This window comes from Thermobia domestica, chromosome 2, assembly GCF_964235325.1.
Source record: "Thermobia domestica chromosome 2, izTheDome1.hap1.1, whole genome shotgun sequence".
Taxonomy (NCBI): Eukaryota; Metazoa; Arthropoda; class Insecta; order Zygentoma; family Lepismatidae; genus Thermobia; species Thermobia domestica.
The window spans coordinates 75,023,960-75,312,317 of NC_137455.1; the positions used below are offsets into that span (position 1 = coordinate 75,023,960).

Sequence of the window (288,358 nt, forward strand, 5' to 3'; positions counted from 1 at the left end):
TATATTTGGTTAGGTTGTGTTAGGTCTAAGTACTTGCATCTTCCATTTCTCCTGTAAATTTTGTATGTTTTGCCTACTTCTGGACCCTTTTGCGAAACATTTACCTAAGTGAGTGCTATTTTCCACTACCGGTGTATTTCTGCACAGCTTACAGAAGCTGTAATTTATGTTTACAAGTGGAGCGCTACTACCACGATACCATAACAAGTGCTATCCAAACTCGAATCATTGCCAAAACCCACTCGTTTTCACTACCTTCGTTGACGCGGCTGCTTCCTTAGGCCGCAACCCCTGGCAGGACTCTCGGGCTCCCGCTTAGCCCTGCACGGACTCGATTAGATAGCATTCGTGCTTTCCAGAGACTACCTAGCTCAACTTGGTTTGCGTTTTTTGCACTATAGTTTTTATACTATACATCCGGACCCCGTATTTGTACGCAAATCGTAAAATGATTGTAGTTTATCAACAATTGCTTTTGATGGCCCCCTTGAATTTTATCTATGCTATGTGAGATATTTTCATGTCGGTCAACGCAAATACGGGGACAGTGACAAATTTTAATTTTTCGACAGTTATTTCGAGTGGTACACCTAAAGTAAACCTACACGATCAGAAGATACCTTATCAGTTGTGTTTTCATTTGTTTTGTTTTCACTTTCTCTCACTTGATGTCGCTTAAAGCGAAATCTTACGAATTTTCTTTCCGAAATAAGGCGTGCTCTAAACAAGTGAAATCTCATAAAATCGTTCAGAACACAGGAAATGGCATGCGATCTGATGCCATACACGTTGAGATTTTGACTCTAGGACAAATCGTATAGATTTCCTAGGATCTATCCTATAGTGCAGGCCTATAGTATAGTCCTATATATCAGGCCTTACTAGCTTAACTGCTCGCACTGTAGTTCGTCTACTTAAAATGTAACCAATATATTTATTTAGTATATTCAGGGTTACATTTTAGTTCACAGTTCGAATAAATATAATCTATTCTACTACCTTTTTCTCAAATTCCCTTGAACACACCATCTTGATATTACCTTTTTATTATAACACGTAATAAATTAAACATTTACACCTTTTAAATAACATACATGTTGATTCTACAAGATGGATCTCCTGTTATATATTATGTTTCTCGTTTCTATGACGACCAATAACACATATCGTCAGATTACCATGTTAACAAAATATCAATAATAATATCAGAAAATAATAATTTTTACTTCTTTTTATATTTTCTTCTTCTTCTGACTAGCTTGTGCATATTTCAATATGCCCGTAAATACAAGAAATGATATTTAAGATTACATGTAAAATACATAATATCGTTATATAATTCTAACTAGCTTGTGCATATTTCAATAGCACATGTTGCCCGTAAATACAAGAAATGATGTTTAAGATTACATGTAAAATACACAATATCGTTATATACTTAGACCTCTTTATCACAATCTTCCTTTCATTCGACTAGCCCACACGCCATCGAGATTTTATCATAGACCCTACGTTTCCTCCATCCGCTCTGTACACATTTCGAATGCTTCCAGAGTTTTCTTTTTAACCAGGAGCGTCATTTCAGATTTTGCTTGGGGGGGGGGGGGCAAAACCCCTCGATATAAGTAAAATTTCGCGTTTTTTACTCATTTACTACTACTCTATTGATAAAATCTATATAAATCTCAAACTCAGGGGGGGGGGGCAAATGCCCCTCCCTGCCCCCTCTAAATGACGCCCCTGTTTTTAACCACTCTCATAATGCCTAATGTTAACTTTTAAAGAGTACAGTGATTTGGATTTCACCTTAAACTGCAGACCCACGTATCATATAACGTCAGAACTGAAGAGAAACGGTAAAATTCGTCAAACAAATCAACAACTTCACGTGTAACGTTTAGTTCTTTTTAAAATTGTTTGCCTACATAGAAAAGTACCAGTGCCGGATCCAGGATTTTCTGAAGGGGGTGCACCAAATAACAGCCAGTACATTTGAATTGAATTTGAGTTTTTTTTTTTTTTATTGGACTCAATATATGGTGTGGTATTGTCCATAATAAACTGATATTTCCATACATGCTACCTCGAAGACTAAAGGGACCGCAGTTTTTGACCATCCTGCAGGACATTGCCCAAATTACTTGAAAAATGTTCCCCTAGCGATTCATCACAACATGAGGTACATGCATGATGGGCCACCACTTCAGTGTGAATGTCCGCCGGTGATTGAACAACAACTTCCCAAGACGCTTGATCAACCAACGATCCAGTGCATTGAACTGTCCGGTCTCTGGACTTGAATCCACTGGATTTTTATCTGTGGGGATAACTTAAAAATGCAGTGCATGGTACTCCTGTCAACGATGTCAACGACTTGAAACAATGTATGAATAACACCTGTTCAACTGTTCGCCATGACCCAGGTATCTTTGAACAAGTTCACCAATCCATGATCCAGCGTTGCATTACATGCATTGCTGTCCATTGCAGGGACTTTGAACATCTGTTGTGATGTGCCCAACGAATTTATGTTTGTGTCTCTCTGCACGTCGATATTTACCATTTTGAAATTACTTTTTTCCACACGTTCAGTTCTCGCTAACGCTGCCAATATGCCCAATATGCTATATGTTCATAGAACCTTTTTAGCTTATCTCAGTGTCAGAAATCACCTCCCGACGTTTGTTACATTAATTAAGTTACACCTACCAGCTTAACATGCGCTGTCTACACTACGCGTCATTCTTATTTGATCATGAATCCTTTTCCCATTTCCTCACTACATCCATACATGTCCCTTGACAGACACGAGTAAAGAACGGAAGGAAATAAAGAGAGTAAATTGCTATAGACAAACACATAAACGCTGCATTTTAAGAAACAGATGTGTGCGTCGGGGTAAGTTTGTGGCAAACTTGGAAAAGTGATAGATGATACCAAATGGATTTTTAAGTCGTTATCTGAGTACGCTTCTTATGACTCTACAGGCCTTTGAAGTTGCCAACATACAATAGGTTTTGCCATTCAGATTAAAGAAAAACGCCTACAATGCCCTTCAACCCGTTATACATTGCTGTTTTCCTGGTTGCCTAATACAAGAATATCAACCATAGCAGTAATGATAACCTTAAGGGCTCAAAACGGCCCCTAAAAGGTTGAATAGATAAATAACACTTTTTTGTTTAAAAAAATAACAATGAGAACTGGCAACTGTGCAAAAAAATTGGAGTTGACTAGTGAAAACGGAAGTTTCTAGAGCTTGTGGTTTCCAAGATTTCATTGCGGAAAGAAACTGGTCTCAAAAATACTATAAACGTAGCATTTTACTAGATAGCTTGCATTCAAGTTGTTCAAAATTATAAACTTAATTGAAATGTATTTTTTACCGCTTTTCAAGATTAGACAAGATTTTGTCAGTACCCACAACATTTTGAAGTTCAAACTTATACTTCAATAAAACCAGTTTTAAAAAAGGAAATTATAGTTTTTTACTTTTAGGAGCAACGATTTCTTGGATATATTCTGTTTCTGTTCACACTGTTACTTTCATTTCGTAATTCTTTGAACATCCTTGGGTATAAAGAGTAGTTCTTAAAAGAAGACGAAGGAGGAATCTTTAAGAAAATTGGAAAGGGATAAATTATAAGGGAGGAACTGACAAAAATCAAATAACATAAATAGGGGAAAATAATTATGTGCTAGGAAGAAGAGGCGGTGAAAAATTCATTAGCGTAAGAGAAAAAGAGAATTGATTTTTTCCATCTCTCTCTAACATCTAAAAAAAATAATAATAAAAAAAAAAAACAATTTCAATTTCAATTTATTAAAGACTGAGTTAAGACTTGTGCCTTATCTTCCACTTGACTTAATACAAAGTTACATCATTGACAATAAAAACAAAGTTCGATATATAGGAAGGAAAGGGTGCACCGTGACTCAGTGGTAGAGCGCTATACCTCTGGTGCATGGGATCCCTGGTTCGACCCTCGGCCAAGTAAGTTTGTGGTGGACATATCGTGTCCGTGGGGTTTCTCTTGGTACTCCCGTTTCCTCCTACTTTCTCATTCCACGAATTTATTCATTTGCCTAAAACATGTATCTCCCTTAGCCTAACAGCCATAATCTTTGGACGTTAAACTATAAGATTGAATTTCATTTTTATAGAAAGGAAAATGTTTAAATGAATAAAAGTTTAGAAGTTGCTTGACTTTTTACACAAACTTAGTTTTCATTAAACATACTTAAACACGCATCAAGCGCCTTCTTGAACTGTAATAATTGCTAGGATAGAAATGTAGAGGGAACAATTCCTTACAATTGCATAAATTTATTCGGATTTTCCTGAAATATGTACATGTTACGTATATGAGATTATGGTAATAATTTAGGCCTAGGTATCTTGACCGAAACAATATTGTGTGTAGATATATTCTGCTTCAATTATCGAGGAGAGGGAAAATGACCACCCTTAGTTGTCATCCTTCCTTTTGGCAGTTATGAGAGCAACACTTCTAAGTAAGTGTTAGAGAATAATGTTATTGAATGTCGAATACAAGTAAGTTCCTTATACAGAGTGTAACAAAAAGGTACGTCAAAATTTCAGGGGTGGATTCCTTATGGGTAGACAAGCAAAAAATTTCATATGACTACATGTCGGGAAATGTATTGTTACAGAGCTACGACCATTGAACCGCCTGACGGTGTGAAATAGTCACATTCTGGTCGCTCCTTAATGTAACTCCATTTAAGCCTCAATACCTCAGCTCCTAATTATGCTAGGAAGATAATTTTGGTAGCAGTGTGTTCCTAAAGGATGAAGCTTTCCACCGATTTGTATTTTATGAGTGTACCCCCAAGAAAAAAGGAATGTCATCCACAAAATCCTGATGCAAAAAACAAAAACACACGCAATTTCCCTCTCCTGTCCACCGTGGTATCCCTCATATACATAAAATACATATCGACGGAAAGCGTCGTACTTCAGGAATACATAGATACCAAAATTATGTTTTTATCTTAATTAGGGGCTGAGTTGTTGAGGTTTGAATTGAGTCACATTAAGGAGCGTCCAGAATATGACTACATTTTACGCCATTAGGCGGCTCAATGGCCGTAACTCTGTAAAGATGCATTTCCCCACATATGCTCATATGAACTATTTTACTTGTCTACCCATAAGGTATCCGCCCCTGAAATTTTGCCGTACCTTTTTGTTACACCCTGTATATGGTCAGAAATACAAACACGTCAAACCCAAGTTTCAATATTGCTCTTCATTTCATATGTTCATGAAGTACAAACCCAAGTTTTGTATGTTCATTCATGAAGCATCTCATACTGTATTACAATGATGGAACTTCTTCGTGACCCATGACCTAGAAGACTTGGAGGTAGTCAGACCAGTTCGGTAGCCAGCCCAAACATGTTGGGGGGGGGGGGTCGGTAGAAGTAGGGGGCAGATCTAACCATATTATATTTCATCACCTGTTATAGTTCATTTGCGAGCTTTTCGTGAAAATTTTAGAGGGACAGGAAAATTTTAGGGTCCCCTAGACCCCCCGTAGATACGGGCCTGAGTCAGACCCATGTCCCGCCAGATGCAGTGAGCCAGTATGACCCGGACAGACAAATAACCTGAAGTGACCCCATTTGACCTGGAGAGACGAAACGTGATGAATATGTATGACCCTGTTAATGTACTAATTGTAACAAACATGATGCAATTCTTTCTGTCTCTATCTTCTCACTAAATCTATAATTTTGTTTCGTCTGTGTGCGTCAAAATATTGCACTACAAATTTACTGCAAAGTCTATCAGAGTATAAGCGCGTCAAAATCACAGAAAAGTTACATGTTTTTCTTACGAAGAATAGTCAAAGCTGAATCAAGCGAACAGTATTGTCTGAAAGCAGAGTTGTACACAAGACGAAACAGATTTTTTTTTTTTTTTGACGAAATGCACTGCAAAAAATAAATCAGTGTTTCAATATGCTTTCGATATTTTACTATGGAAAAGCCCATACTGACGCCCAGGAATGTTTTGCTGTGCATTTCGAAGAACTGGAATGGCATCGCAACTGTTGTAGCGCAGTAGAACGATAGATTCGTACCTCTACTGCGAGAATAAGCGCGAGTGCACTTGGCAATTCAAAAGAAACGGCCGGAACTACTCAAAAGAAAGGTTGTCTTATACCACACTGTCAACGCCAGACCATAAACATCTTTAACGACCGTCAGAGATTGAGAGAACTTCGCTACGGATATTTTATGCATCCATCGTATAGCCCGGATATGGCACAGTCAGACTTATAATTGGTTTAGGTCTCTAAAGAATTTCCTGAATAGTGCTAAGTAAGAATGAAGAAACGTCTGGTAGATATAATTAGTAATGGTCTGGTGAAATTGGTAATGGTCTATAACAGCGATTCTCAAACTTGTCAAGCGAATTCACTTTTATTAGTCAAAATGTTCTATGAACTTCGAAAGCAAATTTATAATCTTTTCTTCTTTATGACGAATACATCTAAGCTGCACTAGTGTCCCGGAGTATACATATATTTTGAAGCAGTGTTAATTAAAATTTCCTTAATTAAGGAGTTTATTTAGAAAAACTGTATCCGTGTGTCTGTCCGGCAGACATAAAATCTCAATTGTTGTGATTTTTAAGTTTAGCGTTCCTTTAAGCGACGACGCTATATGAAACGTGGACCTACAGTTTACAGTGGAATCTGAAGCACATAGCGGCGGGCCTACGCTAACTTCTTAGCCATGCGAGAGCTCACACAAAATTTCAAAAAATTAGTTTGATGGATCACCATCAATTTTGAATACGATAAAGGGGGTCAAAGGTTAAGCATCGGATTCACTGAAGAATCCACCCAGCAGAAACGGAGTGGGTCAAGATTTGTGAATGAGTCAGTGGGTCCTGGGTAACAGGACGTGACCAACTGCGACCCACCACTCACCGTGACCCTCTGATCCAGTAACCACCATGATCCACTCTGACCTACCGACCCACTAACCCACTCTGCTTAGTGCATTGTAGACAGAATCTTCTAAAGGTTGATGAATTTGTCTGTTTTACTTTCAAGACCTCCATTTTTCTTGCTTTTTCATTTGTTTCTATTTACTTTCCTGAAATATGTTGAAAAAGAACTACAGGAACTTTCAGATATTGATATTTGTAATGTTAAAAATAGCAATAGCACTTACTGCTTGCTTTGGAGATGCAGCCTGTGCGTTTTTGGAGGAGCTGACTACTGGAAAAATATTTTTTGAACAGCCTCTAATGTATGAATTATTGTATTAAAAAATTAATTTAACTATGTGTGCATAACCATCACGCCAAATGTCAATGCGAAATGAAATAACTTTGGTGTATAGTTAGGCCCCAATCCCAACTGGGATGTTGTCGTATCGCTTTCATTATAATACATAACCAAGGGGGAGTGGGGGTCCGACTTTTCTTTTTTTCTTTTTTCCTTTTTCTTTTTTTTAGAAAAATTGAGTACCTCAAGAGCAGGTCGCTGTGAGTGATGGGTCGTGGGTCAGAGTAGGTCGCGGTAGTTTGTGAGTCCAGTGGGTCGTGGGTCATGTTGGATGGTGGGTCAATGGATCATGGGTCAAGTTTTCATTGACTTACGCCATCTCTGCCACCCAGTTATTAACTATCACAAATAGGTTCCCCATAATCTCGATGGGAGTAATTATGAATAGTATCCTTGCATGGTAGATTACCCGCGCTGATTTTGAGATTAACGGGTTAGTATAATCTTCAGAATGCAAAATTCTAATCTGTCCTTATAATACAACCCTGGAATGAAACTATATGACTTTCTACTCGATAAATCTAATTACCTCAATATTTTCTATTTTCAAAAATCCATTCACCTTACTGACTTTTTCAGTGGTGAATGGAGGGTGAGGGGAAATGCAGAAATTCGAAATTCAGTGTTCATGTGGTGTATACTGTGATAAACGAACTTCTTCATGTGGTATAAATTGTAACTTTGCTACTAGTTTCAAATAAATATTAATAGAACAGAAAATATGTTAGTTTTTTAAACATAATATAAGTTTATCAAGAATATTTTATAACTAGCAGAATGCCCGTTCTACGCGCGGGAAGAATACGTTCCATTTTGAACACAAAGGGCACGAAAACTGTCACCAATCAACTTAGACACTCCGAAAATTATGAGTTCGACACTAATATCGGTCATTTTCAATTTTTTTTATATGCCACTATCCCCCCTTAAGAGTACTAATGCAGGTTGAATTTGGATTTAAAGGACATCGGAAGTGTCACTGTTCATCTCAGCGATCCCGAAGATATGGATTCGACACTAATATCGGTCATTTTCGATCATAGCTTCCCTCTCCCTCCCCTAAGTTTCACCCTCAAAATGAATGATAAAAAACATCTCAGGCCCGAAAATCATCTATGTTGAATCGGTCGGGTGGTTCAATATACCTATATATATATATGTATACAGTGGCGTATTTAGGGGGGTGGCTTAAGCCTCCCCGAAATCTTACTTAGTATAGTAAAGTAAATGAAATATCTTGCAGAATTTTCTCATTTCCAGGCAAAGCCCCCCCCCCCCCGAAAGTTAGCAAAGCCCTTCCCGAAACAAAATCGTAAATACGCCACTGTATATATATATATATATATATATATATGATACTGGAATTTATACAATCTAAACCTGTTAGGGATTCTCAACTATTATGTGCGATACGCAATTCACCTGTATTTTATTTTTCTGGTTGAATTTGGCTTAAAAGTACTGCAAGGACAGATTTCCAGAATGGCTTGTGGTCCACGGACAACAGTTTGAGAGATGTCTTAAAACCGTGCACGTGTTTTCTGACAATTTTCTTTTCCACACTGATAATCATTGATCATCTGACTTTTCTATCCTTTAACATCAAAGTGGTCTTCAGAGAGAAAGGAGAAAAGTCTTGTGGAAAGTGTCTCGTAGTGTATGTGTGCGTGCGTACGATGTGATCTTTCCGTCGTTACTATGACAACTGACTGCAGCGCTGCGTTGCGACGAAGTAGTCGGTGTGAAAGCCGGAAGCTCTATGACTCTGCGCGCGGGAACTCACATTCGTATCAATGCTACTACAGAATCCGTCGGCGCGAGAAAGGCGTGCGAGAGAGAGAGAAAGTGAGGGAGGGTAATAGTGGGGTTGTGTAGCGAGAGAAAATGAGAGGCGGAGCTTCTAAGAACCTCAGTCCAATCAGAAAAGAGAATTCGCAATAATCGTTGAAGTCGGTGAACCAATCAGAAACACAGAGGCAAGATTCGAGAGAGTCAAGTTGTCGCTACATTGACTGGTTCTAATGTTCGCGTACAGCAAAAGATTCAAGATTGTTGTGTAACACCCCCCTCCTCTCTCCAACCTTTTCCCCGTGCTGTTGTATTTCGTCTCCCTCCCGCTCAACTCTAAGCTTTTACCTTGGTAAACATGCCTCAGATACAATTGTCACATATAAATATATATACGTATGTTCATGTGTAAATGTGAGTGAGTAAGAGCGAGAGAGGGGAAACTTTGTATGGCTTAGATGATAAGTAGCAAAGAAATCACACAAAGTCAAGTTCATATCGCGTGAGTGAGTATACGTGATATCTTCGGGGGAATCTTACAACCCGACGGGCGAATCGGCTTGATAAGAGGGCAGGCAAACCAGAGAAGACTTGGGAATAGCAGATTATTAACAGCTTTTTTTTTTCTAGTGAGTGAGTGAGTCGTCATTCTTTTGTTTTTTACACCTCCCGCCGTCCCTGCTCGCTTGCGCTCTTTCAAGCTCCCCCCCCCAAAAAAAAAAATACTCCCCGCTCCGCGCTCTTGAAGAGTGTTCCTTTAGTATTATTTCGTACCGGCACATCATTCCTTGGTCTCCGCGAAACTCCGCGTCATTCACTGTCGTGTAATCTGTGACGTAAGCGGGACACAAGAAACACGGAAAGAGAAAGAGAGAGAGATATCGAAAGAAAGAAAGAAAGAAAAAAATATGTTAACATTGTGAAGAAGCATCAGTCACAGCTAGTGTGTATGTGTATGTGTTTGTTACGTGACTTGTAAAAGCAACACAGAAGGAACCGGGGTAAGGAAGGTCGAAATTTCTTCTGAAGATTGAGGCGACATGAGCCTTGTCGCCGTTAACAGTGGGTGGATACCATGAGGCAGGCACACAGCTTGGACGAGAATGGATTTGAGTGTTGTCACTGCTTACAATTTCTCAGAAAGCGAGATTATTATAACAAGGACGAACTTTGCAGTGAACAGATCTGAAAAATTTTATATCCGACTAACACTCGTGACTTCTTGGTGCTTTTCGCGTCATCTCAAAGAATAGTTTGAAATTGGTGATTTGGAACAGATTATTCATAAAAATAAAAGTTTATTAACATAGCCAAGGGAAAGAAAGTCATATTTAATGATAATATAAGAGACATCGTTAATTGTTGTGGACAAACTTCCGATATTGCAAATGACATCTCGAAACATTTTACCCCAATGTAACCTAAGATGTGTTCTAAAATTACGGTGATATTACAGTAATTAGTGTTTTTAATTTTGTTCAAACAAAGACAATATCTCAATGTTGGTGAGTGTAAATTGTGAAAACCGTGACGAACTGGTAATGATGGAACCTTCCAAGTTCTCGAACCACCAATCCCCGTTAGACTTCACAATTAAGTCACGCGTTGTGACCACGTCGTCAGAACCTCATTCTCATCATCAACAGGACAATGGTTCATCACCCGCGTCTCCTCCCAATCTGAGCATTTTGAAGATGCTAAAAGACCAGCAGCAGCAGCACCAAGACGAGGCCGTCACTTCTTCGGCTGGAGGAGGGGCATCCAGTGTGGTCAATAGTTTGTCCACCAGTGCGTTTCGTGTGGTCACTCCCAAAGGAAAATTTGAGGGTAAGTTTTATTTAAATTTTATGTGAAAAAGTTTCGGTGCCATGTTACTTTATAATGTACTAATATAGTGTATCTGTCTAAAATGACACGAAATATGTATTTTTTAAAAAGCAATATAATGTTATCGCCTCGACATCAACAGAACTTTTCTTATTATTACGTTTTGTTTTCATTATTATATTTTAGTTCACAATATTTACAAGAACCGTTTGACCTAATCTCCAGGAAAACTATAAGTCTTTTAAGCAAACAAGGACAAACTAAATGTTAAAATAAATAAATAAATAAAATAGCTTAATCACCTTGTTAGTAAATAAACAATATAATTTTGAACCATATTTTGAAGTACTTAGTATAACATATTTAATACTAAAAGTAGTTAGAAAATCACTTCGAATTATACTGTATTTTTAGAATTTGACAAGCATTCGTAACCAATAATGTTTTGATAAAATTATGCTAATGCTCTAGCTGGAATTCTAGTTTATATGCTTGACATTTTAAAGTAGTTATAGTATATATATAATGGAAAACAATTATCTACTTAGCAGTGTTGTCTTTGTAGAATAAAATTATTCTATAAATTGAGATATATTATTTTTATAAATTTTATAGACTTGAGCAGCATCTAAATTGTTATCTAGAATACTTCGGATAATTTCAAACTTTTCCTCGTACTATGTACCAGTCTTCCAAATCAATAAAAGGATAATTTCTGTTGGATGCATAAATTCCTTCACTTAACAGCGAAATAGAATTGGTTAACCACGTTTAATACAATTATAATGAAAAATATTTTTTTTAAATAATAACTCATATTGTCCTTATATAGCTTATTGTATTAGATGTACAATGTTATCATTGGCGAGCACGTACCTTGAAAACAATTTGTAAAAGATGTTTTCTTTTTTTAACAATTCTAGAAGTCTATAATTAAAATTATAATGCTTCCTTTTTCTTAAAAAATAAAAAAAGATTTTTTCCAATTTATGAAATCGTTAATTACTATGAACTGTTTGATATTAATTCTTGTAATACTAGGCTCTGAATTCCAAATTTTTAAAATCAATTGCAAGGCTCAATGATGCTGAGTTTTCTGCTTCACTCCCCTAATTTTTACTAATAATAATACAATATAACTAAATTTAATTAAAATTACTGTTTTGGTTTTCTGTGTCAGCTATAATTTAACCATACTAAACAGAAAAAATAAAATTTTCCATTTTTATAAGAATATAGAGAACGCGTGGGCAATTATTCTCCCGATAAATAGACTGATTTTTTTAATTATAAAAAGAACGCACAGTAATATCTCTCATCTATTCATTACAAGAATGTAGAGACTTCCTGTGCTGAGTATATATTACGTGGAGAGAATTGCAACTGAAATACAAATGGGCAAATTTTTAATATGAAATTTATATTTTTCTTATTCATGTTATAATTCCTTAGAAACCACTATTGAAGATATATCGCCACCAGGACCGGATCCAGGATTTTCTGAGGGGGGATGGTGCACCAATAACTATCAGTACATTTGAATCAAATTTAATTTTTTAAAAATGCCTTTAGACATCTGTGATGTGTATGAGGAACTGACAAACTATTGTGTTTAACAAAAGCGCTTTTTTTAAGCCCGAAACGAAAACATGACATGAAATTTTAGGAAAGTATTGCTATTTCCACTGCCAGTTTCTCACTTTAGATAGTGTATATTCAGAATGGAGGCGGAGTGCACGTGCTCCAGTGCATCCCCCCTAAATCCGGCCCTGATCGCTACTATGTGTGTAAAATATTTTTCAGGCTTCCTCCTTAATTAAGAGTTTCCTTTGTCTTCTCCAGCCTACCCAGAGGATAAATTCATTAATTTTTATTAACGTAATCTTTTGCACATGCATTATTTAGTTTACAAAATAATATATAGTTAAAACTGCAGCTGTTGTATCATTCATTCATTTCTTACTTCGCGTTTTCTCATATTGTCTCTTCGCTGACATAGGACACTACTTTCTATTATGTTAGCTACTCAAAAAATATTTTTAGAAAAACACTATTTATGTAATAATGAAGTGGTAATGGGTCCTTAATACTTCAAATGAGACCTTTCGTTTATTAATGACCACTCAAGACAGAGGAGTAATACAGTGGAAAGTAATAAGAATTTTCTCGCCACAGGATTTTTTTAAAAAACAATTTGGCTCTAATTTGAATACAAGTTTGGGTAACTTAAGAATTAATTTTTTTCTAGTGTCAAGAAAACTTTTTTTAAATTGGTTCAATTAAAATCAAACAGTATAGAAAAATATTTTTTTTTTTGCTTTTTACTATACAATCTAACACAAACTAACATTGTGTGTGTATGAAACGTTTAGAAAGGATTTCAGAAACGAATTTAGATGCTATTAGAGGTTCTAGGAATCTATCTATACATAATGCTAAAATACAAGATCACATCAAAATTTGAGTTTCATAAAGGGTTAGAAGTAGTCTAGTGCGTAATATTGACTACTTTATACTTACTATTTACAAACATTAATGCAGTCAAATAATACCGAAGTAAACTTTCAGAAACACTTGAACTTTCTCGTTTGTATTATTAAATTTTGAAATACGAACTTAATTATGAGAATTGAATACCAAATTGAATTACTAGATTTGTTTTGAAGTTCAAATTTCATTTTACCTTCTATGTTTCAATTACTTTAAAAATTGTGACAAAATTGTAGAGTAGTACTTTGTAGTACCTTTGTATATAGACTCCAATAACTTTCTTGCATTAATTCATTGTTTGTTTCATGGTTGAATTATTGTCAGTGTAAAATGTAGAATAGTTTCACAATTGTATCTGGAACTACAGAATATTAGCTTCTTTAAAAAAGAAACAAGTAGTTGTATCTATATCTCCCTTCTGTATTTTGTATTATTTTGTTAATATTTTAAAATCGTGTTCGTGGATTTTCTCGGAGTACTTCCGTTTCCTTCCACATTTTTATTCTACCTATTATTCCATCATCATGCATTTGCCTTAATCATTTGTCTCCTTTAGTCTAAAGGGCATTATCGTGGGACGTTAAACTAAAAGATTTCATTTCATTAAAAAAAATAATTTTATAGAGTAGAATTCTTAGACATTAATTATATTTTTCTATGTTAGATTTACTCTACAATTGTACTGATTACTGTAAAGGTATCCCAATTACCAGTATACATAAGTTTGTTTCTCATATATGTATCTAACGATTTATTTTTCTTTTGTATTTTATGAGTGTTAGAAAGCTTTGCTGTAAAATTTAGTAACTTTCTCTTACAGTATTCTTTTTTCCTTTTTTAGTACTTAAAACGCGCCTGCTGCATATGTAACAACCGCATATATTTAATCTCTTTCTTTGTATTGTTTTCCAAGTGTTATTTTATATAACGAAATACTTTGGATAGATTAATAATTACCTGTACCGTGGGCAGAAAGTGCTCATACATGTGCACTATACTTAATAGAATGTTAATTTAATAATAACAAAAGAAGAATGTTTTTAAGATATGTAAAGTTATTATTATGGGATAGTTGTTGCTATGTAAATGTTTATGGATACCTAGTCAGCAAGTTTGTGTGCTTGACAGTTTGAAGGAAAATATATTATAAAGTATATCAGCTAATAAACCATTTTAGCAACGTTCATCGACGTTATCATTCTAATAGAAAAGGTGAGAATAATGGTATATAATTATTAAAGATAATTTTTACATGTAAACAAATACTACCACTCAATATTTGTATATCTTACTTAGACGAACCAGGTTGACGACTACCCTTGGTGAGTCGTTATAAAAATTTTGGTTTACCTCACCCGGGACTTTTCATAAATTCTTACCCCGAAGTAAAGTAAGGGTGAATTTACTTTTACAATTAAGTTAATGAATACAAATTTGACCATACTGAGAAGTGGTAGAATAATTGTAAGGAAAATGGACACTGAAATAATGGAGAATGAATCCACTAATAGTGACAACGGTGAACCTAGTGTAACATCAGGATTGACATCGGAAGACCGAATCTTGCTAGTCTTACAGCGGCAATTGATGCAGATGTCTACCGAGTTAAAGCAGACGATGAAGCATCACTCTGAAGAATCCAACAAGCAATATGAAGAATTGAAGCAGACGTCTACCGAGTTAAAGCAGACGATAGCACAGAGCTCCGAAAAATCCAACAAGCAATACGAAGAATTAAGTAGACGAATAGAACAGAAGTCTGATGAATCTAACAAGCAATACGAAGAATTGAAGCAGACGATAGAACAGAAGATGGAACAGAAGTCGGATGAAACGAAACAATTAATTATCCAGACGATGAGCGATATCACCTTGCAGTTCGAGGAAAAGTTAAAAGGAATATCGGAGGAATGCCAGGATAATCACAACCACCTGAGCCAAGAAATCAGCGATATAAAAAAGGATTTAGAAGTAACCGAATCTTCTGTTCAACAACAAAAGATCCAGGTCATCAATAATTCTAACAATATACGTGCAAATACGCAATTGATAGCTACGTTACAGGAAGAAATTAGAATGCTACAGGTTAAGGACAACACATACCGTAATAACATGTGTAGTGATCGCATGGAGTTTCCCCACTCACCAGAGATGAACTCGCCTTCGCCGGTGTCTGATGAAGATATTATACTGGAAGAAATACATCCGAAGAGTACAGATGGGCGAAACATAGATGGTGTAATGACACATCACGTCATGAATAGGAACTGTCACCCAATGGGTACATGGAATGATAAAAGGAAGGTAAAATTAAGTGTTAAGATGAGTGAAATACGAGCTATGAGCAAATTCAGTGGTAAGTGTAACGAGAATGCTACTTCTTTCTTAGAAAAATTCCAGGACGAGTGCAATATTATGTGTATAGATAGATCACAATATATGAAATTAATCCCTCATGTACTACTCCCACCTTGTTCATTATGGTTTAAAGCAGTACGTGATCACATCAGTACATATGAGGAATTCAAAGCGGCACTAATCGCCAATTATGAAAATGACTTTTTGCTTGCGAATAGAGATGCCACCATTAGAAATCAACACTTCAATCCTCGATTGCATAAATCTGTTGTAGAGTTTGTTGTAAATACATACAACGAATTAAAGGTCGTTAATCCATTGCAATCGGAATCGAGAATAATAGCATCGATTCGAAATTTGCTTCCATTTAAATTACAACAGATCTTATTTTCCACACAGTGTATGAGTTTCAACCATTTATTAATGCTTGTCCAATGCTATGAAACTCAATACCATGCCATGAATCAACAAGCAGGAACGGGTAAAAATAAGAATAATTCAGATCATTTTGTGCCTGTTCGGAATTTGAATATCCGAAGTGTGAACAATACGGAACATAACCTAAGCCGAGTAAATTCTAGCAGTCAAAACGAGCAAAATAGACAAAGTTATGTAGGGAATCCGCCTAACCTAATTAATCGTAGCAATTCATATGTTAGACCATATAATCAAAATAGGTTTAAAAATAGACCGAATGTATGGCGAAATTCTAGGAATACAGCAAACTACGCGGATAGACATAATTGGAGATCAAGAGATGGCACTTCACATCCGGATCCAGGTATTGAAGTAATTCCTGTACTGAACAATAATACGGGACATAATAATGATTGTGCAGTACAATGTACTTTATTAAATTCATATGCAAGTATGAATGTAACCTGATTACCGTTAATGAAATTAAGTTAAACTCATATCAGTTATGGATTTTCATGAACATTTATTTTATTTTTATTCAATTTAATTCTCTTTAATTCTCATTAATCAATGATAATTCTCAAATGTTTTTAATATATGTAAGAATTATAATTCGATTCATAAATGATTAAAAGCAAAGGTTATTTATATTAGATTGATTTGTGTAAAAAAAACTTAACTGTCAAAGATTATGTTAAGAAGAAGATCTATTCTATAAAACTAAATATTCGACAACTATCTTGAATGAGATTCTTCTATGTTGTGATGCCTTATTAATCTAATGTTTATTTTAAAATATCACCTAAAATGATTATCATATAATGCGCCCTGACTATTTGTAACTCATGTTTGTCCCTTACGATTTTTGAATTCGCACCCTTCAACGATTAAATAAATGAGCGACGATATTTTTAATAAGAAAATATAATAATAATATAATGAATGTAATTAAAAATAAGTATTGATGAAGTGTAATATTTGTTATAAATATATATATATATATGAAATGTAATGAAGATATATATATGAGGTGCGATCAAAATGTGATGGACATATGCAATGTAAGAACAGTATTGTAAACGGACCAGTGGTTCTTGAACATAAAAGCCAAGCTCACTCATGACTTTTATATTCAGTCCATTTGTCGGGCGACATTTTTATATAACGAAATACTTTGGATAGATTAATAATTACCTGTACCGTGGGCAGAAAGTGCTCATACATGTGCACTATACTTAATAGAATGTTAATTTAATAATAACAAAAGAAGAATGTTTTTAAGATATGCAAAGTTATTATTATGGGATAGTTGTTGCTATGTAAATGTTTATGGATACCTAGTCAGCAAGTTTGTGTGCTTGACAGTTTGAAGGAAAATATATTATAAAGTATATCAGCTAATAAACCATTTTAGCAACGTTCATCGACGTTATCATTCTAATAGAAAAGGTGAGAATAATGGTATATAATTATTAAAGATAATTTTTACATGCAAACAAATACTACCACTCAATATTTGTATATCTTACTTAGACGAACCAGGTTGACGACTACCCTTGGTGAGTCGATAGTTAAAAAGGCAGCAAAACAAGATGTAATAAAAATCTTCTTTTCCTGTACCTTTAAAAAGTAAAATTTCATAAGAAATTTCCAGACATTTAAGCGCTAAAAGTTACCACCAATATTAAAAAAAAGAGAGATATTTCCATTGTTACACATTTTTAAATACTAAAAAAGTTACGTAGCAAAATTAAAAATCAAGATATTTCCTTATAGTGTTTTTAAGTGCTCACACGTTACATTACAGAAATTAACTTTTTTTTGTAGCATTTTGTAAATGAAAGGTTGAGCTGAAACATTTAATATAAAATTCTCTTTACAGTATTTAGTAAGTGCTAAAAAATTACGCTGTAAAATATCATCATTTCGTTTTTTCTTAATTTTGAAACTCATAAACAAATAAAAAATTCACTGAAATCTTCAATGCTGTGTTCCCCAAAAGCTCTCCATTGACTTTTGTCTTTAGCCAACAATCTGCACCTTCTATTTTGTATTCCTATTTCTGCTAGATCCATCTTAATATTGTCCTCCCATCTTCGCCTAGGTCTTCCTAATGGTCATTTCCCGATTAATCTTCCAGTTAACACTTTGAAAGCGTTTCTACTTTCTTCCATCCTAGCTAAATAACCTGTTCACATAAGCCTCCTAGACTTGATGATTCTAACAATGTTTCGTAAACCGTATAAATTATGTATTCCTCTTTATGAAATTTCCGCCATTCTCCATTCCCGTTCCTCTTGGGTCCGAATATTTGTCTCAGGATCTTGTTTCCAAATAATATCAGTCTACGTTCATCCTACGACCGTGTTTCACAATCATACAGCAGAACAGAAATGATTATCGTTTTACATATATTTTAGGCTTGAAATTACCTCATTATACTACACTCTAAGGTTTTATTTTGCCCAATTACAATGTAAATATACTGAGATGCCATCGTCATTAAATGACAATGTGGAATACTTATTATATTTAAATAAGTAATGATTTATTATTTTATTATTGTTATTTATCAATATATTAAATATCAATCATTATATTGTAGTAAGCTTTTCATGATGGGAATAAATAGCCTTAGAACTGACGTTTCCATCAAACATATCAATCAATCAATCAATGTTATTAGGTTATATTGCAAATTAACATTGATATCCTGACAGCACATTTGACAGTAATTCTTCACAACTTTTTAATAAATCTTTACAGGAGTACAAGGAGAAAAATATTCATTATTTTTGGCTTTCACGAAATGTGTCCACATTTTCTGAGATCTTACACTTGATTTAAAGATCACTCGCAATTCACGTTCCCTCTTCTTATTGTTATTTATTTATTTTATTTTATTTTTTCTCTGTATAACAACTAGAAATAGGGCTAATTAGAGATTTGTGTCATAACAAATTTAGACTCGCTTATGGGTATGAGATTAGCATATGCACCTTCGCTGGAGGAGACTGAAAAAAAAAAGAGTGCTAACCATTTCCCATCAAGGATGCTCTATTATTATTATTATTATTATTATTATTATTATTATTATTATTATTATTATTATTATTATTATTATTATTATTATTATTAGAGATACGGTGGTTCAATAATATAGAATGCACATATTTGATGCAAAGGATACCTGGTACGATCACAGGCCACGAGAGTTTGTGGTGGACAACACCGTGTCGGTGAGTTGTCGAATTTGTCTCGTTTCGTCTCATAACCTCATTCCCGCATTTCTGTTATAATTAATTATTCACTTCCGTTATTCACCCATCTCCATTAGTCTAAAAAGCGTAACCGTGGGGGTGTTAAATTACAATTTTCATTTCACTTCATTATTAATGTACACAAAAGTATTCTAGCATTGTGATTGACAGTTTTGGAGTTCTGTGATGGTCGGTGAGTTGTCGAATTTGTCTCGTTTCGTCTCATAACCTCATTCCCGCATTTCTGTTATAATTAATTATTCACTTCCGTTATTCACCCATCTCCATTAGTCTAAAAAGCGTAACCGTGGGGGTGTTAAATTACAATTTTCATTTCACTTCATTATTAATGTACACAAAAGTATTCTAGCATTGTGATTGACACTTGTGGAGTTCTGTGATGATGAGTTCTGTGATGATGGGGTACTAACTGTCTCTAAAACAATACTGTAAAATAGATTAAAATTAAACTTCTGGAAATGTGTTCAATTGTGATTAATCTTAATTCTTTTTTTTTTTTTAATTTTTGCACAAAATTTTAAAGTTACATTTAATGTAAGAAATTGTATAAAATAAATATGTAGAATTGGACACAATAAGTTTCGTTGGAACATTAGTATTAACATATCGTAGCAGCTGTGAAACTATGAAGAAAATAGAATTGACACACGTTCTTCGAAACTAAATGTGTTACACAATTTTGCTTCAAAATATATAATTTTTAATCGTGAATCCTAATTTCATAATTGAGAAAAATATGTACGAAATAGTGATAATTATATCAATTTATGTCAATTTTTAAATGATATGCGTTATCAGATTAGAAATTACAATACAATAAATGTTTCAAAATGTAATAAACTATTAATAGTGTGATACTTTCAAGTAATAATCAATTAATACAGTAATATTATTAGCTTTTAACGAAAAAAAAACAATGTCCAAGGATGAGATAAGTACCAATCGATAGAACTTATTATACTCAGTGACGTAACTGAGGGGAGGAAAACGGGGCTTGTGCCCCGGGTGCCGAATTAGGGGCGCAAAACTGGGCAAATATTTATTTTTGCTTTAAAGCAACGAAAGGAGTTTTGTTTCTACAACTTAACAGGACATCAGCGACTTACCAACCTTAGGATCATATTAGTAGAACATAAATTAGCTTCATAACTATCTTTTGAAGACATTGTAAAAACCTTTGCAGCCAAAAGAGCCTGCAAAGTTAAATTTTAGTTCCAGATTTTTGTGTTTTCATTTAACTTAGCTACATCGATTTAAGAAATTTGCAAAGTGTCCGAGTATAATATTCGAGACAAAATCTTGACTGTTGTGTCATAATTAAATATTCTATTCTAAAGCAACAGACTGTTAATTCATTCTACAAATATGCACGTCCCGATAAAATTCCAAAAACATTGGAATTTGCAGTTATTATGATAAGACTATAAGAATATGTGAAGCATGCTACTCTCAGATTATTTGGCAATCAAATACTAATTAGTTTAGTATTTTATCTTGTACTAAAAATTAAATTATGTACTGCCATTTTGAAATCAAGATTTACCACTTAAAGAAAAATTGGAATAGGAGAATTGCTGTGTGATACCAAAATCAGGTGTAGTCGAGGAGCGTTTTGGTTTGGTTGGTCATGGGGTGGGGGGCGCTAAGGCGAGTTCTTCACCCGGGCGACAACTAGCCTAGTTGCGTCACTGATTACACTGAACAAAATGATATACATGAATGTTAAAACTCATGCGTAGTTTTCAAGAAAATTTAGACAAACGAATTTGTTTTGTAAACCTAAAAATTAGTGTTATACGAGAACCATGGCACTTACTGAAGTAAAACTATACTAATACTGAAATGTACCCTCATTAAGACATTAGCACGAGGACAATAATGAGGACAAAACGGTTAATAAGATACACCCTAAAAAGTGTCAATTAACTCAACAGTGTTTTACAGATATATATATTATCTTTGTATGTACAGTATATTTTTATTTGAAATTATGTAATCAGTTCATTTGCTACACTGTAAAATTCCCCATAAATTTTTCATAAGTGTAACATTCTGTAATGTTGTTTTTTCATAAAAAGGGAAAAGTAATCGCGTGAAGAAATCGTCTTTTGCATAGTGTGATTGTGGAAGCGATATTACCGGTGTCTCTATCATAAGACGTTTAATATTTAGTGCGTGTTTTAGCTAGTGTTGTATCAAAAAGAAATTTCTTCGGTGTATCCTACGGATCCATTTAATTCTGCAGACACAGCTAAGTCATTGCTTTGTATTATTTTGTATTTTATGTTTGTGTTTTCCCTTGATGATACTGGACGTTATAACCTTGTGTTGTTTATGTAGCCGGAACGTTAAAATAATAAATACTTTATACGCAATACTCTTCTTCATACATTCAATCATTAAAGACTAACACTCATAAGTATTAACTTCTGTTTAACGAAAGTATTATCAGAAGTTAGGACATAGAATATATCAGAGAATAGATTACATCCACCTATACAAAATGACATGCTTACACGCATAGGCGCCCGCAGGAAGAGACAAAGGGGCGATTTTCGAAAGAAGTTCGGTTTTTCTAAATGATATGTCCAAATATATTATACGAGATTTGCTAACAGAAACACTACAGTATTTAATATATTTAATGTACTTAATGAAGTTATGCACCGTGGTCAGTAATAATTGTTCTACGTGAAGAATTGTATGCGTCAAGATGCGTTATTGCGAGTTTGCTTGTGTGTCGGTGTCCCCACCTCCACATGGAAAAATTTTCGAGGGCCTTTCTGCTTGTGAGTAAATTCATATGCAGAATTTAAAAAAAACAAACTCGAAAACAGCAAAATTTTTGTTGTCCTAAAATGTATGTCGTTCGTTGACTGAAGGAGCGCACCGACAAGGGCGAGTCCACCAGTTCCATACCCCCGCCAAAAAAGCTCCCTAACTCAACATACATTTGTACAGTTTCTCAGTAAAACTATACTAGTCTAACAGAGAAATGAATTTGTAGCATGAAAACTTGATCTTAATATTTCATCTGTACTCTTTCTTTTCTTATAAAAATAACTGTAGTTCTAACATTTTTTTTTCGGAAAACATAGGTGGAAGTATTTTACAATTGCTTATTGTCTTTTCGATTGCAGAATAATATTCGTTCAATACTATATCCTGACCAGGATAGCAGTGCGGTTTTGGAAGGATGGCGCTGCTGTTGTGTTTACATCAGTTTCTGGACAAGCGCGGTGGGACAGGGGAGCGGAGAGTTTCATTGTGCAGTGTATCCAACGGTTTTTAAAAGTTGCAGTTTGGATGTTATGCATAGCCTAATCTCTTTTCGCTTAATAAAGAACGTCGTAAGTTATGTGGTTGTAGTGAACAATTCCTGCAGTAATGCAGATGTATTATGGATAGTGATATATGATTAGGAATTACCGATTTAAAAACAACATAGCACAATTGACAATTCAGTGAGCTTCTACCGTGTATTAAGCAGATTGCAAAAAAATGATTACGTTTTATTCGATGTCATTATAAAACAAGGAGCAGCCTGTAAAACGCTGCTAGCTAGTTTGTTCGCAAGTTAATATGGAGGGTGTATTTTTGTTGTAGTTGTTTTTTTATTATTTATTTATTTATTTATTTTTGCTTGTTATTTAAGATGTTCTGCAAATAACTTTTGAAACTGTTTGTCTTAACTTGAGCTAGGGGCGGATCCAGGCTGAATGATTGGGGGGCGGTCGTTCGAAGTCAGATCAAGGTAAGAGTGTATTGCAAAAATAAATAAATAAATAAATAAATAAATAAAACAACTTTAGAAAAGGAGAAGTAGCTATTGTCTGCAATTTCTAGAACAGAAATGGCCACCTGCGATTTCGAAGGTGGACATTTTTTTGAGCAAGAACGCCAATGTAAGTAATTTCTTGCAATTACAAAAAGTAAAAAAAAAAAAAAAGTAAAAAGTAAAACAAAAGGTTAAGGCCTACCTATTTTAGGTTTTATTTTACATTTATAATACAACGGTGAAAATTCTCAGATTTTATTTTTAAAATAAAAAATAACCTATTCTGGGGGGGGGGGGCAATCGCCCCGCTCCCTGGATCTGCCCCTGACTTGAGCATATGCGTGAAGTGATTTATTACGAACAGGACAAAAAGAACTGTGATAGATTGATTACAAGTAATCCGGTTAGAAACACTGCTGCTTGCATTTTAGTTCCTAAACCGGCCGCCCGCACTCGTTGGCTGGTCAGGTAATACATAGATGTAATAGCTTAATGTATTGGATCCCTCCCACCAAAAATTTCTGGGTGTGCGCCTGGATGGCAATAATAACTGACAATTTTTATTTTGCTGACAGTTTTTTTCATATACTTTGTGTGTGGCAAGTTAGACTGTTTAATATAACATATTGTATTTAATGTTTTTGTCTTTTCCTAAGGTGGCGTATATATACACATTATTTTATGTACACACTACTTACAAAACTCTCTTCCACAAATGTAAGCTGATATTATGAAATGTATTAGTTGCTACCATTTTCCACAATCCAATACGATTAAAATGCATCATCTAAAGTCGAACAGTCGTAAAGTCTATGATATTGAGGCAATAGTTTAGGATATATAACACAATATGACCATACAATTGGGCTCTTCACAGGGAATGCGCTTTTTTTTTTTTTTTTTTTTTTTTTTTTTTTTGCATGCGTGTCGAATTTGCACCAAAATGAAAATGTGGTGGGCATGGATATAGGGCCTTCTCGCAATGACTGATTCGTTTGTTTTGTACTCTTTCTGTTCTTTTTTACATCCTTTTTCAATTCACATAATAGTCTATTTAATAAAAAATTGAAAGAGCGAGAAAGTATGAGTTGAGCTGGTACTAAATAATAGAGTAAATACGTAAAAAATTAAATGACTTGAATTGTTTGTTTAGGGATGGGCACGAGTCGAGCTAAAACATGTAAAACATATAAAACAAGAATTATTTACACACATTGCATAAGTTTATCAACAACAGTAAATATACTTTGGCAGTATGGTATTTAGTACTGCACAGCACAGACCTACAAACCATTTGAAATATTGAAATTGAAAAGCCGTTATTGAAATAAAATTGTAAAATGTAGCGAAGTTTTGCATAAAATTCCTTCATTTTCACGGCACAACACTTTACTTCTGATTATGAGAATTCCAACAAGTTTTTGCACATCTACCAGCAAGGGCGCCGATCCTGGGGGGCCAGGTCCCCCAAACGCTCATATGGGTCACCTTATTGTATTTATTGAATATACAATATTTGGCGTAATTTGAATGCAATTTGTCTTAAAATCCTCATATATATGCCTTCTGCATCTGAATGCCCCCCCCCCCCAAATTTACAGAGAAATCGATGCCCTTGTCTACCAGTTTCTATTGTTAGTTGTCAAATGACATTTGGCCTGACTGCTGTAACTTATATAGAATAATACTTGGGACACTAACATCATCTCATACCCAAAAGGCTCAATATTTTTAAATTTACTTGGTAATTTTGTTTCGTACATTCTACCCAGCTCTCCACGGGATCATTTGTTAAAAGTTTATCAAAACGAATTATCCAGTAGAAAATGGAACTCTCTTTATTGGAGCCATAAACATGCCTAAAATAACTGTTAAAGACTGCAACTTAACTAATTCTTCCGAAAAGTGCAAGAACCTGAGTAAATTCGTTTCCTATTTTGGCATTCAATTGATGAATGATGTGCAGAATAAAAATGGCAGAACACTAGACCTCGTCGAACTAAATTTAAAAATATAGTAGTCAATAAAGAGCTTTTTTCCTTAGCCATGAAAGACCAATGCTATTCGTTATTAATATACTGTATATTGTAACGATCTCATTCTTCTGTAAAAATAGTGCCAATAAAATCTAATTCCTCCCTGATTACAGTTTTCGTAGAGGGCAATTTTGAAAAACCCCGAAGTTAACTTGGGATGCTCGTAAGCATTCACTAATCTTAACGACGCTACTGACTAATATAATCGAAATACTTATGAAGTACTAAATAGATGTAGAAGAAACATTTCCAAATCCGAACCTAAAAAAAGAAGAAAAAAAAGAACCATGACCTCCAGACAGGTAGAATACATAATGATAATTATAATAATAATAGTTATACGGAGAGGTATACCTTACGAAATAAAACTTAGTACAAATTATGTAGAACAATTGAAGTATTATTAGAAAATCAAGGACAAATGTATCGCTTCAATGTAAGTGGCCTAACACCATAATTGAAATTTTGCAAAAGTGAAAATTGAAATTCAATATCTTATGAATGATTTATATTTCTGTTATATTTTGGCAACCGAAATATTACTATGGAGATTTTATAATTTCCCGTGTACAAAAACCTATTTAAAATGGCATACATCTACTGTAATATGCAAAAGTTTGATCGTAGAAGTGGTGTGGAGAACATGTGAAATCCAACGTCACGTACATACATTACCAAATAATTAAAACAATAGTCTTTGGACTTTCATACGTAACTTACCTCGAAGAAACAGAAATTTTGTAGACGATATTCTAATTTATTTTATATTAATTAAATACAATCAGTACACACCTCACGATGAACTACCGTCTTCTTTCAAACCGCCTTTTCCTCTACTGTACTAACTACGTCTGCGCGGGCCTAGAAAAATGAGTGTCGTAATGCTAAGCAACGTATGCACGACCGGGCCGCGGGACATGAGGTATGTGCTATTCACGTTCCTTACATTCCATAAAGTATGTAAAATACCTCTTATGTGTCAGAAATTCCTCGAAGAGTATTTACCTAGAAATATAATCTGGGAACATGAAATGTATATGCATTCCTCAAATACCAGGTACTTGAATGATTGGTACGGAAGTTAAATGGTACGTGCCTACCACGTACCTGATTGGGTGGGAGGCCGTTCCTCACCATATTATGTCGCCTCAAAGAAAGACGGGTCACAGGACCACGTCACTGGCTGCGGGAACTAGAAGAATGAGAAGATTGGAAGTAAATTATGAATAATTCATAATGGAACAATGAAATTGCTTTGCGAAAGATCTGTTAGCCGTATGTTTCTGCAAACCAGAGACACATATATCGTTAACAGTATACTATCAGGTGTAATATACAGTTAGACTGACTTGGTTTTAGTACAGAGATTATTGTTATGTCGTGTAAACAGAAAGTTTTAGAACATGCTGAATAAACACTATAAATTACTCAAAAGTTGAAAAGAAAAGGATTGTAATTAGACGTGAGATCATACATTGCTATGGTTGACTGATCGCGAATCTGTTGTTGGAAGATAAGCAAGTCGTGCATTGAGACATACGCATAACCTATATACAAGAGTCTACGGCATATCACAGTTGTAGACGACAATTATTCATATTTTCAATGAATATTCTACTGTATGATTATTTATTTTTCCATTACTTTTTCTCCTTCTTGCAAAGTGTTTGCTAATACAACATGATAAAATTTTGCTATTACAATGCAACTCATAAATTTATCTCACTAAAACATATGATACTCTTAGTTTACATATGGTCTTACAGTAATACAAAATAGACAGAAACATATGTACAAATACACATTCATTTACACATGTACCTTTTTCCGCCATCCTTCCTTCTGTTAATCAGAAACAAGTTTTCTGGAACTTGATAGAATTTAAATTTGTCTATTCAGTGCCGAAACGTGGATCCATAGCAGCGTTTCCCAACCGGTGTGCCGCGGCACACTGGTGTGCCGTGAATGGGCTGCTGGTGTGCCGCGAGGAAATCGAAACAAATTATTAATTCTATAGCAATCAAATTGCAAGACAAAGGAAAAATGTATATTTGTATTTCACATTATTATGAACCTCTACTATGAATCTACAATTTTAAGTTTCATACCGTGTTACTCTGGTGGACAATTTTAATGTTGAAAACAGTATTTGTTATCATTGTTATAACCATTGTTGCTCCTTTATTGTTGCAGACTATTTCGTAACCTGAAAGTTTAAAATATCATTCAATACTTTCGACAAAGCAAACATGCATACAAATTACCTACATTTGTGTTTTAAAAGTAAAAGAGATTTTTTTGTCCGTTCGTTATTTAGTGATCTTTCTTCTTAGTGAAAGGTTGGATACAGTTTACGAAAAAGAAAGCTTAGTTTTAAAAACCTGAGTCCAATATTTCATTGCAATTATTTTCTATTTTTAAATTAGAATTAAAAATAAGCATAATGATTTACCACGGGGAAGAACCAGTGATTGAGCTTTCTTTTCTGTGAGAAGGAGATCAGTAATCACAGAAAAAGAAATACCACGGTATTATATATATTTACAAATAATAATAACTATGAGTGTGCCGCGAGAATTCAAGTTACACCCATAGTGTGCCGCAAGTTGAAAAAGGTTGGGAAACGCTGATCTATAGGTTAGTGTAAGATACGAAGTATATGAGCTTCTACGTCGCATTAGAACCAGGGTAGAATGATAAACACTTTCTGTTGGTCGGATTGAAGTTGGTAGGCAGTGATGCCAACCTGAAACATTATAAAATCCCACCTCGACAGACAGAAATTTCCATTTTACTCTCGAATTTCCCACGTTATTCTAATTACAAAATTAAGAAATAACAAAATTGAAAAATGAAACTGTTGTCTGTTTTCTTCAATATATAAGTACTCTACCCGTAAATTTCGATTTTCTACGTTTATTCAGTAGTTGATCAATAACTTTTTTTTTTTAATTCAAGGAAACAGTTGAAAATGTTGGCAAAAACAAGTATATTTTATCGTCAGATTTAATATTTACGTTATTACTATGTGTCATCATATTATAATGAACGTAAGAACACTAGAAGAACTTTATTCTCCACTCGTTTCGTGTAAAACATTTTCGAAGTTGGTTATTTCTCATTGTACATTTTTTATTTTTTTCTGTTAATTATATTCTTTGTATTTCTTAAACAAACATACCAGAGCACAATTTACATTTGTTGGAGCCTGTATTTAGAGAATCAAGAGTTATTTGTGCACTAGCATGAATTTGACAAAATTTGACAATTAACACTGATTTCAAGATAATTGAGGAGTTATTGACCTACTTTCCACCCATAGAGAATTTTATTCTAGTCAATGAAAAATCCCATGTTTGATGGTAATTGAGATGAAATTTCCTGTTACCCTTTTCGAGAAACTAATGTCAAAAATATCCCACAAAATGGGATTTTCCCAATGAATTGGCATCACTGTTGGTAGGTGCTTCTAAAGAAAGAAAAAAAGTATCTGATCACTCGATCACCCAGTCTAAATATGTGTGATTATTGTATAACTAACTAACTAACTAACTAACTCTATGGCCTATGGAACACGGAGGTTCAGTGCCGCGTTCACAAAAGCTCTCCACTGACTTCTATCCTTAGCTAATTGCATCCAGTTTCTGTGATTATTGTATACTATAATCAAATTTTAGGTTAAAAAAATACTATGATTTTCTCGGAAACTACACATCAGTACCGTCATTTCAGATTTCGCCAGGGAGGCCAAGTCAGTGCTATTCAACCGGGAATTTGAGAAGATGTTTCTGGGGGAAATTTATTAATGATCAGTGCTATTTCCAATGTTTATTAAATGATCAGTACTATTTCACAACTTCTTCCATTTGCATCAACATATTTGTGTGAACAGGGTTTCTCTGAATTAACATCAATAAAAACGAAGCACAGAAATTGAATCCAGAATCAGCTCTGATTCTCGCACTCTTGAAGATTAGACCAAGAATCGAGGAGTTGGCGTCCCGGGAACAAGCTCAGTCATCTCATTAACAGGTTAGGTTTAAAGTTACTTTTAGTTTTTGAATTTTTAACATTGTCCTCAGTGTGCCAATTATCAGGGAGGATGAGGGGGAAATCCTCCTCAGTAGAACTGAATGTCTCCCATACGTTTTGAAATTTTCCGTGTTAATTTTTTCGGATGTGCGCTTTATCCCCCTGTAAATAGTCTTTTGATTGGCACACTGATTGTCCTTTTGTTGAGTCTCTATTTGCTCCCTTTTTAATCAACAGAACATGTGTATTAAGTTTAATTAGTTCATTTCGATGTAATACTTTTAAACAGCTTTAGGGGTACACAATTGGATGACGTCTAGGGGCACGCGAGAGAAAAAAAAAAGGTTGAATAGCACTGGCCAAGATTTTCCACCAATATAATAGTTTTACTTTTTCATTTGTATAGTACTATACATTTTTTTAAAGCACGTGTTTCTCAAACTCAGAGGAGTAATTGCCCCCCGCTTTCCCCAAATGACGCCTCTGCTACATATGAGGTTATACGGTCACTTATATAATTTAGTTTAGTTCATTGAGATATATCATTTGGTGTCTCGTGTGTGTCTTACTTTTTGAACATTTTTTTTTATTTTTAGACGCTAATAATATATGTAGTGTAGAATTTCAGTAGACGAATTTTTAAAAAAAAAGAAAAAAAAAAAAGCTTCCTTGTTGAGAAATTCTATGAAGTTAATCCTATAAGATAGGTGTTTTCATAAGACGCTATTAAGCAAGATCTCTGCACGATGTTCCTGTTACTTCCCCTTGTCACCTAAATGTACGTTAATAAAGCTACTTTCAATTAACAGATTAAGGAGCTCAGTGAGGGATGAAGGAAAGGGTTAACGGGATTGAGATCAAGTTTAATTTGTCTGTCAAATTAACACGCTACGCTTACTTACAGATCGAATTTATTAAAGTTTCACTGAAGATTTCACCAACTTTCTTTCTGAAACCATGCTTGTTAATTGTTTAAAACTAAAAATTCTATAAACATGTGTTTTTAGTTATGCCAGTGATAAGGTGTTGGTGACAAGACCGTAAAAATAATTTGCGATCATTATTCTAAAAAAATTTAAGGAATTTTAGGCACTAACTTCAAAGAAAGTGACAAACTCTATGTTACTAGTAAATTCGGAAGATTCTTCTTTGTTATGAACATTTCTTTAGGTCATCGAAGCAAATTTATGAAATTCTACATCTTTCACGGACTTATACAGAGCTCAATTCCCGGTAGGAGAGCATGAGAAACAGTGTAATTGTCTAGATTCCATTTTACACCGTACCTTTTGTCATATATATAGTCTCATTGTTGACATAGGACACAAGTGTAAATCAATCAATCAATCATCAAGCAAAAATATATATAGGGTGTCCCAGGAGGAAGGGTAGGTATTTTGGGAAATGGTAGTGTGAGTGATTCTAAGCAAAAAAAGTTCATATGAACATAGGTCCTAATTTTAACGGTTTGAGAGCTACAGGTTATAAACCATTTTTGACTTTGTTGCGTATTGTTCACCCTGTAACTATTACAGAGGTAAGACATAGCGGCTATGAAAGGCGATGGAATGACCTTTCCAACGGTATGTAGCATGTAGCAGTGTTGTCTTCGGAAGGGAAGCTATTGAGGGAAATTTGAGAAAGTTAAGGTTATTTAAAGAAATTGGATGGCAACACTCATTCCAAAATATCCCTCAATAACTTCTCTTCTAAAGATCCATTGCCACATATTGCATATCATTGGAAACGTCATTTCATCACCTTTCAAATCCGCTATGTACCATCTCTGTAGAATAACTACAGGGTGAGCAATAATCAATATAAATAAAAAAATGGTTCACAACTTGTAGCTTTATTAGGACCTATGTTCATTTGAACTATTTTGCTTACAATCACCCATACTACAATTTTCCAAAATATTGTCCCTTCCTCCTGGGACACCCTGTATATATAGAAAAGCGTATTGGGGATAAGGGAGACAGTGATGATGAACTGGATGATAATGGTGAAATGACGAAGTAGGAGGAAACGGGAGAACCCATAAAAATACATGCACACGGTGTTTGTCTATTACTAAGCCTAGTTGAAGAGAGCTAGGATCGAACCAGGAACCCCATGCGCAAAAGGTAAGCGCTCTACTATTCAGCCATCGTGGCCCCTCTGAAAACAAAGGGAAGAAAATAATGAAGACAGTATATCTACCAAACTCATTCTGATTTGATCAAACTTGTCCTGTAAGTACGAGTAGACCCTGAGTAGACTTCTTACCAGAAGCAGTAATGGGGATGGCTCGAGAGGAATCTCCCCTCCCTGGAGGTAAAATATTCCTTCCAGGATCCATTTTTCCGATTATCTTTAATGTTAATTACCAGTACTTTTCGCACCCTGTACATTGAAATTCCTGCCGCTCCTTCTCCACTGACGAATCTTCTAAAATAATTACTAACTGTGGTTGTGAAATATTTTTCCCGTGAATACTTTCGAGCAGCAGGACTTAAAATTGACAAACAGTGGAGCAAGTGAATGGAAGACTTAATTTTGTAGTTTAGTTTTCTACCGGACCAGAAAGGGAAGGAATTTATGGGTTTGTTTCACTTTTGTTAACTTTTGTTATGATTGACTAAGCCCGTTCTGACCAGCCAATCAGCGTTCAGAACCATTTTCCGGTATCTTGTTATGTTTAGATGTAACTTTCCCTTGTTTATACACTGTCTGATGAAGCCAATATAGTTAGTTGGGGAATTTATTATTATTATTATTATTATTATTATTATTATTATTATTATTATTATTATTATTATTATTATTATTATTATTATTTTAAAATAAACGTGTCTTTGTTCAGTGATTTGTGTTTCTAGTTTAAGTTGTTTAGGATAGCGAAGCTAATATGAACCAGTTAGTTATTGGTTACCGAGTTATGGGTCATCAAAATTAGAATCTAAACTTAAGTATTTTAAAGAAAAAAAACATTACAAAATGACAAATTGTTATTTAGAACTTAATTAGGAGAAAATAGGTGTTAAATGTTAATTTCAAATAAAAAAAAAACATTAATTTGTTGAATTAGATGCATATGTAACTTATAATAAAGATTTTCAAAACCAATGAGAGACTATTTTTTTAACCTGTAATTGTGAAACGTTTTGCTAGTTAAAAATACAGATTTAATACGTAAATTCTTGCATTCAGAGCCTGACTTACTAAAAATAATACAAAATTTACCATTTTTCTTTTGCTTGTTTTTCATAAGTGAAAGGAGATAATGAAATGCAACTTACCGCAATCATAGATAATGTTATTCTACAACAGAAAATATGAACCTCAAGAATTTTCAGTGTTTCCAGAATAACAACTCCCCCATAATCTAAGTTACGGCAGCGACTAGAGGAACGAACTCAACTGCATTTGATTACGTATCATGTTGTTTTGGTATTCTGTGAACTACTTTATAAATAACTTCATTATTTAATTTTAATAAGTGTATGTTAAAACTATATTGTTTATTACAAACTAAATGCAACTGTTACTTAAAAAGTAGTTCACAGGATACCAAGACAATATGATACGTAGTCAAATGCAGTTGAATTCGTTCCTCTTGACCCTGCCTTAACTTAGATTTTGAGAGAGTTGTTATTCTGGCAACACTGTAATTTCTATGGATAACAATACTGAAAATTCTTAAGGTTCATATTTTCTGTTGTAGAATAACGTTATCTATGATTGTGGTAAGTTGCATTTCATTATATCCTTTCACTTACGAAAAACAAGCAAAAGAAAAATGGTAAATTTTGTATTATTTTTTAGTAAGTTAGGCTCTTCAGCTACAAGTTTACTAGAAAAAAAGACCATGTAAGAGTGAAATACATTACACTTTTGCTGGTAACTGTACAGAAACGATCGATATCATAATTTGAACCCAAAATCTCCTACGGTACAAAAGCAAATAAACATCATGAATAAAAAAAAAAAATTGAAAGAGAAGGAGAGAAAGAAAGAAAACAAGAAAACCACCTTCATATTTACTTAAGTGACTGATAAGTGTTATAGAACAAACGATTACCCAGAATTCCTTGTTGCTGTTTCTTTCTTTTCATCATCATTTTTCCATAAGCACCATATAATGGTTAAACCTTCCAAGATTGACCTTAAAGGTCTAAGGTAAACACCTAGAAAAACCTATAATAAGATAATAAATAATTCACCTACAGATTATTCAGGGCAGGAAACACACAAACCAAATCTTGTCATGAATCAAATATGTTGTCTCAGATATTATTTCTTCTTCTTTTTCTAATACTTCTTCTTCCTCCTCTTCTTTCACACATGACAAATCACGTTTGTTCAGAATTCTGATAACTGATACGTAGTACATTAAAAAAAACAACAGAGAGAACAGAAATCTTAGACAGACTTATTTCTCTTATTTTCTTTTTGATCATACATACACACACACACACACACACACACAGAAAGAGAAAGAGAGAGAGAGAAGTATGTAATCAATAAAAGTTGGTTTTGAACGAAGGCCGGGAGTCCGCTCTCCTCATTAGTCATTATTTGAAGGCGCATAACTAATCTCTATAATGACATGTACTGCTGAAACTGATTAACTATATAACAATCGAATTTTCTCTGATTAATTACTTTTGATTGTATGTTTAAGGACAAATCAATTTCAATTAGAAATGTATTTTGTTCTTCGGTTTTTATCTGAGACTATTATTAGTAATATAATTAGTAATTATATTTTAAAAGTAACATTTTCCTGGTTCTTCTTCTTTCTTTCTTTTTCATCAGTATTACGTATAAATCAAGAATAATCATTCAATAACCAGTCAGTTTCTTTAGAGCATAACAAAAGTTAATTACCAAATATATAGACATACTATTATTATTATACATTCTTGTAGCTGAAATGCATATTCTTAACGAAGTAACATAAAAGATTAATTCCTAGTACTTATTTGACAGAGTTATCTGGCAACTAACTGAAGGTATCTCTTAATGAAATCGAAGGTTCACTGCTAAAGAAACAAAATAAAACTCCAACAACACCTGTCCAAAACTATGTGATTAAAATATATAGAAAAAAGCATATAAACACATAGCAGTTCCAATACATTAACTATGTCTTCGTCATACATACATATATACAGAGTATTTCAAAACAACACCGACAACGTTTGAAAGGTGATTCCTGACATCAAGAAAGACAAAAAGTATAGATCAACATGTGTGTACAAATGCTTCCTTTCGGAGTTATAGGCTGCCGAAAACACGAAAAAAAAAAGTTTAAAGGTCCAAAGCTCCAAAACTATAGGATCTACGGTAGGATCAATACTTAACTTAGGAACTAATATGTGCCCTGTCCAAAAATCTAGGTTTCAGAATCCTAAGGTACTCACGCAACATTTTTTCTAGATGAAGTTTGGCTACAGGCATATAATTTGAAGCACTCACTAACTACCTCTATAAAAATTTTGAGGAACTACTACAGGATTCTGAAACATGGATATTTGGATAGAACACATACTAGTTCCCTTTTGACCCGACTACGGTAGACCACATAGTTTTGGAACTATAGACATATAAAGTTCATTTTTTCATATTTTTGGCAGCCTATAATCCCGAAAGGAAGCATTTGTGCACCCAGGTTCGTCTATACTTTTTGTCTTATCTTGGTGTCAGGAATCACCTCCCAAACATTGTCGGTGTTGTTTTAAAACACCCTGTATACACACACATACACACACACACACACACACACACACATATATATATATATATATATATATATATATATATATATATATATATATATAGGGTGACTGGTAATTCGATCTATTCCTTGCAAGGGGATATTCTACAAGTATTTTAGAACATTTTTACCTATATGAACCGGGGGTCGCAAATAAACAATTTCTGAGTAATTTATTCATGTTTCATTTCTTTTAAATTTGCCGACTAACGAGAGGTGCGCGAGAAAGTTGTACCGCGCCCCAGTTCCACATATTGTAGAGCGACGAAATTTTATATTTGTAATCAAGCATATAACTCTACACCGTTGCTGTGTTATGTACTACTGAGATGTTGCTACGCTGCCTTCTGAGTTGCAGTAATGGATTTTACTTCATGTTCGGACCTATAATACAGGCATACCTTTAATTTGCTTATCAGGAGAATTCCAATATATTCAGCATAAAACCTATAATTCCATCATCAAACGCTAACCTACAGAACATTAGCGAGTCCCGTTGCTGTCCTTGAATTTTATTTTGTAGCATCTCTTTAACTAGAAAACAAATAGAAATTTGTTTTCTGATTAAAATAGAACACTATTTTTAACACAACCACCCAAAGGGATGTCAGAGGTCTCGCGAAAAAAATCATATATAAAGCTTCCTTCATTGAAATGTGATTGAAATTCATTCATTCATTCATTCATTGTTTCAAATTTAAAATTACCACCGAATTTGTCTGGTGGCCAATGAAGTCTACGATTGGTTTCACTGCAATATCAGCGCGCGCGGTAGTGCACGCTGCCACGTTTCGGCTGCGTTGCAAGCTAGCTTTACAAGAACGAATGGATAGGCCGAAATGATCAAATTACAGACAGTTACTAGCAGGTCTGTAGTAAGGGTAGAGAGATCGCTCCAGGACCCTACAACTAAGAGAGGAATGAAGATGTTTGAAAACTGCAGGAAACATATTTTCAAACCCCAAGAAAACCAACCCACACGGTGTTTGTCCTCCACAAAGCCCACATAGTAAAGGATGAGCTAGAATTCAATAAAGGACCCCACGCACGAAAGGTGAGCACTCTATCAGTGAGCATCCATGGCCCTCTTCAAGGGCGCCGATCCTGGTGGTCAGGGCCCCATGTATTTTTATGAATATGTTTTTATTGATATATGTATTGTTCTTTGTATTTTTATGCATATACAGTATATGGCATAATTTGAATTCAATTTGTCTTAAAATTCTCATATATGCCTTCTTAGACCTTTGTCTGTAACCAAACACACATCTGAATGGGCTCCCCCAAACTTAGGGAGAAATCGACGCCCTTGACCCTCTCCTTGCTAATAATGAAACGTTCTACAAAACTACTAAACCTTAAATGCGGTGTTCGTGGAGTTAGATATGAACTCATCGAAACTGCAGCATTTTCCCTACAAACTGTGGATGAGATCGAAGTGGTCATTTTCAAGACGTTACTACTGATAGAAAGTTGAACAGCTGTTGAGCAATTTTACGTTACTTTTTCTCAGATTCTTAACTGAAAAGAATTATGTTCCAATATTTCGGGTACCACTATTAGGAGGGGAAAAAGCGTCAATAATTTCCCCGAGTTCCCCTTTAGTAGAGTCGGAAAAAAGGTGGAATTAATTCCCACAAGAATTATTTCTGCCTTAAAGTGAAGCCAATACTCTTTCAACTAACATATGTTAAATATAGATAAATATAGTAATGGGAAATATATTTTCTGGTATCATCTTGAAGAAATGGCACCAAAATTTAAAAAATGCTTGAGATATCAAATTACGGGGAATTTAATGTTGAATGCAAATGCGGTATCTTTTCTGAAATCTTAGCTTTCCTTAAACTATTCATTCAAACTAATCTGAAGTGCAGTAACCAGTCATATCTACAGAAATTCTGATATCTCAATCCAAAATACGCCTTGTCAAAAGGAAACCGAGTTGCGAACGAGTACAAGAAAGCAAAGTTTTCAATGTAAGCAAGTTCTTCACGAAGGATAAGTTATGATGTTAATTAAGCCAAGTTCTTGAAATAAATTTCTTCATTCTGAAAGTATTTGAAGAACTTGTCCAATTGGTCACGTTATCAATACACCCAAATTCTTCAGCCACGGTAAGCTGTAATCTGCTGTAACCAGTTTGCCAAGTTCTTCAAATACCTTTAGAATGATTAAATTTATTCCAAGAACGTGGCGGAATCGATATCATAACTTATCTTGGCTGAATAATTTAGCTATATTGATAACTTTGGTTTTTGGTGCTCGTTAGGAACTTGGGTACTTTTTTACACGGAGTGTTTTGGGTTGGAATAATTACTTGTTTTCAGCTTCCAACCCAATATGTCGGTCTATATTTTCTTGTTGATATTTCTACCAGGATATTGTGTCGTCGACGCTTTTATGTTTGATATTATGCCATGCATCTGGCAAAGACCTCTGCAGTGTCTGTTGCCCTAGGCCCCACAAACGCTAAGGTCGCTTCAGAGGAGAATTAAAGCAAGTAAAAAAGAAAGAAAAAAACACGAAAATATGAAGAGGTTATTTCAGGGTTGTGGTCTGTAGAAGTACCTCAGTAACTTGAGTAAGTAATAAAGAAACAGTTCTTATATCGCACAAAATCCCGGATGAAGAAACGAGGAAAATATGAAAGAGACAAGTCATTAGAACAAGTTCCCATTAGTTCACAAGACATATGAATTTGTGAGAGAGAGTTCACTCCACACTTGATGCATATTAAAACACTTAACGCACATTATTTCCTTTTTAAAAAGAAATCAGAAAAAAAGGTTCATTAAGATTTGACGTCACACTATATTTTTCATTGCTACTGTTACCATACAGTTGACGATTTTATGTCCTTCTGTGTTGACGTCAATATATTATTTTTTTTATTCTGAATAAAATCAGTGTCTAGAATGCATCTGAGCAGTTGTTCTATGCCATACACATGTATCATGTAATGATACGTGGTTGTGAACTCGAGGTGGTGTGAGATATGAGGAAGGGGGGAAAGCATACGCATAAATAAAAAAAAACATAAGACACGCATCCAACTACACGTGTCTTTGCATGTCAAGATTGCGGATATCCGACTGCTCCCAATTTATTACATCACAGTGCACACAAACACACACACACACACTAAAATGTAACAACATGCACATACGACATCAAATCTGTTTCATGACTTTTAATTATTACTTAAGAAAATTACTTACAAGCTTTTATTACTTTAATTTTGCTAATAACTAAAAATGAGATTTTATTATTTCCAGATAGTCATGTTAGTAAAAACAACTTAACTATCTTTAAAAATTCTCAAAGCTTACTTATTTTACAAATACTTGTCCGGAAAACTCGGGTTCGATGCTCAGACAGAGTACATAATATAACTCAGATCTTAAGTTAAAATGTAGGTCTGTGTCTACTGTAGTTTCGGTGGTGAAAGGAAAGGGAACCTATCAATAAATAAAGCTTCACAGAATGAATATAGTAAATAGAGAAGACATATCCAAGCTGATTATAAGTACCAATAATTCATTTCTAATGGCCATTATGTTCACTTTAAGTTTGAACTGGAAGAAAGGCACTAGAAGAGAACCTTGTGGTACACCATATGCATTCACCAACAGATGTTGTCAGCCAAAGGAGTGACCCATCTTCCTTGATAATCTTTTCCGCTTGTGCTTCATGTTAAGTAGACTCTCTCTGTGGGGAAGGATGCCGCCGTCCATTAAGGACCTGACCTAACAGTTAGCGCAGCCACGTGTTGAGGTCGGCAGTTCATGAACAGTGTCAAACGAGCTGTCAGATCATAGAGGCTCGTGTTAGAAGGTCGAAGCTCAAATCTCCATTCATAATGTTTATCTGCATTTTTTTATCCTTTCTACATGTAGCTGTGCTATACGATGTATATCAAAGTTAATTTTTAGTTACATGGAAAAATGTGCTATAAATGTAATTTATTGTGAAGTAAAAAGATTTCTTTTCTTTTCTTTTTTTCTTAAGAAAAAGTACAATGTAATCAATGACTTTAGTGACATGCTAACAGAATAGGAAACTATTCTTGAATAACTGCAAATCGACGTCACCAGGGTTAATTGAAAGGTCGCAGTGTAACATCGTAGAAAGTTTAGTTCTCCATTCAAGTGATTGTCCACGCTCAATGAATGACGTCACATCACAGGATGCATCCTATAGAAAGTGTTTTTCTTTCTTTCTTTTGTTTTATTTGTTATTGACTGACTCAGTTGAGGACTTCATCATTCATTCATTCATTCATCAATGAAGCCCTTCATTCATTGATTTCTTTTTCGTATTCGATATTAATAAATATTTTATTGATTTTAACTGTAAAAAAATTGAAACAATGTCACTTTCAGAAATTGTAGGGGTGATACCATCAAGTAGATTTATTGAAAGTATCTGAATAAGTATCTGCTGTCAAGGCTTTTTCTAACCTACTTTTAACCTACTTCAAAGTAAAAACATATCTTAGAATTATTATCTCTGTGAATTATGTTGAGAGCATGTCTGGAAATTATACCCTGTAGAAAATCCTCTGCACATCCATTGCACATTGATTGAGTATACTATATGAGTTCCTTTACGCTGATATGGATCAGTACTTTACAGTATTTCGAATTCGAAATAGCGTGCGTTGAAATATAACTTTTCCATAATTTTGGACAGCCCTAGCTCTGAAACTATGCACTTTTACCTACCGGTCCATATGAACTTTTTATCTTACTTTGATATGAGGAATCACATCTTACAGTTTGTCGCTATAGTTCCTTAACACCCTGTATGTATCTCTGTAATCGTCCTGGGATGACCTTATATAATTTTCATCAAATTTAGCATAGTTGTAGACCTTGAACTCCTTAATGTGGATGTGAAATTTCTTAAGGCACACTTTTGGTTGTCGCGTTATGGGCCATCGAGTTAGGATTCGGACTAAATAAAATTTTCGAAAAGTGCTGTTGAAAACAATAATACAGAGAACAAACTTATAGATGTTCTTTTGAGTGATAAGTGAATGAATGAGATGGTTGAATAGCTATGTTTTATACGCACTGTATACTTGTTATCATCGGTTCGAATCTCTCTTCAACATTGGGGGTGACGGGTAAGATCTTAGTAATATATATATATATATAAGCGGTATTCAAAATATTTATAAAGTTGGAAAACAATGTTGTGAAGGATCAGGAGAGCAGAGTTGTCTTGAACATTAGGAGGTGGGCAGATTAGAGGCTTATTCTGGGGGAGGGGGAGATGAGGCTCATATATAAATCTGATTTCTGAGGTGAATCTGTTGTATATTATATATATATCAGGCGATGTAGATGAAGTAGTGGTACATATGCCATGAATACTTCTGAAATCTGAATACACGCATATTTATAATTGGTATGTTTCTACTTAGGTATCCACAATGATCCACACTAAAATTTTAGGGCACTTGTTTTATAATAATATAAACAATGATTTCCCCAAAACTATGAAAAAAAATCAATTATATATGACGCAATAAGCCAAGGAACTTCAATTTCATCTTACTTTCCTTTGTGGCAGTCGTACTCAAATTATCATATTTCTCACCAAAAAACACATTTCAAATACGATTATTGGAGGGTTGGTCCCACCAGTTCCAGGATTGGGGGGACATGTCCCCTCATCCTCCTGACTTGCGCCAGTGCTTGTAAAGATTTGCTAAAATTAATGAAAGATTTTTTCTTCTCTAAAAAGAAAACATACTACGTAGTTACAGATCCCATATTTCTAAACCGCAATATCGGGACACATTATGAACATTTACAGTGTGTTCATACTTATGCTTTTACTTCTGGCCCAAATACCAGAATTAATTATTAGATTTACAGTCACCCAAAGTGAAAAAAAGAAGAGAGTAGACTATCCCTATCAGTTGAGCATCAATGACTAACAAAAGAGTAGATTATTTCCATTAGTTGCGTATCAACAATTAATAAGAGAGAAGATTTTTCCTATCAATTGAGTATCAATGATTAACAAAAGAAATGAAATGAAATCTTTGAGTTTTACGTCCCACGTATATGCCGGTTCGGCTAAAGGAGACGGTGATTATGACATATGAATGAAATGGTGGAATGAAGAAAGTAGGAGGAAACGGGAGAACCCCGAGGAAACCCACGATCACGGTGTTTGTCCAACACGAAGTCCACATGGCGCGAGCTGGGATCGATCCAGGGACCCCAAGCACCGGAGGTGAACGCTCTACCGCTTCAATGCTACGTTCACAAATACTATCTATTGACTTCTATCCTTGATCAATTGAACCCAGTTTCTACAGGGTGTCCAACGTACAATGCAACCCGGAGTTTGGGATAGAAGAATTTTTGAACCTGAAGCGACATACAAATGATGGTTATACCAAAATGAAGCTCTGTTTATGCATATATTTTTAAACTAGGAAGCAACGATTGAAGTATACTAGGAACCACACAGTGTTGCCAACTGAAGGTGTAAATCTTTTTCTTTTCTTTTTTCTTTTTTCTTTTGCAAAATATGTAAATTGACTCATAAATCATACGTATGGATGTTCTGTCGTTAATTTTCAGTTTCTTTAGTTGGATTAGCTTGGAAACTATGGAGCAGAAAAAAGAATTTTTCATTTCCACCCATAACTAATCGGATGAGGCCTCTGCGAGCGGTAACTAGAGAAATCGTAGTTTTCATAAATTAACACTCTGAATTGGCAACATTGCTGATGTTTCAGTGCATCAAAAGGTGTGTTAAGAGTCTGTCAACATTATGCAATTCCTGAAAACAATGAAAAACAAACTTTGAAATTATCATGATAAAACTTTTACTTACAAGCACCCGGCAACACTGCTACTTTCACGAATCGAGTTATCAGCTCTAAAGCGATGCTGGGAGTGCCCTCTGTTTTGATTCGGACACTGGTTCACACGTTTCACTATGTTGGCAACAACTTTACGAAGAGTAGAAATGTTAATGTTCTCAATGGCACTGCGAATGTTCGTTTGCAAGTCTTGTATAGTTCCGGAATTGTTCTTGTATACCTCTTGCTTTAAGTAGTCCCATAAAAATGAATAGCAGTGTTGCCGGGTGCATGTAAGTAAAAGTTTTATCATGATAATTTCAATGTTTCTTTTTCGTTGTTTTCAGGAATTGCATAATGTAGACGGATCCTTAACACACCTTTTGATGCACTGAAATATCAGCAATGTTGTCAATTCAGAGTGTTAATTTATGAAAACTATGATTTTCCTAGTTCCCCCTTACAGAGGCCTCATCCTATTAGTTATGGGAGGAAATGAAAAATTATTTTTTCTCTCCATAGTTTCCAAGCTAATCCAACTAAAGAAACTGACAATTAACGACAGAACATCCATACGTATGAGTTATGAGTCAATCGATATGTATGAGTTTTGAAAAAAAAAAAGATTTACACTTTCAGTTACATCTGGCAACACTGTGTGGTTTCCTAGTGTATTTCAATCGTTGCCTCCTAGTTTAAAAATATATCCATGAGCAAAGCTTCACTTTGGTATAACCATTATTTATATGTCGCTTCAGGTTCAAAAGTTCTACTATCTCAAACTCCGGGTTGCATTGTATATTGGACACCCTGTACTTTGTATTCCTATTTCTGCAAGATCCATCTGAATATTGTTCTCCCATATGCGCCTAGGTCATCCTAATGGTGGTTTTCCAATTGGACTTTCTTCTTATTTCCTACTTTCTTCCATTCTGGCTGCATGACCTGCCCACCTGAGTGTAAACTTGATGATCCTAACAATGGTAAATGCAAAGTATACACTTCCTCGTTATAAAGTTTACCCCATTCCCCTTGGGTCCGAATATTCGTCTCAGGATCTTGTTTCTTAAGTTTATGTTCTTTCCTCACAGTAAGCAATCACGTTTCGCAACCATACAGTGGAAATAGAGTAGTTTCTACATGTATTTGCTCAAATGAAGACTATATATCCTATCTTTCTCAATGTTTCTTCGGCTGTTTGTAATTTGGTATTCATACATTTCCTTCTTGTTACTCAAATAAAGAAAAATAAATGAAGTTCTATGTGTATTTCTTTTTCTTTTTGTTTCATATAAACAATGCAAGTCTCTTGATCTTAATCATCATTTTAATGTTCAATACTAGAAATATTAAACACTGGTACCATCTTTGTGCTTTTAATACATTTATTTATACGGGAGCTACATTTTTTTTGAACTCAACTGTTATTCTAATGATCTGATTTTACTGTTTTCTTCTACAGTAGAAGCCTACTTAAATATCCCTGACTTTTTCAAAATGAATTTGCATTATATATAAATTTAATAGATGTTGCTAAAAGTAAATTTGATTCTTGAATATTAAAGCAAGTACCAGTGTCAAACTGTACACCACGTCAAGGAGTTTGGTTTGCTTTTTGGTAAACCGAACTCTTTAACAAGCTAACTTTTAGCAAACCTAGGCTTAAATATAGCATTTTTATTTTAAATTAAATGAAGTATGTTTTCAAATGAATGAATATTCCAAAATAAATATTTAAGTCTTTAGATTTGTCAAATCGTTTTGTTTCATTTTTAGCGTTGATTCCACGGATTGATTAGTATTTTGCATTCTGAACATTATATTAATCCACTAATCTCAATAGTACTGCAGGTAGTCTATAAAGCGACGGAGGGCCTTTAGTGCTCTCAAACGGGTCGGGTCGGGTCAGTCGGGTTGTCGGGTCGGGTCAATCAGGTCAGCTTGGGTCGGGTTATCGGGTTGGGTCAGTCGGGTCAGCTCACTTTGGTAAACTGAATTTAGGTTGAGCTTAAACTCGGCTGGAGTCGAAAGCTGCTGTTTTTCATTAGGTGCCTAATTAAAAATAGAAATTTTCAATTGATTTTATAGAAGCCATAAATCTATTTTGAACACTTGCAGCTAGTGTTTTTATAGTAAATGCTTATTTTTGTACTTGTGTGTACTTTAATTTGTAAATGTGGAAGATTGATTTTACCAATCGACTGTAATATTAATATCTACGCCAATATGGAGTCTGGATTTAGAACAAAACTAGAAATTGTTTAAGCAAGATTAAAAGAAAGATTGGATATGGACGACCAAGCTCAAGCAGGGCTGCGGTGACTCAGTGGTAGAGAATTCATCTCTGGTGCATGGTGTCCATGGTTCGATCCCAGCTTGTGCTAAGTAGGCTTTGTGGTGGAGAAACGCCATGTAGTGGGTTTTCGGGGTTCTGTTTTCTCCCACTTTCTTCATTCCACCATTTCATTCTTTTCTCATGGCCACCGTATCCCTTAGCCTCGGTGCAGAATCGAAAAACCTTAAACTGAATATTTCATTTTATTTCACCAAGCCCAAGGACATCGATACAAGAACAAGATAAAGATTGGATATGCAAGACGAATTGCATAGTAATCTTGCTCTTGGCCTTGTTTTGGTGATCACCATGTAGCGATGAGCATATTTTCTTGCTTTCCGTATAGTATGAAATACCATAATCAAAATCACACTTGGTCTTCATTTGTACCGATGAGGCGAGCATTCTTGGCTCTTGTATAGCATGAAAGACCACCAAAACTACGAAATGCAGGACCAAGACTTGACTGCAAGACAAAGAATAAGACACAGTATTGATGACCAAGACCCAGGGAGCGAATTGTTTGAATTTCATTTGTTGGGCTGAAAGTGATGAAATAAAATTAGTACTTTATAATTAATTGACACACTGTATTTTAAAATTTTAAATTACAAAATTCATATTATGTATCTTCTTACGTGCAACTATATATACTGTAAAATATGTTTTAATTACTAAGAAAGAAAAATCAAAGTGGCACGGGTCCAGGAATAATAAGAACCTATTTTGGAATGAAAGTTGAAGGCTTGGAAAAAATCACAGGTGTTCTCCGGTTTCCTCAACCCTTATCATTGTAGTTAAACGATTTCCTTTTGTCTCCGCCAAGAGACTCTTGCTATTGCCTTCCAAGAAGACCCCCTGCCGTCCAAGCAGGTGAGAACACTGACCTTGAATAAAAATTTCGTCACATGGAACTATAGCAAGAAAAAAATAATAAACTTCTCCCACGTCGGACATTGGTATCAGTTATAAAAAGAAATAACCAAACCTCAAAAGTACCAAATATTCATTAAGATGCATATACAAATCCCCCGCTTGATCTAGCTAGTGGTTAACGTGTAAGACTTTGGTACACGTGGTCCGGGTTTAATTCCCAATGGGAGTGCATTTTGGCGTTCACCCAGTGCCGTGACCATAGTGCTCTCAAACCGATCGGGTTGACCTGACCCGACCCGACCCGACTCGGATCGGGTCAGCTCGGGTCGGGTTACGGGTCGAGTCGGGTCGAGTCAGTCGGGTCAATCGGGTCAGCTCGGGTCGGGTTGTCGGGTCGGGTTATTCGGGTCGGGTCAATCGGGTCAGCTCGGGTTTGGTTGTCGGGTCAGGTCAATGAGGTCGGATCACGGTTCGGGTCAGTCGTGTCGGGTCGGGTCAGTCAATTCGGGTCACGGGTCGGGTCGGGTCGGTCTTCAACCGACCCGACCCGTTGAGAGCACTAAGTATGATCTTAATAACTGAAGGTAACAAAAGTAAAAAGATAAACATGACTCTGTGCCCAGAGCCTACGAAAGAACTAAGCCGATCAGCTGTCGATTCAAGTTGTGCAATGTACGTTCAGTACATCACGAACCCAATTGCCGTTTTATCTGGCTTTCTTGATCGGAGTACGCTACTTACTTCAATCAATTAACTCCTCAATTGCTCTCACGACGCTGGGTGAAATACTCCACTGCCAATAACACCTGGTTTTCCTCAGTATTATTAGTGAAGATATGAAATATAAACGGGAAATAAAGCAAAGAATGGGAACAGATTAAATATCTTTTAGGAAAAAATAGAATCGTATGTTGTAGATCATTAAACGGAAAGTTACAGAAAACAAAAACAGCAAATATTTCGTATGGAGCATTATATTATACAGAGCAATAACGAAGAAGTGACCAAATCCGATGAAAAGTTTTCGAAATGTGAATGTGAAGAACAACGGTGCAAATTAGCTGGGTCGAACGAAAAGTCAATGAAAACATTACTTTGGATATAACAATTTAAAATGTCTGACGTCTGTTGATGAGCGAATTGTAGAGTAAAAAAAAAAAAAAAAAAAATAAAATAAAATAAAAAAAAAAATAAAATCGAACAAGTGTTGCGTTGTCATTGGCCTTCAGTAAAATGTTTCATCAGCCAAAAAGTCCAGGAGATATTGATAATAATTGTTAAACATGGTATTAATAAAGTGCCCCTGAATTCTGAAGATGTTTTAACTGGGTGATGCTGAGTATACTACAGACTAAAATCTTCCAATTTTCTCTTGGTTGAAGGTGAAATGTTGATGTAAGATATGGAAAGGAAATCAAACTCTTGCAGAAAGGAAGGCGAATGAAGTTAGTTCACCGGAGACTAGGTGGTGGGTGGCAAGAGGTCTTCCCAGAGAGGAGAAAATTGAGGGAAAGAAGCGAAAGAGACTTGGAAGTTGAATTGCCGCCTCCAGCACTGATTGAAAGTCAAACAAGGCTGGAAGCGAGCCACGGGGAAAAGAACTTTTCCTTTCTTCCTTCCCGTGATTCCTTTCTCTATTCTTACCCCGTTTCGACTGATTTACACAAGAAGTTCTTCTCAGTCTCCATGTTTCTTTTACTGATTTCTTGGCGTCACCGATTCTTCAGTGAAATCGGAACTCTAGCAGTATTATCTCACACAAGAATGAATACAGTCAATGTAAGTGTCAATTAATATAATATATTAGAAAGATGATGTTTAGCTTGGAACTAGTTATCCTAGTGAACTGATTAATTTCAATCGAACGCCTGATTTCTAATAAATATGAAAACTGAAGGTAGGACGTACGAGCGACTGCACAAACTTTCTCACTCCAATTTCTTAAACTAAACCTTGTCAAGTTGCATTTATAACAGACATTTATTTATGTAACATGAAAAAAAAAAAACTATAATACGAAGACCACTCAGATAGTTTGCTAAGTGCTGTCGATACTGTTGAACAACGAGTTTGGAATTAACACAGCCGGATTCAGTGAACTGTGACCTATAGAAACTTCTATCAACACAAGTTGGAACCTCAACAGATTGAGTGAGGAAAGCTTATGAGTTCAATCTAGTTATAGTGTGTTCATTCAATAGGAGTGCAGTTCGGCAAATTTCTTTCAAGTTTCCATGCTGACTTTTACAACAGCATTCCAAATACTGTCCCTTCCTTCTTTTGAACCCATTTGCGGGGTTGCAATGTCTTAATGCCCACTATGTCTGTTCTTTCTTCCCAATACTATGGACAACATGAGATAGGTGTCAGGCAATGTAAGAACAAGGAAATCAGGGAATGTACGAACAGTGAATCGAGCACAATTTAAAGGACAGCATTTGGAATTGCAGCAGCTAAGACTCCACGTGGAGTTCTGCAAGCTACTGTCAATTGTTTGAGAAGAGGGCTCTGGTTAGCCATTTAGTTATCGGGGGTGTTTTCTGCAAGATATTTCCCACGATGACTTATTTATGGCAAGAGCCACCACACGTAGAAGGTTGCATTCTTTATATGCAAACTGTACTTTGGTTGAAGAGAGGAACTATACCTGTACAGTAACTGGTCGTTGAACATCATTCTCTTTAAGGAGAATGTTCGATCTATACCGTTACAAGCTAGGCAAAAAAAGTTAAGAAAATCTGCAGACTTGAAAGAGCTCAAGTGTATTAGTTTGACACAATTGTCAGATGAATTCGATCATTTGAGATGGGGGGGGGAGACGAACTGTAAAGGAGAGACTAATTCAGAAGGTGAGCCAGCAAGTGGAAGAAAATTGCCTCATTTCTCTGGGGGATGTTAAGTATGAAAATTAATATTAGTATTGGTAGTACTGATATGGTACTCCAGTACTCCAGCACCACTTGAATATTAATGTCAAGGAAACTATTGTTTCCGTTTTCAATTCATTTTTGAGCATTTATATTGATTTCGGCCCTCGATTCTAACTGATTTCAGCTAAAAATTTAACCGTCCATCTAACTAGGCTATCAGTTACATTCTTTCAAATTTTGATCGAAATCGATTAAGTCTTTTGGAGAAATATGCGTAATTGTTCAAGAAGAAAAGCACGGACGAAGTCTTTTGGAGAAATATATATGCGTAATTGTTCAAGAAGAAAAGCACGGATGAAGTCTTTTGGAGAAATATATATGCGTGATTGTTCAAGAAGAAAAGCACGGACGAAGTCTTTTGGAGAAATATGCATAATTGTTCAAGAAGAAAAGCACAGACGAAGTCTTTTGGAGAAATATGCGTAATTGTTCAAGAAGAAAAGCATGGACGTAAGGTTTTGGCTTCACAACTTGACCGATCTAAACCAAATTTGACGAGTCATCGGCTAATACAAGCTCGATTTCAAGTGGGGATACTTGGCTCAGTGTAGTGTAGTCGTTTTGATTTCCCTTTAAACAGTAAGGTTCGTCTCATAATAGTCTCGGTGCTGTAAAGAAATATTAAAATTCAATTGGATGTTGCTCATAACAAATGTGGCCTCACTTAAAGACGGCTGTAAAAATTTGCGGCTAAGCATTCTTACATTGCAAGAAGCCAATGCACAGCTCTTTGACACACTTTTGACTTCATATTTAGGAACAATCTACGGGAATATAAGTACCATCTATTAGTTGAAGGAGGATAATATTATATTTTTAACATAGTTGGTAATTAATCGGTCTCAATGTTCGTGTTTCTTACACTAACAGAGACAATCTTTACTTTTTGATTTCTTCTCGCACAATTGCAAAATTTGAAAATCACAACTCCATCATCAAAATCACTGGAACCTCTCTATGTTGTTACTCGGTACCACTTCAATCTCTTCTGTTTTAACTTCAACGATGGGACTCGACTGAAAGAGAGAGAAACTGAGGGCTTTCTCCTGATTTACACAAGAAACACTGAACTGCAGAGAAAGGAAGAGGCTGAGTGAGTGGGTTGCTGCCGGAATTTTCGCCTTTTCCTCTTCTGCTCGAAAGGACTTCCGGTAGTAGTGGTGATGATGGTTGGGTGCTTGTGAAATCTCGGAATTAAGTGGCTGCCGAAAAAGAGGGCGGAGCGTTTTCTCAAGTGAAGAAGCTTTCAGTAGAGAGAAGTGTAACGTTGTTGGGACAACAATGTGGTGTATAAACAGGCTTCCTCTGCCAAAGAGACAGAGAGTGAGAGACTAAGAATCCAGCCTAGAATTTCATGAACCAACAAGGACCATGAATAGCATTCGGAGAGCCGTCCTTGGTTTAGGTCTACCAAAGACACACAACCAAAAGAGGAAACGAGGTAGGCAAAGAATGTGTGTGTGTGAGAGAGAGAGAAAGAAAGAGAAAGAAAGGCAGAGAAAGAGAGAAATGGATTTGTTAGCTTTCCAGACTTGAGGAACAGACAAAATGCCTTGAAGTTCAAAGAGCAAATCGAGGTAAGCAAATCTGTGTTGCAAAATTTTGGCACTGAACAAAAAATACAAAATGAAACACGAATCTGAGAAAACAGACAGTGTGTGTATTTGTGTGTGTGTGTGTGTGTGCTTCCTCGCGCTCGCGTTTGCGCGCATATATATGTATGTGTGTTTGTGTGTAAGAGAGAAAATATTTACCATTGCAAATTGTGATTCTGCAAAGAGAAACTGAGATATTTTACAGACTGTCATGATTTTTTTAATGATTAAAAAGAAACAAAACAAAAAGAATCATTTGCTTTGTGTTAAATTCTAAATGAATGAATCATTTCGACTGTTCGAAGAATAAAATAAACAAATAAAAAAAAGGAAATTGTTAAACTTGAATCAGAAATGTTAAATCTTGTCTCTCATGAATAAAAAATGAATCAAATCTTTTGTGAGGTTGAAATTCAAAATACACACACATAATGTATTCATTCGCATAAAAATCTACTACAACATCTGCTCTATGTAAATACAGCATTATCAAGGACTGAAATTCTGATTTTGGGAAAAAGAAAAAAAATCTTAAATGTGGTGTTCGACTGCGATTTTTTGTGATGTAATATGGTTGTTTTCTGAAGACGTAAGGACGTATTAGAGACGACCGGGTTGTCAACTCTGAAAATAGATTTAGTTATGTGAACCTAACTTTTCTTTCACTCAGTATTTGAACAAATTAATACTTCGATTGCTAATGCCGAAGTTGTATTGTTCAATCCTCTTTCAAAATGAGGGAGTCTTCTCTAAAAAAAGACAGCCTTCTCTAAAAAAAACAAACAAAAAATATATATAGAGCCTTCTCTAAAAAAACAAAAAATATATATACAGCCTTCTCTAAAAAACAAAAAAAAAGGCCTCCCACCTCTCCCAACAACGATAAAGATTTCAACGGGTCATTAAGATTCAAATTTGATTTATTTAAGTCCATTTATAAATAAGAATACAGATAAATGGATGGCGCAGTATATATGTTATCCATTCAATCACTGAAACATATTGATTGCTGGCGCTACCCATTTTTTTTTTTACACTGGATTTACTCTCATTTTGCTTTATTCGCCAATCAAACAGTACCGGTAAGTGCTTCAGAGCAATATCATTTTATCAATGTGCTGCATATACACACGACTCAAAAAAGCAAATTCTTAACACTTCTAATCAGAGTATATACACTTATTTTTTTAAAACTGAAATACAGTGTAACGGTTACAACAACTTAACATTACCGTCATCAGACACTAACTGGTGCCTAACACTAACTGTATCAGGAGTTAGTGTCTGATGAAAATAACGTTAAGTTGTGAAAACCGTATAATTTTTACAATATTAGTTGGGTGCGAATAAAATGTCCACTTTAACGTTTGGTAAAACACTCACGTCATCAACACAACACACGATTAACTAAGGTGACGCTCTAATGTCACAAACTCAGTGGGTCTTATACAGAGTCGGTCTGACGCGTGATTGGTGCCATACTAAAGAGTTCGACTAACATATGTTTCCTACAGTAGTCAGGCCTTTAGTATGTCGCTAATCATACGTCAAAATGACTCCGCATAAGGCGGAGTACGTCTAACAAACAGGCTGGGGTACGAAGATGAGTGCAGAAGTTGTGTGTTGTAGAGCAGTGTCGTTTGAAAGTACACTGCAAATAACCCACAATTGTGAGTGATTTATCTTTACAAACTCAAATTGAGACATTATGTACAGCAAGCTGCAAAAAATATTAACGATGGATTTGGTCCAGGAATGGCGAATGGAAGTACCATTCGCCGTTTCTTTGTCAAATTTCGTACCAGTGACACAAAATTGCAAAACGAGCTCCGTTGGTACCGACCATCATGTTCAGATGGGCTTTTCACTAACACCGTATAAGCGGAGCCTCGGAAAAGTCCATTTAATTCAGATGAGTTAGACTTACACCATTACTGCTGTTTTCACCGTCGCATGTGAGAGTGCACGTAGCTATGGTAACACATGTGGCGCAAGGTGTCAGCAAAGTGGTTTCAAAAGGAAAGAAAAAGCAAAAGTATTAATTTGTAACATATATTAAAATTGATTAGTTACAAAGGATGACCTTTTATAAACTGTACAGATAGATATAATTAGAATGATATGATTATTCTTCTGTTACCTATCTTAGTCTTTCAGCCACACAGATTTAACCTACAATAATCCACTACCCTCTTCAGCCACAACAATATTGTATAATCCACAATGTCCATAATTGATCACATCACTCAATAATTCGATAGCACACTATTTCATGTTACACTCAATTAATTTCATCCACTGGAAAAGTAGTGTGCTTCCATGGAAAGACTTCTTTCTCCTTTTTGGATCTTCTGTATGATGACTAAGAGAGAGAGAGAGACCACACCTTGTTCCTTGCTTAAGAGTCTTCATTCCGGCGAAATTAAAATATCGTAATTTTACAGTAATTATGGGATATCTTCAAATAGATAAAAGATAATCGAAATGTGGGACAAGAGCGCTCTAGACAATATTATTTTACATGAGAAACCGTTATCACGACTCACTTATCTGCTTTCGATTTCGAGCCATTTTGAAAATCGTCATTTATTTTCGCGTTCCTAAACAGCTGAAAACGGAAAGCCACTAGGTGACTTGTGATAACGGTACCTCACGCAAAATAATATTGTCTAGAACGCTCTTGTTCCATATCTCAATTATCTTTTATCTATTTGAAGATATCACATAATTACTGTAAAATTAGCGGTATTTTAATTTCGCCAGGATGAAGACTCCGTTATATTTCTTTGCTGACATCTGCCAGAATGCTTCATAGGAACTTCCAAACATATAGCAGGGGAGGTAGTTGATGTGATGGCGCTGCCTACCATACTGTCATTCGGTGGCTTTGTGCAATTGGTAGGGTGTAAGAATTGGACTTACAGATGCCGCATAATTTGCACGCACGAACAAGAATCACCACCAGAAAGTGTGCAGTTCTCTGCATAGAATAACCTGGAACATTTTCTGTGTATTATTGTCACCTTTGATGAAAATTGGATCTTCTACAACAATCGTAAACGGCTAGGACAAGGTTGTTGATCAATGTTCCGAACGATTTCCTAAATCACCTCTCCACTTTGAGAAGATTTTGTTGCTGGTATGATAGTCTATGCTGAGATTGATCCAACGTGTCTTTCTCAAGCATAGTGAAACCATCAACACAGATCGCTACAATGCTCACAAGTTCATTGTCAGCTTCATGAAATGATTCACAAACTTATTCGGAGGCGTGTCCTCAGGGAGCTCGAAAATGCTGTTGCGCAAAGGAAGACGCAGGCTCTTTATAAAAAGTTGAAGTATGAAAAACTATCTCACCCACCATATTTCCCCGATATCTGTACCACTACTTCGGGCGTTTTGATCATTTATTGAGAGAGAAGACCTTTCCTAATGATTGGACAGTGCAATGCGAGGTTGAGGACTTCTCATCGCAGAATCCAGACATCTTTTGCGGAGAAATTGAATTGTTAGCTGAACAATCGGAAAACTGTGCAGGCGATATCTACTTGAATTTACTAAGTACTGTAGTTTTTTTGTTTGTTTTAGCATTTGAAAATGACGCACTTAGGGCGGATATTTACTCATTAACTTAAAATATGGATAAAGCTTTTTTCTTTTAATTAACGAACATTTTATGTGTTTTAGAGTTGTTTGGCACGCATTGTTAATTAGGCTTGTGGGTACAGCGTTTTATTGTACTGCTGTATATAAAAATGAAACTGGCTATGTTTGTGACTTCATAATTCTTGAACCACCCGACCGATCTCCATCAAATTTTCAACATAGATGAGGTTCGGGCTTGGAATGGTTTTTATTATTTCACTTTGATGGTGCAACTTGAGGATATGGGGAGGAAGATATATAAAAATGGTCGAATATGACCGATATTAGTGTCGAATCCATAGTTTTCGGGATCGCTGAAATGAACAGTGACACTTCCGATGCTGTTTAAATACAAATTCAGCCTCCATCAGTACTCCTAAAAGGGGATGGAGACATGTAAAAATAATTGAAAATGACCGATATTGGTGTCGATTTTTTGGGGTCCCTAAGTTGATTTATGACAGTTTGGTACTCTTTATGTCCAACATAAAACGTATTCTCCCGTGCAAAAAACGGGTTTTCAAATAATTAAGGCTACAATACAGTACAAAAGTTTTATTTTAACAACTAACAGTAATTAAAACCATTAGTCACAATTTGAAATTGAAGAGCTTAGCAAATTAGGATAGCCTCTAAAGAAATATGATTTTACGATAGGTTCACCGTCTCAAGAATAGGTTCCACTTCCGATCTTGGTTTTCTGCTAAAACCGGAAGTCATAGATGTACAACTTCCGGTTTTAATATTGAGTCCCTAAAGTTTGGAAGTTTACTGTAGTTTACAATACGAAACGCAACGCACTTCTTCTTTTATTTATATTTGTAGGGTCTACCAGACAATAGTTCTGCACTATTAAAAATTGAGTACGCAAAATGTAACTTTAAAAACAATGGTAGCGAAACACCGTTCCTTCATTTCGATCGCTTTGGCCGTGAAAGTATCAACTAACATGTGTAACGTATTTGAAATGAAATATTTCAGTTTAACGTCCCACGATTATACTCCTTTAGGTTAAGGGAGACCATGATTAGGGCAAATGAATGGTGATGGAGGAATTTGTGACATGAGAAAGTGGGAGGAAGCGGAAGTACCTCAAGAAAACCCACGGACACGATATTGTCCGCTACAAGCTTACTTGGCCAGGGATCGAACCGTAATAGAGTTATATATTATTTTAAAGCCTGGCAACAACGTAGTAGCATCATTTTAGACTTTAAAAGGGAAAGAGGGCAAATGTACACCGATATAAGAGTTTCGCGTTATTTATTAGTATTATAAGTAGTATGCAATTTATTTTTTTTTAAAAAAGCACATGTTTTTCAAACTCAATGGGGGATATTGTCCCCTGACCTCCGAAATAACGCCCCTGCAACAACATCAACATCCGAACCATCTGCAGTACCCCTTTTATGCTAGTATTATTTGGTAGCGGAAGGAGACATGGCTCTATGTATCGCAAAACCAACTGAGCTAAGAGGAAACAAGGTGACCTTGGGGTGGGGTTGTCCCTTCCGCTCCCCGCAGAAGTACGTCACAAGTGAGAACATTTAATGATATAATAAAACATAACAATAATGTTTATTGAATGTGTACATAGCGTGGGAAAGGTAGTTGACCGAGAGACCTTCAACGTATCAAGAAGTTCAGTTTGATTTTTACGTACAGCTCATACAATTCAGTGTGGATGAATTCAACACCAGTAAACTACGTATGGATAATGTAAGTAACCAAGTGAAAGTAAACAAGGTATCTGTGTATATTTGTCGGTGCTTTATATTTAGTCTACAAAGCTACCGGTAACTGATAGAGGAGTCAATCCATCATTCGGCTGTCAAATCTCACCACTCCTTTCTTCTTAGAACAGTTTCTTCTGATAATATATTTTTTTATCACAATTTATCAGTTTTTATATAATATACTAACGTGAAAATAGCTCTTGTTAAGAGGAAATCAGAATTCAATTAGATTACAGTAATTTATAACAAAACTTTTGATAAAATTAGAGAAATTTAGTTGTTACCTCAAGCCTTCGGCTTGTCTACATATTGTCTGTATTCTAGAGAGGTCCCTTGACACTAGATAGAAGCGCAGCTAGCGCCATCTATTAGCCTCACTGTGAACTATTGGGAATTAGCGTGACTTGCTTTTATAATAAGAACTAATCTGCTACCACATAGACTTGACATCTAGTCTTCCGTTCCAGGCGCTGCTATCGGCTGAAGGAATTCCACTTTCTTTCTCTCGCTTAGCAACAGCTGAACCCTTATTGGCTTAGCGCGTGGGTGTGTCGAGGGTGTGAGCTTTAGTTCGCATTTTTGCCAAGGATCAAGACATTTTGGCAGCACTTTAGCATCAATTATCCTCTTCGCTGGGTTAAATTAAGAAAAAATAGAATATATTTCGTTAGTCAGTCACTTTTTACTATTACTAAAGTGCTCCTTGATATTGGTCATTTTTGATGATTTTTTATATATCCTCTCTCCTCCACGTGTTGCGGACCACGGCATCGGAAGTGTCATTGTTCATCTCAGCGACCCCGGAAAGTATGAATTCGCCACTGATATTGGTAATATATATCCCCCCACAATTTTTGCGGGGCTCAATTTGATCTAAATGGCATCAGAAGTGTTACTATTAATTTCAGCGACCTCAAAAATTATAGATTCGACACTAATATAGATCATTTTCGATCATTTGTTAATATCTTTCCCATCTTTTAAGTTACATCGTCAGTGATATGACAAAAAATCATCTCATGTTCGAACTTAATCTAGGTTGAAAATTTGATCGAGATCGGTCCGGTGGTTCAACATCTATTAAGTTTAATTATTTTTATATATATCTCCCTCCTAAGTTCTATCGTCAAAGTGAATAGATAAAAACCACCCCAGGTCCGAACTTCATCCATATTGAAAATTTGATTAAGATCGATCTTGTGGTTAAAGCGTGTTGAAGTCACAAAGACGGTGACTTTTATTTTTATTATTTTTACATATATATCTCCACCCTCCCCCTCTCCTAGGTTCCACCGTAAAAGTGAAATAATGAAAACATCCCAGGCCCGAACCTTATCTATGTTGAAAGTTTGATCAAGATAGGCCTGATAGCTAAGGAGTTATTAAGTTTCATTTATTTTTATAGATTTCTCCCCTCCCCCTCCCCTCTTCTAAGTTCTACCGTTAAAGTGATAGCCTATGATAAAAACCACCTCATATCTGAACCTCATCTATGTTGAAATTTTTTGTAAGATCGGTCTTGTGGTTTAAGCGTGATGAAGTTACAAGGACAGTCACTTTTATTTTTACTTTTTTTTTTTACATATATAACTCCCCCTCCCCTCCCCTCCCCTCCTCTTCGTTGCATTGTAAAAGTGAAATGAAGAAAACATCCCAGGTCCGAACCTTATCTATGTTGCAAGTTTGATCGAGATCGGTCGGGTGGTTCAAGAGTTATTATGTTTTACTTATTTTTATAGATTTTTCCCCTCCCCTCCCCCTCTCCTAAGTTCTACAGTTAAAGTGATATGATAAAAACCACCTCATATCTGAACCTCATCTATATTGAAAATTTGGTTAAGATCGGTAGTTGGGTTTAAACGTGATTAAGTCACAAAGACAGTCACTTTTATTTTACTTCTTTGACTTATATCTCCCCCTCCCCTTCGTTTCATTGTAAAAGTGGAATGAAGAAAACATCCCAGGCCCGAACCTTATCTATGTTGAAAGTTTGATCGAGATCGGTCGGGTGGTTCAAGAGTTATTAAGTTTTATTTATATTCATATATTTCCCCTCCTCCCCTCCTCTAAGATTTGCTGGCAAAATGAAATGATAAAAAACTTCTAAGGTTTGAACTTCATGTATGTTGAAAATTTAATTGAGATCGATCGGGTGGTTCAAAAGTAATTAATTCACGAACATAGTCACTTTTATTTTTATATTTATTGATTTTTGTATATCTCCCCCTCCATCCCCTTCCCTACGTTGCATCGTCAAAGTGAACTGATAAAAATCATTCCAGTCCCGAACTTCATCTACATTGAAAATTTGAGCAAAATCGGTCAGGTGGTTCAAGAGTTATTAAGTTTTATTTATTTTTCTATGTCCCCCCTCCCCCTCCCCTAAGTGTACTGTCAAAGTAAATAGCTAAAAGCACTCCCAGGCCAGAACCGAATTAGGTTGAAAATTTGATCGAGATCGGTCGGGCGGTTCAAAAGATTAAGAGTCACAAACATAGTCACTTTCAATTTTATAATATAGATTACGAGAGCAGGAAGAGTGTGGCCAGTTCCTTTACCCCTACGATTCAATAACAGGTACGTACATCGAGAACTAGAAATTGGACTGCTGAAGTAAATAAATAGCTTAAGAATTAGGATTAAGGATAATACATATATTTCCCAAGCTCAATCAAACTTTCACTGTATAATTATTACGCTCAATAGAATTTGTGCTGTAAACTTACCAAACTCGATAGAAGCCGCTCTGTATACTTACCAAGCTCAATAGAGCTCTCGCTGTGTACTTACCAAACTCAATGGAAGTCGCCCTGTATGCTTACCGAGTTCATTGGAACTCGCGCTGTATACTTAGCAAGCTCAATAGAACTTGTGCTAAAAACTTACCATGCTCAATAGAAGTAGCGCTGCATACTTACCAAGCTCAGTGAAACTTGCACTGTAAACTTACCAAGCTCAATAAAGCTCTCGCTATATACTTATCAAAGTCAATGAAACTCGCACTGACTCGAACGATTGAAGTTAATTCGGCTAAGTATGAATTCTGAACTCACGAGTTGGAACATTTCTGGTTAAAACACATCTAGTATTAATAATAATAAACAAAAAACTTGAAAACTAGAATAAAAATTCTTACTTAAGACATTTCCGCTAGGGAGTTTGGCTACTGGCATATAATATGAAGTACTCACTTACTACCTCTATAAAATTTTTTACGGAAGTACCGCAGGATTGTGAACCTTGGATATTTGGATAGGGCACATACTAGTTCCTAAGTGAAGTCTTGAACCGACTACGGAAGGTCCCATTGTTTTGGAGCTGTGGATCTTTGAAGTACATTTTTTCAGGTTTTCAGCAGCTCCAAGGAACTCCGAAAGGAAGCATTTGTGCACCCAAGTTGGTCTATACTTTTTGTCTTATCTTGATGTCAGGAATCACCTCTTAAACGTTGTTGGTGTTGTTTCGAAACACCCTATATATAACATGTAATAATTATAATGTAATATTGTAATGTAATAACATGTTAACGTCCTATAAAATCCTCTCAAACATTCTATTAGCAAGATTGATCCCATACGCAGATGAAATTATTGGAGATTATCAATGCGGATTTAGACGAAATCGATCAACTATCCACCAAATATTTCTATTCGACAAATACTCGAAAAGGAGTGAAATACAATAGCCCGGTACATCAACTATTTATTGATTTTAAAAAGGCTTACGACTCGGTTAGGAGAGAAGCATTGTTCAACATTCTTACAGAATTTGGAATACCGAAAATGATAGATAGATATAGATAGACGTAGACAGATTGTGTCTGATGAAGCCAAAGTGGATAGTTGATGAAACTGTTACACGCTAATATCTTATACAATAAATGTATTGTCTTGCTCAGTGAGTAGTTCAAATCAAATTTAAGACTTGTAAATGTGTAAATGGTAATGCGTAAAGTATCCTAACTCTGTTTAAACATCTTTGCTGTGCCCATGTGTGTACTGATTGAACACATCACACGTTTAGGTATAGTGGGAGATCCGAGTTGGATTCCCGGCGGGAGCTCATGTGGTTCAGATTCCACGTTAATTAGTAGGTCTCGTCTCATATAGCCTCGCTGCTGAAAGGGAGTTAAAATCAACTGAACTCAACTCAAGTTTACGAATATTATGAACACTCTTCGAGCAGTTCCTATTAACCTTTGTTAGGAGGCATTTTAGACATTTTTGTTCACTGATACAACACTATAGAACATTTGTGGACATTTTTAAAAAATGACAAAAAGTCGCTTCTTAAAAAAATGTTCAAACACTTTTTTTTGCAGTATATGCCGTGTAACCCTGTTGACAGCTGGAAATATTGTTCTAAATAAGATATATGATCAAATTGTTTTGATCCTTGCTATTCATATTTATTTATTTATTTATTTCATAAGGACAACACAACAGGCTTAATGCCCAGTTATAGTGTCGTATACAGAATTATTTAACATACACTATTATACATACACAAATATACGTTATCTAATTATACATAAGTTATTGCATAATAATTCTTTTGAACTTGTTCTCTGGCATACTAAACACATCTATTACATGAAATCTAATCATTTCATTATATGAAGCACACATTCTCCACAGAGGAGACTTATGTAATATTTTTGTTCTTGCTTTTCTACAGTAGAATGTCCCAGCGTTTGCTGTTCTAGTCTTACCTGTTGGGACACGTAATAATACTTCTGAAACTAATTCTGGACAATCAATTTTACCATTTAATAATTTATGTAAGAACAACAAATCAAAAACACATCTCCTTTTTTCTAATGTTTGAAAATTAAAATTCCTTACCAGGTCTTCATAGGAGACATACTTTGGATAGAAACCGGTTTTCTTGTATGCAAGCATTTTTAGGAATTTAAATTGTATATTTTCTATTGCATCAGTGTATTTAGTGACATTTGGTGTCCAAACAGTAGAATAGTATTCTAATTTTGACCTCACATATGAAAAATATAACCTCTATGACACTAGCTACAAACAGCAGCGATATATTTAATTATACGGAAGAATCTTACACCGTGTTATGCAAAAATGAGCTAAGCGCCAAACTTTGAAAATCCACGTAAATGCGACGATTGGTTCCTGATAAGCATTAGAACGTTTTGCACAATCGAAAAGAGAGGAAAACCAACACCTTTCCAAAAAAAAAAAAAAAAAAAAAAAGAAAAAAAGAAAGAAAGAAACATAATTTCACTTTTGATTACGGCTACATTAATGCTGGACATCAACCTTTATACGTAATTTTCTTAAAAGTATGAAAGTGGCGCTTAGTTCGTTTTCGCAGGACACGGTACTATATGATCAACTTGAGGACAAAGTTATAATAGAAAATAATCACCGTCATCGTTGAGTACAGTGACACACGCGAGACAAAGCAATTGGAATGGAATCTTCTACTTCTTAAACCAGGAAGAGTTGGTATTTAATAAATTATAACTAAGAACGTTTCCCATGTTGAGAAAGCAAGGTAGAATCCGCTTTCGATTTATTAATTCGATTACATCTCGGACGGATTTTCGAGTGATTTCTCTTTCTCTCTGCGAACAAACAAATAGTAAATCCACATCAATCTTATATAGAATATATATCATATGTGACATTTCAAGAAGCGACATGGAACTAAAACCTCTTTCCTATATATATATATATATATATATATATAGAGAGAGAGAGAGAGAGAGAGAGAGATGTTACTAAACCTAAATGTGTCTCGGTTCGTTCCCTAATCGGATTGAATGATCAGAACCTATCAAGGTTGGATCAGTTCGTTCAGCCCCATTTCTTCTCTCGACGACCCTTTCCCGCAGTGGGAATAGACTTAGGAACAATATTTCTCTCAAGATGTAAGACACAAAGTAGGTTGCATAAAGTCCTTTTGGAGCTTAGGAGAAGATTGAGCTCACATAGACCAAAGTGTTTTACATTGAAAATTTATGTGTGTGTGTGTGTCTGTTGGGCAAATATCTAAGGCTTCACCATTTTCAGGGACTGATTCTGGATTTTGAGCATTTCCAATTGGAAACGTTTAGAAGGATAATGGAAGTACAATGGTGTAAAGTTATATTTTATTTCCTGACTAAAACTGCTTTTCTGATAAACTATTTCGAATTCCAGAAACTGTGGATGGTGGTCCTTATCAACGTAAAGGAAGTCATGCACACACAATCCAAAAATACATATTACATCAATTTTCAATGGGTGTACATGGTACCCTGTATAGGGTATAATTCTCATATTTGCTCTCAATAGAGTTTTCTGATATACTCTGATTTCAAGGTGGGTCCAAAATAAGTAGGAGGTAATCCTTGACAACAATCGACATCCAGTGCTTTGGAAGGAAATCGGAAGTGTTAGGAACCTGCAGCTCATGTTTATTTGTGTTCGGAATAACGTGTGATGCGATGTATTTCGTCATGGTATATTTCACGTTTTTTTCACTTATAAGCGTGAAAGAAAACATGGAAGCATATTTTTCCCCGAGTAGAGAGCCCGTGCTGATGACGATCCTTGACACTTTCAAACATCGCGCCAAAGGATTCCGTGTTCACTGCTGTCAAAGTTGATCGTTTGTCTACTTTGGACAAATCATAAAGTCAGAACATACCTCAAAATTCGGTTGATGGCATGTCTGGGAATTTCACCCTGCCAGGAATACTTTGCACACCCATTGAACATTAATGAAATATGCATTTATGGATTGTGTATGAGTGACTTCCTTTACACTGATAAGGGCCACCATTCCACGATTTCTCGAATTCGAAGTAGGGCCCCTTGAAATGTGGCTTTTTCGCGATTTTGGACAGCCATAGCTCTGAAACTGTGCAATTTTCCCCACAGGTCCACATCAACTTTTTCACTTACTTTGATGTGAGGAGTCACCTTTTACAGTTTGTCGGTATAGTTCATTAACGCCCTGTATATATATATATATATATATATATATATATATATATATATATATATATATATATATATATACGTGTGTGTGTGTGTGTGTGTGTGTGTGTGTGTAGCTAGATATGTTCGAACATAACTTTGGACCGCTCAGAACAATTTCAACCAATACACAGACTTATAATGGGACTATGACTTATAGAAAAAATACTGTGGTGTAATACATGACTAGTATCCTCTAAAAGGATGGAAAGGGTTGAAAGTTGAAAATGATCGAAAACAACCAACCTATATTATTGTCTAATATGTAGTTTTCATGGTCGCTAAGATGATTTATGATAGTTCCGATGCCATATAAGTCCAAGTTTAGTCTCCATCGTCATTAACGGTGAGGGTGAGATGGGCTGAAAAATAAAATATCCAAAATGAATAAGGTCTGTGTCAAATCTATAGTTTTCGGGATCACTATACTGATTGATGATAGTGCCGAAGACATTTAAGCTCAAGTTTAGTCGAATAGAATGATAAGCGGACAGGTGTTCTGTGGTTTTTGGAAAATTTTTCTTTTAAGGGGAAAAGGAGGAAATTTCTGTAATTACTTTCCCCACATTGAAATTGAAGTCGTGTATAGTTTGTGATCACATCACAGGACAATGACTGAACCGTTTGAATCGAATTTTGGTACAAAATTAGTATCTGCCTGAAGTTGGGTTTTATTGTGCCACTTTGATTGTGGGACGAATCCTAAGGGAATAGATGGGTACAAACTTTATCCACAAAGTACAGTATCTTATGAAGGTTTTATTATTACAACTTCATTGAAATGTATATCGAAAGGGAGAGGGCGTAGGAATCAAGTATTATCCAGAACCTATTTTCTCTCGTCTGAAAAACGTTATGACAACATCATGTTCATGAGTTTTCTCTAAGAGTTTTCTACCTTCCATCTTCCCTTCTTATTTTTTTCTTCTCTCATCATAATTCTCTTGTATTTATAATCCATCTCTTTCTTTTATTTCAATTTGTTAATTTAAACTTTGAATTGCGTGTGGATAATGGACAGATGGCATATGAAATGGAACTTACTAGGGTTGCCTATATGAGACAGAGCTCTTCCAACAAAAACAGATACATTTTTGAGACGAGACACCACTTTCACAACACTTTTTAGAGATGATACGTCCTCAACTCTTCTCTTGTAGGCAACCTTAGGGTCTACTGTAAAGAGTCTGAATCAGTACTGGACAATGAGCCTATTTTGGACTCACTCTGTATGCTATCTTCTTTATTTAACATTCATTCTGTATTTGTTTTATTGAAATAAATATACAAGAGACTTCCTATTTTTCTGTTTGCTCAATTGCTAAGTTCCTGAACACACTTCATAAGTAAACGTCACGTTTAGGTGAATCGAGTTGTTGTCCGAGACATGTGTAATAGAGTAGTACTAAGTGTGCTTAATATGTCAGGGAAGTTTTAGGGGCAAGGCTCAAAAGGTTTAGGAGATAAAGCCACTAGAACCTCACATGGAGGTACAATTTATAGTCTAAATACATAGTCCAAAACATAAGAGAGATGTTTTATACCTATTATTTTCTCTAAACAAGACCATGTTTGTGTTTCCAGCATGTTTAAATGATGAAACACAAGAGAAAGTTGTTTGTTTTGCAAATCCGAAGTCGTTATTGTATAGAAAAGTTACCAATTACTACAATCAATATGCAGCTTAGAAAAGAGTGCATGCCTCGCACAAATACTCTGCTCATAGTGAGCACACTAGACAAAACGCAATCTAGCCGCACTAGAAACATTTGTAGTACACAATTACGTCCAAGCAGTAATCGTAAGGAACAATCCAACTTTCAGGCTCCTCATTCAAGTATCCAACCGTATGGAAAGCGAATCGAAACACGATGCGAAAACGAGGAGCACTGAACTGGTAAATTATGAACGACTGAAGTTTTATGAACCTGTCACGATGCCAAATATTCACTTTACTTCCTGCTATTGCTGTATCAGTGATAAAATGAACAAAGGTTTTGTATGGGCGGAAGAAGTGAACATGCAGAGCTGAATCATGCCACTATATCCACCAGCAATTTGATCAATGCAAAGCCTTCTGGAACACGCTCTGTGACGAAAGACTGTCGTTTTTGTTTGCAGATCATGAATCGAGTAACAGGAGGACTTTCTTCCTATCACTTCGAATGTTTTTCCACATGACGTCCGACTAGAAAGTCTTAAGATCTTGCTTGTTCATGTACGCTGTTTTACCAGCAAATGAGTTTAAAATTATATTAGCCGGATCAGCTGCCTTTACTACAGGAAACTACCGTTTGGTTCAACCACTAGAACATATATGGGAAGCAGAATTTCTCCTTCCATGGATACAACCATCAATATTATGTAGAAATGAGATGTTGCATTCACATATCCCACTCTTGTTCTAATCTTCACTGACCCTTTCTACCTCAACGTCCAGTACAATTGCTATTTCTTCTCTAAGCAACTTTGAACCGCATTGAAGACATTGGTAGCTAGAATGTCATCAGTGATCATAAGATCACGTACTGAAATAGACTATAATATACACCTCCACGTGACGTTCCAGTGGCTGTATCTCCTAAACTCTTTGAGCTTTGTAACTAAAACTTCTCTGACATATCGAGCACACTTAGTCACATATATCGAGTACTCTGTCACATATATCTCGGGCAACAACTCGATTCATCCAAACGTGACGTTTACTCGTCAGCCATAACTCTCTCAACATAATTCTTCATTTCGAATTTTCGACTGTTACAACTTTCTGTTGAGGTTACCAGCACGTGTGGCCAACACAGAAGAATCAGCAAAGAAACGTCAAACGAAACCCTTGGACAGGGGCCACTCTACACATTAACACAACAGAGGATCAAGAGTACAACACGAATTTGATTGAGAAGAAGCCTCTTTACCAAACACATGAGGCCAGCCACAGCCTTAACATCAACTGTATGACAGAAATATCATACTGCCAAGGAACCATCAACATCTTTTATCTTAAAAGAGCCTAATTTATTGGTTCCAGTGAAGAAAAGAAAAGTTATGGCGTCTATACTAGAGACCCTGGTTCAAGACCCTATGAGACTAATCACCGATCGACACGTCGTCGTCTTTGGCAAAAAATTGTAGGAGTATTTTACGACTTGACAGCTTATTAGGGAAGTCTATATTCACATCATGGCTGAGGTACAGTAGAATCTTTCCTTTACTCAGTTATTGCGTCTCTTGGATTTTCCTATTAATGATTTGATGATTTCCAAATACCTCGTCGCGTGAGAACCAGAGGAACGTAACTCCAAAGGTGCGGTTTTTGTCTTCTTCATGTTTGGACATAACTTTGAAAGCACCACTTGATGTAAATGGAACGTAGAACCATCTGTTCTCCTTGTCGATTATCTGTTGTAATGTAGCTCAATTACCATCTTATTAAAAACACATTTTTCTAAGAAAATAATATTTTTGTTCTCTCGCCTGTAAACCTACGAAAATGGAGTTACGTTCCTCTGGTTCTGATGCGACGATGTGTCTCCTTATTTTGTCATCCGCAACCTTGTTTATTTGGTTGCTGCACTGATCTGCTCCCAGATTGAACTCTCTTGTAATGCTGAGCGTCATCTTCTTATTCTCTCAGCTTAACAGCCTTGTGTAGAAACTAATTTTACAGGGTTCCCCCTCCCAGTTTTAGATTAACAAGACTACTGCTTAAAGTGAAGTGGGGCTCGAATCACTATCACAACTTTTATCATCCAAGTCTCAAAGTGGGATATAAATTCTGAAACGTGCAACGGTATTATTTATTATACATTTATTTTTTTATCTAAAAATATTTTAAGGAAATTATCATTTGATGCTCATAATCCAGAATTAAGTTATATCTTGATTTGGTGATGTTTGTATTAGAGAATTTAGCATACTTATAATATGAGCATTAAAATGTTTCCTTTATCAGGATGTGATTGCAATTGTTCTGACTTTTTTACTTCTTGGAAAAACAGGCCGACATACCAATATTTGTGTATTATATATATATATATATATATATATATATATATATATATATATATATATATATATATATATATATATATATATATATATCATTGTTTTACATTTAGTTTCAGGAAACACGTGCAAATACCTCAGCCGCAAATATAGATTAAAATTTCCTATTTAAGCTATTTTATATTTAAAAAAAATGGTCGAATGTCTGCAATTGAAGTACACTGCTTTAATACTCATATATGCTCTAAAAAGTAAATATAAACATTTAACATTCAACACCTAAACTGAGAGTATCATTCTAAAAAGAAATGCATTCTGATTTCTTATAATATATCTGATTTCACTGACATTTTGATTTGAAGGGCCAGGGGGAAGAACGCTTTCAGTCCAAAAAAAAAAAAAAAATCGATATCTCCAACACCAATTTTCTAATTTGCTGTAAAAATAAGTTTTTCTTTACATATATACAATATTTACCATGATATAAACTTAAAACTATTTTTCTAACAATGTAATTGCAATGGTTATTTAATGAATAACTTGTTTTTTTCCTCTCCTGAAAAATTTCATTAAATGGACTGAAAGCGTTCTTCCCCCTGACCCTTCATTTATGTTCAGTCCTATTTTTTTAAAAGAAGTTTAGTTTACCAAATATTCCTTCATACATGTATTCTGTCTGTCCGTGTGTCCGTCCTGGGGACACAAAATCTCAAGAAAACTACTTGGCGAAGGTAATCCATGCAGATGATCCCAAGATGTAGACAATCAAAAATTGATTCCCCGTTGTAATCCTATATGGAATATAATGGATATAATACTCGATTTCCCGCAGTGTCATAGAGCTTAGCGGGTTAGTATAACGTTCAGGAGACAAACTATTAATCTGTTCGCAGAGTACAATGCTAAAATGAAACCAAATGACTTTTTTATTAGAGAAATCTAAAGACTTAGATATTTACTATTTTCAGATAAGGACTACTACATTTAATTTGTGGTAAAATGCTATATTTAATTCTAGGCTTGGTAAAATTCAGTTTGTTAATTGATTTGTTTTACTAGAAACCAAATTAAACTATTTCAAGCGATGTAGAAGTGATAATACTACTTATTATTATTACCACTTAATTTTCGTAATTACATTATGCCATTTGGAAATTGCCATGATCCCATCTTCTCTAGAAATCAGAAGTGCAACCACATATTCTGAATTGTATAATAATCAGATAAATGTATATTAAATTTTGCCCGTGTGTAATGAAATGTATCAATTTGGAACAGAGAATATTAATCTATACTAAAATTAATCCATTTACTATAATTCAACACATTAGTACTATCCCACCAAAGAAACAGAGGCTTTGATATAATTTTCGAAATCAGGGTAATTAAGTAAATATTAAGTTACAGATATTGACGTAATGTTAAACTCAATAAGAAAGTCTGTAATACATAAATTAAATATTTAGGAAATCCAATTCCACTCAATACACCCAGACATACATACATACACACACACACACATATATATATATATATATATATATATATATATATATATATATATATATATATATATATATATAGGCCCTATATATATGTGTGTGTGTGTGTGTGTGTCTGGGTTAAAATTTGATCATAGTGGGAAAAGGTGACAACAAAAAGTTTTAAAAAATAATGAAAAACTTAATAAAAATGTTTTTTTCAATTTTTATTAGATTAATTGTGTATTGAATGTCCACTTTGTCATCTCTTATCTTAATTTGAATTTAGTTTAGCTTCTCTGTCAGCAGCGAGGCTACATAAGACGTGAACCTACAGCTTAACGATAGATTCGAACCACATGTACTTCGTGAATGTGATATTGAACTTCCGAGTTCCATAGGTCATAGAGTTAGTTAGGAACGACACACTTTTTTAGCCCCCAAAAGTTCGTTTTTGTTGATTTTCTCGGAAATTACGCATCAAAATTAACCTCTAAGCATGTCATTTTGTTAATCTACGTGTGATAGATCGACTGATCTATGTCTTATCTTTGGACAGTATTTCAGTGAAATAGGAATTACAGTTTAAAAGTCAATCTTAATTTTTGGACTATATTTCATTAACCATACTACATTAAGACATCCTAGTGTCATAATGAAACGCTTCCAAACGCTTATATACTATAGTCTCGCCTTAAAAGGTGAGGTAGTGTTTGATCAGCATCAATTTTTAGGTTTATGTAATATTTGTCTTTTCTCATTTTTTTCCCCGAAAACTATTCCCTCACAGATGCCTTTGGGCATCTCCCCTCCCAGTAAACACTAATAACATTATAGACATTAATTATACATTACCTAATATATTTTGCTTTAGTAAACCGGCTCAGTTTTCCCAGTTATAAAGAACATGCTCTTTTGAGCAATGAGGCTTCGAAAAAAAAAGTTCCAGGTGGGGGAAACTACTTGTGATTCTTATTGAGATTTTTTTTTGTTATGGGATATTTCCTCAGTCACATTTGTAAATACTGTAATTGTGCCTTTAATATGTGTATAGTACCTGTTCGATTCCTGTTCTCAGTTAAAAAATGGCAACTTTTATCCAAAATAACAATAACAAATAAATACTATATTAAGACATAATTTGTTTATTTTATTCTAGGTACAAGTTTACCAGGTGGCACCCAACAAGGCCAGCCGTCTCTGACGCCACTGTTTTCGTCGCTGCCAACCGCGCCGCCCAATGGAATGGGGGGACTTTCGTACTGCAGTCGCCTGTGGAGTTCTCCGTTCTTCAAGAGCGACTCGGCGTTGCCAGGAGTCGCGGTGAAAGGCGATTCACCGCCCGCGCTCCCATTCCTTCCCATCATGCCTCGCTATCCGCCTTTATTGACTGTCCCCGAAGGCTCCACTACCAAAGACAAAGGCAAGCGAACTTCCTTATTTTTTTTTTTATCTCATTCTCTATTGCTTTCTTTTCATTCTTCTCTATTTTCTTATTTTTAGTGTAAATAGCAATTTTTTCAAAGAAATATGAATTTGATACACATAACGGCATATTTAAGGGGAAGGCGGTGATGACAATTATGGCTCCCCAATCCTTGGTATTTCTCTTAAATATGAATTATAATTATACTAAACATACTAACATACTAAAAAATATACTAAATAAATTTTGAAATTACACTTTATGTAAAATAATTTTCTATACTCAATAAAGAGAACGATTACAAAATTAAAACGTCAACAAAAATACATTGGAATCAATCTAAAACTCAATTTATATTATAAAATTAAATGTGACTATGTTTGTCACTCTTAATCTCTTGAACGGCCCGACCGACTCCCATGAAATTTTTGACGTAGAAGCCGTTCTGGCCTGGGAGTGTTTTTAGGTATTCGTTTTAACGGTTGAACTTAGCGGAGGGGGAGGAGGGAAATTATAAAAAAATAAGTAAATAAAACTTAATAGCTCTTGAACCAAACTACTAATCTTCATCAAATTTTTAGGATAAATGAGGATCGTGCCTGAGATGTTTCTTATCTTTTCACTTTGACGGAGCAACATAGGGAAGGGGGAGGAGAGGGATATATACTAATATCAATATATATAAAAATAAAAGTAACTATGTTTGTAATAACTCTTGAGCCACCTAATCGATTTCAATCAATCAAACTTTCAACATATATGAGGTTAGAACCTGGGAAATTTTCTATCATTTCACTTTGACGGTAGATCTTACGGGAGAAGGGGAAATATATGAAAATGAATAAAACTTCATAACTCTTGAAGCACCCGACCGATCTCGATTAAACTTTCAACATTGCAACGTAGAGGAGGAGGATATATATTAAACCTGAGATGTTGTTTGTCATATCACTTTGACGTTGTAACTTAAAGGTAGGGAGGGGAGATACATTTAAAAATGATCAGATATTACCGATATTAGTGTCAAATCCATAGTTTTTGGGGTCGCTGAGATGAACAATGATACTTCTGATGCCGTTTAAATCTAAATTCAACAACGCAAGTTGGGGAAGGGGAGGGAGTTATATATATATATATATATATATATATATATATATATATATATATATATATATATATATAATGATCGAAATGACCAATATCAGTGTCGAATTCATAGTTTTCGGTGTCGCTGAGATGAACAATGATACTTGCGATGCGTGCCACGCAACATGGGGAGGGTAGAGAGAAATATAATATCACCGAAAATTACGAATATCAAAGAGTGCTTTAGTAATAGTAAAAAGTAAGTGACTTACTAACGGAACATATTACTATTTTTCTTAATTTTACTTATATATATATATATATATATATATATATATATATATATATATAAGTAAATGAAGTTTTCAATGTTTACTTCTTTGTAAAAAAAATATATATATTTTATTTTGCATTGCATTTTGAAATTTTCTTTATTAAATAATAGCATCAATTACCCGCTTCGCTGGGTTAAATTAAGAAAAAACAGTAATATGTTTCGTTAGTCAGTCACTTTTTACTATTACTAAAGCGCTCTTTGATATCGGTCATTTTCGATTTTTATATATCCCCCTCCCCTTCCACAATTTGCGGGGCTGAATTTGTATTTGGAAGTGTCACTGTTCATCTCAGCGACCTGAAAAACTATAGATTAGACATTATGATAACATCAGTCATTTTCGATCATTTGCAAATGTCTTTCCCCTCCTTTAAGTTACATCGTCAAAGTGATATGACAAAATTCATCTCATGTTCAAACTTCATCTAGGTTGAAAATTAGATCGCGATCGGTCCTGTGGTTCAAGAGTTAAGTTTTATTTATTTTTATATATCTCCCCCTCCTTCCCCTCCCATAAGTTTTACGGTCAAAGTGAAATAATAGAAAACATCTCAGGCTCGAACCTCATCTACGTTAAAAATTTGATCGAGATCGGTCGGGCGGTTCAAGAGATTAACAGTCATAAACATAGTCACTTTCAATTTTACAATATAGATAAGTCCTCGTCTTCTCATATAATAATAATAATAATAATAATAATAATAATAATAATAATAATAATAATAATAATAATAATAATAATAATAATAATAATAATAATAATAATAATATATTTTTATTATTATTTTATATTTATCAATTGGCAATGATTAGGCTAATGCTGTTGACGTGTTTCCTGATTTAGTTAAGAAGCAGTTTTATCTACACCTTGTAGCAAGTCGAGGACCTTTTTTCCTTTAATATGATTTGCATGTCTAATTTATATTTTATATTCTTTGGTTTGGTTAATACCTAGGTATATTTTATTGTATATGTGGTATGTTTGTTTATAGCTTGATTCAACTTTGTGAACTAGAAATTGTAATGAGATATATTCTGTTTTCTTCATTGTAATAAAAATATTAATGTACATGCAGTACTAAGCACAACTCAACTCAATTTATTTTTATTGTTTTTAAATTCACACTGATTAAAAAGCAGTTGAGATACAGTTAATTCCTAGTTAAATGATTTCTATAGACGAAAATACAAGTACGATGAAAAAATATGGTTAAAATTGTGAAGATTGGATATTGTCAAAGTTAAGATAAGATAAATTTGATCTCGACTCCTGTGTACGAGCATGGGTTAATTAGCATAATAACATGTATTACGCTCAGGTTTACTAAATCTGAATAAATTAATATATACATTTCGCTTGCCTATCAAGGCTGTGCTTTGGTCAAATTATGAATTGTTCCAGAGCGTGATACCTGTGCGATAGAGCGATAGAGCTGGAAAGCCACGGAACTCGAATTTCAGGTCTCCAAGTCTAAAATTTAATAGTGGTTTCCAAGGTCGAAAAATACTTTAAAATGATATTAGTAACAATATGATTTTGGTGAAACCGAAAGTTTATTTCAAAGAATATCCACATGCTGCAAGTCTGAAAGAGATATACCCTACTAGATTAGAACTTATGGAATCGGCTGTGCTGACTATTTGGCAAGTGAATTTATATACATAATTGACTGAATTGTATTTCAATTTTAAAAATGATGAATAAGTAAATTAGATTATTTAAACCTAAAACGGTCAACTCAGCTGTCTCTTTATGTGCTGATGATAATGTGTAGGAAAAAATCTATCGAAATTTGCAAAAGGTAGCAACCAAATTACAACAATTTTACCTTAATTTCGGTAACAGTGATAAAATTTATTTTTAATGATTTTAAAAGGATTAAATATTCATAAATTATTTAACGAAATAACAATCACATAGATATGTCTTAATTTAAAAAAAAATCAAAAATGCAAGTAAATTTAGGATTTAACAAAGCCCTTCTAATAGGTAACATATCCGTAACCTCATTCTGCAATACTAATTACAATTTGATTACAATATTAAATTAGATTTTTCTCACGAGATCTGAAGGATTTCAACTTCAAGTTTTTATTATCATTGTTATTTATTTTTAAAACGTATTTCAAAATCAAAACATTTCCAGTAAAAGAGCATTTTAACAGTTTTAGATTGTAACAGATGGGAAATCTAGAATTCATGTAAAACATACAAGAAAATTAATTTTCTGCTTAGATGATTACTTATATAACCAAACATGCGCAATAGCGAACAAGTATCGTTTGAGCAAACATAAAAAAAAATTATTAAGAAACAATGTTATCAATGAAAAAAATCTTTAAAGAAAGTGACTAAAATAGAAGATGGGTAAGTTATCGAGAGATGATTTCGTAATTTTGAGTTGATTTAAAAGTCATGACTTGCTAGCAAAATGAGAATTAAAAATATAGAAAAGGATATATGACAGATATGCACTTGTAAACCTTAATATTCACATATTTATCAATATGGTAATTATGAGTGTAAATATAATTATACATATTCAACACTGAAAATATTCTTCAATCATATCAAAAAATACTCAATAATATCAATATCTACAATGACCATATACGGATAGTTTATACATATTAATTATTATTATTATTAAGTATTCTGCCTTTCGGCAGGTCCTGGGACTATTGAGGATTTTTTTTTTCAATTTTTAGATTTGGGCCTGGAAATTTTTCTTACACTTTTCTCGATCTTCTCGACGTTATAATGATAATGGTAAAAATAGAGAAGTAATTTTGTAGTTTTATTATACATATAAAGAACAACAGAAAGTAGCACGGCGATTATTGTTCCGACGTGACGACAAACAGAGTCGATAAATAAGCGGATGGGATTGGCCAAAATACTCCGGCTTTAGGTTGTAATGGGCAAGAAAAACTTCTTCTATCTTACCTCCCTCTTGACTGAATTCATAGCACTACACTACACTAGGTATAGTTCATGTAGGTATAATTTATTAAACTGTTGGTCGTGGAAGTTCTTCCTTCGTATTCGGACGCCTGCATCTCAGGTAGACGAATCTTCTTTGGTTGTCAAATTACCTCCTCACGAGATTTCGCTTCCGAGTTAAGTCTTGGACCTCAATACTTGGATTTTCTGGTCATCTGTCTGTGATAGAACAAAAATTGTTGTGTCCTGCTTCCATCACATATCTTCACTGAATTTGAGTTCTCAACAAATACTAATGTAATTATATTTATCTCATCTATTTATGGTTGGAGATATGGATAGAAGTTTGCCACTACAGCACACTATTCGTTCTTTCGTTTTTGAAAACTTGAAAACGAATCTCCAAATGAGCATTAAAGAAGTTTGGGAATGAAGTATGAAATACAATTTTAAGAAATATATATCATAATGATTTCTAATATTGTGTGTATGAGCAATGTTTTTACCCGGGGACAACTTCGCAAAGCGCCACTTTTCGGTTGTTCTAGTATGTTGGCAGTTTGCACTTCAACACAGAAAAAGAAATCAGTCACAAAAATGTATAGTACAATTGTGTATGTGGTGTGGTAGTCGAGAAATCTACGTTTGAGTTGACTGGACTTCAGTATGTTGATTTGTCAAGCTAGGTACAAAACATACGAGATATGCAACCCGTTCATAAGGTAAACGTTGCGGGTTGTATACACGTGTTTAAGAAATTCTCGGGCTTTTTCTAACCATCTTTAAACTAAACTTCTTTGGAAACTTATTTTAAAGAAAAATATGCTACAATTCGCTGTGGCTAATTATAGACGGTTTTACGTGGATTATTCCCGTTCCTTTCCAGAACCAAGGTTCTGCTTAATGGACTTAGAATGCTTAATATGGAAGCCACAACACATGAGCTACACCAGGAATCGAACCTGGGTTTCTAGCACCAAAACCAAGGACAACGTGAGAAAGCTCTTTTAGTTGGTAATGTGTAGTTATTATACTGACTTCGACCATCAATTATTCTGGTTTTCTAGATCGGAGTTCATTACCTCTTAATTAATTTAATCCCTCAATTGTTCTGCGATGATGGAACAAAATATCTACGCCTTCACTGAGATCCAGACACACTCAAAACATTGCCAATGTCACTTGTTACCTTGTGCTAGTATAATATTTACTTTAAAAATAGTAAATAGTATAGAAATTAAAACTGTAAGTTTTATTTATGTATATGTAATCGCCTCCCATCTCTACTCGTGTGGAAAGCATCGTATACTGTCAATTCGTCAGTCTTTATCGATGTCCAACAGTGACCTCCATACGGCACGTATGCTGGCTTCTCTTGTTTCGTAGTGCTTCCCGTGAAGTGGTTCCTTCATTTTGTCGAACGGTTGTCACGAAAGGTTGTCGAAAGGTTGTCTGAAAACCTTTTTCTGAACTGCGCCTATGTACCGTTTCAATCTTGAAACCACGGTCGTTATTCGTCTTTCCGAAACATCTTATGGCGCTTCTCTTTCCTCCTCTATTTTAAAGCACTCAATGACACACAGTCTTTATCAATCGCTACATTTCATCATTTCATCATCTCATATTCCCTTATCAGCTACGGAATTCTTTGTTGTGCTGAGACATAGCCCTCTGACGTGAGAACAATGTTGCCACTATTTTTATCCAACCTCTTTCACTCTCCCCCTCTCTCTCTCTCTCTCGAGTGTTCTAAAAATGGCGCCCACGGTATCTCAGAGCACTATTCTACAGGAAAACATAAGGTGAAAATGTTATATGATGTATGTTCTCCGGGGCTTCATGGTATGTTCTCCGGAGCTTCCTTCAGTCGCTATGGGAAATCAAATTTTCACAATGTGTCAACGTCCCAGATTAACTTGGAATCATTAGCATTACTCTACGAATACCTCAAACAGTTACATCGATTGCTACACTAATAAGGGATGATAGTATCAATCTAAATCGACTTTAGTTGCCATCTGGCAAGAATCGATGCAACTATTTGATAGATTATTAGATCTACTCTATGGTTCTTTATTTGCGACGTTGCCACATAATGCAATTTCTTTCTCCAGACGAGGACAAGAAAGGTATGTATATATATATATAACATTTTACTACACAAAATCATAGAAACGCCATAGAAACGAAACATTGGGTTGCAAAATCTGATGTATTTATGATCACTGGCCATCTTTCACGATGAAGAGTTCTCTTTTGATCGCACATATAGTTATGATAAATCTTCCGTCTAAAACCCGATGTTTCCCTTTAGGTACTTCTTAAATACACCATATAACTGGTGATTGACAGATGAATTGACGTCAAAGAGATCATATGCACTTCGTTCTTTTAAAAAGCATGTGGAAATAAATAACCTCATTTAACTATAATATAAGCTAGATTTAACATCTGTGTCAAATTGCCTTATTATGTTTTTGGTATAAAATAAAGATACATTTCGTGGGCTGTGCCTTCTTTCATTACACACTTAACAGTTACATATAAAATTTTAAGTGAAATTCTCCATATGAACACATTCAGAATCAGCTACCATTGTAGGTAATTCATAGAATGATAAAGTTAGTGGTTTATAAATATAAGTTATGATTTTCATTAGTTTTCATTTTTGCTGCCCACTAAAATATAGTACGGTATTTCGCATATATTACGCTGTTCTTAAATTAGATCTATTCACAAGAAAGTAAAGAAAGGTCAATTTGTGTTGATTGTGTTTACGTGTCCCAGAGACTTATATCTAGACTGACACATACATAACCAGTTGGTATATATAATACATATACGAACAAGAGGAAAAAATCTATACGTAAATAAACAAAAGATGGTTTCATAAATAATGCACACGATCATTAGTCACTGTTGATTAGTTTCGTGTGATGAAAGCTGTACGTGAACACAGCCGAAGAGAAGTGGAGGGGGAAGGAGGGGAGACGGAACTGTAGTACACAAACAAACACAACCCAAAGGCTGGAAAGAAAGGTCTAAAGTTCATTCAGCAGGGTGAGTTTACATACAAAAATAGTTTATTTCTGTATTATTATTACTATTGCACTTTGTTTTCCTTCCTATCCATCAAGCAAATATCATTCATGCTGTGGCTGAAACTAACAGAGGAAGAAAGTGAAAGAGAGACAGCATACAAGTGTCACTTTGTTATTCAGAATACAGTCATAGTCAATAAAGAGAAGAGGGTCATATTTGCACGTACGAAAAAGGTTAAATGCATAATTACATCAAATATTGTATTATTAAGTTTTGCGTGATGAATAGATTGCTGCAAATGTAATTAGCTATTCAAATATCACAACGTAACATATCAAGATATTTTTGTAACTAACTAATAGTTCTTAGAAACTTGACGGCCAATATTTTTCATTCTTTTGTAGCCATGCTTGTTTGATTGAATGTTGAAATGTGATTTTTTTCTGATAATGCGTAGTATAGAATACGTACCGTAAATGGCAATAAGCATGTGTGTGTGTTTAATGTATGCGGTCTCTAAATCGATTCCAGGTAGTACTCCAATTTACATTCACGTATGTAGTACATAATAATGCAATAAGAGGGCGAAATGTACGAGGAAGGATCAAAAATTAAGGGCGATATTTCTGGAGTGTCGTCTGTTCTAGAGGAATGAGGGTGCGCGGTAATTTTAATACATGGAGTTGGCAACTGTGCAGAGTTTCAGTCACCCGGCACCTACAGCGCCAATTGTATGTAAACACAAATGGCAACTCGTATGGAAAACTGGTCTCGCGAAGATGTCCGCTCAGTTATTCGATTTCTGTAGGCGAAACATGTAACCACGGCTGACATTTACCGGCAGTTGGTAGAGGTTTACGGAGAGACTGTAATGTCTCGTCAGTATGTCACAGAATGATGTCAAAAAGTTTGCGGTTGGTAAGAGAAAACATTATCGACGAGGAGCGCAGTTGCCAACCCAGCATGGCATTAACAGATTTGAACACAGCTCGCTTGGAGAACCTCACTCAGGACAACACGAGGATCACATTCACCTGTTCGCACACTTGAAGGAGCATCTAGAGGGCTGCCGCTTCGCTTCAGACAAGCAAGTAAAACACGTCGTAAGAACATGCCTGAACACGCAAGTCAGAAGGGAATCTTCAAACTTATCCCACGATGTGAGAAGCGCCTCAGTTGATATGGAAACTATGTCAATAAATAACCTAATGTATGTACTATCTGTTGGCTGTATTAGTTGTATGAAATAGTATATACACGTTTCACTGCAGGATTTGTAACCTTACTTTCTGATCACTTCTAGTAGAATTGTCTCTGATGGTTTGGAATGTTACGAAAGTCATACTGAAAGACGATTTTAAGTACATTCTGAAATAGGTCATCTACAGTACTGCCGATTTCTATATAACTTTAGTGAGGTCCATTCAAGTTTGTGGGATGTCACATAACAAGGCATCATGAAGATTTTAATACAAATACGTACTTCAGGGGGCGGTCACTCCCGCAGCACCAATAATCGTCTGTATGAATTCTGTCCCCCTCCAGAGGTCTGAGTACTGATATGATGTAATATAACTGTGAAATGTAAAATAAGAAAATAAACAGAACATGATATCTAAGAGGAACATCTTGCCCGTGTACGAAATATATATATATCATACTTTGTATCTGAAACAAATAATGTGAAAAATTTAATAATTTGCTGGAGAAAGAAATTTTAGATAGTGTTTAAAATACGTTTTCCTTTTTTTTCTTCAGAAAAATCAGATCTGAATGTTATTTCTCTAATGATAATAGCAAAAAATATGTTCAGGAGGAGATAAAGTAACTCAATTCAGTGGACCCATATACAAATAATTCCTATAAGTTCGTTAGCATTGGTACTAGTATTGGTTTTAAAAAAACATTTTGGACCTTGTTTTGGACATTGAATTAATTAATGCATCGAGAAGAAACAAAACAATAATTCTGATTTTAAAATGTTTTATGCATTAAATATTACTTTAAGTAAGCATTAAAAATAATCATTATCATTATATATACCTACAAGTACGGTATTTTTTTTTAAATACAAAAGGAACAGAAACTTCAACACCCACCATGCTTTCTCTCCCTCTTCTTCTTGATAGTGTTTTTTTTTAATATTCTGTAAGTTTGTAAGAAGTTTTACATAAACTAAGAATTTGTGTCTTCATCAACTCCAGCCTTAGCTATGATCTATTACAGACAGCCTCTGACATTGAGATGCGGAAGTTCAGTTTCTTTTGTACATAACTGTATACATAACATCTCATCTAGTAATATAGCTTCAAAATTTGGACACTTCACAAATTTATCTTAAAATGTTTATATTTAGGCATTTTCTTGGTGAGTTTGATGGATTTGTACAGTATACTGTACATCGAACTTTCGTATGCTTTAGGGATACATATTGATTTATTTGAGATAAAAAAATTATAATTATTCGTTTTAACATTTATTTGGATCCTTAATGTACTTTATAATGAAACTTTTTAAAATATATACATCTACATATACTTTTCAAAATGTACACTATAATGTACATTTCCCTTCAATGAGTGTAAAAAGAAAACGTAAATTTGTTACAGAGGAGGTTAATAAATTATGCACTAACAAAAAAAAAAAAAAAAAAAGGAACTATTATGTCGGTGGACAATCTTGCCACTCGGTGCATAATCTTGCCCTTTAGCAAAATCTGAAATGATGCTACTCATTTAAGTTATTTGTGCATCCATACGTAAATATTTGTATTTATCATTCAGGTGGTGAAAACACAACTTGATTGGCAGGCGATTATAGGGAAGTCCGAGAAATGTAACGTAGGAATAAATATGTTGTGGTAACTAACAATAGATTGGTAGCAGTGTCAGTGAAATATATTTTCTTTGGACTACATAATTTTGTCAGTCAAAAAGTTAGTTCAATTGCTTTAGGAAATAAAATAGAATAAAGATTTTACAATAACTTTATTTGAATCGTAAAGTTCCATTGACAATCTACTTCTCAACGTAATTACCTCCGTTATTTAAGCATTTGTCGAGGTGTGGTACAAGTTTTTCTATATCTTCTGCAAAGAAATCCCGTCCAATGCCCGATAACCATTCTTGGGCTGCAGCTTTCACTTCGTTATCCGAATGGTATCGTTGCTTTGAAAGTTCGTCTTTCATTGAACCAAACACACGGAAGTCACACGGAAGAATGCATTCATTCACGAGTAGTGATTTCCGGAGTTGTTACAGTTGATGGTCTTCCTTCGTACTCAGCATCGCCAATATCTGTACGTCCATTCTCAAACATGTTGCACCATTTCGCGATAGCATGACGTGACATTGCATTTTCAACGTACACTTCATGCAACTGTCGATAAATTTTAGCTCACAAAAAACGAATCACTGCACGCATTTCCAATTTGGACACCACTTGCAGCTGTCGAGACATATTTACGACTGATTAAGAACACCTCCACTTTCCTCGCGAAAGCTGCCACGTCACACGATACAGCTATATGTCTGCAGTGTTGTCACAGAGCTTCATCAAAATAGTCGACCGAAAATATTTACGAAGGACTGACTTTCTGACTGACCCACGTAGTTATTTATTTTGCTACATTGAAGCAATTTGTAAGGAGTTCGAGTTACCAACCAAAACTCGTTTCGCAACCTTTATCATGCCTTTCCGCGTGTCTGCCCGTCCGAAGGACAAAATGAAATTCAGGAACTACTTGATGGATCATCATCTTTTACTTATTTATTTTCCAGGCCAGCATAGACAGTGAAAAATCGTTTCTCCATCTCTCATATATCTAAATGGTTCCTTTGTAATATGCAACCAACTGTACATATACGTCACATTGGTTCAGCTACCATTCAAACCAAACTCCTTCACGTGGTGTACATGTTACACTACTACTTGTTGAAACGCATACTGTTCCAACTCTTGCTAACAAATATTGCTATACGACTAAAATTCTCGTGAACAGAATTTGCAACTTGTACTATGTCCTCAATTTGTCTCTAAAGCAAGGAACGAAGTGTTTGTTGCTCCTTTCTAATTATAATTCCTATTTTTCTTCTTTCTTGTTCTCAAGTATATTTACTTTACCTTTTCCTCTTCTCGCTTTCTCATTTTAATCTTCCTGGCGCATCCGCCTTCATTTGTCACCGAAGCTAATCTGGACAAACAATCTGTTTTGCACTACGGAAAAGAAGCGAATCGTAATTATGCTTGTCAGACAATTGGTGGACCTAACAAATCCCAAGATGGATTTAATCTCATGTCGACAATTAAACTAAGCCGTTCAAGTTGATTGCTCTTACTGTCGTGAATTGAATTTTCCACCAACATGCGCAAGGTTGCCAGCAGTACTTCGAATTATCGGTGAGACTCGGAAGTGAATGAAAAATTGAGGAATGTTTTCCTAAATGTAGAAGATGCAATTCTTTTAATAACAATAAGATATTTTCTTTCTTGTTGTAATTGTATTCTGCAGAATTAATGGATGACATGTCTAGAGATTAGCGAAATTTATATCAATTTCCAAAAATGGAAAGGAGTAATTACCAACAGAAGACCCGATAGATACTGATACATAAACTGAAATTAAAAAAACAAAAACAAAAAACATAAAGTATGATTTAACCTTGTTTTTGAAACTTTTTGTTCTCTTCTGACTTCACTGTTTGTTAGAAGAGTTTCTTCAATGTTTTGCAGGCATTTTCCTGTGCCATACTTACAGTCTGCTAGTACCAATTATACCGACCAGGTATGCCCTAGTTGGAACATGGAGTGGTCCAATCACGGGACCCACACTGGCGTTGAGGGGCGTATAAGACAATGAATAACATTTTCATAACAATCAAATGGCCATATTAAATAAAGAAACTAGTTCATTCTGCCATAACATCACAGGAACACAGTAGAGACCTGCACGGGCCGACTCTATTATTTCTTTGGGCCAGGCCGGGCTTGGGCGGGCCGACACTGATTTCTCTTCAGGTCGGGCTGGGCTGGGGCCGATTAATTGCAATTCTTTAATAATTATTGACATTCGTTAAACGATAATTAGAATAAAGGCAAACGTTGAAGAAGTGTGCCCGTGAAAAATGTTGTAAAATGAAACTTCGAAAATTTATCGGGCCCGGGCCGGGTTTGTTCCAAGAATTTTAAAAAGCTTATCGGGCCGGGCCGGGCTCGGGACGAAAATCTCCAAAACTTTTCGGGCCCGGGCTGGGCCGGGTCTACGAACATTCGGGCTGGATTGGGCTCGGGCCTAAAAATTCGGCCATATTAAATAAAGAAACTAGTTCATTATGTCATAACATCACAGGAACACAGTAGAGACCTGCACGGGCCGACTCTATTATTTCTTTGGGCCCGACCCAATTACTAATAAAAATTCCCTATTACTAATAAAAATTCGGCCCGTGCAGGTCTCTAGAACACAGTAACTGTTATAACGGTAACCAAAATGTTTATTTACTGAAGAAAGATAAGATTTATTTATTACTTTAGTGAAAAATTTGATTCTTCATGTTCTGGACTAGTCTTCATGTTCCGTGGTATACTGGATGTTTCAACGTGGATGATATTTTCCAAGGTGGACATCAGTTATCCAGGAAATATTTTCAATTCAGTTTAAGATTATGTAAGAAGTATATTTTCAATTAGGGACCAGGCGGGCCGACAAAAGGGTTCACTAGGCTGGGACTGGCCTGGGTGCAGGCTGTTGCACATGACTGATATACACCTTCAGCATAGGTCATGAATGGAGACAATAGGAGAAAGTATGGTAAACGTGGAAAATTTGAGATTCAACAGACGTGGATTTCAACGGATTTGAACGTCTCTTCGTCTGTTTGGTTCATTCGCCTTCCACATAAGGTCGTACTATTCAATGCATTAATACCAAATTTTAAATTTATTTTTATGAGCTTTTTTATGAGATTTTCTTCCTTTCTCTTTCTCTCTATTTGTTGTTTTCTATTTTCTTCGTAGCTTTGAGTGCACTTCATTGAAGTAAACGAAATTGCAAACGTCTCTATACCGATTTTGTTTACTGCACATTTCATAAATCAATGGGTCGAATGAACAAAAATAAGTAAATGCATTTTTTTTTTAGATTGTTCAAGTAAATGCTTCAAAGTGTGTGAGTAATAATTGGAGGAAATGCTTTTGTTAAACTAGAAGTTGCTTTTTGTTTCCAAACATCTTCTCCGACCGTGATATAAATAAAGCAAAGCAAATGCTTAAACAATTTTAAAATTCGATATGAATAGCATCACACAGGGGAACGAAGAAACAAGTAGTGAATTTACGCCACAAAAGACGTTTGATCGGTGGCTATGAAAGATTTCATGGATACTGATAGATGTGTGATGTCTCCTTGTACCAAGTCGTACAACATCCTCTCCCAAGATCACTATTTTATTACTCTAGTTTGTATTCTATTTCTGCAGATATTCTCTTTTAGTCTGCTTTTTTTGCATATTAACTTTCTTCACCACTTGTCGGGTTGTAATTACATTCCCAAATGCATCTGTCACTTCCCTGTTAAACAAATACAATTTTATTCAGAAATTTTATTCAAATGTATGTTGAGGTAGGAAGTTTTTTTGGGGAGGGTCGGAACCCGGTGGATCCCTCCTTCTCCAGGGATGCGCCACAAGGCAGAAGCATGTAAAAATATCAATAGATCTAGCTCTACCGACAAGAAATAAAAGGTTAAAGAAACAATGTTCAATTTGTACTTTGTAGGTAAAGTTTTAAAATATCTAATTCCTGAGAGACGAAATGAGATTAAAGGCAAATTATTTTCATTGTTTATGTGCCAGGTAGATTGGTCAGAAGTTGCAGTCTGCTGTAAATAACGATGCAGAAAAGGACCTAACTTAAATAATGTTATTACAGTAAATTCTCAGTTATCCGAGGACGGAGTTTTTAAACGTGCCATGTTTTTTTTTTTTTCATGGGAATACGGGACATCTTCGATGTCCCCCCACCCTCTACTAAACTTTCCATCCTCTGGTGTGGAGTCCTTGATTCCCAGCTCGCGCCAAGTGAACTTTGTGGTGTACAAACACCGTGTGTCGTGGGTTCCCTCGGGGTTGTCACGTTTCCTCCTGCTTTTTTCATTCCTCCATTTTCATTATTTCTCATTATCATCGTCTCCTTTAACCTAGTTGGCATAACCGTGGGACGTAAAACTGAAAAATTTCATTTTTATTTTTCATTTTTAAATTTTCCAATGCAATACACAATACTAATTTTATCCGCCATGAAAGGGCTGTTAAGTCAACTTTGAGTTTCTCGTACAATACCTGATTTTTTTTAACATTCATAAAATTATAAAGTTCAGGTCTTCGTTTGCTGCAGAAGATCAGATTCAGCTTGACATTACTGAATCATTGTCAACATTTTCACCTTCAGTAATTTAACCACGTATATTCTGATACCAGTACAGTTACGAAAGAAAGTATTCTTCAGTTGACAAAATTTCTTTACCTAATAACTCAACAAATAATAACCTATTAGAGTATCGATTTTGGCAAGTTATCAAGTTATAACTATTCTAAGGATAGCAATAAAAAAAATTCAAAATTAATTCATTTGTTCCCGAGTTATTATCAAAAGAAAATTTGACAATTGTCAAATACTTTCTTTCTCGTGTGTACCAACACACCAAATTTCTAAAATAATTATCCCTCAAGTCCGAAAGGAGGTATTGAAAATAACCTTCCGTGAGAAGAAGTATAGGTAATTTGTAAATTTTGCACACCCCAAAATTTTCAATACTCCCATCCCTCTCGGTTACAAAATTCTGGATAAACTATTGTCCTCTTTTTATATGCATATACTAATTTATTTCCTGCCTGTACGGATTTGTACATTAGCTGTACGAACATTTATTTCTTCTTCCGTTGTCCAATTCACTTTGCGATCTTTTCAGCTTTTTTTCTTTTGTTTGGTTACATTTTATGGCTTTTTATTTATAGAGTAACCCTCGTACGATAATAATGGGGGCTATCTACTGGTTATAGCAGTGTTTAGTAAAGAAAGTTACATATAACAGTTTGCTTATGTTTCATGCGTTGTATAACAGAACAAGGTCAATAAAGGCCCCCCCCTCTCTCTCTCAATGTGAGTTTTCCCCCCCTAATTTTTCTCCTTTCTCAATGTTCATGAATTATTCAGAGAACGGAGAGAGTGACATCTGCTGTGTCTTTGGGGAATTACTACGACTGCGTGTCGATGATTATGTGCAAACCTTAGAAGACTCAACAGAGGCCAACGGGAGAAAATGGAGGGAGGAAGCAGTAGGACAGATAAAAAGGAGGGGAAGGCAAGACAGACAAGAATGGGAAGAGAGGAACAAAGAAAGAAACAGAGATTAGATAAAAAAACAATAACAACTAAAATGAAGCCGGTAGAATATGAAAATATACAAAAATAACAAGACAGAATTGTTTATAATATTATACGAACATTTTTAATTAAAAAAAAAGATAGGAAATGAAATCAGAAGCAGGAAGATTTGTATTACTCTACCCCACTCCAGTGACTCATGAAAAATTACTAGCTGTCAATAGCTTCCCTTATTGAAAGAGACAGTGCAGTTGTCTAACCAGTTAATAGCCCTCTCCCTACAAGAAAATAGTGTTCTTCGCCATGTTATGTGCATCAAAGCATCATGTATAGTTGTCAGCGAAACGGTAATTATTTACTCACGATAGAAAAATATCTTCTATCAGTCAGTAATTTAAGAACAAATTAGTCTTGTTTCACCTTGTGAAATTACAGTAGACTTCCAAATTATGTTGATTCAATATTAAAACCGGAAGTAAAAGATATATCATTTCCGCTTGCAATATATTGAAGCTGAACGTTAAAAATATATCATTTCCGGTTATAAAAGATTGAAACCGAAAGTTAAAGATACATCATTTCCGGTTGTAATAGATTGAAACCGGAAGTTAAAAGATATATTATTTCCGATTGTAATAGATTGAAACCGGAAGTTAAAATATATCATTTTCAGTTGTAATAGATTAGAACCGGAAGTTACAGATATATCATTTCCGGTTGTAATACAGGGATGAGGTGGAGAATGAAACTTGTTCTTGGGACGTTGAGTTCATATCAAAAACAGTTTCTCGCTATCTCTCAGTTTTTGTTCTGTATGAACCAATATTTGAATTGGAATTTATGCTAGTTTTAACTGCTTCCGGTTTCAATCTATTACAACCGCAATTGAGCTTAAATATATTCTTGCGATTCTCTAAATTCACATATATATTCTCTAAATTCTAGCTGGGGACTTCCCTTCGAGACCGCTACATTTACTCGGTCTACGTACTGACACTTCTCCCTAATATATCTCTAATCTTAAGGGATTTCGATATATGGCTATCTTATTATAATTTTAACCCTGGCCCTTCTTCTTTTCTTCTAACGGAAACATTAAAAAATGCTGAACCACCGTAAAACGGGGCTACTTTGACATTTAGGGTTACTTTGACATAGAGTGGGGCTACTTTGACAGATGAGCAATTCGTGCTTCCTGTGAGAATTGTTGCACATACTTTCATAGATAAAGGCTGATATGGTGTCCACGTTGCGAATTGCCGGAGGGGATGAGGGATTTCTCCCATTGTATTTCTACTCCCTCTCAATATCCTTCCTGTCCCCCAATATATAATATAAGGACTTCTAGATCCGCCACTGTTTATTCCCCCAAAAAATGAATAATCTAATTCTCACTCTGACGATATAGAGAGTGGATTCAATGTGTCCTGTGCAAAAAATGGGTGTATGGGTTTTGTAATGGTGGATCAAAAAATTCTCAACATGCTTGTTACGACTGTGATGTTGACGACTAAGGTTTTTCTTTCCATTGTTACATGTAAAGATAACATACCGATACATATGTAATTATGTTAAAAGTGAAGTAAAGTAAAAAAAAAAAATAAAGTAGTGTAAAAAATAAAGTAACAATGTAAGGTAAAGCACCGTGTATGTTCAAAGTAAAAGATGTTAAAAGTAAAGCTTTGGAAAAATTTGTATAGTGGTGTATAATGATGTACCACAAGAAAATAAAGATTTCGTGCTTATCAAGTATACAGCATACCGTACTTTATACATGACCAAAACAGTGTTTTATACACTTTACATAAATTCTAGGTCAAAATAACTCCATACTTTGAGTAACTTTGACTTTATGTAGCAAATACATAAAATGTCAAAGTAGCCGCACCCCCGGGGCTACTTTGACCGGTATTTCCTAATTTCTTCCCCCCAAAGCTTACTTGTAGAAACTTAGGTTTAGTAGTGGATGTGATAGCCTAGATACCTATTGTTATGATGAGAATAGTATCATTCATTGGTTGCAGAAAGTGTCCCGTGTACACATCTAAACTAGTCCAAAACCTGTCAAAGTAGCCCCGTTTTACGGCATATCATATTTCTACTCTTAAGGGATTTCAAGTGTGACTATCTTACCATAACAATTACAACCCTTACAATTTTTCTTCTCTTCTAACGGAAACATCGAAAAATATTGGAAAACATAAGATCTCTACTCTTAAGGGATTTCGAGATATGGCATCTTATTTTAAGAATTACAGTCCAATCCTTTTTTCTTCCCTTCTAAGGGAAACATCTAAAAACACTGAAACACGCCTTTAATTATGTATTTTTAATTAAAAGCCTTAAATATCAACTTTCATGATTATAACTTTTCGAGATGTGATGAGGGATTTCGAGATATGATTGTGTTATTTTAACAATTGCAACATTTGTTCTTTTATTTTTTCTACTTGCCTTTTTATTCCCTTCTAGGGGAAATATCTTTTTAAAATGCTGAAACGTGTCTTGGATTATTTTACTTAAATACCAAATTTCATGTCTCTAACTGTAACAAATTTCTACATATGGCCATCCAACAATTGTAACCCCACCTTTTCTTCTTCCAGCCTTTTTTCATTCCCTTCTACGACAAATATCAAAACACGGTGAAATATCGGTCTATTTATTTTAAATGAAAAGTCCATTTACCACATTTCATGTCTCTAACCTTCAGAGATTCCGAGATATGGCCATCTTAAAACAACGATTACGACCCCTCTTTCCCGCCTACCCTGTCGAAATTCCAAAAATCCTTTCGTAGTGAAACCTTACATTACAAATCCTATACCCTGTCCAAATTTCAAGTTTCTAGCTTAAGCGGTTTAGCCTGGAGATTGATATCTCTCTTTACTCTCTCTCTCTCTCTCTCTCTCTCTCTATATATATATATATATATATATATATATATATATATATATGGTTGCGTGAGTTTTGCTCGAAATTATTTTCTATTCGTGGTTATTCCCCGAAAGTCAGGAGCCCGAGTCTGAAATTGAACTCCGTAGATGATTCAAAAAATAAGTGACTGAAATTAGTGAATTTTATCAAATCGCTCCGCTGTCAAGTTGCTTTTTGATTATTTCCACAATCCTTATTTACAAATATCTCAATGTGTTACTAACAAAGAAAAAGGATATTATATTTTAAGTCTACGTAACCATTGGCAATTAATTATTGGAAATTTGTTTTTTTTTTAAAAGAAAATATCCCATACAAGGGAACAGGATATTGAAGTTCCTTTTAAATTCCATAAACAGGCGTTCGACCAATCAGAGATGAGAATTTGTTTTCATTTTCCAGTTTTGGCGAATTAAAACAAGAATTTGTTTACATCTCTCTGATGTGACTACCATATATCCTAGTAACTTTGAGATGACTTATAAAAGTATTTTCATTCCTAAAAACCATCTCCCCAGCATGGAATCCAAAGTTCTTCCAGATCGAATTTGAGAAGGCAGTTATAAATACGTTAAGGGTAGTATTTTCTGAGTCGCGGTCGTCCGGTTGTAACTTTCATTTCTGCCAGCACTTATGGTGGAAGATCCAAGAAATTGGTTTAAGCAAAGATTATAAACAATCTGCAACTACCATGCAGGATGTATTCAAGCTTATTCCTCTTGCCGCTAGAAAAGGATGGCTGGTTGGAATTCTATTTATATCTCCTACATGTGAAAAATTATCTGAATTTTTTGACTATTTTGTAAAACAGTGGTTAGAAAACCCCAACATGCCAGTCGACTTGTAGAACGTTCTTGACTTACGACACGGAACCAATAATGTTATGGAGGGTTGGAACCGAAAATTAAAAGCTCCAGTTAGGTGTAAGACTCCAATGTCTTCCTCTGAACTTAGTGAATAGTCAGATTCATGTTCTATGTGAGCTGTGTGTATGTGAGAGGGATTGTGTAGTCGGAGAATATTCCAATTATACTTATTTCAGGTCTTTTATTGCTGAAAAATTCAATTTTAGTTCTAAAACATTATATTTTGATAATGTATCCGCATCGAAACCACGCGTCAGCAACTGTGCCTTTTCCTTTCTGTTTTTTTTTTTTTTAAAGAAAATCTCTACTTCCTTATGCTTTAAAATAGGAATAAAGTTCACATCTTTTTTTTTTCTAAAAAGTGAGCAGGGAAGTTTACGAATACTATTTTTCTTCTGCACTTTAAAAGAAATTAACATAGTTTAACATTTGCATGCAGAACCATCTTACAGAAATTGGATTTTTGTACGAGTGTGTGATTTCTGTTAATGTACTGCACATTTCGTACCATGTACAGTAGGTCTAAAACCAAGAAACCAAGTTTTTTATCAAGACCTTGAGGAAACATCTTAAAAACTATATAAAATGATAGAAATGGTTCCAAAAGGCAAAAGAAGGCGTGTTTAAGTGAAACTACCCATTAAACCGTCTGTTGTTACTCTCTCATTTCCTCATTCTCACTTTGCTGTATGCGAAAGTGTGGTTGCTATATTTAATTGCTCCTCGGGAAACTTCTTCCCCAAAATTTCTCCTTTTCATTGCAAAATTACTCTCGCCTTGGGAAAGCTAAACACAGAAAACAACAGTCTTAGTTGCTGAGATTTTCTCTCTTCTGCTAACAACTTACTGTTTTTTTTAAAAGACTTTCTCTTCTTATTTTTCTTGTATAATTTCGTGTCCTCCTGTAATTTGTTTCCTTTGACATAACTTAAGACAAGGTAAACCATAAAAGTAGTGTAATTCTTGTATATATTTACAGAACACATATTTGTGCATAAAGCACATTTCTTTAGATGTACTGACAAAAGTAATACAATCAACTGTCCATGTGAAACAAATAACATTGTTGTGTATATATACAGACACTGGATATTAACACATTTTCATAAAATCTTATACTAGATTGTAAAATATACTACTTCGTAATTCCTATATTATGTGCCTACTGCTGTGGGCGTATATTAATCCTCGTTTCTGCTTACACAACACATATTCCATATTAAATGATATTTCTCTAGATGAGCCGATGAGCATAATGCAGTCAAGTGTCCTTATCAAACAAGTGTCCTTAGCATACTTCGAGATGGAAATATTATATTCCTGCTGCTAATAGCCTATAATAACCCCGTATCTACTTGCAAAACATAAATTTCACATTTCTATAAATGGGTTGACAAAAATAATGTCATTGCAGGACAAATACAGTTGTTGAATAGCTATATAGACCTACTCTACATAGATAATAATACATTTTTGTAGGGATTTTTATACAATTGTAAAACATACTTCGAAATGTCTATACCATAGGCCTGATGCTGATAACTTATATAAACATTACTTGATAAAGAATTTTTTTGCACCTTGTAAAGCATTCTTCTTATATTTTACTGTATCTCGTACAGTTTTCATTATGATTGTAAATTATGTTTCTAAATAAGTTCATTCACACACTTCGCACAGAACGTGCACATGATTCTAAAGTATACTTAGAAACATACAACATGTTATTAACACTGCTTTGTTCAGAATTTATACATGATTGTAAAGTATACTTTGAAACATATAATCTATATCAACACCACTTCGAATTAAAGTATACACGATTGTAAAATATGCTTTGAATATGTATTAATTTAACTCCCTACAGATTTATGTATGATTGTAAAACATACGCACGTACTTGGAAATGAATATATTAACACTTCCTTGTTCAGAATTTGTGCACATCTGTAAAATAAAGAGCCTATGTTTCCTGTCCATTATATCTGCACAATAATTCTAATAGTCTGTTTCAAAATTACATGTTCTTTTATGTCCTATTGCCTCATTGCACCACAGTTAAGGTTACCTCTTCTAATGGATTTTTCTATTCATTATTTCTCATGGATTAGGATCTTTTTCAATCTGTTTCACTAACAGACTCCGAAATTGCATTAGTTGCAATAGGATTCTTATTCCAACTTACATGTTGCTAAAGTGATGGTTCTAGAAGCGGAATTGTCGATAGAGTCTTCATTCTTGATATTCAAGGTTACAAGATTGATTAGGTATAGTCTTTATGTAAAATCTTCGTATCAAGCTTGTACGAGTAATACAGCGGTTGTGAATTTCTCTTCTACTTTCTAATGTCTTTTGTGCTAGGTATAAAATCTACAAATACTGCTTTCTTATAGACTTCTATCCGTAGTGTACGATGTGTGACGTAGAAGCGTACTTTTACATTCTGAGGAAGTCAAAGAGGAACGGAATGAGGAGACTAGGAGGGATGACGTAGAATAAGTGTCATCAGTGGATACACGGGTAGTTATGGCTGAGATATTATCGATTACGCTATCGATGTCCTTGTTTGCCTCTTATCACAATATTTTGTCAACGTCACGTTACCTGTCTCTTCCTTCCCCTTCTCATGTGGTTTGTTGAGAAGGGGAGCAACAAACTGTGACGTCAAAGAGTATTGCTTGTAAATGACTGTTGTAGATTTGGGACTTAAAACAAAAGTTAGATATGCCTTGATTATATGATTTTTTCTTGTATCTATTTATATTTTTCTCTTTTTATTTACAGATATCAAATTCGGGATTAGCCGCCTGGTGAATAAAAGTGACGATTGTTACAAATCCTCCTCCAGCGTGAATAAAACTAATGGACACGATGTTACAACAATGACATCACCTTCTGAAACAAGAAGCAGTAGTAGCAATGGTGCATTCTCCCCTCCGTGCACAACGTGGCCTTGTGGAGACGTCGGGTCAAAGGACAGGCTCTCTTCGAATGAGATTCGGCATCAGGAAACCCAAGCTGAAGTCCGGAGTTCAACGCCAGAGCCTGTCTCAACTCCTCCAAGAAGCGTCGCTGCTTCACCACCATCATCAACGGTAAGAATAAGTGGAGTAACGACAACTACTTCGTCATCTTCGTCGACGTCGTCTTCAGCACCAAAGTTGTCTAAATCCGAAACGTTTAGTGTTAGCGCGCTGTTGAAACCATCTGAACCAAGTTCAAGTCGCCGATCGCCACCGGAACATAATAGGTTATCAGGAGTTATTCCCGATACCCCGCCGTCGTTACCCGAAGCCTTCCCCGTTGCACGGTCGTTCTTATATCCGACACTACCTTTCGATTTCATCTCAGGTGCTCGAGACAAAGCCAGCGACTTCAGGGACTATGTGAGCCTTCTACCTAGGCACTTTCCAACATTAGGCTTTGGTTTGTACCCGCCACCGGGAGCAATTCCAGGACTCAGCAGCAAAGACGCAGCAGATCTAAGCAGTGCGGTAACTTTGGACGGAAATCGTAATCTCTTATCTCCGGGATCGTTATACTTCAGCCTTGGTCCAGCAGCTGCCGCAGCTGCAGCGGCCAGTGGTTCATTTCCTCAAGACGACTTACTTCGATTAAGACATTTTCATGCGACGACAAGTGCGAATCATCACGGACTTTCTCATCACGGTGACCATAACGGATTGTTGAGGCCAGTTCCCTTAGGTGATGTGTATTCCTGTATAAAATGTGAAAAAATGTTTTCTACGCCACACGGGTTGGAAGTGCATGCGCGAAGATCTCACAATGGGAAACGACCTTTTGCCTGTGAGTTATGCAACAAGACTTTTGGACATGAAATCAGCCTTAGTCAACACAGGTAAGTCTACAGCCTATATTTTTAATTCTTTTAAATAGGTGAGAAAAGTACAAAGTTATTGGTAGTTGCTAAAATGACTAAGTCAATAAAGAAATAATCCAGGGTTGGTAATGATAACTGGACCGAATAACTTAATGTTAGGCAATTACTCAAGAGAACCACCTATAGTGATGTTGTACAAAACTTACCTTTTTTGTTTTCTCTGTAACTTCGCTTTCACTTCAATACTGGTTTCGCATCCAGAATTAGAACCGATTTTCTCATAAAAATCAATTTCTGTTCTGGCCTAAAACCCGATTTCCTGGAGAAATTGGTATCGGTACCATGTCGTAAATCGTTTTTATCAGAAAATCTAATTCGATTCCACACCTAGAATAGTTTTTTTTTTTTCTAGGAAGAAGAGCGAAACCCAATAGAAAATACTTACGTCTATCAGCTCGGTTACCGTTAACAGTCCTGTATTTTACAAAGCGAAGGAATGAATGTCAGGAAAAATCATTTAACATCCTAGAAATCAATGCCGACATTAACTAAGGTAACTAAGGTAACATCCGATACTATCTAAATCTTCTCTCCGCAGCTAGATATTAATAAATTTATCTAAAGTTCCTAATATCTACAGCGTGGTCCGGAAATGGGCGTACCCCTAAACTATTAAACTGTTAGAACTTGGCGCAGAATTCAGCTGTATTACGACATGAATGGTGATCATACCCGACGTTTATGACTGTTAAGACTCTTAAGACTTCAATGTAACTGTGTACAGACAAGGGGGGGTACACCTACTTCCGGACCACCCTGTAGGGCCACTAAGCTATTACAGTTAAAGTATGGTAACCAGTTGTTTTCCGTGTGATTCAGAAGGGTAAGTTTGGAAATAATGGAACTTAATTTTAGAAGTAGAGTGAATATTAAGATTAGGGATACGCCACAGGTACAAGAAGCGAATATTTAGAATTAATTACATAGATATTAAGCTTAGACATAACAATTCATATTCTTTCAATGTTACACTAGTTTCTTAAAGTGTCAAAAGACCAAGTCTTTGACGGAGGTCAAGGTATGAACCTATATATATATATAAGAATGTTGTATACGAAAGGAAGTTTTAGCCCATTTATTCGAGATCACTTCTTCAATAGAGGTAAAGTAAGGGGTCTAGTACCTTTCTTTTGTGGTTTGAGTATACGATAAACTGGAAATTACTGATAAGGAACTGAGTTGAATTACAGATTCAGAATTAGGATTAGGGGTTGCCCAACCACGTGAAAGCACATGAACTGAGTAATGATGACTTTAGGCATATTATTCAAATATTCACTTCCAAATGACAATTAATATTTATCCGACATAAACCTTCCTAATCTTTTTATTTTATAAAACTAAATGTATTAATATATTTGTATATTTGCTAAGATTTATAGGTTTGTATATGTTTGTATATCTAACATTAATATGTTTGTATATTTATAAAAAAGAAAAAATCACCGTTGGCTTGCCATACTTTAAAACCATTTCTGCATGATTTTTTTTTCTGTTAGCGAAAAAATAAATAATCAGTATTGGAAATCCTCATATGGGAACTTGAAAATTGAGTTAAAACTTGAATTTTTAGATTTTTCACTTAATTCCGACGAGAAATAAGTAAGTGTCATTTATGATACACTTACAACTCACAAAGAGCATGCCAGATGACATCAAAATATCTTATTCATACACGTCAATATCTCAGCCAGCAGACAAAACAGTCATTGCGTTTGATAAATCACAAAAAAGCTAAAGTGAAAAAAGGGTATGTGCCATATATGGCACGGCATGCGGTAAGTGGTTAAATAATTGTGGGGTAAAATCTGTAGGCTATTTATAAATATTGTGCGCTCTCAGACTCTTCAGTAGCCTACCTTAAAAACTATAATAAATACAGTTTTTTCCTTATTTAACTAATTGGCTAGGGTTCCGGGTAATTACGAATGCTTTAGTTAGTCTCTTAAACGGAACGTTATGTTATCTGCTTGTACAGGAAAATTATGATAAAAAATGAGATAATGAGATTCCAAAGTTATAGCGAGTTTTGTAACTATCAAAATCACACATACATCACCGAAAGACAAATTACTGGTAATCTATAATGTCAATAAAGATTTTTTTTTTAAATGTTTGCGGAGATTCAGATGGAGTAGTTTTTACCAGCTTCCCTGTCCTCAATTACCCTTGTCAAAGTCCCTTGTAAGATGATTCTTTCTTGTTTATTCTTTGTTAAATATAAGAAATCGAAAGCTAGTCACAAGTATAACAAAAAATTAATATAATGAGCTAATTATTATGTTCTCATGGAGTATCACATGACAGCTTATATCATGTGTTAACTATATATAAATTAAGTAAAATTTGCTGTATCATGGCTAAATGGTTAGTTTTTGAACCTTTGCGTGGAAAATCTGGGTTCAATTCCCGGTTGGAGACCATGTGGCTCGCACTCCATGTTAAGCTGTAGATTCACATCTCACTTAGACACAGTGCTGAAAAGGAACATTAAACACAAATCAAACAATAAATTTTAATGAAAATAGACCTACTTTTTTGTTTAACTTTTTTGAGTGCCTAACAGTGTTTATAAATAAAAGTTTTAGTACGTTGTGTGAACAAATATTAACTATTTTTTTTTCATTTAACTCGTTTGATTGGTTAATTATTTTGTGAATAAGAGTTGTTTTAAGTTGTATGAAAATACAAGAATTTTAGGAATCATTCGAAAAAGTGGATCAAAAGATTGCGATCTTGACCGAGAATTTTAGGAATAATCCAAAAAATGCATCAAAAGATTGCGATCGTGGCTAGTAATTAGTTTTGGGATCAAAGGCCATAAAATTTTTGAACGGCTCCTAAATCGAGTTTTCGCATTTCCTACGGAATAAGCACATCATACTGAGTTAAGTGATAGCTTGGGTTTGGCTACACTATATGCAGTTTTCCAAATATAAGGTGTAGATGAAAATTTTTGATTGAAATATATTGGATTTTGGATCCAATAATAATTAATTTATTTTCGTTTAACTCTTTTGATTGTCTAACAATTTCTTTTGAATGGAAGGTATAGCAAGTTGTATGAAAAATTAATAACCAATTTCTTTTTGTTTAACTCCTTCGCTTCTGTAAAACTTCTTGTGACCAAAAATTTTAAAGTTTTATAAAAATTTAATAAATAATTCCATTTTGATTAACCCTTTTGGTTATTTAACACATTTCCTGAGTAAAGTCTTAAAGTTGTGTCAAAAAATTAATAACTAATTTCTTTTCATTAACCCTCTTAGTTGCCAATAATTTCCGTTCGTTTGACCTAATACTTCTCCTAAATAAAAGTTTTGAAGTTGTATGAAAAAATCAATAAGTAATTTGTTTTGTTAACTATTTTGGTTACCTAACAATTCTTGTGACTGAAAGCGTTCAAGTTGTATCAAAAATTTTACACTGAAAGTATGAAAGTGTTAAAGTTGATTATCTTCTTGTGACTGAAAGTGTGAAAGTGTGAAACTGTTAAAGTTGATTATCTTCTTGTGACTGAAAGTGTTAAAGTTGTGTAAAAAATTAATAGCTTATTTCTTTTAGAAGATTTTAGGAATGATCAAAACAGAGATCAAGAGATTGAGATCTTGGCCAAGAATTCTAGGAATGATCAAAATATACATCAAAAGATTGCGATCTTGGCCAATAATTAATTTTAGGATTAGGAACCACAAAATTTTTGAACGGCCCCTAAATCGAGTTTTCGTATTTTCTACAAAATAAGCACATCGTACTGAGTTAAGTGATAGTTTGGGTTTCGCTACACTATATGTAGTTCTCCAGATACAAGGCGTAGAAGTTAACTTTTGATTGAAATATATTGCATCTTGGATCAGTGACTATAAACTTTTTGAAAGCCCCTAAGTCGAGTTTTCGCATTTTCTACGAAATAAGCACATCATACTCTGTTAAGTTATAGTTTGAATTTGGCTACACTATATGTAGTCCTTCAGATATAAGACCTACAAGAAAATTTTTGGTTCAAATATATTGGATCTTCTGATCCAAAACAGTTTGTTTGATTGCCTAACAATTATCTTAACTACAAGTTTTGAAGTTGTGTGAAAAATAATAACTAAGTTCGTTTAATTCGTTTGATTGTGTAAGAAGTTTAGTGATTTTGCAGTTTTCGGAAGATAAAACGCAACTTAATTTTTACTATTAAAGTGGAAGAAATCCATTTCAGATTGACTTTTCGGAGAGACTTCGGATTCGAACATCCATGAAGGAGTTTCATGAACTAGGAGTTTTTATCAATTTTAAATCCTTGTGCTTGATTTTATGTCTTATGGGACAAAGAGTGGGGCTGCAGCTAGTTTGATGTGAATATTATATATACGTTTGACGTATCCTATTTTTGCATACAAAGTTGAATAGTAATATTATATCCTACTCAATTTGTGGGACTGGGAATAACATCGGCAATGGGATAAAAGAATCCACTTTGCTAGCAAAGAGAGTTGTGTATAAGGCATCATTTTTACGAAACTACCCTTGCGTTTGAATGTTGGTTTCTACGTTAGGCACGCTTTGAATGTCCATGTCTTTCACCGAGAACAACCAGGGTTGCAAGGGTGTTGGAGAATGTTCCTGTCTGACAGAGTGAAAGAAGAGGGTTTATTTTCGTATTTCCGATTTTTGGCATGTAAGCACTGTGTTAGTATTGAATGAAAATGTATTTTCAAAATTATATTCTTCAACACGAGACCATTTTTTTAAATGAAGGTTCTTATAATAATATTTATATACGTAACAATGGGAGAAATGAGTACAGGGCAGCGAACTGGCTAAAAGAAACGGAAAATCTCTAACAGATATGGTTATTCAAATAATACATTATAATATACGTGTTTTATGTAATTATAAAGTAAATATTTTACAAATTCTTATAGTTTATAGAGATGCATTATTATAAAATAGTTTTGATAACCTCCAATAATTTTTAAGACTAATATATATTTTCTACTATTAATACAAAATCAAGGGAATTCTAATTCATGGTATTTCCAAAATATAAGTTTATTGATATACGTTTAAAATTTTTGATAATTATTGTAGATTAGCTTTTGAAGCTGATTTATATCGCTTCAAATAATGATCAAGACATGACCAAATAATAAGCAATATTCAATGGTATTACACGTAAGACATGACCAAATAATAATTAATATTGAATGTTATTACAGGTGAGACCTGACTAATTAATAAGCAACACTAAATGGTATTACAAGTAAGACATGATCAAATAATAAGCAACATTAAAGTACTGCAAGTAATAAGTGCATAAAGGGGTACGTATCTGTGTGACCATTGGGAAAAGATGGACATCAATAGAAACAGTCTGCTGGTTTACACTGTATTTTGCTATGTATTATACATTACATAAATTCGATTTTCTCGAAACTATGCATCAGAATTTGCCCTTAGACATGTTATTTTATTCAGCTGAATGGGATCTACTGACTGACATGTGTATTTTCTTTGGACAATATTTTAGTTAAACAGAAATTAAAATTTAAGATCTAATCATAATTTTAAGTTACATATCTCATTAACCATCTTATGTACTAGTGTCATGATAAAGAGATTAATTAGAGTATGTTGCAATATAAGATTGATTCCAAAATAAGTGGTGGTTTTCACACAGCATAACTTTTTAGGTTTACATAGGGAATTCATTTTTCTCAATTACAGAGCGAAGTAGCTCAAAGGTAGAGTGTTGGTTCGCATTCGGGAGGTTGCGGGTTCGATTCCCGCTGCCGACTATCCTGACTAAGGTTTTCCAAGGTTTTCCTCAGCCCTACAAGGCAAATATCGGGATGATACCTACTAAACAGGCCCTGGCCAATACTTTCCCAAATCCTTTCCATTGTTACTGCTGTTGTTAGATATCCAGTATAAAATGGCCTCTGAAGTGTATGTAGTGATAGTTAAATAAATAAATAAATAATCTCGAGAAATATGCATGTATATTATTTTGTTCTATTTACTAAGATCTCTTGATGGATGTATCTCATCTTTGAATAATTCTCCCGCCCTCCGTTAAATACTAATAATATTGTCGAATTAGAAAACACTTTCCGATATTACCAAGAAAGTCAATATTCTACCTAAGTACTACTCGTGTTCCTTCTTCACCGCGTGTCTTAAAACTTACTTATATTCAACTTGTGCAAGTGAATAATGTATACGTATTTTTTTTCTTTTTCCATAATGGCCAAACGCACCAAATTTCGTGTCTTTACATCCACTGTTTAAAAGCAACATTCTCTGTAAAGATCATATGGATTTCAAAGTTAGAGAATTAAGTTAGCAAAATATTATAAAAGATTATACTCTCAACTGTAATACCTTTGTGAGTAAGTTATACAGCAAAGAAGTGGAAATAGACCTCTATCATGGTAATTACTATACTGGACTTTACCCAGTTGAAAACTGGTTGTCGTGATTTGAATAGAATCCGCTAACTGATTGACAGTACAAATGAGTGTCAGTATGAATGTATATATGACTGAACAATCATGAATGCTTTCGTTCTTACTTTTTTGAGAAGGACAGAAAGCCGACAAGGGCATAAGAGAATCCATTTCTATACGGTGAAGAGACTTAGAAAAGTGGGCAATTCAATATTTCCCCAGATTGTAAAATTATTTAAGGTGAGGAAGGTTTGTTTGTGTAATCTCTTACTCAGCTAGAATATCTTCTCCATAAGGATGAAAGAACGTAGGACTATGATGTAATCAGTGCTGACAAAGCTTACACACACGTATTGTTTATTTTAAAGTTATTTAAGCAGTACTGTCGTTGATTTTAGGGACTACTCCACTATAGTACTAGAATTATAGATTTTTATTGCATGTACTAACATGATATTTTTTACATAAAATATTTACTATATAAAATATAAAATAAACCAGATTGCAACAGACTTTTTTCAAGCTGTCAAATAAACGCATCGAATAGAAAAATATGCATAGAAAGCCAATTTCTTTTGTTGCTCAAAAACAGAGACAAATATGCTAAGTAAGACACCAACATTGAGGACTGGAGCAAACTAGATTAGGCGCAAAGTGGGAATAGTAACATAGTTATTTATGCTCTTACAAGGTTTAAAACTAATATTGCTAATATGTACTAAAAGACAAGCACTGTAATTAAGTGTAACACCTGTTGTGTTCTGTTTCAATGAATAAATAAACAAATAAATAAGGATAGATTGCATGTTTCATTATAAATGTCTATCTCATTACTTATCAACAACATTTCTTTTATATATATATATATATATATATATATATATATATATATATATATCTTACAAGCTTACCAAATAGGGAAATTCAAGATTTTTAATAGGTAATCTGAAACTAGAAGTTGTATAGAACCATTAATATTAAAGTAGCTAGTGAGATTATTTTTGTCAACTACGCCTGGCAACCTTGAAATGAAGTACTGAAATAGAGAGGTACATTGCTGGAGATGATGATTTTCAACTTGTGTTGTGAGTGTGCACAGTTTGAAATGTGTGTGAATATATATATATGCGTGTGTGTATGTTTGTCTGTGTGGAATGGATGAAGGGGAGCAGAGAATTTTTGCCTCTTGACCGACCGGTGAGTTTGTAGAGCGAGCATCGGGGATCGAGCCTTTGGGAGCTGTTCCCCGGGCAGCCAGCTCTGACAAGAGCTCCTCGAGGACCCACAGACAAACAAAATACAACCTCTGCTGACCACAACAGCCGCCTCGTCCACTTCCCAGTATCACTCACACATATATATATATATACACACATACTCATCTCCCTGAGCAGTATTCTCTTCCTCTTCTCTCTTTTTTTTTAACCATCTCTTTTTCCTAAATAATAAACAAGTCAGCCAGCACAACAAGCAGCTTCTGACAGCATCAGAAACGGTGGTCATTTGTCCGTCTTTCTGTCCGTTGTTTGTTGGCAGAGAGATGGTGTTCACACAAGAATAAGAACACTACCCTCTTTCTTTCGCGTTCGTATAGCGTGGCAAGTACTTTCATGATATCTCACTCTCTTCAAAACAGTAAGAAAAAACAAATTTTTATAATACACTTTCCATAATGCTCATGACTTGTTGGAAAAGATTTTAGAAGTACATTAATTTCTCAGTAATTATATAGCTCCCGATGTAAGCAAACTGGAACTTACTCCAGTTTTACTCCAGAGGTGTATATAGATAGGTAGATGCGTGTGTTAATGTTTGTAGTACTTCATTTCTCGATAGCTACTGGCTTGATCAAAACCAAATTTGATAGGCAAGTAGTCCTTGGTCTAAGAAATAAAGATCACTGTTTTTGGTGAGCAAGTAGCCCGTTATCTAAGGAATAAAGATCGCTATATTTGGTGGACAAGTAGCCCATTATCTAAGGAATAAAGATGGGTATATTTGATGAGCAAGTAGCCTATTATCTAAGGAATAAAGATGGGTATATTTGATGGGCAAGTAGCCCATTATCTAAGAAATAAAAAATGTCAATCTAAATAGTACAATTTATAGGTTTTAATGGATTTTTTTAATATACTTTCTTACCCTGAGAGGCTGTTGTTGTCTTAAAATGATCCGTGTTAACGGTTTGGTAATTACTTGATTTGTGTTTACATCCTTTATCAGCAGGAAGGCTGTATAGGACGAGACCTGTAATTTAAATTAAGACCTGAACCTCTTTAATGTTAGAACTCTTGCACCAAATCACCATAAACATGTGCGTTTTTTTTTTTTTTTTTTTGCTTGTACGTACGGGTAACCTGTAATATTCACGATACGATTCATGGTTAAGATATACGATATTCTTCTGACAAAAGAAATGATAGAGAATTTCCAATCTAAACTAGTTTATTGTTGGAAACATCGTGTAAAGCCTTATCAGCATTTTCCTTTTCCCCGAACAATATTATTCCACCAGTTACTTAAGTTTCATTCACTCCAGAGTATAAATGTTGTGTACGTTAAGCTAATTTAAATTTATTTAATTTTCATATAAATAAAAATACAAAATGGATAGGTGAGTAATGGCAATTCTTTTTCTCTTTTTTGATATTGACTTTACAGGGCTGTACATAACGTGGAGAAAGTGTTCGAATGCAAGCAGTGTGGCAAATCCTTCAAGCGTTCCTCCACTTTATCAACGCACCTCCTCATTCATTCGGATACTCGGCCCTACCCTTGTCAGTACTGTGGGAAGAGGTTCCACCAGAAGTCTGACATGAAAAAACACACCTACATCCATACAGGTAAGAACTTCGCTTTAGTTTTCCATTTGGTGTAGTGTACGATGATGAATGAAATTAAATTCGTAAGCTTGTCAATGTGTAATTTCTATAGTTTAACCCTTTAATGCCCAGTAGGGATGCGCACGAGACGAGTCGAGACAGAATTTTCCTGACAAAGTTCGAGTCGAGACACGGCTCTTCCAATAGAGAAGAATACATTTTTCGAGTCGAGATATCACTTTTACAGCTCATTTTCGAGACGAGACAGCCTCAAATCTTGTCTCGTGCGCATCCCTAATGCCCGAATGATATAACAAACTACAATAAGTATGTGATCACGTGTTCATGCGGAAACTTACCGTAAAGGTAAATAAATTATGAAAATCAAGTTAAATACATCAAGAGAAAATAATTTGAACTATAACTACTGTTATATGAGTAAAACAAATAATATATCTTTAATATTATTTTTTCACTTCAATAGTAATGTGGGATTAATTTGGAATTAAACGGCATCGGAAGTGTCATCGTTTGTCTCAGTGACCCCGAAAACTGTGGTTTCGACACTAATATCGATGATTTTCAAATATTTCTAAACGGCCATTGCTAAGATGTTGCTCTTACATTGCTTTTAATATATAGTACTTACTGTAGTTCTCTATCGTAACCCTATATCGTTGATTTAAAAAAAAATAAATATCAACAATGAGGCAAGAAGATAATTCTTCTGGGTATACATACGTTGGTGCTGGTCTGCAGAAATGGCAATTTCGAAAAAAAAAAAAAAAAAAAAGAAATCCACTTTCTCTGCACCATTTAACTTTTCTAAGCCTTAGTTATTGCATACCAACAGTTTTGCTCGAAGGTAAATTTCCCTATTCCTTACCCTTCGTTTGGACTCGAGTCTTGAAATAATTTAAATATGATTTTAAGCTTCCATTGTATCACCACTTTTTTTTAAATTGAAAATTTGAATTTGAGTTTGAATTTTGGAAAACACCATACCGGTAGGTCCCAAAATCGAATCTTCATTGTCTTCTGGTCACTTCTTGGTTTTTGAATTTAATTGTATGTGAACTCACGTTGGGAGCAATTACATTATTAAATGTATCCTCGCCGGGACATATTGCGGAAAATTTGCGAGGAAAATGTATTCAAGAAATTTCTGATTTGTTAGTGTTGTCTATTCGAATGAAGATTTTATAGATAAAAACGTCAGAGTTGCCAACATCATAGAACAAAATTGTCGATTTTCGTCTTTTAAATTATCGTATATTACAAAAAAAATTATCGTATTTTAATTATGCACGTGATAATTGTAGAAACAAGTATAATACAACTAATAATAACAATAATAAACCACCCGGCGAAATTAAAATACCACTAATTTTACAGTAATTATGTGATATCTTCAAATAGATAAAAGAAAATCGAAATGTCGAACAAGAGCGCCCTAGACAAATATTTTACATGAGATACCGTTATCACGACTCACTTATCTGCTTTCGATTTCGAGCCATTTTGAAAATCGGCATTTATTTTCGCGTTTCTAAACAGCTGAAAACGGAAAGCCACTAGGTGACTTGTGATAACGGTACCTCACGCAAAATAATATTGTCTAGGGCGCTCTTGTTCCATATTTCAGTTATCTTTTATCTATTTGAAGATATCACATAATTACTGTAAAATTAGCGGTATTTTAATTTCGCCGGGATGAAGACTCTTAAGTTATTATTAACACTACTCTGAACAACAAGAATATTTAAACCCCTTCGTAAACATAAATGAACTAACAGAATGGATGCAGGGTTGACATTTACCGATTCTCAAATCGTTATTGATTTATTTTAGCAGGAGTGACTATTAAAACCTCAATATGTGTGTTTGATGGTTATTTAATGCACATTTACAATTTATTTGCACATTCAAAACTTCAGCAAAGTGTGCGCTGTAAAATTATCATATATTCACCTATTATTGCGATGTTAATATCGTATTTACAGTACCATTAAGGCTTAAGTTATCGTATATCACGGTAAATTATCGTATAGTTGGCAAGCCTGCTAAAACTACCAACGGTCTCGATATCTTATAAATTTAAAATATATGAAATTCCTGTAATATTTCCTTTTTTATCACATAAAATTTCGCTTAATGAAATTAAAATTCTATCTTTTTTCTGCAAAATTTCACTTCGTAAAATAAAATTTCTCCTGTTTTTTCTTGTAGAATTTATTTTCATAAAACGGATTTTCCTTTAATTTCAGTTGATGAAGTAAAACTTTTTTTTTCTCTCTTAAAAACAATCATTTCAAGAAGTAAATGTTATGCCTTTTCCTATAAATGAAATGCACATTTTATGAAGTACGTAAAATGTCTCTATTTCGAAGTAAACAAATTTCACTGCTTGAATTATATGTTATAAACATTTATTTTTACTTAAACAAGAATCTGAGGAAATAAAATCTTATTTTCCGTTTCGTAGAAATGAAATCACATATTATAATTTAGTTGTTCAAGCAAACCGAGACTGAGAGATAACCATAATGTATAAGTACCGAGTGAAAACAATGATAAAAGATCAATAACCCACGTCAGCAGTTTGACAAAGATCATTAAAATTGTCATATTGATAGCGAGTACAGTGGAATTTTTGAGCCAATAAACAGATTTGCCGCAATCATTTTGCAATTAATTTTATAGCTGTGCGATAAGACAACTTTGATTGTAAAAAACAAACAAAGGAAGAAGAAGAAAGTAATAAAATATTATTTGTCATATAAGAAAAAAATTCACTTCTACTATGTAGTATGACAGCATCAAAAATCGGCAGCTTTTGACAGTTTTAATTTAAATCATCCTCATATATCTTTTCTTATCTAAATCTCAAGGGCTTAAAGTCGTAAAGATTTCAATTTATCCTTATTTTATATTCTTATTTTTAACACATATCTCCGAAGATAAAAAATGTATATATACTGTATGTATATAATGGTATTTCACGACCGAAAGATTTGCACAAAGATTCTTTGAATTACGATAAGACAAGAAAAGTATCCTACATGCTTCTGAAGTATTCTTATGTTTAAGTTTTACGTACCACGATTATGCCGGTTTGGCTAAAGAGACGGTGATGATAAGAAATGAATGAAATGGTGGAACGAAGAAAGTGGGAGAAAATGGGAGAACCCCGAGAAAACCAACGCACACGGTGTTGTCTGCCATAAAGTTTACTTAGCGCGAGTTGGGATCCAACCAAGGACCCAATGCACTAGAGGTGAACGCTCTATCACTGAGCCACCGCGGCCCCTTGAAGTACGCTTAGTTGCAAATTTAAAAAAGAATAAATGTTAAATTGTATCCGCCACAAGACTAATAGAGTATTTAAGCTAGTGGTGAGTAATGATCATCTTGCAAATTGATTAGCCACTATCAATGATAATCGTCATAATTACTATCGTAAGTAATATGTCATTATTATACCAGTAATACTGAAAGAATGAACCAGTAGGATGTTCTACTTGTAATGTGCCATTACAGTCTAATGAAATTATGTTTTTAATAGGAGGGTGCCCGAAATTTTTTGCACCGACTGTACTTGACGTTTAACAAAAAATTTCTGGCTGTTCATATAATTCGTAATTTTATTTGTTATTCTATTTCAAATTAACATGGAAAAACTGTAAAAAATTCATTGGGAATGATAGTTTTGGGAATCAATATCTTTATTTATATTTTAAATTAGTTATAAGTCTTGCATATGTATATGTAAATGGATTATTACAATTCTTACGGTGTCAGTGCTATCCGAAAATATAGATCCACTATTAGACGAAACTTTCCAGATCAAATAACCAATTTAAAATTCGACAGAATTTTCAGGACCACCCTTCACCTCTCTTTTAGATACCTAGGTCCTTCTAAAATCTAGTTTAATCCAGATTTTACCAAATTTTATTCGTTTCAAAGCCCCACCGCCAAAATGCTTAGTTTTGATTGGCTGATAAACCCACGCTATGATATTAGCGCGCAATTATTCCATTCCAAGCCGGAAAATCTTGTTGACAACAGCCAGATTTCGATCGTCGAGCTTAAAAGGTCGCAACGGAGTGAGAAAAACTGCAAACAAGGTAATATTTGGGAGTTTTTTTTAACCTAAAATCGTTGGAAGTCTCTAGGAGCCAAAAAACTATTAAATTTCATACTAAAACTGAACTGAAATAGGAAGTGCAACATTGCAACGCCATGTTGTGCAGATATTGTTAGTTATGGACAGGCTTTGTAAAGTGCATCAGTTTGCGAGTTTTCTTAGGAATCTATAAACAGTTTCGGAGGAGTGGTGTTTTCTCCCTTAAAATATTCTTATCCTTAAAATTATTCCTTTTCTAGTTACGTAAGGCCTGCCTCACTACCGTTTGTGTTTATGTAGTTAGTGAGTGATTTTTTTTTTAATTACATACATGGCGGTATTTAATTTTGTGGTAGTCAGTCCAGTAATCACAATGCACGTGTAAATTTCAGTAAGGGCTCCTATCTGACTCCCAAATTGGGAGTACGGCTTCCAGCGAGATGAGTTGAACATGTAGTTTGTTCCGGGTTCCTGCTCCTTCAGGGCAGGGGTCCTATTGCTAGCTAATACTCCGATATGTCCCCTCAGGGCATCGATTAAACAGGTTGATTTCAAGAATGTGATTTAGTAAATAAAGAGCCAGTTGGCCCTGTTCATTTCTTTCCTTTCGTTACCTTTCATAGAGCCGATTTAACATGGTAAAATCTGAATGATTTCTGTGTATATTTATTAGTATAACATGTATTAATGTAGTGTGTAGTATGAATGTGGCATGATGTGTCTTGTAGTTCGAGTAGTATGTGTATATTTGTAATGTAGTATCAGTGATAGTGATAATTAAGTGATGAAAGAGTGTGTTGGACAGTGTAGTATTTACTATGCGATAAATTTTTATTACTCCGTCATTAAGTGAACGTAATATAGTATAATAATTCCGTGTACAAGGTCACATTCAGTTGTTCAAGGGTTCATTATATCGTCGCTAGCCCTAGTGTCAGAAGTCAGTACTAACCGCCATTCTTCCGTCGAGGTGCTTAGTGATTTAGTTTTCATGAAATTGACCTTTCTTTCCGAAATAAAACCTAGAAGGTATAATTCACAGCCCATATGAATGTACAGTTAGGTCAAGTGACCTAAAATTAATATATTCTGAAAGTTTCAACATTCTGCATAGTCTAGAAATCTAAATATTTAAATAAATAAACAATACGTAAATTTTTAACAGAAGTCGGGCGATATGATGCTAGTTCTTCGCTTTGAAAATATATTAAATGTCCATTTTTCTTCGTGGCTGTAGAATTTCATTGTTGATGCAGAATTTTATAAACATTAGACATTATCGCAGATAATTCTATTTTCAGTGAACATACATAGGATTTTTTTTTCTTTCGTTCTTAATAAAGCTACCAAGTATTACATAGTATTGTGTGTGTGGTAAAAGAGTCTTGGGTTCGAGTGAGGTTGTCGTGCGGTGATCGGAATGGGAAAATGTCTGTAGTGATTATAGATTTTAAAGTATTATGATGAAATGTGTAAATAGGCTGGGCGTAGATAGAGGAAACAGGGTGTTTGTAGAATATAGCGTCGTGGCAAATGAATATTAATGTGAATATGAATATTAATAAGTATATGAATATTGTAGTAAATGAATATAGAATATAGGACACCCATATAGTTAAATATATAGTAGCCCAGTGAATACTTCGCCGCGTGTTGATATATAGATATTGAATAGATACGTGTAACTACAAACATCTCAGGTTCTGACCCCTGCACCATAATATCACGCGGACCGGAGGGCGATATATAGTCGGACTACGGTAATACTTTGTAGTTTATGTGTCATAATAGTAATCAACCATAGTAATACCATCTGATAGAATGGGTAGCATCATATAATCGCTGACTAGACATATTGAATAATAAATTATGAAAAGACAGTAGCAGTTAGACAACAGGGCTGTAGTGAATCATATCTTCTGGTCGGTTTTAAAAATAGAATGTACCACTCCGTGAGATTTTTTTTCTTCAAGTTACCTACTCGAGCTAGCTTACAATGTTCATGGAGGCGACAGCTCTGACTGGGTACAGAATCAAAACAATTAGTTATTGAAATTTATTTTCGCGTACCCGGATGTCGACCCCTAGTCCCTTTAAGTATTTTCATTTCTTTTCTTAGTTTAATTAGACGAGGGAAATTAACGACATCCCAGACTGTGGCGTGTCTGCGCAGGGTAGCTATCGGTGAGGTTTGGCATAGAAATCACCGATCCAAAATTCAGTTTATTTAATTTTTTTTTTTATTTCGGCAAATCATTAGTTAGGGATATCTTAGATAATACTTCTATTCTAGTTTCATTACTGTCCTCGAACCTTCTTAGTTTTTCTAAGGGGTCGAATATTTTTTTTTACTTAGAGATTTCAAAATTGGGGACGCAGTTACCTGGTCCCTTTCCCCCTCTCCTTTTATCCTGCTGGTCTGGGCCGGATACGGGGATCGGATTTCAATCTTACAAGCAAACTCTTGTGGGATTGGGATCTGATGGACACAGAACTTGCATCCTTGGCAGCAGGACGCCCCTTGAGTCTACGTATTTGAGTAGACCACCCTTTCTGGCATGTTAAGAATATTTTGGCTATGGATTTTGTTGAGAGCGAAATTCGACTTCTAACTTTGTAGCGTTAGTTATTTCTCACTTAAGTCTTTGGCGCCCCTATTCTTCGTCTTTCTTCTTCTCTATCTCTCTCTCTGTCTTCATTTCTTCAAGTTTTTTTAATTTTTTCAACCTTCCCCCCCCCCCAAGAGTTTGAACTTGTTGCTTACGATTTATTTAACGTACAACTCTGATCTGAAATTACCAGCTGAGACGTTGCAAGACACGATTCATAGATAAAGTAGATAATAATTGGGTCCTCCGTCACATTTTGACCTATCGCTGAAATGAACAAAGACTTAGTATTTGACGACACTTCGATTACGTTCTTTCACCGTCGTTCCTCTTAAGTTTTTTTTTTAATCCGTTGGTCACTTTCCTTTCTGTTTTGGTTTTCGATTACTTTGTAGTTAATCTGGGCCCAGAAATTGTATTTTGATTTACCTAGTTATATCTAGAAATGCTCTGTGTTACGTGCCTGCCTCACAAAGTTTTTTTTCCCTTCATGATTTAAACACGAATTGATTATATAAAAGTTACAAATTTATAGACGCGCGGTATCAGATAAAATTTAATTTGTTTCCAAATGTAATGTTGGAAGTCATTTGTTTTCTTGGACAATGTTGCAACCTTGTAAAATTTTATTGTTGGGGATGATTAATTTAAATGTGTGCGCATTTATTATAAATATATATATATATAGAGAGAGAAATAAATACTTCGAAATATATGTGTAATTAGTATGTGAATATGATGTTAAAGTAAAAGTATGATATTAAATGTATTATGAATATATGTAAGAGCGCTCGTGTCTGTCCCCCTAGACGTGTATTGGTTGCTATAGTTTACCAGAAGTCTTCCGACGAATTTAAGAATGTAGATTTTGTTAAGAATACCGCCGTGCACTTAAGTAATTTTCCTTTTCTTCTGAATCAATGTAAGTGATAACCTCTGTAATTATATAATGGCATGCATTGGAAAAATATCGGCAGGTCTAAACGTAACCCCCATCATAACAAATATTATCCCTGAACAATTAACCTAAAACCATTGTGGAAAGTGCACCTTGAATCCTTCTCACCTACATGTGTATCCTGTGACTTGACCAGTTTTTTTTTATCCTCAATTTGAACCATCATACTCCGTACACCTGTGGAAGATCATTTTTTTTAAAATCCGAACCATGTATAAACATATACGAAAGTGATCCTAATGAAAGGTCTCGTGAAGTGTCCCAGTGTTGGATAAATAACTTGAAATTATTCGATTAATAAGTTGGGAAATAGACCGTCTAAGAGGAGAAACTTCCTCTAGTGAAAGTGATTTTCTCGAAATCCCTAGATGGATATAAACGTAGCAGTGTGCGATTGCAGATACAATCTGTTAAGAGTCATAAACCAAATATAGTCGATGAATGTTTTTTTTTTTCGTAAACCACTAGATATATATATAAAGATATATATATATGTATAAACACAAATTAAGTTAAATGGAGCGAAACGTTTTGGACACTACGACTAGTGCGTGAGTTGTGATTTGGACGCTCAAAATTATTAATATTTTAATATCTCGACGTGAGGTAGAGACTCATATAAGTTCTAATACACCAAAAAGTTTTTTTCTTTCCTCTTTGTCCAATTTTTTTAAGTGAAATAAGTTTTTTCTTTTGCGTATGTCGCAAATCATCATTTTGCTTTAGCATGCCTAAGATATGATACGTGTAATTATTTTTTTTGTTTTCCTTTCTTTTTCGTTTGTCAATATGATTGAATATATAAAAAATTACTAAAATATAACACTATGTACTCTATTAATATATAACCAAGAACTTGTGCTTTTAATATTTTCTTCATAATTATTTGTTTTGTCCTTTTTTTTCACTATGAATGTAATAAACTATTTATACCTTTGTAGTTAGTTGGTTTCCTTTAAACATATATACACTGTCCTGAGTGAGTGAGCGTGTGAATGCATGATAGATTTAATATAAGTAATTTTAGTGATATCATTTGTCATATTAACATCTGTAATATATGTGTCATGTTTTAATATATGTGTTAAGGTAAATAACCTAGGTCATGAAGGACCGTCACTAATGGTTTAAATCGGCTCGAGGAGTGAAGCAAAAATAGCAAGAATAAGCCTAAATACGACATCTTTCTTCCAGGAAGTTGAAATTCTTATTGATACGATACATAAATTTATATTGAGTTTATAAGTTTGATTTTTTTTTTCCTTGGCTAATTCATATGTGTGGTCGATCCTAGAGGACAGAGTTCAGATGCTGGATAGTTATCAATCACCGGTCGGAATAACTTTACAAAGAATTAAATTTCACTTTTCTCATTTCCAGGTCTAGGTCTGGGCAACCCCATGATCGTGGTGCCTGGAGCTAGGTCTGGGTGGTATGAGGGAACATGTGTCTATTCCGAAGCATTCCAAAATTGATTAGTTGTTAATAACATTTAGAATGATTCATCTTTCAACGACTTTCCCGACCTTTTACTATATTTCCGGAATTATCCAGTAATCTGTTTCTCATTAAAATACCCTATTTCTTTTCTTTCTTCTTTACCTACCTCCTTCTTTTACCCTTCTACTTTCTTCCCTTTCTTTCCTATTTCTAAATGAAAGAAAACGGAGTCATGATTGAGAGTAGTCGCTATTGGCACGGTCAATAAGTTGTTTCGATGAGTTTTCTTCGGGAGTCCGATATGGAATAATTAACAATAACAAAAGGTTTATTGGAAGTTACTCTATTGGAAAATAATCTGGATTTCAATCAGTAAGTGATCTTTCGTAATCGTCCTCGTTAAAGAGAATTAATTTTAGCGACTCCTCTCCAACTATTACATTAGCTTTTTTATCTTCGTTAAATTTTTACGTCTTCTTTCAATTTTGGCTAACCGTGACAGGATCTGTTGCCCTAGAAACGACGGTTTCTATGGCAACGGACAGAAGTTTTCTTTCAATATTGGCGACCGTTGACATAGGACAGTTACCATGGAAACAATTGTTTTCCCTGGTAACGGATCTGAAATTATTTATTAAACACTGTTTAGGATCGAGCACATATTGACTTGGCCACAAAAGGTGCATAATTAAAAGTTACAGTGAGATTAAATAATTATAGTCATTGGCTGTTCTGCTATCTTTGTCTCTCTCTGTAGAAAGGGGGAAATGAAGGAATTTGTCAAAGTAAATTCTAAAAATTGAAAATGCTGGAATTTGACCCAAGGAGGGAATTAGATAGGAGTCCCTTAATTTATGAATAGTACCTGATTAATAAGTCTTGTTAGTTGATAAGTATATAATTGCATGTGTTTATATTGTGTCTTTTTGGGTGTAAGCTATGGCAACCAATAGAGAAGTCGTATCACACGAGAACGCGGAAGTCTCATGTACACAATGTACATTAGAAAGTAGTGAGAAAAGAGCTCGCGTCTCTCGTAGGCTAGTGAGGTGTCACGAATGTGGGCTGAAATGGATTCATTTCAGTTGTATTAATTTAGAGGATACTGCTGAAAATGCAGAAAAGGTCCGGGCTGGTGAGATAGTTAAATACTGCAAAGAATGTGAGGGGAAGCTCCACCAGTCGCGTGAACCCATGAGTTTATCCTCTGAAAAAGAAAATGAGCATCCCGATTCGGACGGTGAACGAGGGTATAGTACCCCGAAGAACCGAGGCCAAATATCTCCAGTGGAGATATCTGACCTCGATGATGATGAAAGAGATGGGGATCCAGTTGGTGATAAACCCAAAGAAAAGAAAAGGAAGACTGTGTCATCTAATAATGACGCTCTCCTCCTTTCATTGCAACAAATACTACAGGAGATGAGACGCGAAATAAATGAAAATAGCCTGGAAATGAGACGCGAAATGAATAAGAATAGCCGGGAAATGAATGAAAAAATAGATGCCTCGAACCGAGAAACCGAATCTCGATTCGAAGTATTAACTCACAAAATAGACAACATATGCTTGGACTTTGCTTCCTCAATAAACAAATTGAGAGAGCAAACGTCTACTGACATCGATTTGGTCAGATGCGAGGCTCAACAGTCCATAAAGCAACTTCAGCAGGAGACTGAAAGTAAATTAGATCATGTAAATTCTGAAATTGAAGAAATGGATACAAAATTACATAAAATCGACAATAAACTGGAAACACAGCAGGCCGAAATTGATAGTTTAAAGTCAACCTTGTCAGACTTATCATTGAAAACCGAACTGGAAGTAACTGACCAGAAAGTTTTGAAAATTCAAAATGACATAGTAAATATTCGAAAAGAAATGACAAAATCTAGTCGCGAAAAATCAGAGGTAACCTATCCTTTCCCCGGTAGCGATTCCTCAGGAATATTACCCGCTACAACTACCCGTGGCGCAGGAAAAGAAAATTTAATGTCGGTTGATGCACGGGATATTGCGACGCAGTACCCCATGCATCGGTCAGAACCCAAGTCGTGGTTCAATTCTAATAGTGTGCCGAATCAGTCGAGTGTTGTGACGACTACGGTCACTAGCGTGAGTGCTCCCTCCTTACATGGAGGTATACAATCACATAGCGTGTTGCCGGGAAAAGGAGATGGGTGCCATTCTGAGTCGTTGTTCATGGGTGCGATTGGTCCGGTGATGGAGCCCAACATGTTCAATACGACCAACAAAATCCCTTTCCCTTACATGGGTAGTTATAACACCGCTACTACGTCGTCGGTGGTAAATCCGGTGACGACTCCGATTGTGCAGGATAATATGTTAATTCCCAGTAACTATTCCCCTGCTTATGTTAGTATGGGTTCCAAGGTTTCGCTGAGGGACATCGAACGTTTTCCCACTTTTGACGGGAATATTACCAATGGACAGCCTCGTGTTTTTCTGCGTAGATTGCAGCAGTGTTTAGAAATGTATCGGCTGACCGATAGAGAACGTTTACAAATAGTCGAAAAACTTTTAATTGCAGCATCAGGCGCGTGGTTTGCTTCTATTAAATATAGAATTCATACGTTTGATGATTTTCTGATCCTTTTTAAGGAAGAATACTGCAACGAACATATAGAGAGGCTTCAGAAACGCAACCTCCAATCTTTAAGATATGATCGAGCCAAGTATGGGTCCCTTCTGGACTATGCTTGGAAGATCATCGAACTGTACTACCAGATCGCAGAAAATCCATCGCAAGCCGATCTAGTAGACATCATAGTGAACGCTCTTCCACCAGATGAGTCGCGGGCTATTGCTTCCCACTTGTGCCAAACGGTGCGAGAAGTTACGTCACGCCTAGCTGCCCTGTGTGGGAAAGAAACTGGAGGCCCACCAAAGAGGTATTTCGCCCGACAAGCCAAAGTTGTGAAACCCGTGAAAAGCAAGGCAACGGCTAGTTGCCAAACGGACTTTCTGAGTTACACCCAAGCTGGATCTCGCTATCCGAGTGGGAGTGGCTCAGAAAGCAATCAATATAATGGTCGACGTCTGTTTCGTAACCGAAAGATGTTTAACAATCGCCGGGGTTATCGCCCCTATGACCGCACAATGGGGGAATCGAACCCGAATAGGGACGATAATAGGAGGAACTTTAACGGGGCGTACCGGAGAAGAGAAAACGGTACTGGTCAAAACGGCAATATTAACAATAACTGTGCAAGTAGATCTCAGAATTCTGCCCCTTCGCAAATACCAACTAATGGCGGAAATGGAATTCTAGCCACTCGAGGGATTGATAGTCGCGAGACCGCTGTCAAATCGACAAACTAATTCCGCAACTACCTGGTGAAATGAGGAAGGATAGTTATATGAGTTGTCTCTTTCAATATCTCAGCTGGAACTCCTGTCAGTTCTGTTCCTTTGTGAACATTTTAGCAGTTAAATTATTGAAAAATTGCGCTGTATTACACAATCTAAAAGGTGAAAGTATCGGAACTCACAATTTCCAAAATCTTAAACTTTTCAACTGTACCGAGGACAAAAAACGTGAACTTCTATCTCAATACTCAAAGTGAATGTTACACTGTCTCATTTGAGTGTATGAGTGTATGAGTGTATGAGTGAGTAGTTAGTTTATTAGTATTAATACATGTTAATTCTATTCAACAAAATTTTGTTATTCAAACAAAATTTTTTTTAACGACGCCGGGGAACTGTAATGTGCCATTACAGTCTAATGAAATTATGTTTTTAATAGGAGGGTGCCCGAAATTTTTTGCACCGACTGTACTTGACGTTTAACAAAAAATTTCTGGCTGTTCATATAATTCGTAATTTTATTTGTTATTCTATTTCAAATTAACATGGAAAAACTGTAAAAAATTCATTGGGAATGATAGTTTTGGGAATCAATATCTTTATTTATATTTTAAATTAGTTATAAGTCTTGCATATGTATATGTAAATGGATTATTACAATTCTTACGGTGTCAGTGCTATCCGAAAATATAGATCCACTATTGGACGAAACTTTCCAGATCAAATAACCAATTTAAAATTCGACAGAATTTTCAGGACCACCCTTCACCTCTCTTTTAGATACCTAGGTCCTTCTAAAATCTAGTTTAATCCAGATTTTACCAAATTTTATTCGTTTCAAAGCCCCACCGCCAAAATGCTTAGTTTTGATTGGCTGATAAACCCACGCTATGATATTAGCGCGCAATTATTCCATTCCAAGCCGGAAAATCTTGTTGACAACAGCCAGATTTCGATCGTCGAGCTTAAAAGGTCGCAACGGAGTGAGAAAAACTGCAAACAAGGTAATATTTGGGAGTTTTTTTAACCTAAAATCGTTGGAAGTCTCTAGGAGCCAAAAAACTATTAAATTTCATACTAAAACTGAACTGAAATAGGAAGTGCAACATTGCAACGCCATGTTGTGCAGATATTGTTAGTTATGGACAGGCTTTGTAAAGTGCATCAGTTTGCGAGTTTTCTTAGGAATCTATAAACAGTTTCGGAGGAGTGGTGTTTTCTCCCTTAAAATATTCTTATCCTTAAAATTATTCCTTTTCTAGTTACGTAAGGCCTGCCTCACTACCGTTTGTGTTTATGTAGTTAGTGAGTGATTTTTTTTTTAATTACATACATGGCGGTATTTAATTTTGTGGTAGTCAGTCCAGTAATCACAATGCACGTGTAAATTTCAGTAAGGGCTCCTATCTGACTCCCAAATTGGAAGTACGGCTTCCAGCGGGATGAGTTGAACATGTAGTTTGTTCCGGGTTCCTGCCCCTTCAGGGCAGGGGTCCTATTGCTAGCTAATACTCCGATATGTCCCCTCAGGGCATCGATTAAACAGGTTGATTTCAAGAATGTGATTTAGTAAATAAAGAGCCAGTTGGCCCTGTTCATTTCTTTCCTTTCGTTACCTTTCATAGAGCCGATTTAACATGGTAAAATCTGAATGATTTCTGTGTATATTTATTAGTATAACATGTATTAATGTAGTGTGTAGTATGAATGTGGCATGATGTGTCTTGTAGTTCGAGTAGTATGTGTATATTTGTAATGTAGTATCAGTGATAGTGATAATTAAGTGATGAAAGAGTGTGTTGGACAGTGTAGTATTTACTATGCGATAAATTTTTATTACTCCGTCATTAAGTGAACGTAATATAGTATAATAATTCCGTGTACAAGGTCACATTCAGTTGTTCAAGGGTTCATTATATCGTCGCTAGCCCTAGTGTCAGAAGTCAGTACCAACCGCCATTCTTCCGTCGAGGTGCTTAGTGATTTAGTTTTCATGAAATTGACCTTTCTTTCCGAAATAAAACCTAGAAGGTATAATTCACAGCCCATATGAATGTACAGTTAGGTCAAGTGACCTAAAATTAATATATTCTGAAAGTTTCAACATTCTGCATAGTCTAGAAATCTAAATATTTAAATAAATAAACAATACGTAAATTTTTAACAGAAGTCGGGCGATATGATGCTAGTTCTTCGCTTTGAAAATATATTAAATGTCCATTTTTCTTCGTGGCTGTAGAATTTCATTGTTGATGCAGAATTTTATAAACATTAGACATTATCGCAGATAATTCTATTTTCAGTGAACATACATAGGATTTTTTTTTCTTTCGTTCTTAATAAAGCTACCAAGTATTACATAGTATTGTGTGTGTGGTAAAAGAGTCTTGGGTTCGAGTGAGGTTGTCGTGCGGTGATCGGAATGGGAAAATGTCTGTAGTGATTATAGATTTTAAAGTATTATGATGAAATGTGTAAATAGGCTGGGCGTAGATAGAGGAAACAGGGTGTTTGTAGAATATAGCGTCGTGGCAAATGAATATTAATGTGAATATGAATATTAATAAGTATATGAATATTGTAGTAAATGAATATAGAATATAGGACACCCATATAGTTAAATATATAGTAGCCCAGTGAATACTTCGCCGCGTGTTGATATATAGATATTGAATAGATACGTGTAACTACAAACATCTCAGGTTCTGACCCCTGCACCATAATATCACGCGGACCGGAGGGCGATATATAGTCGGACTACGGTAATACTTTGTAGTTTATGTGTCATAATAGTAATCAACCATAGTAATACCATCTGATAGAATGGGTAGCATCATATAATCGCTGACTAGACATATTGAATAATAAATTATGAAAAGACAGTAGCAGTTAGACAACAGGGCTGTAGTGAATCATATCTTCTGGTCGGTTTTAAAAATAGAATGTACCACTCCGTGAGATTTTTTTTCTTCACGTTACCTACTCGAGCTAGCTTACAATGTTCATGGAGGCGACAGCTCTGACTGGGTACAGAATCAAAACAATTAGTTATTGAAATTTATTTTCGCGTACCCGGATGTCGACCCCTAGTCCCTTTAAGTATTTTCATTTCTTTTCTTAGTTTAATTAGACGAGGGAAATTAACGACATCCCAGACTGTGGCGTGTCTGCGCAGGGTAGCTATCGGTGAGGTTTGGCATAGAAATCACCGATCCAAAATTCAGTTTATTTAATTTTTTTTTTATTTCGGCAAATCATTAGTTAGGGATATCTTAGATAATACTTCTATTCTAGTTTCATTACTGTCCTCGAACCTTCTTAGTTTTTCTAAGGGGTCGAATATTTTTTTTTACTTAGAGATTTCAAAATTGGGGACGCAGTTACCTGGTCCCTTTCCCCCTCTCCTTTTATCCTGCTGGTCTGGGCCGGATACGGGGATCGGATTTCAATCTTACAAGCAAACTCTTGTGGGATTGGGATCTGATGGACACAGAACTTGCATCCTTGGCAGCAGGACGCCCCTTGAGTCTACGTATTTGAGTAGACCACCCTTTCTGGCATGTTAAGAATATTTTGGCTATGGATTTTGTTGAGAGCGAAATTCGACTTCTAACTTTGTAGCGTTAGTTATTTCTCACTTAAGTCTTTGGCGCCCCTATTCTTCGTCTTCCTTCTTCTCTATCTCTCTCTCTGTCTTCATTTCTTCAAGTTTTTTTAATTTTTTCAACCTTCCCCCCCCCAAGAGTTTGAACTTGTTGCTTACGATTTATTTAACGTACAACTCTGATCTGAAATTACCAGCTGAGACGTTGCAAGACACGATTCATAGATAAAGTAGATAATAATTGGGTCCTCCGTCACATTTTGACCTATCGCTGAAATGAACAAAGACTTAGTATTTGACGACACTTCGATTACGTTCTTTCACCGTCGTTCCTCTTAAGTTTTTTTTTTAATCCGTTGGTCACTTTCCTTTCTGTTTTGGTTTTCGATTACTTTGTAGTTAATCTGGGCCCAGAAATTGTATTTTGATTTACCTAGTTATATCTAGAAATGCTCTGTGTTACGTGCCTGCCTCACAAAGTTTTTTTTTCCCTTCATGATTTAAACACGAATTGATTATATAAAAGTTACAAATTTATAGACGCGCGGTATCAGATAAAATTTAATTTGTTTCCAAATGTAATGTTGGAAGTCATTTGTTTTCTTGGACAATGTTGCAACCTTGTAAAATTTTATTGTTGGGGATGATTAATTTAAATGTGTGCGCATTTATTATAAATATATATATATATAGAGAGAAATAAATACTTCGAAATATATGTGTAATTAGTATGTGAATATGATGTTAAAGTAAAAGTATGATATTAAATGTATTATGAATATATGTAAGAGCGCTCGTGTCTGTCCCCCTAGACGTGTATTGGTTGCTATAGTTTACCAGAAGTCTTCCGACGAATTCAAGAATGTAGATTTTGTTAAGAATACCGCCGTGCACTTAAGTAATTTTCCTTTTCTTCTGAATCAATGTAAGTGATAACCTCTGTAATTATATAATGGCATGCATTGGAAAAATATCGGCAGGTCTAAACGTAACCCCCATCATAACAAATATTATCCCTGAACAATTAACCTAAAACCATTGTGGAAAGTGCACCTTGAATCCTTCTCACCTACATGTGTATCCTGTGACTTGACCAGTTTTTTTTTATCCTCAATTTGAACCATCATACTCCGTACACCTGTGGAAGATCATTTTTTTTTAAATCCGAACCATGTATAAACATATACGAAAGTGATCCTAATGAAAGGTCTCGTGAAGTGTCCCAGTGTTGGATAAATAACTTGAAATTATTCGATTAATAAGTTGGGAAATAGACCGTCTAAGAGGAGAAACTTCCTCTAGTGAAAGTGATTTTCTCGAAATCCCTAGATGGATATAAACGTAGCAGTGTGCGATTGCAGATACAATCTGTTAAGAGTCATAAACCAAATATAGTCGATGAATGTTTTTTTTTTTTCGTAAACCACTAGATATATATATAAAGATATATATATATGTATAAACACAAATTAAGTTAAATGGAGCGAAACGTTTTGGACACTACGACTAGTGCGTGAGTTGTGATTTGGACGCTCAAAATTATTAATATTTTAATATCTCGACGTGAGGTAGAGACTCATATAAGTTCTAATACACCAAAAAGTTTTTTTCTTTCCTCTTTGTCCAATTTTTTTTAAGTGAAATAAGTTTTTTCTTTTGCGTATGTCGCAAATCATCATTTTGCTTTAGCATGCCTAAGATATGATACGTGTAATTATTTTTTTTGTTTTCCTTTCTTTTTCGTTTGTCAATATGATTGAATATATAAAAAATTACTAAAATATAACACTATGTACTCTATTAATATATAACCAAGAACTTGTGCTTTTAATATTTTCTTCATAATTATTTGTTTTGTCCTTTTTTTTCACTATGAATGTAATAAACTATTTATACCTTTGTAGTTAGTTGGTTTCCTTTAAACATATATACACTGTCCTGAGTGAGTGAGCGTGTGAATGCATGATAGATTTAATATAAGTAATTTTAGTGATATCATTTGTCATATTAACATCTGTAATATATGTGTCATGTTTTAATATATGTGTTAAGGTAAATAACCTAGGTCATGAAGGACCGTCACTAATGGTTTAAATCGGCTCGAGGAGTGAAGCAAAAATAGCAAGAATAAGCCTAAATACGACATCTTTCTTCCAGGAAGTTGAAATTCTTATTGATACGATACATAAATTTATATTGAGTTTATAAGTTTGATTTTTTTTTTCCTTGGCTAATTCATATGTGTGGTCGATCCTAGAGGACAGAGTTCAGATGCTGGATAGTTATCAATCACCGGTCGGAATAACTTTACAAAGAATTAAATTTCACTTTTCTCATTTCCAGGTCTAGGTCTGGGCAACCCCATGATCGTGGTGCCTGGAGCTAGGTCTGGGTGGTATGAGGGAACATGTGTCTATTCCGAAGCATTCCAAAATTGATTAGTTGTTAATAACATTTAGAATGATTCATCTTTCAACGACTTTCCCGACCTTTTACTATATTTCCGGAATTATCCAGTAATCTGTTTCTCATTAAAATACCCTATTTCTTTTCTTTCTTCTTTACCTACCTCCTTCTTTTACCCTTCTACTTTCTTCCCTTTCTTTCCTATTTCTAAATGAAAGAAAACGGAGTCATGATTGAGAGTAGTCGCTATTGGCACGGTCAATAAGTTGTTTCGATGAGTTTTCTTCGGGAGTCCGATATGGAATAATTAACAATAACAAAAGGTTTATTGGAAGTTACTCTATTGGAAAATAATCTGGATTTCAATCAGTAAGTGATCTTTCGTAATCGTCCTCGTTAAAGAGAATTAATTTTAGCGACTCCTCTCCAACTATTACATTAGCTTTTTTATCTTCGTTAAATTTTTACGTCTTCTTTCAATTTTGGCTAACCGTGACAGGATCTGTTGCCCTAGAAACGACGGTTTCTATGGCAACGGACAGAAGTTTTCTTTCATACTAAGAGTACACGACATTGATTATTTTCAATAAAAGGATAGTAAACATGAAAAATGCTGATATTTTAAATACAAAGTTCATGTGCTGCAGTTAAATTTGGAGTACAGTATCTGACAGTGTTCTCATGACTTTAATAATACATTCTTTGTCTTGTGATGAAATTTTGTAGCTGACGTCGAGACCTGAAGACGCAAAACTTCACGAAGTCCGAGGGGAAAAGAACTCGCACAGTACCTGATCACACGATCACAACGGCCAGTTACCACACAACTCATAGAATTGCTTTCGCAAGACATTCCCCTTATACATAATATGCTTTTATAATCAATCTATGACTACTATAAGAATTATATTTTCTCATGATAATTGACTTGCTTTCTAATCTTTGGAGACCAAAAGCATTTTAGAGAGAAAAATTTCGGAAGGTTCGCATTATTGTATATTTATGTTATCTCTGCAATTATGTATTTACTGAATAAGATTTTTTCCTTAGTCTCTGTGTGTGAAGCATGATAATCGTATATATTTATCTCATATGTGTGTTACATACGTACGTAGGTTAGCAGCGTAGGTAGAAGAACACAATTGGATCTGGGTGTGCGACATGAATATTTGAAATATCGGGGTTTCTCCGGAACATAACTAAAAAGCGGACAACACCAACATAGAACGTTTTCACTATTGTATTTGGCTTCTTTCAAAGTACAATGAGAAAACGAGAATCTTACAGGGTAGCTTGAATAAAGAACTCCTTACATGATTAAGTAAAGAATTGAGAAAGAGACTCATAAGATGCTTAATGTGGAGTATCGTACTGTACGGGTCAAAAACATGGACATTAGGCAAAACTGATGAAAATCGATTGTAAACTTTTGAAATACGAGTGTAGAGAAGAATGGAGAGAATTATCTGGGTCCAGCGGAAATCTAATGAGAAGGTCTTAGAAATGGTGGTTGAGAAAAGAACAATTTTAGATAATATTAAGAAGAGGAAGAGAAACTGGTTGGGACATTGGCTAAGAAGGAACTACGTATATCATGGGGGACGTACTAGAGGGTATGGTAGCAGTAAAGAGAGGAAGAGGGCGAAGGAGACTGACTACAAATAATGGACGATATCAAAACAGAAAAATATACGAAGACGAAAGGGTTAGCGGAAAACTGTGGAGCATGGAAGCTTCTCAGTTGCAGCGAGTGACCTGTCAATAACGGCAGAATACCTACGATGATGATGATGATGATGACATGGTAGCTGCACAGTTAAAAAGAAGAAAAATGGTACGACATTTAAATCTAAGACTCCTATTGGGCGTCTTATCAGTAATATTCTTCTTTTGATCAGCAGTAACGAAATGTAGCTAGAAGTATGATTCTGACACATTGCAACCGTATTTTTCTTTTTGTTTTTGGTGATTGCAACAGATTCGTTATCTTTCGAGTATGGCTAATAGCTTTATTTTGCTTTTACTTTGCTCTTTTTGATGCGTTCTTTCTTTTGAAATTAGTACTCATAGGAAATCATAGATTGCAAATTTAAAAAGTTGTATGTAATGCTATTCTGTTCGAACCTCTTCGATTTATCCTAGAACTTATTCTGTTTAATATTGTAACTGAAGGATTGGATTTGAGTTTAGCGTCTCTTGCATCATCGAGAGTATGTAACACATGGATCTACAATTTAACTTGGAATCCAAATCACACGAGCTTCTGCTGGGAATCGTGTTACTTAAAGAATTGTAGCTTCCCCTCCCTTTTCACTCTTCCACAGTTTCCTTCATGACATTCAAATTACAATTTTTCCACAAAACAATGGTGCACGCAAGCGGAATTTCGGGATTTTTAACCTGACTTTGAGCAGTTCATTCTAAGAGGAAATCCGATTGTTTGAACTCCCCTTGACGAAATTCTTCGTACATCACTGCTCAAAAATGTTTTTAAATCAGTTTGCCTTCATTTTCCATACAGAAAATATGAATTCGATTTTTTATGACAATATCTGATTGGAATGGAATGGAATCCTTAAGTTTGACGTCCCATGATTATGCTCCGAGACTAAGGGAGACGGTGATGAATGAAAATAATGGATTGTAATGATACGAACGGTAGAATAAAGAAAATAGGAAAATACCAAGAAAACTACGGACACGATGTTCGTCTGTCACAAAGCTTGTTTGACACGAACTGGGCTCGAACCAGGTACCACATTCGTTGGAGGTGAGTTCTCTATCAATTGACTCACATCGTCCAGCTGTCCATGGTACATGTGATTTAAATCAGTTCATGTCTCATTTAGCTTTGACTAACAGAATACCCGTTCTTCATACGATAAGAATTCGTTTAATTTTGGACATAAAGGGCACCGAAACTGTCAAAAATCAACTTAGGGACTCAGCGACCCCGAAAACTATAAATTTGACACTAATATCGATCATTTTCAATCGTTTTTATATATATCCCTTCTTCCCATCCCTTAAGTTGCACCGTCAAAATGAAATAATAAAAGCCATCCCTGGTTCGAACTTCATCTGTGTTGAAAACTTGATCGAGATCGATCAGGTGGTTCTACAGTTATTAAGTCATAAAGATAGTGCCTTGCATTTATATATAGATTAAGAAAAGTAATAAAGTATCAACCAATCCAATCTTGAGATACCGTGCTTTGATGATACTACAAAAAAAAAAAAAAAAATTATTAGGTCTATCTTAAGATTCTAATGTCTTTAAGAAGGATAGTGCAAACCTAGAAAGCTTAATAGTTCTTATTACTAACCTATCCTAGTCACTACTTGATTTCTTACCCTATGATTAAGGTTATCTATAGTCTAGGTATCTCACTCTCTCTCTTTTTAAATATGAGATTTATAACAAATCCGTCTACAAGAAGATCTCGCATTACGTTACTAAAAGAACCAGCTCACTTGTTACACTATTCGATAATGACATATGTGTAACTATAAATGTGGATATTCGAATTTGTATCGAGTCAAAAGTTTCCATTCAGAGCATGTGAGACATCAAGGGTAGACATGGAGAGGGTAGGGATAAAGATACAGATCATTATTACGTTACCATCGGTACCAGCAGGAAAAGAGGTTAAACGTTTTCCGTCTCATGAATTTTAATGGCCCTCCCCCTTTCCCGCCCCCTCTTCTATACACACACATACGAACCGCTCTTTCAAAGCTGCCTTTTGCTTACCCTCCGCTTCGTATAGATATATCTAAATACTTCACAAAATGGCTAACCAAATCATTTCAAATTTCCCCTTTCACTCCCCTAGCTCATGTCCGCCTAATCACCGTAACATATAGGCAAAAATCTAATTGGATCCAATGTATGAAAGATCAGGCAGGGGTTTAGACAAAGAGGGGGAGATCTTGATAGAGGAGGTGGGAATTGTTTGGGGGTATCTAGCAGTTGAACTGTTATTACAAGGGCAGCTCAATAATGGATCGACGTTTGATAAATGATGCGTAATTTAGTGACAACTACAATATATCTATAGGATTCACTTAACTCTATTAATCAAGCTTTGCAGGATTTATTAATATTTTCTACTCAATATTGTTTCAGTACATACATCTATTTGAAGAGTAGGATATATATGGAGTGAAGCAGATTATCACATGGACTCTCAATAGTTATCTTGGCATTTCTATATCCAGTCAATGGTGGTGTTATTAATTTTTCTTTCCAAAGCTGTGTCAAGACCCTTCATATAGACTTGAAGCTTCCCATTATCAACAACAACAACAAAAAAGAAAAAACGAAAAAGAAAAAGAAAAAGTGCAAAACGTGAGTGATTACACTAAACAATAGTTACCCCTGCTACACTTAAAGTATATACACGCAAATGTTCCAGTATGATGCATCCAGACCTGTAAAGTTATATGGGCACTGGTAATAAACAAGCAAATACATCTGCATTGTACGGGACTATTACAAATAATCTCTCTGATTTCGTTCCCGTCTTGTGCTATAAGTACAACGCTTAGTGTACTTATACAGCATCGGAAGAAAAACTCACCATGTTTTCTTTGATATATCGTGAGACGCCTTAGTGTACTAGTTTGACTACGGGCGTCGTTAGCGGGGGATCGGGGACGGGTCCCCCCAGATTTTAGTCAAATATATTTAATGAAACTATACTACTTTGTATATATAGCTTTTGTTGGAAAGGATTTTGATTTTGATTCATCCTACCCCCCCCCCCACCCTAGATTTAAAAAGTTAACGACGTCAATGGTTTGACTGCTAGGCGCGCGTAAGCATTGAGTAACCATTGAGCGCGTAAAAAAGCCCCAGAAAATCAACTGTAAAGGCAGGCAGGGTGCTTGATACTCAATATTGGACATGTGTGAAAAATGCTTTAAAAACCACCCATGCCAACTAATCTTGATGATCTGAAGAATCGGATCAGATCGAGTGTCAGTAGAATTTGCTCTGACGTGTGTGGATGAAGTTGGGACTACTGAGTGTACGTGTGCCATATGACTAAAGGAGAGCAAATTAACAGTTGGGAGCACTTGTAACAGTTGTGGCTAAAACTTAGTGAGTTTTTCTTTTCATATTATATGTTTCAATGCTATATGCCTTACGCATTTAACACAAGATGTGAACAAAATCAGGGAAGATCATTTGTAGTAGCCCTGTATTTGTAGCATGCAGAGAAATGTAAGAATTTAGAGGCGCATCAGAACACCTAAGACATAAAGTGGTTCTGATAGTGCTAATATCTATCTGAAACTCTTCAAATTTCTGACCATCTCAAAGAAAAATAACAGAATTCCCCTCCCCCAATATCATAGTTAATATTGTTAAGTAAAACTTGAGAAATACAGGTCCATTCTTCTTAGAGGACATTTTGCAGTTAAAAAATGGTTCTTGGTGGAAGGTTATATTGATCAATTCGTTAATCAAGATAACCTCAAACATTTCGAGGTCTGGGGATCTTACATTTTACTCAATTGGGTAATATCGTTTATTTTTTAAAAAATCAGACATTATACAGGATTTCCAGACCACATACTTCGCGAAAATTACGGACATATTTATGCAGGAAATCGTCCAGATAAAGTGTGGGTTTATAGTGCTTCGCCTCGTCCAAATAGCGTTGTGTGGGTTTAAAGTCCTCCACCAAAATTCCTTTTTCCGTTCAAAATAATTTCAGCTGAAACTTTGATCGTTTTACCTATACTCCAACATCCTCTCTGTCTCTGGATAAAAGGATAAGGTCCAGAATTTGATGCTAGACTGTTCAAGATTTGTCAGAAAATGTTCCTCGATGACAGTCATTCTAAGCCCAGTACACTGATACTACATGAAGAGCATAGGTTTGTATTGCATTATCAATTTCATAAACACTACGGTTTGAACAGTTATGCTTTGTTCATCCATCTGCAAACGGTTTCACGGTTCATACGCGTTTCTGTGGCGAAAGATCGTTAGCCAGCTGAAGACACCGAACTTTATCAGTTATTTCGTGTAGTCAGGGGCTGATAACGGTTTTCTGCTTCAGTAGCCTTCTTTGTTATCTACTAATAGAAGAGTTATATTTCTAGCACTATCGTACCTACACATTACGCTTGCGCCCACATCAAACTCATAGTCCACTTCGTCATCGTTCAACCCATCTTCCAAACGATTGACCTCGGTATATGTCACTGATGTCAGAATATTAAACTGGCTACCGCTTAGACTAACAACGCTGTACTTGATAGAGTTGTGATCACACTACATAATGCAACATTACAGAGTGCTGGAAACCAACAGCCTGGATATTGTACGATGACACACTTCAACAGTGGAACTTGTGTCTTTGAATCTTCTGTGGTCACTATTGATCGATAAATGTGCGATACATCAGTATACTAAATTGTTAAATAATTTTTGTGTTGTAGTTAATATGTCGAGTACATGAAAACTAGGACATTTGTTAATGGTTTCTGGGCAAATACAATCTATTGTTTTGCGTAGTTCCTTCGCGTTTAGGAAGTCATGGGTTTGCATAACGGAGTATAGCTATCTTAACTAAAGTTTTTCCAGGTATTCTTCTCAGCTTCAGTAGGCGATTCCCGGTATCGTATCGTTAACATACAGGTTTTGCATGGGTTCCTCCTGTACTTATACTTTTGCAGATGTAATCTAAAATTTGCTTCCTAAAGGATACATAAAGTTTTACAGATGAGTGAGTGCGATCGATTTACCTAGAAGATACATACTATTTTTCAGATGTACACAGTTTTTTTCCTTTGGATAATTCATATAGTTTTACTTAAGTTTCTTTCCTAAAGGAAACACATTAGTTTTACATATGTGAACGCAATTTTCTTCCTAGACGATACACGTCTGTGGTCTTAGGGAGAAGGGGAACAAGTCAGAAACCTCAATTTCGAGGTACGGATTTCTTAAAGATTTCTTACCAGTTTTGTTAGTGAATTATGTCGACAATATAATTTTTTTTTCTTAATATAATATTGACAAACAGCATACTATTATCAGCACAAGCCACTAACAAAACGAGTAAAGATGTTTAGACATCTTCATCTGAGAATTGACTTTTTGGGACTTTTCTACCAAAAACTAACGAGATAGTTTAGCAAATGTAGTGAAATTTTTCTTCCTGAGGATAAATATTGTTTCACAAATGTAAAAGTAATATATCTTTCTAGAGGATACATATAGTTTTTAGATACCGGTGTATTCACAATCTTTCTTCCTGGGAAACATGTACATTGTTTAATACAAAACATGGTCACCTCTGTCTCTTTGTCTTCAAAGTGTTCAAAACAATTTATTTTCTCGAAATGAATAACTATTGTTGAGTCATACAATGAATAACCATAGAAAAACGACAGCAAGGCGATTCAATTTTATACCGAGATTTTCAAAATCCAATACTACTAATGAAAAATCACTGTAACAAATTACGATCAATACTATTCTGCCATGAATACCTTTTCTCTCTCCTCGCAGTCTTTCTGAAATCTTCCAGAAAGGGAATGGGCGTCAGAAACAAGTGAGAAAAGAAAGAGAGAGAAGATGAACCAAATATGAGAGAAAGTGGGAAAGATTGAGAAAGCAATAGATATATATATAAAGCGAGAGAGAGAGAGAGAGAGAGAGAGCCGTGCGTTCGTGTTTTAATATCGGGGAAGTTCCAAACTAGAAATTAATTCCAGCGAATTACGGAAGAACGAACGGAGGTTGCGTTGAACTGGTTGTGGAATGAGAGAAAGGTCGAATGAAATCCTATGAGCAATGCGAAGAATTCATTGCGCTGCAAATTCCATTGTAATGAAGGGGGAAGCTTTTTCCTCTTGGATTTTGTTTTTGAGTTATTCGTTTTTTATCGGTCATTGAATCGTGACCTCTGAATGCTCTCTATCTTTCCATGCGATGCGAAGCGTATTGGGAGGGAAGCGGGTGTTGTATTCCGCAGTCACGGGCATATTTAGAACTTCATAAAAGCTCAGGATTAAAATTTTGCAATTCAATAATAAAAGGACATTGGAGCAATATGAACTATAATATACGTATATATAGATTAACATCAATAGGAGAAAATTTCTCTTGATGTTTCGTGTTTTCAAAGAATAATTCTGGTTCAACGTTTTTACTACTTCTTATATTTATTTCTGCTAAAAGAAATCACATATAGATTTCATAATCTTCGTTGAAAGTCTCTCTCTCTCTCTCTCTCTCTCTCTCTCTCTCTATATATATATATATATATATATATATATATATATATATATATATATATATATATATATATATATATATATATATATATATAGATATAGATATAGATATAGATATAGATATAGATATATAGATATAGAGATAGATAGATAGATATAGATATAGATAGATAGATAGATATGTATGTACGTATAAAAATGAAAGTCACTAGGTTTGTGTCTTAATAACTCTTCAACCACGAGAACGATCGTGATCAAATTTTCAACATAGATGAGGTTTAAACCTGGGATGATTCTTATCATTTCACTTTGACAGTGCAACTTAGGGGAGGCTGAGGGGGAATGTATAAAAATGATCGAAAATGATCGATATTAGTGTCGAATCAACAGTTTTCGGGGTCGCTGAGACGAAAGTGACGCTTTCGATGCCGTTTAAATCCAAATTCAGCCACCATTATTACTTTATGTCCAAAATGAAACGTATTCTTCCCGTGCGAAGAACGGGTATTCTGCTAGTAAACTATAAGAATTATTACATTTGGGCTTCTTTAAAATTATGTGCACTGAAAACAATAACTTTATTGTAATAGGAGAAGGAATACTGTTTTTTTGTCTGTTTCTACCAGTCTAATGGATCTAATGTATGAAATACGATAACAATATCATATTCAAAGTGTTTCCCAGACACTTAAAATAAACTAATTTAGATTTATTTTTAAAGAAACTAGCTAGAGTTGTGAATACTATATTACTAGCGAGAAAGATATACTACAGCTATATGCAAAATTGCTTTCCTCGTGATACAATTGAAATACTATGGGTTTAAAATTTATTATACTAATACGCAATATTCGAAAAATTTTCTTTCGACCTGTTGGCCAGTTTAGAAAACCAGCCTTCACAATAATACTTTGTACAAGTACAATTTAATAGATAAATCTACGAGGGTGGTTCAATAATTATTGTCCCTGATCTATAAGCAGTATTATTTTTCCAAAAAGTCTCATTTCATAGTAATGCACTTCTTCCACCTACGCTGTAAAGCCACTATGCCAGCTTCAAAGAAAGTCTCTGGCTGAGTCGCGAGCCATTCCTTCACAAGTTCAATAACAGCTGCATTTGAGTGAAACTTCTTCCCCTTGAGGCGCTCCTTCAACTTTGGGAACAAACGAAAGTCACTAGGGGCGAGGTCGGGTGAGTAGGGAGGATGTTCCAACACATCAAAACCAGCAGTATGAATTGCGTCACCAGTAAGACGGCTTTTATGGGCGGAAGCATTATTTTGGTGGAACAGTACTGTTCGCCGCAACATCTCGCGCCGTTTTTCCTTGATTGCTTCGCGTAACTTAGGGATTAGGGCTGCATAATAGGCCCCCGTTATAGTGTGTCCAACCTCCAGTAGTCAATAAGGAGCACACCCTTCGCATCCCAAAAAATTGTGGCCATAACCTTGCGTGCTGATGCTTGCACCTTGAACTTGCGTGGGAGAGGCGAACTGCTGTGCCGCCACTCCATGCTCTGTCGTTTGGACTCGGGATCATAGTGGTGGAGCCACGTCTCATCCACTGTCACAAATCTATCACAGAACTGTTTCAGGTCTGCCTCCATAACCTCCAAACCAGCCCTTGAACATCGAACTCTGTCTTTCTGATGTTCACAAGATAACATTTTGGGTACCCATCGCGCTGACACCTTTCTGAATCCCAAGCGTTCATGCACAATGGTTTCCATTAAGCCTACACAGATGTGCATAATGTCTGCTAACTGTTGCACCGTGACTCGTTTGTCTGCTATAATCGTATCATGCACAGCATCAATGTTTTCTGGGGTGCATGCTGTTGTTGGTTACCAGCACCAGCCTGTTGACAGCTTTTCCTGCCGCAACGGAAGTCGCGGCACCAGTTCTTTACCACCTAGTAGGAAGGAGCCCCATCACCCAACACACTGATCATATCCTCATGAATCTCCTTTGGGTTTAACTCCCTTTTCTGGAGATACTTGATGACAGCTTGTTCTTTTGTTTTCTCCGTTTTTCAAGCTAGGTGCCACCTCTCACACCTGAAACGACAAAAAAGAATATTAATATAGCAGCTATGGTTCTGAAATTTAGCATCTAAGACATTAGGCATTTGAGACATTAGGCTACAATATCCCTCATCATCTATTCCAGCTCAAGTACTTTGAATATGCAGGGGACAATAATTATTGAACCTTTCTCGTATATGCTTTGGTGATACAGGTAAATTATAGTTGCTGGTATGACTGGATTAAGGATGATACATTACTGGAATTAAATGTATTTGAAGTTCAAGGGAAACTGGAAACTTTCAGCTTTATAACGAAGTTTTTTTATAATTTGTTTTTAATCAATTCAAACATAAATATCAGCGCTGCAGGCCGGAACAAATTACAAACACTAATATCAAGAAACAAGGTATTAAGCCCATTTATCTAGTTGCATAGTGATCTTACGCCCTAGAACTACAAAGGAATAGGACGAATAGAATTTCACGTACCTCTTATTTAGTGCAGTACACTCATTATTAGTAGATTACCAGTTAATTTTATTTCATTATAGAACTGTTGGTATTTTCATCATAATTGTCTGAATCTATTTTTAAACTTACCTGTATTATTATTATCTTGGAAATTTAAGTAGTGTTTGTTTTAATTTATAATTGTTCCAGATAATATTCCGTGACAGGTATATTCGATTACAATCTAAAGGAAATCTCGCAGATGTTTCCATTATCCTTAAAATTTCTAATATGAACCTAATGTCCTGAAACAGATATATGATTTGTAAGACGTTCAAAAGATGTAATATAGAGATATACTGTTTCTTGGCACATTAAATTCTCAGTTATATATAGAGCTTTTTAAAAAACAATTTCATATCTTTACAGCAATAGATACATTTTTTTTTGTAAAAATCATGAAACTAACGATTATATTTCATTTTTCCAATCTCCACTATTTTCGTCTTTTTTATTTTCTAGTTGGTTTTTCCTTAAAAAATAACAAGTTATTAGTTTTTTAATTGTAATTTAAATATATATTAGATCGAATCATCTTTAAAGCAAATATACCTAACTAAGCAAGAACAATTTACAAACTTCAGTAAAAGTGTTTGAATGTTAGGTAATGAGTTAGCAGACAAGATCATTTTCGCCTGTTAAGTATGCTTTACAGTAGTACAAGAAAGTAATTTTGGTTGCATACATTACGGATAATGTTCACATTCAATTGGATCCCATTACCCGTAAATAATGACGATCTTTGGAATTCTATTCTTGAATATGGTCATAGTAATTGCGACTTTCTTTTTGTTATTCTCAAATTTTCCATAATACCAAACTTTGAATGTAAGGGTTATATTTTCTGAAAGTAGATGTGTTAATATAGGATATGTGTAAAGTTACTGTGCGATATGAATGTATATTTCTATGTATGTAATGTATGACCTGTAAACCAAATTGCATCTTCATACATATATCCAAAGAAGTTTTTACTACATTAATCTGCAGAAGTGTAAGTAGACATGTTTGTACGTGCGAAGAGGTCCGATTTTAACATATTTCAAAATGGTGTTACTTTGAGTGCACAGAAATTTTTCGGACATCTTCAATATCCCTTTGAAAGTCAGTAAACTTATTTTTGTATAGGTTACCCAGCTTCTATTGGTACTAGTGGTGGATAACAAAGAAAATAGATCTATATAATTATTGTTATCAAAACAAATGCTCTAAATAGGAATTTCTGCAATAATATTTCAAAATATTTCCAACAAAATAAGGATCCAAATTAGTTCTTAATAGAAACAGTTTCTATATTTAAATGTAAATAAATGCCACACTTAACTTTCTCTCTATTTTCTCACTTTCTTTTTAATTTTGCAAGGCAGCACTTGTCTTTGATTTTAGCCTGTTTGTAGTTTAGTGTGTTGCGAGCAATTACCCAAAGAGTACCTCCACTTATATACGTGCAAAGCTGTTGCCGAGTCTCTCCATTAATAATTCACAAAGCCAGGTCACGAATTCATTAGCTAAACCATTGGTTTGCTACACGTATGCAAATAATGGGGAGATGAGAGTTACGTAGTTTGCAAATCTAGGCGAACAACACATGCTACTAGTATCTTTTTCTTTCTTTGCCTAAATTCTATCTACATATATTTTACTGTTATCGATATATAAGAAATACTTTGTAATTAAAGATCTAGTTTACCAAAGCTCCTTTTTATATATTTACCCTGTCTGTTCATCCGTCCGGGAAACAAAATATCTCAAAAGCTACGTGAGATACCTTTACCAAATTTTGACAGAATGCAGAAGCTGAAAAGTTACGAAATAAGATCGTTTCTGGAGCCGATATGGAAACCGGAAGTGGTATAAATTAACTATTTTTAGTTTCAACGTAATAGGTAGCGAGAAGCGGTTTTCTGTAATCAATTAAGCGTCCCAAAATATACTTCAGCTCCATTCTAATCTCTCAAGTGAAACCAGGGGGCACGGTGGTTCAGTCGCAGAGCGCTTACCTCTGGTGAGTGGGCCCCCTGGATCTATCCCTGGCCAAGTAAGTTTGTGGTGGACAACATTGTGTTCCTGGTTTTCCTCCCTTTTCCTCCCATATTTTCATTCCACCAATTCTTCCATCATCATTCACTTGCCTTAATCTCCGTCTCCATTAGCGTAAAGAACATAATCGTGGGACGTTAAACTGAAAGATTTTTCTCTAGTGAAACCGGAAGTGGCAGAAATTAATTATTTCCGGTTTTAACGTTGATTGTTATTGAGTGGAAACGATAGCATATAGCCCAAAGTATTTTTTTTTTTTTGCAATCAATTAAGCATCCTAAGAGTATATTCCATATCCACACTCTAACTTTCTACTAAAACCGGAAATGGCATAAATCTGCTACCACTTTTGATTTCAATTGCAATTGAAAAATATTATACCATACAAACCAAACTTCTTCACGTATTGTACACGTGACTCTGTTGGTTGTTTTTATAAGAGGACACAGTTTGCTCAGTGGTAAAGCGCCTACCTCTGGTGTAAGGGATCTCTGTTTCGATCCCTGGCCAAGTAAGTTTGTGATGGACAATATCATCTCCATAGGTTTTCTCGGGATACTCAAGTTTCCTCCATCATTTCCATTCTACCAATTATTCCAACATTATTCATTTGCTTTAATCATCGTTTCCGTTAACCAAACGGGCATACCCGTATAAAGTTAAACTGAAAGATTATATTTTTTTTGTTTTTGTAAGCCTCATCTATCTACTACAAATAAAAAAAAATATTCTTCTATATTAAACAAACAAAAAAGGTTCCCGGTTGTAAAGTTCTTTATCAGAAGAATTTGAATCAATTCTTTTGTTACTATAGGTAATTTAAAAAATGAAACAAAATCTTTAATTTAACGTCTTATGGTTGCCTCGTTCTAATCTTTGGGGGTAAGAAAAGAATAATTAAAGTATATAATAATGGAAGTATTAGTGGAATACGAATGTGGGAGGAAGTAGGAGAAACTCGAGAAAGTCCATGCACAAGATAGTCTGAGCCACCACTAACATGGCGGCTGGTATCAAACCGGGGACTACTCACATTAGAAATAAGCGTTCCAACACAGAACTACCGTGCTCTTCACTAGAAATTTAATTTGGTGTTAGAAATGAATTATTCGGTTTTATTAATGGCTTAGCAGTCTTTCTACTGTATTTTTTGACTCATCAGACTGATATTACTCCTTCTTCACTCTCTTCATAATCTGTTAATTGTTGCTTCTTGATGTTAAGGACTCAAATGCTATGGCCGGCCAGATGGACTTTAAGTAGTCGCTATCTTTTAAGTCATCTTAGCTTCTTATCTTCTCAATTTTCTCATAATACCGAGTCAATATTAAGGAAAAAGTGAGTGTCCTCACAAGGATATAAAACCTGGTGCCATGTAAGTTAACTGTCCAGCAGATGTAGAGTTTAACTTTCAGATAGTAGGTTTAAATACGTCAAATGGTATTATGGAAAATTCATATATCATATATACTATGCATTGTTGAAGTTTAATTCCTCAATTCTGTTCCTACTATGTTAAATGACTTGCGTATGTATCTGGCAAAGAAATAGTAAGCTTTAACATACAACTCATCTGAAGGTTTTCTAATTATTATGATTTGTTGTAGTTATTAGGTCTAAGATGTATGCATTTCCTGTTATCTGTTGCGCTGTGAGTTATTATTACTTTCCTCGAAATTTAAAATTCCGATCTCTCTTGCAAAGATGAACCATTTCATTGCTCCTTCACACAGAACTTGTCTCCAGGGGTGCAGGGTGGCTCAGTGGTAGAGTGGTCATCTCTGGTGCAACAAGTTCCTGATTCGATCCCCGGTTATGAGTTTCTGGTGGACAACATTGTTCCGCTGGTTGTATCGAGGTTCTCTCATTTCATCCCGCATTATCATTCCAAAAATTCTTATCCAATCATCCACTTTCATTAATCATTCGTTTTCTATAGTGTAACCAGCATAAGCTTGAAACTGTCCATATTTCCTAAATATTAATTACCTTTGTAAGAGCATCATCATTATTAGTATTTTGAAGTGATTAGCAAGTTCTATTGCTGGTAATTGAGAAACTTTTTGGACTAATTAGCTTTAATACCGTATCTCATTTTTAGCATTTTCACAGTTCCTTCTTTTTCTTTTTCTTCCATTTTACGTTCCCTAAAATGCAATTTGTTCTTAACTTAAGAGTCGTTTTCTCTTTTAAGAAGTAGCAGTGCCACGTGTATACCACGTCAACGAGTTTGGTTGGTATGGTGGGATATGTTCTCAATATTTGAACCGGAAGTGGTAGTGGATTTCTACAACTTCCGGTTCTAGTGGAAAGATTAGAGTGGGAATGGAATACATTATTAAGATGCTTAACTGATTGCTGAAAACAGTTTCCCGCTATCTATTACCGTTTTTATTTTATAGCGATGAACCTTTAAACCAAAAGTGGTTGATTTGTCACTTCCGGTTACGAGAAAAGATAGTACCCATTCTTAGAGCGCTAAATCAATACCTAAAATTCCTCTTTTTCGTTATCTCTGATCGTCTTTGCTCTATGTAAATCATTATTGAAACTGGAAGTTTAGTGGATTTCTATAACTTCCAATTTTAAGAAAGAGTTAAAGAAGGAAATGAAATATTCTGTTGAGACTTTTATTTAATTACAGGCAATCACTTTCCGCTTTCTATTACCGTTCTTGCTCTATAGTGATCCACTACTATAGTTGACTTCTACAACTTCTGATGAATAGATCACCTCTACCAAAGAACTAGATCGCTAACTTTTGGCAATCTACATTCAAAATTCATTGTGATCCATCAAGTAGTTGTTGCGATTTTTTTTTGTTTCCCAGACGGGTGAACGGATCACTGGTGCAAGAAGTACCACGTTTGATCTCAAGAGATCATGTCTTGTAGCTAATCTTTGGTTTTTCGTATCCTTGCAAAGTCTCTTTTAACCTTATCTTTCATAATAATTAACTTGTATTTATGTCTCGTCTCCTTTGTAGTCTAAAGTCTTATCATGATATGATAAACTAAATAATTTCATTTAATTTTCTCCAATGATCAGTGATTTCGTCTGTTAGATATTTATTAGGATGACGTAGTGAGTATTATCAAGTTATACTATTAGTACGTCCGTCCAATCGAGAACCCTTGATTTTTGAATTCTGATTTTTGCTAGAGCGATTTCCTTGTCCGAGTTCGTCAATGGGATCAATCCGTGGACATCTTCAAGGAAAATGATTACACTAACAGCGATTATTCATATTCCACTTAATATTTATCACATTCCCTAGCTTCTACGCAAGCTGAACAAGAGCAAAGACATGTTGGTTGCCTATATGAAATGGATATGAAATCACGTATCCTCTTTACTGTCTTTATAGCAGATATTATTTTGATCCCATATTCTTCATTGAATTTCCGTCGTTCATTCAAATTGCTGTTTCAAGTTTCGTAGTAAGAATCATGTATCATTTTCAAACATAATCAGAAGGATGCACAAAATTTTAGTAAGAAATGTTTCACATTATTACAACGGACAATAAAAAACAGCTTTTGGTCCGAAAAACAAACAACAAAATGATATATGCAATAGATTAATGGTACAGAAACCAGATATCTTACTTTACTTTTCAACACATTTTCAAGTATAGCGTGAGCTGATATATAAGATTTTCTATACCATCCTTGTATTCTGTTGTTGCCTATGTACAACAGTGGGAAAATGCTTTCTAGAAAGGATGACTATCCGACTGTACTACGCAGCACACACTCCAGCTACAGCCCTTTAGTTTGAGCTTTCCAACTTTCACTTTAGTACAGACATATACATGAACGTTATTGACATTTAATTCCTGAGTAATTGCTAGAAAACTTAGAATCCTGCCAATTGTAAGGTGCCGAATATGCTGGGGCTTTTAATTTCCACTCGATCCGGAAGTTCATACCTTTCCTGTCCGAAAAGTACTTACCCGCTGTTGATAAACTCAAAGACGATTTGAATATACATTGGTGTTAGTGTTCCCCATGAGAGAGGGGAAAAAATATCGTCTCGTCTCGAAAACGAAACGAGAAGTGCACTTTCAATTTCTAGACGAGAATCATTACGATTCTTGTTCCGTTTACAAGATGAAACGATAAATTGCATGATTCCCGTGGATAACATTTGTTCACTTTACCCAAGTTTTAGATCTCAAACATTCTTTTACTGTGGTGTGATTCATAGCGTATAAACTATAAATGGATAAAGTGATTTATGAACATCATGAAGAAAATTTATCAACGTCTAAATATACGTAAATAATTACACAATATACTCTAATAATAAGTATGGTTCAAATGTTCTTATAATACACCCTTCCTAGGTCTCTTGTGACGCGGAAGGATTCTGATAAGTTCTAGATGAAATGAAGAAAAATTATTGCATAAATTTTGTACATAAATGTGGAAAACGAGGCGAGAAAAGGTTTTTCAGAATCAAGACAAGACGAAACGAGAAATTACATCTCGTGGGCAACATTAACTGACAGCAATAGAGAACAATGCTGGATTTAAAGAATGATAAACACACTATGGTAAATGCTTAATGGCGAATATATATGGAAACTACAATAATCTTTTAGCAGAAAAGATTTATAACTTGATTTCAAACCAAAATAACTTATTTCTGTTTTTCTGAGTGGTCGTTGTATTTGTGAATATAATTTCACCTGTTGTATATATTTCACAACAATGCATGAATGCAATTTGGGTTGCATACGTATACGAGTAAATCTACAATCACTTTACTACTGACATGAGATATAGCATCGATATTAACCTCTATATCTTCCTATGGTCATGACAATCACACGTCTACTTTCTGACTTTCACAGTAGTGAAGCAACATGTAACGCTGTGCTACATATGCAGCCAGCCGCAGATAAGATGCTGGGTGTCTTGACAAACTGTTATGTTGAGATCTTCAGTAATACCAGACGCTGATAGACTTACTCTCCTTGTGATACAATGCAAGAACTATACTGAATTCTTGGGGAGAATTCGTGACGTATGCAGGTTCGTCATTGGTAATAGCTGGCACAAGCATCATGACGTATACACATACGTCACTGGTGCCAAAGGTATTAAATGTAGTTATAACAAAGATAAGTATCACTACTCTCTTTTCTGCTGCACCACAGTAATGTTTCGGGTTCTAGTAGACCCCGTCTCGAGTAATCTCGGTGTTGGAAAGAGATAATATACAACAACAAATAAATCAGCCAGTGAAAATTAATTTTGGTTTGCGACTGCGCATCTTCGCTCGCCATGTTACATGTTGGGAGTTAGCTTCTTAGAAGTTTACCTTAATCTGATAGACCGAGTTGAGAGTGACCGCTCTTGCCATGTTACGTATAGATAATAAGTTGATCTTAACCCGATAATTAATCAAAATTCAGAGTGATAGTGGCAGACCCCTAGCAATATAAGCTTATACAGTAAAAGGATTTTTTTTAAAAAAAAGAAATGTTACATGAATAACCTAATATTCTTTGAAACTATATTTTTTATAGTGTGTTTTTGTATGATGAATATTTTTTTTCGTGGTTGGGCGGGTAAATAGAGCACAGTGAACGACGAATCGCTTGTTTTCTTTCTTAAGCTTTGTTATCACCATTTTCAACTCTGTTCATTTCTCACTTTCTCAGGGCTCCTCCCATTCACTTATGCGTTCTATTCAACATGGAGGCATTCCTTTCTCAAGGGAGATTGGAGAAAAGAAGAAGCACAAAAGAGAGAATTTCTGCTTTCCTAAATAACAAAAAAAAAAAAAAAGTATTTGTATGTGTTTGCATATGGCAAACGCAGTATCTTTTCTTTTTTCTTTTCCTATCTACTTTGTATATATATGTCCCCACGAGAAAAATAATTCATAAAATCCTGTGGATTTTATCAAATATTCATTGGACAGAGTTTGAATGTCGCCTCGGTTTTCTGTGCGGTGGCGAGAAAAATCTGTTTGTCGCCTATTTTGTTTCCAAGCTTCTCTCTTTCTCTATTTTTCTTGTTTTATCTATCTTGAATGCTCATCCTCGGTAAGAGGTCGCCCTCTGTTACGAGTACGGATTTTTTTCTTTTCTACCGCTTTTACATTTGTTTATCCCCACTCTAGGCGTCCAGGAGTCCTGTGCTCACAAACCTTTTGCCATATACAACACTTTTTTTTCTATCCCTTCCTCCTTTCCCAGTGCTCTTACACATTAACAATTTACATTCGCCGCACTCTCTGTTGCTCCCAGTGAATTTTGTGTGTGTGTGCATGTGTTCGTGCTAAAAGTTGGCCTCGAGGAAAACAACGGGGTAAATAGAAAGAAAAATCTCATTTTACATTCTAAACTCATTTTTTCCTCTTATTTTTGTTTCTTTTTTTAACAAAAATTTTATTTACTCTGTGAATGGTTTGCTTTGTTCTTCAAATGTTATTTATTTATTTTCTAGTTCATGATTTTGTTTACATTATTATCCTTATTTCTTGGTTAAAACTTACTGAAATTCTTATGGATAAGCCGTATAATCAGTGCTTTAATTGTGTATTTTCAGAAAGGATGTGGAACTTGTGCAAATGCTCAAAGACAGAGATGCATATCTATTGTACGACTGTTATTTATTATTAACATGTAAAAGTGCAACCAAATTTTATTATCTAACGTAATGTCCTATATACAAGGTGTTTCCAAACAACACCGACATTTGGAAAGTGATACCTGGCACTAAAATAAGACAAAAGGTGTAGACTAACTAATAGCTAGACAAATCTAGGAATAGAAATGCTTATTTTCGAAGCTATGATAGGTAAAAGTTGTCGGAAAATATAAAGGTATTTATTTCTAAATTCGAGAACGAAATGTCAAATCAAAATCGGCTTAAAAGGGAACATACATTATTTTTAACCGTATATTCCCTTAACACACATCTGGATTTTCCCCTAGTTTAACGTTTCACGATTACGCGCTGGGATTAAGGGAGACTGTGATGATGAAAGTGAAAATGAACGAAGTGAAGAAAGTGGGAAGAATTGCAAAAATCCCTAGAAAATTAATGCCCATTATGTTTGTTTATCTCAAATCCCACTTAACACTAGCTAGAATCGAACCAAAGGTGCGTGCTCTACAACTGAACCATCGCGGCTTCTCATAATTGAATAAACTACAAGAATAGTATAAGGATAACTTCACAATATTTAGTAAATTACTGTAGTATTCTATGAAAAGTGCGATGAATTAAAATAAACAGTACTCAGACAATGTTAATAAGTATTTTTTTTAAAAAAAGTAGAGTAAGGAATAATTGAACTATCAGTTTTAAGAAGGGAATTAAAGATCAAAATGGCCAAATGACTTTCTTTACTTTATATTATATCCTACATTATTTCCAAGTTTTACTCTAGACGTCAATGGTATTGTGTAAAGTTCTCAAGTTCTAATACGAATTTGGTAGTTATAGAATGAGAACTCTTAACACTCATACAGATTTTTCTTCGATTTCCCAACATTTTGGTTATTGGACTTATTCTTTTAAATCTAACGATTGAATTAGATTTGTATGAACGTGAAAATGACAATTTGCTGCCTGACAATATTATAACTTGTGTATCACCTTAACTTATATAATAACTCCACAGCAATGACAGTTCCACAGAGAGGGCTGTGGGCGTCCCTCCTAACTAGTAATTATCAGGGGCGCCATTTGAATATTGCAAGGGAGCAATTGCTCCCGCCCTTGAGTTGGTACTTTTTAATATAATTACCTGCAATTAGTACTGCGATAGTTTTTATATGACTTTAAACTGGCTAATATTGCATTATTTATTTACGTTTTGATGTGAAATTCCATATTCCAGCGTACATTCATTTACTAGGAGATGATCCACCCCATTCAAACAATCCTGGGTTCGCTAGTGCTGCAGACTTGAAACGAAAAAAAGAATAGATAGCACTCCGGAAGACCTTTTGAGCTGCATCTTCCACGTATAACGTTACGATAACGGTGTCATGAGACAACAGCATTGTGTTGCCATTTGTATTGGTGTGTGCATCTATTGAAAATGGACGACCGTAAATACTACACGCTTCTTTGTGATAACATTCAGAAGAATATTCACGAGAAACCCAAAACTCTGTTATTGACCAATGGGAGTGAAAGATATTGTTTCAGATCTTATGTCACGCTGAAAGAGTTTCAGCTTTTTAGATTCTGATGAAGTCTCTTGTACAACAAATGACTACAAGTGAATCAGGCAGTCCTCTAAAGATTGAGAGACAGGTAAATCGAATTGTACCAAGGGACGCTGCAGGTCATTGATAGAGCGCTTGGATCTGGCAACCGGAGACTCTGGTTCTATCTTAACTCCCACCAAGTGAGTTTTCGATGGACAAACCGTGTACATGGGTTTTCTTGAGGTTCTCCTGTTTCCTCCCACTTTCGTCATTCCACCATATTCCACCATATTTCATCGCCGTCTCCTTTAGCCTTTGTTCATAATCAAGGAATTTTAAACTGAAAAAATATACGAATAAAAATTTCGTGGCTAGATTGAAAAATGTGTTGCAGTAGGACCTAGTAGCGGACTGCGTCGAAAACTAGTGCTAAAACTTAAATTCATATTTAATAAGAGAATAGACAGTCAGAATATTGAGTGGACGCCCTCCTATTCTCGTGCTTCACATGAAATCTATTATTTAGCAGACGTTGCAAGGTAAATTCTTCAAGACCTATGTAGTCAAAAGAATTCAACCAAGATTCTTGTTTCTCGGCCTCGGTGCTGAAAAAGAATCAACCAAAAGTTATTATGCATACTATTATATGTATTGTCGCCTTGCTTGTGTCATACACCAATATCTATCATTTCACGATAATTGATGTATCATTCTCGTACACCAATTTTTAGGTTTACAAAAATATATTTTTTCCTCGAATTACGCATGAGGATTTACACTTATGTATATCATTTGGTTAAGTTCAATGAGGTTTATTGATTGATGTATCTCGTGTTCGGATATTTTTTTCGTTATACACTTATATTACTGTAGATTTTTAAAAAGATTTCCTCCTACCCTCCAGAAGTATCCTGCAAATTGGTACTACCAGATCAAAGAGTCTGTGTAGTGTGTGCGGTCAGTATTTCAGATTGCATTTTAACTTATATAACTGTTATTTCCGGCTTTTATAGAACTGAGTTTGTCATTTTATAATAAAGATGTTTGTTGTACAGTCCGCAGCAAAAGTCCTGCAACATGAGCATGAACGTTTATTGTGAAACTACGTCTAATAGCCCAGGGAATCAATATAACTTCTGAGTGGCACGAAACACGCCAGGAGAAACCTCGGCGTCCTCCCCTGCACACTTATTTTGGAGCAAAACATTTCGTCGTTTCACAATAAACTTACATCCCCATGTTGCAGGTTTTATGCTGTGGACTGTACCAATATTCCTTTATATATTTATCCTCTCTGTCTGTCTATCTGTCCAGGAGACACAAAATCACTAAGATCTTGTTGGTGGGTCATATAACAATTTTCGCCAGAATATAAGTAGGTAGGAGAATAGGGTTCGTTGCCGAAAGATATCTATTCAACGGAAGTGGTAGATTATCAACCATTTTCCCAAGATTTTTACGTTGATCATTATAGGTAAAGCCAAAACGGTAGTAGTTAGCGATAAGCGGTTTTCTGCAATCGGTTAAGCGTCACAAGATTACATTTCATCTCCATCCAAAATTCTCTATTAAAACCGGAAGTGGTAGAAATGCACTACAACTTCAGGTTTTAATATTGATCAATATAAAGCAAAGCGATAAGAGATAGTAAGAAGTTTAATCGATTTAGCGTTTTAAGATAAGAAACAATTGTCTCTCTTAAGCCTCTATCCAAGCCGGAAGTGGCGGAAATCAGCGGTTCCGATTCTAACGTTCATCGCTATAATGTAAGAACTATAATAGATAAGGAGAAGTAACTTTCTGCAATCAATTAAACGTACCAAAAATTCATATTCCACTTTCACTCTAATCTCTCTACTAAAACCGGAAGTAGTAGAGATATACTACTACTTCCTGTTACAATATTACTTGATATAATATGACGTCATACAAACCAAACTTCTTCGCGTGGTGTACACGTGACACTGTTACTTGTTAAATGAACAAGTTCCCAAATGTCTCAAATTGTTGGATCGAAGCCAAAAGCTCAGTGTGTACCCGTAGAATTAAACAGGAGAGACATGTGTCGAAATTTTACATGTATATATGGAAGTACATAATTGCTATTTAAAGATCCTAAGAAAATAGTAAAGCGAACCCTAAAAAAGAGCGAAAAATAGGGGGAAAGGATATATATATCGTGCTACTTTCCGGAAGTTGAAAAAGACATCTTGATTTTGCTTTTGAAATTAAATTCCCAATTATTTTTTTAATCCTCTTTTTCTTTTTCTTTTTTGAGAGAGAAAAGTATAAATAAAGAAAAATCCCTTCCTTTGTTTAATGAAGAATAGAAAGAAAAATCTCCCTTATTATTAACCTATGATAGGATAACAAAGAACACCGCCTAGACAGGACTTACCCTTTTCCACACCAAACAACAGAAAAAAGGAACTTTTTCACAATTTGAATGGGCAGAAGTCTCAACGAATATTTTTCCCATTTTTCTTGCAATTTCGCCACCGACTTCATCATTACTAACTTGCTCTTCTTTCAATGCACTTTATCTTATTTTTTCTTTTTTTTCTTTTTTTACAATTTCTATTTGACACCAAACATCTCCTTTTTTTACACCCTTTGTTGTGTTTTTTCTTACCTCCCTCTTCTCACAAACTCTTAGTCTTTCATTGAGAAATAAGAAAAGAAATGAGACAGCTATTTTTCTTTCTTTTTCCACATATATATACACAGTATCTCTCTTGTTCAACTACTAAGATCTTTCTAACAGTGTTTCCAGCTAGAAATCGGCAAAAGAAAACTATAATGGAAATACGAGGATATGGCTTAAAACTTCATTCCCAGAGTATTTTGATAAAACTTCTAGTTTACGGTTGAACTCTTACATTTAACCAGAGATGTTCATTTTCTATTGGGATTCATTCGTGCTCAAACTCTATCTTTAATGGAACTCGCTTTCTATAATCTCTATGAGATGTGGACTCGCACTCACTAAAGCTCGGGCTCGCCAGTTTGCATTATGTTTTTGTACAAGTTCAATTTCGCACTCAACAATGCCATTGAAGCTCGGGATCGCTTGGAGTGTGTCTCGCTCTTGCTATCATTGTGAGACTTCTAATAGCTCGACTCATTAACCTCATTGCGCTCACGCTCGCGAAGGGTTTTCCATTAACCATATCGGTCCCGGCGTCCCCCACAGGGGACATAAAATTAGACGACATTATTATTTCTTTACAACTTTCAAATCAGACTGGTAACATTCAAACCTGTTTATAAGGAATGATCCATCTATGATTATCCCTGTAAACAGTTTTCAATGTTGCCAGTCTAATTTTAAAGTTGCAAAGAAATAATAATGTCGTCATATTTTATGTCTCCTGTGGGGGACTCTGGGACCGGCATGGTTAATATGGTGTTAAAAAAACTGCAATATAAACTGATATACTAACCGCACATTACTCAATTTAAAAAAAAATATATATATATCCATCCATAGTTGAAGGGTTGCGGTGGCTCAAAGGTAGAAAGTTCAATTTTGGTACCTGGAATTTCTGGTTCAATCCCAGCTCCTATCAAATACGCCTTGTGGTAGAACAAACACCATGTGATTGCGTTTTCTCGTTGTTTTTCCGTTTTACCCTTCTTTCTCCATATCACCATTACCATCCATCTCATCATCGTCTCTCTTAGCCTCGGAGCATCGTCTCTCTTAGCTGTATTTTATGGTAGTGCTAAGGTACTTCAAAAAATTTTACTGCTAAAAATTAACTCTAAATATCATGAGTTGACAACACTGATTTGAACATCTAATTTTTCTCTCTTTTCTCTTTCTGGTCTTTCCTTGTCACCCTCAACCCCTATTACGTTGATTCTACCCTTAAAAAATTATCTTTGCCTTCCCCTTTTTCCTCTCTGGTGCTTCATTCCCCCATAATCCACCACAAAATACGGAACTCATTTTTCCCCCTTTCCCCAGGTTTTTTTTCTTTCTCTTTCCACTTTGTTAATATTAGCTGACATTTGAAAAGAAGAGGACTTTTTTGTCACTTTTTATATTATTGTTACTATTATTGTTCCTGATTTCACATTGAAAGAGCTAACCAAATGATAGGGAGACACTGTGTGATGTAATATATATATGCTTACAACGTATACAACACTATGTCTTTAGTTTCGTATATAAAAAGACAATTTGTTTCCAGTTTAACGCTGAAATGAGTTCACATTATAAAGAACATTTAGTAATGGAATTTCATAATGGCATCCCCCTCTCCCCCTAAAATAAGGCACCGAGACTATTATACAAGACAGTACTTATGTTCAAACTGGAAAATGAAATGAAATCCGTAAGGTTTACATCATACGGTTATGCCGGCTCGGCTAAAGGAGACGGTGATGATGAGAAATGAATGAAATGGCGGAATGAAGAAAGTGGGAGGAAACGGGAGAACCCCGAAAAAACACAAATATGGTGTTTGTGCACCACAAAGCTCACTTGGCGCAAGCTAGGGTCGAACGACGAACCTCATGCACCAGAGGTGAACTCTCTACCACTGAGCCACCCACCCCCTATGCTCAAACTGGGATCCGAACTATTATCAGGAATTTATTCCAGACTAAGCACCCTGCATAGGGAATCAAACTCGATACTATAAACACAAAGCATGCGCTTCAGCCACTTGCCTACAAGTTACCATAGAGTTACGTAGTAAAATACTGATTAATTTATTAATGTGATTTCTTCTTAAAGAAAGAGAGACAGAAAAATATCACACATAGAGTTTTAGTGGTAGCAACAATCTAACAATGCCATTTGAGACTGTGGCTAAAAACCTAAAGAAGAGAAGAGGCCTGAAATGGTTGCAAAAGTCAGCAGAAATCTCGTGACGAAGTGCATTTTCGTTGCTTTCCTAGAATTCTCAGAAGTAGCAATAACAGATACAAAGTACCTTTCGAGGCGAATGTCTTTGTATGCGAGTGAAAAGGACAAGCTTTTTTTTACCCTCCACTATCCGCTTCGTCTGTAGTAGTATTATTATTACTACTAGTAAAGCTGCTTGGGTTAAGTTCATGAGATATTCAGACGCCTTGGGGGATGCACACACGCCTGTAGCTTAGACTGTCCGCCATACAGTTACGTAAATAAGGACAGATTACGGGTGTGCACGCAATGGTGCTTGTTCAAAAGCCGTTTATTTTCAAGAATAGAAAAAAGAAAGGAAGGGAATTTTTCGTCCTGTCTTGTTCCATAGCGACCTCCCTCCGTTTTACACAATCATCAACCAACTTCCAAGCACGGTTACCTTTTTTTCTTCCTTTTATATCACTGCTCATGGTTGCCAGATTAGCATTCAAAAACAATTAATCAGTTTCAATTCGGAGAGTTACAATAAAAAAGATAAGTTGTTATTCTGATTTTAAAAGAAGAGATTAACATTGTTCAATGGAGTATGTATATTTTGTAGTATTAAAATTTGATTAATTGAATAAACTATTTCTGATTTTATATCCCACGGTTATGCTATGTAGACTTAAGAAAGGCGAATGATTAACGAAAGAGAATAATTGTAAAAGATTTGGTTGAATGAGAATGAGAGAAGAAACAGGATATCCAATAAAACATACTGTCACGGTGTTGTCCACCACAAACTCACATATTTGGGATTGAACCAGGAACTTCAGTTCTGACACTAGAGGGGAGCGCTCCACCACTAAGCTTCTATACCGTTATGCTATTTCACCCTCGTGTGGTCTGAACATATCTTGCGTAGTCGTTCACCAGAACGAGGAATCCAATCATAGTTGACATGAACGATAACATACATGAAACGGATGATACACGAAACGGGAATTCAATTATAAATGAATGATAACGTATATGGAACGGATGGCACATAAAACGGGAATTTAATCGTAGAAGAAATGAACGATAACGTACATGGAACGGATGATACACGAAACGGGAATTCAATTATAAATGAATGATAACGTATATGGAACGGATGGTATATGAAACGGGAGTTTAATTATAGATAAAATGAACGGTAAATAAAATGAACGATAACGTACATGGAACGGATGGCACACGAAACGAGAATCCTATCATAGATGAAATGAACGATAACGTACATGGTACGGACGGCACACGGAACGGAAATTCAATCATTGATGAAATAAACGGTAACGTACATGACACGATGGTACACGAAACGGAAATTCAATCATAGATAAAATGAACGATGACATACATGAAACGGATAGCAAATGAAACGGGAAATCATACAATCTCTTTTACACACGCATTCCTACTAAATCCACTGATGTATTTCGCATGAATTTTTGTGGGTTCCCGTTGATGAAACGAGTGTTGAGCCGTCTATATCCACGCACATTTGACGGCCCTTAGAAAGTTTGTTAATTGAAATGGAACTTACTTGACCAAATTATGCTTCAACGCAATCTCCTGTAATGAAAACTGAGATGCAAGGCGATAAGTAACAGAAATCGCTTGCATATCGGGTTCGAGTGGAACCGCTGCTGCCGTCGCGGAATTTTTTAAACTGGTAAAAGTTGCAAATTCGTTACGGTAAACCTGAAACAGCCTTCTGTATATTATTGAAACACGTTAAACTCTACTCATATCCGCTGAGTATGTGCTTCCCCGCAAGGAAATGACGTTGGTTAATTATAACATGTATCTATATTTTATCTAAAACTAACAGCCAGTAATTCTTTCGCGAGAATTGCAGTAGAAATGTGTTTGTTCATTCTTTTTTACGTTGAGGTGGGCACAATGGCTCAGTGGTAGAGCACTACCCTCTGGTGTGTGGTGTCTTTGGTTCGATTCCCAGCCAAGCTTGTTTGTGATGGACAACATCTTGTCTGTGGGTTTTCTCGGAGCACTCCCCTTTCCTTCCACATTCTCATTCCTCCAATCCTTCCATCATCATTCGCTTGCTTTAATCATCATCTCCTTTAGCCTAAAGGGCATAATTGTGGGACGTTAAATTTAATTATTACATTTTATTTCATATTTCACGTTGATACCTGTGTATAACTACTGTGCCAATTGGAGACTTATTTACAAATGAGTGTCCAATTAATCTGTTGACGTACATTATTTTCTATAAATCCAGTAGGAAATTTCCATTATCTGTTACTTAAAAAGATTTTCAAAATTTGAAGTAAATAATGCACAGAGATGGGTTAATCATGTCCTGATCTGCTAAACATGTTAAATATGTAGGCTCCCAATTTAACACTTCTATGAATTAGTATATATCTGATCTTTCGACATGTTTTTAATTATATTCTAATATTATTGTAGAGTTGTCAGATATATGATTAAGTTATTACAACTTACAATCTAATAACTTAATAGAACAGCTAAATAAAATAATATAAGCTTATATAGAGGTTGATTCAGTTATACTCATTCGGGTTCAATGTGCAATTGTACCGCGGATGCGCAACCCACCGCCATAAGATTGCAACAGTATGTTGTTAGTCGCACAAGAAAGCAGTTTAGTCTAACGTTGTCTGATGCCGCCAGAACTGAACAGATTCTAGGAGGGGTTCTTTGTGACCTTTTCTGACAATAAGTTCACGGCATGGCGCATCGTAGAAATGTGTGAAGTGCGCAGTTTTCGTGTAGGTTGTGCCACTGTGAATCGTATTAATACGGAAATATACTGCACAAAGTCCTAGATAACCACACCAACGCGAGCAGCTAGAAATCGACCTCCTGAGAAGAGGATCTCGTCGGTTATTCGAAGTATGACGACCTTCAAAAATCAAAGAATGCAATGGGCAAGAAACGCCGCACATCACAAGTGACAATCAACCGCACCATTCAGATGGTGTTTTACCACTCACGGTCGTTCGCAAGAGCAGTGTGCACGCATCTGAAACTGTATCAAGTGACTGAGCGGAAAATGTACTACAGGAGGTTGTATGAATCATCTCGCGGGTGATGGATGGAAATTTGTTGTTACCCTTGATGATATGTGGATTTACCTCACAGATTGTGGTTAAGTTCGTGCTATTGCATACAGAGAGATTTTCGCAAAAGTTTTCATGATTGTGGTCAGCTTTTCGTAAAGAACCAAACTATGTCTCGAAAGGAGGAGCAAAACGTCAAAATCATCCATCTGCTGTGTACTACCAGACTCATGTCTTGACTGAAATGTACCACCATGAAATTCCGGTGAACCAGTTTGAACTGCACCAAGACAAAGCATCGAACCTCACGGCGAAAACATCGCTGGAATTCTATCACCGTATGGAACAGGAAACTGGAATTTCGGCAATCCTCTTCTCTGAAATCCATGTCAAGAGTCCAGATACCAGCCCAATGCATTATTGCGTTTTCGGACTCCTCAAGCAGTACATGTCCCATCGTGGAGTCCGCACCATCTCCGGTCTCAGGAAAGCCTTAAAGAGGAGCCGGGTGCAATACCCAGCAATGGTCCAGCTTCAACACAGTCTCCAGAAATGGAAACTCCGATGTCGGGCATTAGTCAGTAGACATAGCCTGCAGATCGAACACAATCAGTGGTAGAGACACGGCATTTACTATATATATATATATATATATATATATATATATATATATATACAGTATATCCTACGGAGAAATTTTTATTGAAGGATTGTACGAGTACCATTCTTGAAATTGTTAAAACCTTTCTTGAATAGCTTTGCTTACGAGTGACTTCGTTTTAAAATCCGGCCGCCTGCTTCTGCTCTTAAATCTTCCAAGTTATGTCCACATAAATTCTTCAGCGTTAGCTAGGCTGGCAGCTTTGCAACCCGTGCTCTGTCTTCCAACTCTTGCAATATGGTTTTCTCTTTTCGAATCTCCTAACGCTACGACTGTGAAACAAGATTGCCAGAAGTTGTATTCTTTTGTGGTTAAGTGAGACAAACAATTTTCTTTCTGCAAAGATAAATTAACACTGCAAACTCCTTTAATATGGGCGTAAATAAATTAATTGACAGTGTATGGGAGTATAGTTTAACTATTTTTATGGAGTATTATTTGTGGAATGGTGACATTCATAATGTTATATTCTATATATTGTTTTTCTTATTGTTGGGACAGTTTAATTTCTGAAACTATCCTGAATGTTTTTCAATCCCTGTTTACTGTCCGATTTTTAAGGCTCCTATGCACTTAGTGTATCATATAGTACAATAATAGGGACACTCGTCACTATAAAGTAAGTAGCTGTTTATGCTATGATTGTAGTAACTGTAACCTTATAATAGAGTGTATATGAGTATTATGATTCTTTTTCAAGACCTAGTGCATCAACTCAGTCTTGTGATAATAACCCCCTCTTTACAGAACATGAACTCATCATATGTGGGTAAATACCTTCTGCAGGTGGCGGTCGGTTCTTGTTTGTGTGTAAAATGTGAGCGTATTGTAAATATTTTAAGTGAGAGTTAAGAGTGAAAATATTTTATTTGAGAATATCAGGAATAATATTACAGAAGCAGTAGAGTATAACTATGGCGCATTTTGCTTGCTTTATTGCTTAATTTTGTTTAGCTATACAAATTTGGCTAGATTTTAGAAAAGTTCAACCATTTTTGGCTAGATGGTGTGCACCATTTAGCTATTTTCTAAAGCCAACTGTTGGAAAAACTGCGGATGATCACTAAAGCTGAATGGTTGTAAAATAGTTGGTGGAATGGTAATGTAGAAGGAAAAGGAATATCCTAGATAACCCACGAACCCAATGGGTAATGCACAAGGCATCCATCAGGGGGGGCAAGTTGGGGCTCTCGCCCCCTCTAAAGGAAATTGTACTTTTGCAGATAGAAAACCCAATAGATTTTTTAGAATAGTTACCGCAAAATTTGAGACTACATTTGTAGTGTCGCTTATACTTGCCCCCCCTGGAAATCACAACATGGGTGCCCTTGGTAATGCAAAAAGGATGTTATACTGAAAACAAATCTAACAACAGTTATAATTTGTATATATTTATTCTATTGTAATGTCCTTAATAGATGATTCATGGATGGATGATTCATGAAAATGAGGAAATATTGGTGAAATAAGAATCTGAGAGAAATCCCAGAAAACCCACAAATACTATGATGTTAGTAAGATGGCCACCGTTTTCACGTAAACATTCCTGAAGGTGTCCAAAAACAACGTGCATTGCATGACGTTACATGTGCACAAGGATCTGATTGATTACCTCGATGATTCATGTCTTCAGCTCCTTAACTGATGCAGGTAGATGTTTGTACACTTCTGTCTGTAAATGACCTTACAAAAAGAAATCACATTCTTGGAATCTTGGGGGCCATGGAATGTCCAATCGAGAAATCAATTGTCAAACAATTGTCTCAATGCTGCAATTGACTGGTGAGTTGTGTGCGACGTTGTCCCGTTCTGCTGTATTCGGAATTGACAGCCATTGCTTTCCCAACATCACCGTTAGAAAGATGGTTCTATGATGTAAGAGGATGACACTGCACACAGCCAATTTCTGACTGTGTAATAGCACTTCATGTACTTTTCAGGAACCCAATATCAGAAATTTTACTTATTCACAAAGCTACTGAAAATGTGTCTCCTCTGACATTCACATCTTGTCAATGAATTGTCTGTTACTTTCCAATTTCGTCAAAATTGCTGAACATAAATTTCTGCGTTTCTCGTGGTCATTTGGTTTCAGTTGCTGGACGATCTGAAGTTTATCTGGGTGGAACTTTAGGTCAAATTTCATTATGAGATACACACTTGACCTATGCAGCTGCAGAAATGATACTTGTCGTCGAACAGAGCGCCTTGGACTTCACTAGCGACAGTCTCTATGTTATGTTGTGTTCGAGTACCACAAGGTCGACCTGTATATTACTGTTCAACTTTTTTCTTTGAATTTCTGAATCCAAAATCTCACTGCATGGAACTTGAACATGTCGTGGAAGTTGGTAATGCTGCCGAAATTCGCATGTGCAGCCTTCACATTGTCATTATTCTCATAATACGTTTTCACAGCGAATGCCCGCTGCGCATCATCCCATTGCACCATGGCAACTCAATGGCATGTTACCTAGTTCATGTTTTGCGCATTTCGCGGCACCACATGTACCGCAGTGTTGGAAATTAATAATTTAAAAAAGGACGTTATTTTGAGACAATATTTACATATATCAGTTCTGAAAAGTACACATAAGAATACAATTTGATACACAGGACTACATCATTTGACTTTAAGTCTTATTAACATGAAATGACTTTATGTGAAAAATACAAGCTTACCTCATGTCAGTCCATAGACAATCTCTAAAATATAACAGCAATTGAAGGCAATATAAGTGAAGTTTTAAAAGCATCAGTGTAAATTTTATGGCCATGTACATGTCTTGTACTTTGAGCACTGAAATATTAATTGTCCACTCTTCAGGATGAATCAAAATTCATCCATGTTAAATAAAAAGCTTCGTAACAAATTTATTACAATTTACAGTAGGGCGTCGAAAATCCGAACTTCCGAAAATCCGAAAATGGGACCACGGGTAGTTCGGATTTTTAAATTGTTCGTATTTTCGAAAATGACCAGGAAATTGTCATTTAGGCTCAAATATATTGTACGGTATGCTCTTTTATCGATAGAGTGGTTATACAGTACATACAGTAATTACAATACCGTACGTAAAACTATTTACATTTAATGTTTCTGAAGAACCTGCTCGTATACTAAATTACACTGTTCTTGTAACTCACACTTAAAACTTAACTTTTATAGGCCTAAGGGAAAATAAAAATATGAATGACAAATAATTACATATGAATGAGCTTTTGTAAAAACATTGACTTCACACAAAGAAAACTCAATTAGTGTACTGTCACTAGCTTCTAGGGATCGCGTTCGGATTTTTGACTTTTCGGATTTTTGACGTCGGGATTATCGACGTCCTACTGTATTTCTAATTCATCCAAGCACACAAAAATCAGAACTACTGGCAGGTAAAAAAAAAATGGGAACACTAACGAAAAAAGGAAAAATCCGGACGTCAAAAATCCGAAACGTCAAACATTGGGAACACTAACGAAACGTCAAAAATTGGGAACACTAACGAAACGTCAAAACTTGGGAACAAAAATTGGGAACACTAACGAAACGTGACGTCAAAAATTGGGAACACTAACGAAACGTCAAAAATTAGGAATAAAATCCGAAGCATCAAAAATTGGGAACACTAACGAAACGTCAAAACTTGGGAACAAAAATTGGGAACACTAACGAAACGTGACGTCAAAAATTGGGAACACTAACGAAACGTCAAAAATTAGGAATAAAATCCGAAGCATCAAAAATTGGGAACACTAACGAAAAAATAAAAAAAATAAAGCTTTTTTAAAGTGCAACTTCATTCCTATCCGAAGATGGGAGGGTCGCAGAGAGTTACGCCTCCTCTGGGGCCATGAACATTCATTTATTAGTAATAGCATTCAGAGATGAGTATTAGGACTTATTTAATTATTGATATATTTATCTGGTTAGGCATACAGAAGAAGGTGACCTAGCATGGTATGTAATATCATATATGATGATATGAAGTGCAGGTAACAGAACACAAAGATGTATATGTTAGTTGCGACGATGGTATTAATCCTCTGCTCTGGGGCTACTCAGAGCAGGTTAAGACATTTGGAGCCCTATTAGAAAACAAAGGAAGTTATTCATGAAATTATGTGCAATGGATGAATGAAATAAAGCTAGCGCAGACGCGTAGTTTTAGTCAGCATGGCGACCTGGTGCTCGGAATTTTTTGATACCTGTACTGTATACATTGAGCCCCATAGATATAGATATAGATATAGATATAGATATAGATATAGATATAGATATAGATATAGATATAGATATTCGTAAAAAAATATTGATTAGATTGGGAAAATGTTCTGCCATCTGTTGGTAATTTGCGCTTTTTTTTTACATTCACCTTAATACCTTTCGAATAGTCATTGGATTCGCATTTGGATTCTGGAAGAGGAAAAGAAAGAAAAGAAAAGACACGCACACAATCTTAAATAATTTCATTATATTATCAGAAACACTGCAAAGGAAAAGAGGAAGAAGAAAAGAGCATTGCATTGTAACAACTTTAATCTGTACTCCGGCAGGGAAATCCTATTCCTTTCCTTTTTTTAATTGGACTTCGCTTCTTTGCTGGTCTCTTTAGAATTCATTTTCTTTGCCTCAAAAACTCTTCCGAGTTTCATCTCCTCTCTCTCTCTCTCTTACTCACAAACACATAGCCTTTAACAATACGCCCAGGCAGACGCAGGAGTTCCAAGTCTCGTTAACTTGCCCAATCCCTTTAAATCCAATTATTTCTACCTATTTATTGTTGCCGTGTAGATTTTTTCTAATTACTTTACGCATTCTTTCTCTTTATTCAGCTTTTTCCTCTTGTAATTCTAGTTTTTTTGCAGGAGGCGTGGTTGGGGAGGAGTTTCTTAAGTTGACTCTGCTTTACTTGATCTTTTGCTGCGCCTCCTGCCCTCTAGTGGCAAGATTCGCTAGTACTGACATTGATTAAGCAAATCACGAGACGCGACGGCTTCTAGCACAAAATGAGGATTACGTGTTAGCGTTTTTTTTTTATTTTTATTTTTTTTTTCAAAGCGTTTGCAACGTGCTGCAATTTTTTTTTTCGTCTTATGCCTTGGCAACTAAGTGCTTGCTAGACTTCTTGGAGGAAAATACGATGAAAAAAAGAAGTACTGGATTTTTTTTCCTTAACATCCAATGGGAGTAGGTTTCATTTTAAAAGGTTCACCCTGTTGGAGAAGGGGATGAAATAGGGGAAAACATGGTCTTGCAGCTTAGTGCAGGGGTGGCACTCTAAGAGAAGACTTAAGAAAAGAAAAAAAGAACCAACAAGGTAAGGCATTAGAAAATGCTTTCTGTACAGAATATAAAATACTTGCTTCTACCGTGACTACAATGTCAATGGTCATAAACAAAATCATCAAGATTCCCCTCTCTCCATTTTCCTTATTTTGTTTTTGTCCGTCTCTTCATCTTTTCTCACCCTCTCTCTTTTTTAAGTAGTAGATAGAAGAAATTTAGTATGGTGAAGATCAGCTAGGATTGGCAACTTTATTGAATCTAAAGAGTAATTATCTAGTTAATAAAGAAAGGGATTTAATACTTAAAGTAATTACTAAATAAATTTTCGAGGTTAAAGTCGAGAGGTCCGATCCAGTGGTTGAGTTTCGTACGTCTGGACAACACCTCAAACCGGAGAAGTATCCACGAGGAAGAGGGGGGTCCAGACCCCCTCCTGAAAAGGTCCAAACTCAACATATATATTGGTACACTTTCTCAATATAACTATACGTACTTGTTTAACAGAGAAATGATTGATGTAGCATGATTAGATTTTACTCTTCATCTGTACTTTTTTTCTTAAAAAAAAAAAATCTAATTTTATTTTTTCTGAAAATATAGAGGGTTAAGTATTTTACAATTACTTATCAATAATCATGGAGAGGGGGGTGCATGAGAAATAGACTGCCAAATGACGACTGATATTTTGAGATCATACTATACAAAAAAGTACATGGCACAACACACAATTGTAAATAAATTAAGCATATTTTTATCTGTAATTTATATAAATAAAAATGAAACAGCTAAACATTTGAAATGAATTTTTGAACAAAGTTCTTGAACCGATATTTTGTTCTTGAACCGATATTCTGTTCTTGAAGCGATATTTTGTCTTTTCATTTTGATTAATGTATCCTAAGGGAGAGTAGGAAAGATCAAAATGTTTTCAAAATATGAATATTCCACGAGACCTGAAGTTGCGATGAAACTCGGCATATACAGTAAATATCTTACTTTAAAAAATGAGTGACAATGTCTTAACTGTTTTCAAAAGTTACCCTTCTAAGAGGAGAACAAGGGGCATTTTAAACATTTTAATTTCCGCTAACATATTCATAAAGTATCCAACATGAGAAAACAGCCAGGGGAGTACCCACAGGGGGTCTATTGGGTCCGAACTAGCCAAACTTCCTAACTCAAAATACATTTGTACACTTTCTCATAAAACTATAGGCCTACTTGTTTTACAGGGAAATGATTGACGTAGCATAAAAAATTTGATCTTAACACTTCATCTGTACTCGTTCTCTTTGATATATATATACAATCTGAAAATATAGGTAAAAGTATTTTACAATTACTTATTGTCTTTTTAGGTGCATAATTATACTAGTGGCTTGTAGTGTTGGACCCCCCCTTCTCCTAAGCTTGGATCCTCCCCATAAAAAATTCTGGGTTCGTGCTGAACCGCTGGAAAGAAATTAACCATTTGAAACGCATATTTGAACATGGTTAACACTTGAAATTTCAGTTTGATTGAAATATCTATCCTTACAAAAGAGAAAATGGTGATTCAAATTTATCTTGCATATATTTTCCATAAACCGTCTTCCTCTCGTGCAAAGAACGGACATTCAGCTAATGTTTCAGCCATATCTAATTCGGAGATTTGTACAGTCAGCGACAAAAGTTCATTCCATTTTGCTAAAACATTATTTTGGGAATAACGGTAGTATAACTGGAACATACAACAGTGGTATGGCTAGAACGTACAGATAATTATATTATTTTTTTGAATTTACTGAAAACTGTATCCAAATTGTCCTTCCATTCAGAAAGTTTTTAATTTTTTAAAATTTATTTATTTATTTATTTATTTATTTTACGAAACTAATTTCATCAAACAACTTTTGTTGCTGACTGTTCAACCTTATGACAATTTGTATACATTTACTCTCGTAGCTAGATTTATCGTTTACTGTAATCCTAAAATATCTAAAGACAATACTTCCATAGGTAATTGTTTCCCTAAGTTCTGTGCAATTATAATTAATGGAATGATTCACCTGAGGAAAGAGAAAAATAGAATTCATGCCCCAGGGAAGTAATGAAACCCTAAGCAGCAATTAATAACTTAGAGAGTGACCCCTTCCTCCTCTCCGGAAAACAAACAAAGGAATTTAATAATCTGAGTCAAGTGGGAGTGGCAAAATAGATCTATTCTCCTGACAAAAAAAAAAAGAAAAGATGTCATGTGATTTCATCCGCATGCTGAAAAATAAAAAAGCTAAAGAATTCTATGAATTCATTTTTGTTTCCTCTGCTATGTTGTTGCCCCGCCCTCTATAAAGAACCTGAAATGGTATCATTAAGTTGTTGGAAACAGGTCGACACTTGGATTTAAAACTTAGCTGCATATACAGTATATACTTATCGCATATACTTGTATATATGAAGAATAGCCGACCTTATTCTTCAAACTGGGACGCAATTCTTTAATAACTACTAAAAGCACCAAAACACTAAATTACCATTAATAGTAAAAGCTATTAGTATTATTACTATTACAGTTTTGCTCTTATTTCTTCCCACAAATATTACGTATTTGATTAGAAATATCAGAGCTATTCCTTTTAAACACAACCACTTTAACAACTTCAACTTCAATAGTGAGCCATGTGTTAGTTGACAGTCTCAATAACATTACCAAACTTAAATACTCTATCTACAGCACCAGATAAAGATCCCTGAATAGAAATCCTACTTTCAATAGTGTTCACATAGTAGATAGGGTTTCCTTCCCTGAAGATCCGACTACGAATTGTCAAAAGGGCTATCAGATGCGGCAGCCATTCCTTTAATCTGGGCTTTATAGAAAGAAAAATAAGATTAAGTTTCTGAACAGAAACTTTCGCATTTATTATTATTATTATTATTATTATTATTATTATTATTATTATTATTATTATTATACACTTTTCTTTCCTAATCATATTCGATCAAAATGCACAAATCGAAATACACTGAGAAAAATCTGTTATCCGGACAGCGGTATATTGTAAAAATATCCAGAATCCTTACATTTACTACAGAAATCAGTACGGAGCATACGTTATCCATATGCTACGTACGCACTGGTGTTACATCATGCCGTTGCAGTATGTCTGACATCTAACAGTCTTCCGTATATTACATACGTATATGTGTGTTACATACGTACGTCCATCTGTATGTGAAATCCTGAACACCCATACACAGTTCTTTCGTTCGTACGGAAAGTATGGTGTATTTGGAACGTTTATATGGAAAGAACGTATAAAATATACTTTTTCAGTTATACGATTGCTGCACGTTAAGTCCCAAAACTACAGGATTTACACATGTAACTTACGTTTTTACGTACGCTATACAGTTCTTTTTTCCTCAGTGTAGCAAATAACTCCATATATTATCAACACGTTTAATGCCTCGGTGATTTTTTTCTCCATGGGCAGTATAATAATTTTCTAAATGACTTTTTTTTTTAAACTGCAACATTGCTGGACCGTTAGCACAAAAACTTTTTTGAAAGGGTCACGTTGGTCCCTATTGATGGGGAAGTCTCACCAACATCGAACCAAAGATCTCCTAAGGAATTGATAAAACAGTGTATCTTATAGGACCTTCGCGACCTGTTAAGAACGGTTAAGACGTGTTAAGCAACTATACTCCGTGCTCAATGTGCTTGCACCTGCTATCTCAACACCTAAAAATGTTTCCTTGTTATCTTTAAAATTTCAAAGAGACAGTTTCATTCAGCGATGGAATTTTTAACTCATCAATATTGTATAGTGTACCTAATGCAAGTCCCATCAAAAATGACATGTAAAATAAATTGAATCATTGCTTTATTTTACAATACGAAAAGAACAGATGGATGTAAAAATTTTGGTTTATATCTTACCATTATTGTCTCTCATTTTATTCCTCTTTCCATTCGGAGTTTCATAAAAACAAAACAGAGGTGACGGGAGGAGGGGCAAAATGTGTCACACTGCATTATAAATAGCCCAGTATCTTCTTTGTGTGTTTTTTGGTTTGTTTTGAAAAATTGTCCGTTAATTATGAAAATAAAAAAAAAGAAGGCAAAGGTTGCAAAGAACACAGAAACAAAAAGCGTATTACAGAATACGGGAAAAGAATTGTGTGTGTATGTATATATATATAGTATCTTTCTTACGTATACGTATATAACCACCATGGTGACAAATGATATTCAATCTTTTACTCGGGAAGACTTGTGGAAAATTCTTGACAGACAAATTGGTTGTTGAGAGAAGGAGAATCGTGGATATTGAACAGAAAATAAGAAAATAAAAGACGGTAGCACTGCGTTCTTACAAGTTTGTAAGAAGTCACTCAAATAAAAATGACCAAAATACGTGAGGAATTTTTTTTATTCCTTTCTTTTTTTGAAGGGTGTTAAGACAATTTTTCAAACTTGAGTATATTTGGTTACTAGGGGAAGATTCCCATACTGTATAGTATTGTGTTTGAATTGTCTTTCAAAAAATGTTATTTCGAAGCAATTTTTATTTTCTTTGTTTGTTCTTAGTTAACGTATACATGAAATATAGCCAGTTCAGCTGTGACTGCAATTTTAAAATTTTCAGAAGAAAAAACAATCTTGTGTTTTATTTTTTGAAAACCTTCACATTTACATCCTTTCTCTCTTTTTAAAAAAATCGTTTTACCTTTTCATTTCTTTTCTTTCTTATTTCTTCTTGAATTACGTTTCTCGTTTCAACTATTTCTACTTAACTGTGGATTGTATGAAAAATTGGCTTCTTTCTTGTCAATTTTAGAAAATTTGTTTCCAACTTTTTTTTCTTGTTTTGACCACAACAAACATCATTGAGAAAATCATGTGTAGCATAAATTACTAAAAGCGATACCAGTGGCGTATACTGAGAAGCTAGATCAGGAAATAAGTCCTATATTTTATTCGAGGCATTTGCAGCCCCTTTTGTGAAAAAGTTGGTACAATTCTACCCAATTCAGCATTTAACAAATACTTGTCACATTTTTAAAAGTGTCAGTAAGACTTTTCCTACATCTCACGTTATTCATACTGTCACTGTGTGTTGGACTCTTAAAAAATGCTGTTGAACATTCATTCTGTGACGTTGCACCGCATAACACTACAAATTTTGTGTGGAAAATTCGTAATTTGAACTGTACCGGGAAACAAATGACGCTAGATGGGTGAATAATGCGTTGTGATGTCTTTCAGGGATGGTTCTAGGACCCTGGACCGGTTTTACATATTTTAGAAATGTCAGTTTACTAATCTTATATTCTTCTTACAGTCTATTATCCTCCTTCGGTTGTAAAATAAGCGAGAATAAAGTGCAATAATTTATATTTTAGTATTTTTTTATAACGTACTGTTTACACACGAACTCGGAGATGATTGGTTTGATCCTCGTTTTATATATTTTTTTCATATATATATATGGCTATAATACCGTTTTGGTTTATTGTCACTTTGAAATAGAGGCGCGTTTGGTTTCCTTACAATGCATACTGAAGATGTACTTTGCGACCTCTGTTATACTTCCTACGTACGAGAAAAGTTTCACCTGCTTCTACGATTATTGAGCGTCCTCCAATTTGGATGTTTTAAAAAGTAGTTTCTGAAAAGAGCACTTTGTTGATTTGGACTCTTGAAGTGGGAGGGAGAGTGTTCTAGAACTTTACCTCTTTTAGTTTCGTATTACAGAGCCATGTATTACACTGGTATAAAATAATGAGTCCAGCCCTTTTTGTTTCAATTTGGTACTATTTTTCAGCCCATTCCAGAGCTAGGGGTGTGGCAACACTGCTATGGACTTTCTTTCCTCGTTAAACGCTGATTATACAATAGAAGACAAAGTTCGCACCAAGCGAAAGAGTGAAATATTGAAGTTGATCGGAGTTGTCGAAATCAGCAGAATAGTACAAGTGGTTTCAAAGCCAAATTGCAGACATTTACAAAACGGGCTTACGGCAAGTGAAGAACAGCTAGCAAAAGTGTGTCACTAGGCACGGTTACTACATTGAGAAGGACTAATACCACCATGGTGTCAGAGTTCTCCAGAGTGGATTGTTTCAAATGATTGCACGAACTTTTTGTTACTCCCTCGTAAAACGGTGACATTTTTCAATCGCACCACCCTTTTGGGATCTACACTGGTAAGGTACTCTATGTTAAATAATAAAAAGTACCAATCTCCTTTTGGGTCTTTACCATACCAACAATACATCATTGTTAGGAAACAATTCGGAGATATTCTTAGTTTCTTTGACACAACAATGTGCACGTTGACAATGTCATTTTTGTGTACCTTTACATTCCGTTCGAAGAGCCTGCTCAACTGCAAGAAAATAAATTTTCTTTTTCATTTAACATACCACCTTTACCAGTGTAGAGCCCATACAGTTGATGCGATTGAAAACTACCAACTTCTAACTACTATTCTCCCTTTCGTATCTTTACTAAGTACTAAAGTGGTCTATAGCTCCATACTTTTCATACGCGTCAACGTATTTTTCTTAACGTAACATTTACAGCCCTATTTCCTCAAGTTTGAATTAAGAAGGCACTATTAGCATTATACAATCAAAATTTGTATTACTTAGAAAATGATATAATCAAATATTGTGAATGTTTTCAAAAGATGTATTCCTTTTTCGAAAAATAAAAGGATTACTCTTTTTTTTTTTTTTTTCAAACAAGGTTGTGCTTTTATCATGTTCCATCATTTTGAGAGAAAAGTTAGGAATCAAGTAGAGAGTGCAAGAAGGTTAAAAAAGGAAAGGAGAGAAAGAAGAAGAGACGAAAAGAAACTACTGAGTTCCAGAATTGAATTTCCTCCAGTAGTGTTGGTATCTCTGAAAGCTCTTCTCCATCTCCAGTAGCAGAAGCCGATGATGATGATGGTGGTGTGGTGTGGTGTGGTGTGTGTCTGTGGTGTTACTGACGTTGGAAGATTTCCAGTGTATGTGCATGTGTGTGTGTGTGTGTGAGTATGTGTGTGGAGGGTACAGGAAGAGAAGGGCAAAAGAGAGGCTCACAAAAGTGGGCGATGGGCCAATTGGAAATCTCGTATCCGATTCCAGCAGAGCTGATCTGATTGCATGTGTCGATGAAGGGAAAAAGGCCTGCAGAAGAGGAACCGGAGGAAGATCGGGGAGAGAGAACGGGGAGGGGGTAAAAGTTTTTCCGCAGCTTTTCAAGATCTCCATTTTCTTCACCTCTATGCTTTCGTTTGCTTGTAGGTAGAACAGAATTTGTGTGTGTGTGTGTGTGTGTGAGAGAGAGAGAAGGGGGGCGCTGTGGAAATGAACATCGCAAAAATGAAACCTACCACGGAAATATAAGAACCTCACACAAAATATGTTTATTCCAATGTGGAATACTGCTAACGTAACACAAATGTTTTCAGAAGTTCCTTTGTTGAAAGGATTTTTATTTTGTTACGAATTCGAAACGGCATTCTTAAATTAGAAACTGCATTTACACTTTCAGTCTGTAGCCTGTTTGTATTTACAAAGAATTAATTGAACCTCTCCGCTGGCATAGTGGCTGGCATAGTGGGTGTTGCTTTGGTGCACGTGGAATCGGCTTCGATTCCTGGTGGGAGAACAAAAAATTTGAACACATGAAAAGTTTGAATTGTAGGTTTATATCTCGTATAGCATTGGTTCTTGAAAGGGACATTAAACTGTTCACCAACCAACCAAAATACTAATTGCAGAAGGTAAAAAATAGTATCATTTCAATACTGTTCATTCTTTCAGTGAATTAAAAACAAAATACAGTGAATATTTGTATTTATTTCAAACGGAATCGTATTTGTATTGAATTGCTCCGTCTTTATATTCAAGTTCCAACAGCAACGAATGTAATCGTTTATGCACTGTTGCTAAGTTCTAAAAAGGAGTGTTAAAAGTTTTCATGCCAAATGAGCTTTGTGGTAAACAAACTCCATAAAGTTTTTTGGCGGGAGGTTATTCTCACATTTCTTCCATTTTTGACATTCCACTATTATTCTCTGTCAAATCATCACCGTCCCCTTAGCATCAATGCATAATCGTTGGATGTCAAGCTAAAAAGAAAACTTTCTACATGCATTGTTTATCATTAATTTCTCAATAAATGAATATACCATGGTTGTAGATGGACTGGTGCTGTTCAATCAAGTTAAATTTCAAAGAACAGTAGGTAAAAATGTCTAGTTTCATTATTTATCAAGTTCCTAAGAAACAAATATCATTATCATAGGTATTCTGCCATTATTGGCAGGTCATTTGCCACAACTGAGAAGCTTCCACGCTCCACGGTCTTCCGCTAAGCTCTTCGTCTTCACGTACGATTTTTCTGTTTTGATATCGTTCATCAATTGTAGTCTCATTCGTTTCTTCCTTCTTTCCTGTCGCTATACCCTCTAGCACTTCCCTCATGATACAGTTACTTCTTAATCAAGTTTCTCTTCCTCTTCTTAAAGGTTTCTATTCACTTTTATAAATTAAAGAAGTTCCGAAGAACAATGTAGAAAAAATTCAGATGCATTGTTGTCATACAGTATATAAGATAAGGTTATAGAGGTTTCTTGCTTCCAATTAATCGAGGTCTAAAGAGTAGTATCGTAACTAAACATTTTCAGGTGCATTGTTTATGTTTGCAATATAATATTTACACTGGTACACTGCTATCCATCAAGTTCCAAAGAACAAAATGAAAAGGAAATATTTTAGTTTTACTTCCATACTCATGCCGTGTAGGCTAAAGGAGACGATGAAAGTGGGAGGAAACGGAAGAACCCCGAGAAAACTCATTCACATGGTGTTTATCCACCACAAAGCGCACTTGGCTTGAGCTGGATTCGAACCAGGGCCTCCTCGCACCAGAGATGAACACTCTACCATTGAGCCACCATGACCCTTCTTGGAGATCCTGTTTTCAGAACCGGTTCCGAAACCGTTTCCAGACCTGGGTCCGTAAAGCCGGTTCCAGAACCGTGTCTTGGGAACCGGTTCCAGACCTGGATCCGAAAAACCGGTTCCGGAACCGGATCTTCTAGGGACCGGTTCTGGCCATTCCTATTGTAAACCGAACACTGCTTTTCTTCAGCTATTTCAGTGAAAAACAGGATGAAGTAATCAAAGTAATATTTCTGGGCCAGTGCTATGAAATAACTAGGCAGATGTATTAACAAAGCACTGCTGAAGTCCCATGGTTTTGCATCTAATTTCCGAAAAATACGTTGAGATCTTACATTTCGAAAGCCCAATGATTCGCTTTATTTCCATATCCTATAAATTCTAAATTCTATATTGTCTCTCTGTCGTTAATTCTATGACCAATCTCCAGTAATATAGTTCATAGTGAATTGGTATATATTATTGAGAACCAGAGAGGAATTTTTGTAGCAAAATGGGTTTTCGGGTAATGATTTATCACAATTATATGAGATCAAAAGAGAGCCCTTCTATCATAAAGGAATGCATATTATATATATGTTTTCTTTTAAAAATAGGTCATTTCAGTATGATCATAGATGCATCATATTTTGTGATACGATTTTTATTTGCATCGCAATTATAACATAAATCAGCCAAAACATTATGACCACGTACCTATTATCATTACAAACTCGTTCAGGCAATAGCAGCGTCACCTGACGGGAATGCCTGATAGTCAGACACACGTACGGTGCATGTAGTATCAGTGAGAGTGCTGGCCGTGTGTAGAATGGGGAAAGCGCGCGATCTATCTGTGTTTCACCGAGGGCAGATTGTAATGGCCCAGAGGCTTGGCACAAGCATTTAGGAAACTGCACGACTTGTCGGGTGTTCGAGGAGTGCTGTGGTGGTGTCTTCAACAAGTGGTCAAACCAAGGTGAAACGACGTCCAAACGTCGAGGGATTGAGCGGCCCCCCTCATTACAGATGTCGAACATCGTAGCCTAGGAAGACTGGTAAAACAGGACAGGAGGCGAACTGTGGCGGAACTAACATCTGACTTTAATGCTGGGCAGAGTACAAGTGTGTCTGAACAAAAAGTGTACTGAACACTACTAACGATGTTCCTCTGCAGCCGACGACTCATCCATGTGCCAATATTAACACGACGACATCTGTATCTACTACTGAAATGGGCACATGACTATCACCATTGAACCTTGCTGCAGTGGCAGAGTGTAGCATGGTCTGATGAATCCCGATACGCTCTTCATCATGTCGATGAGAGGGTGAGAATCCGTCGTCTTCTAGGGATAACAAGTGTCTCCTTGACACTTGTACTGCGGGACGGAGACAAGCTGACGGAGACAAGGTGGCTCAATTATGCTCTGGGAACATTCACATGGACATCCATGGATCCAATGGAGCTCCTGCAAGGCACCATGACGGCCGAAGCGTATCGTACACTGGTTGCAGACCACGTACACTTCTTCATGACGACCATGTTTCACAACGACAGTGGCATTTTCCAGCTAAATAATGCGCCATATCACAAGGCCAGGAGTGTGATGGAGTGGTTCGAGAAACACAGTGGCGAGTTCGAATTCATGTGCTGATCCTCCAACTTGCCGGATCTGAACCCAATCAAACACCTCTGGGTTGTGATTGAACGTGACGTCAGAGTGCATCGACCCTTTCCCCGGAATTTACAGGAATTAGGTGACCTGTGCGTACAGATGTGGTGCCAACTACCTCGAGCAACCTACCAAGACCTCATTGCTTCCATGACAACACGCATCGCCTCTGTTATCCATCCCAAAGGTGGACATACCGACTATTAGGTAGGTGGTCATAATGCTCTGGCTGATCAGTGTATAATTTTGTGTAGCAAACTGTGTTGCTGTATAGCTTAAATAAAATGCCCAGGAGTACATACATAGTTATATGTATGTACTTCTTAAATAATATAAAATTAAAAGTATAATATTGTATTTCTAAATTAACTTTCTTTTTTACGTAACACGTTTAACACGTTTCTTTTTTAAACTTAATTATTAGGTTTGAAAAATCCTTGACAATCACTCGAATTATTTATCGCAATTATCACGAATTCGATTATTGTGGTATTTTTTGTGAAACAATAACCGTGATAATCGTGGTATTCCTTATGTGGGCGCCAATCCTGAGAAGACCGAAGAGACCCGAGCCGCCCGTGAAGTTTGCTTGTTTTTGTATTTGTATCAAAATCCTTATTGATGTCTTGTTAGATTATATCTAACAAATCTGAATCTCCCTTGCCCCTCCCCCGAAGTTATACAGAAATCGATGCTATTGCCTGTATACTACGTTTTTTTTTTCCCCTAATGTCTTCTGCCAATCTTCTGCTACTTATATATACATAAAGATCACTTTATCGAATTAGAAAATAATCAATAGAGTTCAGAAGTAGAAAATGAAGGACCAATATGCTAACCAAATCTTTTATATAATAGAAATTGACATAGTGTGTTGTCTTCTCACGACAAAATCATAGAATCGTTTGAATGATTTTCTTAAAAATAACACCACAGTTAGCACTTGGAAATAGATGCGATGTTTTGATTATTTCATTTTGAAACTCAGCTAACCATAAGTTGAGGTAAATTGATCATCAAAGCATCTATTGCATTGCAAAGGAATCAATTTCTCAGTGTTACGTTGGTCAGTGTGTATGTCCATTGACTTTAATCTCCATTGAACAGTGGTTTCCAGCAGCTTTGTTCACCTGGCGCCCTCCTTCACGCCCTCCATCCTATCCTTGCCGCTAGTTGGTTTTATCACTATTGCGATTTCAGATGCAGAATTGAATTCTGAAATCTTCAATAATAATAATAATAATAATAATAATAATAATAATAATAATAATAATAATAATAATAATAATAATAATAATAATAATAATGATAATAATAATAATAATAATAATAATAATAATAATAATAATAATAATAATTTGTATTTATTTCCAGCAAAACTTCTGCATTTCATTATAGTGTAGTATTATTTTTATCAACTTTGTTCTTAATTGGAACTACACTTCTTACTCAATAGTTATTTTCTTGATTAATTTAGAAATTTCTCAGTTTTACGTCCTACGGTTAGACTAGAGGAGACAGTGATAATGATAAATAAATATAATGGTGGAATGATAAAGTGGGAGGGAACGGGAGAACCCTGAGAAAACTCAACATCTTGGTGTTTGTCCACCAGAATGCTCATTTTGCGCGAGCTGGGATCGAACCAGGTACTCCATGCACGAGAAGTGAACGCTTTACCACTGAGCCACCGTGCCCCCTATTGATTAATTTAGAGTTTTAAGCTCTGTTCAGCACTGAGGCCATATGAGACATGAGCCTACAGCTTATCGTGGAATGTAAACCATACGAGCTAGTACTGGAAATCGAACCGGAGTCTCCCCTAAATATTTGTAATTACGAACCTAATTTATTTCCATCCGTAATCTGAGCCCCTCCTTGCATACCAACATGTAAGAGACAACCATTAGGCCACCAATCTACTCAATTTTTGAATTTTTAATTATTGTGTTCTATTATTTACAACTCTATTTATATGGGGGCGCGGTGGCTCAGTGGTAGAGCGTTCACCTCCGCTGCTTGGGGTCTCTGGTTCGATCCCAGCTCGCGCCGTGTAGACTTTGTGGTGGACAAACACCGTGCTCGTGAGTTTTTCGGGGGGTCCTCCCGTTTCCTCCCACTTTCTTCATTCCACCATTTCTCTCATAATCACCGTCTCCTTTAGCCTAACCGGCATAACCATGGGACGTAAAAATTAAAGATTTCATTTCATTTTCATCTCTATTTATTTCACCTTATTACACAATTTCCTTCATTTTAAAGCTTGTTCATCAATTTTCTTTCAGATTTTTTTTTCAAATCTCCATTTACCCATAAAATTTTATATCTTTTAACTAATCTCAGTGCAGACTTACTTTTCTGTGACTGCAACGCCAGAGAACTTAGTCATTTTGAAAAGAACAGCTATGAGATGGTAACACTACATTTCTAGTTATATCTTCCTCCCGCTGTTTCTCTTTGCCTCTTTTCCAAACCCCTGTTTCCGAGTCCTTCACTTGAAGTATTGAACCTCCTCATTCTACTATACTTCACAGACTTGTATGTGTATACACATACTCTTCTATTGCTTTTCCCTAAATCTCCCGTCACATATACAAACACACACACACACATGTATATATATATATACACATGCAGAGACGGGAGAGAAAGAACGGAGAGGGGAACCCAGATCCGAAAATTTAGATTGCCCGCTGGCAAAATATTTTTCTTACTCCACTGATGAAATTTGAAGGCTCTTATCCCGTCCTGTCCAATATTGGCAACGCAAGCTTTTCCTTACTACATCTACTTTACTCTCTATCAAAGTCTGGAAAGAAAAGAGGAAATCGCGACTCAGTGAGGTAGAAGAGGGTGGAGGTACGTGGGGGGGGGGTATGGGATGAAAAACTCTAGAACTCACGACACAAATATCGCATACTCTCTCTCTTTTCTTCTCTCTTGAAAATCTCAGGTTGGCGACGAAAGTAATCATGGGGACGACCTCCTCGTTTGCTTTTCTTCCAACTTCATCACTGTTTGCAGTTTTTCTTGTCTTCTCCACACCCCCAATCTGATAGCTTAGAACTGCCCCTATATATACTTGAGATTTTTTTTCTTTACTCCTTTCGCTTCCTTCATAAACCAAATGTCGACCTTTTCTGTGTGGGTGACACACTCACACACACACGCTCAGACACATACTGGGAAAGTGTGTGTGTGTGTGTTTGTGATAGAGAGACAGGAGTACAAGTGATAGAATGTGCGTGTGTGAAAGAGAGAAAGAACAGGATATTGATCGAACCAAAGCCTCCTAACATCTTGATTCATCGATTCTTTTCTTTCTTCAAACTCGTTGTAAGTAGGACTTTGCTTTCTGTATAATATTACGAAATAAATTTTGGGATGGCAAAAGTTGGAAGATTTTTTTTTAATAGGGACACAGGGAATTGAACACCGTGTGCTTCGATTTATCCTGTAACGCACAGTATATAATAATGGAACTTACTACAATTTCAGATTTTACTTCATTTTCATTAATCTTCAGCCCTTTCAAGGGGCGTACCCAGAAACTTTTGTTGGGAGAGGTCCAAGCTTTGAGAGAAAGTAGCTACTACGTCTATGTAGTATTGAACGGACCTTATTCTGCATCAAAAAAGAAGATAAGTAATTGTAAAATATTTTCACGTATATTTTCAGAAGCATATAGAATTATATTGTTTTTATAAGCCGAAATTTTAACTTTACGACGAAAATTTTGGAAGTTAATTCACTTAAGGAACAAATCCAATTTAGAAAGATACAAAATAAAGAGAAGGAAGCTAATACGATGACCAATTATTATCAAACTAAACCCACCTGGACTGTCAAAGACTTCGATTTTTTTTTTTTAAAAAAATATATAAATAATAAATCAATTCACACTAATTTCTCCAGCTTTAATAATACACTAATACAAAAGGACAAATTATCCAGGAAAAAAAAATATAAGGAAAAAAGGATTAAAAATCGATTACCTGTCACATTAATAATATTTTACAAGTTTTAAATGGGAGCAGGAAATAACAGAATTTCTATCATAATTCCCCATTTCAAAGTCAGAGAGGGAGGGAGAGAGAGAGAGAGAGAGAGAGAGAGGGCTGCAGTCAATTTGACGTATTACGTTCCAACTTTTCCTCATATAAATATTTGATAAAGTTTATATTCCTGGTTTCCTTCCTTCCCGTGTCAGCATTCTAACTTCCAGAACCATTTGTCAGTTCTTCAAGGAAACAAGAATAAGTAATTTACTCCAAGGTCTTTAACGGAGGATTAACAAATTGAGCTAACCTGGCTTCTGAATTTGTTAATGCGTATCACATGATTTATGATTTTGCTAAATGTCGTCAAAATATTTATCTTATATACAATATTTCAATAGCTTCAGATAATATACGTATCAATAAACTTATATATAAAGTATTTATGCTACTGTATTTTCTACTTATATTCGATCTGCTGAATGAAATAGTTTTAAAAAATCCGTTGTAATAGCGGTATTATCTGTATTTCTCACAGCCTACACAAGAATTCAGTACATTTCAATTGACTTTGCAGCCACTGTTCAGTAAATCCAAGAAATGAACATGATAAGTAAGGTTTTCAGTACTTAATGACACTTCTTGCCCATCAGCAATTAACATCATCCTCGTTCAAACCCATTTGCCAACTTCACAGGATTTCTAATTCTAACTAAGATGTAATAAGATGTAACATGGTTAACAAATTAGAACAATCTGATATACGCACATACAAGATAGGTGTACGTAATTTCGCCATGTTTGCAATTTCGCCATCCTCTTTCTTGAGAACATTTGATAAATAATCAGTCAAATGGCGTTAATGTTCAGTCAGTCAGTGTATTCTAACTACATTGGAGCACTGGACCACGAGATGCCACTAAGCAGGAATGAATGATAGCCATTTTCTGTTTTTGTTGTGAACATGATCTAATATTGACTATACTTTGGAAATTATTTTAATGAGCACTTTCTTTCTGACCGAAAGATCTAATTTAATGATTCCATTGTGTATAACTAGTGTTCAGTACAGCACATACCAAAAATTTCAGAAAAATATTTCATAGTTACGGAGATACAAAGCTTCAAACTATGCAAAAATCCGCTTCTTACGTCACGGCAACAAAAACGAGCTGTTTTAACTTGACGTCACATATCTATCGGGCCCCATATCTATCATTATATATATATATAGTCCCAAAAGTAAAAGCTAAAAAATGAAACCACAGATTTCAGGCGCCAAAATAAGCAAAAATGTTTATATAATTGGATATTATCTGGAAGTGGACAGGAGTGGAGCCGGCAAGGGCAAATTATATAGCTTCGAATATAGGGGGAAAGGAACTTCACACCTGTCTACCGGAATAATGATAGAAGATAGCAAAGGGGTTCAGAAATACATAAAAATCATATCGGCTTTACCTCTTAATTTCATATTCCATAACTAAGCCAGAAATTCTTCATACTTCATTTAGGGATTCACCGAATGTATGTACGGCAGGGGTATTGAAACGGTACAGTAAAAATGGAAATCATAGAGAAAAAAGTTTTTATCTATGGCACGATTGCACTTACATGTACAATGGGAATCAAAGCAAAGAGCACTTAGCATGGTAGCATAATCTCAGGGAGCAATAGAGTAGTATACCAGATAGAAACTTCCAGAGAGAGGTAGAAGTAAGAACAAGTCTAACTAGTCGTGAAATGTAATAAAATAATAGGCAGAATACAGAACGAGGCACTGTACTTGTAACGTAGTATCTAACACAGAGTAGCACTGCAAACTATAGGTCATACGTGCTGACAATAAGCGTGCCTACAGAAGATGTTCAAAGTGCTGTTCTTCCACACCTATGCAACGTGCTAATCATAGCTGCAGCGAGTTTCGTTTCCAGCACTCCCGGTGTGTTGCGTAACTGTTCACAAGCATCTTCAATACGGTTTTGTAAGTAGGCAAATGTGTCAATAGGAGAGGTGTAAACAACGTTTTCGAGGTGTCGTCAAACAGAATACTCAAGAGGAACCAAATCCGGTGATCTGGGAGGCCAAGCTATATGGCCACTATGGCCTATCTAGCTCCTATCATTATCCCGATAGGCAGATGTAAAATCCCTTTTCCTCCACTTCAAATCTGTCTAGCTCCACCCCTGTCTACTTCCGGACTATGTGTTATATAAACTTTTTAGCTTGTTTTAGTGCCAAGAATCTGTGGTTTCATTTTTCGCCATTACTTTTGGGACACCCTGTACATAATTAAATGCTAACAACTTAGTACTAAAACTAGTAACTTAGTATAGGCTATATAAATTAAATTTGAATTTAACCTGTCAAGGCTACTAGTTACGATATCGATAGTTTAAAATTAAGGCTGAATCGATTTCGCCCTTCTTAACTTGCTTCATGTAATCTTCACTAACCTTACTAATCAACAAAAATAATCGAAAGAGGTCGCTAGTGTAACCTAAAATGCGCGGTGCAATACTGGAGTGCACCCACAGTCAGATTTACGACTCTTTCCATCACATGGTATTGATGTGAGTTTCCCTTTAGCCTATAAATCTCAGTGATCTTACTACTAGCTTATTAATTGTTATGAGATCAGTTTTAATGATCAAGAAACTAAACTATGAACCTTACACTATACAATTGTATATTAGAATATAGCTTACATGAGTTTAATCTATTACCTTCCACTTTGTGCACTCCTTTAAACCCGCAGCGGTTGATTAGTTGACTTGTAAATTCAGTGTGCTCTTACAATAATATAAATGATAAGACTGTTGATTAGTTGATTTGTAAATTCGGTATCCACTTACAATAAAGATATAAAGTAGATAATGAGACGGTAGATTAGTTGACTTGTAAATTCAGTATATACTTAAAATAATATAAAATAAATGACAAGACAGTTGGTTTATAAATTCAAGGTGCACTTACAGTAATATAAAATAAATGATAAGACGATTGATTAGTTGACTTGTAAATTTAGTGTATACTTACAATAATATAAAATAAATGATAAGACGGTTGATTAATTGACTTGTAAATTCAGTGTACACTTACAATAATATAAAATAAATGATAAGACGATTGATTAGTTGACTTGTAAATTCAGTATGCACTTACAATAAAGATATAAAATAAATGATAACAGGATTGATCGATTGACTTGTAAAGTCAGTGTGCATTTACAATGAACATATAAAATAAATAATGAGACGGTTGATTAGTTTATTTGTAAATTCAATGTGCACTTACAATAAAGATTTGCTTTTAAATAAATCAATGAAGATCGTTTTTTTTTTTTTTTCGCAATCGTGAAACTTGCTATATAAATTTTGAAGCTTCATATGTCCAGATTAGCCTGCGTCTACCAGATACGTAAAATGAGACTTAACCATCCTTAAAACCATCGCCATCAGCGTCACCCCCGACTCATCCCCTCTTCTTTCACTTTTCCTGCCGCGTTGCATGGGTTCCGCGTGACATTCAACAGCATCATGATTCCGCTCACTTTGTCCTGGCTTCGTTACCCAACTCTCTCGAGACACCTAATTGAACTTGGACCCGAGAAAAATCCTTGCTCCAATTAACGCTATTGGACCCCGTCAGTTCCCTCCCGCCCTCTTGAATAACCCCCGGGAATTTATCCCCTCTCTATTATCTCTTTCGCTTACTATGCTTTTGTCTCCCTTTGTATTCGTGTCTGACAGCGTGGGATTCTCGATCTCTTCCCTACTTTTTTGTTATGACAAGAGTTTAATATGATGCTTTGTCTTTTAGACTAAGATTCAATGTTTTTTTTTTCTTATATTGTACATTGTCGTATATTTTCCTTCAAGCGTGACTAGAAAGGGAGAATGTCTTGCAACTAAGAAGACAACTTAATTCGAAATTTCAACAGGTTTTATACGTTCCTTAACGAGTAGGTACTCGTACAAACTTGTACTTTGAGAATATTATTCATCGCCGCTGAAACACGACTTCATCAAGGAACCCTATCCTCTACCAAATCAATCCAGTCACGGAGGTTGTTACTCACATCAAATTTCCCCTTTAAACTACCCACCTTTCTTCTTCTTTTAAAAAGGACCATCTTAAGATGTCTTTACGATTTTGCTTGATGTTATCATCCCGCCCCTTTTCTGCTCTAGTCAAAAGTTTGTTTTTTTACACGTTTTCCAACGTATTTAGGAGCTCGGTTTACCAACTAAAATCCCTTTTATCCTCTCTGTCCGTGTGGCCGCACGTCCGTCAAAGATCTCAAGAATGGCTTAAGAGTCTTCATCCCGGCGAAATTAAAATACCGCTAATTTTACAGTAATTATGTGATATCTTCAAATAGATAAAAGATAATCGAAATATGGAACAAGAGCGCCCTAGACAATATCATTTTACATGAGATACTGTTATCACGACTCACTTATCTGCTTTCGATTTTGAGCCATTTTGAAAATCGGCATTTATTTTCGCGTTTCTAAACAGCTGAAAACGGAAAGCCACTAGGTGACTTGTGATTATGGTACCTCACGCAAAATAATATTGTCTAGGGAGCTCTTGTTCCATATTTCAATTATCTTTTATCTAGTTGAAGATATCACATAATTATTGTAAAATTAGCTGTATTTTAATTTCGGCGGAATGAAGACTCTTAACGGATCACCATCAATTTTCGCCAGAATCTAGAGGGTCAAAAGTTAGGAATGTAGTTGGAGTAACGAAAGAGATTACTTGTCTATCAAAAGTATATAAGAATTTAACCATTTCCAGTTTTAACGTTTATCACTATAAAGCAAAAACTGTAATAGATTGCGAGAAGCCGTATCCTGCAAATTGATTAAGCGTTTTAAGTATACATTTCATCTGCGTCCTTAACCCTTTACTAAAACCGCTGTGATAGAAATCCACTACAACTTACGGTTTCAATATTAATTGAGAAAATATCACGCCATGCAAGCGTGGTGTTCAGGTGACATTGTTACCACTTGTATGGCGTGGTAACAATGTCACCTGAACACCTTACACCACTTGTATGGCTGTCTGTACTTGTATGGCGTGGTATTCAGGTGACAAGTGTATGGCGTGGTAACAATGTCACCTGAACACTTGTATGGCGTGGTAACAATGCCACCTGAACAACTTACGGTTTTTCAATATTAATTGAGAAAATATCACGCCATACAAGCGTGGTGTTCAGATGACATTGTTACCACTTGTATGGCGTGGTAACAATGTCACCTGAACACCTTACACCACTTGTATGGCTGTCCGTACTTGTATGGTGTGGTATTCAGGTGACAAGTGTATGGCGTGGTAACAATGTCACCTGAACACTTGTATGGCGTGGTAACAATGCCACCTGAACAACTTACGGTTTTTCAATATTAATTGAGAAAATATCACGCCATACAAGTGGTGTTCAGGTGACATTGTTACTTGTCTTTTTTCTTCTAGTATTAGTTCGTTAGTGACTTCATGAGTTTTAACGAAATTATCTAACAAGAGTCATGTGAGTTTTTTTCTTTTAAGCGATTGGTGTTTGATTCTATAGTTCAATTCAGGTCGTGGGAACTCATATAAATGCATTACCCACGAGAACGATTTGTCCCTCCAATCTGAGAGGCCCAAATTTTCTTATCAGAAAATTCGCTTATAATTTAGTCTTTCGTTAAGAGCCTGCCTTACTAAAAAATAATACAAAATTTACCATTTTTCTTTTGCTTGTTTTACATGAGTGAAAGGAGATAATGAAACGCAACTTACCACAATCATAGATAATGTCATTCCACAATAGAAAATATGAATCTGAAGAATTTTCAGTTTTGCCATCGATAGAAATTTCCGTGTTGCTAGAATAACAACTCTCCCAAATAACAATTCCCCAAAATTTAAGTTAAGACAACGATTAGAGGAACGAACTTGACTGCATTTGATTACATGTCATTTTATCTTGGTATCCTGTAAACTACATTTTAAAAATAATAGTTGTATTTCGTTTGTAATAAACAAAATAGTTTTAACATACAGTTATTTAAATTACATAATAATGTTATATCAAAAGTAGTTCTCAGGATATCAACACAATATGACATGTAATCAAATGCAGTTGAGTTCGTTCCTCTACTCGCTGTCTTAACTTAAATTTTGGAGAATTGTTATTCTGGCAACACTGAAAAATTTTCAGGTTCATATTTTCTGTTGTAGAATAACATTATCTATGATTGTGGTAACTTACATTTCATTATCTTCTTTCACTTATGAAAAACAGCAAAAGAAAAATGGTAAATTTTGCATAATTTTTAGTAAGTTAGGCTCTTAGGAGAATTAAAAACTAGGCGCAATGCTGATAATCACTTAAATAACATAATGGCATTGCCGTGGTCGGTGAAGTGTCCCTGTCATCTAGTCTTTTTAAGGCGAGATAATACGATGGGCAACGCCCTGTACTATGATAATTGATCTTGCATGATTCGGAGCCCATATTAATGCTTGGTCCCGTTCTTCATAAACCCGGTGTTGCATAAACACAAACACTTGACTCAAATTACGACATAGCTTGAACTTATTTATGACTGTGACTGCTCATTAATTTAAAAACAGCTTAGAAACGTTAAGTAGAAGTTTATTTTTACAGCGAGTTTTAAAGCACGTTGCGTGAAGTATTGAATAATAAAAAAAAAAGTACGCAGTATATACAGATGACCAAAACGAGAGGGCAATGTCACTCTTTATTCAATCGGAAAATTGATCCTTGACTAATTTTCAATATTGGCCATCTCTTTGGTGTTATAATCATTTTAACCTGCAGACACGGAGCGGGATACAGGGAATTATGAGTGTATATGTGAGGGGGAGGGGCTTATAGGTAGATAGATTGAGTACTCTATGGACCAGGTTAATGTGTAGTAGCTCCTCCCCTCCCTATTCTAATTCTATTTTTTCTTCTTTTTCTTTTTACCTGGAATCAATGTTTTCATAATCATGTTTTAGCACATCACACTGTGATTTTTTGTCGTTCTTCTCCCATCACACCTCATCCTTTCCCTCCCCCCCTTGCTGTGCACACACTAAGCACACACATTGAAAATCATGTTGTTTAATTTTGTTACAACTGGTAACCGCTAATGGGAGACCACAAGAGAGAAATACAACTTTGCAATAGAACCTAAATGCATTACGCAAAAGGTAGTTTATAATACTATTAAATTGGACAGGAATCACACACACACATATATATATATACTCACATTTCATAAAGGGACAGGGGCAGAAATAGAAAGAGAAGAGAAGAGAAAGAGAAAGAAAGAAAGAAAGAAAGAGAAAAAGCGCAAATTACATAATGTATTTAACGAATAATGTTGGTACACATGAAATCACCCAAAATTTTCAATTTCATATTTCTGTGCAATACGTATTAACACATTGCTGCACTTTTGATTTTTTTTTAAAAAAAAAATATGTATTGATGTATTTTCAGGAGAAGGCTAAAGGCGAAATTTTGTACAAACAATATCTATTATGTCTCATTTGTTCAGAGAATAGTGACAAAATAGTAAAATCAAGTCTGGTATACTCGTTTATAAACATAGGAAGTACTGCTTTATTTTTTTTTTTTTAAAGAAAAATCTTGACGGCCACCCAACTTAATTTTATAAAATTAAGGAAATTCGAATATTTTGTCACTAAACAAAAATGTCAATTGGCTGAAGAAAATCTATGCACATTTGTTTGATTTAATTCGAACCGTGGGTTAGAAGAATACAGAGTTTTCCAAAGAGGTGGATGGCCAGCTTTTTTGAACAAGACTGTACAGTCCTGCTACTTGTCTGATTGGTCAGAAGAAAATTCAGAGAGAAATAATTTTCTCTGAATTTTCTTCTGACCCAACAGACAAGTATTATTTTGGTCCAGGAATCAACTTTGTTGATCTAGTATTAAACTTCTATCTACTCGTAAAATTGATAGTAGGTAATTCAAAATAAAGATATTAATTTTTTCTGTAACATGTTGGAGTGATTATTAAAGACATATCAGCTCTTTTCAGTGATTAGTTCTCTATAACTCATCAATCAACCTCTACAATACAGAAGGTAGTAGCTGTTGAACTATTTGCCAATTCTTTGCAGTAGTTGAAGAACTATTATCTACATCTTTACAGTAATTGAGCTACTACTGTTAACCTGTATAGTGGTTGTTGAATGAGCCGATTTTTTGTAGCCGTTGTTAAACTACTGCCTGCCAATTGCATTGGTTACTGAATGCTGCAAATCCATCAGAATGGAAACTAAATATTCTCAATCATTTACAATGGTTAATGAGCTTCTGCCAATTTTTCACCTTTCTTGCTCAACCACTGTCAGTCTTTTACAGTGGATGCTGGATTGTTGTCAATCTTTTAGATTTGATGATGAACTACTGACAATCTTTCAGAGTGGCTGCTTAACTAGTTCAAATTGTTTACAGTTCTTACTGAACTAAGGAAAATCCCCCAAGAAGTAATTAATTGCTGAAGGAAAACTCAACGTTCTGTAACCACTAAGATTAAACAAAATTCCTGCGTTTCGTTTATCTAAAAAAGAAAATAATGATAATAATATAAAAGCTTTCAGACTCTTCTTTGTTTATCTGAGAATTCGTATCTTGTCATTCTAATGACACTCTGAAGATTTCGTCTGTGTTCGTAGGTTTCCTTAATGAAATTTCCCTCAACTGACACAAAATTTTCCCTTTTCTTATAAAATTTTCCCCAGTTTGTAGAGTATCCAATACCTATGACCAGGGGTAAAAGTGGATCTGAAAAGGTAGGGGGACGGTATGTACACTGAGAAAAATGATTGGGTTGAAACGTGACCATGCGGTATGGTTAAAAAGATTTAAACCAAATTGGGTTTTTTAGGAACGATGGGTGGTCACTTGCAACCCAACTGCATTAACCGTTGGGTCAACAAAATGACTATATGTCACCGTAGAGTACTTTAAACCAACACTTGAGTCATACCTGGTTAACGGAAAGTGTCATGATACGTGAAACATATAGTCTAATCGAAGCTGATTTAAGTGGACTATTAAGTACTACAAAAATTACAACACATATTTGTTATTTACTGTCTATTCAGTCGAAATTATACAGAGTTATATCTTGACAGAGCACGATTACAATAGCAACGTTAGCTCCGGTCCAAGCGGAAGGCTGCGGAGGAAGAAAGCAGCGCCAAAAAGAAAAAAAAATCATTGCATCGAAACCACAATGCATGAATAGCAGTGCTGTAATCTTTTTTCCTAATGTTATTCTTATGTCCTAGCATATAAGAATAACAGATGGCGCCACCGTTACTGTGTAACTATTGTCAGACTGTTCACAAGTTTAAAAAACGATTATTTTGGCCAATTACAGGAAACTTAGAACGTTATTTGTAGCTTTGCACAAATGCCAAATATACTGCGAAAAACTTTGAAATAACTACTTACTGGCTATGAGAAATAAAAATATTCACAGCCAGTACGGAATTATTTCTGATATACTCAGAAGGCGATATCGTTGGTGTTGAATAAAATTCCAAGTAACACGATAAAGTGGTAATCATTTTAGATTGTGTAGTGTTGGGTCACCTTTGTAACCAACGCATAGTTTGTTAAATACCATAACGGTTAATGTAATATTTACTCTTTTAACCCATTATTTCGTCATGTTTTAACTCAACCATGGTCACTTTTATCTCATTGGTGGGTTATTTACACTCCCCTTCTCCAAGCGACCCCACACTGTGGTCATTTCTTACCCTATGTTTATTTACTTTTAACTACACGTTTGGTCAAACGCATTATCGGGTTAATGGAATTTACACTTTGTTGGGTCATATTGTACACCAAGTTGGGTTAAATGTATTAACCGGTTAAGCGATTTTAAACCAATTGGGTCGTTGGGTTGGACTCCTATATTTAACTACACGTTGGGTTGAATTTATTTCAACCCAATTTAACTAAACGCTTTGACCCTATTTGGGTCGGAGCAGTTTTAGCCACGTGGTTGGGTTAAAATATGCACCAATAGGGTCAATTTCAACCCAATCATTTTTCTCAGTGTAGCGGCATGACGAAACGCCATTCCCCTTGCCTATCTTTGCCCATTGTATTTTTTTAGAAACTGGGGGGACGCCGTACATATTTTTTCGAGGTGTGGGGGAACGGCGTCCTTCCGCGTTTCCCCTCACTTTTACCCTGCCTATGACAGAAGTTATAAGATTAATTTAGTTATATTAAAGGAAATGCCAACCACATTTATTTTATTCATTTGTTTTTTGCTTCTATTTTTTACTTTGCCTTTACATTTTTTTAAATACACACGGGGCCGCAGTAGTTCAGTGATAGAGAATTCACCTCTACTGTATGGGATCTTTGATTCGATCCCAGTTCGTGTCAACTGAGCTTTGTGCTTGACACACACCGTGTACGTGAGTTTCCTCGGAGTTATCCCTTTTCCTCCCACTTTTTCATTTCACCATTTTTCATTCTTTTCTTATCATCACCGTCTCCTTTAGCCTAGCCGGCATAAGCGTGGGAAGTAAAACGTAAATATTTCATTTTACAATGCACACAAATCCACTCAACCTACAATGGGTGCAAATTATACTATTTTGAACACACACATACATGCACTTAAACTATTGTTATTGTGTTGGTTTATTTCTGAAGAACAAAGAAAAATTTAAGGATTTGTTTTGGTCAATCAACGCGAGAATTTCCCTGGATTTTTCACGTTTTATCGAAAAAGTCCCTTGTCCTTTTTTGTTAACTTTACCTACACCAGGTTGCGAACTTTTCTTAAGAAAAAATAGGGACAGGACTGTTAGATTTGTTTATTTTTGGTACCTTCATGGAAGCAAAGTATTACTTAAATTAACTTCTCAAACCCACTAGAGTTTACAAATGAATTATACAACTTTCTTTTCACTGTCAACCTTTAATTGACTTGCACCAATACACTCAATTAAACAGGAGTCTTCCTGTATCCCCAAAATTATCACAATAACTATGATCCCACTTTGCATTACCATAAGCCACTAAAAATATCAAAAGCCACTCTTGGCTCATCAACCTAACATAACAGTGTCCACTCTTGGCTCTTTAACCTTATTATCAACAGCCACGCTTGGCTCTTAAACCCTCAAATATCAATTGCCACACTGACTCTAACTTTCCTTAACATTCAAAAGACTTCAGCCACTTATAGCTCCATTTCTACATCAACTCGATTACAAATTATTTATTTCTACATAGTAACATCCTTCATTTGTTGTTTCTATTTTCCAACACTTTGTCCGATTATTCAAAATCAACACCTTGTCCGGCTAACTAATATAACTCAATACTCTCCCGGGTATTGCCAAACACAAATTGTCAAAAGCCCAGTATCATCCCATTATTCTCCCAGGGATTACCGAAATAAAACAGCAAAAGAATTCAAGGTCCACATAACTACAACAAAATATGATCTCTAATTCAAGACTACATTTTTTCTAGTCCATCATTTGATTTCTTTCTTTTCTTTTTCAACCTCTGTTCAAGTTCATTAATCTTGCTACTCATCTTCTACATCTTCCGATCTCTGCACATGAGCTTAGTACATACACAGCAACATACACTGCAATATTTGTTGCTTCATACTAAATTCCAAATTATGTTCTTTATCCTTTTCCTTACTTGGAGGAGTAGTATGCACCTTGATTTTTCGATCTATCCCTCGACAGCTTAGTTTTGTATCCCTATGAATACTGCTCCTCTTCCGCTTTTCAAGAACCTCAACTTCCTCCTTTTCGGAATCAGACAGCAACTTATACTCGTTGCTACTCCTTTTCAACTCCGTACATTTGCTTTGCGACCTCACTGATTCTATTATAGTCCTGCACCGATCTGCTTTTCTGAAGTAATTCTGTAAAGAGTTCTTTCCTCTTGAACCTTCTGCTAGTTGCAGTTCGGGGGTTTGAGGTTTGTTGGTTAAGAACAACCCTGCCCGTTGCAATTGAGTCTAAAGGAACCTCTGCCCGTTGCAGCTGGTTCTAAATGAACCTCTGTCCGTTGCAGCTCGAGGCAAGGTTAGAGGAGCCTTTCCTGCCTGAGGGATAGGTAGGATATGACCGGTTAACAACTGTTGTCTTCTGTCTCGATGTGTCTCTTTTTATAGCCAGTCTTTGGAGGCTGAACCTGTGGAGGGGTTGAAGGGATTCTTTTCGTCTCACTTCGTGTTTCATCGGTGACGGCATTCATTGGCTGCCTGTTGGTGCTTGTGCCGAAGCACATGATTTTGTCAATTACCTGCAAAATAAGTTTTAGTTATTTATAAGGAGTTTTAACGACTCTTCAAATTCTTGCTCTAATTTCCCGTTCATATTTCAAATCTTCACCAATTCATAGTATCCCCGGTTTAAACCTTCACAAATCAAATATTCTCTAGAATTCCAGATTTTAAATAGAAAACCTTGCTGGAAATTAGTTTGTCTTCCCGTGACTTGAGTGATCCTAGACCCATGAAAGGAAAGCACAGTTGTCATCTACCCTGTATCATCCATTGAAAGCGAGACTCTTGCCCAGAATATTAGGCTGATGAGATGGACAAGGACCTTGAAACTTGGTAAAAATACTGTAATTTACAGCCGACGCGTTCCTCGCTAATGTTGTTGTTAGATTAGTAGCTGGTGACTGACAGCTCCTATGCTGCACCGGAATTATTCGTCTGCTCCCTCTTTCCATCCTTCAACTACAGTGGTTGAGTTAACCACTCTCATTTTTACTGCAAAGTGACCGTAAGTGTGAAGAAATTTTTGTTACGACGCAAATGATTGTTAGTTTTAAAGACACGGAAATCTTCCTATTGTGCTTATAATATAATATTATTAAGTAATTTAGACTAGATCGTTATCATATCTGAAAATGATGTTGCTTTTTACATCATCAATGAAAAACGGCTAAACCATTTGAAATAAAATTTTGAACATAGTTGAAGTAATCGCGAGGAGTCATGAAGCTTGATCTAGATTTACCAATTTCACCACCCAATAGAACGCGAGGATATGTCCCTGTCGTAAACTTCCACCAATGAAATGACCAGTGTCGTCTCTCGTGCTATATGGAAAACATCTGTGCGTGCAGTGTTGTCGAATTGTCGATTAGTGCTTCTGTTGTTTCACTTTTTCTCAAATGTGCATTCGGAGGGCAGCGCCACGAATCGTATCGATTTCTTCCGATCCATCAGACGTGAGGGAAAGCAGTTGTATGATTTGTATAGAGCCCAGGTTTCACGAGTCGGCGGTCACTGTAGTACCTACAACCAAGGGCACTGATCCTCGAAGGGCCTAGGGGGCCCGGCTCCCCTAAGCTCATGTGGGCCCGCTCACATTTGGTATAATTTGAATGCAATTTGTCTTAAAATCCTCATATATCCCTGCTGCATCTGGATGAGCCCCCCCATAAAAAAATTACAGAGAAATCGGCGCCCTTGCTTACAACGTACTAGGTTTTTTATCCTTTAACTTTGGTTAAAATGCGAATCCTAAGGTCAACACGAGGGTATTGATAATATTTTATACTGAAAATAGAGTATTTTAAAATTTAGGAATAAGGGCGTATCCTAAAGAGGAAGATAGTTTAAAGCTTTGCAAAGATAGGGGTTGCACTGTTTGAAACTCTATATACGGAAAATTCCGTTTCCTACGCTAAAAGAGGGGGGAGGGAGGAAAAGAGATCAATTTCAATATCTTCTTAAAATGAAGAATTGAGATTGATATTGTCTGTTTCATCACTATGGAGAAAAGATTGAACCATTTGAATAGGATTTTGGAACATAGATAGCACTTGGGTTGCATCGGGGCTTTATCATTCAACCTTCATTAAAATGTGTATGCTGAAGGAGAGAAGGATTCAACTGTACGCCAAGAATAGAGTACCTCACAAGCTCCTTAAGTTATACACACATATGAAACACTCGGTACGGTATATACACGCCTAATTCAAGAAAATAAATGTACACATCATTCTGCGTTTTCGAAAATTCCGCTTTCTATAATATTTTAATTTCTCATTTTGTATTCACAAAATTGCGAAAGTGAGAAAACGGTTGAACCGTTTATAATGAATTTTTGAATATACTCGTACATAAGTACTTTGGCTCATGTGGTATTTTTATCATTATATTTTGATTGAAATGCGTATTTTAAGGGGGAAGAGGGTTTAAATTTCTCGAAAAGAATAAAAGTCACGCCGTTTGAAATGAATTTTGAACATAGTTAGACGTAGTGCCTTGTAGAATTGGACTCCACTCAACGAATAAAAATTTAAGTGGAGTGTGTACCTGGCTATACATCATATATACATTTCGAAGTTCGAGATACTAAAATGCACACTCCATTCTTCTGCTTACACATGACATCACATAGGATGACTGGTAACTCGAAACCAAGACCTTCATTACTTGTCAGATGATTATACTTTTTTCTCAGCTCGGATTCTTCAACATCCCACTGAGTTATATAACGTGGAAGACATAGCTTGTGAAGACATATACATGTACTCGATAGTATGATGATAACAAATAAAATGTGACACTGTGTATTTTGAACTTGATCAGATCTGTGAGCAAAGAGAAGCTGTAAAACTTCCCACGAATCTCGATAAAGTGAACTGGTTCTTATTTTCGTTTTAAATTTCGACTTCTTTCATTTTGGTACATGGAGGGGAGAAAATGTAATGGTTTGGCGTTGTATGGTGTTTGTTTAGTGCGCACGTGCGCAAAGAGTCAGGCAGCAATCAAGTGAAGTGTAGTGAAGCAACACTGGTTTATTCAGTTCACTCCCTCTTTCTCTTTCATTCCCTCGCCCTCTCCATTGAAATACAACAATGCCCACTGTTCAGCATTCACCAGCAACAGCAGAAGGATCAGAAGCTCACACACATTGGAGCGGCAACCGCTTGCTTCTACGGTATTACATGGCACCAGTGTTCAGCCCATTTGTTAGTTGATAATTCCATTAGCAGCCGCTCAGCCACAATCTCATCTGAGTCTGGACCCCCTCTGTCTTCCGTTGCTCCCTCCCATTACCTTCTGACACACACACACGCACACACATCTATACATGGAGTAAGTGAGAAGAGCAAACGAACGAGCATTCAGCATCCCTTCCCAATGAGATCGTCAGCGCCACCAAGGGAGAAGAGAAGATGGAAGAAAACAATTGAGCATCAGCCATCGACACCTTCTTTTGTTCTGCACAAGGATATTAAAACAATTACGATTGAAAGCTTTTGTTTCCGATCAAGACGATCTTTCAGAGACTGGTGTAAGTCACTAGTAATGACAAACTATAAAAGAAAATAATAATAATAATAATAAAGTAGTATAAATAAATCAATAAATAACATTTAAAAATGTTATGAGCTATTTCTTTCAAATCTTATACCCGAAGGGCATAGCAATTTTTCACTGACGTAATTATAGGCATATATATAACTACTATATGATTGAACATATGGACTGATCACAATTATTTTAAAGGATTTTTTCCAAGTGGGCAAAATACCGATTTCAAGGAGGTGCGATAGACCGAATATACAAACACTTTGATGCACGTGTGCACATGATACATTATATAAAACAAAAGTTATTTACATCAGTATCCTTATTAATCATAGTCAATAAACGGTAATATTATAGTATTTAAAAATATTAAGTATTATTGTGTGTGTGTGTGTGTAAATTAGTATAACTTGATATGCATTTCCAAGAACTGAACACCGTTCAAAATTCCTGAACTGAACAACTGAACACCGTTGTGAATAATTTTGCAACCATGGTTCATGTTTATATTATATTTCATTATTCAATTTTCACTTCACGTGTTTGTATAGGGAAGAAAACATGACGATCACCGTGGTAAGGGAGAGGAAATGACGACACCAGTATTTCAGTCTATTGGTTAACTATTTGCTCGCGTGTTGTTGCTAGAGGCACTATTGACTCTTGTCTGTTACACTGATGGCACTATGCATTGTTAACACGAGCGATCCTCTATTTCATGACTTTCAATCTAAAGCTGTAGGGTCTAATATCCCTCAAACCACACACAATTTTCAAAAAAAAAATCTTAGTGTGTTTAATAAATATTCAGGAAAACATCTATTTATACTAATATAATAAAACAATGTGCGTGTGTACCTGACTACCTATCATCAGCTTTTCACACAGAAAGAAGTGATCTAGAACTACAAAATTTTGTACGCATATACGTCTTTGCCTAATCTATTAATGTACGAAACCATTCTTTCGATTTTCAGCCCGGAGGAGTCAAATTTAGGTGTGGAAACTGGATGAAAATGTATGCGAAATCGTTTCTTGCTGTTTCTGATAACGCCGTGCGTATATGCAACCCCCATTATTATACAGTCGTGCGGGCTCATATAAAAGCAGGGGATAAATATCGGAAAATAGAGAACGACTTTTTCCTCTCTTTTAATCGATGTTCTGAATTAAGGAATGAAATTAAATCTTTCGCTTTAATCTCCCACGATTATTATGCCCTTTGGGCTAAGAGAGACGGATGATTAAGGCAAATACATGATGGTGGAAGATGCGGTGGAATGAGAATGTGGGAGGAAACAGGAGTATCACGAGAACACCCATGGAAACAATGTTGTCCACCACAAATTTATTTAGCCGGGGATCGAATCAGAGACTACACACACCAGAGATAAGCGCTCTACCACTGAACTCCCGTGCTCCACGTTCTGAATTAAAATTCGGAAGCGATGGATTCTTAATCATTTTATCCAGGTTCTGAATTAAGACCCGACAACAGGCGCTTATACCTAGTGTTATAATTTGGAAGAACACGTTCCCTCACTGTTGGTCCATTTCAACTGGAAGCAACTGACTCGATTCGAAATTTTAAGAAAAATAGACCATATTCGACAAAATTATTATTATTTACGAAAGTTATCATAGAAATTTTATTTAAATCTTAGGAGTTAGGTGAGCCCTGATATTTGATTGACTTCAGCTACAAGAATGAGAATTATATGAAAACCTCAATAAATACACGCATCAACACGGAAAGTTATCATAGAATATATTTTAAAAAATCCGAGGAAGGGTGAGGAAGAGGTTCACTCTCTCGTTCTGAATTTATTCTAAATTGAAAGCAGTGGAAATGACTATGAAACCTCAAAAAGTATACTATATATGGAAATCTAATATTATTACGAGTGATCTCTTGGATCATATTTTTTTTAATCGGAAAGGAGGAGTAATCCATACCAAATTAGAGGGATAAATTCACCACTCTTTTTTTAACTGAATGTAATACTAAACACATGGGATTATGAAAAAGAGTTTAAAACGACAAACATAATATTGTATCAAAATCAAATGAGTTTTATATGAGTTACAGTGAAACTCTAAAAATATAGGTGTATGTGTGTGTGTGTAATACCTCTGTTTTATTCTTTATTTATTTCAGCTTCATCCACAGTATATGATTGTGAAGGATGACAAAAACACCAAAAGAAAATAGTTGAAACGAAAATTATCGTGGGAAATATTTTTATTTTGAATTGGGGAGGGGAGTTATCCATTTCACCTCCCACTTATGACTGATTTTCACCCCAAGCACTAGAGATTACTTAAAAGAGTCGAAGAAAATGCACATTACATTTATCAAAATTGAACGAATTTTAGAAAATTTATCATGGAATACTAAAAGGAATTGAAGAGTGTGGATAGGAGGTTAAATCCATTACTTTATTCTCTACTGACATTAGCCCCCTGCAGAGGGTATAATTGAGAAGTGCAAAGAAGTGTTTTATAAACAAGTACTAGTATTGTTCAAAGCAGGCAGTAGTCTTTATGTCTTTCTACTTTCGTTTTATATTCAGAAATTATAAAAGATGAAATAAAGCAATAAATTTACATATATTTTGAGAAACACCTAACATTTAGGTAATTGTCAACAGGAAGTCTTAAAGAAGATATGCCAAAGGAAATACGCCAAAATCGAATATTTTTTAATGAAAACTATCGTGCGTGGAACATATTGTTGACATTGAGGGGGTGTACGATTTCACATATTTATTCTCAGTTTTTAACCTCATGCCATTAACACATTAACTTAACCCCCAAGTTGGGACGGCGGTGGCTTAGGGGTACAAAGTTCACCTCTGCTGGATGGGATCCTTGGTTCGATCCCAGCTCGCGCCAAGTAAACTTTGTGGTGGACAAACACTGTGTACGTTTGTTTTCTCAAGGTTCTCCCGTTTCCTTCCATTCTTCATTTCAACATTTCTTATAATTTCTCATCACCGTCTCCTTTAGCCTAGCAGGTATAAGCGTGGGACGTAAAACTTTAAGATTTTATTTCATTTAATTTTTAACACCCAAGTTGCCCCAATTACATGAAGAAAACATACTTTACGTTTTGTCGTAATCGAAAATAAAACATATGTGGTTTACGTTGGAAAATAAATTTGCGAGTACATGTGTAAACTTGAAAAATGGAGTGGATTTTGTCCCTTTTACTTCCTTATAGAATACTTGATGGATTGCAACCCAAAACAATAGGATTATTTTTGCAAGTGGAAGGAAGGCTCATGCAAACATTGTGGCATTGTGAACATTGGATAAATTTTACGAGAATAATCGCGGGAACAGATACACAATGTCAATCGATTCGAATTATAGAACTTCGGTAATGCTGGCTTGAATTAGAGGTTAATGCTTACATTAACCGGACTATACCTCCCTCCATAAGATCCTGATTTATCTTTATTATCCCATTCTTGGTCATCCTAAACTGTTTTTTAACAGACGTCCCGTCTAGAATTCTATAGCCTTTGTATATTTCTTATGCGATTTGCCCTCCCAAACATCTTACGAAACTATGCGTATGATGTTCACTTTACTTAGATACTAAATGGTTTTTTAATCACTTATGCTATCAGATCAACTGCAACTCTCTTAATATTGAACACTAATTTTGTCATTTTTATCATAGATAAATGTAATTCTTTAAGAGCTAGTACCGGTATCGTAGATAAAAGAAAATTAACAATAAACAATGTTATCTTTTAACATAAAGATCAACTAATTTGTATGAAGAGTAAGAAAATAAAGAATACTCTCTTAAAACATTAAAGTTAAGATATTTATATTCAGCGGTTTAGATAGGCCACTGATATTGATTGACTCGAGGAAGATACAGGTGTCAAGTTTTTTAACTTTCGAGCAAACTGGGAAAGATGGTTCAACATTCCCATCAAACCAATGTAATGACATATACCAAACAAGCTTTCCTGCCATCTGTAGACATATTTCTGAAATGAAACTACCTACATACTGTTCTATGGTTCGATGCCAACTAATTCCAACTAATAACTCGACTTAACCGGAACTGGCTCTTATTATTATGTTCGCCCAAGCCGCTCTATTATCGATTGATCTATTGGTTGGTCTATTACTTCAAACTGAAATCGTAGTTAGCAAATCATTAAGAGCAGTGTTGCCAACGTTAAAGCTATATCTGGTGGTTTTACAATACGCATATAGCATTGAAAAGTGTTCAATACCGGTTTGGTGAGAAATCTCAGAAAACTATTTGTTACGTATTTCGAAAGCAATAGTATTTCAATACTACAGTTTCTGTGCATCCTTTCCTCTGAAATTAAAAATGAAATTACATTTTTAAGTTTTATGTCCCACGGTTATGCCGGCTAGGCTAAAGAAGACGGTGATGATGGGAAATGAAGGATATCGTGAGAAGATGGGAGGACATGAAGAAAGTGGGAGGAAAGGGAAGTACCATGAGAAAACCCACGCACACGGTGTTGTCCACCACAAAGCTCACTTGGGGCGAGCTGGGATTGAACCAAGGAACTCATGCACCAGAGGTGAACGCTGAGCCACCTCGGCCTGTCTCTTCCTCTGTCTGAGTTACTAGGTCGAGTGTATTACAGATGCTGGGGAATTCCGCATAAGAGAAGTGCCAATATTATTATTATAACACGTGATAACTAACAGTGGCACATGTCATTTCTTTGCTTTATTCACTATTTGTGTGTTTCTTGTTTCATTTGCTTAAGAGTTCTTTTATCGGTACATATGAATTTATTTCGTGTTATGTTGTTTTCTAAGTGAAGAACACAAGCAGGATATTAGGAAGAACTTTTTAAAATGCTTAAGTTACCGAAATTTGAAGCATTGAGTTCAAGATTAAGACAGTTAGGGAAACGCTGCCTTGATTTTGATTTGTCTAAAGAGAAGACGTAATTATTTGCGAAAAAAACTTTAATACTTTCACTAAAATCTCTATACCAAGTTTGTTGTGGCCAACATAGTATCCGTGGGTTTTCTCGGGGTACCTATGTTTCCTTCTACATTCTCACTCCACCAATTCTTCGATAATCATCACTTGTCTTAATCATCCGTCTCCCTTAGCCTTAAGGACATAATCGTGGGACGTTAAACTGAAAGGTTTCATTTCATTATCATTTTTAAACCTCTATGAAATATCCAAGACTAAAAAAAAAAAAAAAAAAATCTAATACATCTTTCCAAACGAGGAGGCAGCGGGCTAAGATAACTTTTTAGGTATGCGAACTTGAGCTCTCACCGTACATTCATACGTACTTACCAATAAACAACTAAAAGTTTTAAGGGGACTGAAAGTGGTCGTAAGGGGGAGGGGGTAGCATAGCCCCTTGGCCAGTTCCTTGCAGCGGACCTGCGAGAAGGTGGTATCTATCAAAGCTACTATGATAATAAACAACAGTCTGAAACACATTATCTAGTAAGTAAGAAATAACACACATTTAACAGAATTACTCCATCACTTTTTTTTTTAAATAATATTTTTCTGTTCTTTCTGTCTTAATACAGTACTTTCTATCATACTGTATGACGAACAAAAAATTCAATCTATTTTTTTCCTTTAATTTTGACGCATATTTAAAAATGGAGAAAAGTCTCAGTTCTGGGCTAATAGGTAAACCACTCTGTTAGACTGGCTCTTTTCTGTACTTAATCTGCGACTAGGTAACCCAGGATTAACTCTCTTCCCTTTCTCTGTATCTAGTGCGCGTTGGGGGTTTCGTCTGGAGTGTTAGGTTACTTTTCACGGGTAGAGAAGAGAAGGAGGAAAGGGGGGAAGGAAAGTTGGTTAACATTTGCTTTTTAAAGTAGCTGTTGTATGTTTCCACACAAGAGTCTTCTACTCCCCCCCCACCTTCTGTATATAACGCCATCATCTCGGCGTGTGCGCCCCCTCCCCCTTTTAGTAGCCCCCGACCACGCCACCACTACTTTTAGTAATCCACTTACTCCATTAAAGATTCATAATCCATAATCCACTTAGGCGAAGTAATGATTCATAAGTATTTGTAGTGCGAAATGGCGGTTTTACATGAACAGTCTGCTCTGGGATGCAAGGTGGTTTATATTAAGCTGCCTGCAAAGTAGCTGGATCACTTATTTCACTCACTCACTCCTTTTATGGAAAGGCTCTGGGTTACATCACATACAAAAGAGGGTCATATAGGATGGATTGGTAGCAGTAGCTATGGGATATGATGGGAATGGAGGAGAGGGAACTACTGTTGCAATAAGAGGGGAACAGGAAATCTGATCATTTGGTGGGCTTCCGATTGTCAATTGTTTAAACAAGGAAAGATCGAAAAGCTGGGGATATACATAACTGGATTTTAGGCTTTCTTCCATTATTACATGTCAACTTTACATACCTTTTTCTTTTTTTAATTTTCTTTTTCGCTCACACGTCATTCATTTATTGGTTTTTTTTTTTTTTACTTTGACTTCCAAGCCTCTTATATGTAGATAATTACATTTCCTACCAAAACATTGATTTGTGCTAAGAAGAATATTTGATGCAACGTCAGGTAAATAACATTTATATATTATTAACAGAACCTGTCTAGTTCATTCTCCCAATACGAGTAAGTTTTTTAAATGAAAAATAAAATCTAATTATTCCTTCTGGTTGATTTTAAATGACTGCTTCGATTATTCTTTGATTGGTTAATCTGGAATTTTAGCCTTCCTTTCAACAGTGAGGCTATATGAGAGGTTGATTAACAGTTTAAAGAGAGATCCGAACTACTTGAGCTCACAATGAGAATATAACCCGGGTTGCGTACGCTAGTCTTATAATCACAAAAGAGCTCATAACTGCTTCGATTGTACCCATCATACCTTTACCAAGGTCTCTTATTTAGCTGCAATGCATTTAATAAACTACTAAATGCACTCACCCTCTCTACCTGGGTGTTTATAATGATTTATCAGGGTGAAGGTGATGTAGTGAATAAAGGTCTTCCTTTGTAATCGAGAGCAAGAGCGCGCCCAAAAACGTTTGTTGGGAGGGGCCGAAGATTGGGGGGGGGCGACTTCAATACTACAAGCCACTATGTCTATGTCTGCACCCAAAAAGGCGATAAGTACTCGTAATTGTAAAGTACTTCACCTATACATTCAGAGAAAATGATAGAACTCGATTGTTTTTATAAAGAATAGAAAGAGTATAGACCAATTATTTCTCTGCTAAACAAATATAGTTTTATTAACAAAGGATACAAATGAGGCTAAGAAGTTTTTCTTGAGAGGGTCAGTTCCAGACTCAGTAGACCCCCATGTGGATGCGCCCCTAATCGAGACGTTCTGAATTTTGTATAATTCTACCATTGGTTATCATGTTTAAGATTTATCGGGGATTTTTTTTTAATTGTACCATGCGAATTCCGGGATTATGTATTTAAATTAGGCCCTAGACGACTTCTTTTCATATCACTCAAAGATTTCATATCATTTATTATTATTATTATTTAAAATATTATTATTATTATTATTATTATTATTATTATTATTATTATTATTATTATTATTATTATTATTAACTATTGTAAACTTTAATAATAATAATAATAAATGAAATGAAATCTTTGAGTTTTACGTACCACGGTTATGACGTGTAGGCTACTAAAGGAGACGGTGATAAATGAAATAGTGAAATCAAAATGTGGGAGGAAACGGGACAACCCTGAGAAAACCCACACATGGTGCTTATCCACCACAAAGCCCACATGACGTGAGTTGGATCGAACCAAAGACCCTACGCACCAGAGGTGAACGCTCTATCACTTTTTTTAAAAAGTTAACTGATTCACCGAACGTACCTCAGTAACTTGAATTACCTAGTTATTACCATGTTTTACTTCATTTTACTTGTTTTTCCAGTAACCTATAAGAGCTCCTTCCTGGCTAAGTGGTTAGCGTACGCACCTTTGCCGTGGGAGACCCGGGTTCGATTCCCGACGGGAGCTAATGTGGTTCGGATTCCACGTTAATCAGTAGGTCCCGTCTCATACAGTCTTGCAGCTGAAAGGGACGTTAAACTCAAAATCAACTCAACTCTAGCAACCTACAAAGACAGATACGATCATACAAATATCTAGGACAGTTAAAATTCGAAAAGCTCCCCACCGCGTATAGACCCCGGAACTACATCCACCAGAGGCGCAGGCAGCCATTAGACTATCAGGGAAGACATCACTCGCCCACTGCGACCCTTATTATTATTATTACTATTATTATTATTATTATTATTATTATTATTATTATTATTATTATTAATAATAATAATAATAATAATTCAACATACGAATGCACTGGATGTCAATTTAAGCACATTTTAAGGTGATGTTCGAACACGTGATCTCCCATCGGAAATGGAACCCGGCGGATACTAACCATACTGTATAATCAACAAGGAACTCGAAATACAGTATTTGAGTTTTTTAAAAAATATATGTATATTTATACATAATGTTCTAAAAATAAAATGTTTTATGAATTTGATGAAAACAGATGAACCGTCTGAAAATTGCTAAAATGAAGCATGAACTTGTTTATAACAAATTTAACATTAAATTTGTAACAGCGCCATCTCTTGACCAAAAGTGAAGCAAGAACAAATCTTTCTTTTAAGAGCTTTGTTATTTGTTTTATATAGCTGCGATGGAAGTCCATCTCTCTCTCTCTCTCTCTCTCTCTCTCTTGCTGTCATGGTCGCTGATGATTCTATTTCTAGTTTTCCCAGATTTTCCTTGCTGTCTTCCCGAGTTGTCCCTTCAAAAACTATTTCCCATCAGCCCCCGCTGAGAGCCTTCCTCATCAAATGTTCCGTCGATAGAAGGAGAGAGATGAAGGAGAAGGGAGGAGCTTTGGAGAAACGTTAGGAACGGGAGCAAAGTGGATGAGATGACTGGCTCTTTTGCTTCAGAACTCAAGTGGCCAAGCAAAGGTCCCTGAATTTAGCACCTCTAACAAAAGCACGTTACACCCATTCAAGAAAGACTGCCGTGAAGTACGTTAAGTGCAAAGTAGCTAAAATACTAATTCCTTACATAAAATTTCTTACCAATTTATCCTTAAGTCGTCCAATATGTAAATATTATAAATAACTTTTAGTTTTCTTTAACCTCCAACCAAGCACTAAAATCACTATTATGATTATTTTTGTTTCGTACCGAGCTAAGAAGTCTTTGAAACAAATAAACTTGAGTTGGAACCTAGTATATGGGGCGATAGAGGGGGGCTTATTCCCTATAGTTCATGAAATGAAACTTCTAGTGTTTCACTTATGCTCTTTAGGCTTAAGAAGATAAATAAAATGAAATTTCTAGCTTAACACATACTGTTTATGCTTAAGAAAAAGAATGAAATGAAACTTTTAGTTTTACACTTATGCTCTTTAGGCATAAGAGGAATCAAATGAAACTTTTAGTTTAACACTTATGCTCTTCATGCTGAAGAAGAAGAATGAAATGAAACTTTTAGTTTCACACTTATACTCTTTAGGCACAAGAAGAATCAAATAAAACTTTTAGTTTAACACTTATGCTCTTCATGCTGAAGAAGAAGAATGAAATGAAACTTTTAGTTTCACACTTATGCTCTTTAGGCATAAGAGGAATCAAATGAAACTTTTAGTTTAACACTTGTGCTCTTCATGCTGAAGAAGAAGAATGAAATGAAACTTTTAGTTTCACACTTATACTCTTTAGACACAAGAAGAATCAAATGAAACTTTTAGTTTAACACTTATGCTCTTCATGCTGAAGAAGAAGAATGAAATGAAACTTTTAGTTTCACACTTACACTCTTTAGGCACAAGAAGAATCAAATGAAACTTTTAGTTTAACACTTATGCTCTTTATGCTGAAGAAGATGAATGAAATGAAATTTTTAGTTTAACACTTATGCTCTTTAGGTTTAAGAAGACAAATAAAATGATCTGGTTAAATGACACCATGAAAAATTAGTATACTTTCTATCGAAGAAATATGAATTGACGTATACAGGACAGTGAATATTTGAGTCATTCAGATATTATAAACGTGGTATTCCGTATTTATAATCTAAATTTTCACTCAATATCTCCATTCCAATGTTACATTTACGTTTTACGACCAACAGATATGAAATAAACTGGCCATTCACACCTGTAATCCTGGCTTAGTAACCTCACTTAGTTACGCTAGGTTAGGTAAATGGGTTAGAATCGGCTTTCGCGTTTAATACTTACGCAATTAATGACAGTTTAAAAGCTGTATTAGATTAATGGCAATTTATTAGAACTGTATGTGCGTCTTCAGAGGGAGCGGAAGATACAGTTAATATAGATTGAGAGTTTCGACTTAATATAAGCCACAAACATTTTTTTTATTATATAGGGTGTTTCAAATAGAACTTTAATACTTTGTAAATTCTTGTAAATTTATTCAGACTACTTACAGTGCTGGTTTTCGTGTTATTTTGTGGCAAAACTTTATTAGTAGTTCTACAAAATCAACCCGGTGTGCTTCTAGCAAATTGGGAATTTTACGTGGAATTATTTGGCTTTTTGTGTAGAGAAAACATTTAGATCGCAAACCGTGAAAAATCTACACTGAAGTTAAAGAAACTGCTGCTGGGAGTTTGATAGAAAATCGACTTCAGCTAGAATATCTGGAAAATCATGAATGGAAGTAACATCGAACCTACTTATAAGGTTTAAAAAAACTTGGCTAAACCACCATAGCCTAAACTAGCTCTGTAAATAGTCAGTATTGAGAGAACTGTAAAGTCCCTTTTGCATTACCTTGTATATCTGTGAGTTTTTTTTATGGTACAGTAGTTCAATGCGCGAATGGATGCTGTATTGATGAAAGTTATATGGAACATATTGTAGTTTACTGTGTCATTATTATTATTATTATTATTATTATTATTATTATTATTATTATTATTATTATTATTATTATTATTATTATTATTATTATTATTATTATTTACATGTTTCTTCATGGAGAAAATTTAAGTGAACATTGTAGGAGTGTGCTGTTAAGGGAGAGGCTGAATTCACGATTATGTTGTGAGTGGTCGAATTCAGCAAAAGCAGCAACACCATTCGGAAAATGAACGAACGAATATGTGTCTGGGATTGTGAAAAACCTTTTCTTCACGTAAACAGAAAAGAAATAATAAAAGAAAAAAGAAACAACTATATAGATATAAGGGAAAGACGGGTAAAACGGAGCAAGTGGGCAAACTGTCAAATCAGCCATAAATTTTATTTGTCCACGGGGAAAGCTTCGCTTTTGCTTATAGCAGAAGCAGCTATTGCAGGAGAGTCCGAGATTACAGTGGACGTGGTCCAGCATGCCAAAGTAGTCGGTAGATTCAATCTCAGACTAGCCGCCATCGTCCAGATTGAGGCTTTATGGTATCTCTTCTGGGACACACACACATACACGTACGTACCTATAAGTGTGTGTGTGTATATGTGTGTGTGTGAAGTTACTTTTCTCATTTTCTCTCCTTCTTTTATAACATAGCCTGAACAGACAGCCACATTTCAGAATTCCAATCACACAAAATATTTCCAATATTCTCCACGGTATACAGTAGCTAAACTATTTCCAATTCTCTGTTTCCCAAGCTTTTGTTTCGTGATTTATTTTTCCATACCTTTGCGTCTTCTACGAAACCCCTATTTCATCTACTTTTCCTAAATAATAATAATAATAATAATAATAATAATAATAATAATAATAATAATAATAATAATAATAATAATAATAATAATAATAATAATAATAATAATGTGGTATATTCAAGTCCATGACAATGAGTGTTAACTGATAACGGTGAGGTTGATTTTAGTAGTGTGATTGTAAAGAGCATATCAAGTTTTTTCATATTTTTTTTTTTTATTATACAAATTACATTGGGAAAAATAATTGGTTCAGTCCACATTTAAATTTATATGTAACATCCTTTCGAAGAGTAACCAATCGTACTTATTAACAATTTCTAAGTTATACGTAAATATTTATATGCATAAAGATACATGTTTTATTTATTTCTTTCTTAAACCAATTTAATGTTCCTTACTTTGCAAAAATGAGTTCGTTTTATCGTATATTGCGCTGAGAAAAATCCGTTATTCGGACAGCGATATATTGTATATACAAGTATATGGAATCCTTATATTTACTATTGAAATCAGTACGGAATACGTTGTCCACATGCTACATATGTACTGTCCTCTTTCCCACCTAGATGTTACATCATGCCGTTACAGAATGTCTGACAACTGACCGTCTTCCGTATATTTTATACGTGTATGTATGTTACATACGTCAGCTATATATTACATACATCCATCTGTATATGAGATCCTGACTGCCTATATACAGTTCTTTACTTCGTATGGAAAGTAGCTTTATTTGAAACACTTATACTGAAAAGTACGTATGAAATATACTTTTTCAGTTATAAGTTTGCTGTATGTTAAGTCCAAAAACAACTCGATTTACACATGTAACCTCCGTTTTTACGTACTCCACATGTGTTTTTTTTTTCTCAGTACGTATCGGCTCATACCATACGCCATACTTTTAAGATTCAAGGGGAAAAGAAAACACTCTAAACCCGAATATAAACAATTCCCATAAAAGAAAAAATGGACATATTACTACGTATGTTAATATCTAGTTTTGCATGACTGTTGATGAATAGTGGCATTTATGCTACTTGTTTACGTATCATCTATTGATTAACCTCTTGCCATATTTTGACGCACTGGATGCGTTGCTTTTCACTTTTCACTTCCGTATTTTGACGCATGTCACGCGTTTCGATGTTTGAGCGGCTGTATCCCCCTTGCTATCAATAGAAGAGAGAAGCTTACAGGTTTCCTGTGCTTTGTGAATATCTGTTAGTTTAAGTAAGCGCCAGAATAGGCATAGATGTTTACAGCATTGCAAAAAAATTCCGAAAAAAGTCATATGTGAAGGGGTCATATGTCACATACGTTTTACCTTTAAACAATATTATAACGTAACAAACCTTAAAGTTTAACCATTAGTCATGATTTTAGGCTACATCTCATAGCCATATTGTGTACTATCACAGTAATAGTAATGTCACAGTAAACTACTGTCTATATAAATAAAAGTGACTATGTTTGTGACTAAATAAAATGTTGAACCACCCAACCGATCTCTATCAAATTATGCATAGGTGAAATTAGGGGCTTGGGATGCTTTTTATCATTTCACTTTGACGGTGCAACTTAGGGAAGGGGAAGTGTAGAACGAAATTGATCGAAAATGACCGATATTAGTGTCGAATCCATAGGTTTCGGGGTCGCTGAAATGAACAGTGAAACTTCCGATCCCTTTTAAATCCAAATTCAGCCCCACAACTTGGGAGAGGCGAGGAGGATATATATATATATATATATATATATATATATATATATATATATATATATATATATGAACGATATCAGAGCGCTTCAGTAATAGTAAAAAATGACTGGCTAACGGAACTAATTACTATTTTTTTTTTCATTTTAATCCAGCGAAGCATTCAATTGACGCTAGTATTCCTCTATAACGCTATACTTTAGTATCGGTTTGATCTTAATTGGTGCCATGGTTGAAATGAAATTGAATGAACTCTTTCAGTTTAACATCCCACGATTGTGCCGATTAGTCTAAGGGAGACGGGATGATTAAGGCAAAAAATGACGATGCAAAAACCGGTGGAATGAGAATGTGAGAGAAAACAGTTAGAAAATCCACTGATACGATGTTGTCCACCATTAAACTTACTTGGCCAAGAATTTAATCAGGGACTACACAGAGGTACCATTGTATAGTATCAATATTTATGTTTAAGAAAGAAAACGTTTTCTCGTTTTTCTTGAAGATTATGTTCAAGAATTGACACTCGCCAAATCAGTTTATATAGCTCAATAAAATCTATCAATTTGGCACCTATATTAGCTTCGAACATTTTTCCATTATACTGGTATGCTAACAGTACTGTACAATTGAAAAAAAAAAAGTGAAATTAAATTTGTGAGTTTTACGTCCCACGTTATACCGGTAAGGCTAAAGGAGACGGTGATGATGAGAAGTGAATGAAATGGCGGAATGAAGAAAGTGGGAGGAAACGGGAGAACCCCGAGAAAACCCACGCACACGGTATTTGTCCACCACAAAGTTCACTTGGCAAGGGCTGGGACCGAGCCTGGGACCCCAAGCACCAGAGGTGAAAGCTCTACTACTGAGCCACCGTGTCCCCTGTACAAATTTAAAATGACTTGTCATTTTGTAGGGCTAATCTAAGAATGCTAGTTATGTGGATTTTATTAGAAGACTACGAGTATATCTCTAGTACGTCAGAGAAATAGAGAGGCAGAGTAGGTCAGAGCATATTAAATACAGTTACAAGTAAGACAGAGTGTTTTACTAACTAATACATTCATTCGAAAGTGTGTCCACGTTCTCCCATCATTTTAAAGTACAATTTCTCTTTAATTATACAAAGAATGTATACAGCAATATTATACTATTATTATTAAAATATATATATTATTTTGACATCTTTTTATAATGCTTTTCTAGTCTTATACATCTCATGTTTCTTTGCTCTGTAGACAATTAGAGATTGGAATCTGTAATCACAATCGAACAGACTAAACCATGGGCGGCGATTAGGGGGGCAAGGGGGGGCAGTTGCCCCCCACTTTTTGAAGTGGTCCATTAAGGTATATAGTTTCATTTGGAAATGTTGTTTTTGTATGTACTACTGGTTCATAGAAAAAATGGTGCTGTAGAATATTTGCCGTTGCGTGAGTACGTATTGGTAGTCTTTCGGTGGAGTTAAGAAAGCTACAGGAATTGGGTTTTAATTGCTACCGAAAATAACCCCAAAATTAACCTATTGGAGCACAACAATTCCAGCATCTTACACTTCTTCTTACAAGGGCTCCATATGTTAGTCAGCCGCTTTTAAACTAATTCAGAGAACAATTCGCAAAGAAAAAAAGAAGTTTTTCACAAGCTATTCCTTAATTGCACAAAAATTGACAGTTTCTAAAATGTTTGTTCTTCTTTCTAATAATAAAGAATATTGTTTAAAAAGAGAGTAATATGAAACAACTATCTTTTCCATTGTTTTGCCAGTATAATATGCGAGTGAAGTGGTGTGTTTAGGGGTGTACGAGTGTACCTAGGTATATACAGTTAAATTTAGTGAATTCAACATAATTCTAGGTTTTAGAATCATTTTGAATAACTGGAGTATGAAGTGATTCTAAGTACTGTGTTTTGATGTGGTCCAAAAAAGTGAAAACTGCACCTAATGGTAACGAACATGTTTCGGGAAGCTGCAAAAGTAAATATTTCTTTAAATGTAGCATATGCTTGTATTATTTACTGTCTTTCATTTTCTAACAGTAACTAGGGCTCAGAAGTTGAGGAAAAATCCTCTTTTGTACGAGTGCCCGAGAACGAGGCTTAACATTGTATATGTTCATTTTGGGTCATTGTAGGCCAGAACATGGTGGATTTTATTGGTCCTTTTTTTTTCTTTTTTCGGAGTTTTCTTTTTTTCGTTTATTGGTCATTTTAAGTTTTTCATAAATGTCTTTTTTTGCACATCTTTCGATAATAAATTTATTGGCCATTAGCTCGAATCACCACCACCTCTTAAACATCTTTCCTTTACTAAAGAAAATTCAAAAGATAAGACATGCTTCAACGACTGGACTGATAATACCAAATCTGCAACAAACACAAGTCAGATAATGAAGCGTAACAATCTCCTCCAGCAAGGGGGTGTGAGTGGGGAGTTTCTTATTTCAGTTTATACTTCAGTTTGTTTAAGGACAGCCCGTTTGCATACCATAAGCTTGTATTTCTTGAGCATTATATTCATCAAATATGTAGTTCTAATTAAATTGGGTCTTATTTTTACATCTTTTTATTTCAGTTTTTAGGTACTTTAAAAAAAATATTTTAGGTGATTTTTTGGGCAACTTTTAGGTCTTCAACTTCCGAGCCTTAGTAATAACATACATTTATTAGCATGTATGGAATTAAAAATTAAGTTGTTCATTAATCCCGAGTTTGTAACTTCTACAAAACAAGCCTCATTATTCATTACTATCATTAATATTATCCTTTCTATTTATAGTATTTGTTTTGCAAATTTATTATTAAATAATCTGATCACACAATTTTCCAGACAGAATTTTAAGATGTTCATGAGCAAGGAATCAAATTTCTTCTTACACCTCATTGTTTAAGTGTACAAAGAGCTAATACCTACTTGTGTTGCTCTTGTCAATTTACTTAACAAAATATGAAATACGGTATTTTAAATGAAAAAGATAGTATCCTATTAGTTATACAACCTTTTGGCAAATAAAGTGTTGGAAACAGACCAGGGAAACTAAGATTGATACACAAATATTCAGATCATGTCTTGCCCCCCACTTTTAACGTCCAGTCGCCGCCACTGGACTAAACACAATTGTTAGTTGATCAATAGACAATGCAAGTGTTTTAGATTTACTCAAAATATTGGTGTTGTTACCATAACTGTAAATGTGAAGATGCTGAGGTACTTTCAATTTTTCATTAATATCCTGAACTAGCAGAATACTCGTTCTTCGCGGGGGCAGAATACGTTTCATTTTGGGCATAAAGGGCACCAATCAACTTAGGGACTCTGAAAACTATGAATTCAACACTAATATTGGTCATTTTCAATTATTTTTACGTTCGCCAATGCCCCTTTCGGGTACTAGTCGGGGCTGAATTTTGATTTAAACGGCATCGGAAGTGTCACTCTTCATCACAGCGATCCCGAAAACTATAAATTCGACACTAATATTGGTCATTTTCTATTATTTTTATATATATTTTCCCCTCCCCCGAAGTTGCATCTTCAAATTGAAATGACAAAAATTATTCCAGGCCCGAACCTCATCTATATCGAAAATTTGATCGACATTGATTGGGTGGTTGAAGAATTATTAAGTCATAAACATAATCACTTTAATTTTTATGCATATAAATATAATTATGGCCATGTAGAAATTATGGTAAACCAGGGTGTCTATTGGTCACGAAAGTCACGAAAGTCATGAAAAAGTCAAAAAATCAGAAAACGGTCATAAAAGTCAAGAAATTTAGCTTTTGGGTCACGAATTTTTTTTATCTATACAAATATAAGTACAAACTGGAAAATTTTGTTCTATAAAACGTCAAAATTCACAATCAAAAATATCTATGACGGCTTTAGACGCTACCAAATCGCAAGCAAAGCATGATTCTATCGCATGCATGAAAATTCGGCCTAATTCACACCAAATTGGCTGTTGAGAATGGTACGAAATTTTATGGTTTTCTAAAGAAAAGGTCATGAAAAAGTCACAAAATTTCATTTTGAAATTTTAGTAGACACCCTGTAAACTGTGCAGTGCTAAACTGTGCGTTGAATTTATGTCTAATATATTATATCATTATGGATATAATAATCTGCTTATACTTCCTGGTGGGGCAGCGATGGCTCTCTGGAAGAGCGTTTACCTCTAGTGCAAGGATTTACTGGTTCGACAGCAGCCAAGTGAGGTCTATGATGCTTGTGCATGTTTTTTCGGGATTATCTAGTTTCCTCCTGCTTTCTTTATGCCATAATTATCATCCATCTCATTACACCACTCTCCTTAGCCTTGGTGTATAATCCTAAGACGTTAATCAGATATACATATATACAAGCTCCTATTCCTGCACACACATATACAATAAAAGATAAATAAAATACTTCGTTAAAATTATTAATTTTTTGTACGGTTCGCAAGTATGAATTATTATGTGTCTATATTGTAAAGTACCCAAAATCCTTACATGTGTTTGTCTAATTTATGTTGTTTATTATAAAACAAGGAAGTTATAGTCATACTGCTTAGAAAAAAAAAAATAAAAACAGATAACGTCGGCATCACACCACAATTATAGGAAGTTTTCCTATACGGAAATAAGGAAGTAAGAGATTGCAGAAAGAGACCTGAGCTAAGCTCTTCGCCACAACCAGGAAGCACCTGAATCCCGGAAAGGGGTTGTGCTGGTTGAGGACGGAGACTAGAATCGGGGAGTTGTAATTAAGATTGGAGAGTGGAAGGACATCGTTTGGAGTTGAACTGAGCTGAACAACCTGTGAGTACTACATCTATTTGCGATGTTAGATAACCATAATGGTTAAGTTTCTGTGCCATTACGATGTAGTAGATTTCTATAGTTAAGACCATTTCGAATCCTAATAGCTTGTGGTGTGATGTCGAAAATATCCAAAAGTAATTGAGTATTTCATTTCTTATCCTAAGACGATTTGTTAAATTCATCCTCGAGTTGTCTAAATACACGGTGTTACAAATTTCAGATGAGCTACGCTCTGCCCCCAAATATAAAAAGTATCTAAGATACAAAATCATTCCGGTTAGAAATTTGTAGCACACGTTATGGTGGAAGCATCCGGTTTTATCCATTTATGGGTAAAATTAAGATTCCGGACAACATTAATTAGATTATGGTCATTTACCACATATGTTTCGATTTCGGAGATCTCGCTTATTTTATAGGCCATTCAAGTTACATTAAATTAGATACATCATGCTTGATTCCGATGCCTCATACATATGGGAATGAAGCGTATCACGCGTAGTTTAAATTATTTAGACGATAACATCAGTTTGTCAAGTTGAGTAAAAGGAGTTTCATGTTTTTTTTTTCTCTCTCTCTCTCATAGTATGCTGAAATTACAGACGTCAGTTGTTATAATGCTATATAGTCTTGCGAGATTCATTTCCTCTTGTTACTAAAGAAACGGACAATACACCAAGATTCTTGTTGTCATATAGGAATTTGCTGCATTTACAAACTAATGGTCAGTGTACTTTGCTTAGGTTGCAAAATTAGCCGCAATGAGAAGGATTATTTTCTGTTCGTATATAGGATATGAATAATACTTCCAGCAGTGATACAGAACATTCAGACGGACAATTTAGAACGTTAAGATACAAAAAGATTCCAATAAAAGTAAAAATCCCTCCCCTAAAACGGAAATACAATAAGTCTAAGAAAATGCAGCGACAACACAGTGAAGGTCAGGAAGCTCAAAATCCTATTGTTAATGTATACAATTCCCATTATCCAGTTCCGAAATTTAAACCACAGAAAATCACGATACAGCAGTTCTTTGATGAATATGATGACTGTGTACGGTTAAATAATTGGACTGATAAAATAGCAAAACAAATGATAATCACCGCGTTTCCAGGGAAACTAAAAGAACAATTGCGAACTTTGTTAAAGAGAAAGAACATTACAGATGAAACAACCTACGCGAATTGTAAAGCTGAGATAATTAAATGTTTCAAGAATGCTAGAGATAGTGTAGATTTTTTCTCTACCGTACAGAATAGGATTCAGAAAAAGCATGAACCCATTCAGTCGTTTGTTTATGATATTTTATCCATGGTAGACAAACATGCTCCGACTTTGACAGAAGAGCAGATCATTTCAATCATTACAGCAGGGTTGAAACCGTACTATATTCAACACCTAGGTTATGAGTCTTTTGACACTTTAGATGCGTTTATCCAGGCTCTCTATACGTTAGAAGCAAATGAATGTAAAATTAGAAATAGGAAAAAGAGAGAAATAGATGCACGTATTAAGAAAGCGTATAAGAAGAAGTGTAGAAAAGGGAAATGTAGGTGTTCGTCATCTGATTCTGAATCAGAATCTACGGTTACTGACAGTTCTTCGTCCGAGTCCGAGGACGAGATTACGTCACATAGGCACAGGAAAAATAAAAGGAAAGCAATTCGAGAATTAGTAGAGAAACAACAACACAGAGCAGAACACTCGGAAACTCAGAACACAAACACACCTTCATCATCATCTCAAAGTAACGAGGTTACATCTTCCATTAGCCAGTTACAGAAAGAAATAGAAAAATTGTCGCTGAGAATCGAAGGCGGTTCTTCAGATTCGCAAAAGTTAAACACCAACTGTGCGCAAAATAATTCACAATCCCATCAGAATAACAGAAATAATTTTCGAGGTAGTAAGAGAGGCAATTTTAAGAATAATCAGGGTAGAAACAATACTCAATACAACAATTTTAGAGGGAAAAATAACAATTTTCGAGGCCGTGGTGGTCGCGGTAATTTTAGATCAGGACGCGCAAATTATCATAACAACCAGTGTTGTTGTCATCATACTAATGTGCCTCATGTACAACAAGTACCTAGTTTTAATCAAATGCAGGGTGTACATCACATGCAAAGTAATGGTACAACATATTATGTTCCTGTACAAAACCCTTCCCAAATGAATCAGGTACAGGGAACTCATAATTTAAACTGACAACGTCTGTACATGCAGACGGTGGATGTACAGATAACAAGAAAAAGGGCCCACCTGTAGATATTAATAATACTAGTATACACCGTCAATATAAACAGAAGAATGTTCAGGGAGAAGAGATACAGACTCCATTAGAAATTGAAGGGGACATGGTTAGATTTACAATTCAACTGAGAAAGAAACCATTAAAAATAATTGCAGATACGGCAAGTACAATATCAATTTTAGATAAATCATTGCTATCTCCTAAAACTAAATTGTCACAGGAAATTACGAAAGTTGTTGGTGTTTCATGTGAACCTATAGAGCTGAAACACACAGCCATAATCAAATTTCTAATCAACGGTCGATCCTTTCATCACAGGTTTAGAATAGTGGAAAATTTTGGTCCGAAAGCTCTTTTAGGAAATGACTTCTTTATTTTTCATAACGCCCGTGTTGATTACCTTAATAAGATGCTATCTTTGTTTAGATATGGAAAGCCTCCTCGTAACACACAACAACAGAGTAATACGGGTCATCAGGTTTCAGAGCCAATATTTTGTTTGTTGACAGAGGCATATGATCCAAAGTTCGTCATTCATAAGAGGACGTATCTTCCTCCAAGGACAAGAATAATTGTTCCACTTAAATGTATTAATTCGAAATCAGGTCAAGAAGTGATTTTAGAGCCAGACATGTCTATAATTGAGAAACTAGGAATTTTAGTGCCGCGAGCTATTTTAAATAAAAACGAACCTGTAGTTGAAATTATTAACCCTTTAGTCACAAAAGTCGTTCTTCATAAGAATTTTGTAATCGGAAAAGCGGAAGACGTTCAAATTGAAGAGTCAAATCAATATTGCCAATCAATAGATGAAAATTATGTGGATGAGGAATTATTACGGGAAGGACAACAGTTATTCCAAATTTCTAAATTAAATATTGGTCAAGATGCCAGTCCTGAATATAGAGAAAAAGTAATAGACCTCTGCTACCGCTTTGCTGATGTGTTTACGTGGAATCCTAACAGGATCGGAAAAGCAAGACATTTTCAATGTAAAATTGAACTTAACACAGAAATTCCGTTTTCACGCAAACAATTTCCAATTCCACATGCACTGAAATCGGAAGTTACGCAATTTATAAATACGTTATTGGAACAACGGGTGATACAAAGATCCAATTCGCCTTATAATTCTCCGGTTATGTTTCTTAGGAAACCGTCAGGAAAACTGCGCAAGATTATTGATCTGAGAGAATTGAATTCACGAGTTTTATATCATAGTGTTAGTTTACCTCCTGTCAGTGAAATACTGTCAACTATGTCAGGACACTTGTACTACGGATACTTGGATATTTCTAATGCCTTTTTCACATTAGAATTAGAGCCTCAATCAAGGAAATTTACATCATTTAGCATTCCAAATCTTGGAAAATTCGAATACCTTCGTATGCCACAAGGTTATGTAAATTCGCCTTTTTATTTTAATACGTTCCTGTCAGTTGTACTAGCTAATTTACAGCCCGACAATATAGCCTTATATGTGGATGATCTATTTCTATTTTCAAATTCTGAAGAGAAATTTGTAGAAGTTCTAGAACAACTGTTGCATAGACTGAGAATCTATGGTTTAAGAGTGTCGGTAGAGAAATCACAGTTTCTCATGAAATCAATCATAGCGTTGGGACACAAAATTTCAAAATTTGGGTTTGAAGTTTCAGACAGAATTTTGAAAACTATTGAAACTTATCCTCCACCTAAAAATACGAAACAATTACGATCCTACTTAGGGCTTTGTAATTATATTCGAAAATTATTGCCCAATTATGCAGAAATCACGGAACCGCTTCAAAAGCTCGTTCGTAAACGAGAAAGGTTTGAATGGACCGCTCAACATCAAGAAATCTTTGAACTTTTGAAACAGAAATTGCTAGCAGCCCCCGCTCTTGCACCGTACGATCAAAACAAACCCTTGTGCTTGTATACTGACGGGTCAAGGACAGCAATTTCTTCAATTTTGCTGCAGACAGATGATGAAAATTCAGGTGAATGGTATGTTATCTCATACTACTCTCGTTTGTTAACAGAATCAGAGAAAAAATTGAGTGTTTTAGAAATTGAACTTCTAGCAATTATAGCTTCATTTCGAGCATTTCGTTACTTCCTGCTTGGAAGACATTTTTATCTGAAGACAGATTCAAGAGCTCTAACATTTCTGAAGACCAGTAAGAATTTGCCACCAAAACTTTTGAAATGGTACTTTTATATATCAGATTACCAATTCACGCCAATACATGTAAAAAGTGAGCTCAATATAGCTGACGGACTTAGCCGTTACACACTACTTCCCGTACAGCCGGGAGATCTTTCAGTAGAAAATATCGATCAAGACAAATGTTTAGTGAATTTCACAGAGCCACAGGATATAGGCCGCTATCAAAGAGAGGACACATTCTTTGGAGATATTTATAAATATTTAGAAACGGGTGAAGTTTCATCTAACACCAATGCAGTACGAATGTCGAAATGCTATGAATTAGTAGATGGAAAACTTTACCGAATACATAAGTTTGCAAACGTAGCCAAACGTTTACTATGTATTCCCTTTAAGTTACAAAACAAAGTGTTTGATATGATTCATAAGTCGCCATTAACCTCTGCTCATCAAGGTCAAACGAGAACATATAACTATGCATTGCATAGAATTTATTTTCCACACATGAAAACGTTCATTAGAAACAAGGTTAGAAGTTGCCCATCCTGTTTATTAAATAAGAGAGTCACTAAACCTCCAAAAATGTTACCACAGACATATGCTCAATCACAGCCTTTTTCTACTATCCAAATCGATCAGGTAGGCCCTTTCCCAATGTCTGAAAAGCATAACAAATACATTCTCATCACATGTGATCTTTGTACTAGGTATATTGTAACAGATGCTTTAATAGACTTAACAGCAGAATCAATTGCTGACTCGTTATATCGGAAAGTATTTCTCAAGTATGGTTTGCCAGAGAAAATTTTTTTGGACAGACTTCCCGGACACCGCAGTAAAATAATGGCCGAACTTTCAGAAAGGTTGGGAACCACATTGAATTTCATAGCTGTCAATCAGCACGAATCTTTAGGTTTGGTGGAGAAAACAGCAGACACTATTCAGCAAGCGTTACGACACTATGTATCGTCTAAAGGACACACATGGGACTTATTTTTACCAGCACTCACCTTTTCGTTAAATAATGTTACAAACGTGACAACAAAATTTAGCAATTTCTTTTTGCTACATGGTTATCAGCCAAGGTCATTGTTGGAAAATGAATTTCAGACTCCAGTGCAAAACATCGAAAATGCAGACCGCATTGAAGTTTTGAAAACGATAAGAGAAGAGGCTTATCAAAATATGATCAAGAATTATCAAAAGCAACTTGAGAAGTTTCTTGAAGAAAACAAACAAGCAGAATTCCAGATTGGGGATGTTGTCCTAGTGAAGGACCATCAGAAAAAGAAAGGGATCCCAGAAGTGTTCAGTCACAAATATAACAAGAAAGCTACAGTTGTAGGTTTCACTAACAGTGCGAACAAAATCGTCGTAGAATATCAAAATAAGAAGAATAACGCCAAACGTGATGAAGTGGACATCAGATCTTTAAAGAAGATTTCATCAGTAAGAGAAGAAGACGCTGAGACATAAACACCCATTAGCCTGGAAAGTAGGCAATTTGCTCCACAACACATGGGACGAAGAAAATTCTCCAAGATTTGCATCTATAGAAACAATTCAACATCTACAACTAAGAAACATGATGAATGATGTGATCAGCACCACAGGACAAGCGAAGTCGCTAGATGACACCCATAGACACCGGTGGACACAGACGACGCCCAAAGAAGAAACAAGTTTCTACTATCAACTTAAGATGTTCCCACGCCGAAACTTTGAGAGTCAACCAGATCTTCAATCAACGAAAGATGACCACCAATAGAAGCGAAATCAAGAACCACTGGACGAATATCGAGATGGTACATTGGAAAAGAAGAGGATCATATGTTAGTCTAGAATAGGGATATTAGGTCACTCTGGTGAAAGCCTTTCGTATTGATTTCTTTTGTTCACTCAGCAAGTGCGAATAGACTGCGCGATAACAGTCTCTCTTCTTCGGACACCGTGAGTGTAAGTGCCTTACGGTTTTCCTTTTCGAACACAAAGGAATCAATACCCTTATTTTTCTTTCCTGGGACTATTCTATTTCTTTGATAAGCTAGTTAGGCCGAAAACTTTCTTATTTCGCGATATAGGAAATTAGAGAATTTACTATTTATAGACATTCAACAAACTTAGAGTGATTGCATTAATAAAAAAAAAATGTTCAAAGATTTTTTTTTCAATATTTATTCATATTATTTTTAATTAGTCGTTATTATATAGTAAAGTATACTACAAACTCCAAATTTATTTATCTATACACCCCAGTAGGTATTTTGTTTTCAGCATTAACAACTGTTCATGTTGTCTCTAGAAATGTCCAAACACCGGTTTATTCAAATTATTCAGACGATCAACACAGAGCTTATTTCTTATCTTACAATGCGTTCGATTCAGTGATTGCTAATCAAATAATCTTAGATAGTAGACATACCGTAGAAGTTACATATCATCACATAGAGTTACCTATAAATCTTTCATTTTCACAACGGGATGTAGGAAACCAATTTTACTTGGATAAATTACAGAACCTTTCTTCTCAACTATCGAATTTGACAGTGAACCCTACTATGCCAATATGGGCTCACTTTGATACTCATATTACTTATAGCATTGGAATTATTTTTATACTAGTAGGATTTCTATTACTAATTCTTATTGTAGCTCTAGTTATTAAAATGTACAAGCTGAATAAGATAGTAACTGAACTAAGTAATCATATTCACAGGCCTGAAAATGATTAAAGAAATAAACAATGAAATACAATATTGTTATTGAAACGTGAGTAGGCTATGAATATAAATTTTGCGAAGCAAATTTTCAAGTAGAGTCTATTTCACAGCAGATTAACTAGGCAACAGGTATGCAAAGCATCCTTCAAAGAAACTAGTTAATTTTTAAAAAAAGAAATATTTGGTTATTATTAAAATTATGCTAAGCATATTTCAAAGAAGAATAACCAAGTAACAACTTCATTTTCTGAATCTTTTTTTTTCTTTTGCCTTTCTAGGTACGCTCCACAATGCAATCATATACTTTCGTCATCCCTATAATTACTATTTTAATAATCATTTTAATAATTTTGTCATTTATAATATACAAATTATTCAAAATTAAATTAACCCCAAATAACGTTTCAAATTCACATATTCGATCTGTCAAATATGTTTCTTCAAAAACAGATTCACACGTAACCCCAGATTGTTCTTCGATACACCTCTATGATGATACATTAAATGTATATCCAACAATTAAGCCTTCTACGCCTACTATAATTCTTAATGTTAATGGTATGTCAATGATTTCTTCTAACTTCGTGTTATTCAAACATTAAAAAGGGACTCATTTCACTACTTCTAAGTAATGGTGCAGACTTAACAGTTGTGCTTGTCTTAATATCTGTAAATAAATGTATTTACTACACGCATAAACAAAAACACTCAATAATCACTCCTACACAACAACATATTAACATCATCAACAAAAGAACAGCAACAGTAGCAGTTTCCCATAGATGCCTTATCTTCAATGTCAGATATCAACAATGGACCATGTGGACTGAGCCGAACAACAGGATCCTGAGGAATCTATGCTTTCAAAGGATTAAATACTACTACCAGTTATCGAAGTGAGGACTTCAGTGACAATCAATGACAATTAAATACATATGACAGAATACATACCTCCAAGTAACATGTATTCCAGTATAGGAAGGAACAGATGACGAAAAACACAAACTCACACATAACTAGTGAAATAAACTGAGTGTTTTGTTTCATTCAGAGTGCGAAGTCTTTTGTGACAATGTGTTTTTTTTTTTCTTTCTTACAGACAGGATACAGTGACATTAACCTACATTTATTGTAATATTACCTTGTCAGCAGAATACTCATGTGATACAAACAACATATATTCATATTATTGGTGACGGACAATGCTGGTGGTGGAATATATATACATACATACGAGTAAAAAGAAAACTTTATATATACAGAGTGTTCGAAGATAATGGACGAACTTAATTATTATTTACTTTTTATGTTTATACAGGTGGACAGTAATCTTTTTTTTCTCCTTTTTGGCACATAGAATCGTGCTCAAAATTTCGAGACAGGGGTAATGTAAAGTACCCAAAATCCTTACATGTGTTTGTCTAATTTATGTTGTTTATTATAAAACAAGGAAGTTATAGTCATACTGCTTAGAAAAAAAAAATAAAAACAGATAACGTCGGCATCACACCACAATTATAGGAAGTTTTCCTATACGGAAATAAGGAAGTAAGAGATTGCAGAAAGAGACCTGAGCTAAGCTCTTCGCCACAACCAGGAAGCACCTGAATCCCGGAAAGGGGTTGTGCTGGTTGAGGACGGAGACTAGAATCGGGGAGTTGTAATTAAGATTGGAGAGTGGAAGGACATCGTTTGGAGTTGAACTGAGCTGAACAACCTGTGAGTACTACATCTATTTGCGATGTTAGATAACCATAATGGTTAAGTTTCTGTGCCATTACGATGTAGTAGATTTCTATAGTTAAGACCATTTCGAATCCTAATAGCTTGTGGTGTGATGTCGAAAATATCCAAAAGTAATTGAGTATTTCATTTCTTATCCTAAGACGATTTGTTAAATTCATCCTCGAGTTGTCTAAATACACGGTGTTACAAATTTCAGATGAGCTACGCTCTGCCCCCAAATATAAAAAGTATCTAAGATACAAAATCATTCCGGTTAGAAATTTGTAGCACACGTTAATATTTATTCTATTCCTAAAGTATTGAAAAACAATAATTTAATGTTGTATTTACATTTCATGAAGAAAAGGTTGGAAAACTCTCCACGTAAAAAAAAAAAAAAAAAAAAACTATATAAATAATCAACCAATTTATGTATATTTCATAATTTATTGATTAAAAAAAGAAGAGTTAATTGGTTGTTCACTACGTTAGTCTGTTAATATTTTTAATGATGCACGTTTATCGCATTTTGTAGCAAATCATTGACATTGGGATGTAATTGTTGGATGTTATATGTAGATAGAAACCCTGTGATATAATGAGACTGAAGGGTTTGTTTTTGATTGGCAGCATCTTCCACTGGGATTATTATTCATTGTGGTTTTTTTTCAATATTGATCTTGAATAGGAAAGTAAATCAGATAGATTAAGTCCCTTTTGTCATTTTTTATTTAATTGAAAAATTCTATGATTGAGTTATAGTAATGATGTATGGCTACCACTTTGAATTTAATTCATTGCATTTACAGATTTTTAGACCGCAATTCACTACCTCTTAATTCTTGTAACTCTAGATGTTTCACGAAGCTCGAATCAACATTGAAAATTATATGCGCTTACTAGAGATCGAATTAAGGATCACATCTATGCAAGGCATAGCAACAAATTATTCAGCTAGTAAGGACAAAAACATAGTCTTTATAAACTACTGCAGGTGTCAATGTAGATTCAATATTAACTCTGAATCTATTGTATGTATTAATATAGATTCACGTTCACAATGGAACAAAAGTAGCGTCATTAGGATGTTTCAATCGAGTGTTTGGCGATGTTTGATAGCAATAAAGCCAAGTTTTTGCGTCTATTCATAACCATGGATGAAACATAGGTACCATTACCTCACATCTGAGATGAAAGAACACTCAAAACAATGTGGAGTGGAGAATCGGCTCCAAAGAAGACGGAGACAGTTCCATCTGCTGCATATCATAGCGTCATTTTTTTGGAGATGCGCATGCATTACGTTTCATTGATTATCTTCAAAAATGAAAATCAAACAACGACAAGTATTATGCATATTTATTGTAGCGTTTGAGGGATGAAATCAAGAAAAAACGGCAAAAAAGGAGTGTTGCTTTATGAATACAATGCACCAGTTCACACATCCGTTATCGCTATGGCCAAAATCAATGAGTTAAAGTTCGAATTGCCTCCTCATGCACCCTATTCCCCAGATTTAGCACCCTCAAATTATTTGCTCTTTCAAACCTCAAAAAATTGTTTGGCGGTAAAAGATTTACCAACAATAAACAAGTAGAGCCTACGGTTAATGGCTATTTTGAGGAGCTCGACGGTTCATACTATAAACAGAGTAACGAAGCTATTGACCATCGCTTGATAAAGCATAACGAGCTAAAAGAAGGTTATGTTGAGAAATAGAGATAGTTTTTTCCCAAATGTTTGTGTTTTCTTTATTAGATCGGGTGCTTTTGAGACTACTCTAGTAGATATAAAAAATAATAATCTTATCTCTGAAACTGTTTTAAGTATCGATATAGATTCAACAGAAAAAAGAATACCAGTAACTCTGAAATTGTGTTTTGTAGGTAAATATTCAACGGCAAAAAGAAATCTTATCTCTGAAATTATTGTATGCATCGTTATAGATTCAACAGCAAAAAATTATGTTTTATTTGTAGAACTGTTGTATGTTTCGATAAAAAACAAATAAACAACAAAAAAATCTTCTCTCTTAAAGTAATGTATTTATCGACAGATTCATCAGCAGAGAAGAATAATTCATAGACTACTGCGTGTATCGATATAGACACTAAGGCAGAAGTACGATATGATATCATAAAAACAGATAAGACCATTAGTTTGTATTTCACCATTGAAGGGTTTCATTTTCAACTGATCCGAAAACCATCCTGATTGACGTATTTCCTGTTTCTTACCCCTTTGTCCCAATAAGCAATCAGCAGAACAGTACTTTTAAAATGTAAGGCCTGTGGACATCTTTCAATATCCTTTTTTGAATATGTATGAATCTTAAATTATTCCGTATAATTCGAACTGACCAACACAAATTGGTCTGACAATCTGTATCAGGAAGATTTAATAGATAACTTTCTATTACTGTGCTGTATAATACATAAGTAACATATATAACTATCTATTGAAAATTTAATGTTGTATGTATCGGTATGGATTCAACAGGTCTATGTTGAGCTACGGGTCTATGCTGAGCCTATAAGCAGAACTATGTGATAGGAGAACCCTATTTTAAGAAACGAAACCTGATAATTATTGTCTTATACCTTAAAGTAATAAATAAACAAATAGAAATATTTACATATGATGTAACTACGTAAATGTATGTTAAAATGCTATAGAATATTAAAAAGTAAGGGAAAATATTAATGTTTTTCTTTCTTTTTTTATCTTTCAGGAGAAAAACCACACAAATGCACCGTTTGCGGCAAAGCATTTAGCCAGTCATCGAACCTAATTACTCACAGTCGGAAGCACACAGGATTCAAACCTTTTGCCTGTGATCTTTGTGGTCGAGCATTCCAAAGGAAAGTTGATCTTCGACGGCATAAAGAAACACAACACACAGAACTTCGGCCTGTCACTTAAAACATGGTTATAACAAAAGAATATAATATATACCCTATACCTGAATAATTTAAGCCGAAAAAATAATTTAAAAATACAAAAAAATCGAAACGAAGTAAAAAAATAGATCTATTACCACATTGTCCCCTCCACCTTTTCCTCTTCTTGGGACTCAAAAATTCATCAACTATTTTGTTTATCTTTAATGAGTGAGTTTTAAATGTGTGTGTGTGTCTGTGTGTGTATGTTTCAAGTGTTATACTCACACAATTTACACGCAGTTTTTAACTTTTAAATAATAATGTTCGAAAATTAACCTTAACTTAAAGGTGAAACTGAAGCAACTTGCAAAATTTAAAAAAAAAAAAAAATGAAAAGTGCGTCAAAATGGAACAAAAAAAAAGTGATTAAACTATTTGTTCACTTGTAATAATCTAATAATATATTTTAGTTCTTCGTGCACATTTTTCACTGTAAACAAAAAGAGAGATGACTTTGAACCTTCTTGTTACAATACATTCCAATGTCTTATATATAGATAAATCCAACAATTAATGATTTAAAAAAAAGAACTGAAAATTAATCTTGGCATTTTATAAATTTTTGTGTGTAATGTGTTATTTTCTTTCTCTGTTTCCAAAGTTAGTTTCTTTGATACTAAAAAATTAAAACAAGTGCTTCTTTGTTACCAAAAATTGAAACAAGATTGTATGTGATAAAATTTAACGCTAATAAGTTTGTAAAACAATGGATATTTTATGTTTTTATTTATTTATTATAACGTTTAATGTTTTTTTTTTTTACTGAAACACGATCCATATTAAATTGCTACATTGTGATTATATATAAAAATACTGTACACACGCTTGTTATATTAGCATATTTCATATCACTGTTGTATTAAAGACTGTACAAATGTGTTAAAACTAAGTTCGAATTTCGGTTTTTAATCTAAATGCTTGCTAAGATTCATCATAATTGAGCAATGGAATGAATTATTTCTTTTTGCTTCTTGGATTACTATTTACAATGGCATGTAGTTAGCTACTATTGATAATTGCATAGTTATTACGTCAATAACTTTGTCATCATTTAATGAGTGGCGTTATTATTTGTATCAAATAATTATGACAAAATTCTTTGTATACCACTCATTCTAGTTTTAGTTTTAGTTCATATCTTTAAGACAGAATCCAAATTCTGAACAAAGCTAAAAAAATCGTATTTTTAATTTGTTACAAATCATGTATCTGATGAAGGTAATAACATATTGCCGAAACTAACACAAGTTATAAATATGAGATATTTGTTTTGATCAGATTTTGGTTTATCAATTAGACAAAACACTATTCAGACGTCATAAATAGACTACACAATTCAAAATGATTAATTCATTCAGATCATTACGTATTAACAGATCTTACTAAACCCTTTTCTCAGAAAACCTTCAAGCATCAATGGACAATGTTGTCTGGTAATTATTATTATTATCATAATAATACAAACTTCTAGAAGTTGATGAATTGCTTAGAATTTAAAGTCTGTTTTTAGCATCGAAACTGAAAGAGATAAGGATAAATATTTAAGATCAAATTCGAATCAGTATTCGAGCTTAAGTGAGAGGAAAGCCAAGAAGTACAAAAGTTCTAACTCCAGACCAAATGTACAGAAAATAGAAAAAAAATATATGCTTGGTCATGAAGAGACATTTAAACTTATGGGGAAAATTACAAACAAATTTTATTATAATTTTAGTGTATTTTTAATAAGTCTCCTCGAGCTATCAGCCAGGTGGAGATATTCACATCCAACTTGTCTGCATTGGAAACGTCGGATGTCAATATCTTCACCTGGCTGATATCCCGAGAAGACTTATTAAAATCACGTCGCCAAGAAAAAAAAATTCAAATCTAACTTTAGTGTAGTTATATCTTTTCACAGTGGTGAATTTTTATAAGTACATTACTGCACCCAGTAGTGAGTCGATTACGTTCGTGAGGAGTTCAAGGTTTCACGAGAACGACAATTATTTTCAGCCTGATAAAGTTTGAATACAATCAAATGAAGAAGTGTAAATTTTGTCATAACAAACAGTATCACAATTTATAATTTACTTGTCCTTCAGTGGTAATCAAAACACTTGGTTCAATATTGAAATATTATGTTCCTAGCAAAATTGTACATTTTTAGTAAATTTTAATTTGATGTATTTTTTAACGTTTTGAGAGTAGCTTAATGATTTTTTTTAAAAAAAATATTACGTCATATTAGAAGATAAACAAGGAATCGAATTCTAGAGCAGCAACGTGGACCCTGAAAGAAAAATCCTAGGGTTGTTAGGAATGACAGTTAATCTAATACAAATAATCTGCTAGAACAAATGAAGTATCACCGAGTCGAAGAAACGTTTGGTGGTAATTTACCCCGTTCTACTTGTCGAAGCACCGCCACTAAACAGCAGTCAAATATTGATAATTTGAAAAAACATCTATCTTTATCAATATTTGCATTCTTAAACGCTACTAATTGACAGTGCAATATTTAAAAAAATAAATAAATAAAAATAAGAAGAGTAATAAATAAAACTGATTCTTGAAGAAATTGTTACAAGTGAAAACTCGCATTTATTATATAAATTATTGTTAATTTATTATGTATATTTAAAATAAATAGAAACTCATTGTTGTCTTTTTTTTGTTTGAGTGAGTATTATGAAAAAAGAAAATATATTTATTAAAAATGTTCAAAAAGCTCGACTTTATACTGATTTTTATTCTTTTTTTCATAAATACTATTATTATTATATGTGTTACGTCAACTACTGTATATGCTATTGTATTCGTGAAGAGTAATTTGTTAAACACAATTTGTGGAATATGTTTTTCATTCTAATTTTAATATAGTTTTCATCGATGTTGTTTTATTAGAATGATTCTCCATAGTTTTTTTTAAATTAGAAAACTCAAAGGAAAACAATAATATATTATTTTATTTTTGATAGAAAACAAGCTTAAAATTTTAAGTTTTTGCTGCTGCACTCATTGAGATAAATTTATTCTTAATTTTCTCTTTTAAAAGTAGGTAGAACACAGTGAACAAAGGTGTTAAAGTCTACCATTATTTTTTCTCCTTTTTTTTGTTGGTATAGTGGGGCAAACGTTAAGATATTTTGTATTAAATTTGTAAACGGAGCGGTATTTTTAAGTACAGTAAACTCTCTCTAATGCGGCCATGTACTACTTCGGTCCGTTTAGTAATCCATTATTTTCTTGTAGACTTTATTCGAGGTGCTAGTTTTTTTTTGTTTTTTTTTTGTCGTTTCCTAATCCTTTTTCTTTTTTTAAAAAAAACGTATTATATAGTGCATATTATACAGTTTATGTTGTTTAAATGAGATTTTTCAAACAATCTTCCCATAATCTAGCGACCTTGCCAATTTGGCATAGCTTGGTCTGGCATCTGCCGGATTACAAAGAGTTTACTGTATACGTATACTTTATTTGTTCTGTTTGATGCAACTTACATTTCTTGTATTAGTCATTATGATGAAAGTATGATTTATTGTACAAATGAGATTACTAATTGCCAATCTTTAACGAAAAGGTATAGACATGATCAATACATTTTCTCAACCTAATTGGGTGTACGGTAGCTCAGTAGTAGAGCATTTATTTCTGTTGTGTTGGGTCCCTGGTTTGATCCTCCATCAAGTAAGTTTGTAGTTAGCCATCATCGTGTCCGTGTCTTTCCTCAGAGTACTCCTGTTTCTCCACCAATTCTTCCATCAACATTCACTTAATCATCCGCCTTCCTTAGCCTAATGGGCATATTAATGGAGAGTTAAATTGAAAGATTTCATTTGATTTTTCTCAATTTGATTGTATACTTCAGCATCACAGACATGCGACCCTACAATGCTACGATATACCAACCAACTGCCAACCTTCACCTTACGGTGTTCTGCTAGTGATGGTTATGATGATTATTTCAACCAAGGTCATTTGAAGAGCGAAAGCATGGCTGGAGAGAAAATATTTGAAAGATCACTGGAAAGGTACATCATTATCATCATAATCATCCTTTGCCAAGCTTTCATGCAACCACAGTCTCCGGCTAATCTCTTCGCCTTCATATAAGAATTTTGAGCTTTAGTACCGTCGAGAAAATATAGACACTACGTTTACCGCTGTAATCATGGAAAAAGAAAATCAAGTGAATTTAGTTTCAAATTCATGAGACAACGGTAGACTATGATAATTCAACACTGAAACCGGAGGTTCTAGATCTAAAACTTCCGCTTCCAATAAAGGAACGAAATCAGAGATAGACCCTATTCTACGGACAATGAATCCATATCGAAAATAGCTTATTGCTTTTTTTAGTTCCGGTTTCAGTAGAAAGAATAAGAACTGAAAGATTAAGTATATGCTTCGGATCATGAATCTAAGTATATCAAAGACTCATTTTTTGCTATCTTTTACCGTTGTTGTTCTTTGAGATTAATACTGAAATCGGAACTGGTAGTGGATTTATACCATTTCCGGTTTCAGTAGAGAGATGGGGCGGAAATAGAATCTAGTCTTGGGATGTTGAATGGATTCCATGAAACCGATTCTCGCTATCTATTTAACGTTTTTCACTCTATAATGATCTACTTTGAAATCGAAAATGGTTGATTTCTACCACTTCCGGTTTGAATAGAGGGTGAAGATAGGTGACCGCTAAGAAATTTTTGTTCGGAGGTGTCCCAGCTTTGAGGTGGGGGTTCCAATACTATAAGTCACTACTTTTATATAGTATTGAATGGGTATTATTTTGCAATCAAAGAGACGATAACTATTTGTAAAATACTTCCGCCTATATTTTCAGAAAAAAGTTATGGAACTAGGTTTTATATATATATATAAGAGGAAGAGTGCAGATGAAGTGTAAGATTGAATGTTTATGCTACATCAGTCATTTCCCGATAAAACAAGTATAATTTTATTGAAAAATGTACAAATATTAAGTTGGATTAGGAAATTTTGGGGGGAAGAGGCGGATCCGGTGGATATAGCGTGGGTGCGGCACTGGGTTAAGGAAGAAATTGAAATCTATTTTGGGCAGGGCTGGATTAACCCATCTGGAGTTTCGGGTCTAGAAAAAATATGTAGCCCCTGCTGACTTCAACTAATACATTTCTGTAAAAGTACAGTAGGAAAGTTAAGGGAATATGTTTCATCATATTTTATTTAATGATGAAGATTGTATCTTCATGATTCTTATTAGATAGTCAGTTGAGACTTTGATCAGAATGGAGGCCTCTGTCCACCTAGAGGTCTGGGGGCTATATACCTCCTAAGCCGCCCCTTAATTCGGCCCTGATTTTTGAGACCTGACGACATCTGGGATACCTATCGACAGACGGATTGACATAGCCGTTCTGCAGGAATTCCCATACTCATTGCAAGGCATAATTTAGAAGCCTAATTAGTAAAGAAACGAAACTGTAATCTTGAAAACGATCTCAACTTTCCTTAACATCTTGTTCGTTTTCTTTTGTTCGTCTAAGTTGGTCCATTTCCGTAAAGTGAAGCGTAGAGAAGAAATATACATGTAAGAAGGAAGCAATAGAACGGTAACGCTCTGCAGGGCTGTTGAGTTGTACCACCCAGCCAGCAGCACTTTGACTAAGGATTCTTTCGGAATACTTATGAGCTTCTCCTCTCTCCCTCTCACCTCTAGGATCAGTGGTAAGAAAGTATACAAGAAAAAGAAAGACGAGGGAAACGGGAAAGACAGATGGCATCACTGTCGAAGAAGAAGGGGAGTTAGGAGAACTCAATTTTTGTCTCAAATATCACTTTCTTCTCAGAGAAAGAGCTCAAGAAGATGTTGTATAAATTTAGGATACATCTTCGTCTATACAGAGTGATTCACAAAATATATTGAGAATTCTCATGTAACATAAAAAGTTACTTGAAATGAAAGGAAACGCGATGGCTCAGTGGTACAGCGCCTATCTCTGGTGCTAATGTTTGATTCCAGGTCAATGGGTTTGTGTTGGACAACTTCGTACCCGTGTTTTTTGGGGGGTTCTCCTGTTCTCCCACATTTCCACTCTACAAATTATTTCATAATCATTCACTTTTACTAATCACTTAAACTTCTTTAGCCTGAATTGCATAACGTTAGGTTGTTAAGCTAGTACTTTCACCTCATTTCATTTATATGAAATGTAATTAAGACATTAGGTGAAAGTCCTCGTTTAGGCTAATGAAAACTGATTAGAGATACAAGATGATTAGGAAGAAAGCTTTTTCTGCAGTGGCGACTCCTGAGGGAAGTTATCCGAAAATATTTAAATATTATCGCTTCAAGCTCAGGTAAAAAAAAACACCTGATGTTACTAATTCAAATATACACCTCTCTGAAACTCTATGAAGTTTTAGGTGCTTGGGGTCCCGGGTTCGATCCCAGCCCCCGCCAAATGAACTTTGTGGTGGACAAACACCGTGTGCGTGGGTTTTCTCGGGGTTCTCCCGTTTCCTCCCACTTTCTTCATTCCACCATTTCATTCATCACTCATCATCACAGTCTCCTTTAGCCTAACAGGCATAATCGTGGGACGTAAAACTCAAATATTTCATTTCATTTCATTTCTATGAAGTTTTATTCTCTTACTCGTAAAATACATTTTAAATTTTTATCGGTGTGATTTCTCTCAACAGTCGCCACTGCAGCAAAACTTTCTTATCAATCTACTTGTAGTCTACTTGACTCCCTTCAATATACGCCACTGATTTGGTGAAATTGAGAATGGGATAAAAAAAATAAACTTATAGTCCAAATATCCTATAAAATATGTAAGAGATTTAAAATCGATGATGATCGTGTATTATTCGTTGATAAAAGAACACTAATGTTTGATAATGGTTTGCATAGTGCTTAGTCATCGAATGTTTTAATTATGAATTGATTCTATTGATAAAATTTACTTTGTGGAGCTCAGGTTTGTAATTGTAAGTCGGAATTAGAGGTTCAAGCAATAAAAATTTAATTGTTTGACCTTTATGATCAGTTGCACGTTTAAAATGTACAGGATAATTAGTCTAACCTTGCGACCTCATATGTTTTGGAAACGAAAAAAGAAAAATATGGACAGTTTAAAAATGATTGAGTTACTATAATGTATTTACTAATATCATTTTAGTCTCAAAGTAATATGACTACAAGAAACTAATATTTTTGTTGTATTTTTGTTGTAAAATTCGTTGGAATTTATGACAGATATCGCATATCATTTTAAGATGCGATAACTATATTGAAGAATATTGAAATGTACATCTAACTTTGCTTTTACTTTTAATATGTGATTTTGAAGTGAAAAAAAAAAAGAAAAAAGAAAAAAGATGCAAGCTGAAATTGCAGGAGCACTGAAGGGTTAGACCCAAGTTCAGAGTTGTGAATGTAAAGATGAGGAACACAGATAAGTACCGCTAATTTTACAGTAATTATGTGATATCTTCAAATAGATAAAAGATAATTGAAATGTGAAGAAAGAGCGCGCTAGACAATATTATTTTGCATAAAATATTTAGTTACCACGAGTTACCTAGTAACTTTCCATTTGTAGCCACTTATAAACGCGAAAATAAATACCGATTTTCTAAAATGGCTGGAAATCGTAAGCAGATAAGTGAGTCATGATAACGGTATATCATGTAAAATAATATTGTCTAGCGAGCTCTTGTTCCATTTTCGATAATTTTTTATCTATTTGAAGATATCACATAATTACTGTAAAATTAGCGGTATTTTAATTTCGCCGTGATAGGATCTCTTAAATATCCTAAATGTAAGAGTTGTAATTCAAGACGAGCAATGGGAGAGGGAGATGGATAGCATTGAAATGAATATGTTTAAAGTTTGTGAGTAAGTTTAGATATGATAATGAAGTGAGGATGACGCTAGATGAGTATGAAGACAAAGAGGTTGACTTGAGGATTAAGAATGTTAACATAAAATGAAAGAAGAGTGATTGACGATGAGTAATGTTGCGTTCAAGAAATAATCTCAATTATAACTTACAAGTAAAAGTCTTTGACAATTACGTTTCGCAACAAACATCAACACATTTTCAAGCAAAAAAAAATAGCAACATTATGATCATTTAATTCGAAACTATAATTACAAAATTTATTAGTAATCTATATTGAATAACTCTATTTAAAATAGAATGTTACGTTTAAAGCAATAAATTACCTAATACCTGTCAATAAAAAAAATAATTTTACGTTAGATTGCTATTTCTTATGAAAGCATTAGAAAACGTTTGCCCTTGGAAACAAATATTATAAATTAGGCTTTGGTTGCAGTCTAGTCATTAAAAAAAAAAGACTGAAATTTTCCTTTTTCTTTCTTTAAAAGGATGAAACGTTAGTCTTGCAAGTTTTATGAAGGTATTAAAAAAAGATTTTCTGAAAAAAAAATAACTGTTTTACCAAACGTATAATACCAAAGAATTTCATGTTATATGTCAAAGACATAAAAATAAATAAATAAATGGTGTATATAGAATCTTTTTTTTTTCTTTTTCCAAAGGTATTGCTTACCTTAAAACAAAGATTCAATATGTTTTCACATTTTCATGATACTGTTATTATTATAATTATTATACATACGAAATGCATATAATATATATAAATACTTATAAATATTATATATACATATAAATAATTATATATGTACATATATATAAGGAAGCTATGTTGCATGGTTGTAAAAATTTTTATTTGTCTTTTAGTCATGTCCATGCGTTATTAAACGGAAATAATCTCGAAATTTCAGTGTTATTATTTTTGTCACCTAATAACCTAATATTTCTCATTATTTATGACCACAGTTCAATGATTAAGTCAAGGATGTATTGTATGTCCCTGTGTTACTTTGCCCATTGTGAAGTTCGACCAAGTGCTGTAAATGTCATATACAGTCGAACATGTCTATGTTCGCCAATGTACGGCAAATAGATGTACTTTGGGGTAACGCATTTTATAGAGTATGGAAACATAGGGAAAAATGAGTGTTTACGCAATATATTGGTTCTTTTGATTCATGTATTAATAGAGCCTAATAACTCTCGCTTCTGTGCAGTGTCTCCGACGAGACCAGGCGAGAAATACGTTTTTTTTCGTTCCGTTTCAAAATTTTTTGTAGAATTCTCGACTAGTCCCGAATCTCGAAAAGCGTTCCAGGTCTCGTCTCATTTTATAAATTTATGTACTGTCAGAAACAAAAGTTCCTTCCGTTGATGAAATTAGTTTCGTAAATAACTTCAGAATGAAAGTGCAACTTGAGCACAGTTTTCAGTAAATTAAAAATAATGTAATTGTCTGTACATATCAGCCATACCACCGTTATGCCATATCGCCATTATTCCCAAAATAAATTTTACCAAACGGAAAAACTTTTGTCGCTGACTGTACAAAATTTAAACACTGATTTCTTTCTTAATTTCAGTAAGAAATCAGAATTCTTAAGTATCGCAAGAGGTCCATGGAGATTATAATATAACAACAATTAAACTATATTTATTATTGAAGTATATTGTGTAATGACTCGACTAAGAACCACGTGACACTAAAACAACGTTTGAGATCTAAGACTAGAGAACTAGTGTTGCACTCAACACTCGTGAAATTTCACATTTTGTATCTATTCTCGTTCGAGAACGAGACTAGAAATTTCTAGTCTCAAGGGCAACACTATACCTGCAGAACACGTCGAATAGTCTGTGGTGTAACTGTCACGGACGCTATTCAATATAATTAATTTTTTGCCCGTGATTACATTTTTAGTTCATTTCTCTTCAAATGACTTTCAACAAACTGAAAAAAAAAAAAACAAATGTTAGATATTTCAAAACTTAATTGTAATTAATTCATGCATTCTTTATCTGTAAAACTGCTATGTAATTCCGTCTTTAAAATTATTGCCAAGCACTGAAGTTAGCTAACTTTTATAAGTCAACATGTAAGTTCATACATTGACAAAAATAATTTTTAAAACATAGATGCATATACCTATAGTTACAATTTCATCACAAATACAAAAATCCCATGACCTCGACTCAAATCAAAATTTAAAACCACTTGGCTTTCCAAAAGTGTAGTAATTGCGACGACAGACTTTCAGTAAAAAAGAAAGAAAGAAAGAAAGAAAAGAAAAGAAACGAAAAGAAAAAAATAAAAACCATCATATTAAAACTGTTGTTACTAGTGTTGTATTCCAACAATCATCCATACTCTAAATCAATAATCTAAGGTATGTATCTGTTTGGTATTTGTCAATGCCTAGTCATGAGTCAGTGATTGAAAAGTTTCAATAAATATAATCTAAATATAAAATTACACACACAAAAACATTCCCCCAAAATCCTATTCTTTCATTTCAACAACAACAACAAAAGATGATCATAGATATTGGTATATAAATTTTCAATGTCTAAATTTCTAAACAAATTGGTTATTGCTGTAAATACGATACCTCTTGCGTACGTCACATTCCATATAAATCATAGATAAGACATAACATAACCGCATGGTACTCTTAAACTTAAAAAAAAAAAGAAACTTAGCGATTTTAGTTTTTCTCTTATTCAACTGTCTTAATCTAGCATCGACGCCAACACCACCAAAATTAAAATAATGTATAACCGATTTTGTGATCTCGAGTTAAACACAATTTACTATTGGCATGCCATTTCAAGAAGTAATTCAAAAGCAAGTACAATTGTTAGTGATCACGTTTCAACGATGCACTTCTGTAGAGTCCCAAGGGATTGAACCTTCTCAGCGTACTCCAATGACTACAAGTGATCCCACAGTAAAAGTTCCAGTGAATTCAGCAGCCACTTTTGGCAGATTTCATTCATGGTAGAACAAAATGACTTGGATACGTTCCTCCTTGCTTAAGCAGATTATCTGCAACGAAATAATAATAATAAAAAAAATGTTCATTGACAGCAGAGACACTGATGTTTTTATTCTCTTTATACATTTTTGAAACAATTAAGGCAGAAGAAATATGGATGTCTACTAGAACAGCAATAAAATTACAATCCACACAATTGAGGAATTTGATTAATAAGGGCGCAAGCGAGGTTGCTCTCTTTTTGCATCAAACGCATAAGTGGCTTTTATCTTGCTTGTTTAGCCTCCTGTGAAACTTTCAACTCAATATCGGAATAAAATACAGCATATTACGTTGTTTTATGTAAGAAAAAAAGCACTACTTTAAATTTTCAACATCGTTTTTCTCCAAATGCTTATTTCAGACTTACGCCCTTATTGCATCAAACTCCTAAAGTGTGAGTGAGCTCAACGATGAAATATGACATTCCTTGCCAGCTTTCCATGTATTTACTGGAAGCGACACCACCAGTCAGTTCGCAGTGAAAGAAAACTTCTGTCCGTTGCCATAGAAACCGCCGTTTCTAGGGCAACAGATCCTGTCACGGTTAGCCAAAATTGAAAGAAGACGTAAAAATTTAACGAAGATAAAAGAGCTAATGTAGAGTTGGAGAGGAGTCGCTAAAATTAATTTTCTTTAACGAGGACGATTACGAAAGATCACTTACTGATTGAAATCCAGATTATTTTCCAATAGAGTAACTTCCAATAAACCTTTTGTTATTGTTAATTATTCCATATCGGACTCCCGAAGAAAACTCATCGAAACAACTTATTGACCGTGCCAATAGCGACTACTCTCAATCATGACTCCGTTTTCTTTCATTTAGAAATAGGAAAGAAAGAGAAGAAAGTAGAAGGGTAAAAGAAGGAGGTAGGTAAAGAAGAAAGAAAAGAAATAGGGTATTTTAATGAGAAACAGATTACTGGATAATTCCGGAAATATAGTAAAAGGTCGGGAAAGTCGTTGAAAGATGAATCATTCTAAATGTTATTAACAACTAATCAATTTTGGAATGCTTCGGAATAGACACATGTTCCCTCATACCACCCAGACCTAGCTCCAGGCACCACGATCATGGGGTTGCCCAGACCTAGACCTGGAAATGAGAAAAGTGAAATTTAATTCTTTGTAAAGTTATTCCAACCGGTGATTGATAACTATCCAGCATCTGAACTCTGTCCTCTAGGATCGACCACACATATGAATTAGCCAAGGAAAAAAAAAATCACACTTATCAACTCAATATAAATTTATGTATCGCATCAATAAAAGTCTCAACTTCCTGGAAGAAAGATGTCATATTTAGGCTTATCCTGCTATTTTTGCTTCACTCCTCGAGCCGATTTAAACCATTAGTGACGGTCCTTCATGACCTAGGTTATTTACCTTAACACATATATATTAAAACATGACACATATATTACAGATGTTAATATGACAAATGATATCACTAAAATTACTTAAATTAAATCTATCATGCATTCACACGCTCACTCACTCAGGACAGTGTATATATGTTTAAAGGAAAATCAACTAGCTACAAGGGTACAAATAGTTTATTACATTCATAGTGAAAAGAGAAGACAAACAAATAATTATGAGAAAAAAAATATTAAAAGCACAAATTCTTAGTTATATATTAATAGAGTACATAGTGTTATATTTTAGTAAATTTTTATATATTCAATCATATTGACAAAAGAAAAGAAAAAAGGAATTATTACATATATCATATCTTAGGCATGCTAAAGCAAAATTATGATTTGCAACATATGCAAAGAAGACACTTATTTCACTTAAAAAAAAATTGGACAAAGAGGAAAGAAAAAAAACTTTTGGTGTATTAGAACTTATATGAGTCTCTACCTCACGTCGAGATATTAAAATATTAATAATTTCGAGCGTCCAAATCACAACTCACGCACTAGTCGTAGTGTCCAAAACGTTTCGCTCCATTTAACTTAGTTTGTGGTCATTTATATATATCTCTATATGTATATATATATATCTATTGGTTTACAAAACCATTCGTCGTCTATATTTGGTTTGTAACTGGTAACAGTTTATATCTGCAATCGCACACTGCTACGTCTATACCCATCTAGGGATTTCGAGAAAATAACTTTCACTAGAGGAAGTTTCTCCTCTTAGACGGTCTATTTCCAAATTTATTAATCGAATAATTTCAAGTTATTTATCCAACACTGTGACACTTCACGAGACCTTTCATTAGGATCACTTTCGTATATGTTTATACATGGTTCGGATTTTTAAAAAAAATGATCTTCCACAGGTGTACGGAGTATGATGGTTCAAATTGAGGATAAAAAAAAAACTGGTCAAGTCACAGGATACACATGTAGGTGAGAAGGATTCAAGGTGCACTTTCCACAATGGTTTTAGGTTAATTGTCCAGGGATAATATTTGTTATGATGGGGGTTACGTTTAGACCTGCCGATATTTTTTCAATGCATGCCATTATATAATTACAGAGGTTATCACTTACATTGATTCAGAAGAAAAGGAAAATTACTTAAGTGCACGGCGGTATTCTTAACAAAATCTACATTCTTAAATTCGTCGGAAGACTTCTGGTAAACTATAGCAACCAATACACGTCTAGGGGGACAGACACGAGCGCTCTTACATATATTCATAATACATTTAATATCATACTTTTACTTTAACATCATATTCACATACTAATTACACATACATTTCGAAGTATTTATTTCTCTCTCTATATATATATATTTATAATAAATGCGCACACATTTAAATTAATCACCCCTACAATAAATTCTAAGAAGGTTGCAACATTGTCCAAGAAAACAAATGACTTCCAACATTACATTTGGAAACAAATTAAATTTTATCTGATACCGCGCGTCTATAAATTTTTAACTTTTATATAATCAATTCGTGTTTAAATCATGAAGGAGAAAAAAAAACTTTGTGAGGCAGGCACGTAACACAGAGCATTTCTAGATATAACTAGGTAAATCAAAATACAATTTCTGGGCCCAGGTTAACTACAAGGTAATTGAAAACCAAAACAGAAAGGAAAGTGACCAACGGATTAAAAAAAAACTTAAGAGGAACGACGGTGAAAGAACGTAATCGAAGTGTCGTCAACTACGAAGTCTTTGTTCATTTCGGCGATAGGTCAAAATGTGATGGAGGACCCAATCATTATCTACTCCATTCATGAATCGTGTCTTGCAACGTCTCAGCTGGTAATTTCAGATCAGAGTTGTACGTTAAATAAATCGTAAGTAACAAGTTCGAAATCTTGGGGGGGGGGAAGGTTGAAAAAAAATTTAAAAAAACTTGAAGAAATGAAGACAGAGAGAGAGATAGAGAAGAAGGAAGACGAAGAATAGGGGCGCCAAAGACTTAAGTGAGAAATAACTAACGCTACAAAGTTAGAAGTCGAATTTCGCTCTCAACAAAATCCATAGCCAAAATATTCTTAACATGCCAAAAAGGGTGGTCTACTCAAATACGTAGACTCAAGGGGCGCCCTGCTGCCAAGGATGCAAGTTCTGTGTCCATCAGATCCCAATCCCACAAGAGTTGGCTTGTAAGATTGAAATCCGATCCCCGTATCCGGCCCAGACCAGCAGGATAAAAGGAGAGGGGGAAAGGGACCAGGTAACTGCGTCCCCAATTTTGAAATCTCTAAGTAAAAAAAAAAAATATTCGACCCCTTAGAAAAACTAAGAAGGTTCGAGGACAGTAATGAAACTAGAATAGAAGTATTATCTAAGATATCCCTAACTAATGATTTGCCGAAATAAAAAAAAAATTAAATAAACTGAATTTTGGATCGGTGATTTCTATTCCAAACCTCACCGATAGCTACCCTGCGCAGACACGCCACAGTCTGGGATGTCGTTAATTTCCCTCGTCTAATTAAACTAAGAAAAGAAATGAAAATACTTAAAGGGACTAGGGGTCGACATCCGGGTACGCGAAAATAAATTTCAATAACTAATTGTTTTGATTCTGTACCCAGTCAGAGCTGTCGCCTCCATGAACATTGTAAGCTAGCCTGAGTAGGTAACGTGAAGAAAAAAAAAATCTCACGGAGTGGTACATTCTATTTTTAAAACCGACCAGAAGATATGATTCACTACAGCCCTGTTGTCTAACTACTATTGTCTTTTCATAATTTATTATTCAATATGTCTAGTCAGCGATTATATGATGCTACCCATTCTATCAGATGGTATTACTATGGTTGACTACTATTATGACACATAAACTACAAAGTATTACCGTAGTCCGACTATATATCGCCCTCCGGTCCGCGTGATATTATGGTGCAGGGGTCAGAACCTGAGATGTTTGTAGTTACACGTATCTATTCAATATCTATATATCAACACGCGGCGAAGTATTCACTGGGCTACTATATATTTAACTATATGGGTGTCCTATATTCTATATTCATTTACTACAATATTCATATACTTATTAATATTCATATAATAGTCATATCATCTTTTTCATTTACTACGTCGCTATATTTCACAAACACCCTGTTTCCTCTATCTACGCCCAGCCTATATACACATTTCATCATAATACTTTAAAATCTATAATCACTACAAACATTTTCCCATTCCGATCACCGCACGACAACCTCACTCGAACCCAAGACTCTTTTACCACACACACAATACTATGTAATACTTGGTAGCTTTATTAAGAACGAAAGAAAAAAAAATCCTATGTATGTTCACTGAAAATAGAATTATCTGCGATAATGTCTAATGTTTATAAAATTCTGCATCAACAATGAAATTCTACAGCCACGAAGAAAAATGGACATTTAATATATTTTCAAAGCGAAGAACTAGCATCATATCGCCCGACTTCTGTTAAAAATTTACGTATTGTTTATTTATTTAAATATTTAGATTTCTAGACTATGCAGAATGTTGAAACTTTCAGAATATATTAATTTTAGGTCACTTGACCTAACTGTACATTCATATGGGCTGTGAATTATACCTTCTAGGTTTTATTTCGGAAAGAAAGGTCAATTTCATGAAAACTAAATCACTAAGCACCTCGACGGAAGAATGGCGGTTAGTACTGACTTTTGACACTAGGGCTAGCGACGATATAATGAACCCTTGAACAACTGAATGTGACCTTGTACACGGAATTATTATACTATATTACGTTCACTTAATGACGGAGTAATAAAAATTTATCGCATAGTAAATACTACACTGTCCAACACACTCTTTCATCACTTAATTATCACTATCACTGATACTACATTACAAATATACACATACTACTCGAACTACAAGACACATCATGCCACATTCATACTACACACTACATTAATACACGTTATACTAATAAATATACACAGAAATCATTCAGATTTTACCATGTTAAATCGGCTCTATGAAAGGTAACGAAAGGAAAGAAATGAACAGGGCCAACTGGCCCTTATATTTACCAAATCATATTCTTTACTCGACCTATTTAATCGATGCCCTGAGGGGACATATCGGAGTATTAGCTAGCAATAGGACCCCTGCCCTGAAGGGGCAGGAACCCGGAACAAACTGAATGTTCAACTCATCCCGCTGGAAGCCGTACTCCCAATTTGGGAGTCAGATAGGAGCCCTTACTGAAATTTACACGTGCATTGTGATTACTGGACTGACTACCACAAAATTAAATACCGCCATGTATGTAATTAAAAAAAAATCACTCACTAACTACATAAACAAATCTATAATGGATAGGTCTTGTAACCCTCAATTAGTAGGAAAATTGGGAGGTAGAAATATGATGGGAAACACTGATCTTCTGAACCGGTTTTGGGAAAAGAAAGACGGAAATCACACTACTGTTGAATCCTGTCCATAGCGATCCGCAGATGAAAACATGGCGTCACTGTTGCACTTACTATTTCAGCTTTTTTAGTCCAGTTTTGACTATGAAATTTAATAGTTTTTTGGCTCCTAGAGACTTCCAACGATTTTAGGTTAAAAAACTCCCAAATATTACCTTGTTTGCAGTTTTTCTCACTCCGTTGCGACCTTTTAAGCTCGACGATCGAAATCTGGCTGTTGTCAGTAAGATTTTCCGGCTTGGAATTTAATAATTGCGCCCTAATATCATAGCGTGGGTTTATCATCCAATCAAAACTAAGCATTTTGGCGGTGGGGCTTTGAAACGAATAAAATTTGGTAAAAACTGGATTAAACTAGATTTTAGAAGGACCTAGGTATCTAAAAGAGAGGTGAAGGGTGGTCCTGAAAATTCTGTCGAATTTTAGATTGGTTATTTGATCTGGAAAGTTTCGTCCAATAGTGGATCTATATTTTCGGATAGCACTGACACCGTAAGAATTGTAATAATCCATTTACATATACATATGCAAGACTTATAACTAATTTAAAATATAAATAAAGATATTGATTCCCAAAACTATCATTCCCAATGAATTTTTTACAGTTTTTCCATGTTAATTTGAAATAGAATAACAAATAAAATTACGAATTATATGAACAGCCAGAAATTTTTTGTTAAACATCAAGTACAGTCGGTGCAAAAAATTTCGGGCACCCTCCTATTAAAAACATAATTTCATTAGACTGTAATGGCACATTACAGCAGGAATTGAAAAAAAAGAAAGCATGGAATGTATATTTTCAAAAAGTCATACTTGCTAAGTAACTTAGGATCTGGTAATGGGGAAGATGAGACGATAGTGAGTGAGAAGAATTTGTGATGAATCTCTACACCGACTCACAAAAATTCTCGATCAATGCTGTCTGTTTTGATATGGTCGGTCACAAAAACCCAGATCAACTTCCACCAACGAAGCATGCTCCGATGCTCCATATCAAGCGAGCACATCTCCAAACATATATTCGGCGGCACGCCAGCGACTCGAATATTGACTTCCTTCAACCCAAACATTTTGGTTGGCAAACTACAAATCGAAAATTGGTGCCCAAATGGACCACTTAGGAATCTATGCCTAAAAGTTGCCCGAATTTAAGGTCTTGCACATGTAAACATATGTGGGACACAAACAATTGCAAGTGTGTGCAGGTTTTAGTAGAGTATATTAGAACCTGTAGCTGAAATAGTAACAAGTGTTTTAACTTACTTATAAACACTTATTTACGTACCAGAAAATGATTCATCAGATGAGGATTCAAAAGACTAAAGAAGTTTCTAATTTTGCAAATATTTTGCGCAAATTTGATATGATAATGCAGAATATTAATATAGTTCTGCTTGTTTCAAGTAATTAGTAAGAATTTAATGAATTTCGATGTAAAATTTTCTGTCACCCTATATCACCTTGCATATCGCCTGTAAATGGTGTCTGCCCTCTCTTAAAACATCTTTACATATGTTCTTACATTATTTATATTTTCTGCTTTTCTATTATGATAAGATAAACATTTTTCTTAAAGAAATAAGGAATTATTTTCAACCACCGGTGGAAATAACACACACAAATAGAGTTGAAAAATCGGAATTATCCTGCATATCAACTGTAAATGGATTTTAATACTATAAAATACATCTCTACTTATCTCAAAATTTTGTGATCCTTAACACACGGTTGTACCAAGTGACCGGAGATCTAGAAATGATCATGACAGTGCAGGAGAACTCAAGGGAGAAGGGTGAGAACTGTTCTTCAATTATTGGGAAAAAATCAGCTTTTATCTCGGAAACAAAACCTTTATTAACTGGCGTGAGTTGAAATTCAGTAGTGCCATTCGGTGCATGAGAATTCGAATCAAAGCGCACTTGCCTTCAAACTTACTTCGCTGTACGGCTACTTCTGGAAATAAACCTAACATTACTGGTACCGTTGGAAAGGTAATTTAATGCTCTACAAATTTAATTAGGGATTTCTTTCTATATCTCAACTCATTATGGAGATACAGAGCAAAAAAGAAAATATTAAGGACAAAATATATAAATTTTTAATGTTTATGATAAATTTTCCGAAAAACTGTTGGGTCTATCCAAAGCATGAATAATCAAAATCGTAAAGCACACATTACAAATAAACCCGGAAAAAGAAATTCATTAATATCTTGATTAGTAGTTAGGAGATGTAGTCTCTTATTTGAAACGCTCATTTTTTAGCTTCAGTAGAGGGGGAGGGGTGTACTGGGGAACTTTCCGCTCGTATCAAGCGACCGGTGGTCTAGAAATGATCAGGATAGTAGTCTTGATTATTTAGGACAACCGGTTGCTTTTACTCTCTCGGGTTGAACGAAACCTAATAACCACGTGTTCTGCCTCCGACTAACAGTCTATCAGTCGATAGATAACATGAATCTAAACGAGATAACACGAGGACAAATTCTCAGGTGTATTTTTCGACGAAATTCAAAAACGCGAACTTTTGTGACCCTAAAATGTATGTCGTTCGTTGCCAGATAGTTTTTATTGTAGGAAGCACGGTGGCTCAGTGGTAGAATGCTTACCTCTGGTGCGTGGGGTCCAAGTAAGTTAGTGGTAGACAACATCGTGTTCATGTGTTTTCTTGGGGTGCTCTCGTTTCCTCCTACTTTCTCATTCCACAAATTCTTCCATAATAATTTACTTGGTCTATTCATCGTCTTCCTGATCATAAAGGGCATAATCGAGGGACGTTAAACTGAAATATTTCATTTCGTTTCATTTTAGATTTTGTTTTGCTGGGATATGCGCTATTCTTTGCCTGTCTAACGCTAATAGATGTCGCTAATTGCTCTATCACTTGCATGTAAATGAAGTCCTTGAAAATTTGCTTAAAAATGGTAAGAAGTTTGGAATAGTTCGAGCGTAGGCTCAATAAATAAATACATTTATTAAATGTGAACAGTTAGAGCTGTCTAACCGCTTACACACACCCTTTCTCCTGGATTTCTTACGCACCATTCAATCTCACAGTACTTCCGTCAATCGATCCTTTCATACATAATTATCAATTCCTTCGAATATGTTTCATCAAGACTCTTAAAGAGATGCTTCAATGTCTCTGAAATTCACCTATAGACATTTAAGCTGAGAATTAGCTAGGATCTTTCAACCATTTACGTTTCTGATAATCTACTAGGATATGCTTAGCTAGTCACAGTTTGACTTTGACCAAATTTATTGACTTACTATACAATTTTACATACATTACAATATTTAAAAAATAAAAAGTAGCATGTCACATGTAAACCACGGGAAGAAGTTTTGTTTGTGTGGTGCAATATTTTCTCAATAATATTAACGCTGGAAGTGGTCAGGTTTCAGTAGAGAGATTAGAGTGGAAATGGTATCATTCTGATGTTTAAGGTGGATCACTAGGTGTCCTCGGTCCTATGCTAAACGTTGCTTAAATAGTGCGACGTTGCCAGATTGTGTCGAGTGTTTACTGATGCTAAATAATAAAGGAAGTAATTATAGGATTCTGCTTGGATACTTACTGGAGAAATTAGTTTTCGATTCTTACCGCAATTCACAGCTGTTTCGCTTCTCAAACTGCAACCTTTGGAATCCAGAAATTTTCTTATTGTGACTACCACAGTACATGTACATATTTGACAACAACGAATTATGGTGTTCTGCGCAAGTTTCTTCTCAAAATCTATTTCCTTACACGCAAATTAATATTTAAATAAAATGTGAAATATAACACAAAAATGGCCATACAATATATCTATTTCGTAATAAGATCGTTACTTTAAAATACTTTACACATACAAATAAACATTTCATAAAATTGAGCACTTCTAGTAAGATCTAACAGCAAGTGCTATCTTGTGTGCTCATTGTAAAACGAATCAAATAGTTTCTATATTTGTTATCTTTCTCAATATCAGGAGAAACAACCAAATAAATCAGTATCTTGTGTTGTAGCTGAAACATAATTGAGCTGAGCGAAGCGAAGCTCTTATACTCGGGTTAGCCGTTTGGTTGTCCGCGAACTCCTCCTAGACCGTTTGGCCGATCTCAACCAAACTTAGCACGCTGATAGAGTATGTCGTGCTGAGTGACAACATAGGTCGAAATCAAAAATCCGATGTACCTTCGAGGAATAATCACTGAAAAACGCTTACTCCTAGACCGTTTGGCCGATCTCAACCAAACTTAGCACGCTGATAGAGTATGTCGTGCTGAGTGACAACATAGGTCGAAATAAAAGATCCAATGTACCATCGAGGAATAATCACCGAAAAACACTTACTTCTAGACCGTTTGGCCGATCTCAACCAAACTTAGCACGCTGATAGAGTATGTCGTGCTGAGTGACAACATAGGTCGAAATCAAAAATCCGATGTACCATCGAGGAATAATCACCGAAAAACGCTTCCTGATTACGTAGTTTAAGCTCGCTCAGCTCATTTCATTGCAATCGGGTATATACATTGCATTCCTAGTTCTATCTTATAGTACAATATTTATAATATATAACGATTAATTACGCAGTAATTAAGGCAATGAGTTCAAATATGTATTGACTTCCGGGTGGTGATCCACCTTAATTGATTGGACGACACTATTTCTTGCTAACAGTTATCGCTTTTACTCTATAGAGATCAAGGATAAAACCGATCCAAGAGAGATGATATAGTACGTATTCTGAGTACACTAAATCGATTAAATAGAAACTTCTCGCTATCTTAAATGTAGATCGATATTGAAAAACCGAAAATTATACTGGATTTTTATCACTTTTGGTTTTAGTAGAGAGTTAAAGATGGAGGTAACATGCATTCTTAGGACGCTTAACCGTTTGCAGTAAATAGCTTCTCATTATCTATTGCCTTTTTGCTCTATAGTGATTTGCCGTGGAAACCGAAAATGGTTTATTTCTACCACTTCGTTTTAAATCCCTAAATTTTGATCCTCTAGTTCGGGGCTGTCCAAACAGTCGATTGCCGCTGAGCAATGGTCAGAATGTGAAACTTATACGAAAAGGTGGTATTTTCTGAAAAGAAATATTGCACACCAATTGTCACTTTTTTAAAAGTAAAGTTTCAATTGATATAAAATTATTTCCAATAAAAGAACGAAAACATACCATTTCCATGAAGAATGAGAACAGAATTGCTTCTTTGTTCCGTATATCAAAGGGGTTTGTTGTGCAACGCTGTGTTGCTCAGATAAGGAAAGATAATCATTTTACAAAAGAAGATATATATATATATATAAATATGACACCAACTTCCCGTCTAAAAGTGAATTAGTGGAAATTAAAGTTTGATATCAAAATTGATGTGGAGATTCATCAAGTAGCTCTTGAGATTTTCTTTTCTCCCGGATGGACGGACAGACACAGTCAAGGTAAATATATAAAGGAATTTTGGTAAACCAAACTCCTCAATAAAGGAGTTTCTGTAAACCAAAGTCCTTAATAAAGGAGTTTTTTGTAAACCAAAGTTCATAATAAAGGAGTTTTTATAAACTAAAGTCCTTAATAAAGGAGTTTTCGTAACACAAACTCCTCACTAAAGCACTTCCTGTAAACCAAACTCCTCAATAAAGGATTTTCTGTAAAACAAACTCCTCAATAAAAAAAGTTTTTGTAAACCAAACTCCTCAATAAAGAGGTTTTTGTAAACCAAGCTCCTCAATAAAAATTTTTTGTAAACAAACTCCTTAATAAAAGAGATTTTGTAAACCAAATTCCTTAATAAAGGAATTTTGGTAAACCAACTCCTTAATAAATGAGTGTTCGTAAATCAAACTCCTTAATAAAGAAGCTTTTGTAAACCGAACTCCTAAATAATGAAGTTTTTGTAACACAAACTCCCCACTAAAGCACTTCCTGTAAACCAAGCTCCTCAATAAAGGATTTTCTGTAAAACAAACTTTTCAATAAAAAAAGGTTTTTGTAAACCAAACTCCTCAATAAAAAAAGTTTTTGTAAACCAAACTCCTCAATAAAGAAGTTTTTGTAAACCAAGCTCCTTAATTAAAAAAAGTTTTGTAAACAAACTCCTTAATAAAGGAAATTTTGTAAACAAAATTCCTTAATAAAGGAATTTTGGTAAACCAACTCCTTTATAAATGAGTGTTTGTAAATCAAACTCCTTAATAAAGAAACTTTTGTAAACCGAACTCCTAAATAATGGAGTTTTTGTAACAAACTCCCCACTAAAGCAGTTTCTGTAAACCAAGCTCCTCAATAAATGAGTTTCTGTAAACCAAGCTTCTTAATAAAGAAATTTTTGTAAACCAAACTTCTAAATAAAGGAGTTTTTATAAACCAAACTTCTTAATAAAGAAATTTCTGCAAACCAAACTCCTCAATAAAGAAGTTTTTGTAAACCAAACTTCTTAATAAAGGAGGTTTTGTAAACCAAACTCCTTAATAAAGTAATTTTGATAAACCAACTCCTTAATAAATGAGTGTTTGTAAATCAAGCTCCTTAATAAAGAAGGTTTTTGTAAACTAAACTTCTAAATAAAGCAGTTTTTGTAAACCAAACTTCTTAATAAAGAAGTTTTTGTAAACCAAACTCCTAAATAAAGGAACTTCAGTAACAAAGCCCTTATAAATAATTATCGAGTACAATATAAAAAGGCAATCTGAACTTGTCTGCATGTATATCAAGATTAATACTTCGTAACTTCGTTGGTAGAAAGGGAAATTTTCAACCATATAATAGGCATTGTATTTGCCATTTAAAAAAAATAGTGTAAGGAAAATAAATATTGGAATCAACATGGATAAAGACGTTGAATATTTATTACTTTTAGCTTTATTTAGATTATCATTGCAAAGAGGTATTTTAAACGCTTAGAAACTTAGAAGATCAGGAAACCTATCTCTCTATTGATTACATTAAGATGGAAATATGGCATTACCATCTCACAAGAAGAAGCAGTGACATTGAATATTCGCTTACTCAGAGTGGATGGGTTTCCGGAGACCTGATTTTTGTCATGGATTTTGTGGAAAGAGAGAGAGAGAGAGAGAGGAGAGAGGATTGAGTAGATGGCGAGAGAGGAAAAAGGAAAATATAACCCAATCCGTAGGCCCCATAAGCATAGTCGAAAGGACACTCATATTTCTTCTTGTCTGTGCAGATACGAGCTTCATTGTTGGTAATCGAAACTTTGTTAATTGGAGAAACCTTTTTCCTTCCTTCGTTCCTCGCAGTTCAGAAGTAATCCTATTCATCCTTGGAGCTAAGAGGGTCTCGTATTTCCCGAGATCCTCGTGTTATTCAGACCTCCCCAGTCACTTTCCTTCATGACTTAAATCCTCCCCTAACTCCATACTCTTACTCTGCCTCCAGAATCTATTTGCCCCACGCCTTTTGTACTTTCTTCCCAAAATTTTCTTCAGATCAACCATCAGCTGTAGCATCCTTTGCTATGTTAAGTTTCTCCGCCCGCATTCGGTTCTACCCCTCTAGTTTCTCTGTCACCAATTTCTCTCTCTCTCTGTCCTTACCTCTTGTTGTTTCACTGCTCGATATCTCTCTCCACCCACCACACCCTCATTTTCCCTTTCAAATTGAATCTTATCAAATTTAGCATAGCAAGTCGACCGAATTAGCAGCTAACTCTGTTCTCAGTAGCTGTCTGCAGGTTCTGGTAGATCGTATTACCAAAGTGAGACTTGTTACTGCCTAATAGAACACACTGAACTGAAGCAGACGAACTAAAAAACAGTTTTCTATGTATTAGCATTTTTTGTACTTTTTCTTCACGAAAAGGCACGTGTAGTTTAAATGAGGAAATCGATAGGAATCAATGAAATTTATTCGGTTACCATAAATAATGGAGATTAAATTTATGAATTAGGTTATTGCTATTAGATTACTTAGCCAGCATAGATGATGTTTGATGGATCTGACTCACTTATTGATAAATTGAGGATTGATCGCCAAATCTGATCAATTAAATGTCTGATTATCTGATTCATTGATTAACTCAAATGCTTAAAACTTGAAATTAAATTATGAAATCTTTCAGTTTAACGTTTCACACTTACGCACTTTAATTAACGGAGACGATGATTAAGGTAAGTGAATGATAGTGGAATAATTGGTGGAATGAGAAAATAGGAGGAAAGAGATTATCCTGAGAAAACCCACGGACACGATCATACCACAAACTTACTTGGCGGAGAATAGAACCACGGATCTCATTCACTAGAGGTAAGCGCTCTACCACTGAGCTACAGTGTGATTATAACTTAGATGATTATTCCATTCAACTTAACTATATTTAAGATTGGAATACGCAGGATTGGATTGACAACACATCAGCTGACCAATTAAATGATTGAGTGAATTACTAATGAGTCATAATTTGCTTCACTGATTAACTAATTTATTCATTAATACATTGACTGATTTTCGTATTAATAATAATAAATCAACAAATAATTTAAATTAATGAATATTCTTATTCCATGATTTAGTTCCTTAATAACTGACTTCGCCAATCATTAAGAGCTTAAATCAATAGTATAAAAATCAAATTTGTTTTATCTATATAAATAAAAATGAAAGTGACTATGTGTCTTCATATCTCCTGAACTACACGACCGATCTCGATCAAATTTCCAGATGAGGTTCAGGCCTGGGATGTTTTTTTTATCATTTCACTTTGACGGTGCAACATAGGAGAGGGGGAGGGGAAGATATATAAAAACATAAAAAATGGTAGTGACTACGTTTGCAACTTAATAACTTTTGAACCATCCGACTGGCCTCGATCCAATTTTCATCATAGATGAGGTTCGGGCCTGAGATGATATTTATCATTTTACTTTGACAGTGTAACTTAGGGGAGGGGGACGAGAGAGATATTTAAAACTTATCGAAAATGGCCAATATTAGTATCCATAGTTTTCGGGGTCGGTGAGATGACCAGTGACACCTCTGACGTTGTTTAAATCTAAATTCCAGCCCCGAAACTTCGGGGAGGTGAATGGATATATGGTGCCTTCCATCTCAATTCAGGCAGAGCATGTACCATCACCATCTCAGATATTGTTGAAACTATTTTTATAGCAACTAAACATGTTTTTAAGAGACCCATATTTTTTTGTTTTGGCGAAAAAAAATTTCCCGCCAAGTAATGGGCCATCAAAGACGGGGAGTACAATTTATTAACTGTAGAAGACATGAAAAATGGTCAACTTCGGAGCCTCACCATTCGGCTATGGAGACAGGTAGAGTTATAATTCTTGTTGTGGTATGTGCATAGGGATGTAAATAAACTATATTTTATTGTAGTTCGGTTTGCGCATGCGTACCTTTTTGTACATAAATTAACAAATGAACGTAAATTTATCTGAAAAGTCGAAGTTTGCGAATTTTTTTCGAGCACTTTCGGTTCGAATTTTAAAATTCTGTTTGCACGGTTTTTAAGACTTAGTTACCCGCTTTCCGAAAAAAATTGTATTGCTTCTGTGTCCAACCGTTTTGTCGCAAAAAATTCGAGAAATTGTAAAATTCTCAAAAATCGCCATTTTTGGGCGCCATTTTCTCGAAAACACCATCTTTTAAAATTCTGAAATTTTGTCAGATGGTTTAGCTTTACATGAATAATAAACACACCAAATACCATTCTCGACCAATGTTTCATGAATTAACTACAGCCTTTTGAAGTTAGCGAAGTTTCGTTAACTTTGATGTCACAGTTAGCAACACTGGAAACAATAAAAGTGCAATGATTTGATGATGTTTGTGGTTCACATTAATTAAATGAAGAATAAAAGGTCTTCCTGACTGGTTTTTTATTATTTTGATCAAAAAAGCTCTCTGGAATAGTAAAATGAGCCTCCCTCTTACTCGTCCGTTTTCTTAAACCGAAGTAATCTGAAATGGAAATTACGATTACGAAACACACAAATTTTAAGTTTGCTTAAAATGGCCATCCAATAAATTCTGATGATCTATAAAAAGCCTGAACTATTACCTCAGTGATGACTTGGAATGATCCAGACAAAGTCTCAATTAAGTGCGATGTCATTACAGTGATCGAAAAAGAACAAAAAGTTTTTTTTTTTTTTAAATCGAAACATATTCTTACGCGCTCCATCAAAGAAATTTACGGACTTTCTTTTAAACAGAACAATCTCAGCATAAGAATGGGTCACTCGGAATTTTATAGTATTCGACTAATAGTCTAGTCCCTGTCCATAAGAGCCGTAGGAAAGTCATGTCTGACGGCTGTTCTCTTCAAATCCTCTTAGTACATGTCTAAGCAAGTGCAAATCACGAGGGTAGACTTTTTGACTTATGGGCAGTTTTTTTCTACAGGGGCGTAATCCTAGAGTGGCGGCGCCCCTTTTGCGTTGCTGCCGACGTTTCTTTAAATGAGTGTAGCTGCCATTGTGATTGTAGCAGAACAATGAATGAGGGTTGTTTTCTTTCTAAATAGTCCACGAAATAAACCTAGATATAGATTTTTGGCGTAGCCCTACAAATAGAGGGAGAAGAGGGGGCAAAGTCCAATTTCGGCTAATTTTTTAAAAGTCTGTTTTTATTTTCTTTCCATAATGCCCGAACGGTGATCTCTTGTGTAACAACGATTTCTCGGCCAAGACTTACAACAATCCTCTATACAGGGACGCAATTTTTGACAAAAATCTTCCAATAGTTATCTCTACAAAAATATAATATAGTCAGATGCGCGAAATTTTTCAGAATGTGAACTTCCGTGGTTTCGTGTTTGCTTCACTATACACGTTGCAATTCTAATAGAAGTAGAAAATTATTAACACATCGTTGTATTATTATTCACGATTCTTAGATTAAACAGCACTGATAATGTTCTGTGTGATATTCCTGCTCCAAAGAGTACGTGATGTACAAGAATGTAAGTGGCTTTATTTGTAAGCCTTTTGCTAACTGTAGATAACTTTGTTTTCATTTTGTGAACTAATAAGGAGTTTCAATGTAAAATGTCTCGAATTTTACCTCTAAAATAGAAATTTTGGCGTATGTGAATTTTTCCATGTTTTCTCTACAGTAGCTGCTGAAAGGGTGGAGACAAACGTACTGATTTAGTATGCTTTACTGCCTGCTATCTCCACTTAAAAAAAATGTTTATGCATTTCAGGTGGTGATGTTACCTTCGCTGCAAGAATAATTTTGAATGTATTCATGTCTAGTCTAGTAACAATGGACTATGTTTATTCTTGCAGATTACTGATGTAATAATTTTCTGAAACGATTTGAAGTTATTCTGGTGAAGTAGTTATGGCATCAAGTGTGGAAAGTTCTTTACGTGGAGTGAAATTAACACAAGGAACTAGTAGTGATTTTGGTTTTACAAAAAGTGTGATTTGCCAAATTAGCCCAATACACTGTCAAGTCTTGTTCTGACGGTATTTAATTTTCAATTCACTTTGTTAATAATGCATTTAGAATAGGTATGATGGATAACTTTGACCACGAAGAAGCTACACTTTCAGGTTTGCAAGGAAGTCATAACACTGTTCTGGTAGTATTTCAAGAGAAACCTAAAGAGGCAACAAAAAAGTCTATTCACTGGATATTGTTGAGAAGAATTTCTCCAAACGTGTGACATCTCAACTCTCATGTCAAAGCCCAAAGCATTATCGCAAGCAATCGCTGCCTTTGATGGTATATCAAAATTTAAAAACGTTTGAAGATTTATTTGATGCGGATGTAAGTGAAGTGACATTAAGGAAATCTGTGATCAGAATGATGAAAGCTTTGCATTCACTTAGTGATAGAGACATTGACGTAACCTGGGGGACTGTCAAGTCAGTGATATCGAAATCTGAAGTCCCTCTTCAGCAAGTTGGGTTCTTACCTATATTGCCATACCCTATTACAACATACGACAGTGTCTATTCTGCAATGAAAAACTTCCAATACCTTCTCAATCATCTTCATCAACCCGATTTACTTATAGTTTGCGACGAGGGAGTTTACCACATCGCTGCAGATATCCAAATAACTTCAAACGAGTTCCCAGACCACCCTGATGATGGGATCTTTCCAAATGACCCGTGCATAGGTAAATATATATCAGGAAGTGGATTAGAAAACATGCTTATTGTAAACTCAGTATTGGACCAAAAGTAGTCGAAAGTGTACTGAAAGGGAGTAACTACATTCGTTCTACAAAAGCAATGTTCATGCTTGCTGAAGTAATTGAAAGGCTAAAATGGAAACATTTTTGAAAGATAATGTCAGTGCACCTAGTAAAATAGCCACTGACACATTGAGAGCAATTAAAGATAAAGATATTGAAAAAGCACAACTCCTGTTTCAAGATCTTACTAACAATTTTATAAGCTTAATCCAAGGCATGAAACAGTTCTCTCAGATGAACGCGGAGCGATCAGAAACGTGTCAGTATTTGGAACGTTTTTTGTTTCTTGTGTTTCTTCTGAAGAATCTTATTCGAGCAGACAGAAAAAGGTAATTGGCGTCTTCATTTGAATACCGTTCAACAACTCCTTCCAGTGTTTCACGTTTTTGATAGAATCAATTACCTGAGGTGGGCATCCCTGTATTTAGAACAGATGCGAAACTTGGAATTTCAATATCCACAGAGTTTTTGAAAAATTCATGAAAGGATTCTTTGTAGTCCGAAGAACCACGGGGAAGTTCAATGCGGTTGGCTTGGGCATGGCACTGGAGCAGACGATAAGTGGATCCCAAAAACCACAAGGAGGAATAATTGGCCAAACAAAAAGAAAAGAGGACGTTGTTGAATGACAGTTAATCTACCACGAGATTCTTAAAATAAGAAATGCTTCTCGGTCATTAATAGGTGTTGCAGTGGTTAACTACGATCTTCAGATAAATCAAGAATTAGTAGGAAAACAGAGTGAGGAGCTTGAAGCAAGCGTCTAGATGATGTGCTCTTATATTGAGGATAGACAAAATCCTTATGATACCACTGGAACGATGAAACTCTAAAATCTATCGGCAAATGAACTTGTACCGCCACATAATGCAAAATTAATATTTTCCTTTCCTGCAAAAGGGAATGCACTTTATCTTGAATTTAGGAATGAGAGGTTTGTTTCCAAATCAAAAGCACTATCTGCCCCCATACACAAAGTGAAGTTGCAACCTTTCAATTCTGTTGGTTCATAGGATGCAAAAAATAATAGGTCTAATTCAGTTACGTATATCATCCATGCGCAAAGACTTTTTTAATATTTGTTGAGGGAGATTCTAAGTTATGACATTTTACCAGTTACAACATTTGTGGATAAAAAGAGTGCAACCATTAAATCGCAGAAATCGGATTTGATGACTGCTTTGATAAGGAAATTAGACGATTCCGAGTGCAGTTCTGCTTTTGAAAAAATCTACCGACGTGTTTGGTAGTGGATGTTATGAACCAAATTCGCAGGATGCTTCTAAAGGAATTTTACACTTTCGGTTACCTTTTCTCTGCTCTCGTTGAAAGCATGAGTTCCATTTACAAAGAAAAGTCACGAACGGATTTTGTCTTTGATAGCTACGGAACAAACTCGATTAAGAACGGAAAAAGGGAACTAAGAGCTGCAGTTCAACCAATAACTGTATCTAACATTTCAGCTTCTACTCGATTACCGGTTCAAATGAACAAATTTTGGGCGTCCATTGAAAACAAAAGTATACTTCAGAGCGCTTTGCGATATTATCTACAGGAACATTCACTTTCTTTCCGAGGAACTACTGTTCTAAGTAGTGAAGTACGTGATAGAGGACCAATTCCGACTGTAACAATCAAATATGGCAAGTGCAATGAAGTTTCGGATGAAGATTTAATGAAGCCTATTGAAGAAGCAGATTTGAGAATAATTCCACATATATATCACGCATTTAAAGAAGGCTACCAGCAAGTAATCGTAGCATCAAATGATTCAGATGTACTTGTCATTCTTCTTCACTTCTTCAAGTTCTTTCAAAAGAAAGGTTTTCAGGCTCTTTGGCTGCCAAAATCTTCAAAAGAATGCATACCAATTCACACGTTAGCACGAAAAATTGGCACATTATGTGACGTTATTCTATCAGTTCATTTCCTCACAGGTTTGGACGTCACTAGTAAAGTGGGGAAGAAGTTTTCGGCCTTGAAAGCAAATCCTGAAAAGTACCTTCTATATTTTGGCCAGCAATTACCTACAAATCCGGATATATTTCGACTAGCAGAAAACTATCTTGTACAGGTGTTAAAGCCTGGGAGTCCATCTGCAACGTTTGGTCAGTTACGGTTCGAACTGTTTTCATATTCAAAGACTCCAAATCTGCTATCACTACCACCTACAAGCTTTTCATTAAGCGCACATCTTCAGCGTAGCTTTTCATGGTTTACACTTGCTCTTCTGTATTGAGTTAAAACGCGTCACTGTTACCAGAACATTATGGTTGATCAGTGGATCAGGACGGTACGATAATTACAGACTCTCATTTAAACTTCCTCCTAGAAGATCTCTTGATTACTTGTGGCTGCAAAATGAAATGTACAAAACGTTGTCCTGTATCTCCAACTTTGTGTGTTCCATAGACTTCTGCAAGTGCTGTGAATTCTGTGAAAATCGAAAGAAAAATGACTTCTAGCTACGTTAGCGCATTTAAGAGAGGTGTGTGACGTAAGCAAAAATTGAAAAAATGAAATACTGTATGTATATATTTATAAAGAGGTGATTCTTCACCTGATCTATTTACGTAATTATCCTCCAAAAATATAACAACATACTATATCATTCAAAAAGGAAAACATCCCTCTCGAATAATGTCTCCTTGACCCCAAGAACATTATCAGTGCTGTTTAATCTAAGAATCGTGAATAATAATACAACGATGTGTTAATAATTTTCTGCTTCTATTAGAATTGCAACGTGTATAGTGAAGCAAACACGAAACCACGGAAGTTTACATTCTGAAAAATTTCGCGCATCTGACTACATTATATTTTTGTGGAGATAACTATTGGAAGATTTTTGTCAAAAATTGCGTCCCTGTATAGAGGATTGTTGTAAGTCTTGGCCGAGAAATCGTTGTTACACAAGAGATCACCGTTCGGACATTATGGAAAGAAAATAAAAACAGACTTTTAAAAAATTAGCCGAAATTGGACTTTGCCCCCTCTTCTCCCTCTATTTGTAGGGCTACGCCAAAAATCTATATCTAGGTTTATTTCGTGGACTATTTAGAAAGAAAACAACCCTCATTCATTGTTCTGTTACAATCACAATGGCAGCTACAATTATTTTAAGAAGCATGGGCAGCAACTCAAAAGGAGCGCTGCCACCCTAGGATTACGCCCCTGCAGAAGAAAACTGCCCATAAGTCAAAAAGTCTACCCTCGTGATTTACACTTGTTTAGACATGTACTAACAGGATTTGAAGAGAACAGCCGTCAGACATGACTTTCCTACGACTCTTATGGACAGGGACTGTATTATAAAGTGGGTCAGTACGCAACCTGCGAGGGAAGTGTGTGTGTATTGTGCAAATTTTAAGTTATCTGCTACTGCGTTGCAACAAATCAAAGGTGCAACCTGTATTGAAGCTGTCATGAGTGACCTATTTCCTTTAGTAGTATGATCCGCTGAAAATGACAGCTGTCTTCTTCAAGAATGTGGTGAATGTCCTAAAATGAAAGGAATAAGTGCGGAGTCTTTGATCCTGCAGAAAATTAAAGTGTTACGTACGCCGTATGGGAAAACAATGATCTCGTTAAAAAAAAAAAAAAAAAAAAAAAACTGTGCCACTTTCCGTTTTCGTATCGTACATTGCTGGTTTAACTGTAAGAATTGTAATTCATGACTATATCAAGAAAATCCAAAGAGAATTAATTGCTACCGAAAAGCGTCGTATAAAATTTCAAGATACAAATTCTATTTTACTTCATGTGGACTTCGTTGAAAACTGGACTGTTATTCTGCAAAGTGAAATTCAGAGTTATCACCGGAATATGGAACAACTGACAGTTTTGTTGTAATAAGCGACGACAAGACACACGATTCGGCTCATGAACTCATAGCCATAGACAAGATTCTAAAAATACTCGAAGAAAAGCGAAAATATAGGTTATAGAAAAAGGTTCGAATACGTGGAAATAAGTGTCTACAATTTCCCAAACTTTGTCAGTGATTTATGATGGTGCTGCATCCCACTTTAAAAATCGCTTTCAGATGTTCGAGATGCAGACAGGTCAGATAAAGCAGTGGCTGTGCAGTGAAACCGGCCATGCTAGGGTCTCTACGACAGTATTGGGGGGAGGGGTTTGTAAAGAATATGGCAACGCGGCATAACCTTTTCGTGAGTATAGTGCAAAAATTCGTGAGTATAGTGCAAGTACAAACTGCGGGTATTACTCTCGTTTTGTTGCCTGGAACTGAATTCGACAACTTAAAAAAAAAAAAAAAGGAGAGGAAAGGAAAGTATGCAACCGGTAACTGGTATTCAACGATGTCACCTTTGGCTTTCGGAAAATGGTGAAGTTTTTATGGCAGTAACGGGTCATCATAAACTAACTTCATGCTTCCCCCATAATCGAGCTTCTGCAATTCAAAGTGTAGATTTAAGAAGTCAGCAAAAAAGAACTTTTGTTACATACATATGCGCAAAGGCGCCGATTTCTCTGTAGATTGGGGGGGGGGAATTCAGATGCAGAAGGTATATAGGCCTATATGAGGATTTTAAGACAAATTGCATTCAAATGATGCCAAATACTGTATATTCATAAATACAATAGGGGGCCCCACATCAGCTTTGGGGGGTCCGGTCCCCCCCAGGATCGGCGCCCTTGCATATACTTATGATAACCAATGGTGCGTAGCAGAATTATGAATAACTCATGAATTATGTACAGTTGAAGTGCTGTTTATGCTTCCACATGGACTTTGAGCAGGGTACAGGTTTCCAGAAGAGCATAAGGGAAGTGAAAATAAGTGTTTTGTGATTATCGACAATGTGCTACGCAGGGGCGGATCCAGGACGGACTTCTGGGGGGGGAGTAATACTGCTACTTAGAGCTACTTTTAAGAGCTCGAAACACTGGAATGGGTTTTATTTACATATAAAATAAGAACGTTTCTTCTGGGAGGGCGATCGACTCCTTGGATCCACCTCTGGACGAGTTGTGAGTGTACTACTGCTATTAGCGAAGAAGACACCAAGCAAGCAAATGATTGGTCCATGTGAAAAAAAAATCAGTGAAATTTTGCTTCCGAAGACCATTTTAAGTAAGTGAACTTAAAATTTGTGTGTTTCGTAATCGTAATTTCCATCTCAGACTACTTCGTATTTAAAAAAACGGAGGAGAAGGGGGGAGGCTTATTATACTATTTTAGAGCGCTTTTTTGATCAAAATAATAAAAAACCAGCCAGGAAAACCTTTTATTTTTCATTTAATTAATGTGAACCACAAACATCATCAAATCATTGCATTTTTATTGTTTCCAGTGTTGCTAACTGTAACATCAAAGTTAACGAAACTTCGCTAACTTCAAAAGGCTGTAGTTAATTCATGAAACATTGGTCGAGAATGGTATTTGGTGTGTTTATTATTCATGTAAAGCTAAACCATCTGACAAAATTTCAGAATTTTAAAAGATGGTGTTTTCGAGAAAATGGCGCCCAAAAATGGCGATTTTTGAGAATTTTACAATTTCTCGAATTTTTTGCGACAAAACGGTTGGACACAGAAGCAATACAATTTTTTTCGGAAAGCGGGTAACTAAGTCTTACCAACCGTGCAAACAGAATTTTAAAATTCGAACCGGAAGTGCTCGAAAAAAATTCGCAAACTTCGACTTTTCAGATAAATTTACGTTCATTTGTTAATTTATGTACAAAAAGGTACGCATGCGCAAACCGAACTACAATAAAATATAGTTTATTTACATCCCTATGTACATATCACAACAAGAATTATAACTCTCCCTGTCTCCATAGCTGAATGGTGGGGCTCCGAATTTGACCATTTTCCATGTCTTTTACAATTCATAAATTGTACTCCCCGTCTTTGATGGCCCATTACTTGGCGGGAAAATTTTTTTCGCCAAAACAAAAAAATATGGGTCTCTTAAAAACATGTTTAGTTGCTATAAAAAAAGTTTCAACAATATCTGAGATGGTGATGGTACAATTTTATTTATTATTATTTTTTTTTGCCTGAGTTGAAATGGAAGGCACCATATATATATATGATCGAAAATGACCGATATTAGTGTCGAATACATAGTTTTCCGAGTCGCTGAGATGAACAGTGACACTTCCGATGCCGTTTAAATCCAAATTCACCCCTTTATGTCCTAAATGAAACGTATTATCCTAGTGCAAAGAACAGGTATTCTGCTAGTTTTGAAATAAATAATAAAATTTTTGCATTTACGTAACTTAATGACACACAATGTGTAATGATCCACCATTTGGTGTACGCATTACAATCCTGCACCTACATAAATGTGTTAATGTTTTGATCATTGCTTGTCCAAGTTATTATATTTTTCATTAGTTCTTTAAGATGACGTTATTCTTAAACTACACCAGGAGACTGTGTAACCATAACTTGGAATTTGGTCCGAATCTCTTGAAACTAAATAAGAAAAAGAAGCAAATAATATACTTAAATATACTGATACAAGGCAGTAGGCAGGATTTTCTGAAGTTTTGAAAATTAATCATCTGAATAACATGAACCTGTAAGTAATACATTTAGGGGCTCTTCCCCTTTTCTTCGAAATTCCAAGGACAAATATTAAATTCAAAATTCGTGTAAATGTTATCGTTTTAATACTACGTTCAAAATCTATAACATGAAATTCAATTTTCTGAACTGTTCAATTCTGCAACCAAGCAAATCACGATCCAAGGTTTAGTTGTCATGCATCATTTAATACGTCTGTAGAACTACATATATTAAGGAGTGTAAGATTGCACAAATAATCAATGAAACGAATAATATCATGCGCCGTTTATTAACATGATATATAGTTATAATACAGAAGCTTTGTGCTAAAATACCTGGATACCGGTTGCTAACGTCTCATGCCTGAAAGAAAGAACATTTGATTTTGTAACATAGGTAATAATAATCGCAGTACTACAATGATTATTATGAATATAAAATGATTTAATAATATTTATGATAAAAATAAGCTATTATTATAAATGAAATATAAATGTGAGTGATGGATGAATTAGAATTAGTGAATTATTACGGTACGATAATAATGTTTATTAAAAGAATTTTATGATTTTCTACGAAGGCGATTCAGTTTACCTGTGTTTATTCATGTATCACATATCAAGTCTAGAAGACAATTTATTCAACTAAATGTCCATGGTATTCTACTAATGAAGCAAGATTATATTGATTACTGGTGCAAGACAAACTTTTATTGTCCAGTCTTAATAATTCTACATATGACCTAACTAAACTAAATCTAACCCATGGTTTATGCTTTCTTCATTGCTGCTCATTTGTTAATAAATCTTGTATATGATTATCTTTTCATGGTCTATATTGTCTTGTATGATTATTGATTTATCACATATTGTCTTGTATGATTATTGATTTGTTTAATACAATCCTATCTCAGGAATTGATTTATTCGTATTGGAATAATATTACTCAGAAAATTATTTGTTAAATTGAATATTGAAATACAGCATAACTGATTATATACTCTTTGCTGCTGCTCTTTAACTTCTCGTATCAATATATATATATATATATATATATATATATATATATATATATATATATATATAAAGTTAAACGCAATCTCCATCTATTACGTCACGGTAATACTCAGTTAACCGACCGGGCGTTGTGATTATGTGATTTCCATCATGCCAGCCTATTATTCAACGGACTTGGAATGCGTTATCTGTTTTGAGGAAATACCACAATGGCGACCATGGGCCTACAGTTCCACGACGCCTGCTATGTCGCCCGTCGCGGGACTGTATCAAAAATGAATTTGCTGCGCACTAAGAAAAAAAACCGTAAGCACGGGCTGTAACAAATGTACCGATAGTTTCAAATAAAAACGATATCACTGAATTGTTATTAATTCAAAAAATAAGTCCAAAATATCAGTAGCAATATTAGAAATTTATACGAGTATGTGGCTGTCTGATATTTATTAAATGCTAAAACTAAAAATGATCAATAAACTCAATAGAAGGCTGCTTGCATTTAAATAGAAGGATACAGTTTTTGTTAGCAAAAGAGTAAAGGGTATTTATTATCTGATAAAGCAACATGGGCTTATCTCATTATTCACGAATAAAAGTAGTTTTACCCTTCTAAACTATGTCTTCTATTTTCAGGTTCCATAGACCAAAATTTAGGCAACTTGATTTTTAAAAATCTTACTCCTAGTTGTTATACAGCCCTAACAAACATACACTTGTAAAGGGTGGCATACGTATTTAGGCATCGCATAGCTTGATTGACTTCTAACAGGAAAGTAATTTAACGGTAAATATTCATTTTGCTACTAGTTAAAAACTTTTTTTCTAAACTTGACCTAAACCTGATTTGGCTGACTGCGGTGCAATATTTGAAATCAATCAAGCCATTTAGAAAAAGAAGGCGCAAAACCGAAATAAACTTTGTGAATGTTTGAAATAAAATAACTTTTAAAACTTTCCACTTGAATATTTCTTTTTTCTAAATTAAACTAGCTGAACCTGCGCTCTCTGCACAGCGCATCATTCACATTTGAGAATGAATCTCCTTGTCATTACTCACAACATATGCACATGTCTCTTTACAGGCACAACTGAAAGACGTCTTGATAAAAAAAAAAAAAAAAAAAAAAAAAAAAAAAAAAAAAAAAAAAAAAAATTGGCAAGGGGTATCTTGAAGGGGAGATCTTTCAATATCTCGCACTGTTTGTAAGATTTGATCCTACTTCCGGTTGGAGTTTCTAATTCATGATGATCAGTGTTTTCTTTCTTCTTGCATGTAGTATGTAATAAGCAAATATATTACACACACACAATTAATGATAATGTCAGTGATATATGGTGTTCATTGGGCAAAACACTCCAAACTATAAAGATTCATCTTAGACTGGAGAAATGGCTATCCTTCGTTTTTCATTATCATTTAGCCATGAAACAAACGCCGGAGAGATATACTAACCTCGTATACAAATGTGTGGTGTTAAAATGTATAACTCGTAGGATATGATACATTTTTTTTAAATTTCAACCTTTTCAGTGTACCCCTAAAAATTGTAATAAAGAAATAATGCCATTTTTTAAAAAAATATTCAATTAGAACTGAACGAACTTCATAAAATTTGAAAACGACCAGTGAAAACGGCATCTTTCTATCAAGCAACATCCAGCAGGAGTCTTCTTGCCTCTCATTACCCAAGGCTTGACGTAGTTAGAGGGCTTAAACCCTGAAGAGTAACTAATCGGGATTATAGAGCTACAAAGAAAGAGCTGTTCGGATCGAGTAAATGAGCTCAAATTTCCACCACCAGTTTTCCATAATTAGTTAATCAAAATCTATTGAACGTTTTTGTACCGTGTGAACTATGAAACAACTCTTCTAGATGACCAGTTGGCGAATATAATGAACGTACTGATCTGACAATGTATATAGGTGAAATCGTGGAAACTCTAGGAGTTGAAATACGAACACCGAATGTGTCAAATCTAGCCATAACAATGAGTCACATTACGAGACAGAGGTCATGAAATCCTTTTAAAAGCACTTAAATTTTGGCATTCACTCATCAAAACTTATACACTTGTAGGTTTCCTGTTCTTGTAACTTCCTGTGCACGTGGAAAGTTGATCAGTGCTAGATTTTCACCTGTGATGCTTGGAGTCTCTGGTTCTAACATAGCTCGCGCCAAGTGGGTTTTATGGTAGACAAATGCCGTGTGTAAGTTTTCTCGGGGTTCTCCCGTTCTACTTTCTTCATTCCCCATTTCATTCATTTCTTATCATCACCGTCTCCTTTAGCCTACATGGCATAACCGTGGAATATAAAACTTAAAGATTTCATTTCATTATTTTTGAAAATAAAAAAAAATGACACATATATAGGATTTGCAATACAAGAAAAAAGAAAAATTCGGAAACTATAAATTTTCCCCTCCAAGGATAAAAATTAGAGGGCAAGGGGAAAATTACAGATACTTACGTTACTTTATTTAAAAGTTCCTATAGACATGGAAACTTGACATTAGCATAAATGTAGCATTTATAATCAAGTAAAGAAAAAATCCGAAAACTGCAAATTTTCTCCTCCAAGGAGGAAACTTAAGAGGTAAAACAAACTTGCGTACAGTTACGTCACTTTATTCAAAATCTATAGAATACATCCAGTAGACATGGTAACTTAACATTTGACACAAGGAAATTTCCGCTTTCAAGGGGGAAAATTAGGGGATAAGGCCCAAATTCACACAGTTATATCACTTGATTAAAAACCTATAGTGTACTTTCTGTAGATATAAAAACTTATAATTTTGCAGAATTGGAGGACTTATAGTACAACGGTAGAAAAAAATACGAAAATCAGGAAGTTTCCTCTCCAAGAAGTAAAATTAGGGGGCTGGGGAAAAATCATATATAGTTACGTAACTTAAAATAGAAAAACCAGTAGCCATGGAAACTTGGAATTTGGCACGAATATAGGATTAGTGACACAAATAAAGGGGAGAAATCCGAAAAGTGAAAAGTTCATCATCCAAGGGGAAATATTAGGGAAAAGGAACAACATTACATTAGAATTACGTTACTTGATTCGAAACCTATAAAAATACTTCCTATAGACATGGATACTTGAAATTTGCCACAACTGGTACTCTCCTTCTAAAATTTACCCCTCTAAGAAGAAAGTTAAGGAGCATGTTCTAAATTACACTACGTTATGTCACTTACAACCAGGATTGTGAAAAAACCTGGATTTTTAAAAAGAAACCAGTCCAGGGGTTTTATTGGACAAAATTTAGTTTTATTATATTTTGCACATATATTTAAAACCATATTCTTACTTAAAATACCTCGTGGCTAAGCGGTTAGCGTACTCGCCTTTGGCGTGGGAGACGCGGGTTCGATTCCCTGCGGGAGCTCGTGTGGTTCGGATTCCACGTTAATCAGTAGGTCCAAGTCTCATATAGTCTCGCTGCTGAAAGGGACGCTAAACTAAAATCAACTCAACTCCTACTTAAAATACTATTTAAGCATTCATGTTCTATTGCATCTATGAAACTAGGGCAGTCCCTTGTGGGGTCGCGATTGCTCACCTCTTGTGGGGGGTCTTGATTCGATCTCAGCTCCTGCCAAGTAGGCTTTGTGGTAGACAAGCACTGTGTTGAACTATCATATCCAAAAATAACCGTTTTTGGCTTTAATTTTGTAATTTGAACTCAGAAGCTCAGGAGAAAATGTTTCCCGAACGGAGAATGACAATATTTTTTTACTTAAAAAATAAATAAAAATGTTCTGTATCTGTGTGTTTCTTAACGGACTTTTTTTCTTTGCCTGCCAGATTGCATTTAGGCAACCAGAAAATATATATCAAGATGTATACCTTCCAAATATTTGATAAGATGGTTAGGCAACCAAAACAACATTTGAGATATGGCGGTTGCATAACGTAGCCTTGTTGGACAATAATTGCGATGCTAGTTTGTAAACAATCAAGACAGCCAACCCTGAACTGAATATAGGACTCGCAAGTACTGGATGTGTAAACGCAAATGAACTACAGAGAAACGAAGGTGGTATTCGAAGAAGAAAGTGATAAATATTCAAATAAAAAGCGAAAACTTCTATTTTTTTCAAAAATGACCACTTTTCATCGAAGAAAAAGACTTTCGGTCCCAAAAAGTGCCAGCTTTCTTCTATCTTTAAACAAGAGCAAACTATCCTTTGTAAACCTTTTCAAGGCTAATGAATTACTCCATATTATAGGTTTATTAGTCAAACGTTTATTTATGAAATATGAACAAAATTGCCTGAGTAGCTTTTAAAAAATCATCCGTATAAAACTCACCCCCAAGAGTAAACTACCTTTTCTGGATTTTTCCAAGGAACATACTTATACTACAATACAGGGTTGTTCATAAGATATAGATTTAGGAAAAGTTAATAAAAATTTTAAAGCTATTTAAGAGAAATAACTTTTATTTTCATCCTTCAGTAAGCTACTCTTATTTTGAGGAATAGGAAGAAAATTCGAAAAAAAAAAAATTCTGGAGGATCTCATATAAACCTTGAGTTTAAAATTTGGTCTGGATACGTTCAACGGTGTGACCTCTAAGTGAGTGTATATTAGGATAAACGGAAGAACATTGAATAATCACTATTTCGGTAAGTAGAAATCATGAAACATTTAAATGCGACGAAATCTCGAATTCGATTTGCACGATCACCACACTTTCTTCCCTCCTGTCGTCGCTATGAAGTAAAATACAGTATATACTTCTCTGAATCTGTCTCTCTGTACGTTGATAATAAATTTCACTATGTTGCTGTTCAATTTCAACCTCATTGAAGCTCCAAGTTGATGCTGAAGTTGAGAGTCTAGTAATTCTAAGAGCCTGAAATTAAGCTTGTATGAAATTGAGGAATTACTAAGTAGTGTAAGATCGTTCAATAGTGCAGTCATGCGGAAAGCAGAACAGATGCCACCTCCTTCCTTAATTTTCTATTCAAACCAAAAATGATAGAAATCAATCGTTTTTAACTTTGGTCATCATAAACAAGTAAAGTAATAGATAGTAAGAATCGGTTACTTGGAAGCTATCTAGCGCCCCTAAGATAAGATTTATCTCAGCTTTCATCACTTTATGAGAACCAGAAATGGTAAAATTTTGATTTCTGCTTTCGACACTCATCGTCATAGTGAACAAACGGTAGTATATGCGGAAATCTGTTTTCTTTATATGAATTCAGCACTGCAAAAGTAGGTTCAACCTCCGTTTCTTTATTGCCACTGGGTCAACTATTACTTTCGGTTTCAATATTGATTCCCATAGAAAGAAAACGTCAATAGTAGGCGATAAATTGTTTTCTGATTGGATTTAGGATCTCATGAATAGATTTCATCTCAATTCTTATACTTCTACTATCGGAAGTGGTAAAATCTCGTAGAACCTGGTTTCAATATTAACTTTTATATTGAAATGTAAGAGAAAGAGAGAAACTGTTGCTGGTTTGGATTCAACGTCTGCAAAACAGGATTTATCTCTTACAGTATCCCTTCATTGAAACAGGAGATAGTGGGTTTACTACTTCCAGTTTCAGTATTAACTTTTATATTGAATTGTAAGAGAAAGGGAGAAACTGTTATTGGTATGGTTCAACGTCTGCAAAACAGGATTTATCTCTTACAGTATCCCTTCATTGAAACAGGAGATAGTGGGTTTACTACTTCCAGTTTCAGTATTAACTTTTATATTGAATTGTAAGAGAAAGGGAGAAACTTATTGGTATGGTTCAATGTCTGCAAAACAGGATTTATCTCTTACAGTATCCCTTCATTGAAACATGAGATAGTGGGTTTACTACTTCCAGTTTCAGTATTAACTTTTATATTGAATTGTAAGAGAAAGGGAGAAACTGTTATTGGTATGGTTCAATGTCTGCAAAACAGGATTTATCTCTTACAGTATCCCTTCATTGAAACATGAGATAGTGGGTTTACTACTTCCAGTTTCAGTATTAACTTTTATATTGAATTGTAAGAGAAAGGGAGAAACTGTTATTGGTATGGTTCAACGTCTGCAGAACAGGATTTATCTCTTACAGTATCCCTTCATTGAAACATGAGATAGTGGGTTTACTACTTCCAGTTTCAGTATTAACTTTTATATTGAATTGTAAGAGAAAGGGAGAAACTGTTATTGGTATGGTTCAACGTCTGCAAAACAGGATTTATCTCTTACAGTATCCCTTCATTGAAACAGGAGATAGTGGGTTTACTACTTCCAGTTTCAGTATTAACTTTTATATTGAATTGTAAGAGAAAGGGAGAAACTGTTATTGGTATGGTTCAACGTCTGCAGAACAGGATTTATCTCTTACAGTATCCCTTCATTGAAACATGAGATAGTGGGTTTACTACTTCCAGTTTCAGTATTAACTTTTATATTGAATTGTAAGAGAAAGGGAGAAACTGTTATTGGTATGGTTCAACGTCTGCAAAACAGGATTTATCTCTTACAGTATCCCTTCATTGAAACAGGAGATAGTGGGTTTACTACTTCCAGTTTCAGTATTAACTTTTATATTGAATTGTAAGAGAAAGGGAGAAACTGTTATTGGTATGGTTCAATGTCTGGAAAATAGGATTTATCTCTTACATTATCCCTTCATTGGAACAGAAGGTAGTGGGTTTACTACTTCCAGCTTCAGTACTAACTTTTATATTGAATTATAAGAGAAAACGAAAAACTATTGTTGATATAGATTCAGTGTCCGAAAAACAGGCTTTATTTCTTACATTATCCCTCTATTGAAACAAGGCTGCGGGTTTATTGCTTTCAGTTTTAGTAATGAATTCACATAGTTTGGAGGTCTGCCGTAGTTTCACAACGTGGCATGAAACTCGCTTGTTTAGAAATTGATCATATACGTATATAACTTATACGCATGTTTGCCAAATCCAATTATAAGTTTGCGAAAAAAGGTAGGTTTATGATGATGGCACTAAAGAAGTAAAACACGAAGATGAAGAGACAACAGTCAAAGAAGAAGACCACACCCTATCTGACAACAGAAGTTGACAACCCACTGTGGCCAGCACCAACAGAAAGTGATTGACGCTGTGGACATGGCTACGAGCCATTAGGCTGGTAATGAGTGGAGTCATGTCTCTCGATGGATGAAAATACACAAACACACACACACACAAATAGAAACACAAATGCCTCAATCACTTCTCCTCGTATCCTTGCCTTCAGTATCCGTCAAGCTAGTTGGAGGAGCAGCTTACATTAGCTTCCCCCTTCTTTTTGCGTCACAAAAGGTAAACATTAGATTAAAACAAGTCAATACTTGTACTCGCCGCTAGTCGCCGGAAGTACACACAAACTCGTAGCCACTTTAACAAACCAAACTCTCTCTGTCTCTCTCGACACTGCTTGGGTGTTTCGAGTGTAAGGTTACTGTAAATGAGCTTCCACACAAAAGTAGCACAATGTTTCCTCTAATACAGAAAGTATCATATCATGGTAAAAACAAACATTTCGTTGGTCGAACAATTAAGAACTTGGTGCAGTATCTTGGGAAGTACGTATAGTAGCAGAAAATATCGAGGCTGTTATGGTAGTTATACATCTTAACTTAATTGAAGATTTTTCCTTGTAAATCGTGTTGACTCTAGAAAGTTACATTTCTTTCTGTTTCTATTAACCATCTTATGAAAGCAGAAACTTAAAAAAAAAGAAAAAAAAAGAAAGAAAAGAAAGAAAAATGAAAGAAAGAAAAAGAAAATGTGGTGAGGGCTACCTTACAAAAGTTTCTCGCTTTCATTTTTAAATTGAATCCTATTAAGTGGTAATCATTACGGAAACACTTATTTATGAAATAAGTGAACAAAATTATAATAGACATTGTCCGAAAACTTTGTATCGAGGAAAACTGCCCCACAAGCAAACTACTTGATTTTTTTTTCTAACGAAAAATACAGCTCCCTCGTGGCTAAGGGGTTAGCCTACGCGACTTTGGCATGGTAAACCCGGGTTCTGTTCTCGGCGGGAGCTCATGTGATTCGGATTCCACGTTAAATTGTAGTTCCACTTCTTATACAGTCTCTCTACTGAAAGGGACGCTAAACTAAAGATCAAAGATCTAACGAAAAATAATTTATACCACATTGTAGGCTAGTTAATGGAACATTTGTTTATGAATTATGAACAAAATTGCCTGAATCGCTTTTTGAGAAAATCTTCCCAAAAAAGATCAACCTTAAGCGTAAGCTACTCGTTCTAGATTTCTGCTAGAGAAATTTATACTGTATTATAAGATCGTTAATGAAATATTGATTTATGAAAAATAAACAAAATAATTAGAGCAGTTTTCGAGAAAATCAAATTTTTCATTTTCACTCTTTAGTAAACATCTTTTTAGGGTTAGAACGAAAATTCAAAAAAAAAAAAAAAAATCAAGAATCTTAAAGTTTAACTTTAAAATTTAAGTAAAGTGCTTAACTTATTTGACTGACTTATGTAATACTTTCAGATTGTGTACAGGGCCGTTATTTCAAATTTTGTTTGAGGGAGGGGAATAGAAATAGATTTACAAACTCTGACTTTTTCATTGGTGCACTAGTATAAGGTAACTTTGTCAAATAGCGCCAGTCGTGTAATACCGTCACTTGAAATTCTACATCCTGCAAGCATGAACATACGTTTCGTAAGTCAATCATTCCAAATTATATGGTATATAATGGTAGGCCCTACTTGTCTTTTATATACAAGAAACAGTGACAGATCAGGCGTCAGTTGAGAGAAAGAAATTAACTAGTTTAAATGTGATAACCATACAAGTGGGAAACGCGCGCAGATTTTCATCGCCGCAAAAGGAATAAGTATGTTCTTTAGCCAAGATTAAAATTTAAATATTGCTAACGGTACGGTTCCATGTGAGAAGGGCCCAGAAAAAAAGAGGCGAAGACAGAAAGGGCCGAATCAAAACGGCCTCATGTCGAAAGGATTCCGCGTTAAAAGGAACCACGTTAAAAGAGCCCAGGTCAAAAGGCTCCGCGACAAAAGGACCCGAGTCAAAATGCCCCGGAAGAAATGGTCCCAAGTCCAGAAAGCCTGTAATAAAAGCAGGAGTGGAAATCAGGGATGCACGAGGGAATAGTGTCCCCTTAGTAAGTTGAAGTGTTTATCCAACAGAAGTAATAATATCGGTGGTTATTAGCAGTGCCGGATTTACATATAAGCTAAATTAGCTGTAGCTTTAGACCACACTCTCTTGGGGGCCTCCAAAAAGTAAAGGAAGAAACTGGATTTACATTAGAAAATATAAGAGAAAGAGTAAATAAGATAAAATGTAGGCCTATATGTAGCAACAATGCTTCGTGTTGTGTAAGTCCTATGATGTAAGCAGTGTTGGGCAAAATCAATTGAAATCAATTGCAATTGATCAATCAATTGAAAGTAATTGCTCTGAAAATCAATTGCAATTGATTTCAATTTGTAATTGACAATTAATTTCAATTGCAATTGAATTCAATCATAAAATTAGCAATTAAATTTTCGTCAATTGTTAATTGTTAATTGGTCACCAGGCAATTGAAACTTTTAATTGTTAATTGTCAATTGCAAAGGGTGCAATTGAAACATTCAATTGTTAATTGCAATTGACAATTGAAACTTGTAATTGTTAATTGTAATTGTTAATTGCAATTGAAATCAGCAATTAAAACTGAAGATAAGAAGATGTGTGTATATTGTATTGTCCACTTGTTACTGTTTTACATATTTTAAATAAGGTACTTATAAGAAATGCTGGATACCTACCATCCCTTTCCCCCCCTGGGAAGAAAGCCGTGAAACTAAGTATTTTTTAAATATATTATGTTTATGGTTCTATCCCCCTCGAAAGAACTCTATATGCCCGTCATGCATACAATAGGAATGAGCACGAGCGAGTTCGAGCGAGTTTTCTTTAAAACTCGACTCGACTCGAAGCAGACATCTTTGAGTTCGACTCGAGATCTTGGCTCGAAAAATTTCCCCCAACTCGACTCGAATTCGGATCGAGTTTCCAGTCGAGTCGAGCCAATTCGAGCTAAATCCTTTGTGTAGTTCCAAGTACTACTACCTTCAAGTATCCTACATAGACAATATAATTATCAATGATACTACTACTACTACTACTACTATAACTAATTATTATTATAACACCGTGTACCTGTATAAACATGGAATATAGGCGGTTTGTATCGGAATACTAAAAATTAGTTAACTGTCGATCTCGGTAGTCAAGAAATCTTCAGGAGGCAAGGACATCGGTCACGAGATTCTTGGTTTGAGTTCAGGAGGAGCAAGTATTCGGGCTCGAACCAAAAATTGTTAGAAGTTATGGGACTCCAGCCAAACATGTTTAAAACTGCTCTACCCGGGTTTAGGGTTGTCAATGACTCAAGCGGCTTGCTCACAGCTCATTCACTTATCGAGCCGAACCGATAAGTGAGCCGAGCCAACAGCTCATCCAACCGAGCCAGCTCGAGCCGAAGGCTCACACGAGCCGAACCGAACCGAGCTGATTGCTTACCCCAACCGAGCCGGTTCGAGCCATTGGCTCAGTTAAGCTGACTCGAACCCAGCCTATGGACTCGTTTCAACGGAGCTGGTTCGAGCCATTGGTTCCAATCGAGCCGAGTCGATAACTCGTCTTTATCGAGCCGGTTCAAGCCATTGGCTCAATTGAGCCCAGTCGATGGGTAATCCCAACCAAGCCAGCTCAAGCTGTACGCTCAGTTGAACCGAGCCGGGCCGGTTGACATCACTATTACGGTTGGGCTTCTACTTTGGCTAAAAAATTGGACCGTGCAGTTCTCAGCTTTGATGGTAAGAACTACAAAAATGATATGAAATCTTTAGTTTTACGTCCCATGCTTATGCCGGTCAGGCTAAAGGAGACGGTGATGATGGAAAATGAATGAAATGAAGAAAGTGGGAGAAAACAGGAGAACCCCGAGAAAATCCACGAGCACGGTGTTTGTCCACCACAAAGTCCAAACTGCCCGAGCTGGGATCGAACCAGGGATCTCAAGCACCGGAGGTGAACGCTCTATCACTGACCCACCGCGCCCCCTGGTAAGAACTACAGTATATACTTATATTGGTGCTCACGGCGTCATTAACTTGTTCCACCACCAACGAATTTCGAGGTACTTTGTTTTGCATCTTTTGTGCGTGTTTTGTGTCGCTTTGTGCGCCTATTCCCACATTTTGTGCATCACCGGATGTGGCTCAAAATGGGCCTACTAGGGATGGTATCGAGACGAGACGAGACGAGACTCTGTACAGTCCCGGTCTCGTCTCGGTTGATAAATAACGGTCTCGATCTCGGTCTTGTCTCGAGTAAAAAAATCACCATCTCGGTCTCGTCTCGGTCTCGAGTACCAAGTCTCGGTCTCGTCTCGAAAGTCTCGAAATAAATGGTGTGAAATTAAAATAGTGAAAGTATTGTTCTCGTACAGTCTGTCGTTTCCGCTTAGTTTTTCCTTTCATTTTTGACTTAGAATTATGGTATGGTGTACCTCTTCGTAGCTAATTTGCTAGTGCTAATGTTTTCCATGCGTGTATTCCAGGTTCAATGATCAGTGGGTATATCACCCTAAAACCCTAATAGTAACCCATATTTCACTTTCAGCAATAGACTTTGTCTCAGATACCCTCAATACTGCCTATACGACTTCCATTAAATTTTGGATCCATTTTTACCCTACTTTACCTAGTAAAAGTTATATATATCCAGGATATGATCAAGGGAGGGGCTGAACCATATTTTGCCGTTTTATCCAGTGTAAAGCAGGATTGAAGGCAATTTTATCCCGCGTATATCTGAGCGTCAAAGGGGGGCTATAGCCTCTATTGCCCCCCTTGGATCCGTCACTGTATATATATATATATATATATATATATATATATATATATATATATATATATATATATATATATATATATATATATATATATCGCAGATCCTAGGGGAGGGCTATAGGGACTATAGTCCTCCTTAACGCTTAGGTATACACTGGATAAAATGGGCTTCAATCCTACTTTCTTTAAACTGAATAAAGTGGTAAACCATGGTTTAGCTCCTCCCTTGATTATATACTGGATCCATGGCTGTATATATATATAGAGAGGATGCCCCATTTTAATCTTTCTACGAAGATATCTCGAAAACGATTGAACATTAATGAACCGAACAAAAACTCAAATTGAAAATGCCATGGGGCACACCGAACGGTGTTGTCGCGGTGCCTCTCGCGGCCGCCCTTCATGGGGTCCCAGGACCAAACTTTAAAATTTTAAATGGAAACATGGGGCGAGTAATACATCGTTCCATAGATCTTTAAAAAGTAAAAAGCGTTGTGGCAAAAGATCTTTCATATCGGTCACCGTATTCAAGATGGCCGCCGAGACGTGGTGCCCGTATCTGATAAAACGTCCAGTACCACTAATATGAAAGCAGTTGGAGATAAACGAACAATCAAAAAGTGAAACAGGAAAGGCATGGGGCGCGTCTAGTAATGTTCTCGCAGTGCTCCCAGGGATGACTTTCAAGGGGGCCAGACTTAGAAATTTGAAACCGAAATATGGGTTAAGTCATACGTCTTTAATAAATCTTGAAACACTAAACAGTGTTGTTGTTTTCATATGGGTCATCGTTTTCAAAATGGCCGCCAAGACATGGTGCATGTATCAGATAAAAGTCCAGTACCAGAGTTGGCGTGGGTCAGTGAAAACTTGACCCACGACCCACTGACCCACCGACCACCGTGGCCCATTCTGACCCACGACCCACCATGACCCACTCTGACCCACCACCCACCGTGACCCACTCTGACTCACCGTGACACACCACCCACCGTGACCCACTCTGACTCACCGTGACACACCACCCACTATGAACCACTATCATCCACTGTGACCTACTCTGACTCACCAAAATCCATCGTCATCAACTCTGAACACGATCCACGGCCTCTTCTGTACTGACTAAAGAGTATACACTTGTAATAAAATAAGAATGTGAAATTATCACTAATCAGAGTTTGAATTTCTAGTCAATCACTCAAGCACCACTCTGTTACAATAACGGTGGATCTAATCTTTACAATATCAAATGGTAAATTGTTTGTCAGTGAGGAAATTGAAGCAGTTCGAGGTGGGGGGAAATTAGTGTGTGCCTAAAATATACTTGTACTAAGAGAGTATTCTTGCAATTGTTAATTTCTGAACGCGTTCCGAAAGAAACTTATATTCGCAGGAAAATACCACTGTACAATATGTAAAGGTTATGGTTTCTCAGTTCACAGTATTTTTCTCACAAAAGACTTGAAAAATCGGTTTTTCATAGTGTATAAAGGTGTTCGGGTACCCTCTGTGAGAGCATCTCGATAAAGTATACTCATAATTGTAATTTGTGTACTCATTAAAACACCACGTTAAATTTAACAAATATGCATAATTGCAATTATTATGAATATTTATTCAAAGTAGTTTACCTAAAGCAAAGAAGAGACTTACTAAAAATTAGGTACAAAGTTGAATAACACAAATAAGCCATTACTAATACAAGTATACATATTCCATAACTCGTAATTATCCTCCTTAAAACAAATCTGAAATCGGGTTTATTTCCTGTTGGTAACTTTTTCGTGGTAAATCATCTGTAGCAAAATGATGTCCATCCTTCAGCCAAGAAATAACTAGCTCGTCTACTTTGAGCTTGTCTAGCGGTAAGCCATTAACATTGATGAACAACAAGTTAGACAATGTTTGAGCACTTAGTCTATTTCTAATATCAGTCATCTGTAAATTCATAAGGGGAAATCCCCGTTCGCACTCTGTCGTGGAAATTGATAATACTTCTACCCGATTTCTGCAACTCCTCATCGACAATCTGCTTGTTAGACTTAAGTCTGATAACGAGTTTTCTTGGTCAGTTTTGAAATACTCAGCAAGAATTATCATCTCTTTATCACTACACAACATCTTTTCCATATTGACCATATCAGTTGGCAATGTCAACTCATGGAGAACAGAAACTTCATCTACCACGCCTTCGATAGGGAATCTTGTGAATAAATTATCAATTAAATCTTGATAAACTGATGATTTCTTATTTGTTTATAAATTTAATTTTTATAATTACACATGAAGGTTTGATGCCATTACCAAGTTCCCTCCCCCGTCTTGAAAGCGAAAGGGAACGAGGTTCCTGGAAAGTGTTCAGAGATGAATGGGAATTTCCCACCTTCTTCCCTTTCAATTACCACACTGATGTTTGCCATGTGCCAAATTACGATGAATTTCAATTAAATATCATAGTATAATTATTTCCTTGTTCCATTATCGATACTTTTCGGTGGAAAAAAAGAACGAAATTTGAAAGTTCCAAATCAAGGTAAGTAGTCCAACATAAAGGAAAAAAAGTGTAAAATTTTCCATATAATTATGCGTACAATTAAAACTTAAAATTTCCGTGTGATTAAACTTACAGTACAAATTTTATGCCTATTTTTCTCACAAATTTATGGGTTGATTGTTCTGTGTTGTAAGCGCTCCATATAATAAACATAAGCTTCAGCAATTATTATAGTAGAAAGCAATGGATATATGAAGCCAAGCACTGTATTTTTTGTTTCTGATTTTTTTCTTAAATAACATCGATCGTTTTCGATCATTTTTACAAACCAACTTACTACCAATTTTCCATATATAGAAAGTGCCCTCCAGCCCCCCTTAAAGGAAAATTTTAAAAATGCTAGGACACATTCTGTTTATTTTCAATAAAGAGTTAATACATTGAATTTCAGCTCCGTAAGTTTAACGGCGTGCGAGATACTATTTTTTTTTCCGCAAAAATTCGAATCCTCACTACATCCTTAGGATATTATGCATTATAATGAAAGCAATATAACATCCCAGTTTGGATTAAGGCCTAACTATATACCAAAAGTAATTTCATTTGACTTTGCAATTTGACCGTGCTGATACATTCACTAAGTTACATTCAATTTTTATATAATAATTTATATATTATAGTGATTCAAAAATGTATTTTTTCCAGTAGTTAGCTCCTCTAAAAACTCACAGGTCTCGAAAGCCAAGTAGTAGTATAAGTCCTACGCTATTATTATAATTACAAATATCAATATCCAAAAGTGCCTGAAGTTCTTTTTTCATTTGGTTAAATATACTCACCTCAGATAAGTAGACAGAAACAAGTGGAAAAGGAAGGAAAATGAAGGTCTTGAAAGTAAAACGAAGACAAATTTACCAGTCTTCAGAAGATACTGTCTACAATGCAGTGAGCAGAGTGGGTTTGTAGATCATAATGAGTCGGTGGGTCGCAGTTGGTCATGGTGGGTGGTGGGTCGCAGTGGGTCACGGTGGGTGGTGGGTCTCAGTGGGTCACATGCTGTTGACCCACGACCTACTGACCCACTCAGAATACTTGACCCACTGACCCACTCCATCTCTGTCCAGTACCACTAGACCCCTAATATGAAAATAGTTGGAGATAAATGAACAGAATATAACTCGTATAGGAAAGCACAAAGTGTATTTATCATTCCACAGCTCAAGTTAAATGCAACGGAGAAAAAGATTATTAAAGTATAATTGACATGATGCAAAAGAGGAAATGATAGAAAATTATCTTTCCGATCTCTGTCCGTAAATAGGTGAAGCGGGAATGAATGGTAAAATCTCAAATGAGAACCTCACTTTTATTTGCAATAGATATGGTTTGTCTGAAACACTTGTGTGTACAAATGACTGGTAAGTACTTACTATAATGAATGAAAATAAAGTGAAATAAGGTGAATAAAAATAAGGTGAAATTCAAGTTTAACAACATTTTGCCCGCCTCTTCGCCCCTGATAATTTAACGCAATGCGTGCAAGATTTTTGTCGTTACTAAGGATCACAACTGAAATTACCAAATTATTCGGAATGTAACTGTGGACAACATCTTAGTGAAACTCATATTCTATCACATGCAAGAAGACGTTGAAGGAAAAGAAGCGAACCAATATCATGCAGACGACTGTTGAACAAAACCAACGTTTGTAAATATTGTTCTAAAATTGTATTGTTCGACAATTTTTTTTCGCATTTCAGTTGATTCATTTTTGCATCAAACCTTTGCCTGCAATCAAAATGGAAGGTACCATTTAACAAGAATTTTACATACTTTATCCCATTACAGACATATTTATTTCTTATAAAAACATATTTCAAATAACTTTGTTTCGTAGATACAATTTGCAAAAACTAAGGCTCTCATCTGCAATTCTACGGATCCTTCCCGCTTTACTCACTTACAGAGTGAGGTTGGAGCAATAATTTTCTAGGAGTTAGATTTCTTCCTTTCCATTATGGTACTTTCACTCTAATCATTTTTTGATTGTTGCAACATTCCCGAGACATATATAGAATGATAAATACCCTCTGTGATTTCCTATTCGAATATTTGTTCTGGTGTTTTCATATTAGTGATAGTGGACGTTTTATCTGATGCAGGTACCATGTCTTCGTCATTTTGAAAACGGTGACCCATATGAACAATCTTTTGTAACAGCACTCTTTAGTTTTTAAAGATATGTCGGACGAGGCATCACTCACCCCATGTTTCCATTTACAATTTTGAAGTTGCGCCCTTGGCCCCCATGAAGGGTGGCCCTGGGAGCCTCCGCGACAATATCAATCGATGTGCCACATGACATTTTCTATTTGAGTTGTTGTTCGGTTCATTTATGTTCAATCGTTTTCGTATTAGTGGCACTGCATGTTTTATTGTATCTGGTAGAGGCAACATGTCTTGGCGGCCATTTTAAATACAGTGCCCGATATGAGAGATCTTTTGCCAGAACGCTTTTTAGTTTTTAAAGATGTATCGAAAATTAAAGTTGGGTCACTCACCCCTTGCTTCCATTGAAAATTAAAGTTGGGCCCCGGGAACCCATGCAGGGCGGCCCTGGATGGCACCGCGACCATATATATATATATATATATATATATATATATATATATATATATATATATATATATATATATAGATAGATAGATAGATAGATAGAGAGAGAGAGAGAGAGAGGGGGGGTAGAGAGAGAATTCTATTTGCATCAGCAATGGATTTATGTTTCCTTTTAAATTTGGGAATTATCAAATAACATAATTCGGTAAACGTTTTCTAGGACCCATTGGTATTCCTCTTATGGCCAAATATTCAAAATTTAAAGGTTATTGACCGGCTTTATTTTATTATTGAATAACTACAGGATTTATTACTTTTTCGTAAGACACAGGTGTATTTGTGTACCAATCTTAAATTTTGGGAGGGGTACATTTCTTATTGTTATATCAATAATTGGTAATTGTTCTTAGAATTGGGTGGTATCTCTTTCTTTGAGTAAATCATTGTCAAATATTAGTATGATCACGTGATCAGTTATTGACCTATGATGGGATTAGGAGTCCAGGACATTGGTACATTTAAACTTTCTAGGATAATTTGAGAATTGTCAAATGAAATTGCGTCATTGGTTTGGATTATTACAGCCTATGGACCAAATATAAACGTAAGCAATACGATGTACCACATGATTGACCTTGATGAGGTAGTGTACAGGGATACATAGCTAACCTTATTGAATCTTATGACTCATAGTCTTAAGGGAACACATGCTACAATACTGGCAAAGTTATTGTTGATGCAATTTGATTGGTTGATCACTATCTTTCGTGCAATCTGATTGGTTGCTGATTTTCAAATCTTTGCTGCATTCAGTTTTGTTTTGTTTAACATTTAAAAAAGTTTTTGAAATTTTTTGTTTGAAACTTTTGTTTGACTTTTTTTCCGTTTGATATTTTTAGTTTGAAAATTTTTGTTTCGAAATTTTTGTTTGAAATTTTTTTCAAAATTTTTTGTTTGAAACTGGTTTGACATTTTTTCGTTTGAAATTTTTAGTTTGAAAATTTTGTTTCGAAAGTTTTGTTTAAAATTTTTTCTTTGAAATTTTTGTTTCAAAATTTTTTGTTTGAAATTTTTTTTCAAAATTTTGTTTGAAATTTTTTCGTTTGAAATTTTTAATTTTTTTTCGTTTCAAAACTAGAAAAATTTTTTTGTTTGAAATTTTAGTTTAAAAAATGTTCGAATTTTTTTCTGTTTAAAATTTTTGTTTGAACATTTTTGTTTGGAAAATTTTGGTTTCAAATTTTTAAGTTTGTGCACTCATTAGTGAAGAACCGGAACTGCTTAGAAGAAAATTTGGTTTGAAATTTTTTTTGTTTGAAAATTTTTGTTTCGAAAGTTTTGTTTGAAATTTTTGTTTGAAAGTTTGGTTTGACATTTTTAAAAGTTTGTGCACTCATTAGTAAAGAACCGGAACTGTTTAGAACTAAAACCTCTGGCAACATTGTGGCGCAATAGTACACGTCAGAACATGGGGTTGTACTTGAAATGAAAAAACACAATTCATTGAAATGGATCATTTTATTACACTCCACATACATCCATACCAGATATAGGATCTGGATATTGTCGATACAATATATTTTGAACTTCTCGCACTAGTTTGTCTTTAGCATATAATTTTAATTCCAATTGAAGTCTTTTAAGGTCTATTGCAATATCAATTGGTGGAAACTCAATGTCCATTTGATCACAAATAAACTGTTTATCAATACAGGTATGCACCCACGAACGATGTTGACAACCATCACAATATCTAGATACATGTTGTACAATTGCATAACACATTTTTCAAAATAGTACTTTTTCACGAATATACTTGTTTTGTTGCACACTTCCACTGCATGTTTAACACACTGAAATACGCTGATGAATTTGTTCCATTCCGTTTGCGTTAGATACACCATGTTGCGAGGGACATGAAATGTACTCTTTTTACGTAACAGCACCATCTTCTCTTCGAGGACTGTACGCAGCACCACTTCATGATTTGAGCCTAATGATTTGACTATGGTCACATTTAGCTCATCATGAAAATAATCGTTCATTTGGTTGATTCGTGAACATAATATTTGCCATTCTTCACAGGTAAGTTGTACACCAAATTGTTCTGCTTTGCCCAATCGAATCACTGGTTCAAATGTTCTAGCACTGATACCAATCATCACATGTTTTGTTTGAAATATATTTATTGGATAATAGCTTGCGAAGATGAACTCTTTATGGTTAGAAGTACACATCTTTCCTCCTGAAAAGCACTTCCTCAAATGATTTCGTGGGATGACAGTGTATTGGTTGATTTATAGAACTACGGCTGACGTCATTGGAAAGAAATGTGCTGACGTTTGAATTCATGGTTTCATCACAGTTGCTGACGTCATGCTGACCAACCAAATTCATACAACTATGTCTGACGTCAAAGGAATGTGCTGACGTTTGAATTCATGATTTCATCACAATTGCTGACGAATCTGGCTGTGTACTAAATTCAAATTGATGACTTCGACCCAGGAATCGTTTGTAACGTAAAGATACAGATCCAGTATTTAAGAAACGCAGCAGTTCTTCTTGTTTTGATGCTTCCATGGGTAAATATCTTGCTGGTAAAATTATATTCTTATCATTTTCAAGCTTCACTACGATTCTTAATCCAAACTTTGTAGGGATCATTTGACTAGCTAAGATTCTATAAGGTACATTCTGTTGTAAACCAGTATCTTGGTAAATGATTTCATCACATCACTTGCGTTTAGAAACTGCAGACAAGTAGCCATGATGATGTTTTCACGAATACTAACTCGAACGATACTTATATATGATGCAAAACTGATGACGTTGCATTATCACGTTAGGACATGTACTATTGCGCCACAATGTTACCAGAGGTTTTAGTTTTAAACAGTTCCGGTTCTTTACTAATGAGTGCACAAACTTTTAAAAATGTCAAACCAAACTTTGAAACAAAAATTTCAAACAAAACTTTCGAAACAAAAATTTTCAAACAAAAAAAACTCAAACCAAATTTTCTTCTAAGCAGTTCCGGTTCTTCACTAATGAGTGCACAAACTTAAAAATTTGAAACCAAAATTTACCAAACAAAAATGTTCAAACAAAAAATTTTAAACAGAAAAAAAATTCGAACACTTTTTAAACTAAAATTTCAAACAAAAAATTTTTCTAGTTTTGAAACGAAAAAAAATTAAAAATTTCAAACGAAAAAATTTCAAACAAAATTTTGAAAAAAATTCAAACAAAAAATTTTGAAACAAAAATTTCAAACAAAATTTTTTTAAACAAAACTTTCGAAACAAAATTTTCAAAATAAAAATTTCAAACGAAAAAATGTCAAACTAAAGTTTCAAACAAAAAAATTTGAAACAAAAATTTCAAACGAAAATTTCGAAACAAAAATTTTCAAACTAAAAATATCAAACGAAAAAAAAGTCAAACAAAAGTTTCAAACAAAAAATTTCAAAAACTTTTTTAAATGTTAAAGAAAACAAAACTGAATGCAGCAAAGATTTGAAAATCAGCAACCAATCAGATTGCACGAAAGATAGTGATCAACCAATCAAATTGCATCAACAATAACTTTGCCAGTGTTGTAGCATGTGTTCCCTTAAGACTATGAGTCATAAGATTCAATAAGGTTAGCTATGTATCCCTGTACACTACCTCATCAAGGTCAATCATGTGGTACATCGTATTGCTTACGTTTATATTTGGTCCATAGGCTGTAATAATCCAAACCAATGACGCAATTTCATTTGACAATTCTCAAATTATCCTAGAAAGTTTAAATGTACCAATGTCCTGGACTCCTAATCCCATCATAGGTCAATAACTGATCACGTGATCATACTAATATTTGACAATGATTTACTCAAAGAAAGAGATACCACCCAATTCTAAGAACAATTACCAATTATTGATATAACAATAAGAAATGTACCCCTCCCAAAATTTAAGATTGGTACACAAACACACCTATGTCTCATGAAAAAAGTAATAAATCCTGTAGTTATTCAATAATAAAATAAAGCCGGTCAATAACCTTTAAATTTTGAATATTTGGCCATAAGAGGAATACCAATGGGTCCTAGAAAACGTTTACCGTATTATGTTATTTGATAATTCCCAAATTTAAAAGGGAACATAAACATATGAAGGTAATAAACCATATAACGTATTAAATAGGAGTCAATAACCTCCGAAATTTGATTTTTGGTAGTTCTTTATTCATGAAAGGGAACGAGGTGGACCATCCAAATTTATAGTGGTACATATTGAAGACCTGTACGAAGATACCAAATGCTTATATTAAACAATTTCTAAAACTGAGTGGATGAGCCAAGATACCCCTCCCAAATTTTAAAAGGGGTGCACAAATGTACCTATGTCTTATGATAGGGAATAAACCCCTATACATAACCATATAACCATATAAGGTAATAGGACCTCATCCAAGAGGATAAATTGGGCCAAAAGACCAAACACGTGGTACAACGTATTGCTTACGTTTATATTTTGGCAATTTTGTACCCCTAAAAGGAAACGAGGTGGACTACCCAAATTTATCATAATACATGTTAGGGTCCAGTACTATAATACAAAATTTTTAAATTGGGCAATTTCCAAAATGTAAGGGGTTGGCCAAGGTACCCCTCCCAAATTTTTAAAGGGGTGCACAAATATACCCATATCTTATGAAAGGTAATGGACCCCTATACATGACCATATAACTATATAGGATAATAACACCTCATTAAAGGGGATAAAATCGACCAAAAACCAAACACGTGGTATATCTTATTGCTTACGTTTATATTTTGGCAATTTTGTACCCCTAAAAGGGAACGAGGTGGACCACCCAAATTTATCATAATACATATTAGGGTCCTATACTATAATACCCAATGTTTAAATTGGGCAATTTCCAAAATTTAATGGGTGGGCCAAGGTAGGTCTCCCAAATTTTAAAGGGATGCATTAATATATCCATGTCTTATGAAAGGTAATGGACCCCTGTATACGCCCATATAACTATATAAGGTAATAACACCTCATCAAAGGGGATAAATTAGGTGAAAAAACCCCGAAATTTAATTTTTTGGCAATTTTTTACCCATGAAAGGAAACGACATAGACCCCCAATACTAATAGAGGTACATACTGTGGTCCTAGGCTAGCATACCAAATTTTTAGATTTGGCAATTTCCAAAATTTAAGGGGGGTGGTCCTAAGTACCCCTGCCAAAATTTAGGGGTTGGGCCATGGTACCCCTGCCAAAATTTAGAGGGGTAGTCCTATGTACCCCTCGGTCATTGACCCCGGGCCAAGGTCATTGACCTTTGACCTATGACGTCATAAAGGTCGGGGTCAAAGTCCAAAGTTAGGCCAAGTGGGGCCATTACTACTACCCCTCACTTTACACCATTCCAAAATACAGCCACTTTAAAAGTGTAATTTTCTGTACTTTGGTAATTTCATGTATTAGTTTGCAACCCTGCATATTTATTTAGAAGAAAGAGTATACATTCTCCGTGTACTTCACTCTCTCCTCTAAACATTCGTTTTTGTTTGGTGTTTGTCTGATTCGTACACCCTGAGCAACTGAAGTTTTCGTACACGCTTGCAAATGCAAAAATTGGCACTCTGCTGACAACAAAGACGACTGTCACTCAGGAACTCTTGTATGATACATACGACAACGTGAATAGTGTTTATGACCTTCTCATACACAAGGTAAATCACACTCAAATTTTTATAATTTTCGGAGAATTTTGAGCAACCACTTTCACCATTATTGCACCACTTCAGATGGATTCACCCAATATTGTGTGATATCCAATATGGCAGAATCCAAGATGCCTGCCATTATGTCCACACCATATCCCATTGCCGTATCTGCCATGAGATCCATATCCCATTCAATGCAGTTTTTGCTTCAATACCCATTTGCAACATTTACTTTTCCTCCGTCCAAGCGCACCATTATTCCTGGCCTGTCGTAATATAGTTTTTTACTAATCCTATATATTTTTCCACATGTATGTTCTTTCAACACAAATAAATCATGAACTTACATGACAACACAGAACTCATTTACAAAGCAGCTGAAATTAGTTGTAACTAACAGACAACAGCAGGGGTGCCCACAAGGGGGGGCTATGACGCAAACTGCGTCATTGAAATATTTGGGGGGGTTAAATATCTATATAAATATGTTTGAGGGAGTGTAAAAATTAATCGAAAAGATTTTTTTTCATGGAAGAACACCTACGATAGACAATTGAGGGGGGATGCGTCATGGACATGAGGGGGGTGGGTACCACTGGACAACAGTAACCAATTAACTATGGCACAGAAAGGCAGCAAACAAGTATGCAATGCCACACAAGAGAGAAAAGGGGAAACTGCGAGTAGTTGTGTGCACCAATTCATCGGGTTTAAATTGGATTCCTCCAATGGTTTTATAAAGGGGAAATATGGAAAGAAAGAATTTTATGATGATCTTCCTACAGGTAATACCTACGCAATGCCCTCGTTCCCTTTGCTCTAAGTGATGTTTCAAGGAAAAGTAATCTGTAGCAACACCTACAGACATGCGACCCATTTCCCTTATCATCACCAGTGACCACTCTCCCCATGAACTGCTGCTGACACCTGAAAGAACTAGGACTAAATCTATCAGTGGTCGTTCTCTAAATGCCAAGGAAGTATTGGTAAAATATGCCATATACGCAACACCTGACACATCCACTTTTTGCAGCACGGAAAAGCGGAAATCGTGAACAAAAAATGAAGGATAACACTTCTTTTGCGGCGACTGGGAGGAATATTGGTAGGATCTCAAAAGTCATAACAATTGCATTCAGCGTATTGAATGCAAATCTTGATTTCACTAAAGTTGTGGTAGGGGTAGCATTCATAAATGCGATTTGTGCACATTATGTGCTACCAGTTATACAATGTTATTTTACCCTGACGAATAGTATTGTATGTGACAGATTTCTAGTGTTTGCAATCCTAATACGGGTTACAATCTCAGCCACATGTTCTCAATTTTGTGTAATATCAAATCAGACATATTGCAGAGAACGCTGTTTAATTTTCATTAGAAAAGGACACCGTACAAAAAGCATTATATTTCCTCGTCTGTCCAATTTGGGTGATTTTTGGATATGTTGTAACTGAGGACTCCCCGGTCAATTGTTTATATGGGACCAAAACCCTACCATCAACCCTGTGACCTCCAGAGGTCACCAAAGGTCACATCTACAAACAGCGTTGCATTTCCTTGTCTATCCGATTTGGAAGATTTTTGGATATGTTGTAGCTGAGGACTCTCCGGCCAATTGTTTATATGGCGCCAACTCCCTATGGCCAATCCTGTGCCCTCCAAAGGTTACCAAAGGCCACACAACGGGTGTTGGTAGAACTAGTTGAACTTTGTGGTTGACAAACACCGTGTTCGTGAGTTTTCTCCGAGTTCTCCCGTTTCCTCCTACTTTATTAATTCCACCATTGCATTCATTTCTCATCATGATCGTCTCCTTTATTCTGGCCGTCATAACCGTGGAACGTAAAACTGAAAGGTATATTTCGATCACTGCTTACGTCAGGTGCACAAACACTGTCTCGATGTTTTCCAGTTTCCAGCCAGTTTCTTCACTTCATCATTTCTCATCATCACTGTCTCCTTTTAACCTTCACAGCATAACAATGGGACGTAAAATTAAAACATTTCATTTCGCTGTTTTTATTTATTTTTTACAGCTCTTTAGCCATTTATTTGTCTATTTTAGCTCCAAATACGGTATTTTTCAGAGAAATTTGTTCTGAGAAATTCGAACAATAACTCTGAACTTTAGTTTTTCTCTTGGAGTAGGGACTAATGTCTGTTTACATATAAGTCTATACAATAAAATAGGGTTAGAAATAAGAATTTATTCTTTCAATAAGGTTTTGCTTGCCAGATGTTTCCGAAGTGTGTAGACAACCAATGTTAGGAAAGGGAGATAAAAGAGAGAGAAAATATTTTACTCAGCTACCTGTGCAGATAGATTTGACGCCGGAAAACGATTTCTAAAAGTGTATTTTCCGAAGAAGAAACGTGCTTTTTTTTTGCATATTCAACAGTCGTATTCCTGATCCTGCTGCTCTAAGCCCACCCAACACTAAAACTTTTCTTTTTCACTCTCTTCCTTTCCCCCCTCTAGTTCCACAACCAGCACGATCTAAAACCCTCCCCCTTCACTCTTTTTGTCTCACCCTATCTCTAGAGGTCCCTCCTCGCAATTTTGTACAATTTGCAGTACAATTTACTCCAGTAGCTGATCCGGAATATAGAGCATCCTAATAGACTTAGGAAAATAAAAGGGAACATGACATCCAGAATGCTGCCTTGCGGAACTCCTGCTTCATGTTGTTGCTTCTGTGGAACACAGTTGACGAAAAGGCTTCACGCGATTACATTAAAGTTTTTTTTTTCTGTCTTCAAGTGAGTGGTAGATGAAGAGAGAGGGGAGCACTAGTCCTCTTTCTGACAAAAACACATTTGCATTTTCGCTAGGCTGGAAATTGAAACGAATTATATTCAAATTTAAAGGTCGCATCCGAAATTCATGCTTTGTCTACCATTTCGCATGTTGTTGTTGTTGGTGGTGGTGGTGCTGGTACTGTTTGGAAGGGTGGGAGGATTGAACATAAAAGAACATATGAATAATTTGTGTTTTGTGCGAAAAGACTGATACACCTTATTAGCTCTAAATAAACTGTATGTCATTAACTTTATTCATTAGTATTATTATTATTATACAACTTAAAATTATAATTCCTAGTACAAAAATCTATTAAGCTCTATAGCTGACGAAGCGGCGTACGTTGAACTGGGTGATGCGATGACAATGTATTAGTCTCTAGCACTATTATATATCCCAAGGCTTTCTAGATAAAATCTCTCTTCATTCAATTCAGGTACATGTTCAACTGCCTACCAATGCTGAGTTAACATTGCAATTCTTTAGCTTCCACAGTGAATTGAATTTAGGATCCCGTGCAGAAAGAACAAAATGAAAGCAGCTCCGTAACTTAGATCCTTTTCTGAGGGAGGGGGAGGGGGAGAAGTATTATACGCGTATTAGAGCACCGTAGAAAAAGTTTTTCCTAATTCTTGGGCCTCCTATTCCCAACCTTCTCTTACTCTTTACGGGCCCCCCGGATCCTGTGGGTCCTTCCACACGGTAAGGTCCGTGGGGCCCCTAGTTACTCCCCTGGAACGGTTCCATTCGTGACAAATTAATTAAGAAAACAATATTGACAAATCTCAAAGCCACACTAATAAATATCATTTCTAGGGCCCCTAATAAACATATATCTCAATGGGTCCACGATTCATTTTTGTTTTATTTATCTTTTGTGCGCTGTTGTGTTTATGTAATGTAGTAAACCTGCTTGATGCTTCATTTATGATTTCGTGTTCGTATAGTATATGAAGTAAAAAAAATTTGTCTTAAAATTGGCTCCCTCGAAAGGCGGGAAGCTTTCCTGGGGGACAGTTGCCTCCTGCTCCCCACAAGTTACGGCCCTGAGATGAAGCGAGACAGAATTTTCGTGACGAGACAAGAGTTCTTCAATAGAAACATATATTCTTTCCGAGACGAGCTAGTTCTTCCAATACAAACCTATACTCTTTCCGAGACGAGATAGTTTATCCATTAGAACCGAGACGAGACAGAGTTCTTAAAATAGAAACATACTCTTTCTGAGACGAGACAGTTTTCCAACAGCAACATACTCTTTCCGAGACGAGACAGAGTTCATCCAATTGAAACATATACTCTTTCCGAGACGAGACAGTTCTTCCAATAGAAACATATACCCTTTCCGAGACGAGACAGTTCTTCCAATAGAAACATATACTCTTTCCGAGACGAGACACTTTTTGAGATGACACAGCCTCTATTCTTGTCTCATTCACTGAGAAAAATCCGTTCTCCGGACAGCGGTATATTATACAAATATACGGTATCCTCTTGCTTACTACAGAAATCAGTACGGAGCGTACGTTATCCGTATGTTACATAGGCACTGCCCTTAGATGTTACATCGTGCCAATGCAGGATGTCTGATATCTAACAGTCTTCCTTATATTACATACATATATGTATGTTACCTTCGTCAGCTATATGTTATACACATCCATTTGTATGTGAGATTCTGACCACTTATATTGTTTCATACGGAAAGTACGTACAGATGGAACACTTATACAGAAAGTATTATAAAACATGAGTTTTCAGTTATATGTTTGCTGTACGTTAAGTTCAAAAACTATAGAATTTACAAATATAACATAAGATTTTACGTACGCCACATACAATTTTTTCTCAGTGTAGGCTATCCAATAAGCGTACTTGTCATTCGGCTGCTCGGAAGTACTTAAACATATTTTACTTTCCTTTCACCAAGTATATTTGGAATAATATTACAGAAATGGTGATCATGTAAACATACAGTATATACTAAGCATAACTAAATAAATAACAGATTAAATTCTTTATGTTTCAACCAATATTTTTCTTCTCTTCAAGAAGAAGAAGAAGAAGACAATAGTATTTTGATCATAATACGAACTTACGTATTTTACAGTAGGCCTACTTACTGTAGCAACAAGGTTAACATAAACATTTCAAAAATGTTCAAGTGTTTGATATCAGTAAGCGTCCAGGCGATTTAACATAAACATTTCGGAATTGTTTAATATCAGCAAGTGGTCAGGCGATTTAATACAAACAAATCAGAAGTGTTCAAGTTGTTTGATATCAGCAAGTGATCAGATGATTTAGCATAAACATTTTAGAAATGTTCAAGTGTTTGATATCAGTAAGTGTCCATTCGAGTTATCATAAACATTTTTAAAATGTTCAAGTGTTTGATATCAGAGCGTGCCCGCAGGCGATTTAATATAAAAATTCAGAAATGTTTAATTGTTTGATATCAGAGAGTACCTAAGCTTTTTATGTAAATATTTCAGAAATGTTTAAGTGTTTCATAGTATCAGTCAAAAGAAAGAAGTAAATACACTACTTAATCATTTCACAGAGTATATCTTGACAAAATTGAATTTGTTTTTACAGTCTTTGTCAACAGGAAGACGTACATTTAAAGTAAGATCAAAATCACTGTAATGCGTTTCATGTTCTCTCATCGGGAATCGGTTCTGGAACCTCGTGTGTAAAAGGCACATACGCCAGTACTAGATCAGACCAGGGAGGATGGCAAAGGCTCCTTGAATGCGCTAATCAAAATGTGGTTTTATACATTCAGCACACATACACACATGCACACCCATCGTCTTAGTTTCAAGCTATTTTTTCTTAATTATGTTCAAACTTAATGCTCTACATATGTAATGTGGTGGTTTCCGACCTGCGTGTCGCACCCCCTAAAGTTTCGTGAAGATCGAGGAAAAGTAGCAGGGTGTAAGGTACTGAAAGAAATGAACTACAAAATTATGAATAAAATACCACTTATATTAACCCTTTACACTTTAGCAAACTTTCTCAGATACTACATGTTTGACATGTTTTCTTTTGTATTGCTATTCAAGATTTCTACATTATTGGAAACTAATAATTATGTAAATTAATATTGAAATGTTTGGTAGGTAGAGTCAATAATGGACCAGCTCTTTACCTATTTATTATGAAAATACAAAAATAGTCTTTGTGTTTATTGGTGAAAGTTCTAATAACAGAATTTCTCTTATGACCAAGGTTGAAGAATATATCGTTTCGTACAGGAACCCCTTCGCTCAAAGCAGCCACTGGTGTGTTTTATAGTGACTCCAGGTTATGGTCCTAGGAAACCTCAGCTCATAGCAGACTTGTAAGATATGGTTGTGTTGAGGGATCCCCTTCGCTTCATAGCAACCTCCAGGGATATTAGGATAGGTATAGCCCCTTAGTCCAAAGCGACCTCCAGAGCTGTAGTGGGTTGGCGATCATTGGTTAACTGATGCCTCCTTCCTCTGTGGTTCCTCTTTTATGGGTCCTCTTCGGGTGGCTCGTCTTCTTTCGGTTCCCTTCGTGTCTTCCTGTTCTGTGTATCGTCTGCTTGTTTGTAAACGTTAGCACGTGTCGTTTATAAACATGTGCTCATGTTGTGATGTGGGGATCCTTACAATATTCTTTACAAAATTGTGAAAAATAAGTCAAATATACTACTTCAGTGTAAACACAGACTTTAAAAACTTACCAATTAAGAGTAAATTATTGCATTATTATTATTAGTATTATTGAAGATTTGACAATTCAATGCTGCATCTGAAATTACAGATGGGGTTAGACAAAAAAAAAAAAGCACGTAGGTCTATTGCCAACGAGCTCGAAGGAGGGGGCCTGAAGAATGTAGGGTTGATGCAAGGGGCGCCAAGTAAACAAAGTTTGGAATATCTTTTCTAGTCTAACGAAATAGTATCTTAGTCTAAGTCAACGTTATGAAATAGAGTTATTTTTGTTTTGATCATTGTTCGTGATTCTTTGTCGATAATATGTACTACAAAATAACTGTGTCTGTAGGAATAACGTACCACAGAGGAAATCAAACGGCTTATTACATCCAATGAAGAGGAAAGAGCCATCCAGTAGGGAAATAAACGAATGATGTAGGAACGAGGAATATGTAAAATGAATCACCATTCATTGATAGGTACTAACTTGATTGGTAAAATACTTGATTGGCAAGTCAATTATTTCGAAACATTAAAGTACAAATAAATAGGTCAGACAACAAGTCTTAAGTTTAATCGTAAGATTGACTCAAGCTTAGAAAGCAGAAAAATGACTTGTAGCTAATAGAAAAATATCATTAGTGCATATATATGAGGAGCGTTTTTTCAAAACTCGATAGAGCACAAAAGATCTTTTTGACAGGAGTTGCGTTTTTGTTATAATTGTACATAACCTCTATCGAGTTCTGACAACACGCTCATGATTTAGTATTCTATGAACACTGCACACTTAGATATTGCCATTTCTGATTTCACAGTTCGATTGGTAGCATAAAAAGCATACCTATCCCATATATCGGTTAGAATTACTCATTGCCAATGCATAACAATTCCTCTTCTTTATCAACAGTTGTTGTTATGAGAGTGAAAACAGAAATGTCACACCAATCACATGCAACTACCGTCTCTGAATATGGAAAACTAATTTCCTCATTGTACCCTAATATCCTAAGTCAATATGCATCTACTGAAAATAGTTGCAACCAGACGAAGCTTTTAACACTTACAAATACGACACTCTGTACAAATTACACGAAAAATCTTTGCTTCACCATTTTCTTTTAATTTTGAGTATTTTTTTATACACTTCTCGACCTATTCTTCGGTGCTTAACCCAATAAATGTTCCACGATAATTTTCGCCTCCCCCCCCGAAAAAAAACTCTCTTGGAGTATGGAGCATTTTTTCTAAAGATTTTTAATTAGCTCCACTACTAAGAAATTAATGGTGGGTTGAATCACCTTCTACAAACCAATTTTAAAAAATGCATATAATTCGTGAAAATTTTATAAAATACTCCGATTGTGTGTGTTTTGTATACGTACTCATATAGTTCTGGATTGATATTGGTGAGAGGGAAGCGAAGTCTCTGGTTCTATCCTCGATCATGTACACTGTGGTTTGTGGTGGACAAACATTATTTGCGTAGTTTGCTAGGGATTCTTCCCGTTTCCTCCCGCTTTCTTCATGCCACCATTTAATTCGTTCTCATTATTACCGTCTCCCTTAGCCTTTGCGCACAATCATCATCAAACTACCAAATTTCATTCCGATTCTTAGTGGAAATTTGAACGCATTACGAGGTTTGGATTTCACCTTATACTGTAGATTCACGTCTTATAAAGATTCAGTGTTGAAAAGGACACTAAATTCCAACCTAAACAACCAAACATAAAATATTTTTGAGCTTTGAGATCAAACAAATATTATAAATACAACACTGTCATTTCAAGTGCATTTTTTTTAATTTCCCGGTTCCATTTTGGTCTTCACAGGAATAAGGAAATAGGAAACAAGTAATAATAAGGAAGTACTTGTAATAGGGAAATGAGTTACTATGGTGGAGGTGAATGCTTTTCAATCAAGAAGAGATAAATTCTGGTCTAGATACCAGAGGTAAAGTAGCTTGATGTGCTGACTACATATAATCCAACTGAAAGGTATCTTGTTGTTCATCACCCTTATGGTGTGTTTCCCCTAAGAATATTAGTTTATAAGTGTTCTGCATCAGTTCTTATACAGGGTGACTCAAACGTCAGTATCCCCCAGGAGAGAACAAAATCATGATACTTGCAGTAAGGAAATCTGTATTTAATCCTAAAGAATGTTAAAAGAACCACAATTCACTAAACACTTTGTCGGAGGGAGCTCTTAACAACATTTTAATTTTAATTCTCTGAAATATATGCAGTTTCTTATTAGAGGAAAACCGACTTTTGGGCACCAGGTACATTACTATGCGACATGACGTTCACTCATTGTACTTTTGGCAGCATAACAAAAGCTGTTAACGTTCGATCAGCGTTTAAGTAAAAATCAAGAAATTTCCTTAAGTACATAATCGATCAACCAACATTGAACACACAAGACACTATATAGGAAAATGTGTTTACACAAATCATCAGGGAATTTTATCTCTGCCCTAATTTCCATTGCTTTGGTGTTGCTAGCCAAACAAAGAAGAAGACTAGCAAATGAACACAGTGGTTGCACAAGCGGAAAAAAAAATGTAAGTACGAAAACACACATACACCATACATAGTAGCTGACCTTGTTTGAACATGATAATTACACGTGAAGGAAGTGCGAAGGTTCATCCATGACACGTCAATATATATGAGGGAATAATTATATGTGAGATAACACATCATAACACAAACATGAAATAAAAAGAGCTGCCAGCTTTCAAACACAACCAAATGATCATGATAAGTCACTCTATGGTATTTTTTTTTTTATTTCTTTCCCTTCTTTTTCTTCTGTTTTGAATTGTAATCAAGTGGCAGTCACGCTAAATGCCACGACCGAGAAATGAAATAAAAGGCGCCATTTAACAGAAAATGGCAACTAATTAAACAGGGAAATTAAAGAGAATGGTATATATCTATATTAATGTAATATTGTAGAAATATAATTACCTACTTAAGTTCAACTTGAGTAGATAGTATTCTGGACTTGTTTCAAGTTAATATATCTAGAAAAGAATAGTAAAGATTAATATTTCTTAATCTTACTTAATCTTATCCACATAAACAAACAAACGTAATAAAAAATGGTCCTTAAATTAAAAAGAAAAAAAACTAATATATAATAGCTCTGGATAAATCTATGTTATAAAATTGAAAGTGACTATGTTTGTGACTCTTAATCTCTTGAATCACCCGACCGATCTCGATCAACTTTTCGACGTATGAGGTTCGGGCCTGAGATAGTTTTTGCCTCTTCACTTTGAAGGTAAAGGTTAAGGGAGAGGTAGGTGGGGGATCCAAAAATAAATAAAACTTAATAACTCTTGAACCATCCGACCGATCTCGATCAAACTTTCAACATAGATGAGGTTCGGGCCTGGAATAGTTTCATCATGTCAGTTTAACTTAGGGGAGGGGGATATATATATATAAGCGAAAATGACCGATATTAGTGTCGAAGCTAAAAGTTTTCGGGATCGCTGAGAAGGACAGTGACACTTCCGACGCCATTTAAATCCAAATTCAGTTCCCATTAGTACTCCTAAGGGAAAATGGTGACTCTCCCCGTGCGAGGAACGGTCATTCTGCTAAGAATTAAGTAAAAAGTACGGGTCACTGTACTAAGGCTTCTCCTTCTCATTTCTTAAATTAAATCATGGTGTGCTGTAGTTTATTTACAGAATACGTCTGAGTTCACTTTTAAGAAAATCTTCCGAAAAGCCAATAATCGAGATAGGAATAATCACTGTAACCGCTATTATTGATGTCTATACATTTAAAATTCTAACAAACGACCACGACACTTAGCCACCGTAACCCCATATAGAATGGAAGAAAATGAAACTTGCTTACAAATCTCAGATCTTTAAAAAAAGAAAAAAAAAACCTTCGTTGTCTCTCTGGACCTTATTCTGTAGAGTTTTCGTCAAAAACGCAACAATCGCATCTTAATTTGCGATAATAAACATAGCAGCTATAATTGCTCATTGTTTTCACATTGCGTTGCAATCAGCAAATTGTGCAATGAAAGCCTGTCTTTAATACTTTTATGGGAAACCTCGTGGTAAATAGGGAAATTTTAAAGATGAGAATTATAATAGAAAATTGGATTTCAATAAAGTACATTGTGTTGTTCCTTGTGCTTCTGCTGTGTGTTTATTTAAAAATGTGCGTAGTTGTTTGGTTGGATTTCAGTTCCTTTCAGCACTGAGGGTAAATGATCCGTGTACCTACAGCTTAACATGGATTCCCAGAGAGAATCGATGTGGTTTTCCTGCACTGAAAACCGAGACGCTAACCATATAGTCAAAGAAGTTCAAGAGCTTGCGAAGATTTTATATTGTTTTTGACGTTCACATTGAAGTTTGTGCAAAGAAGCGATACAAATTGTATTCTAAAGCTTAACAACTTTTTTTTTTTTTTTTTGTAAATCAGGATCACTGTTGATTTCAGCCGAAATATCTTTCATCGAGGGAGCCTTGTTGTTTCCATTGCACCAAAATTAATGCACTTTCTGACGGATGACACGCTTCGTAAATTCGTCAATTTCTCCAATCGTGTACCTTTATATTTTTCATTCTGTCTCTTGTCTTTGCTGGTGTTGACACTTTCCCATCTTCTAATTATTCCTATTTCAACGAAAAAAACACGCTCGCTGACAACTATCATACCTGTGGTAAGGCTAACATCACTCACACTCTTACAGGGATCTTCACGTCGTACGTTTAAAACAATTTGCCTTGCTTGGCTAATAATGGACTCCCACTTCTATGTAATCGAAAATAACACACAGGTGAACAGACACACTGAATTTCACTCGCACAGTACGCCATCTTCCACCTGTACACCAGAAAACAAGCTATTAAGCTATTATATATATATATATATATATATATATATATATATATATATATATATATATATATATATATATATATATATATATATATGTGGTGACTCAAAAGTATGTATATATCCCTGCATTGATCAAGTATAACATTCTAGTTTATATACTAATTTACTTTAGCTGTTTCGAGCTTAAAATATAAGTAAAAACATATAAAGACAAATAATAAATAAACTAAGTCTACCTGGTGGATAAGAACAAGAAATAATATAAAATGCAATGAGCTGATCAGTACGGTGCTGTATCCCTACTTTTGGGCTACCCTGTATATGATTTATTGCACTTCACAGATATATTGTAGTTCTTTTTATCAAATCATAACTGCATAGTTTATTCTACATAAAGGTTAATCTTCTTTAAAATGTGGGATTATTTGTTTGCGCGTATCAATAAACCGCATTGCTTGTTACAAAAAAAGTTGCAGCCCTCTGGTCGTTTCTATAACTTAAGATCATTGCATATTTTCGAGCATGGTGTATGTATATATTGTAAAGATCCCCACCTTCAGCGCAAGCATATGTTATCACAACACGTGCTACTATTTACAAACAGTACAAGCAGACGAGAAACTTCAACTAGAAAGACACGAAACCAAGACGATGGAGTCCGAGGAGGAACGAGCCACCAAGAGACCAGCTATAAAAGCGAAGCCCGAGGAGAAACCAATTATCAGTTTGACCACTGATCAAATAACCTACACCTGCTCCCGAGGTCGCCTTGGACTAAGGAGTTCACCTATACCTAAATCCAAGGTCGCTTTGGACTAGGGGATCCTAACCAGAACTAAACCTCGCGAAGCTGCTTTGGGCTGAGGATGTTTCCTGCAAGTACTGACCTAAAACCCTACAGATGTTCCGGAGGCTGCTATGAGCAAACGGGGCACCGTGCAAAACACCTTTCTCCTTCATCTTGGTCACTCATAAGGAAAGAAATTAGATTGCTCTTTGGAAATTCAAACATAACTGAATTTAGATTTGTAATAAAATTGATTAAAGGAAAACACCCGGACCGTTATTGACTACTAATAATTTTAATTATGCCAGATAAATGTAAAAATATCAGGTTCTATAGTAGGAAACTCTCATAATGTTGCAGTTTAAACAGTACTTGGAATTACTTATGGTTAGTGATTTGGAGATATTGAAACTACGTCACTGAAAGCTTGTGTTGACCACGAGATTATATGGTCATAAGCTTCTTCATGACTACATGATTAGCATATAACGTTTTAACCGCTGGTTTTGAACGGCGGAAACTTACGCGTTGCAGACCTCAAATCCATGTCTCATTACGCCTCCATGTTCAAAGAGCTGTTAAACTCGATGCAGTAGATTTCCTAAAACTCGGTACTCGGTAACTCGGCCACATACTAGTAGCGCCAAGAAACCCCGCGCGCAGACCCGTTCAAGGCCATTGCTGGGTATTTTTCTGAGGTTTATCTTATCAGATAGATTACTGTACAATGTGTTCATTAATTTTCATTTTCATGTATAGTAAAGGCTCTATACCTTCATAACGTACGTACTTTTCCTTTGTAATCAACCAATAAATACAAGTATAGTACTGTATTTTCTGAGGAAACACTCGTACTTATTCTTTTCTAACCCCATTTCCGATAACCCGGCATTTTCACAAACTCATCCACCCTTCGGTTCACATTCGGTTGAGTTATCGGGACTCTACTGTAATTATCAACAAACCAAGCACCTGCTCTTAAAACTAGCATAATAGGTCACGATAGAAGGCGAACCAGAGAACATTTATTTCATTCATATGTGGTGATCACATGCGTTTTCTCTTATAGCTCTGATGGTTATCCAGACTAAATGAGTTCAAGTTATATATTCTTTCCGAAAACCATACCCAAAATCCCACTATCAGCGGCAAACAGTTGAACAGCACTCGAGAATACAAATTACAAGAGACAAAAATCTTTAATAATTGAAATTAAAATCGAAAAGAAATTAAATTTAATCCCTTAATATCTTATTCTTCTTTTCCTTGTTTCAGAATAGATTAGTTCTTTTAAACCATCTGCTGATTGAACTATTGTGTCAAAAAAGGCAAAGTGACTTCAATCCAAGCAGTTAGCCAAGACACGTGACAAGAACAGTTACTAGATTGTCAGAACATGGAAATAAATCCTGTTAATTTTAGATCACGTGTATCGAGGGAGGAGGTGGGGCGAAATATTCTTTCCTAAATAACAAGGCGGAATAGTAGGGTCCAGTCTCTAAATCCTTATTCTCTTACCCCTCTCTTATATCCTTTTATTTGCCAGACATCAAAGGCTTTCCAGCTAACAGTTAGTTGGCCTTTGGGGTGTCTTTTTTTTTCTTTCTTTCTTTTAGTTACATCCCTTGTACACATGTTTGTCCTCTTTATTGTTCGAGATGAACCTACCTACAAGTTCTTTCTTTATATATATATATATATATATATATATATATATATATATATATATATATATCATTTTTTTAAGTAATTCTTCTCTTTTTAACTTG

The 288,358-nt window shown here is 35.2% G+C and overlaps 1 protein-coding gene across 1 annotated transcript; it reads left to right on the plus strand.

Annotated features, from left to right (window-relative positions):
• Positions 1-9,479: 9,479 nt before the first annotated feature.
• LOC145672856 (uncharacterized) lies at positions 9,480-223,892 on the plus strand. The gene is made up of 5 exons (XM_081742012.1): positions 9,480-10,943; positions 68,680-68,943; positions 91,325-92,399; positions 101,540-101,721; positions 214,907-223,892. Exons 1-5 carry the CDS (start codon positions 10,616-10,618, stop codon positions 215,095-215,097), a joined length of 2,040 nt encoding a protein of 679 aa, XP_081598138.1. The 5' UTR covers positions 9,480-10,615; the 3' UTR covers positions 215,098-223,892.
• Positions 223,893-288,358: the final 64,466 nt, after the last annotated feature.

Excerpts from the sequence above, each read along its gene's own strand:
- LOC145672856 (XM_081742012.1), top strand. The coding sequence starts at position 10,616 with ATGTTGGTGAGTGTAAATTGTGAAAACCGTGACGAACTGGTAATGATG. Across the intron at positions 68,944-91,324 it reads CTCCACTACCAAAGACAAAG|ATATCAAATTCGGGATTAGC; the intron begins GCAAGCGAACTT and ends TTTTATTTACAG. Across the intron at positions 101,722-214,906 it reads ACACACCTACATCCATACAG|GAGAAAAACCACACAAATGC; the intron begins GTAAGAACTTCG and ends TTTATCTTTCAG.